We start from the raw sequence: 280801 nt of genomic DNA, 5'->3' as shown, positions 1-280801 counted from the left end.
ATTCATAATTAGATAAAATTCCATACATAAGTATTTTATAATAGTGTTGAATATTAACTATATAATAATAGAGTAACATTTTTTTCGTTATTTTTAATGTTGCATAATAAGTTATAAGAACTAACCATAAATTGAACTCATATTAAAATGTTTAAATTTCCTAATTTCTGCTAACTATTTGCTAATTTTTGGTATTGGTTTGGATCGTAACATATAAAGTGGATGGGTTAACTTCACGGACGTGAAAAACTTCATGTACATTATACACAGCCATCACCGGAAACAATATATTAGGAGCCATCTATTAATTTTTCAAACTTTTTTAACCAACAAATAAAATTGTATTGATATTTATAGAAAAAAAACCTAAAAAAATGGAAACTGAAAATGTCCGTAAACAGCTCAAGATAAGTCAAAATATTTGGAAAATGTTATGGTGTATAGAAAATGCTAATATAAACATTCAGTCAAAATTTCATGTACCTACGGACATTTGTTTTAGAGTTCCACCAAAAACCAAAATCGAATTTTTTCAAAAACAGATTTTGCGTAAAAATTTCCGTTTTTTTTTTGTTTTTTACGGCGCTTTTGAAAACTACCGAGAATTTTTACTTTTGACCTCCAAGTACCTCCAGTACTAACTAGATTCACTTTTCTATCAAAATAGATACTGTTGAAGAAAATGTAAGTATTTTTACTGTCCTAAAAGGCGATGACAAGGCACAAAAATAAAAAATAAAACACACATCATTGTAAAATCAATACATTTATCGCTCCACTCAGAATCTAAAATGTTGACTCAAAAATATACTTGTAATTGGTACTGTCCGGAATTTATCTTCTGTTTAAATACCTATTGCCTAATAAATATTCAATTTAATAAAAACTTGACAAGAATATAATGCTTATCAATACTGCGTATTCTAGTATGTTTAATACTGGGTAAAATAATCGTGAACTATGATGAAAAAATTATATAATGAGTATAATAGAGAAATAGAGAACACATTATTAACTGTCCATAATGTTCCTATTATTCCTACTAACATTATGAAAAAATGCTATTTTCAAACCTCACGAAAATAACTAGACGTAAATTATGTCTATATTATGTGACATTGTTCTTATCTATCCGTGTGATATGTGAGAACTAAGAAGCTGTAGATTAATGAAAATATGAAACATAGTAACAAACTGATTCACTTATAATTTAGATTACTTAAGAGTTTTTTCCATACCTTTTGTCAATATCAAACAAAATTAGAACAATTCAATCTTTTTTAGTTTTGTATTAACATTACCTATAGAATTATTATAATATTCGGCTAAAATACAAGAATGTAAAAAAGCATGGTTACTCATTATAATTGAGCTTGACTATACGATATTATTGTTTGCATATGATTTGAAGATATTATAATATTTTTGAACAATAAATGTCCTAATTGAATACATACTATGTATTGATAACTAAATTTATGTTTAAGCACATTCATGTTTACATTATTTTAGGTTGTTATATAAGAAACCAAAAACCAATTACAAATAACTTACTGAACATTTCATAGAATTTATTTAAATCTATTAAAAGAAAATAAATTGCATGGATAATACATTATTATATAAAACAGAATTTATAATATCGTATGATAGTACTTATGTGCTATAACACTAAGATATTATTAGTTCAAAATTCAATTTTTATATTATAAGTACTTTTTTCTGTTTAGAAAAGCTCATATCAGTTTTATTAATTCAACAATATTTCAAACGGAAGGTTAGTTTATACTGAACAAATAAAAAACCTTAGTAAAATAATTAGGATTAAAAATGCATGTTGTCATTAAAAAAGTTAAATGATTACGACGAAATAAATGGTAAAAAATATAGTTTTTTGACTTCAAATTATAAAAAAATATGTTTTCAAAAATATTAATCGTTTTTTAAAAAAAAAAAAAATAAATGGCTTATGATAACTAGGGTACCTAGTATAAACTGTTGTCAATTTAGTTATACTTTTGAAAATAGTTTGAATAATCAATAAATAATTGAATTGTACTAGGTACTTATCAATAATTAATATTGACTCAAAATAACTTACTAGATAACACGGTTGTTAGATTATATTTAAAATTATATATATATTATTTCCATGCTTTAATGATGAGAATTATAGTAAAAAAATTGAATTATCATTCCATAAGTCCAAATGAGAATTCTGATTAATTCACTCCCAGAATCGGTTGTACTGCAATCATATTTTAAATCGTCGGAAAACTGTTGTATAATTAAGTACCTACTCTAACAAACACCTAATTATGCATATTTTATAAATCACTACCAAATGATTGATTTAAAAAAAATGTGATTAATCTAAGCAGAAAACAAAACAACCAGTCAATCATATTAATTTAAATTTCTTTTTAGTTGTGAAATGTAAGTCCGCCAACATAACATCTTATTTTTACCACAGTAATAATTATTCCAATAATCAATCAGTCTTTCAGATTAATCAATCTTTCCCAGTCACTCGCCACAGTAACTCTAGAAAAAAAATAAAATATTTATGTATATCTAAGATTTAAAAATTTACTACTTGAAACTTTTAAAGCATTTTATTATATTGTATACACCCAATGACATTTTTAAATGTAATTTTTTTTGCTAAAATGAATTAAATTACTTTAATGATTAATCACAATAATATCATCAAATATATTTAGTAATATTATGACAGACCATTTTCGCTCCGAATCGTTTTTCGTATACAATGATTATTATATCATTAAATCAAATTTAACACATCCATTGACTATTACAGTGACTCTATTAAGTAGACACATAATGTACAGCAGTGCGTTAATGCGTTACCCACTTACCTGCTTATTTAATTATTGATGTATTTTTTATTCATTAAAAATACACAAAATATGTAGATTTTTCTAAGCAACCCATGATTGAACCATAATTTCCATCTTGATTGCGAAACTTCAGTTTTACTCAGGCTTTTAGGTTCCGTGGAAGCGTAAGTCTTTTCTTTTCTATTTAATTTAAATTGTTTTTTCAATACGTCTACCAGAGTTTTAGCAGCTTGTGGGGTTTCAGATGATTGATTTTCTTTACGTGAACGACTTGTCATCGTCTTGCCTTGTACAATATAGTCACTCAGTTTAGAAAAGGTTGTATGTATCTATAGGATAACAAAAAACAAAAAAAAAAAAAAACAGTGAATAGGTAATGGTGCAGTTGAAAAAAAAATCGGAGATCGTCCGATGGCGAAGAAAATAAAGGAGAGAGAGAGGGAGTCATCGAGTTATTTTCTTCATGAACGAAGCCACTATAGCGGGGATGAATGATTTAACCAATTTGTAGACGATGATTGCATTATACGTCGTCTTTACCCTCACTGCCCGTCGCCGACCTAAGCCTGTTCCACAGGGAACACTGAAAATTATAATAAATAATACGTGCAAATGTTTGCCTGTGTCCAACACATTATTATGCACATTTGAACCAACATGCATGCAGACTTGTAAAGTATTTAAGTAATACATTTTTCAAACAATTTTTAAGTAGGTGCTCAAATACGTATACATCAAATATTTTCGCAAAGTATATATACCTATTTCCCATTTTAAAATCAAATATACTAATTTTCAAATACTTTCCGTTTTATATTATATATTTTATATTTTCAATTCACCCCGTTGAATAAATGTGAGTTATTTATGGATACCTACGCCAAATGATACAATGTTAAACGATCTAAAAAATTAATGTAAAATACAAAAATGCTGAAAAAATTAGATTCAGTTGATTTTTATATATAATTATAAGTATACAATTTGAAAGTATCCATAAATACTTTTTTTAAATATCTGTATCAGAACTAGAATAAATTCTTTTCAAATATATCTTTTACAAAAACACATAATATGTATTGTATAAATTATATACTCAGGAGAAAATTCCTAGATGAAATAGGATGACGAGTGAGGCCTACCTAAATGTTATTATATAAACTGTCTGCATTCGTCATATTCAATCTTCTTCCGCATCCAAATTATATTTATCTATCGACTATCACCATGATATTATTATCAGGGGAACTAAACACAATATACAACGATAACCCAGTACATGTGTTGATTAAAAACTAATGTTGCGGTTTCTGACCTTCAAATGCTCCAAAATCGAGGTTTTAATAATATTATATGAATGGGTTTGATAAAAAAAGGCACAAGTCAGTTTTTTTAAATTTAATATTTTACTTATATATATAAATTATATACTGATTATGTTCTTACACGTAAACAATACATATGTACCTATTTGTGTATTTATTTACAGCCAAACGCAGTAAATAATTGCCACTATGTGATATTCATATAATATAAACTATGCATATGTTCTATTATATAGTTATACGGTATTATATTATAGTCGTGGTTCATTAGGTTAGGCTACCTATTACGCATGTATTCAATAAATTCTTATGTGCAGGTAGGAGAGATCGTAAATCTATATTTAACAGTCATCCGATCTCTAAAACTGTTATTAGTGACTAGTTGTGAGTAAAAAAATTTGAATATTTAATACAAGTCCCCCCATCGGGCTGTTCTTGTGAAAATTAAAAAATATCGAAAATAAGATCAACATTTTTTTATAAGTTTAAAGATCAAATTCAAAAAAATGTTAAAATCAGTAAAAGGTGGACGACAAGTGTATACGCTCTGCTGTACAACAGTTCTAATGAATGTATTATATTTGAATACAATGATAAACCATTGTATACGAAAAACGATTCTGAGCGCTTAGCGTAGTCCTTATAATATTATTATTTTTTATTATAAACAAAACGTTAGAAATAATCCCATTTTTTTAGTGGTTTTTCGTAATTTGTCGGTAGTTTTTCTCGACGCTTTCTAAAATTACTTGGAATTTTCAATTTTGACCTCCCAAAAGTACCAACTATGTTTACTTTTCTATCAGAAAAGATGTTGATCTCAAAAATCTAAGCATGCTTACTATCCAAAATGTTGCTGACAGACAGAAAAAAACACACATCATTGTAAAACCAATACATTCTTTCGCTCCGCTCAGAATCTAATATGTTCAGGTTATTTTGTAAATTATTATAAATTTATAAATTTGATATTTTAATATATAAAGCTTGAAAATTGAATGTTAGATTTCTCATAAATTATTCTAACATTAATCTAAAAATATTAAAAAACACATTTACACAATTTTCTTTTACAGATATTTGAAATCTAAATTTAAACAAAATTGAATATTCAAACCAAGAATAATGTTTTTTTATTATTATTTTGTTGAAATTTAAAAATATAAAAAATGTTAAATATTTAACTCGGTAATAACTAATAATATAACTTTAAATTCTAAAACAATATGCATATAATTTAAAATAATAATAAACAAAGATATAAACACAAATTTGAAATACTTACCTTAACTTTGTTTCAGTAAATAAAATAATACTATAAGAATATGACATTATCAACAACGGGTAAAATACCAATAAGAATAGTCTAACAGTACATAGCTTAAATGTTTTATTAGAAAGGAATAATATGTATAATTCATCATGATGTCCGATAGCAAAATATTTCCAAATGCATATAAATATAGTTTTTGATACAATTATATTGTATCATTGGATGCCCCGTTACATTATAAAACGTTTTCATCCTAAATCATATTTACTATTTTTAGATAGAACCTTTTTTTCTGAATTGGGTATTTAGCTTGAAAAAGTTCTAACTAACACTAGATTCCTAAATAATGATTTTCGATGATATGTTACCTTTTCATTTCCTCATTTCTTTATTAATGTACCCACAAAACAAATGTTTAGCTTAAAATGTGCACTTTGAAAATCCTAATATTTTATTTTAATACATTCAGTATTAAAAATTAAATTTCGTAAAAAAATAAATTTAGAACCCTTTTATTCTAAGTCAACGCCCGCCATGTATATTTTAACTGAGGATTTAACCTTAATAATAATTACTATTAACCAAAATAAATAATGACAATGAAATGGTTATGATTATATAATATTGATATTACCTGTCTACTTGATATTATTATGACCCGCACAATATTATGGTAGGCTACTTCAGATATATTAACTTAATTTCACTGGGAATTTGTTTTTTCTTATTGGAACTTGTGAATACATAAATGGTTGAAATTGCTACTTCACTACGTTGTTTGTACCATCTATATAATATTAGGTAGGTACCATAAAATATAAATAAGTTTAATATCATATAATACTAGGCATGATAAATTAAAGATAAACTGGCTAACCAACTGTATCTGCAATAAAGGAATTAAAAATACGTTTTATCCACTTATCAGCGTAATTATGGTATATTGTACATATAATATTATATAGACTAACAATATATATAGCTTAACAAAACACTGCAAGAACGTAAAATGTAATACATTAGTAAGAACGTATTGTTAATAGTTATTTTTCCTTATCTCCAATAGTATATCTCCATCTCACGGCATTGCTAACGTTGCCTATCTTAATCGTATTTTCCGCGGCCTTTGACCAAATTTCTTACAATAATTTAATATGCTTATATCAATTATGTGCAACAGACATAGGTAGGTACTTTTAACAACGGCGGAAGTCTATAAATCTATGTAAAACACGATAATAGGCAATGAAATGTATTTGTATAGAAAAATACTTTGGTTTTCAACACTATCAGCTGTCATTTTTTCCCGATAGTAGTTTATTATGTTCGCTGCGATAATATGATAATCGTGTAAACATGTATAAAAACGCAGGTACCATAATTTATTTTTATTATAATATTTAGTTTACTAACAGGTCAGCTACTATATGTTTCGACGCATAATTAACAATAGTTACATGGTTTTATAATTATAAAACCGTACGTTTTCGAGTCTTGCACTAATAAATTATGTCAAACAACGAGGAGAAAATTAGTATTATTAATAAATACGATCCGGATATATCGAACTATGGCAGTTGGTCAACAGGTAGTAGTTGTAGTTTAAAATATTTCATAAGAATATTGAATTTTAGATTCTGAGTGAAGCGATGAATGTATTGATTTTACAGTGATGTTTTTTTTTTGTATTTGTATATGTTACTGTGAATGTCCGCAATTGGTGAATGCTGACAGTCACCTGGTGAATGTCAACATACACCTAATGAATTGGTGAATGTTGAAAAACTAAAATAATACAGACATTTACTAGTGGATGTTGACATTTACGTTAGGATTTTGGACAATGTTGACATACACAACAAGATTTTGGTTAATGTTGACATAGATACGTATTCACACATATATTATTATTAAAGTACTATACATATAGTTAATAGTTGAATGTATTTTATGTTATAAAGTAGAAACAACATAATATCTTTAATTAAATCAAAAAAAATATTATTATTACTATTATTATTAAACAATATTATACAATATTATATTTGTATAATTATTAGGTATTTAAATTATGATTATCTTATAATATTACTTATTACAGCATGACAAACAATATTATACTATATTATATTTGTATAATTATTAGGTATTTAAATTATGATTATTTTATAATATTACTTATTACAGCATGATAAACTGTCATGACATTGTGTACTACATAAAATGCCAACATTTCTACATTTACACTTTTTTGTAGTACACTTTGTTTTACAGTTACATCTTGTATATCCTTGCCCACCAATCAATGAATTTGATGTAGAAGCTTCCCTTAAAGAAATTTGTACATCAGTGATTGATATTAAATTTTCTTTACACACTGAAAACTGGTTTCTGGTGTATAATTGATTTATAACACCGTTTTTGGTAGCTAATTTATAAAAATCATCATCTACTATATCTAATACTACAGCTAAAATATTTTGGGGATCCATTTTACTACGATCAACATCTGGAACTCGAATACGGACAGTTTCTCCAACATTAGCCGGCTGAAACTTTTGTTTTGAAGTTCACAACAATTTTACAGCTTGCACTTGAAGATTGGTGATTGCTACTTCTCTATTCAAAATTATTTTTTAGCATGAAGGTTATCTAGATATAATAAAAATAGTTGGGTAAGGCAATAAAACACTTTATCGAAATTATCAACTTGTACAATACTTTATGCTGCATAGGTACTACCAACATTACCAACTTACCAACATTCACCAATATCGTTGTATAAAAGCCGACATTCACTAGTGTATGTTTACTAAGGTCACAAATTTAATAAATAAGTCGACATTCACCAATGAATTTAGTGTATGTTGGCATTAACCGGTGACTGTCAGCATTCACCAATTTCGGTCTTTCACAGTAACATATATACACGATAGATAGTCGAAATAATGCTTCAATTTTCAAGTTCAGAATCATTTTCGATAGAAAAGTTGGTAGTCGATCTAGTTGGTAGGGGAGGTAAAAATTTAAAATTCCCATAGTTTTCAAAAGCACCAGGAAAAATGTCAATCAAATTTTATTCGTTGGATTAAATAACTTGACAATTTAATACAAGGATCCTATAATATATTATTATAATTACAGTTAGTTGAAAATATTAAGAATACAGTCACAATTATTTTTTATTAGCATTTAAACTTCAAATGTTGACAAAATATGTAAAAATCACGAAAACGTACAAATTTTTTGAGTTAGAAATTCATAAAAAAATTTATTTTATTTTTATTTTTTATAATATGAATCAAAAATTGTATGCTTAATAAAAATACTTTCATGTAAATCTTCAAATTATTCAAAAGGTCTTATTATATTTTCATCATAAACATTTAAAAATATTTAAGTTTTTTTTATAAATTAATAATTTTTTATGATTTTTATTTTTTATGTGTTTTTATTTATAAGCTTAAAATATGAATTAAATAAATATAAAACCATTGTGATAATTAAATATAGTGAAATATTTTTTATAATAATAACTATAATAACATTATTCATTAATATCTTCAAATTAGAATATAATAATATACAAATTTGAAATTATTTAATTTATTAAATGTATATTATTTATGCCAAGCATGTTATATAAATGTATATTATACTTTTATAAAAATATAAATCAAATTATTTGTTTCATAATTTTATACATAAGATATAAATAGATAAAAATTAATTAATACAAATCAAATAGTTTATGTCAAAATATCATACTTTCTCTAAAATGAAATGTTTACTGTATTGGTATCAATAATTATATATTCTTATTAGTAAACCAAAATAAAATTACAAACAAATTAATGCACAATTCATACATTGTATGACATATTATGTAGGTACAAATACGTGGGTATAACACAAATATCTGACTTGTGAAATAACTTTTGTTCTATTCAATATCTTAAGTATTATGTTCAAGATATTTTTATTTAAAATAACTATTCAAACGATTTTTTGAATGTTAGATTTTTAGAAATGGTGGTTTAAACTTATTAATATGAATGAACGCATACCCATTTGTGCGCATCTTATTAATTTATTAAGTTTGATCAATGTTTCGAGATTATCGACTGTTAGTGCCATACTTAATAATACATCACACAACAGTTGAGGCAGTCGGTGTCAGCTAAAGCGTAGGCTATAGATATTAAACACAGGCAAAATATCAGATATTATGTTATTAGTATAATATTATACTATGTTAGATTTAATTTGATATTTGGAGGAAAATAGACGTGTTGATTCTAGTAATCTAGTCCAATGAAATTTATGGAGGAAATCGTACATATAAGTACTTACTTCCTTTTTTTCTTTTAGAAAAATGCGATACTCACTTTTGAAGAAAAATGGTACTGCCTATAATATTAACTATGTATTTGCACTTACACTAATATCTTGCGAGTACTTACTACTATACGATATTCAAATATTTAAAACTGATCAATAACGATACTATTATATTGGTATATACTATACACACTATAATAAGTATAATATCCAGTATCATCGTTTATAATATTTCACTTTTAATCGAGCACATGCATTACAAAATACAATTATTCGCAAGTTCGTATCTTTTGTCGATCAATGAGTTTAAACTGTAAGCTTTAAAATCGTTTAAGATATTTTTCAATTTCACGTATAATTTAACATGATATTCTCGTATTTATAATAATATTATATATTTTGCACGCTACGGTTTTGCTAAGGTTTGATTCGTTATGCAATAATCCGAATGACATAAAATTTTAAACTATACATATTGTACATGCATCACTCAACAGTATTGATATAATATATTATGTAGTATTGTATTTAAGTAAAGGTTACTAAGTGGTTCTTTTTTTTATGATCATTCATATATTATATTGATGTTAGTGAAATATAATTTCCAAAATTCCCATTATTTTTAATAAGATAATATAATGTTATTATTATTTATTACTAGTTTTTATTGTTATAACAATAAAGTGGCACTCTTGAGAGCGTGGCATTCCGGCATTCGGCACGTGTTAACCACACCCATATGGCCGCCACCGAGCAGAAGCCACCTAAGGTTACTCTTATTTGAGACAGAGTATAATTAATTGATTATCTACACTAACTTCGTTTCGTTTCAAATAATATCATAACTCGTTGTAATTGAATTTTGATTTTGATTTTCAAGTATTTCAAATATGTATAATTTATTGATATAACATCAAGTGTTTGGAAACTGTATCCATATAGTGACTGTCGATTTTAAAAGTTTTAACTATTCTATGCTTGCTTTGTATATCACCTATTTGTCATACACGTATAGTCACAACTATTTAAATTTTCAAGTATTCCTATGTACAAAGGCTTAGTATGTGACAACACGATTCAGAGTTCAACCAAGTGGTTGATTTTTTTGTTGGCATATGGCTTAGAATAAATTCAGTTACGCGTGTAAATACGCAACTTTATTTGGTTTCACAGAATTTAAAAAAATTATACATTTTCTGTTCAGAACAGTACTACTCTATTTGACATTTCTGTTTTACTATAAAAATAGCTCCTCCAATTAAAACGTGACATGGGATTTTGATTTCATACTGAAAAAATAGTAACATTTTGACTGATCTTTGATCGACCGATTGGCTGATTACGTAAAATCATAGTTATTCTAGCTCAAAAAAACAATGTTGTTTTAATCATTATTATATTCCATACTCCAATAATAACTGATATAAAAAAAATATAAGTAACTTAGTAATAAAAACCATTAGAGTGTTATTAAAATAATCGTAAAAGGACGTTACAGTAAAAAATAAATTTTTAATCGTATACAATGCTTAAGTAGGTTTCCATATTATTATTGTGCGTCGTATATATATTCGTATCCTTAAGGCTATATCGGCGCCACGCCTGTTCATTACCACGACCACTGCCTTCGCGATCGAATGACGTGTTTAAGTATATATTATTATGTTTATAAACATTTTTATGATCAAGGGAGAGATGGCATTGTTTTATTATTTCGCAGACAGCACTGTCGAAGATTTGGCGCCAATGATTTTGATTGTCTCAATTATAATATTATTGTTATTAATTCTTATATCACTCGAACGCTCGCACGCCCACAAACTATAATATTACTAGTTGAAGTTACTGTTTGCCTATAAATAATAATAAATATGTGTATGGTGTACCAGTTAGGTACATGGATAATAGAAACCAATTCAAAACATTGCAGCATAGCTTGATTTATATTAATCACGTTTTTACTTTTTAAGATAAGATAGTAGATAAATATAAAATAGTAAATATTATATATTTCAATCGAATAATTAATATTTATTGCTACATGTTACTTTTTAGTTATGAAAATGTATTTGGCAACCAAAATGCTTTTAAATTTATGATACGACGAACAAACGACTTATATTAGTAAATAATATTATATAATCCTATATTTTAATAAGATTTGTGTAAAAAAAATTAAAAATTAACAGGGAGAGAGTAGATAACCGCTCGCTGTTGACTAGGACTTGGTGTTCTGATCATTGAAAAGTAATACGGTAAATGTATATTGTATTAAATTTAAATTCAATGATAAATCATTGTATACGACAAGCGAATCTAAAAAGACTGTTTAGCCTATGTTATTGACGAATTTTATAAAGAATTACACAACAAATGTTTATGAAAAAATAGTGTTTATGTATCTTTAATATTTTAAATAAGTATAGTAAAACCTTATGAGGAACCTTGTTTTAAATTGTCAAGCTTTTTGATCCATCGAATATTTTTTTCGACATTAGGTAATAAAAAAAAAAACTATGTTATTTCCGTTTATTTTGAAAAATACTAGGAATTTTTTGCTTTTTACACCTAAAGTACTAATTTCTAACTAGTTAAAATTTTTCACCGGAAACCTCTCTCATTTTTACTACCCCAAAAAGTGATGATACACGTCATTTTAAACTCTATATACATTCATCGCTCCACTCGTCAGAATCTAAAATGGTGTCAGCTAACTGAATTCGGTTGTTTTTACAGTCGATAGTAATATTTTCAATATGGGATAAAAAATAAAAATCTCATATACATTAATATAAATTAATTAGTTAGATATTAATTTAACTCTTAAAATGTATGAAACTAAACAAGTGAGATTTAAAAAAATTGAACTCAAATATTAACTGATAAACATAAAATCAAATAATTCAAAATCATTCCCGGTATTTTAGTATTCTGCAATGGGTAATTTAACTGTAGCGTTTTTAACGGGATGAATATACTTCATTAACTTACTTAATAAAATATTAAAATGTGAAGCAATATTTTATTCCTTTAAAACCGACAGTTTAACACACATAAATCAACAAATCACCCACGCTATTAGACATTTTTACAAAAATTCATAGCTACTGGGAAACAAAAACTTAGATACGAAGTGAATGCACGCATTTTTGTTAAAATTTCGCTAGCATTTTAACCCAGAGCGCAAATAGTGCGATTGCCAAGTTTGGTTGAATACGATCCTGCAGGCGTTCCAGAATAGTTATGCTCTCTATTGCTGAAACATACAAACATTCATACACACTTCCGTTTGTAACCTATTCCATCACTAACTTACTGTAGTACCCGCCCGTGTAAAAAATAACAGAAAAATGTAAACATCACAAACTTGTGTACTACTGTCGAGTGGCGTGTGCAGGGTTCATAGAAAAAACTGAGATAAGTATAAGGCCCGTTTCACATGGACGCGTTCCATACGAGACGTATCGTACGCGCGCGTTTTTAGTTAACATTGAAAGTTCATAAGCGCAGTGTTGAGTTTATCTAGATAAATAGAAATTATTAATTTACACAGTTATCCAAGATAAAAATCACCGTTATCTAGATGAATTTATCCAGATAATTTAATTTATTAAACGGCTTTTATTTATTATAATTTATAGGTAGACAATTAAGTAATTTATTAAGTAGGTAGTATTTACTAATAACTATCGATATTTTCGATAACATACTATTAAGTATTAAGTTATTCTATATTCCTACGAGTTTACGGAGTGCCTATGACCAATATAAAAAAAATTATCCGATAAAAAAATTGTTTTTCATCTTTATCTTTATCTTGATAACATTATTATAATTTATCTTTATCTTTATCTAGATAACATTATTATAATTTATCTTTATTTTATCTAGATAAAATTATATTTATCACGGTTCAACACTACATACGCGCCATACTGGCGAAGGAAACGCGCCATCGTCGGAGTAGCTGCAAAAACTGACAGACGACGTTATGGGTGCATTATTATAATATTTTCATCACTTAATTTGCCGAGTACAGAAGTTGGATCAGTCGTTTATAATAACACTTAAAGACCGCGGATTTTCGCGTGCAGTTACAACTTTGTTTTGGGTGTTACAAAATCTATGGAAACAAGTGTTCCGAATCAAGTGAATCAAGCAAAAGCGAATTATAAAGTTAAAGTTAGGATACATAACGATGAGTTACTTTTTTTTTTTAAAGTAACTTCGAACTTAAACAGTTAAAACTGCTGTTCCGTGATTTGCAATTACTAATCAGTTAATCGATTTCATAGTCATACCAAGTTATTTTCTTTTCCTAATATTAATCTCATAAAATGTCATCATTGTTTAATAAAAATAAATAAATAATAATCGTAAATATAGTTTATCAATTATAATGTTAAATAAATAATATACTAATATGTATAATATTGTAAATACTCTATTTTAGACTGTCCCCGATGGTGTTTAATATACAACTTTTGATTTCAATCGGGATCCAAGTATAACGTACGTCTATTTTAAAAAGCTTAACAAATATATATCCACAGAAATTGGCAATCTCATCCAAACACATAATTAAGCTAAACATACACTTTTAAATAATATGTAATATGCATATTTCGTTCACTCGACATGACGAGCGAAAAAAAAATTGTGAACTTGTTCAGCCTTGATGGTTGTTTTATTATTACAGAGTCGCGATACTCACGCGTCGTACCTATGTCGTAATATTTGTTTGTTGGCACTTGCCACATTCAATCTCTCGACCCGCGCACCCACCACGTGTTTGGTATCATCGCGTTAAATAATCTTTTCGCTGTTGTCTTAAATCGTTTCGTTTTCCCGTTCTTTCCGCTGTCGTGTGACTGTGTGAGGGGGTGTGACAAATAATAATAATATTATTCCTCGTCATATTTCGTAAACGTCGCCAGCTCTTCATATACGCGTACTGACGTCTGCCGGCTGGACGCGCTCTTGCGAGTAACGAAAATATTATTATGAGCTCATAATATTATTGTTGTGGCACGTCCTTTTTAAGTTTTTATATTTCTTTCGAAGTACAACAAACGACATAATAACATCGTCTTGACTGTAATAATAATAACATACCGTTATCATAAAATTACTTCAAATAATATTTTGAGGACGCCACACCCGCATGTGTTGTCTCCGTTAAGAAACGTACAACATCGCAAATTACAATCATCCATTTTACTTCTCTGGTGTATTTAAAAAAAATTAAATTACGGCGATGACATATTGTAAAATTTAAAGGTAAGAACATTATCCGGGGCGCTTATTGATATTTTAATTACGAAACAAGTTTTGAGAATTTTAAAACTGTTAATTGTTTTTAAATTTTAAATACAATAATCTTACCTTTACATTTTATAATAAATAATCAATTGTCTCTAATTTTTAAAAAAGTAAAAGGAGCAAAATTAATTATTTTGAACTAAAAATTTGTCAGTACGCTTTTGTAAGACGAAGACAACACGAGATGCGGGTGTGGCGTTCTGTTAACACATATTATATAGTCGATTCTCGATAACTCGAATCTCAAGGAGAACAAGAATAAATACAACTTATATATTGTCGAGTACATACCTCAAACACAACTTAAAAACACTTCAAGGGGGAAAAATAATTCAAGCTATCGAGGTTTTGAGTTATCGAGATTCGAATTATCCGTGAGACTCGACTGTATTATATATTTTTTCTCATCCACCGCAGAAGAACAGCGATCACAAGAAATGGCAGACGAAAACAACGGCTCCGGTACGGTGGCACAAGCGCAATTTCAGCTGCAGCCACGGAAACAGCACAACGTGCGCATCGTCGACCACAGTGACCGGCCTTCGAGGTGGTCGTCGCTGTTGTCCTGGTCCGATAATCGGTGGCCGGCAACTTCGGCGGACGCTATCGCCGTCGTATTGTCCGTGGCCGTGGCCTGGTGTCTGCTTCACGTGAACGTGGCGCCAGCTCTGATGGCCGTTCCCGGCGGCAGCGTGGCGTCCATATTCATGCTGTACGTGGCCGGGCTGGCCACCGGCTGTGCCGTAGACGTGGTGGGTGGCCTCCCGCCGCTGCTGGGCATGATGGTGGCCGGCATTGCTCTCCAAAACTTTGGCCTGTACACCGTCACCGCCAACTGGTGCGTCAACCTGGTGGCAATTATGCGGTAAGGACGATAGTGTTCGGTTTTTATTTTGTTTAAATATACATTTCGCGCACGCGAGTTAAGCAGCCAATAATATTAAAGCACAATATCGTCGGCCTAATTCGCGATAAAATTGTCATAACTCTAAGCACTTGATTTTGAGGTTCTTACAAGTGAATAATTTAATGTAAGCTAATATGTCTATATTTTATATATTATAATAATCAAGTTTTTATATTATGTTATTCATATAATTATAATCATATACATACTGTATACACTTGTTTTTTTTCAACTTATTTCAACTTTCTAACATTTTTTTAACCATTTAATATACAACATGATAAACATAGATATTTTAATTAATCAACCTTTTAAATTTAAAAAAAAAAATTAATTATAAAAACCTTGTACATTTAATATTAAAATTACTAATAAAACTATTGAATATCGGTTCATTATAACCACTTATAACCACTTCCCTAAACGCTTATGTTATGTTATGTTTTTTGCTATCGTGTATTATTTTTCGTTTAAAAACTAGTCTTACATTATTTGTTATTTTAAGAAAAACATAACGTAGATTATAATTTAACACTAGGTTGGATATTTATTCACCCATCGGCTGTTAAAATTCTACTTGTACTGGTTGATATCTTTGACAGTGAACACTAATCAACTTAAATTATAGTATATCAACTTTTCGAAAATATCGTTTACATCACTCGAAGTCATTAAAACAATATTTCTTAATTTTTTTAAATTTTTACAGTTTTAGGAACTGTGAAATGTGCACGTAAAAGGCACGCCACTCGATATTTTTCACTTCGAAGAAATTATGACACATAAATATGTATGTTAGTAAGTAACCATTAATTGTATATTCATCTAGTGGAAATTAAGTAAATATTACATTTTATTCGTTTTTCTGGTGATAAACCAAGAGTTACGCAAAATCGGTTAGAAAATACAGTTATCTGTACCCAGCCCAAAAACATAATATATTGTTATTGGAAAATACAATAATATAATATGTTATATTAGAACAGTCACAGTCAGCGATTAGCTTAGCATAACAACTGTTTTATATTTTAATAAACTACATGTGTATTACGAACAGTGGTGGTGAAACAGGGTAGGGAGCGAGAGTATATAATAGACCCCATGACCTTTTTTTCAATATTTCTTATGATATAAACATCATAAACTACAAATTATATTTTTATAATGAAATAGACTATTTAATAGAGTATTTTGAAAAATCAACCACATCCCCCCTTTTTAAAATTATTTGATCGTCATAGGTAGATCTCCTCAGATCGTCATAGGTCTTACAAGGTAACTTTTATTGAGTCATTACCTAACTAACCTTTCTAACTTGGAAAATGAACGTTAGGATAAATTCAGTAATCCATATTTCCCAACCTCATGATCATTATAAAAATACAATCAATTTGTTTACGAATGGGCAAGGAAAGGGGCTAGTAAGAGTGGAAAAGTTTTACACGTGAACCTTTCAAAATAAATTATACTTCTCAACAACAGCTCTTTACTCGATTCAGAACCAATAATTATAATAGTACTATTTTGAGTTACAGGCATATTCACATTTTAAATATACCTTTAATGTCTATGGAGAGTAGAGACTTGACACGATTTGACACTTGCTGAACTTTTGGATCTGTACACCCCACCACGCCGTCGCCAATATAGACACTCCATCGCAGGAGTGGCAAACTTACACAAGACACGTAGCTGGTTACATATTTTGAACGGGACAAGAATATTTTAATTTTAAATGAATTTCAAAAAAGGACCTAAACATATTTTGATAGTGGTTTCTGAATGAATTAATATCTAAAAATTGAACGTGTCTAGTAGAATAAACAGTGTAGGCAGTGTAAACAGTGTTTAACAGAGTACCTATGCGTTATGCAAAATTAATTTTACTGGACCGTTTTCAAAAGTCTAAATCTTATTGTGATAAATGTTAACGTGGTCTTTCAATTATTAGCAAACCAAAGTACATTTTTATGTATAGCAAATGGAAGTGGCTATAAAGTCCTGAATCCAAAACGAAACTTGTCTTAAACATATTAATCTAAAACTCGTGATTTTTTTAACGCAACAATTGGTATTAAAAAAAAAACATTGTTTCCTGTATAATCTATGTTGTCACCCGTCTATAATATATCATATAAATAATCCAAAGACATCATAAGACATAATAATTATAATAATATTGTTTTAACGTATTCGATTGACCGTCACATTGTTGTTGTTCACAGAGAAGCTGCGCTGTCAGTGATCTTGATCAAAGGCGGCTTGGAAATGAACGCAGCCCAGTTGCGTCGGCTCAGCGGTGCCGTGACCAGACTGGCGCTGTTGCCGTGTGTGGCCGAGGCAGCGGCCGCGGCCGTGGCTGCGCATTACATTTTGCCCAATTTCTCTTGGGAATGGGGTCTGATGCTGGGGTGAGTAAGTAATAGTAATAATTATTCGGTTTATGTTTTTGGAGAAAAACAGTAATTCGACATTTCATTTAAACTTTTTCTCATTTTGTAATAATCATAGGTATATACGGTATGAGGACTTTGTTTATACAGTGCGTTCCACAAAGAATCAGAATATTTATATTGGTAAATGGTAGTAGGTATCTGGTATATGATATAAAATCGAATACAGCGCAATATGTTACATGCTACTCGAACAAATGTTATATTTCCTCTCCCCCCCACCTGTAGGTTGAGATATAATTTGATTTTAAGGTGCGCTAAAATCTTCCTACGCGAAAATATGATCTAATTAATAACATAAAAAAGTTATTAATGTTTTAATCTAGGGGATATTCAAATAACTGTTGGGGTACAAGCCCCCGCCCAATATCTGCCTATGCTTCCACCACTACACGAACGATATCGGGACGGTATTCGAATTCCAGTCATATTCTCTCTACCATATTTGGTGTCACAGTGGCAACTGCGGATTTTCGTCAATTTATCGTAAATAATTCACCGCACGACAATCAATCACAATAATTTAACTAAACGACAATTTATCGTAAATCATAGATCATATTATCTTATCTGAGTTAGTCACTAGCTTTCATTGTTCGTGTATATTAATAACTAACCATAATTTATTAATAGTATAAAATACAAAACCTATAGATATTTGTAATGTGAATACATTAGGTACTGACTACTAAGTAGGTACTAATTATAATAATAATACAAATTAGGAGATATTATCCTTGGCACTTCCAACAGTTTTCAATATTTCAAGCTGAAGTTTTAAGCTTAAAATATGGATATGTATTAAAATATAGTAAGTTGGTAGGCTTATTTTTGTATTATTATTGTGAATTTTTTAATGTTTTCATGCTTAATTTGTAATTCATTTTTTACCTAAAATAGCTACTATACAGCTTTAAATATTGTGATGCATATTGTTTTGATCAATTGCCATCGCAGCGATCAACTTGTAATAATAATAATAATAATAATAATAATAATAATTAGTGATAAATTGTCATGTGATAAATTATTTACGATGAAATTATGGGACACCAACTATAGTATCAAGGTACTAATGTTGTGGAGTCCCTATATGGTAGAACGAAGTTATAACTGATAAAGTCGACTTGAACTTATCAGTCACTTCTAGAACAGCTATCTGTTGGCATTTGCATGAGTGTCCGAGACAAGAATAACATCAGGAAAAATGCCTGCGATTTGGAACGCTCTGTATTATAGATAATATTAATATTATCCTATTAATATTGATATTATATAAAGTAGATACTGAAAATCTTGATTCTTGAATGCATAGCAGTTTCAGTATGAATGTTTAATATTCATAAATAATAATACTGCCATATCTATACGGATAGTTGATAACTAGTGACCCACTGATATAGACATAACTTACAATCATATTATATTATTCACTGTTTGAAGTATTTTTCTAAAGCTGATTAATCAAGTTGACCGTACACGCATAAAATGTACCTAAACTAAATTGAAGTGTATGTACATTATGACATGTATAGTATTTAAGTACAGCACTGCGTTTTATTATTATGATCTGTTTGACATCTGGTTGCATAGATTAAAACAATATTTCAGTTATTTTACCAACGAGTCATACGATTAACTGGATCGTGTTTTAATTACATTGTATGGCAGTTGCACTAATTTAAATAGTCGTTATAATTTTACTATTTTAGTATAGCTAAATACATTGGAAATTAAACTTGTATCAAAATACTAAATTAATTGAATAAGCCACAAACTATAGTACATATTATACGATTTTAAATTAATTGTAACATATGCTATTTATCAATGTAAATTGGTTATAAATCATCAATATCATTCAATTTAATTTTGTGGGCAAATAATTTCTAACGTTTGATAATATTGTCATTTAAAATTATAAGTACCTTTTAATTATATTATTTATTATTATGTTCTATAAATCCTATTGGATCAATAGCCATTAACAACCCATTTTAGGCATAATAAAATATTGCACGCGCAATATTCACCGGTGAGACTTATAATATATAACATCTGTACCTATTTAGATTTTAGGAGTCAATATTTTAAGATATTAACTAATTATTACTAATTGTTAGTAACATTCTACTTACTGAATGGCAAATATTAATCTAAAAACACATTATTGTGTACAAATATCGTAAAGTTAATGATATCATATTATTATTTTTTTATAACCGTAATAAATACCTATGCAAACATGCCAGCTACTATAGCGTTCCATATATTCTGTCCTTATAGTTAGGAATTGTATAAAAAACATATTTTTGTTTGATTTGTATAAGGTTCATCTTATCGGCCGTGAGTCCAGCTGTTTTAGTGCCGAATCTGTTACGATTGAAACATATGGGATACGGTGAAAAAAACGGCGTCAACACGCTGGTGATAGCTGCGTCGAGTTTAGATGACATTGTGTCAATCAGCGCTTTTGGTGTCTTGTTGGGCATCGTTTTTTCAACGGGTACGTCAAAGTTGTATTAAAATATAAAATGTCGTAATATTTCCTGCCTTACACTGAACGGTGTAATGACTTATATACTCCCGCGCATTGACTTGGACAACACGCAGTATGCATTTTGTAGAACATTTTCGGAATACTGTTAACTATGTGAGGTTTAAAACAATGCATTTTACGACCATTTTATAGCATATCTTTCTTATACATCCCCACCACAGTTGAAAATTCCTGGGTGGGGTGTAGAGGGATGGTCCTGTGACAATTGTACATCGGTATACCAATGCAATTTCAGTTGTCATCGTGTAATGAGCGTTCCTAGAAGTATTTTTACCACATTCTGACTTTATCCCATTTTTAAAACACTACCAATCTAACCTATGGTCTTCCCATTGGCATAACTTACCTGTTGAGTTCGCTTCGAGATACAGACATACAACGCCTAATATCAAAAAAAAAACCTGGTTTAATAACTTAAATTTACAAAGGTCTCATATAGTCCATTATAATCGTTTACGGATAGGACATTCATTATTACCTAGTCACTCATTTAAACTTGGACTAAACGACTCGCCACTTTGTACACTTTGCTCACTTCATCCTAATGAGTATATATGTGACCTTCCTCATATTTTATTTAACTGCCCTGCTCTCTGACTTAAAAAACTAATTCTTTTCAACACTCATATGTCTCTTAATATTCCCATCAATCTTTTTTCCATCTTAAACTCTAATTCTGAAACAGCTATCAAAACAATGATTGCCTTTATACAGGAGGCTGGCTTTATTATATAGTATATATAAGTACTTAATTTTTTGTTAATCTCAATTTTATATTGTTTTATTCTTACTATGTAATTGTTAAGCTATCATAGTTTAAACTAGCGGCTTTTAAATTAAAAAAAAAAGAAGTATTTTTTTTTAAAACCGTGGTAATTAGTAAATGTGAGTAGGTATGTGACATACCACGTGAGATTACCACACGAGTGTTCCAAAACCTTAGGTAATGCCTTACCAAGTGTATCCGTGGAGATGGCCACCATATAGATAGTACATACATAAACCACATTCGTTACAGAATATTGTAAATACGATAGCAAATTATTTCGATCAATTTTTTATTTTTTAAATCCAACGTTTTTCACATCGTTTCGTGTACAATTGTATAATATATTATTTGTGCGCCACTATTATAGGGCTCTGGTAATTTTTGATATTTGTAAACAGGCAACTTGACCAGTAAGATCGTTCAAGGACCCGAAGACGTTTGCATTGGGACTGCGTTGGGACTTGTGTGGGGATTCCTCTTGATATTTGTGCCACCCCCATCGTGGGCAAATGTGTCGTACACCACCCGAAAAGGCAAACTCGATGACGAAGACGGGGGAAATGATGAAAAACAAGTAGGTTGATAAAACGACGACGATGTGAGGTTGATAAGGTGCAACAAATGTCTAATGTTTTCCACGTGTCACGAAAAGACGGAGCGGTCGGTGACAGCCATGAGAGCGTTTCTGTTGGGCGCCGGTGGGATTCTGGCCGTGACCGGCAGTCAGTGGTACGGGTATCCTGGGGCTGGTCCTTTGGCTTGTATCATATCTTCGTTTGTGGCGGGCACTGGTTGGAAGTGGAGGGAAGAAAAACAAAACTGTGACAGTCCGATCACGGCTTCGACACACGACGAAGCAAGCCCGGTTGAAGCGGTATTCGAGTGCATTTGGTTTGGGCTCCAACCGATTCTGTTTGCGTCCATCGGCACTGAAGTCAAATTTGAACTCCTCAGGGGTGATGACATAATCGTCGCGGGACTATTGGTACTCTTTGCCGGATTGATAGTAAGTTGTGGTAAACTATTTTAAGCTCATCACTAGTCAGTATATTTAAGAATATCGATATGTGATTTATGATATTGCATCATACCTAAGTGGGTTGTATTTAAAGATAGACATTAATATTTTAATAAAATCGGTTTTTCCTTCCATTCGGATATTGAATATATTGTCATTTTAGTGTAATAACTAATAATATAATGTACCTACATAAAGATTAAGTTTTTATAAAAAATATTATTATTTTAATTTAATATTATGAATAAAACAAATATCTATTCAAAGCTAGACAATTAAATGATTTTATTCAACTCAGTTATAACTTTAAAGTTAAGTTGAAAGTTAACTTTTTTTTATTATGTTAGTTAAGTTAAAAGATAATAAACAATTTTTTGTTAAACTTTATTAAGTTAAAAAGTTTAATTTTTTTATTACAACTGTAGCCTTCTTATTTTTTTACTAACTTAAAACTGTATAATTACAGTAGGTATTCGAATAAAGTACTATATTGAAAATTTTCCAAATAAAAAAAACGATTGCTCCAAACATTACCCAAAATATTATACATTACCTATACTTTCTGATGTGTGTGTTTTTTATTTTTTTTTTACTTTTTGGGGCAGTGAAAATGCTTTGATTTTCTATTTCAGCATTTTTCCTTGTAGTAAATTAAATCTAGTTGGCACTTTGGGTGGTCAAAAGTAAAAATTTCTTAATAGTTTTCACAAGTATTTCATATTGTATCCAACAAATTTAAAGAATATAATATAATTTATTTTAGAGATATTTTGAGTTCAATTTTGATCGAAGAATAACTGAATAGTTACAAAGAATAATTGGTTATTTTGTTGTAATTTAAAAATATTATTCGTGGATACATAAAAATAATTAAATTTTTTATTATTTATTATATTGTATACACTTAATGACATATTCCAATGCAATTTATCCGAAAAAATTACTTATATCTAATAACAATAATTGTAAAATCAACAACTTTAATAGCAATAATATCATAAAATATGCTTAATGAATAGGTATATAGGCTGACAGACCGTCTTCGATCAGAATTGTTTTTCGCCCATCTAGACACCTAACACCTAGACAGTAACTGTACTGCGGTACCCACTACCCCAACTTTTTTTTTGACATCAAAATCAAATTTAAATGTAATAAAATAAAATAAAATCGAAAACGAAATAAATTATTTAGGCTTCTAAAAATAATAATTTAATTCAGTAATTTCACGTTAATTAAAAAAAAAAACAATTAAGTTAGGTTAATAGTTATATTAACTGAAACCCAAAAGTAACTATTTAAGTTAAAAAATGTAAACGAAATAAAATTAACTTTTTAACTTGTTAATGTCCAGCCTTGTATCTAATATTACAAAATAAGCTGTATACATATTATGTTAAAGGTGCGTTTAATTGTAACGTCGTGTGCAGTTTGGGGAGCAGGATTCAACATTAAGGAAGTGATATTTATTAATATCGCGTGGCTTCCCAAAGCAACTGTCCAGGTGAGTAACGTATTTATGGCGCATTTTACATCAAAAAATATGATGTAATCCTTTATAATCATTTTCCGATTAAGATCTTCCATACGATTACCACACGATTTGTATATAAGTTTATATTAATTATGTTTCCTATAATATATTTTTTATGCAGGCCGCGCTTGCTCCGGTAGCGTTGGACATGGCGAGAATGATGGGAACAGAAGAGGACAAGGAAAGTGCTAGTCGATTGTTAACCATCGCCGTAATCTCCATACTAGTTACAGCCCCTATAGGGGCATTCGGCATTCAGTGGTTCGGCCCCAGGTTGTTGTCCAACGCCGGTCGATAACTATAAACTGTTCTCGTCTTGGAATGTGTTAAATATTAATTGAAAACGCTCACTTGTGTGTTTATTGTTTAAAAGTATTTCTAGCAAAAAGTTTATTACTTGTAAATTATAATCACATACAAAGCCCGTTTGGATAAAATCACTAAATTTAACTGTATCCGAATATCCGATAAAATCGCGAAATCATCGAATTATGTAATGATACAACAATATATTTTAATAACGATGAGCGTCTAGACAAAAAAAAAAACAGTTTTCGTGAGCTTGGATCTATAATTGTTTCACTTCCTTCCGACTATATTTTTTAATAATATAGATTTTGTATTGGTTATCACTTATCTGTCAATCATAATCAAAAAGTAAACGTAATAAGCAATGGCGGGTATATAATTTTGTTTTGTTTTGTTTTTTTTTTATTTGGGGTGGGAGCCATAAGTTTTTAAATCAATATTTAAGTACACATTTATAAAAATCATATTAATGATTAGTATAGGTGTAAAAGAATTGTATATTATTAACGATGTCATATCACATCGGTCTAATTGGCTATAGTTAAGATGTTACACGCTTTCGATTGGCTTATAAATACAAATGTACAAAATAGTTATTTATTACGAACCAAAAACCAAGGGGGCCTCTCTGCCAGTCTTCCCCCTCCCCGTAAATCCGCCCACTGGTTATAGATACATATTCAACGATTATTTATACAATCAATACATTTTCTTTTAAATAATGGAGGCATTACTGATTACTGTTATTACAAAAAGCCAGTGGCACTGAAGTGTTTAAAATATACTATGACATCGCACATAAAAATCTCTTCCAGCCCTCCCCCTTTTTTTAATTTAACAATCAGGTTCAATCAAAGCACCTACATAATACAATGTTTAATCATTTATTTTGACGTCTTCACGTAAATTCTGGATCAACAGCTCAACAGTAGGATCCCTGCAGTGCCCAACAGTGCCCCTCCCCCTCCCCCCAACTAAAGGTAATCGCGGCGACACCGCAAAAAGCTGGTCCAAAGAATCAATGCCTTACATGGTATATTATATATACGTAATTATGGTACTAAAATAAACAGTATTTATATTAAAAAATTAAAAATTAAAAAACAAACACAAGTCATAAAAGCATATAAAAAAAATATCAATTAATCAATACAAAATGTTACTATTGTGCACAGCATAAATATTACCATTGGTACATACATACATTTTTTTAAATTATTTTATTTGAAAAATATAAAAGTACAATGTATAGTACAGAGTGATACTAATATTATGATTTTATTATGTATACATATTTTAAAATGATTCGTGGAGGTGTGAATAATGAATAGACAGGATGTGCTTTTAGTACATATTTATATAAGAGGTGAACGATACTTTTTATTTTTTAACGTAAGATAATATTATAATTGTTATAAGTACAACGTACTAAAATAATGTGTATATTGTATTAAATCAATCATTTTGTATATATACACTTTTTAATGTTTTATATTAGTTTATGAAACTGCAGAGTAAAGATATTATAAACATTGAACATGTTGAACAACAAAAAAACAGAAGTATCAAGCTGTAACTTTTTATACATAATGGGCTGATATGTTGCCTATACAATACGCCGTGTAACATATTATGTTTTTAAAAAAGGTACAATAAATTAATATCGTGTTGGAAAATATTATTTTAGGATCTATTATGGTTATATTTAAAATTTAAAACAACGATAAATAAAATGATTTTGAAAACGAAACTTGGTTAACTTTGGAGTTTATTGATGTCTTTCAAACTTTATTTGGTTTCAATCTTGAAAACTTGTCCACGTCTATAATAATTATACTTCTATTATAATTATTATACTATGAAGTATGAATACTCTTGGTCTTAATAATTTGAAATAAAGGTATAGATGCGAATATCAAATATATTTATACATTTTAAATTGTAAAATATAACAATATTAATGATTACTGATTAGTCTGAAAATTTACACAATTTATGTATTACAAGACAATAGGACATTAATAAATATTTAATATCAGTAAAAAAAGGTTCACACCAATCACAAGTCTGCATCGTCATTAGACATGTGCATGTTAGTAAAATGTAATTATGATTATCATCATAAAAATATTGAATACGTAAATGATACTAATTCAGCGCGTGCAGAAATACAAATCAAACTATCAAATCTGTATTGAGAGAAACGGACGGGTGATAGTTTAAAGCTTTATATTGTTTATAGATTTGTGAGCAATACTCATTCGTTATAAAATTACATACTGATGTATTGCCTATCTTTATACCGCAGATACCAACGATATTAATCAGAGTAAAAATCACTGTATAAAAAATTATTGCGGTTGAAATCAATCTATATATTTTATATTAAATACAGCAGCAGATATCTGTCCCGACCGTATAATATCTGCAATTGTACATTTCTATATTTTTTTTTATATATTACATAACGTTTGCTCGGTTTTATTTTCCTTTGGTATGAGTACGTCTGAAATGCGTAGGTGTATGTAGTAGTACAGCGACGTCTTCCATGATATTTTTTTTTATTTTTATTCATTCACTTTGCTCGACGTCGTCGCCTCCGCGAGTTTTCGTATACGCGTGGTCGTCCCGAGAAGTGAAAAGGAGCAGAAAAGAAAAATTTCCCAATCGAAAAACAAAACAAAAAAAAAAAATGCGAGAAAATTTTTTTAAAAGCGTTGACGTCTCGCCGCACAATATTCCGTTTTGTTTTCATGGCGCGCGCAAAACGATAAAGGCGGCGGCCGAGACGTCGGTCGGTCACGGGTTTTTGGTTCCGCGGAATGCGATTTCATCAGCGAGAAAGCTATCCGCTCCGAGAGAAACGGCCTCCTATCCTGCTGCTGCAGTACCCGGACCACCGACCTTCCGCCACCTCGAGTACCACATCCGCATCCACCACCACCAGCGGTGAACACAAGTTTTTTTGTAATACGATTTTGCGTATTTCTATGTATATGTATCCTTTGTCAGCCCACCTCACTCCACAGGCGTAGTGCGCGCAAAACGACGCCACATACTACGCACTACACTGCGCGAAAAGGCGCGCAGACTGCTCCTCACCCTCCCCGCGAACGGACAAGGAGATCGCGCGGATGAACTTTCCACGAGAGGACCGCCGCCGCGTACCGTTGACGGATATAATATGCGTATAAAAGAAGAGACGGCGGCGCGGTGGCGTCTGCGAACAGAGATTTCTCCCTAAACGTTAAATTCCTACGATTCTCCCTGTGTGTGGGTGTGTGGGTGTGCGTAAGTAAGCACGATTAAAATCTGCGTGTTGAAGAACTATACTCGTCGCCGTCGTCACAATATCGCAAGTATAACACCACTACTATGTTGTTACAACATTACTGTACAACTGACGAGGACATTATTTTTAATCATTCCGTAGTAGGCATATATTATTTTATATTTGCGTCGATTCGATACTATATAAATTACTGACAACGGTGGGATACGAAAAATCTGTTGTTCGTTGGCTATGATATCGAACGATTGCAGAGAACGTTATATTTATCTTCTTGGCCGAACGATTGATAACACTTAATATTCACAAAGAACGCACCTAGCTCCGTCGTTTACCCTAAAACCTAATATGATTGAGAACGAATTTACGTAAATCATAGTTACCATATAATTTCATTGGCTATAGAATTACTGCACGTTGAATTTTTTTAACCGTACATTTAAGTGTAACGAAAAATAATGATACTAATAATAATTAATGTTTTCTATTTTGTATTGTTAAAATAAGTTATATTATGATAGAATATAAATGTTTATTATATTAATACCTATTTAATCACAAAATGTGTGATAAAAATGTCCAAAGTCATAAAATAATAAATATAATGATTAATTATAAGCTTATAAATAATTGGTTAATAAACACAATAAGTTACCTTATAATATTAATTCCCGTATAACGTTAGCCTACATATTATTATTCTACAATTTTAATAAATTAACTGCATTTTATAACACATATTATATTTATTTTTAATATTTACTATTTTTAATTTTATATTTTTTCGGTCATTTTTTTCCCGTGTTTTACCGCTGCTCATTAACAAAAAATTAATCTACGATTTCTTCATGACATAAATATTGTAGACAAAAAACGACTTAAGCCACTTTCCTAGTTGGCTTGGTCATCCTACTTTTTTATGCGTTTCGAAGTTGTTTTTCGATATTATTTATCTGGGCCAGTATAATAAATTTCGTGCTCAATCGTTTGATGGAAAATATTATGATTACGTTAGAAAAAAATAATATAAATTATTGGGCGTTCACAATCATATTACTAAAATCTCAGTTCTCGATCGTATTACCGATTATTAATTATTATGCTATATATTTTTGTACCTACCTACTTAGTTTTACTCAACACCGTTTTAATTTCACTATTTCACAAAGAGATAGACCACAAAAATTGCATTTATGTGTGGTATGTCTTTGTAGGTAAAAAAGGAATCATTTTTCCGAATGGAATGATATGTTTGGCAACTGCGTTTCCGAAATTCTAAATATATTGTTTTAGTCTCTTTTTCGATTTCTTTTGGGATGTTCTTTAGATAACCACTGCAAATAATTCCTTTCTTCACTTATGAACACATATCGGAGTTGAGTATAAAATATCTCAGGGACTGTAGTAAACAAAACAAACATGTTTTTTAGTTAGGAATTACATGCCAATAAAAATGATATTATCTACAATAATAAAATAATATTAATTAATACTCACGCTTTTTACTTCAAAATTATATTTTACACTACACACACGTAAATCTTGTAATAAATACACGCAATTACTACAACACAACAGTGTTTAACGAACTGTAGATTACTGTATTACGAGTATAACTCAATATCGTGAACCATAGAATAATACAAATCAGAAATAATCAATAAAAGTAGTTTAGATATTTTAATTCAAATATTAGAAATTTCACGTCAATAACACTTTGTATTTGTGGAGGAAAACTAAAAACATTTTAATTTTAGATATTGGCTATTACATATATTTTTATTATTTATTTTTTAAAACATCTAAAAATGTTTACTGTAAATCATAGTCTATAATAGGTACTTAATACCTATGTAGGTGGCATATTGAACCTAAAACGTTAACATTTCGTCGTGGTTCTCTATCCCTTACATCCCCGAATTTTTCCTTATTATTTTTCCGGCTCGCTTCAGAGTACCAAGCAAACGGTTATGTTGCGGTACGAGATGGTATTTTGCGCCAATTATAGTACTTAATACTTTTAATTTGCACAAACAATTATGTAGGTACATTTAAATGCGTATGTAACACAACATGTAATTTACACCACATCTAAATATTAGTTTTAGTAATCTGTACAACGACAGAAAACTAAATGACATAATAAGCAATCTGCGCCATCTATTCCAAAATTGTACATATTATATTATTATTAACTTAAATATTACTCATCTATACACAAAGTAACGTATACCTAAAATAACAATTACTTAGCATTTTTTATTTTACTGTATGTACATTTAAATATTTTTGTTGAATGAACTTAATTGGTGAATAAAATACAATATAATAATACTTAAATACATTAAAAAAAAAAATTATTATTAATTTATTTTAAAGTGGCGCAAATTACAATTTTTGTAGGTACAAGATTATTCAGATAATGCCCTTTTATCTAATTTCATGAGATACAAATTACTAAAATTAATTTTTAGATATGGGGCAAATAACATTTTTTTTTGTTTTTGTTTTTGGTCAAAATTAAATACGCCCATTGCGGTCGGCGCCTTTATGACAGAAGCCATTCTCGGTTAATTTATTTAAAACTACTTGAGAATAAAATTTTAGATGCCATCGAATCATTGGAATCGCATATATAGATTATACATATTGCATATATTATTACATATATATTATTTAGATTCAATATAATGTTATCATGTCGTAGAAAATAATTGTTATACATAAAAAACATGATATAATTTATTCAATGATATATTGTTATGTAATACACATTTGTAATATTTATATTAAATGTTTTGAAGTTAAATAAATAATAAAAAAGTAGGTTTATAGGACTGACATTATTATACGTCTTTAAGTTTATTGCGGTTCGCTATCCACGAGGGTTGTCTCCCGCAGAGATTGGCGTGTTGCCGCCCGCAGGGAAGGTGACCGTTTTATATTATTATTGTTTTTATTATTATCATCATCATCATCCACACCGTTGCTGTATTGTATGCCATAGATCGACCCTCGTGTAACGTAAACGCAGCTACAGTCCTTTTACAGTATTAGTATGGCCATCGAAGAAAATGTGTAAACGTCACTATAGCTATAATAGATAGGTCTCTAAAATCGAAAGAAAAAACGCTTATTTCCTCCGGAGACATACACACGAAATCTAATATACCGATTTATTCGATGTATTTATAGGTACACTGTTTTTATTATTGTACGTTGACGTGCACTAAAGTCCACTCGCAAAATAATTCGAGATTGGTCGTCATCGACCACGCGATTCTCTCACGACGTATAAATATCGACACCAAAAGTCAAACTCTTGACGAAAGTCATAAGATTCAACAAAATATTCCGGAGAACGTTATTTCGATGAAGGCTTTTCGGTATCATCGTCTGGGTCGCGATACATCGATCGCGTTAGCCACTGAAATCGGACTCGCGAATTCCGAAATGTCTGCGCGGCGGATCGATTTTTTGCGATGAAAGCGTTTCCGTGTTACGTGACGCGTGAATAGCAGAGTGCAGACAGAACCGATGATGACGACGATGATAATAATAATATAAACCTCGCACAAGTCTCTGGCCCGGTCGTCGTAACATAATATAATATAATAGTGCGACTGTAAAATATAATTTATAGTAAAGACGCGCAGTCGTGCGATCGTTCTCTGTTTTGCCAAACAGTATCATCGCGAAATATACGCGTGTGAATCCTTTCGTGTGCCCCCCGACACTGGCAGCTTTATACGACAACCACACACATGCATTGTACGTCATGACAAGATCGTACTCGGGCATTGTGTGCCTGTGTAGGTACATCAGGTTGTTCGGCGAAAATTATATTGATGACTATTATAACACCATTCGAGAGTCCGCACCAACAGCGTTACGACCCTACGCCAGGATAGACGAGAACACACTTAATTCTGACGGGTATAATCCTGACGAATCGCCGTGTGTATACCTATATTATCGCGGATGAAAAATCACCAGTACATTAAATTAATCGATTTATACCTATAATTCTTTCTTAATATAATAATTAATAATTTCAATAATAAAATACAATGTATATTACAATTTACAATAATTAGGGCTAGGATTTCAATGTGCATTATTTTTTGTGTACCCTTGAACATTATACATTCCAAGTAGGAGGAACCTATATAATATAATTCGTTTTAAGTAACAGATACTTCATACTTCAAAGGTGAAACTTTTATTTTGCACTATTTAGCATTTCTGATCATTTTATTTATGTTTAGTGAATTTGTTCATACACTGTACGAGCTTTTAGTACGTCATATAAATTAGGAAATTAAAAATATTATGTCAAGAAATATTATTTTTATACCTAGGTTTTTCTTAAACAATTTTTAGGATAATTTTAATCCGTACCATATGTCAATCGTTCTATTTATAATTATTGTGATAAATGACAACGTCTTTATCTATCTATATTCTACAAACCTATTCCGATTATCGTATGTGGTGCGTCTTACCAAATCTTACTTAAAAAACAAACAATTGGTGAATTGGTCAATAGGAGTTACATCACAATCTTGTTTATTTCGAGTATATTGTTTATTTATTGTGCGTGCCTAAGTTCGTTATTTCGTTTTTTTTAACTATGTTAGTTTAGTTAAGATACAAAGAAGTGTTCAAATTCCGAAAGTTAAACCATCGTTTTCCTTCCACTTAAGTTCTTATCGATCATATTTGGGTAATTTTGTAAGGGCATTATTGAGTTAAAAGGGCATTTTATATTTGTATATGACATTTCTGGTTATTTTTTCATTCTTAGTTTTAAGGGCATTTAAATTTGGGCTCTAATAATAAGTACCTATACCAGACGATGCTATATATTACTATGTACTTACCTATATATTACAAGTACTTATTAGAAGTGTTTTTTCCTATGTAGGCACTAAATACACGTTTTGAGGTAATAAACATGCTCCGATCTTGTGCAATCGTAATTTATTGCAATAAAGCTTTAAAATGGTAGCACCACGCCATCACTACACGTCAGATGGTCTGGCACACTAGCCACCCGAAGATTATTGAGTTCAAAGGTGTGTAATATCACTTTATGCACCCCACCGCTCCTAAAGTACTTGGCCGCGTGACGATTGGCAACATTATAAAAAGTGTCTATTATTATTGTATGCTGTTTTCCTCTTTTCTATTTGCATAAGTATTATGTGGTTGGATTTTATTATAAATACGCTGATACCTGCTACTTGCTAATTGTTACCTATTACATTAATTTAACCTTATAATAAATTATAATTTTAGATTACACTTGAATTATTACAATAATAGTTTAATTCCATTCTCGTTTTAATCATTTCTTTATTGTTGACATATTGTGTTCATTTAATGTTTCTTTACATTATTATTTTGTCGAGTACTTAATGTATACAATTTGCACGGTCATTAAACTTAAATATCATTTACGGTGATATAAGTGCACCTATATAATACACCAGGACATTTAATAACTACTTAGTCACTTAAATTTACAAATAAAACGTTTAAAAATGCTCTTCTGATACTATTTCAAAAATATTTATTGCAGGAATTCTCATTTTTACTTTAAATGGAATTCAATTATATAAACATCAAATTAATAGATAATCTTTAATTGATTTGTGCATATTAAAGTACCTAGCCTAAAATAGTTATAAAATTAATATTGTATTCTAAATTCTAATATTATGATTTCCAAATAAATTCACATGTATACAGTTTGTTACATTGCGTGTTTTCGATACAATCCCAATCCGAAGCAAGATCTATAAAGAATCTTTATAAAACCTGGATCTGATGTTCCCACTCTACACGATTACTTTCTTTATTCATTTTTATCATTGTTAACATTATATTGTATAACAATCCAAATGGTCGATATATTTTGTAAATAATATTTCTTTGTTTGATTGAAACTCTATTTATATAGTAGATATTTCATTGTAGATTTTAATACTACTTATTATTTATTTATGTTATACTAACTGAACCTTTTAAAATATTATTTTATTACTTTTGTTTCATTTTTGATCTTTATATATATTAGATAACTTATTTTATAACTCAAGCTTTGCTTTTGGAAACAAAACTATTATTTAATTTAAAAACTTTGTATGATATTTAGTGAAATAATAAATTATTATTACTATTTCTATTATATAACAGACCAAATACTTTATATCGATAAATCTACGCAGTAAGTATGTAATATTTTGAGTTTTTTTTTATCAACGTCCCTTGTTTAACTATCACTTTTCTGTAGTGTTTTTTTTACGTATTTTCTTCGATTTGGTGTCACAGGATTTCCAAGTAGGTAGTCCTATATACTATGATTATGCGTATTATAACATGTTACACTGAGGCCTGGATTTAAATGCCCTAAAAACTGTCAAAAAATATCTGAAAATAAAATACTAAAAAATGTCTTTTCAACGCAATAATGTAAAATACAAAACAAAAGACAAAATGTATAATAATTAATAGGCATACATAAATAAACACTATACTGGAAATAAATACGATCACGGTGTATCTCCCAATCGACCGAATACTTGTTATTTATTTGAGCCCCAGTAATATACCACATCTGTGTTAATCACTGAAGATAAATAAAGACGTTATCGCAATCATATTTAGACAGATTTACATTATAGGTATGGATGAAAAATTCAAAAATGTCTGAAACAAATATAATGAAAACAAAATTTCATGATATAATAATATTTTGAATTTCCTAATTATTCACATTAAGAGATCAAACAATAGCTCAGCAATAAAAATTAATAAAATTACCTGAAAATGCTAAAAAATTCTAAATAAAAGTTTCACCTTTGAAGTATCTGTTACGTGATACGAATTAGGTATTTGGAATGCATATATTAATGTCCTACATCATCCTCTAAAATATAATGCACTTTGCATTGAAATCTGGACCCTAATTTTATTATAATAATAAACCGGATGGGTTTTAAATTCTCTTTCCTAAGTAATACTAACCACGTTTTTTTTTTTTGCTCATAAAACATCTTTACCTAGGTATTTTATTTTATTTACCTAGGATATTATTTTAAGCGATGGTTTAGTTTTATTATAATGTATTATTGTCTCGAATGGTCGAATTGTTCGTCGGGTGACTCGATTTTACACTTTTGTCGGCGAAAAGTTGTATACGCGCGAAATGGGTATAAGAAGAAAAGAAAATGAACGAATCGCGTCGGTACGACAACGCAGACATCGGACGGAAAATGTGGAAATAAATGTATAAGACACACGCGTTTATATTATACGGAGCGCGTACATCGCCGCAGGATCTGCGGCGGCGGCGGCAGCGGGAGGGCTCGGGATTTAACATGGTTGAGATTTATCGGCCGTCGGACAACCGTGCGAGCGGTCACCGGTGTAGGAAAACGCCCTTAAGTCGTACCGCGAATATATATATAGGTCCATAAATGTATTAATTTCAATTTAACGAAAATTCGTCGACGTTTCGCACGTTTTCGTGGAGCTCATTTTTCACGCGGGATATACCTGCTGCAGTGTTTGCACGCGGTCGAGAGAGAAAGAGGCGAGCGGACTAAAATAATAATTCTCGACCCGCTTGTCCGTCCGGCCGATGTATTACCACGCGGCTACCAAGTCGGACGACGGGTATAACAGTATAATAACAATAATTGGGATTAAGACACACACGGCTCGCACGCACACGTATACGCGTTATTCCAACTTCCAACTTCGCACCGAAGCGACTCGGCGGTGGTGGCGTGCAAATATACGACCCCCCCTCCTCCTGGCCACGTGTCTGTTTTACTTGGCGATTAAATTAACGACGCGAAAGTTGGTGCGTGTGAGGTAGAGATAAAAAGAGAGAGAGAGAGAGAGAGAGAGAGAGAGAGAGAGCGCGTTTGTGTTCTCGACGTGTACTTTGATGAAAAAAACACGAGAGGCCGTGCAGCAGTCGACAGTATAGTACCTATAACAACCACCTATACGACATTATACACAATAATATGCCGACAGGATTTATTACATTAAATGAGCTTATCAAAAGTTTGACGAATAATTTGGGCGACGGAAGCGAATTATAAAATTGATAACTTCGGCGCATGCATTATTTATCGCGCAGTGTTTAAAACTCGGCCGCGTGTACACATTGTGCGAATTATACACATAATAATATACCTATATAATACAGGTTTATATATATATATATATACGCGTATCGCAGGCGCCTTTTGAATAAGTAATGTGCAGCCCCCGCCTTTAGATGTTATTGTGACACACACTCGCGTGCGCACACCGCACCCGCTTATACTGTTGTATTATGGGTAGGTGTAAAAGTGTCTCCGATTCCTCACCACCGAATTCGAACGCGTCACACCTCGAAGACGTCTTCGTCCGCCGACACGGGTCACTGAAAATGCACAATCGCGAACAGTGTTTCCTCTCACACGCCGTCACCCACACGCCAGCCGTGTAGGTACAATAATAATTTATAACAATAATAATATTATGTTTGAGGTATTTTCACTCGTCATGTCACCGCATTACCGTAATAAGAATAATATTATTACAATGACGCTGTTATTAATGCGATGTACCTACGCTCACACGCGTGTATAGTATCGACCTTTAGACAACATAGAATTATATTATTACCTACCTACGTATATTATACGTCATATAAAAAAAGTTCTGACTGACCGTGAAAAGATAGATATGATATCTATTTCATATTTAATAGCTATTAGTTATATACTTAAGATTTTTACGGTACATTTGTACCAGCTGCGTAGGCGCCAGTGGCACAAATCATTTTTTTACGGGGGGCAAACCCAGAAATTTTCCAGTCGGCACCCATGCCCACCGAAATTGATCATTATTAGTTTTATGAGTTAATCATACAATATTACATATTTTAGAGTATAATTATATAAGAAAGAAGTATAATATGTAACCTTTACTTGCAGTTACTAACATACACCATATTATACGCACATATATTATATCTACCGGCTACCGCCAAATTATACTCCTGAAGATTTGCGCCACTAAAATTAAATTCACTAAAAAAAGGATTTTCTAAAATTCGTATTTCAAAGAGGAACTCACAAAAAACGAATATTTTTTCGTTTATATATTGGGATGCCATTGGTTCAAAAAATAAAACAAGTGTAAAACTTGGTCAAAACCACCCAAATTACTTTGTTCAAAATCGGTGCCAACGACCATTTTTTAATTTGTAACGAGTAATATTGTACAAGATCAATCTTGTATAGAATAATCGGAAAGTCGTGGTAAAAAAAATTTATAAATGAAATTCCGTTTAGTATATTTTTTGCTCTAGTACCTATACCTACCTATTTTACAATTTCAACATTAATTTACCATCTACTATAGAGTCTTTCTAATGCGATATCGTATATAGGTATAGTATAATAAATATATCCCATTAAAAGAATATAAACAAAATTGTATGTTAATTATCGTAATATTATATGGATATCAAATTTTCAGAATTAAAAATGAAAAGCTGTACAGTGTACCTATATATATAGATGTCAAGTAAATATACAATTAATGAAATAAACGTGATAATTAAATTTTTAAGAAAGTCTCTTTGGAAATTTTTCTTGAATTGATATTGATATAGTTTTTTGTACGGTGTGCAACCCTATACACGAATAAACAAATATGTTATCAGAAGTTGAAGCTGAAAAAATCCTATTAACAGTTGGTATATTATTTTATACACGATATTTTTACGTGAACATTTTTGAAATCTTTCCATAATATATTAATTAGATGTTTTATGAACGTATATATAATATATGCCTATATTATATTATATGTATTTATGTTAAGTTAAAAAAAACTCAGATTCGCTTGCAATTAATGGCTGAAAATATATCATTAGTGAAAATAATTATTTTCAGGAATTTGTTTCTTCTTTTACTATACAATATACAGCATCATCAACGTGCGTAATATATTTTTTCTTCAGTAGTCGGTAGGTACCTACGTTCCTTTAAATATATAAATTCAAGTTAAAAATGGATAAAATATTATTAGCTGCAAAGCGTATACACGCTATAAGTGAAAGAAACCGCCTGGTTTTACAGCAATTCAATATCGTAGGTACCTACTCGAACAATAATTTTAGTACGGTTGTACAAAAAAACAAGGCGCTCTAAAATGTTTAAATAATATATTTTTTCATTTAATTAAAAATTATTTAGAGAGTTAAAGAAAATTACTTTGAGAGTTTGGACTTCAAGAGTATGGCCTTAGGTGATGAAGTCTAGAGTTAACACTTATACGCTTGAGTTGTACGGGTGGGCTCCAGGTTAGTCGTTTATCTTGATATGTTATGTGTCCAGTTGTAACGTAGACCGTAGACTTGTAGGTTCCACTGGTATTAATAATTCCAACTTATCTAATTCATTTTAATCTGTAAAAACATTAAAAAAATAATAATTATCATTATGATTCTTGTATACGATATTATACTATACTACGTATACTGTATTATTATACCATATATTAGTACATTCCTAATGTCACACAATCCTATAATATTTGAATATTGTTAAAATGTTCCATTTTATAATAATTAAATACCAAGGCCGTATCTGGGGGGGGGGTTTTGGGGGTTCAAACCCCCCCCGAAATTGTTCGCGTTATTTTATGTCGTAATAAAATAACTATTTCAGTCTAGAATAATCGATAAACATTGATACGTGCATATACGAATGACAGCTATGGTCTACGTTATAAACTTAAAAATAACAATTTGTACCAGATAAATTCACTTCGGGTATATCAGCCGGATTTCTTGATAATATTATAGGTACATACTGCATAGGTATATATATGTATAATACATTACCACCAGAATGTGTAATCGACAAAGAACTATTTCTTAGTATTTTAGTAATCTTATCTTAATAGTCTTTGATGATAGTTAAAACTTTTTCACGGGCAATATTCATTTCCAATATTTAGTTGACATTTGGTTTACGTTCTGTCGTTTTATTGTGCTACGATTTACGAAGTGTTTAATTTATTTATTTGAAATGGCAAAAAGACAAAACACTATGATGAATAATTTTTTTATAAAAAAGCCTAAATTAAATTTATTGGAAAATGAAGTCGAAGACACACCACATACATCAAGTTTATGTCCAGAGTTGAACAATGAAACATCTACCTCAAACGTTAATATTTATGATATTGGGAAATATTTGAATCAAACTGTAAGTAACGAATTGAAGTATAAATTATTAGTAAATAAATGGACCCGATGAAACTTATAAATTTCCCATAGTTGGAAAAAGAAATTTAAAATTCCAGTTTAATTGGTTTAAACGATTTTCTTGGCTTGCTTACACAACAATAGGCGAACAAGGAGCAATGTGCACGTTTTGTGTTTTATTTGCCAGGGATTTCGGAGGAAAGGGAAATCATCAACAATTAGGAATCTTAGTTAATAAGCCATTTAATAATTGGAAAAAAGCTATTGAAACTTTATCCCATCATAGCACAACACAGTTTCATAAAAATAGTGTAATATTTGGTGAAAATTTTATTAACACGTATACCAAACTTCAACCAGATATTCGACAACAACTCGATTCCGCAAGAGCTCTACAAATTTCTGAAAATAGAAAAAAACTCGTTCCAATTATAAAAACAATTATTTTATGTGGCCGACAAGAGTTAGCACTTCGAGGGCGAAATGATTCGGGTCCTCTTGATTTAAATGAACCTGATCATAATGATGGTAATTTTAGAGCACTGTTGCGTATGCGAATTTCATGCGGAGACAAACAATTAATTAATCATATTGAAAATCAGTCTTTAAACGCTATGTACATAAGTCCTAGTATACAAAATAATTTTATTAAGATTTGTGGGAAAATAATTCAAGATAATTTAGTTTGTAAAATTAATGCAGCGAAGTCGTTTTCGGTTCTCGTTGACGAAACTACCGACATATCACGCATAGAACAATTGACTCTTTGTATTAGATATATAGATTCAGTAGAGACAACTGATACTATTAATTATGTTTTACGTGAAGACTTTTTACAATTTGTACCGGTTCACAGCACTACTGGTCAAAACCTAGCCTCTGTAATAATAAATTCATTACAAGCACTTGGAATTAACGATAAATATATGGTCGGTCAGGGTTATGATGGCGCTGCGTCCATGAGTGGAAATCTTAAAGGCGTCCAAACTATTATAAGGGAAAGTCATCCAGCAGCACTTTACGTGCATTGTAGTGCGCACTCTTTAAATTTAGCGCTAGCTCATTCGTGCAATGTTCAATACGTCAGAAATTGTATTGGTACAATAAAATCTATTGGAAATTTCATTAAAAGTTCGGCTATGCGGACAAATATATTAAAAACTAAAATAAAAAACATTTTACCTAATACCAAGTGGACTAAACTGACATCAATGTGTGACACTCGTTGGGTTGAAAACCACAACGGAATTCAAAGATTTGTTGAAATTTTTCAACCCATTGTTGAAACTTTGGAAGAATTACAATTAGTTCAAGACATCAATACGTCATCAAAATCAATTCAATTTTATCGAGCAATAGTTACTAGTGAATTTATATTAAGTATGGTTACATCAAATACTCTGTTTTCAATGACACTTCCACTGTGTAAAAGTTTACAATCAGTTAGTTGTGACTTAGTAGAAGCTGTACAACATATCGAGACAATACTAAACGAATTAACTCATTTACGTGAAAATATTGATCATACGTTTAATGACATTTTTGAACAATCTGAACTTCTTTTAAAATCTATTGACGGAGAAGAAAATATTAGAATTCCCAGAATAGTAGCTCGTCAACAAAATCGTGTGAATATTGTTACTAATTGTCCGAAAACATATTTTCGTATAGCTATTGCAATACCATTTTTTGATGATTTTATAAGACAATTAAAAGAACGCTTCACTAACCATAAAAAAATAATATCTTCGCTGTGCTTTTTACTTCCCAATAAATGTACTAATTCCGAATTAGAAGCAAGTGATTTCGAATTATACTCAGAGTTTTTAGATTTGGATGCACTTTCGAACGAGTTAAGACTTTGGAAAAGAAAATGGTGTGATAAACCAATATTAGAACGATCTCCTGAAATACTTGAAGCATATTCAAATTGTAACAAAAATTTTTTCCCAAATATTTCATTTTTATTAAAAGTTTTGGCAACTTTACCAGTAACTACGGCGACACCGGAAAGAACTTTTTCGACGCTGAAAAGAATAAAAAATTACCTAAGGAATGCAACTGGAGAAGACCGATTGACTGGCCTAGCATTACTCAGTGTACATAGGAATATCGTTGTAGATCCAGAAGAAGTAATCAATCGTTTTTCAAATGAAAAACAAAGAAATATAGAGTTTGTCATATAAAATATAAACCATTTTTCAAACTAAATGTATAGAATTAAGTTAAATAATCTAATTAATATTAAGTCTAAAAATGTTTTAATGTGAATTTCATTAATAAATACTATTTATAATTCTACAATATTATGAATTTTTAACCATATTTAATTACCTACACAATATTATAATACAATTAGAACACACATTTTTGGATTAAAACCCCCCCCGAAATTAATTTCCAGTTACGGCCTTGTTAAATACCTTATTGTTATGTACACATATGTAATATGTATAACTGTATAATCATTGAACGTTTCAGTTTTCAAATCTCAAATAGTTATAGCATTAGCGCAACTAGGGACATGCTGAGGGGACCCCCCAGTTTAAAATGTGCACCCCCAAAAAATAATAGATATTTTCCATTATATTTTGAAGTAAAAGTTATCAATAAACACAAACATTTTGTTCTTTACCTAGGTATATATTGTGTATTGTGGAATACAAAATGTATATAATAGGTACTTCGCTATACTATGTTCCCAGCTATAACATAATATTATGAAATAATCTTTAGCTTATTTAATGTGTTGTACAGAACAGGTCATAGATACGTAGTTATTACTTATTTGTGTAACAATAGTCATAATATTATTATCGGTAGACGAAATAACTTTGAACACAGGATAACGACATTTTATCTTTATCTTTGGCGGGATGAAAGCCTATAAATGTGAGCGCGTTGACATTGTCTCCTTATTTATAATTTGTTATTGAAGTGTATTGGTTATTAAATATACTATTATAACACAAATCATTTATAACAAAATATTGTTTTTTAAATTTTTACGTACCTACGAGTCTTACAAACGCCGCACTGATCTTTAGAAAAAAATAATTTTTTTTATGTGATTTTGTCATGAAGGGAAGCGTCTAAATACTTCTCCAACCCCTGAGATTTCGTAAATTTTCACTTAATCCACTTGTGATCTGTATAGCTCCAAAAATATATTTCTTTAATCTCTACCACGGTCTTATGTTATACAATATCATATTTTTTATCTTATTAGTATTTGTGTTATCTATATTACTTCAATGTACTCGATGTACCCATAGGCTGACTGCAGCGTCTCATAAGTTTCCACACCACCTATGCTTGTTAAACGACATTATATTATATCATCCATGTTGTTTAAAAGCATGAGGTAATAAACGTGGGGCGTTTTTTTTTTATTGTGTTGTCCCCTGTAGCCCTAATCCACATCGCAAGCGAGAACACACGAACACCGGTCGACTACAATAATATTGTAATTTACATAAATCGGTACAACGAAAACCGCACTACTCTTGAATAAAATTGTTCGTTATTTATACACATATTTTAATATAAATAAACAAATATCAAATTTAACGTTAAATAGGTTTTGATTTCAAATTTTTAATTTTGTCGCAACACGGCATTCACACATTTTTTGCTTACTATAGCGTTGAATTTTAGTATGTTTCAGCCTCTGGAAAGGCGAGCTAGGCTGCTGGTGCCGAGGGGTTTATATTAGTCACATATCATTATAATAAGTCCAAGAGGAGTAAAAATACAGTAGTTTTAAATTATTAGGATGATATCCCCCTGATCTTTATTTAAAAATTCAACACTGTCCTAATATCATAACTATATTATTATTACTATTATTATTACATATCATAAATATGGATAAGCAAATCGTTTTCAAAAACAAGAAAATCAAAAAAAAAATTAAGATCTTAAAACAAAAAAAATCACCTCTCATAGAATAACAATATACCGTATACCGTATACCTATGTCACACCACAATAGCATAATATACAAACCTTGGTTGTGGTCAGGTGCTATAGACGATTTGTTAAAGGGCCATCTATTCACGGCGAGTGTGAAGAAAAATGATGAGAGATAAGACGATTTTCGCGCGTTCGGTTCAGTTGTTTTCCGACAAACGTATCAGCCGGAAACGATGGCGACGGACCGACGCGACATGTCTATTATTATTACTATTATCATCATTATTTATATTATGTAACCGTTATTGTTATTATTATTATTATTATTATTATTATTATTATTATTATTATTATTATTATTATACTATTATTACAAAGCTATAATAACAGCTTTGTGTATTGTGTCGCGTATTTGGTTTCCCGGCTTATCTTGTGTGATTTTTCACACATTTTCGGCAAGTCAACTTGCTATAAATTATAATACTTTTCTCTCTTTTTCTTATTTTTGTAAGATATTATTATAGAAACACACTTTTACCGTAATATATAGTAAACAAATATAATAAGCGTAATGCGTTATTATTAGTAGACAAAATTTAGTTGAATTAGTAATACCTACAATATTATTATTTTATATCGATCAGGTTTTGCGCTACAAACGCGTTACGCGTCTATATTATACGCCGATGTTCAAATTATCATAATAAATTATAAAATATTTATATCGACACGTGAAACGTCAAACGTGTATGGACGCCAAACAAAATAAGCCATTAAAATATAACGTGTCAGTAGTTTAAAACGCTTCTCCGAGTTCAGCGAGTTACGCATTTAATAAAACTATTCGATCCGAATTCCAATTGTCTAAACGGAAAATGGAAAATAAACAAATACCTCGAACATTTCAGTATTACACAAGTTGTAAATTGTAGTTTGACATTTTCGGCGTTTTTAGTGGTTTTTTTTTTCTTTTTATTGTTTGTTTACAATAAAGCTTAAGAAAATTCGCAATTTTAAAATACTCGAAATACCACGAAAACTAGCAGAAGTCGTATCTTTTTGTATATATTATACGAATGGATTAAAGCAAAACAGAGAAAATGTTGCCAAAAAAAGTGTTTATAAATATTGCGTGTCTAATATATAAATAACACCTATGAAATTGTTATATTATTACAAAACACATACAAAAACTCGTCTTACGTTCAATTGTGTTTTTCTAAAATATAATAAGAAAAGTGTTAAAAATATCATTCTTCATATTTTAAAAACTGCAGTGATTAAGTGGTTTGATGTTATGAACTTTTTCGTATCTAAATAAAATATATTATAAAATAAATGTATAAAAATACCTACGTCTTAATACCATCTTCATTAGCTGATATAAAATATGATTGCTTGATCAGCAAAATATTCGCGACAAACACCCTCGAAACTCGTGGTTATATAAACCGAATTATTGTAAGCAACCCATATACGGCCACATACAAACACAGATAATGTACTAGGTTTAATTTTTAGGTTAATTCACTCTAATTTTTAAACAAACGAAGCTAGACGTGACCTGCTGAGCCCTGGGAGTAAAATGACTTAATGTTCTATGTTAGATACACATTTGATAGACGGAGACAACAAATAATGCGTGTATAGTATCCTCTCAACAACGTGTATTTTTTTTTTTTAAGATTTCTCATAAATAATAATATACTTATAAGTTATAGGTAATATTATATTTGTACACAGTAAAATAATGAAATGTGACAATCTTAAATCGTACACCGTTCACGTTATATTATTACGTATATTCTGCGACGCATTTCAACACAATGAGTGTGTGCTGCAGAATGCTCCATTCGGCGTAGAACTTGTAATATTCTTGCGTGAATAATTTGTTGCGCTCCAAATAGCCCTAAATCGAGTAATAATTAGTTTGAAATTATAACCATTCGAGTAATAATAATTAAATCCGTGCAAACGTACAGCATTATAGAGTTGCAGAGCTGCAGTATATCAAGGTAAATTATTATTTATCTGTATCTCATCCAGATAAAAAAAAAAATAATACCTAGACATCCAATTTTCGTCAAGAATTAATCGTATACCAGATGAATAAAATATGAATTATTAGTATAAAAAGGTGCGGTTCTAAATTCTAGGACTACATTTTTGTACGGTAAACGGTACAATAAATGTTATTATTAGGTCTTAACTGCGAATAAAATTCCCCCTCCCTCCATATTGTCTTGGTAAAATATTTCGGCATAGTCGAAAAATTGCACTATATTTATGTTATTGCCTCCGCATATTAGCCGTAGGTACATTACTTAATTTTTCAATAGATGGCACCAGAAATGTTAGTACGTGAAACAGCTGCCCACCCTACTCTAGAATCGCCACTGTAAATATTATTTTTTACGTTATTCTCTAGCTGCCATCACGGCATTTATTGTGTGCCATCGCGTAGTGGAACAATATTAAACTATTATGGAATTCTGAATTACGCGTTTTACTGAGAATATTTCGATGTGATTGAACGTATAATATTTGGGCAATATTCATATTATGACAATATGACATGTACATTTGGACTGTATGAACTGTGAATGTCGGTGAGTATATTATATCCCAACAAAAACACTCCGTCAACTCCGTGTAAAAAACGCTAAGTAAAAAAAAAAAAAAATATAAATGCCATAAAATGTGTGATATAAGGTAGAAATCTAAGTAAATGGTCTAATGTGTAAAATGTATTTATTAGTAATTATTTCAAATTTAATAAAATTGGTTATTTATATTAATTTATAATATGAACTATTTTAACTAAAATTTATCCAAATTTAGTTTACTTGGTCGGAAACAAATTTTTATTTATCTTAATGGGGTCTGCATTATTTATTACATAAACTTAGTACTTGACTATACATTTTTAGGCTGAATGTTCCGGCCAAGTAAACTAAATTTGGATAAATTTTAGTTAAAATAATTCATATTATAAATTAATATAAATAACCAATTTTATTAAATTTGAATTAATTACTAATAAATACATTTTACACATTAGACCATTTACTTAGATTTCTACCTTATATCACACATTTTATGGCATTTATATTTTTTTTTTTTTTTACTTAGCGTTTTTTACACGGAGTTGACGGAGTGTTTTTGTTGGGATATCATTAGTTTTTATTAGGGTCAATATATTTTTTATTTTTTTTCCATTATTATGATGTAAACATCTTTTGCACCACGAGGCCACCGTTCAAACTGTACAGATGTATCGTTACATCTTACCCATTTATTCTGATGTTTTATTATTGCTGTATAATGGGCTTCAGTCATAGATTGACCATGATGGCAAATGACCGAGTTTAAAGTGTAACATTTACTATCCACTGTAAGTGTTGTGGTTGGTAATGAATTTATTTGCAAGTTTGTAATTTTTGTGTTCACATTACTCCAAAGTTGAATTTGAAAGAACAAATATTCATGAGTATTGAGTATGTTTGTAGTCTGTGTATGGTTTGAAGTAGTATTACAAGCACTACAAATTATATTTTCTATTGTAACTTCTTTAGACATGTCATTCAACATAGAATGCATTGTGACAGTTTTTGTATCATTTGGTACATTAAGTTGAATTATATAATTATTTGAAATATGTACTCTACTCTTTTTACACCTAGAGCATTTTAATATCGTCTGAAGTTGATGAAGCAAAGAATTGTGTAAGGGTTCATATAAAGATATGAGTGCACTAATAAATTCAGCAGCATCTTGCTGTTCTATGTTAACGTAAGGATGACCAATCTGATTTCTTATACTAAATGCACTTAGTTGACATACTTGTGATGTGTATGAGTATGCAAGTTTTTTTAGTACAGTGTCTTCTAAAGAATTAATTAAGATATTTAGTATGCGAGTACAATTGAAAATTACTTGCAAAGATGCATTTGCATAACAAGAAACCGCATATATATATATATATATATATATATATATATACTAATACAATATATTATATACAAATTTAATGGACAATGATTGAATGACGGACAATCGATACGGTTAGGTTAGGTGATACCACGTGGATTGAATAAGAAACAATAACGCAGACAACAAGCTCGTACACAGGACGCGAGACGAAAGAACGAAATTACGAAAACAGAATGCACCGATACCGATAAGCGATAGTGAACTATGTCCGTGTGTTGTATGTGTCTAGCGGTGGTGGGAAGCAATAGTAGTGGGAGACACACGCCGCCGTCGCAAGAATCCCCTCACCCGTCTCCGTCCACATGACGCGTTTAATACGGCAGCCGGCGGCGAAAGTAATATAAAATGATCACTTAAATATCCACAGTTTTTTGATCATAACTAAAATATTATTCAACCGATTCTATTGAAATTATAAAAGCACGTAGCCTATGATTTTCTCGATCGATTGATACCTCATTCTAACTATTTGGTCCATTTATTAATAAATGATTAAATAATAAAGAACACCAAAATATTAACACGTATTAAATGGGAATGTTTAGGTTTCTGTATATATACACGGTCGAGTGCTTCGCCTTCCTTTTTTTTTACTTAGCTCGCGACACTACCGTGTCGCTGGATATTATAGTAATATAGTATGAAGTATGAACATTAGTGCGTATATCCGTTATCGCTTTTAACTCACACACACGCACATACGTCATGTCAATATACGTCGGGGAAAATGAAATATACAAGTTTTTAGGAAAGCTCACTTTGCGACCGCGCTAAATTCCCAGTTTCTAAACGCATTTTAATACAACGCAATAATAAATTATAATTCCATTTTATATACAATTTAAAAATAATTATTTGGTAACCTTTATATAATTTGGTAGGTAATTATTTTTAAAATAGGCTACTATGAAATATGAATCTATATTAAGAGGAAGTCAGCGCAATATTTGTTTTCTTTCTCAGGACCCACACGTAACATGAATAAATCGCTTTCATCAAAAAACGTTTTTTTATTATTTTTGAGTAATCTTAGAATAAAATATTCACCAATTACAAAAATTATAGAGGATAATATCTTTGAAAGTATGGCTATAGGTTTTATATTTTATTATTATTTCACTTTGTATTCGACTTTCAAAATAAAAAAAAAATTGTTGTATATTGTTAAATATGATGTTTAAAATTTAAATTGTTTTGAAACCATATTTAGACAAACCGATATGTCATACGCCCTTAAAAATATTATTCTTTGACGTTTCTGTAATAGGTGATTTTACTCTAAGGTTACTTAAAAACATAAAAAAAATGATTCTGCAGCGTAAATGCATTTTGTCTATGTTGCGCGTGGAACAGAGTGAGAAAACAAACAGTGCACTTCTATTAAATATTCATATTTTGATATTATTTGATACTGCTGGCTAGTATGAATTTACTTCGAATAGAACATTATAAAATTGTAATATACAAACAATCAATTTCCTAAGCAGGGCCGATTTTTAGGCCTTATAGGAGTTCCCATGTGTCACGTACCAGGCGCGGCATGGCGCTTAGAGGGCCCCGGTAGACATCATAAACTATTGAGGTATACCTATAAATAATTATTTATTTCAGAAATCTGTATGGAACTATTGGACCAAAAGGATATCCCCCCCCCCTAGAAGACAAATCAAGTTTTTAACATTTTTTAAAAAGTTAAAAGTTGACCGAAGTCATCCATAAACAAGGTGACTTCGGAATTCGGGCACGCACTAATAACGGTTTAAAAACGATAATTCAAATAAGTCTTTGGTGACTCCGGACAACATTAAACTTTAAGAATAAAAACATAATTTCACGTTTTGAAACAAATAAAATTAAATAAAAAATACAGTTTCACCATTTGAAACAAATAAAATTAAAAAAATATATATTTTATCCTTTTTAATAGTAATATTATGATAATCCAAATTTTTAAAAGAAATTAAATAATGTTATCTATTCTACATATGTTACATTCAAATCAAAATTATATCTTAGGCACGTCCACCTATTTATTTTTTATATTTTGGCACTGCCCAATGTCAGGCCAGTTTTTATCTTTTTACACTTAAAAGTCGAAATAAAATACAAAAAGCCTATAAAAAAATTGGAAATATAATAGTTCAATACTCAATATCCTGTTTTATAACAAACAATTAATAAAAAATAATAATTCGAGGTTATATTCTGAGCCTGTAAAGTAGTAACGTAGGTACACATTGTAGTATATATAATTTTACATCGTTACCTGATGATTGTTATCAAGATAATAGGTAGGTACAATATAATATTAAGATAGGTATCTATTAATCCGTTATATAGATCATCACCACCGCGTAGGTATCTAACAAAACATTTGTATCGACCGACGTTTTTTTTTATTTTCGTCAATAAAACGTATAGATGCAGTAAGCATTTTGCTCTTGATTATTGTTTAGGTACTTAAGTTACGTTTTAGATCATACAATTGATATATTATATATATATCATCCGATGTTCGACAAACCACGAGCGTGGATAGTGGATCGTAAGTTATCTCATCGATAGGATAACCATAAAAGCGTGGCGTTCTATTAAAATAATTTATTTCGAAAAGAGTGTTTCGGTTTAGGTATTAGCATTGATTTTGAATAATATACTATATTAATATATGTAGATTGCTCATTGCGGTACAAAATACGCTACGATAAATTTACTAGCGATCCTAGTGACCAGCTGGTGTTATTATCCAGAACTGACTGCTCGGCGTATATTACAACGTCAGTTCTGGATAATAACACCAGGTTCGCTAGTAAATTTAGCATAGCGTATTTTGTAGGTACCGCAGTGAGCAATATTATACCATAATATTCATAATATTATATAATTCATAACCAATAGTATTACCCACACACATGTTCTATATTGTTCAATTTCATACGTGCTGACGTGCCGTTCATATTATTAAGTATGAAGTATGAACTCAAACAATATTGTACCATGTACCCATCTAAACTAAACGCAGGCCCGTACGTATGATTCGCGTACGAAGTAACTGATGTGAAATGGGCCTAAATTAATGTGCTAAAAGTAGTTGAACTAACTCTTATAACTCTAAGTATTCACGTAAGCGTATAATGTCATATACGGGTTGGCCAGGTAGGTGCCTACTACCTACGCTAAAATATCTATTAATATGTAAATAAAGAAAAAGCAAAGGGAATTAAGAAAAATAAGATAAACGATAAAAAAAAAAGCATACGAAATTGCAAGAATAACCGAATAGTTGTACAGTTTGTATATTTTATTTTTTCAAAAAAGATAATAATGTAATAAAATAACCGCACAGAATATTGTTAATAAATAATAATATCACAGAATAAAATAATATAATAATATGTTTTCAACGATTATGATAATACAATGATCAATAAGGTAATTATTACTTTCCGTTATGATTTGTTTTTTGAATTTAATAATTATAATAAAGTTCAGTCGAGTAGCGGCTAAAGTTGACGGATCAGATTAAAATGAATTCTGTTACGTGCAAATAATATTACTATTATTCGGGAATTAGTTCTCGGCCGACTTGTCAGTGGCTCTGTCTGGAGGACGGACGGTGTGCACTCGGCCGTCTCCGTCAAAATATCTATCGGCCCGCCGGCTACGCTTACCGCGGCAGTACTGTGTACGGCCGACAGAGCGCGCCAAACGCGCGACTTCCTTCGATCGGACCACCGGCGTCCCGAAATCCGGTGGACGGACGCCGGTGTCCAGTTTTCATCGTTGACTGTATCGAAGGGTGGCCACGCGGAGGTCGAGGGTGACGCCGTCGATGGCTCGGACGACGTCTGGACGGTGGACGATTCCGCCAACGCGGACGTCGCCCGACGGGCGTCTGCACGTCAGCCAAGGCCTCGGAACAGCATAAGAAGGCCCCGAAACGTCGTAATCATCAGCTTTGCGCAGTGGCGATATCGTAACCAATGAGGTCCATCCGAGGTGCGATTATTGCTAGTTGAAAACTTTAACCAATACCCCGCCATGTGGACATGAAACACTGTCCGCGTAGGCAATTTTTGTAGGCCCTAACGGGCTCATATCACTTGAATCAAATTTTAACATTTATAACAACGCGCGTCGGCCGCGACTATGTCTCGCCCGCGCACGTGGTAAGAGGCAAATGCATACTCACCGTTTTCGGGAGGGCGGGTGCAATTATGCAATTACGTATACTTGCCCGCGAATCTTCTGCCTTTGTCGATAGATATTATTATTATCACTTATCATTATTACGCGTTTTCATATAACTAGTGATTCTTATTATATCGGACAACGTATTAATTAATTAAAATCATTTATAGGCAATATTAACGTTTGTCATTTATGATAGGTCTGACGGATCTACTTTTTTCGGTAACTTGTGGTTATTTCTCAAATACCGTATACTACAGTCGTAGCCAGATAAATTGAGGCGGCGGCGCTTTTCAGTAAGTGTAGCTCAAACTAGTCGCTGGCAGTGTGGTGCAAAGGTCACACAGTTGCCTACGACGCGCTGCAACATTTTTCTTTGACGCGTCACACACACACACCCCGACCGATCGTCTTGAGGACGCACGCACGCACCACGCCGAATGACGATTAGTGTAAGTGTGGTTGTAATTGTATAAGGGTCGGGGGCTATTATATAAATTTTTTTATATGTCCATGGTACGGGGCTATCCACGCAGGTGCTGCATGCGCGCACATGTCAACGGCGCCGCTGCACAAATATTAAAATCGTAATTTTTTTTGCTAAAAACACGCTTTACAGTAAACAATTTTACGTGTGATCTGATTTCGTAATTTTTATTTTGTTAAAAAGAAGATGATTTTCCACAAGGCTCATTGGACTTTGATTCTTGATTTCGTTGCTTAAACAAAAAATAACTAAAATAATAAAATTTAAAATAAAAGCTTGTCAACATTAATCATATTCAAAATCGTATTATATGGTTTAGAAATATAAATTTGAAATTCAAATTTCAATGTGTCCTTTAAGAAGTGTTTCTCTCTCCAAAAACAAAAAATGATCCAACTCGGATTTCTATGACTTATTACGAGGCGTGACAGTTTTTATATTCTTATTGGCGAGTTATTGGCATAGTAGTGCACATTATTGTGCATGCTTATACGAGGGTGACATTCATCATACCACCCATATTGATATCAATAAATAAATAATAATTATCTTAATATATACGACTAACGCGTAGATCCAAGGCGATGACGACGACATTAGAAATTGCTTATTGTTGCCCCTTAATATATAACCACTTCCTTCCGATCCAATATAATTGTAATACAATATAATGAACAATTTATTTAAAAAAATGCTTTATTCTGATTTTTTTCAATGGAAAGATTATAAGGCACAACAAAAACTATTAAAATCTACCAATAGAGTTTTGTTTAGAGACATTGTATCAATAAATGCTGAACGTGGAAAATATGTGTTATTTACTAAAGATCAGTTTAATAACGAAACATACACAACATTGGATTTTCATCAAAAAAAAGTAAATTAATAAAAAAGGAATGACACCGCCATCTTGGCATACAAAAAATGTATGGAATACCAGTATACCGCAAGAAAAAAACGTGACGATATATACTTTCTAATTTGAATCAAATTCTGCCAAACAACAGAAAACAATTTTGAGAAAATATAACGATATGTAATTAATAATTAATTAAATTTGAATTATTATTATATAGACTTTGATAACTTTGATTTTAAAATAAAGAAATTCTAAACATAGTAATAATTTTCTAATTGTGTTATTAATTACGAATGTATAATTAACAATTAATAATATTGATAATATAGGTACGTGATAATAAAGTGTGTGCGGTATAGTTTAAAAATTGCCCACAAAGTTCTACAGAAGTTATAGATACAAAGTAAATAAAATAATTTCAATATTCCATCAAATTATCGAAATTTACCTATAATTATTTTATTTACAATACTCGTAAATAGAAACACATTATATGTATATACATGTATTTGATATTTGTACTGCATAAAAATACTTAAGTCGGACTAACGAGAAAGCTTGTGAGTTTTGACAACGCATCTGCACCTGTTCTGGAGGTGTATAATATATATATAGGTACCTACAAGTGGTTGTAGGCGGGTGTTGTCGATTTACCTTAATTAATATTGTCATCGAGATAAATTATAACAACAATAAATTATCATTAAAGTCGCATAAGAAACGAGTTATTTTATAATATCCAACTTTTTGAAAAATGAGAGTCGTTTCGCTAACCTTGGCTGAAATTTTTTTTCTAATTTTTTATTTTTGCGATGATAGGAAACTATAATATGATATATATATAGTTAATTATTTTAATCCCGGTATTCGCATTACAATAATAACAGATTCGTTGATATTAATTAACATTTGTGTTAATGTTTTCGTTCAATAACACCATTTCGTAAGTATAAAGGTTCCAAATTAAAATCTACACTTTAGTATTAAATTTTAATATAAATGCATTACATCCTTTGTAGAATTGCAACACTAACCAAGTATTTCAACAATCTTACACTGAAATAATAGTAATAATACAACGTATAGTCATCGCTTAAACACTATACACTTTTTTGTTGATACGTATTGTCGTATTGATTATGTTTTAATACAATTTTTAAAAAACTCAGTATTTAAATGTAACAATAAATTACAATATTCGTTACATTCTAGAATCTAGCATAATAGAATTATTCGTACGATTTTTTCAATATATAGTTTTATGGCAAAAAGAAACAAATTCATTCCATATAAATACGAAGGATGGTTTAATTTTAATTAGTTTGAGATTTTAAGGATTATTAAATATTAAATTCATTACACAAACTAGGTACTATTTGTTTTGTTTTCATTCTGTTCTACCTTATTGAACCTCTAGTTTGAATAAACGGTGAGTCGGTGACCCATTTATATTACTATTATTATTATTATTACTACCTATTACCTATGGATTTATCGTTTTTAAATAAAGCAAAATTCAAAATTTTTTCTTCCATTATAACGTGTTCATTGAATCGCGTATTATTATTCAACTTTAGTTTAGACTGCAGACAGGTAAAGGACGTATGGTATACGCAAGAGGTGAAAATCATATTAATATATTTCCATGCACTTTCCGGTACTTTTCTATACATGACTCGAAACCTCTCACTGTTTCCGAACCTTTCCGCACAACTGCAACATACTATAATGTATATATTAATATTATAACTGTTTTATGGTTTATAATGAAATATTATTGTGCATGTTTGACAGGTTGGTCAGATGAGGTTGTGGTTCAATTAATAAGATACGGTTAGAATATTTTTGTAAAACTTTTAGAAACATTTATGAATAATAATCAAGTCGATATAATTATATTTTATTTTAACATTAAACTCTTTACCGCTTTAATAACAAATTAATGAAGTTTTAAAAAGCCATTTCAAAACGTTAAAATGTTCAAAAAGTGAATCAAACGCCGTTTGAACAGACGCAGATTTTATAAATATTAAATGATATAGGTACATAGATCGTTTATAAATTATCCTGGTCACTAATTTAACCATTAGATATTTTTTTAAATGATAACGAAGCGATAAAGTCACAGAATATTAATTATAGCTGATTAGCAATTACCTATGCACATAATATATTATATGATATTATCATGTGTAGTTTATATTACTTATTCCTTACTTAATATTCCATCAAATGCACGTTATTGTATTTAATACAATTATTATTATACCTATTTCATCAATGATAAAAACGAGCTAAAATGAGCAGGTGGGACATTAATTTCATTAAAAGAACAAATATTCATTACCTACTTCATTAAAAAACGGTAAAAAACGTATTGACATCTCCATGTATAGTTAACTTATTATATTAACTTTATTAAAAAAAAAAAAAATTGCTATTCAGTTAGTTGTACAATAAATCACAATGCATTTCGTATGCTTTTTTATTGTGAACTATGAACACCATTTGATATGGTTGCTGTCAAGTAAGGACAAAATGTACACGCATTGTTATTTTTTAGTAGTATGTAATAGTTATTTCAAATAGCGTGGCTTTTAAAATTATTTAATAATATTGTGTCGTCATATTATCATCTTATATAAATTTAAATTAAATTATTTAATATTGTGTTATCATATCGTGTTAGAGGAAAACTTACTTTAAACTTTTAAACGCACCTCAAGTAGGTCGAAAGGTGAAAACAAATGCATTTTTGGTGCACCTTGAAACCGGGCCAGGTCACTTGCTCGGTACGCTCGTTCAGACTGTTTGGAATAAAAACTTTCCTTGATTTATTATGCTTTTTTTTACTCAAAAACATACATTTTACTAACATAAATAAAATAAACACTAACAAATTCAACAATTTCAAATATCACTTGTTAGCACAAAAAAACATAAACTATTTTTAAAATATATCATCATATCTAGAATTTTTAATTTGAATAATTAGTGAAAATGTCAATACAGAAAGTTATTGATTTAAACATTTTTTTGCGGAAAATTTCCTATGTTGCTCTGATTTTTTATTTACTTTTTTGTCTTTGTTTATTTTAATAAGACGTACTGATCCGATTTGTTACCAGAAACCAAAATCAAAGTTGAAGATGTTTAGATAGGTGTATTACTTTTACAAACGGTGATGACTGATGAGATAACCATAAAAATATTGTACAATTTGCATCAGAATAATACAAATCGTGGACATAATGACATAAACTCTAACTGACCATTTTCATCAGAATAATAGGTACAAATCACGGACATTATACTGACTAAAACTCTATTTGAATTTTGCAAAAAAAACATGCTTTTGCATACAAATCCTAGCCCCTTCTGATGGCAGGCACAAAAATTACAAATCCAATTTAAAAACACATATTAATATATCATATAGTAAAATTAATACATTCATCGCTCCACTCAGAATCTAAGATAACAATAAATAAACATTTTTATGAATCGTTCTACCTACTAGATGAGCTGCAAAGAAAAAAAATTGCTAATTCGTAATTTACTTTTAATTGCTTTTTTCCTACCCTCTGCGTTTAATCTAGTCTTACTCTATCTTAATTATTACATAAAACGCATTTTCTTCCAACGACGTCAAGTAATTGTATATTGTTAGAATATAATTACATTTTATCCAGCGGTGAAAAAAAGACATTTCGCTGACTTAGATTGCCAGTCGAGGGCTTCTACAACAATAAGCATGATCCGAATAGATCCATAATTATTATACCAGCCATTAAAGTTATGAATACCAATGTATCAAAAATCAAAATCGGCAATCTCCTCAAATCCCTCACTAACTACAGGTAGTTTTAAATTCAAACGATGTCCAGGCAAAAATGTAGTATATTGTATTTACGCACAGAGGCTAAATATTGTTTACCTCATGGTTGTATATTGATTTTTAGTCTTACTTTTTTACATAAGATACTATTAGTATAAGATCATAACTTGAAAAAGTGACTATTTTAGGTAGCTACAATATTGGTACTTTGTACGTAACAATACTTACTAAGTAATTTGTTTAGTTTTTAAGCTTAAAAAAAAAATTAAAATATGGTAATTCATTATAAGAAATATGAATAATATATTGGTCCAACGCAACTTCCATATTATATTCATTTCTAGGCCACCCATGATAAAAATCATTGATTCTATGCGTTCACTGCAAAAAAAAAATTGTTATAAACTATCAAAAATTTGTCTAAAAATCAATAAAAAATAAAAACGATATGGTTAAATTGTAGTGTCATTTATTCACGTAAAAAATATAAGTTATACAGCTTATTGGAACACAAATTTAATCCAGGACTGTGAATTTTATGATTTTGCATATCGATAAATTCCATTTTAAATTCAATATAAGCAAAATACAAATTTTATTCAAACCATTACAATAATATTATAAATAAATACTTTTACTTTTAATATTTTAGTCATAAGTGTAAAAAGTAAAATGTTTGTAACAGTTTCTATGCATTTATACCATATTTAGGTACATTTTATATCGATTCACAATTCAATATGTATAAAAACTTTGTTTTCTATACGTTTTTCCAAAAAATATTTGTTTTTGTAAAGTGTATATCTTTATTATATTTGTTCATAGTATCCATCTGTTGGTACAATTTTAATGTATACACTATATAATATTTAACGGTTTCTTTTTCAAGTCTTAAACATACTAGTACAAACTGATTTTCGCCAAGTACCATATTGACGTCCATCCCAAAATCGAGAAATTTTAAATGTTCATGCTCAGTCGTAGTATCTTCAATGTTTTCGTCAACGTCAAGTCGTCAAGTATTCTACCTGTTATAAAAAAATAACAACAACCAATATATAGCGAGAAAAACCCGACTTACATGTGACAAAGACTCCTATTACGGCAGTTGAGTGATAGTTGAATAACAACTACTGAGTGGTAAATATTCAAGTTTAATATAAGTATACCTACATTTTCATAATTTACTTCGATAAAAACTTTTGATGATAAATAGATAGGTAAGTATTATTTGTTTATCTATATATTATTATGAAACAAATCAATTAATATTTTAAACAATAGGTCTACTATCTCGATAGTTATACAAGTAGATAATGTTACAATAGATTATAATTATATTCTCAATACAAATCTATAATCAAAACAATTTTTCAGTAGTATAATATTTTACAAATTCACTGTCTAGGACCTCTGCAACCTGTACCTATGTAATCGAGTTTGATAAAGTCACCCATTATTCGCAGAGAACAAAATAATGTCCGTATAAGGATTTTAAAACTACACAGGCATATTCTTTTAGCAGTAAAAATAATTATTGCGAAAAGTACTAATGGTTTTGGTAATATTTTATTTTCAAATAATTGAAAACCATTACTAAAGTACAAACATATATTTTTCAATAATAATATTTTTCCTTTTTTTATTGTTATTGTTTATAAGTTTATAGACTTTTTAAACAAAAAAATGCATTTTAATATTTTGAAGCAAAATGTTTTTATGAACATTTTGTTATATAAAAAACTTTGACTCAAACAAGTAATTAAATAGTTGTGTGTGGGTATTTATAGTTCACTAGTTCAGATGAGCAAAATTGCTGTGGCCAATCATTTTCTCTGTTTACTCAGTTCATATATTATCAAAAACATTAATTATTTTCGGGATGGTGAATGTTTATTGCTAAAAAGAATCACTTAAGTATTATAGGCCCTGTTATGCCATAGACCGAAATTTACCTCTAGACACATTATTACGCGTATTATAGCAAAATGCCAGTGTATAGCAGTGTATAGCCTATACACTGGAGTCTGAAATACAGGTAAAAAGTTGCTCGACACTTTTTTAATTCAGCGGTTAATTCAACAATTCCTAGATGCTCATCTTCCGGCCCGATAGTTGTGTCACCTGCAGAAGTGTGTAAGTTTTCAGTTAGTTTATACTTTATATTGTGTGTATCTATGTTCTCCTAGTAATACGCTGGGAACGACTGTTCAACAGTTTTTACTGCGTTCCAATGTGATAAATCACCAATAAATGTAATCATAATGTCAGCTAATATATTATCGAGTAATTTCAATTTCATTAGAATGATAATATAAAAAGTGTAGGCTGATTAGACTCAAATTGTTTATCAATACCACACCGTTATAAATGAAATTTCTAATCAATGGTGGTTTATAAACATCGTACATCTCTTTATATATTCAGTTTAAATTTTGAGGTACCTAATTATTATCATGAATATCGTAAAATAAATTACACAATAACTGTAGAAAAATAAATTATTGCTGTGTTTTAATAAAATAAAAAATAATATAGTCAAACATTTTTTTATTGGTATAGAAATTATAGTTCTGGTTATTGGCTTTTAATAATGATTTTATTTTAATGTAGTTTTCAAAGTATTGTAGGTTATAATATTAAAACCGGACAAGACACATTGCGTGGACATAGATTTAAACATTACAAACTGTTGACTTTTTTATTTTTTATTCACTATTTCTGTAAAAGAAAATCTCAAAATTTTGGCGGGCTATAACATGTTCACATCGACACACACAATACGCCCAATATACTTATAGTTTATCCCCCCCCCCCCCAGAAGTATTGGCAACGGATATCCAACGCTTTTAGAAACGTTTTTCTTTTTTCACTCTATATAGTTTTTGTAGATCTACTCTTTTGCTTGTGTTCACACACACTCACACACACACCTCTTTAACACACTCGCGAACTTCACTCGCTATTATATGTATACACCGCGGACCAATTGGCTCGTGTGTCCGGCGCAAGGGAGGATGAGGTTACGGGATACAGACACGTTTTTGGCGACCGGCGACGATCCGTGCCCAAGTACACGTGACTTACGCCGCCGCACGCCGACTGTTTTCACTTCCGGCGCGTGCACATATAGTACGCGGAAATAAGATTACATCCGGTCGCGCGCATTCCGTGAACACATCCACGTATATGTATATAAAATATATATTATATTATTGTACGACATGTATATAATACGGTAGGTACACGTAGTAGGTAGGTAGCTCAAAAGTAGCTACATTACAGTGGGCGGAATACGTGCGAAGTTGGACGGATTCCAAAAAATACGTTCAACTGTTTTTGGTAAAGGTCTGGCCATGAACAACACACACACACACACACACACACACACACACACATATATATATATATAAGAGACAAAGGTTGTGAGCAGGTTATTCCTATATCCTGTGATATTTCACGAAGAGTTTCTATATTACCTACGTGTAAGTATATTCCGAGGACTGAAAGAATAACGGGAAATATAGGTATTACGGAACGATTAAACGAGATTGTGGTTAATTAATATTTTTGGATATATATGTAAAATAATTTAATATATTATGACACAGCCGCGGTATTACGTGCCATTATTTGGTGAAATAATGATGAGATGATTAAAATAGAGGTTTAAAAATTGATGACAATTTGAATACTATTGTATTTTAATTTGAAGTAATAATTTGTTAAAAATTATTATTATAAAAATATACTTATAAATTACTTATTACCATTTTTCATAATTTTAGTTTGTTATATTCTAAGCTGAACAAAGAAACTAGTGGTTTTAAAATTATGTTTATTTTTTTTTTATCCTGTAAACAAAATTTCTACCGGAAAGAGTATTTTGATTTCAACATATAATATTGTATCTTATCATTTAGAAAATTGGATCTAGATGGTACTTCAAAAAGTTCATTTTTCGATTTTCTCAATAGATTTTTAACTTCACGGAAAAAACCATCAAAATGTTTTTTTCTAATTTATTTGTTTTCTAACACTTTAAAACATAAAAACGAATAAAATTTAAAAATTACCTAATTTACACTAGGTATATTATATACAATTAATGGTTACTTATAAATACATATTTATGATTCATACATTTTCTTTAGTCCGCTCAGAATCGTTGTTAATCAAATGCAATCATTGTATTCAAATCGAATACGTTAATAATACATTAATACACTATCCTGTCCGAGGACTGAAGGAACGATGGACAAAATTCCACCACCGCTAACCTACTCCACCCCGCTGTTTTTAAATTTGATGTTTATAGATTTCCAAATAGGTTTTTATACTATAATTATACCCACATAATATCTCATGACTCATTGTTTGAATAAAATGCTACAACCAATATTTTTAAAACCTATTTGTAATAACAAAGTTATTATAACACGGCGCTTTAGGTAGGCAAAACGGGTACACTACAACTGTTAGTGGTCTGTTATGATACTGTAAAATTGACAATTTATTATTGTGATAAATTTTTAAATATATTCAAATAATTATAATAATCTAGTTCTAGTATCCACTTATCAACTTGCACATAATTTTCATTCCATTCCTTTAAACATATTACATGATACACAAAATATATTAATTTATTACTTGGTGTGACTCCACAAACATTTAGTTTCAGTCCTAAATTTCCAACAAGTAACAATCCCACACTCGTCCGTCGTCTTATTCAATTTAAATTAGTTTAATTCGACAAACTATTTAAATTATTTGTGTTCCGAATTATGTGATAGTAGTGTAAGAAATCATTAACTTTATCCAAACTAGTACAGTAATAATAATCAACACAGGAGATCGCCATTGACATTTGCTTATAAATACTACTATAGACAATTTGTTGCAATAAAAAATACGCTGCGTGAAAAACTATTTCCGATAGAAGGCGGTAAGGAATTTTGTTAGTAATATAATTAAATAAATATTATTTCTAATCGCCACCTACTGCTGTCGACGTCCTAAGCATAGCCCCGCCACCCTAAGTCCCATAACCGAGGACTGCGGATAACATTAAATAACGTTTTATATTGTACAATACAAAATTAAACGTTTTCCATGCTGTTATATAATTGAAAAATAATCTCGCTGACGTTGTTGAATACGTATAATTTAGTGTTTTCCGTGTTGTTTTTAAATAAATAATAATAATAATAATTAGTGTTAGTCGAGTACTTGACTTTGGAAAAATTTACAAGTCGAGACAAATTTTTTTTTTATACTTGTAATTTCGAGTACTTGCTTTAAATCGAGTACTCGATTAATTATTGAAAAATAAATGCTAAAACTATAAATAACTGAAAGAACACAAATATTTTATTTATAATGTAGGGTTTTTACGATAGTTCAATTGTTTAGTAAATTATGCGTATGTATAATATAGTGTAAATTAAAAATGCTCATAACTCACTTAAAAACTGAACTATCGTAAAAAACTCACATGTTCTTACTATTAAGTTTCATACCTAACAGGTCAATACACTCTAATTTTAAACTGAGCTAAACGTGATCTGCAGAGCGTAAATATGCCATGTTATGCGCTTGTAAGTTGTCAGAGACAACAAATATCTGTGAAGCGTCCTCTTAATTAGTTCATAACTCATTAGTTATTAGGTACTTCTTATTTTTTAATATTAATAATTTCGAATTATACATTATAGTTTTATTACAAAAATACATACCTCCCTAATACTGGTGTATATAAAATAAAATGTTTAGGTATTATACATTTATACCATTATTTATACAGTTTATGCTGTTATTAAAATGTAATAGATAGTTAGAATTACCTAGTTGTAAATTACAAAATATTATACATAATATATATTTATATAATATTCACCATTTATAAGTAGAAATATAGTCGTTTTTTTATAAGTTTTAAATGTTTGAGTAATTTATTTTTTAAGTTATAAAATGTGTTAAACAATAAAGTAAACACTAAATACTTTTACGCACAATATTTATTTTTATATGAACCCTGCAGCGTGAAATATGAATAGAATTCAAAAATTAATAGTTGTACCCTATAGGTTTTAAATTATACATATATAATATTAATATATATATCCATAGGTTCAATAGGTTGATACTTACAACTTTGATAGGTATAATACTAAACAAGTGATTATAACTTATTTTAATACCTTTTTTTTAAAAATTAAATCATTTTGTCTTATTAATTGAAGTTAACTTAATTTATGTACTTAAAATGTCTATTAACTTAACTTTTAATTTAATTGAAAAAAAATACTTGACTGGGTTAAAAAATATCATTAATTTGCCTAGCCTTGATATTAATTATGTTTCTACACTAAAAAATAAACCACAATATAATAGTTAATATTATGGATTATAATTTAAAGACTAAATAGTGTAATATATTGAGGACCGTTATTTAGTTTAATACTAAGTTAGGTACGCATCAAAAACTATACTCTAAAACCCTAACTCAGGGCTGCAACTCAAAAAATGAAATTAAAAAATGAGAAAAGTAACCAATTGTTACTTTTAGGCGAATAAAAGTGATTATTTAAATTAGCACAAGCAATGCAAAAAACCTGTGAATGCTTTTGCCCCCATGTTGAAATGTTATTATTACAAGAATCCGTATTTAAGAGCCAAGCATCTTCAACTGTATATTGTCCCATTATCGGATAAAAATATGATATAATTTGATGCACACCAATAACAAGACATTCATCGCTCTGCTTAGAATCTAAAAAAATAACACTAATTTACTTGACAAATTGGAAATTTCAACAGTGTAAAAACTTAAATAATAAAATTGAAAATATAAAGATTTCTATTCAATAAATTAGAGAAGACTACAATTTGTCATGTTAATAATATAATATTATATTATATTGGTTATAATGGCACCCAACAGTGTTAAATTTAATCATCCATAGGTCACTGGTCATACAATATTACCAGCTAACTTTTTTTTGAGTCTCTACAACAATCACAGAATAGGTGAAATCAGAAAAGACACTTTCTAAACCTATTCTGTGGTAAAATCACACTCAGATATAGTTAGTATATTCTATATGTTAGTCTGTAGGTAAAATTAAATGAACACAATTTAAAAAATGTATGATTTATTTTGGTTACTGCCCCGAAACATTATAATAAACGGCTATAAGTGAGAAAAGTGAGTTTTCAAAATATAGTGACAAAAAGCTACCAAACCTAAAAAAAGTGACAGAGTTGGAACTCTGTAATAACTTTGTTCTGAACTCTGTACAAAATTATAATCTTATAATTATAAGATACTTTTGTTTTTGCTTCTGAGGAGTATACCCAATATGTTCATTCCTAGCGTTCAAATTTGACGCATAGTACTCATTATCAAGCATGTCTGGGACATTAATAACTAGGTATGTACAATTTTAAATTCCATTTAAAATAGGCTGTTGCCAAACCATTATAATATTTGACTGGCCATTCAGTATATTATAATTATCATCAACAAGAATCAATGTATTTGCTTTGTTGGAATTTGTGTGTGTATAATTTTGTCTAAATATACAGCTTCAAAAAAGTACAATTTTGGGGGTATAAAAATTGTTGTCAGACAATAATGACTTCCATGTTCAAATATAAGTAGCAATTTATGTGACATGAAATTACACTGCCCAACAGTAGCGTTCCCAATACATGCTTGGTATTTTCTTTGTACAATTAAAATAATTATAGAAAAATTATTAAGTTATTAAGGTTTGTTGTTATATTTCTTCAGACATTCATATTATTTCAGGGTTACCAACCTTTTCCCAGAAGTGAGCCACATTAAAAGTTTTAAGTAGGTATCAGGTGATCAATCACTATTTGTTTTGAATGTTTATATATATTATTACATGCTACATAATAATACATTGTATGATGATATTTTTCTTTCATTATTAATTCTCCATCAGAAAATTGTATATTTTGCTTCGCTAATAAATACTTAATGTAACATAAATTGGTATACTTAATAATCTATTAATAAGACCAATATTTCTCTTAAGACCAACCAGTTGATTGCAACTGGTTTACAAGAACGATGATGTATTATTATTTATTATAATTTATAATATAAGAACTAAAATAACAACACAGTAAAATAAACAAGTTCTAATAAAAATACATAACATTGAATGAGTTATAAATAGCAGTAGGGAATATGTATAATTAATTTATGAAAATGGTTAAATTATTAAAATAGCGAAAATATGGATTAGAGAACTATGTTGAAAATTACTCATAAAATTATTTTGGGTAAAAACAAATTTCATAAATCCTATGAATTACAGATTTAAAGAACTAAGATAATTATTAAACATTCTCTGTAACCTATTTAATTTATAATTTATTGTTGTTTTTTTTTTACATTTACCTGTTTCTTTCATTATAAATTATAATTAAGTATAAGTTTGGACTTAAAATTACTGAGTATATTATTAAATCATTGCTATTTTTATTATTAATCGTTCCTATTAACCATTTTGAAACAATTTTTAACAATACAGAAATTATCATACAAACATCTGAAGAAATTAATTATAACCTTTTAAAAATTGTACTTTTATAGCTTACATGTAAATAATTAACTTTCTATATTTTAATTGCAGGGAGTAAATACCACATGTAAATTGTAACCTACATTTAAACACGAAAGAAATTGTACGTCAACAATTTTAAGACCACTAAATTTTTTCCTTTTAAATATTTCATTCACAAAAAAATCAATTTTTTCTATTTATTTAACACTTCAAACAACATTTCTACCCATTATAGATTAATTAATTTGATTATTAGAAAACACTGCGACTCAAGTTATAACAAGGCTACACCAACATCCAAAGAAATGAATGAATCGATACATAGTTATAGAGTTATAGTGTTTTTCTTATGTCATAGGAATAAAAGACACGAAAGAAAAAGAATCCACAACAGTAAAACTTAATTAAAAATAATTTTAAAAAATAAATTAAATTGACGGCATGATGTAATTTTTAACTTTTATTAGACATGATATTAGTTGTCGTACCATTCAAATCATATATTATATAAAAAAAAACACATCACTCGCTAGCAATGCTAACTTCAGCAATAACACCGGGTTCGAGGTTGACACTAGTGATTTGTTTGACTTTATCGCTTGGGCATTTTAAATCGATCACCCTCTTATGAATTCTCATTTGGAATCTGTCCCATGTCTTTGAACCTTCACCACAAGGTGTTTTCCTAGTTGTGATACGCAAGAATTTGGTTGGCATACGTACTGGTCCTTTAACTGGCAGTTTCCTCTTTTTGATATCAGCAATCATCTCAGAGCACACTATAAATTATTATTTCAATGAACAAGGTAACATACTAATAAGGAAAAAATAATAATGAAAATATATTTTACCACTTTCTAAACTTTTGATGTTCTTAGAAGTCAATGTGATACGGATTTTGTGCCTCTTTTGATCAGTAGGAGTATTTTCCACATCTTTAAATTCCAAATCCTAAAACAAAAAGGTACAATATTATCTATGTATTGCCTTGCCGACATTTTAGCAAGAAAACAATAGGTAGATAGATAAATAATAATATAGGTACCTAGGTATTACCTATTATTTGTTCAATAATGATTCTTTAATAACTATTAAGTGTCTATTGAGATATACTATAGACTACTCTGTATAATATATATGATTCAAGTAAACGTTTTAAGTTAAATTATTGGTTAGGTACATCTTATATAAAACTAATTCTATTAATGAGCATATTTGTTATAAATCTAATAAAAATAATTTAGTATTAAAATTAGGTGTATCGTAAATGTATCAAAATGATTTTATACAAAAAAAAATCATTATTTTAAATTAAAGTAAGCACAACATACTTATATTAAATTATTGAACTCATGACTATACATTTGAATAAATAAAAAGCATTTAATATAATATGTAGTTAATGATAAGTAAATACCAAGTAATGAGAACATTTGTTATACACATCATACTAAATCATTAGATAAATACACAAAATAAAACAAAATAAGAAATACAAAACGTTCAATTGAACAAAAAATGTTCAGAAGTTGTTTAGGTACCTAAAATATAAATAAAAACTACAATATCTAGGTAGGTAGGTACTAATGAAATAGAAGCAAAATACTTTTAAGAGTTATTGCATCAAATGAGATATAAGAGATAAGTATCAATTAACATCAAAATATGAGTACCTAGGTAAATATATTATAATTGTACGAATGTACATATTATATGAAAACAAAAAAAAGATAGTTTAAAGGATTAATGAAAAATAATAATGATTGAAATTTGTTGGTACCTACAATAAAGAGATTTTGCAACTAATATGTTTGTAGTAACCTAAATATTTGAATATACATTATTATAAAATATAACCAATACACATGTTAAGTGCATAGAAAAATCAGAAAAAGTGACAAATACACACAGATGTGTGCCTTAGGAGTAGTGAAGTGACTCGGTAACTAATATACAAAAGACCTAATTTGTACAAGAACAATTTAAATGCTAGAATCAACCGAAATCAAACACATCGTTCAATTAGCATTTTTAACATTGACCAAAAATTAAACTTTCAGACAAGCACACTGGGGAGGGTTGAGGATGTCACTATCAGTAGGTTAGGTAGGTTGTATAATCTATGATTGGCGTTACGATACCATTACGGTCGGATGAAAGCTGGAGCCGTATGCAATGGGATGACAACCGCAATCGAAAACGTCCTTAGAGACTAGCACACTTCAAAAATACTACTCATATGGCGTCCACCGCCGGAAAAGACGAGTCTTTTACTGCATTTGAAAGAAGCGGAAAGAGTAGGAGACGCGTTCCGTTTTAGCTACTTCGGAAAGCGTCGAAAGTTCGAACCAAAATCGGTCGTCAAATGATGACCGGTCTTTCTGTACTTACCATGGTTGAATGGCGACGATACAGCAAGCTGACGGCGAAAATGAACAGAAATTGTCCGAATCACGAACGACTGAAATCACCAAACGTGGAAAAGAATCGCGAAGGAGAGAATATGTCCAGCGAAATTGTGAGGTTATGTTATCGTGAATTCAATAGCTGCTGCTGTGGTAGGCGGACCGCTTTTCCGGTAGCATCCCGATCAGAAATCAGGTAACCCCGGTACGCGCGGTATTCCTGTGCCCAGTGCTGACAACGTGGCTGTTCTATCATGGTGTCACGGTGATTATTCTGTGGTGGTACCGCCGGGGAGTTGGGCAGTAAAGTTGTCAGAAAATTGATAAGAGATTTTTTCTGATTCAGTTTGAAGTATTGCCAACGTTTGATAACAAAATGTTTGTACCACAGATATTTGTACAGACATTATCATTATCAAAAAATAAAATGTTTCATGAATATATTTATGTATTGTAATTATTCATCTTTTGGTACGTCGATTTTCATTTGAAACAACTGTTAAACTGTTCCTCAATTAGTTTATTTATTTTACTCTACTTTAATTAAATTAATTACACAATGGAGAATTTGATTGATCATAATTACTATATCTTACCAAGTAAGAATTTATAAATTATTATTATTTAAGAAATAACATTGTTCTCTCTTTATGATTTCATTTTTTTAATGAAAATTCATTTATTTTTTTAGTTCAAGATGTAGCTGAAGCAGCTAATGTTGTTGCTGACGGTATGCATTGTACATTGATCTATTTATTAGAATACATACCTTCAAACAAATCATATTAATAGTTTATTTCTTGGGAAATATATAATAATATAAATAATATTTAAAATAAGCTAATAAAATAACAAATATACAATACAAAACATTAGCTACTTTAAATAAAAAATATTTTAAATATTTTATCATTAACTAGTTGTGAATTAATTGAAATAAGAATGTTATGCTTAATTTTCTAAGATTACCATTTAAGTCATTATTCTCTTATAGACAATATTATTCAGTTTTGGCCAATTGGAAATCGACCAAAAGCGTACAAGTTAATTTCAGGTGTACATCGAAATGAATAGGTTATCGAGGATAATTTAGGGTTTCTTTACTTTAGAAGTAAATTGACAGAAAAAAAGTGTAAGTTATTTCTGTTTTGTTCTTTAATTATATTATTATTTTGTGCATACAAAATGAGCAAAAGCCCATAAATAAGAAACAACACAATTTGTAAAACATAATAGTGCATTATATAATAAAAATAGTGAGTATAATATGATAGATATTGTGTTCATATAAGTTATTGTAAGTGCAATTTGATAATTATTATTCTACTAATATTTGTCTAATTTTATTATTTTTTCTTGATATATAATTTAATTACTTTATATATTAGATATTTAAAATGTAAAGAAACTTCAACTAATGGATGCCCAGCTACCGCTTTTATTTCTTTGATTATTAAGGACAATGGGTTTTCACTCAAAAGATTGCATAATCATCGAGTTCGAACATCAGACATCATAGTGAGAGAACTTAGAAATGTATTTGGTGACAAATGTGTACAACACTGCCCGCTCATATTCAGCTCGCACTTTATATGTTGAAAGTATGAAATAAGAAATAAATCTTACTACCCTGATTTTATATTTTATTATTGTATTAGTCACCCAGAAGATGCTACTAATTATACTTTTCTACAAGCTGCTGAGAGGATGAGAAAAATTCGGTAATCTGTTTTTCTACCTACACATAAAAACTTAAACCACTTGAATGTGTTACTATTAGAAAACAATAAGACATTTTACCATGACATTTCAAACACCAGAAACTGGAAAGTTTGTATGTTTTTTAGTTATCATGCACATTATTTTTATCTGATTTTTATATAATTAATTTAATAATCTTTTTTTTAGATTCTATCAAGGACCGCTGACGGTTGATGGCACAACAGTCGGTGCATTGTTTTGTAATATTAAATATATTGAAAACATAAAAAATGAATTAAATGTAAGTTGATACTTTGAGAATGGTTTTAATGTATTTATATGACGTATTCAGTGTAATTAACTTTCTTGTTTGTTTTTTTTTTGTAGGTAAGAATAGCCGGCTATGATGGTACTTTCCAAAAACTATCGATGGGGATTGTTATCAAATTTTTACCTTTCATATAATACATAAAAAATATTGTAGGTACTAACTAGTAATATCACCATTAAAACTCCCTGTATACTATAAATGGTTTATTTAGTTGACTAATTTAATATTTTCTGATTGTTGACAGAGTTTCCCATGGTATACGCTTTACTAACTGGTAAAACAGAAATTATTCACAAGGAGCTGTTTCATTGTTTCAATATGTTTGTCATGTGTTACCCCTGCAATATGATAAATTGACAATAATTACTGATTATGAGATTAGCCAGATAAATAGTATTGCATTAGTATTTCCGGAAAGTACCTATCAAGGTTGCTATTTTCATTATTGCTAGGTAAATGTATTCTTACACCAACTGAATATGATGAAATATTGAAACAGTAAATAATAAATATATATAACAATTGAAATATAGGTAAATCATAATTTATGAAAAATATAAATATAGGTACATACTAGGATCAAATTAAAACATATTATCTTCATGTTGGTTGACAGTACATTGATTGTTCATTGATTTTAGATTAAAAAACTGATTAAATACCATCAAATTGAAAAACTGGATCATTAACAATACTTATCTATATAAATGTATTGTCCTCTTTTATCCTCCAGTATTTAAATTAATATTGTTATTACTATGCAGTTGACTGATAACAAAAGTCAATAATGGTGTCGTGTATAGAGTTACCCGTTTCCGCCAAAAGTATACCTTTCCCTTTTCGCCTAATTCACTTTTCCGCCGTATGAAAAAAGTTGTAAGTACGAAATTCGTCAAATGTAAATGTAATAATAAATATAAAATTAAAGTTCGAGACAAACTAAATCGAAATGAACAATTTATAACTGAGTATACAAATGGAGATCTAGACAGGTAGTGTGACATAATTTACAAAATAATTTCAAATAAAAATATGATTTTAATTTGATTTATAAATAGTCAGTATAACAATTTTTGATAGTGCCTACTGCCTAGTGGTAAGAAATACTATTATTATGAATCATGTATTTAATTTACAAAATAATTTAAATTTTATATGTAAATTGTGATATGACTGACACGCATATAAAATATTTAAAGATTATTCAAATACTAGATAAATTTTGGTGGAAAAGTGAACTGGCAGAAAAGGGAAAGGTACACTTTTGGCAGAAACTGGCCATGCCCATGGTGTAATATGTAATCTATGTAACTTACCTAGTTACCTATAAACTATAACTACTTGGTAAACTTTTTTTTATGTATAGAATATTTAGATTTTATATTCTACACCATGATAAAAGTGCGTTGCAAGACTTTTTTCTGGTAATTTTTCATCGAAAGTCTTTCCCTGCCATTGTTCAAACTACAAAATCAATAATTTCATGAGAAACCGTATTTAAAAAAAAAACATAAAAATAATGAAATATAAATTAATGAATACTTGCACAGGAAAAAAAATGGCATCATACCTATCTTAACCTTCTATCTAAAAAAAATATAATTACTAATTACCCATTAGCTTCAAAAAATATAAGACTATATTGGAACTTTATTGTAAATAAATTATTTATTACTTAGCTTGATACAATTATTGTAGTTTTTTGATTTACGTTTAGTCTAAATACATAAAGAGAAGAATAGAATAAATATGTATTGCAGTGTTCACATTATAGCACAGTGCAATCATTGTTGATTTTATTATTTTGTATGTATTACCTATCTTAAAATGAAAATTTAACGTCTTATTGTCTATTGGAATTTATTTATTGAATGTGATGTTTGTGACCTATTGAGTACTGCCGCCTGCCGGTACTGGGTTATTGTTTTATTTTTCTTCTCATTCTTTATAGGTATTCCAATTTCCAACATTGAACATAGCATACAATATGAATATATTAAAATTCAGTCAAATACCGCAACCACTAACCAAATCTCAATATTGTTCAATTTCTTCTTCAATTCTTATCGCCATCCAAACTATGACAAATAAAATTGACATATTTTATAAAATAAAATAATGCCAAATACTGAAATACCACTATTAAGTTATACGTTAATAACAATCAATTTCGATAATCGGTATAGGTACATTAGGTATCATTGTAATTTGTAATACAATAAGACCTATATAATACATATAGGCATATAAAATATTAGATAGGTATGTACAAGAAAAATTAATCAGGTAAATTATAAATATGAACTATCTATATTTTTAATAATTATAAATATTAACAATTTACATAATAATTAATATTATATTATTTTGTAGGTATAACTTTCGTGTTATAACATGTGTTATAATGTAATCAATGAGTAGACACAGAATAAACATTCATTACAAAATTCGTTTTTAATTTAGCACAATAATAATAATTGTTATTATTTTATTATAAATTATAATTTATAATCAACATACTTATTATTTATCTCCTAATAATTGTTCATTATAGGCACAACTAAATATAATTTATTTCAAAGCAGTACATTACAACGCTGTACAATATTATTTTAACATATTATTATTTTGACAAGTTTTAAAGTACAATATAGTATTGTATAAATAATTATATTTTTATAATAATGTTGCACAATATTTCTGAATGGACAACTACGATTCAAATGCATTAAAAATAATGAAATTCAATGACATAAAATTTAAAAGATCTTACCTATGAGTGTCAATATACGATTCATATTTTGGGCCACTAATAGATTTTTTCAATTTATTATAACTTAATTGATACATTTAATATAGTTTAATAGTCTATAACTCATATAGGTATGGCAATAGGGTAAAAGAATAATGATATCATACTAACAATTACCTATATGTAACGCTGTTATTATTCGACGTTGGCCTGCGTGTAAATAATGACAATCAGCAAACGAAATTGACATAATAATAATAATATATTAGCGTAGGTATTACTATGATAATTATTTAGGTAGGTAGGTAGTTATATAAAATCGATATAATGGTAAATATTAATAATAATAATAACAATAAGAAGGTATAAAACAAATTGATTACATTAATAAAACTATATTTAGTATAATTATACACGTATTAGCTATTACAGACTTGTGCAGTAGGTATTTCATTATTCTAACTGACGAAGGTAAAATTAACTAATATCGCGTAATAGGTAATCAAATAATCGTCTAAAATCTATTCATCAGTCATATCGTTTATAACATATTAATAATATATTATACCTATATGTCACAATAATATATTTGTTTCGTGAAACAGCCGCTCAACTGCTCAAGTAAATATTAATAACAATGTCAATAATACTATATTATTGCAAGCCTAATCGTAATTTTGAAAATTGTTAATGTTTAACAATATTTTTTATATTTTAATCTATGGTAGGTAAGAATAACGATTAACCGTTGGATAGACGAAAAATTTTGAATATAAATTATAAATATTTGTGAGGCCGAGTAACAATAGATTGCCAAGTGGTCCGGGTATATAGGTACTTATTAACACGGAAAACTTGAAATTCTTTAAACACCCCCTCAAATTCCGTTCTAATAAGGACATCTCCAATACCATACTGAGGGGTCCTTTAGACTCGTCAAAGCAAACCCTTGAGTACAGCTTCAGAACGGATAAATAGACATAGCTAAAATAAAATGCAATTTACATTATCATAGAAATTAAATTTAAACAACTTTTAGTCACTTTCGCTGCGCGAGATAACTGCTGAAGTGAATGCATGGTAATTTGTTGTACGATAAATAATAAAGTTCCTACTTAATGCGAATAGATAATATTTATGATACGAATATTATTTAAGGTACCTTGATACACTGATACATCACAAATTGATAAATTAACAACTCCAATCGTGAAAAAGAAAAATTCGTCGTGACAGTTTATCAAAATCTGTCTACAACATATGTGCATTGGAGCGTTGATTTGAACACGTGACAATCGTTGCTATGCATATGACAATAAATTCAGAACATGGTTGTTGACAAATGTATGGGAATGTAACGATATTGTTTTAAAAATAGTTTCTACATTATTTTTTATAGAAGAATGCAAGAGGTTACTTGAACACACGAGGAATCTATGTCACGTCCAGACGTCCTGCAGTCGATGGATGTAACTAAGCTAGCTGCCATAGTTCATGGCATCATTGAAGTACAATGTAATATTGGAATGTATAATATCTGGGACGTTTGGTACGAATAATAATATTATTTACATTTAATAGGGTTTTATAATAATGAACTTATATTACATTATATTTAAATCGTACCTAATCATCGTACATAAAACAATACTGAATATCCCCGATTCTTTTTTTTTCAGTCGTTTCATTAGTGCGTAATTTTTATTAATCTTAACTTAAATCATAAAGAAAATACAAATATATTATAATAAAATTATGTAATATTTAATTATACTATATTTATTAACATATATCATCATTACGATTTGAGTATTGAGGAATGCGGTGGTATAAAACTGATCGAAACCCGCGGTCAACAAAACTATTGTGGAAGATCTGCAATGCCCGTTTAAATTTAATGTGATCATAATGACGCATTAAGTATTTTACTGAAGTAAACATTGAACAATTATTAAAATTTTTAATTCAGGGTTAACATCCTATACAGTGTCTACTTAACCATCATCGTTTGTGGTGTAAGGTTGATACGGGTGATACGTACACATTGACGAAAATCGTAGGGTGCTTATGGGGGACCTAGTCTCCCTAAAAACAAAATAATAATAGTGTAATATTATCTAATAAGAATATTGTCCAAAATGTGCATTGAAAAGTACTATGTGGGGCATATAATATTTTCTTAGTAATGGTGGTAAAAATGTTGACTGAAAAAAAAGTTTGTTATTTTTCATTAAGTTATTGCGCTAATGGTAACCAAAGTTATTATTTTTTAAATAAATTATAAAAACTGAAGAGTTTGATTCTGCTGCATATCGATAATTTAGTCAGTATTTGTATATTGAATACATTGAGCATTCAGTGCGCTGAGCAAAGGAGTCGGTGAATTTGAACTTAAAATGCTTATTAAATAATTTTTCAATCCCCATTTTTAAATGATGAATATGAACATACAGTGTAACACATTTTCAAACCTTAGCTATTTAAATTTAAAATGTTATGGGGTTAAACAATTTTTGAATTTTCGAGATTTTTCGCTATACCTATTAAACAAAATAAAATAATGTTGTATCATTTATAATGACATTTTTATACAGGTAGTTCGAGAGTAATGAAAACAATTTCTTTCTTGCATTTTACGTTGTTAATCCCTACCCCCTTACCCCCCCCCCCCCCCAAAAAAAAAAAAAAAACAAAAAATAGTAGCCGATTTCCGCTTATGTATACGTACCTACTTAGCGACTATTTAAAAACAGAACAATAAAAAAATAGAACGCTACGAATAGTATAATAGTATATACTATAGTGTATAAAACACCATACGTAATCAACGGCACACATTCAAAATCGGATTAAAATAATATTTCACCTACTTAACAATATAAATATTAGTTCAACAAGACGTGCGTCACACTTAATACTTATTGTAACTCATCGTATATAATAATAAATTATGTACAACGGAATGAATGCTATAACACGTACTAACACGTTAAAACTTTGAAAAAAAATTTTAAATAGAAAAATAAAATTACAGTGTTGATGTGCTTATGCACACGAAAGACAACACTGTGTTTGGTATTGACGCAAGTGACACATGTTCATTTGTTTTACGTTCTTGCAGTTGTGTTTGCTGTGATCTTTGCATTCGTCTTCTGTAACAAAAATCGTGTGCAAAATTAGATAATTTTCTAAAAGTAAACTATAACTATATTGACGGGTCGTAAACTCGTAGCACGCTTTAATACTAATCTACAACGAGTTGCGAGGCGTTACGCTATATTGTGGGTGAGTATACAAGAGTTGAAAATGACGGACGATTTGGCCACTACCTATATCCGAAAATATGGAAAATGCTGAAAATCCGGAGAATTCTGGACTGTTTGTGCAGGTTTAACCGATCAGTTATCTAAATTGTTCCGTGTAATAAGGGATTTTCATTGGTTTTTGGAACACGCATATGATTCCGGATGTGATTGTGCATTTTCTCCGTACACCTCGCAAATATGGTTAATTATTACCATGGTTTAAATATACAAGGTTATTGCACATAGCCCATATTGTTATCAAACAAAAATAAAATGGCAGCGTAAGGGTACTGTCCATATCATATAGCATATACTAATATAATATATAATATCATAGTATATAGCCAGTATACGTCGTCCCCTTACGCTGCTATCTGCCCATCCGTCGCCCACCCTACGTAATGAGGCCGCTACCCTTGTCGAAAGTGCTCGTACAGTTATGCGTGTTTTTACTTGTTGCGCACTGCGGTCCGGTGCAAGTCTTCATTACCGGCGGCCTGGGCTGGTCGCGGCAGGCGGTCCCGGCGGGCTTGTTGGTGCCGTACCAGACGCACTGCAATATTCGGTACCTCAGCCCGTCCTTTTCGCATGACGCCGTACACTGAAATCAAACCGAAAATGCCAACATCGTAGTATAAAATATTATTGTGTCTATACAATAGATGAGAGATGAGAGCCTATAATAACGGTGGCGAACATCGCGCGTTTGCACATAGTGCATCGTAATTATATTATAAGCTGCAGGAGTGAAGTAGGTAGCAAGAATGATAATCATGCTACATTATAATATAATGTGCAGCTCGGTCTCTACTGCAGTTGTATTATTTGAATTGTATTAATATAATATCTCTAATATATCGACACATTGTTCTTACGGTATGAAATATTATGTATGTATTTGAGATCATAGGCGTAATTTTGCAACTGCCCCCTAAGATATTTTTTACTGAGTGGGCAATAGTATCGTTTTACCTTACAGATTTTTAGTATTACCACAGTTTGACCCCCCCCCCCCAGAATTTATCCCAGATTACGTCTATGTATGAGATGATTCCGGCACGCGTATTATTGGTTTTCTTAATTATTGCGTTGAGGCGTTTTAACAAGTAGTGATAGGCGTGTATACGTAAGTACACCACGCTCCAACTCTTTTCCTCTGCACTTTTGTTTTCGCCTATTATGCGTTTATATTGTAGATATTAATGATATTATTCTATGTAAAGTTGTAAACCGTCATAGAGTATACTACTTGAAATAAAATTAATCATCCAAAGTAGGTTTATATTTTTTATAATTAAATTATTGTATTATATAATCAATGGTTATATCCATAATGTTTGAACAAATATCTACCTAATTCCTTATTATTTTATATCATGACATTTTTTTTGGTTCTCATAACTATTCCTATATAAAAATAATACAATTTACGATAAGAACAATGTTATATTATGTCAGTTAAAATCACCTTGGTTAAATAACCCTACTTATCATTGTTATATTGTAAATGGTGCTGTAGGACTTAAATATCATAATAATAATGGGCCTAAATAAGTCAATAAATTATTTGAAATTTAAGTCAATCTGTGATTATAAATATTTGTAAGTATAATAATATTATGTATTATGATTCTTTTTCAATAATGTATTAACTGCGTGTAGGTAGGTTTACATTTAATATCTGACATTTATATTCCGTGAAATGTATAGTTAAATTATAACGTAACCGTATCGCCGTAACTATTTTTTCTATTCAATTTATATATTTACTTATCTACGAATTGTCTTTGTAATTAGTTTAATATCAGCATGACCTGTAAATAAACATATACGGGGTTAAAAACATGATTTTTAACGACAAAATTTATGACAAAATAACATGTCCGCCATAATTGGGACAATGATACATTAAGTATAGAGTACCTATATGAAAATAGGTGTTGTTTACTAAGTAGTTTATATTTTCCACCTACCTACATATATAGCTATAATATGTCCTACTTTTTAAATTAATTTAAACAGATAAAAGTATAAAACCACAACAAACACCATGGCATACTAATTTTAAGTATGATACATAATACCCAAATTTGGGTAAAATTTTTAAACAAAAAATATTCATGAATCGTCAACTAAATTTTAAATTAAGTTTTAGAATTTAATTTTTGTATTGTATGATTAGTTATGTTACAGTACTACATAAACGTTTAGAAACATAAACCATCTATTTGCAAAAATATTTTTAATAAAAATCAAATATTTATACACTTAATTAGGTAACTTGGGTATCACAGAGCACTATATAATTTCAAACGAAACAGAAAATTCAGGCGGGAAATTTGAATTGTTAATGATAAATTAAAAACTTTTGAAACGCTTGAGTATAATTATATAATAATAACTGCCTGCCAAACTTTATCATTTTAACTTAAATTATTTATATTATATTGTAGATCATTGTGCAATATCTTTTAGAGAAAAAATATTTGACGTTCAACATTTTCGTTCTGAAATTAATGCAGCATTTGATATATTATTCAAAATAAAATATTGTGGACAGAAAAAATAATAACACGTCACATTAATTGTACAAAATTAATATATATACGTCGCATATCTATGCGTGTCGTATCCTTTAAACGTAAATCGCGTTTATGTAGATATAATTTACTGATTTCACACGACACAGAAATCGAATCAATGTGTCGTAGAACAGAAATAAACAAAAATTATGTTTAAAACCACCTCGGTGTATACCAATACAATATTATAATACTACTGCAGGGGAAATATTATAATGATAGGTAATACATTTAATATAGACGAAGATTGACGTTACTCGTGCGAGTGTTTTCTACGCACGTCAAAAGTTGATTTCCTACCTTATTTGTATGCGAGTCGAAATTTCACACACTTATGCAGTGTTTGTGACGTGCGCGCAAATTATGTGTGTGTGCGTGCACTCACGCGTGAGAGAGAGAGAGAGAATGAAAGAGTGAGAGGAAGAGGGAGCGAGATTGAGAGAGAGGCAATGTGAGCATGTTATTATAACAAATTACGTTTTATATATTATTATTATTTTTTGTTTTGAAAACGAAAAATTAGAGTGTAATCAGATTGCCGGACCGTTCTAGTTGAATAATTGATGCGGATAAAAATAAAATAAAGTCGTTGTTCGTGGAATTTTAGGAAACCGAAGGTATATGTTCTGCAGGACTGCAGCTGCAGTATAGGTTAATATCATAGTGATTTGTGGGTAAAAAACGAGTGAACACGCAAACGCACGCACACTCTACACAGCTTCAAAAGTGGTCCAGCGCGTTTATCGACCATCGCGCGACAGTTTCATCTAGACGCGTCGCAAATTGAGATAACGCACGCACCCCCGCTCGGCGGTGTATGTACGGTCGCAAATAACTACTTATAATTGACAGTGACGACGACGCGAATCGAAAAACTCGATTTTTATCCCTTATTCTTTCTTCTTGCTATTTTATTTTTTCTTCCTTTTTCACTTTTTTTCTCGGTTGCATTATTTATCGACGTCACCCGTACACACGCAGCACCTATACGCGCGCGCGCCACACACTCACTGCAGACACTTACCTCGGACCACTCGCCCACTTTCCAAGTGCCTTTGCACTGATCGTTGTAGCATTCCTTCCGGTTCACCGGCTTTTCGATCCCGTGGCACGCCTCGTCCGATATAGTGGCTCCATCCGAATTCTGACAGTACACGTTTCGCCTCTGCATCGCTGCGCAAAGTGGAAAAAAGGGGTTGACGTGTTTAAAAATTTAAATAACGTTAAATATTAACGGGCAGATCTATAGGTCGACGAAAACAACTAGGAGGCTATAATACGTATATATATTATTATGTAACCGACAAAGCCCAATAAATCTGGGTAAAGCTATGGGTTTTTCTAGGGTTTTCTACCATTTACTAACCATTCTCGGTAAAAGCTGAAATTCATTAATTTTATTCGGCCGTTTATAAAAAAAAAAAACGTTTTGTACAAATTATGATAGTAAAATCTGATTGATCCATAACCAATATAATTGTATTTTTCTAATACGTATTTAAAAATTCAAAACTTAGCTATATTAACCTATGTTAAATTAAACTAAACTTTTGTTTATACTTTAATAACATACATTGATTTTGTTTGAAAATTTCAATTATACATTATTTGCACATCGTGTAACTTTTGTGGCATCTTCTACTACCTTCATAGTATTATTATATTTGATTGACGTGTGATGACACATTTTTCGTTGTACATTTTTTCTGGCAATTGTATCTCAAAAGTACCTTCCCCGTGACAATGAAAGTTGAACAACAGATTGGCTTATGGTTGTTTTAGTAATTTCATTTGGAACACACGATATGTAAATATATTTGTTAGTAGAATTATAGGTAGCACAATAGTTCAGGTTATGCAAATAAACAATAGTTCATTTTCTTAAATTATTATTTTTTTTATGTATAAACAATCTAAATAATTATCAGTATTTTTTTTTAATAATGTATACTTAATTATAATTTTTAACAAAATAAATCATGTCAATAAACAAATTAATGCGTAATTAAGTATATTTAATATAATTCATTTTTTAATTATTAAAGTAAAAAATAATGTTGTAGTTTCGGTTATGGATCAATCAGAATTTAGTTTATACTGTCATGATTTTCTTCCTATGTTGTATAAATTATAGTAATTACTAGAATAAAATTATGCTTTTCAGCTTTTAGTGAGTACGATCAATAAATGCATTAACTAGTAAAACCATGCTTTACCTAGTAATCGTGGATTGTCGGTAACATACAATACTTAAATGTAATATCAAATATGTTTATGTATATTTAATCTATTATATATTTATATATGATCAATATGTTACCGTCGACGATGAAAATCAGTCATTGACTACATAATATCTTGGATGATATTAAAATGCCAAATTTCTTCAGAAAATTAGATAGTTGACATAGTAATTATTAATAATACTTGACCAAATATCGTATATACGAGCAAATCAGTATTGTAAATTTTAGATAATATTATAATTTATAACCTTAGACTTCTTAAATCCTTCAAGTTCCAAATTGTATTCCTATTAAGTCAAGATTTTATTGTAATTTCGTTCTTATTTTTTTACGATTGATTTTTTCTTCATAAGTGTTTCACTCATTTTTCGACATCTATTCTGTTATTATTAATTATGTTATCATATTTATTACGACAACGTAATCGTCACAATACTACTGAACTGAGTTTAACTTGTTTAGTTTTACTAGTATTACTGTAAGTTTGTAACGTTAACATTGCCTAAATACCTAGTTATGGCCAATCTTAATACAATTTAATTGTCTACTTCAATACTTGTTAATGTTAAATAATTATCAAATTTCCAACTTGGTTTGCCTATGGCATTATTTTTTATTAATACGCCCATTAAGTGCCTTTATGCGTATTTTAATAACAATAACGGATAAACTGTTTCTCCCTCTCCCTCCCACAAAACAGACAAAAATGTTTTTATTATCTGAAGAAATAGCAAGTTTAAAATAATTAATCTCTATAGTAATACACAAATGTGGTTGGAGAGGGGGGGGGATAAATGTAAGATCATTTTGCATTTTTACCAAATACCGCTTGTGTAATATATAGGTACTATGATATATTATAAGTTTATTTTCGCACCAGTATTCCAGGTGAAACACTTGGACTCCTCACACGGTTTCCATTCGGTCACCGACCACTGCGGACAATCATCTGTCTCGCACTTTTGTATGGTAACGGGGGTCGGCAGCCGGGCGTCCTCGCACAAGTTGTTGTCCACGCTTTGTGTCATATTATTTAGTTTGACCATGCAGTGGGCTGCTCTCATCTGCGAGAAGACAAATGTTTATGTGACAACAGGAACAATGTATTTTTTAAATATATGTTGCCGAGTGGCATAGTTCACCGCCAACGATATAAATAATAAATACCTACGCCATTGTAGCAAAAGAAGACAAAACCGTACCTGAAAACCGTTTCCTCCGCAAGGCGGGGAGCAGTCCGACCATTCCGTGATGACCCATTCGAATTTTACGCTCTTCCGGTCACCTACAGCGGGAAACATTAGTTTGTGTTTAATTATTCTTTTAATTAGTTACAATATTACTATCACAAAACTACAATACTATTATTAGTGTTAAAATATTAATAAACATCCCTCTGCGTATTATAGTCAATGATAGGTACCTTTGCCGAGCAAAACGGGTTTGCCAAACATGTCCTCGGTGCTGGTTTCGATTTCTGGAGCTGGGTTCGCCGGTTCTTCCATAAACATTCTATTCACTCGTGCGTTGCTCACACCCTGAAACGGCCACAGAGCCTACTCATTTTATTAGTATGAATGATTGTCAAGATGTTTTGCCGATGGAAAATGAAACAAAACTTTCCCCAGGCTCATAAATTTACGTGTAACGGCACAACTCAAACAAAATAACGTGATGTTTAGGGAAATAGATGGTGCGTTAATATTAGGTATGAAGTACAGGATTCAAATAAACAAAACCAAATGCGTACTTATATTATATACATGCAAGGGTTTAATTGTGAGATAATAATAATAGGCAAAAAGTGGTGATGGTATTGTATAGGGTTGGCTAAACTATATAATATTATATCATTATAATATTCGAGTAATATAATAATGTGTGTGTGTGTGTGTGTTTAGGTGTGTGAATGTGTGATTAATAATAATTAAAATAAAACACTATTATGTATTAAAGTCAACGGAATGTGCAACAAAGTGTAATAATAATATATACATTATATTAATAGATGTAAGGGAGCTAATCATCTACGGTGATAACCCAGGAAATTCAGTTTTATTTTCCTTTATCTCACCTTGAGGTTAAAAAGAAGACTGTGAAGGTGAGGCAAGTTTCGTGAACTTCCGGAAGTGGTGGGTTTTGGGGAGACGTCTATAGCATTTTTCTCTGTTTCCTGTTCACAGACACAAAGAAACGTTGTAATGTACCAACTATACTATATAGTCATACACAATATCTATATAAGAATCGGGTATAGTATAATACTCGTGTGTATATGCGCCAACGACGTTGTTCTTAAACGGTATAATCAATTTCGGGGGAAAACAGGTCAGGTTAGATCAGATAGTAATATAATATTAAAAATCGATAGTAAAAAAAAAAGTTAAATGGAAAAAAAAAGTCAAAATCAAGAAGATACTTGCCACTACGTGTTTTTCGGAGGACGCCGTACTCGTTACGGTAGACTGAATCGTGGTAGCTTTCTGTCGTGACTGTTTGTGCTTCTGTTCGCGATTGTGCTCGCCTTTGATGCGTTCGTGGCTGATGTCAAATGATGGTTCTATCCCTTGTGGATTCGCGTACGAAGGGTTCATGCCTTTAGACGAATATAAAGTCATGACGTATAAATAAATTGTTACAACAATAATAAATTAACATCATATATTATACAAAACAACAGTGGTGTGACTATACACGAATAAAAATGTGTTTTGACACAAAAATGTTGCTGAAGATGGGGAGGAATGGGAGAATTAAATAGTATTATAAACCTTAGTAACCTTATATCTAATACGACAATGTTAAAACAGTCGTATAATGATTCTGAATAGCTCTGTGTGATACTGTGATATAATTTATTGTTAGGTACTTAGGTATCTACATCGATTATTTAAAGTATATATAATTATATAATTTAAAGTAAACAGTTTTAATTTTTTAGCTGCTTTTAATTATTAAATCCGCGTGTTGCTCTAAAACAAGTATTAGCACGTATTGGTCTAAAATTTAAAAAATAACCTCTTTAAACTGCAATTTATACTCTATATTAAATTTGAAATATAAAACTATCTATGCTATATAAACTAAACGAGCTTCGCTGTCTGAAAAACCCACACAATACTTGTCAAAACCAATAGTTACCTAAATACTTATGTATCCCTGTTCCCTGTAACTATATTTAGGTACAATAACACATTATAATATTATAATATCTACAATTATGTTTAAAAAATAATAAATTTAGTTTTCAGTCGAACGGTAGGGAGTAAAAACAACTGGCAGTGATAGTACGTAAATCGTACCTGGGTCTTGTTGGTTCAAAGGCTTGTCGATTTCTTCGGAACTAGGAAACTCTCCTGGCTGGGGTTTGATGTTGATGTTCATTGTAGCTTGGGCGTTACCAGCTATACAAAAAAATAAAAGGTTGTTTATATATTAGGTACCTACATGACTATACAGACTATAGAGTGATTTGTCTATCGCGAACCGGGTATAATATTTTAGAAATGTTTAGTAGATTTTGTTTACATACGTTTAAGTATTACAACTTATTACTTTACATTTATATACCAATCAATACTTGGCCTTACCATTAAAACAATAATAGTAGAATTCTTTCTACTTTTTAAGACGTAGTCTGGTGCCTTGGTTTACGATAAAGGATCACCCTACTTTGTTCGATACAATATGAATATAGCATAATATATACCTATGAAATAACTAATAACAGAATATTTTACTGTTGAATTTCTATGTAACATACCAATACACGTGTATGTCCCTCGGTCTGAGTACGTGGTGGCCCGGATCTTGAGTATGCCCTTTTTCGATATCCGAACTTTCTTGCCATTTTGCAACGCCTGACCGTCTTTTGACCACTGTATTTTCCCCCTGTAACCCATTAATATTGGTCACGATATATATTATATGCAAATTATAATAATATTATTGTTCAATAAACACGATATATAAATCGGGTCGATGTTCGAATTGAAATGATCACTTTTATCATCAAAAATGCCTAAAACCATCAAAATTATGTTATTCGTATTAAAAAAGAGTTTATTAATTTCAATAAAAAATCTGTAAAATATAAAAATCAATTATATTATATAGGATGCATTGATGCAAATTCATTCCCTTACATCCCGACAATGACACACCTGCCAGCACCATAGTATAATATATAAAAAAAAAATTCTTCGTATACTCGCTGGCATCTAAATTACATTAAGCGTATTAAGTTAAACATTTTAACTTATCTAGTATACAGGTTGGGTATACGTGGATCAAGACATTAAATGAATTCACAAAAAATGTCTTTACGTCATCGACAAACGAAATAAACTCGCGTTGACCCGACGACCCACGTCCCCGGCGGTCACGTTTCGTTTTATGCACTGCGTTCATAATAACAATGGTCGAAAACAATAAGATGCGATAGATTTAGATTATATCCTTTATATTATAACACGAAACTCTAGAGGGCTGCACCGAGTGCACTTCAGACCAAAAACGCCGTGTAGTTTACACCCGCTACATATCTGCAGACTGATTGGCTGATATATTATAGTGTGACGTCATTGATCATTATTATTAGATAATACTCGTTGGTACGTAATAATAATATGTGCGTATAGTAATACCATTGATTAATTAATATTATACATTATTGTATTTTTATCAATGGTGATACTGTTATATTATAGATAATCGTGCGCAGGGGGGCATCTGCCTTCCATGCGAGATCTCCCAACAAAGTAGGTATCTATTTACTATTTTATAAAAATATTTTCAATATTCAATAAAAAGATTAATCGTATTAATATTTATTTTGTACATTATACATTCATAAGACAGCTTTAGCAGTGGTCAGTGGAAAGTGGCGTACCCAGAATTTTCCGTTGGGGGGGGGGGAACCTCGCTGGGCATGCCACTGACAGTGGTTACTGTTTTTTTCTGTGACAATACCGACTGCGTATACCCACAGACTCTTAAATATATTTATTGAACAAGATCAAGATCTGATTTTGAAGAATCTATAGACGTTTTTAAAACATGAAATAAATTATTTTGGAAATAATTATTTAGTATTCTTAGAGGCATTAATTGGTTGTTATCACATAAGTTGAAATATTAAAATTATATTTTTATACTATATTGTTATTTAATGACATTATTATTAAGAATATATATATTAGTATGTTATAATATATCTTGCACGTCTATAATTTTATGTTAGGATAAATTTCAAATATCAAAGGCTGAAAATCTATAATTGGGGAGAGGGTTGTTTGAACTTCTGGTTCGATTAGGTCTTTTGGGGTGTTGCCTCCTTTGAGGAGTACCTGCGCACACTTATGATATTATAGATACCTCTTGTTGACGGGACACCGCATCTTCATTTCCACCCCTCTGTACACCGTCGCCTCACCGCCAACTTTAAGCATGACGTCCTCCTCGGTGGTAGCCTGTTCGTATTTCTGGGCCACGTCTGACACCATGACCGCTTCCTGCGAACTGCAAGCGTTCGGATTGCACAGTCTGCTGTTGAGTGGCTTGTCGGTGCCGCAATCCGTGTCCGGCCGGTTTATGATGTGCCCGTGGGCAATTCTCTGCACGCACTCTACCACTCTGGTTTTGACGCCACCGTTACACTTTTTACTACACTATAAAAAATAAAGAACGAATACGTCAAGATTATTCATTGAATGATATACATAGAGTTAGTTGATCCGAAAATTATAGCAATACCATACACATTTGTAAGAAATTGGTACGTTAACAATAACATAACGATTCATTAACTTAAACTATAAGTGAAATAATATTAACTCAGAAAATATGGAACAAAATAACTTAAGAAAAATACTTTACTATTCAGGCCTAATTGTAAAATAAATCTGAGTGTAGCCTAGTCGGTCTCAGTAGTGTAAAAAAATAAGTTTTTCAAAATAATATACGAAATTCTTTAAAGTTCCAGTATTTCAAGAAACTTATCAATTTACCAAAATTACAAAGTTTTATATTTCAGCTGCTAAGCAAACATATCATATATAAAATCAATTGTGTTACGTATCATATGTTCATGTCACCATGATAGACTTAAAAATAATGGACATAATAGACTCTTATAAGCTTAACTATACATAAAATACAAAAGACGTGATAGGACAACGAATTAAGTGTAAAATACGGTGCTTAAGTGTTTAAAATAATATGCAAAATATATATAGTTATTATTTGAAATACGAAAATATAAAATACTTTCAACAGCCAATTTTAAACACGCGGAGGTATATTTCAAAATACCTGCCCTTAATTTGAAATGTAAGACCGCCGTCACAGCGGTTATGGGCACGTACCTTCGACCATTCGGAAGTCCGCCATTCCGTGGGACAGTCTATCATGTTGCATTGCTTCCGGTCTGTGGGTGGGGGTTGTGGACACATGTTGTTCGGCACGATAGCTGTGTTCCCTTCGGTCACCTCGTGTATGCAGTTGACCTCGCGCATCTGAAGTCCGATGCCGCAGCTCTGCGAACACGGCTGGAAATCGCTAACGTTCCACCGGGGTGGGCAGGGTTGGTCGTTGCACGTCTGCGTCAGTACTTCAGGTTGATCGTTTCGGGAACACAAGTACGGGGAGACGATTTTCTTGTCCTCTTCGCGTACGCACAGCACCAACGATTCTTGTACGCCTATAATACACCAAAACAAAAATAACAATAATCGTTTATCAAAAGTTTCAACATGATGATTGGTAATAATATTATCGTCGTCTATATTACTATTGTCATTGTCTAAGAAAAATACTCCTTACGTAAAACTGTACACAACTCGAAGCCTCAAGTTTTCACTACTATAAAACACATAATACGATTTACAATACATTTTTGACCGAAATCAATAGCGGTCACTATAATATTAGAATATAGTTTAAACTAATTCAAATTTTATAATGAAATCGCGTTTTACGCAGACGTATATTGTAGCTGAAGCACAGCGTTTTACTAGGAATACTCAAACATAATGTTATTTATAACTCGATAACGCTAACATAATAAATAGACGTACATTAATTATTGAAATAATACAACAAATATTGTAGTATTGAAAACATCGAAATATTATTATTGTAATAATTGATGTTTTATTTCACTATATCGAAACCAGTAATGAATCGCTTATCGTAACCTTAAATGGTCCAGGCAATACAAATCTAACCTCCAAGACAAGAAGCACTGCAATGCGTAAAGCCTTCTCTTTTCCAAGAGTATGTTTTACCAAACGAACCGGGGGCGACTTTCGGTGGGTTGAAATCATCGGAGCTGGCGTCCGCGTATCCGTCCCTGATGGACCTCTCATTTTGATCAAATCTGAAATACAATATTATTGATCACGACGAGACATTATAGTTATAACATTATAATAAACTCGTATAGTTTAAAAAAAAAAACATAAATCGGCGACAAGGTTTACATTTTGTTCAACGAGCAGGGCACCGAGAAGCATTTTTCCACCTCCGGTGGCTTGGGACCGACGCACGCGTCGTCTGTTAACTTGGTCATGATCTGAGTGTAATCTAAATGAGCTTTGCAGTACACCTTTCTCGTCCTGATACCATCGCCGCACGTGACGCTGCATGGGCTCCAATTGTCGGAGACGAACCTAAACATATCATTATCAGTTAAATAAATCGTCGTGCGTGCAAATGTGGGCGTTAAAAGTTTACAGTGTGTGCGGGGAAGTTTTTTGTTGGCCGATCAATCGCTGAGCGAGGGCTTGTGAAAAACTCGATTTCGACGACACTTGGAAATCCGAGTCTGCGTCGAAATTTTCGTCTGCAACATCACGTGTGGCAAAAACAAACACGGCATTAAGTAACAATATAGCAAGTAAAATAAACAATCGAAAACACGATACGTTGATTTATTATGTTGGTCAAACGAAGAGTATTATATTCTTTTTTTGACGATTATTTTTGGAAATAATATAAAGTTTTATAGTACAATTTTAAGCATTTTACCGACCAACATTTTACTGTTCCATTGTTTCGTTGAATTTCATCAGCAAATACCAGTATTCGTTTATTGAGAAAACGATACAATTATATTATAGTATACGAATATTATATTATCGTATCTATCAAATTTTACAACTTTTGTTATTTTTCATGTACAATAATAATATAGGTAAACATTATGAGAATTTTAAAACGTAAACGAATTTAAACTCACCATAACGGACATTGTTCAAAATATTTTAAAGCAACTGTTAAGATTTAAGGTAACATTTTGAGCGAATGTCCAATTATAAAACGTAAAAATACTTATTTTTGTAGACTTAGGTGCTATTCTTAAAATGTGAAGCATTTATTCCAAAAATTTAACCATTTGAAACAGATGATGAACAGATGAAATTAGTTAAAAGTGTTACAACCTTCGCTCACAATAATACTACAGTTTAAACTTTTGATTAATCAATATAATTATTACTAGGGAGTAGGGATATTACATATTGTATAAATTTTAAACAACGCATAAACATAGTGAAGATTTTTGTGATAGAAGATTATCTACGAAGCTTTCGGTGCATCAATAAAATAAATGATTGATAAATAGGGATTTATTCACTAAAAGTGTTCGAAAAATGCATGCAAATATGCAATTAAAATTACCGAAAAATTCTCTACATTTGAAAAAAAACAGGGAAACGTTATAATATTATGTGTATAATATGAAAAATATAAAGTATCTATGTTAATAGTAATTGTTAAAAATGCTTACACTTTTCGAATATAATAATTTTTTTTAATTTAAGTCATACAATGCAACAATATAAAAAGTGAAACTTTCTATATAACTTTACAAAACTATTAATGTATTATCATCTTAAATATTCTACAATCTACACAAAAAAAAATGTGTATGCAAGAAGTTCTGAACCCTATTGATAAAATATGTGATATTATTTACGGCACTTAACTATAAAATGTATTTCTGTAAAAGTATAAACAAACTATTACTGTAAAACAACCAAATTGATGTATTATATGTGTTTACTGAATATGATTAAACTACTTGTTATTTAGTTCTAATCTAGAAAAAAAATTTAAATTTACAAGACATATTTGCAGTATTGATCAATTGGGATGACGACGTGACGTATACGTAACCTAATAGTTTATTACGTTACCTAACCCTTCGAGCGATATATTATAATATATTATATTATACGCTAATCTAAATAATAAGTTCTCGGCCCTGTCATATACTCGACCCACTCACGTCTTCTGCGGAAGGGTGACGATACGCCTATAATATAATATAATATTATATATTATTATATTATTTTATACATATACAAAGTATGATATGAGTGTTGGTATAAAATATATATAGCTTTGATGGAGTATTTCGACGAAAAGAAAAACAAATTACGGGATTCGGGATTGTTTGGCCAGAGTGAAGATTGAACGCGTAAAAGTGTTATTTTTACTACAAATGAATGGAACGGCCCAATAAAAACGATATGGGGAATGATTCGATTAGCCTTCGAGCAAATTTCACAACGGTTATGACCGGCCAGTCTAAACTTGCACAGTTCCACGGGCGTTATAATACTTATATTTTTTTTAAGGTCTGAGTGCGAAGGCGAAAAGGGTTTATGCGCGTCGAGCCGAGCGGGTTTATATCGTTATCGACCGCTTTACAGCTATAGCAGTATGAAAAAATGTAATTTAAAATCGCCGTTTTACTACCACCGTCGTGGTTTTGTAATCGAAAATAAAACGGACTTTAACCGATCTCCGTGTTTTATGATTATATTTATTCACGTCGAAGGTCTCTCCGGGCTGGGCCGTATACATAATAATATTATATACATCATCACACATTGTGTGTGCGGCATGGGCGATGATGCTGTTCCACCCGTTCAATAATAAATTCGTTTGGGTATCTCGACGAGATTTTTCCCACGACAAATTGAGGCCGACCACAACGACGGTAACACATTGAGTTTTCCATTTTTTGACATGCAACCCCGCTGCTAGTCCAGCTGTCAGCATACATGTCGCGAGACTTTCAAAATGAAAAGTATCGTTCCCGTGGGGCGAATTCCCCTCAAAACAAATACAGATCACGCACACGCGCATGCGCGCACCACCATCCGTGTACTTATATATAGTTCGAACAACGAGCGAATTTATCTTCGGACCATTATTATTCGACCGCTTGTCACAAATTCCCCGCGCCGTCCGTGGTAGGAAAATAATACCTCCTCACATGTATACACAGAAACGAACGTGTAATATTATGTTCTCGTACTTATATTGTGACATTATAGTAAAATATTTGGTGTTTATAGTTATTACTCATTAGTTATATAGCGTACACGAAAGTATATCGAGCAGTTAGATCGCAAGGTCTGACGTCGATATATTATAATGGACACAGGGTGCTTCACAATGCAGGATTTCAATCACGTGGTTACCCAACATATGGTTACAGACTTCTAGTGACCAGAATTTACAAGATATTGACACGGTGGTCACCACATAATATGGTTCCAACAGAATGGTGGTACACTGTTGGAATTCGAGGGCCGACTTCTTTCGCACGAATCGGAGACCAGAGCTGGTCTTAACAGGTTTTTTTTATTATTGGCCGTACCTAAGCTCATGTCTATGAAAACCGACGACGAAGCATATTAAAGCACTTAAAGAAGAAATTCGTCCAAGTTATTGGTAAAATTGAACCTGCAGAGATGTTTCGACGAGTGATTGTAAATGTTGTGTCCAGAATTGAAGCTTGCAGCTGTCGTAACCGAGGTGGACATGTCCGATGTTATTTCCCATACATCAATGGGTGGGTAAGTATATATTCTACGTGTTCATACAATTTGTTTTGCTTAATTCGAGTTTCCGCGTTAAAGTTACAACAAAATTAAATCCGGCGTTCTTAATAAAACACACTGGGTAGTGGGTATAGGTAATAAGTAATAACTAATAACTAATGACATAAATATAATAAAATATGATGTAATATATTTTTTATTTTACTGAACTTACGGTAGCATGGCAATTTTGCAGAACAAGTCTTGGTCCGCCTGGGCTCGGTCATCGGGTCGCAAGTCAGGTACTTTTGTTTCGATTTGCAAGTGATGTTTCTGATTTGCATTCCGTCGCCACAAGTCGCCGAACACTGCAATATTAATTGAACGGTACGTGAACACGGCAATTGCCCACAAACGAATGTAATATTAAATATTATTTAATTTAAATTTAATAATATTAGAGACAACTTCCTCTAGGCTGTATTATATTTTTCGTGGGCATAATAATAATATTATGTTTGTATTAAAATGTATATAAGACGGCGCGGATAAACCGATATAATCCGGAATATAATAATAGTCTCTCAACGGACACACTCGAATTGTCTTTAGATATACACATCAGAAAATATGAATAGATTTTTCAAAACTCTAAATGTACTTATACCAGTCAATAATACTCAAAAGAATATATTAATAAATCTATATCGTATATATTATTTTACCTGTTCTATTCTAGTTTTTCACGGTCGTTTTATCATCGTACCTATGTTACGAAAATCGGACAATACAATTTATAATATGAGTATGATATGGGATGCGATTCGAGTGTATCCATAATAATGTACAGGACACTCGAATTGCCTTCGAAAATTACCAGATGCATTATTTGAAAAAAGCCATACCTATATAATATTTACATATTTGTAAGGCGATTCGTGTGCACCACTCAACAGCGATAAGTTGCTTAATAGTTAATAATATTTTAATATCACTCTGTACTCACTTTGGACCATTCACCTGTTGACCAGTCGGAATAACACGGTTGGATGTTGCACTGTTCCTGAATTTTAGGTTTGTGCCCGTGACACATGTGATGCCATACCTGTAACACACAATAGAACGACGTCTGGTCATAAAATGTTATAAAGATAAATAATATTACAACTGAATTACTGAACTGAATCAAATAGGTAATAGTATTTGGTGCAGCGACGCATTTTGAATTAGTAATATTACGATATGTATACCATAAATAAGTAAATATAATGTATTATAATATTATATCAGCTACAGCTGTCGGACCAAACGAAAATTACAAATCGCAAAAGTTTATAAATAAATTGTTAATAATGGTGGTATAAGTAATTTAGTCATCCAAATTTGACGTCCTGTGAAAATTTTCATTTCAGACCCCCCCTCCCTCCCACCTAAATATGACCCTGACCACAAGTCAGCTCTGCCAATTAGGGACGTTTTTTTTTTACAGGATACTGTGTGGTTAGTGTATACTATAAGTGTTCAAACAATAAAAAACGAATTTAACAATATTATTGAATAGTGTTACCCTGCACTATAATAATAATATAATGTATTATCGCATGTACAGGTTAAGTGAAATAAAATACTGTAATATTCATGAGTAATATAACAATTATTAATAGTGATTTTTTTTCATTTTTATTTCTATTACTATTATTACTGTTTAAAACAAGTGCAGTGCTAATTAATAATGTGTTACGACTGCAGCCAGATCGAACAACCGACACCGCCGCGCCTTACTGAAATATTCTATTTCGAGTGAACTATATAATGATAAAAAAAATAAATATAAAAAGTAAGGAAAAACCGACAAAAATAAATTACAGTAAAAATTCTCGTTAGAGAATTTCATATGAAAAATATCTTCAAGTCTGTATTTTTCGAACACAACCAAAATTTATTTTGCTCGTATATTTCATTTTACAGCGTGTTATATGTTAATGTGTCAACCTCAATAACAAATCGTCTACAATAACAAGTTTCCGTTGACAAATTTCCATTCCGAGACGAACTCCACAATAATATAGGTAGGTACTTGACTAGACCGCCTCCAACGCTGCTACCGACCAAATCGCAAACGTTCACAAAACGAAATAAACAAACCGTATAATTTTAGTTCGAAATATTATCATTAAATGGTTGATTCACCAAGCAGGATACACACCTTCTTTTTCTTCTTCAATAATGCAGTTATTCAAAATCTGATTTTTGGAATTTTTGAATATACTTAACGACTATATTTTCAAATTTTTAAGATTTGTTATGCTACTTAAGGATGTTTAAGCTATCCATATTCATAATTTATAAAAATGGTCCAAATACCTATAGTGAATAGTATACATATATTTATATTTTTATAAAGCCATTTTTATGGAATTTTATCCTTAATATAAATATTTAATTAACTATTGAAAAACTATTCGTTCGGAGTACATAAATATTTTTAAAAAAAATATCTACTAAATTATTGACCATAAAAATGAGGCTTCATATTTAAAAAAAAAACAAAAGTTATAACACCAACAGAGTTCTTCACGTAATTTATAACATCGGGGAACGTATCGAAAATGTATTTATATGTTTATAGTTTTCAAATAAAGTAAAAAGGTGTTTTCAGCTATTTATGCAGTAGTTGATCACTAATATTATCACTAATATTAAATGTACATAATTTAAAGCTTATACAATACTACTACAATCCATAATCCATATTAATACTATGACGCATAAATTGTTATGTTGCTGCGCCACAGGTACATGGAAATACACTTTTAATTACGTCTACTCCAGTTTTGAACTGTCACAGTTCAATACTTTCCCAAATAATTATAATTATAATTATAATAATTGTTTTCATTGCCTGGACGAATCGGAAACACTCGTGGATAACAACGAAAATGGGAATTTTAAAACGTGCACTTGATTGTAAGCAATTATGTAATATGCGTGTTTCCAGTGGGGTTTTCGAAATTAGAATGAGATTGACGTGTGAAGCTTAATTCGGAAAAGCGTACGGAAACTTATCATACACATATATATATTATAATAGAAATACAGCTAATATAATAAATATAACCAAACGCTCATCGTCAACATTAATTATAAGTATTTAAAATTTAACTATTCATTTTGTAATTTAATATTTAAAAATGCGAAATACTATAAAAAAAAACCTAGTGTATTATATTACATTTTTATACAACAAATATTAATATATTATAGACATTTGTTTGTGAACTTTTTCTCCATTAAATTTAAAATAAATAATATATTATAATATACAATAATATTTGGACATAATATACCAGGTACCTATACTTTGAAAATTCCCGTTCTAAACAAGTAAAAACTCAGTTGTACCGTCTACGGTTACACTTCGATTACGCTTAATCAGCTGATAACAGAGTTTATAAGTTTATAACAGGGCAAATTCGGCCAATTAAACTTCGGTTAACTTTAATCAGAGATGGTACAACTGGTAGCCCTTTAGACTAGTAAGTATTTAAGAGCATTTTGTTTATGTATTTTTGTTTGTATATATTTTCATTAGGTTTTTAAAATACCTTTAGTTTGATATTTATAGTTGTTTATATCGTGTGCGTAAAATGTTTATTATTTCACAACCATTAACATTATGATAATATAATAACAACTAACAAGTCACAAAAAATAATGCTTATAACTTATAAATATTATTCGTAAATGTATTGTTGTATTGGAATAAGTTACAATATTATTTTAATTTTCAATAAAATAACTATATAATATATAGGGCAATAACTGCGTTGAGCTCCTCTCAAGACCAACAGTCATGCATTGGGGATTTTGTGTCAATTATTATCGTCAAACAAGGACGTGCCTACTGCTAATACAATTGGCTCCACTCGTATTATATTATAGAATTATGAATATTATATTGTTAAATGAAAACTTTTATCACTAATTGTATTATGTACGCAATATTTCGAGTTTTAAGTGTAGAGTTATTGAGTTATTGAGTTTTATAATACACTGCAAATGCCACTGTGGCCTGTATAATTTTCAATTTTATCAAAATAAATGTTTTTCGTTAATTTTCTGTCGGGTGCAGTAAATTGGTCGCAGTAAAATTGGTCATATGAAATCGGTCATTTGGTAAATTTGATGTCAAATAAATTGGTCGCCCGCATTGGTCATCAAATAAAATAAAAATAAATAAATAAAAAAATTGACCTACATATTTGTAACGACTATTTAAAATTAGCAGCAATTAAACCATAGCAATTATAATATTATATCATGGTGTAATTTATATTTTTAAATGTGTTAAAATAAATTAATTTATCATGACAATTACCTATAATGATACCAACGTACAATTAATTTTTTAAAATTATTATAAATTATGAAAAAATAATAATATCGTTGGTAAATTTGTCGTATTTTTTACAAATTATATTATACATTATGAGCTATCCCTGAAAAATATTCATCGAAATAATATCATGTTACCAATTTAAATATAATAATTTTTACTGTAAACACTGTTCCCGCAGTTATCGCGACGAAAAGGTAAATGACTTTTGGACCTATATGGAGCAGACAAATTTGTACCATGACCAATAATTAAAGAACACGACCAACACGTAAACTCGTAAATTTCAATGATATTCGATAATAGGGACGCGATATTATCACGTTGTAATAAAGTCCAAACAAAATATGTAGCTGGGTATTTAAAAATAGCTGAAGTGACAATACAATGTTAAAGATTCGTCAATACAGAGTGATTATTATTTTATTGCAAAACATGTGATATTGTGAAGGAAATACAAGGAATATTTAAATTATATTTTATTTAATGTTGTTCAATAAAGACTAATGCACTGTTTTAAATTTTTCTGTAACTATCAGAATTCGTCAATCAAAATTTTAAAAATTTCTAGTACACTTTCTAATGTATTTCCAGCAAGTTCGCGACTTTTTTTATTTTGAACCAGGCGGTATGGTATAGGGATATTTAAATAGTGTTTTTTTTTATTAATGTCTTATAGAAAACCAGTATGGTATTTTAAATTGTTCCATGATTATCAGTATTTGTTGCTGGAATTTCAAAATGTCTGTAACATTTTCCCATGTACATTTGCCTGCAGGTTCGCGATAAAAGAATCACCCTGTATTATGGTGTGGTAATAAAATATAATATACTTACGAACCCACGTGACTTTTCGCGAGTTCAGTTCAAACACTAGAGGCGGCCAAATGTGCTAATTGTAAATCCGCGCGGCGTACGATACTATAAGTCCCCCATAATAGCGTCATTGAGTCAGTGTTAAATAGATCTCGAGGTACTTGCCCGAATCCAAAACGCGGCAAAAAGCAGGCGTATAAAATTTAAATGTAAAATGTATATAAATATAATATAATAATAGCGAACTTGACCGCATACGTCGTTGTATAAATTATATTATACATTCCAACTATAAAATAAAGCAGTAGATGAGGGAACGATATTTTAGGCATATAAATGGTAAAATATATTATTCTACAGCACGACGCAGGGGTTCAGTAGGCATAGGTACATATTCAACTTCCTATAATATGCTTACTATTCGCTCGAAAGTTTAGAGAAAAATATTGAATATTAAAAGAACAATATTCAATAATTAAATAATATGATTTTAATACATTTTAACTAAAATACAGTAGACGGGAAAATTTAAATTATAAATTATTTTTAAGAAATCGTAAAATATAATAATATGCTGATTGCTGGGTGCAATGGTATATACAGCTTGATATATGTATACTTATTATTCAATCGAAATCGGAGAGAATAATAATGAATGTAAATAGATCAAAATCGACAAAACCCAATATCAGTTAAATAATCGAACGTGTGTGGCTATTGGCTTGAAACCAACGGTTAATATCGCACGATCTTGAGTTAATCGAATTTTTTTTTTATAATATGAATAGGTATAATGCTCATTAGGAATGATTGTAGTAAAAATAAGTTATTTTAATAATTTGACAACTCTATAAATAATGGCAACACGTACATTTAAGAATTTATTTTTTTAATTTTAATTTCCTATTAGATCCTATTAGATTATATAATGTGCCTACCATCAAAAATCGTTTTATTACATTTATTATTAATTATTAATTAATGATTTATAAATAAACGTAACTCGAATTTGATTGAAAGCTACTCGTTGTTTATTAAGTTAATATTAATAAAAATCAATGAAGTTCAAAGTTAAGTCAATAAAAATGAAATCCCAAAATGTTAAGATTAAAGTTTCAAATTAGCTTAACTTTTTAACTAGTTTATGCTTGGAATTAAATTTATTATTGGGCGTGTAATTTAGTTATTATACCTATAGCTGTATAGGTATTATAAATTCAAAATGTCACATGACTCCCGGTTGTATATTTAAAAGAGAAAAAAGTTCCGAAGTATGCTTGTTATAAACTTTTACAGCACTACTTTTCGGTAATAATCAATTTTAACACCCATACTGCAGGAACCCCGTCGAGATTGATGCTTTAAAATGAAGACGGTGACGATGCGACAACCGGATATAAATAATAGACCCTAATAATAATACATTTTTCGTAAACGATAAAATTTCCAGCTAATCGAATAGGAAAAAAAATTGCTTCCTTCGGGCCGGATTTGAACCAGCGACCTATGGATATCTATGATCAAATTAAACACTACAGTCCACCGCTCTACCAACTGAGCTACCGAAGGATGGAGAGCGAGTGGCTCGTTAATGCACTTAAACAATTTGTTCGTACTTTCACCGGTTCGCACGATGTACCTTCGTATAATAATATGTATTTTAAATAATAATATTTTTGAAAGCAAAAATCATTTTAATAATACCCGAGCGTGCATCTATCGCTAAGTAAAACATAATATGTCGCATCCGCGATTAAAATATGGCGCTTAACATAGTAATTAGATTTCTGCTCTTATAGTGCATAATTTTAAAGCTGATAAAGTGATAATTATTTGAAATCATCAAAAAGAATTAATCGCGTGGTGGATTTTAAACGGAAAAAACATAATTCATTAATAGGTACAGTAGGTATAGTTGATCATATATTTTTTATGTATTTTAATAACAGTATAACGGTAAGGTAACTCCAAATGTTTTGCGTTAGTTTTTGTTAGTAAAATGTTTGGTAGTGTATGCGCCTTTAATATTTTTAGTTAAAAATTAATATTATACAAAGCTGTTAATATAGGTATAACTATTTTTTTTTTGGGAGAAGTTACAACAATTAATACAAGTACGTAAATAATAAATAAATTGTGTACCTATACCTAGTTATAACCAGGCTTTCCGTTTCTAATTTGTTTCTAATTTGGTTTAAAAACACTTTAAGATATTGATTATTAAGTACCTATATTGTGTAATACTTAAAACTGACACCGCATTACCTAAGTGAGATAAATGCCCGTATGCACAGTCAATTTATGTTGCTTAAAAGACACGTTAAACTTTGTGTGATGTGAGTATGTGACAGCGTGACACATAAATATAAACTGTCTATGCATACGGACAACAAACGAATTGGTACATAAAATGATCAACAGTGGTTTTTATTTCTATTACTAAATAGTATAAATTGTAGGTATTTCCGGTAACATTATTTATAAATGAACATTTAAAGTATTACTTTTATACGCATAGCCGCTTAGGCATAGAGTTGTCAGGGCAGTAATATAGCCTATAGATTCCTAATATATTGCACAATACACTAAGAAGTCATTCAAATGTCACCGCGGTGACTCGGTTTGAATAAGCGGATTTGATAAACTGCAGTTATCCGTCGTGTATGTACTGATATGAACATAATATGATTATATAAGAAGGTGAATGGATTTAGACGTAGGCAAGAATACAGGATGTATAGATTATAAGTGCATAAGTAGGTACTGCAGCATCACTGCATCAGCAATAATTGATGCTGGCTAATCATAATAATATCATAGCCTCGTGACCTCATTCCTCAGATATTTAAAGCCCTGGGAGTATGATTTTCCTAGATTGATAGTAGGAACCCCCGGAAAAAAAATTCTTAGGATAAAAATATCACCCAAAACGATAATATACCGGGGGTATAAACATTCTAGAAAATAATACCTATCATTGGTAGTTCAGTAGTTGGTGGCACAAATATTATAAGGATTGACACAATCATAAGAATAGTTATAAATCTAGATTTATTCTCTTGATATTATGTTCATTACTATAGCCGGTGTATAATAACATGATGCACCTCCCCCAATCCACATCCCAATGAGTAAGCGCGTGGGTATGTTATCATACGATAATATTATATAACATGTATTATAGTCAAAGTATTGTCCATAGTATCGGTTTTTGAGTTTTGATCGAAACGTATATCAAATAGCGTTTTGTTCGACAACAATAAATTCAATGTACGCGAGTATTCCAAATATCAAAAATACTTTTCGTATAGTTTGCCGCTAAATTCGACGTATAAATAATGGCCAATCGGCAATAAATAATAAAAAGTTTAGTGATTTTTTTTTGCCGTATCAAAATTCGTAACGTGATTCGCGAATACAATGTTTACCATGACGTTATCGTCGAGATTAAAAAACAAAGTGGTATTTTTATAAAGTTATTACTTATTAGGTATAAATAAAACCATTGGCGTAGCCAGGCGGGTTTTGGGAGTTGACCCCCTCCCCCAATTTCATAATCCTGGCTACGCCATGCCACTAAAAAAAACGTTTTATTTTTATAATTATCAACATTTTATGCAACGATTATAATAAAATTATTGTAATGTATGTGCGCAATAAACAGTTCCATACAATAATAATTATGTACCTATTTTAAGAATAGTTTCAGCGATGGTGCCGATTTATTATACAACTCATATAATCATATTATTATTATATTATGAACGCGGTATTAACTTAACTTTTATAGTAATCTATTTTGTCATGAGTACAACTATATAAAACTCAATAAAAGTACTAATTATTGCTATAATACTACAATATTATTGTCTCTCTGTTTCTCTTATATCGAAGAATCATTTATTTTTTTTTTGATTTCGGGATAGTCGATAGTCATTATCAAAGAATATAATTATTTGCTTCATATCATAATATATGATTTGAAAATCAGTTGATGAGGTCAATGCTGAAATGTGTTGTTAATATAATAATACGATTTATAAAATTAATTCATTCTTTAAAAACAAATTATAATGAACGAATTCCATTAATTTTTTTAATGAATAAAAACGACGACGAATTCTTCTTTTTTTGGAATAAGAACAAAATATTGCAGGTTATTTATTTTTATTATTAATCTGAAGTTTTATAATTTATTAAACACATTGGGAAAAAATATTCGTTACACAATTTATTATTCCTTATTTTTCGGATTATATTATTAATTAATTTATTCGTTTTTACTCAATAGAATTGCAATTCACAACTATGTATTTTATAGAGTATAGTATTGACATATAGTTTGTATAAAAAAAAAAACCGTATGCTATCAATACGATGTTTACATTTAACGGAAAAAAAGTCAATAATGGACAATGGTAAACAATATATAACAATAAAGTTCAGTCAACTTCACCCGTGTGTTTGGAATTTGGAATTTGGGAGAAGATGTTTATTTTATAATTATTGTTGTGTATATGTAATATGTATATTGTATAATAATTAATAATATATGTAATATATGTAATATATTACATGGAAGTATGTTTGTGGTTTTTAGGCACTTTTTTTGGAGGGGATGTACAGTGGTGACTAAGCAAGGAAGACATATTTTATATTTTATAGAGACAGAAAATATAAAATTCCTCATTATATTAAAAGAATGAGTAACAGATTTCTATTTAAAAGGGACCGGGACGTATAATTATATCAGTATCTGGCTTGGTGTGGCGTGGTGGTTGTCCTTGGTTACGAAACGTGTTTTGAGGTCAAGCATCGGCCGGTGTCCCTAGTTCCCGGATGAGTAACCTAACCTAACCACCCGGATTTTAGTGACAAATCCTCGCCACATATACAGTATACACGTTTCCCGAACCAACCGTACCCCCCCCCCCCCCCCCCTACAGATAACCTAACCCTACAGATAATGACCATTTAGTTTATGCCTTAAACAGTTAAGCCTAAAAAAAAGGCCGAAGTGGTCTTTCCTAAATCTTTTAAATTATTTAAACATTTTAAACCCGAAGTAGAAAATTGATAAATCTAAAACCAAACCGAATTATTATTATTTATTATCATGACTTTTATCATTTCATGTTTTAATATTATTATATTTATTATATACCATATTGTATATTATTATGTACACAATACATCATTATATAGAATTTGTAAATTTGTTATAATATTATAAAAAAAAACCTCCTTATTTGTTAACCGGTATTGTATTTGCTACTTCAAATATTACAATACAAGATGAACATTGAACAACAGGATTATAATATAATATAATTATTACTATTATTTATTATGTGTAATGTATACTATATACATATAATAGTATATTACCTATATATTATAGGAATATAGTTATAGTATGCTGATTATTTGTACACCTGACTTGTGACATCGTACCTATGCGTATTAAAATATACTGTTCTATAAACCGTATAGTAATTAAATCCGTAAAAAAATAATTTTTATAGGTAGTATATTAATATAATATGCATCATGCACATAGATAGTTAGATAATATGTATTTTAATCAATTATAAATATTTAGTAATATGTCCTTTGATTGATACAAGTATCAATGCCACGGCTTTTAAAGGTGATTGAATTTATAATATTATATAATTAATATAAATTATTAAGATTATATTATAATACCTACTCGTGTGAAAAATTGTAAACACGTAAATAGAAAATAATATCGTTGAAAATTAATTTATATTATTATTTAAAATGTGATGTCATGAAAAAGTATAAAAAATGTTTACCATTGGCTTACTGCTTTGGAATTTTTTTTAAAAATAATAAAAACGATCTTATTTTAATCACTATTCATTAATATAAATTTAATACTATTATAGTACACTATACAATTTATTCCAAATAATTAAATCTATAAAGTAGTAACAACCGCTGTATTGCTGTAAGAATATTATTTTGGATTTTTTTTTAGATATATAATCAAAAACTTGATTTTTGTGATTTGAACAGAACTTATGATGTATTCGTAATAAAATAAAGTAACAATTTTTTAATATAGAATTAAGAAAATTGACAAAAAATTTATTCCTTCGGGCCGGATTTGAACCAGCGACCTATGGATATCTATGATTTTGTACACTACAGTCCACCGCTCTACCAACTGAGCTACCGAAGGATGCAGAACGTGGGTCGATTTTACACATTATAACCATAAGTATAAAATAAGTATGTAATAAGATTATAGTATTTACATTCCTAAATACTTATAATTATTATGATTATTACTTATGATTATTACTTATGATTATTCTAATGAGCAATGACTAATAAATAAGAATTAAATCACCTTAACTGATGTACAACATAGTCTTAAATACTATTTATTACAATATTATGGGTACTTGGATAAACAGACAGTAGTAGGTACCTAACTAGGTAACTAAGAATATTAAGTACCTAAATGACTAAATTATAAGTTGATGACCACTTATATTTTATACAAACTGACTAGGTACCTACAATACAACTAGATATTTATTACTATAACATACTTATATACTATATGGTATATATTTATAAAAGTAAGTAGTAATTTACTTAATAGGTACTACTTATTTAGTAGGTACCTAAGTGTTAATTTTGGAAGTGGGTTGTGGCTTATGCTTAGGTGCATTTTTTTATTTTTAATTACACTTTTTATGCGTGTAATCATATTATTATATATTATATAGTGTGACGTGTGGTGACTTCCGTTTATTTAAGCTGTTAAGGACATAGGACCTACCTACCATATAGATATAGTCCATGATAAATAATAATAGTAAGTACCTCGGTATACCGTATCCGTATCGTGGCAGTAATTTCTTCTACTACACACAAAACCTACTATAAGAATAACAATAATACAAATAATAATAATTTAAAAACAATTACCTACCTATGTAGTATGTGTAAGTACTAGGTAGGTACTAGGGATGGGCATGAAATCCGAATATCTGAATTATCCGAATATCCGGATATCCAAATCCGGATTTGAATCAAATTCTTATCCGGATTTCCCGAATTATCCGGATTATCCGGATTTATGGATTTGCTTTTTTATGTGACTTCAGACTTACAAATATTTTTAATGTATGGTAAAATAAATTATTTTATTATAATGAAACTAAGGTTAAAATTCTAGGGGGGGGGGGGGCTAACTAAACTATTTATTTAAAATTTCATAGGGGTTTTTATGTATAAATCAATAAGGGTTGCGCCAATGGGTAGGTACTGAAATGTGTCTAAATCTCACCGTGCTTGTCCCAGTCGATAATTGATATGGGTACCTATATAATATTTTATTAATTTATTTTTGAAAGTTATGGTAACTATTAAAGCCATATTTATTATAATTTATAATTTATAGTATTTTTTGGTTTGTTTTAAGTAATTAAGCACCTACCTATTAAAAGATAAACTAAAGATAAAAAACTAAAATGTTCGTTACGTGTTAATTTGGTAAGTATTAGGTACTTACAGCACAAATTAATGATATGATGGCTGTAGTTTATGCAAATATTTTAAAAGTTGAATTATTAATCCCCATAAAGTATTCAAATAGTTATAAGGAACAAATTTTAAAGTATAATTATTAGGAGGTCGAAGTTGGTGGTATACCAATACAATTTTAAAAGAGACTGGTTGGTATACGCCACTATATTATGGACGTACAATATATATAATATAAACACTGTGGTGAGGAACACTGTAAAATAAATAGTTACATGCGGAACTATTGAATGCTATAATAAGAGGGAGGGTGGATGCTACCCCAAGTTGTTCGTTCCTAAGTCCTCGGTTTCATATAATTGTTTTGAACATTTTTCGAATAACGTGGCTCTCCCCGGCCTTGTGATTTGTAGTAGTGTTTTATAAATACTTTTACAACAACTAAAATTTCGTCTCTATATAGTTCAACTTATTTACGTCTATGGATATAATATTATTATACTGTCGAATTTCAAGAACAAATTTTTTTTTCTTCGTAGTGTTTTTAGTATACAACTTGATAAATACAGAAGTCGAGTTTATTTTAATCACCATTGAGATTTGAGTTATCTAGATTCTACTGTACCTATGTATGAATATTGTGATGGATATCCGATATTATGTGTGACTTAATGGTGAGCTTAAATAAGTCGGTTTTCGGACAAATTTACATCTAATTTTACGTTAGGTCATTATAAACATTTTTTCTTTATGATTTGTTAGCCGTGGGATCATATGCTGGCTAAATAATATATTACCATGTTAAATATACATGATATTATTACCTATGTCTGTTGGATCAAATGTTTGTATAAATACCTAATATTAAAACATTTTATGTTCAAACAATATCATAACATTGCCACATTAGTCATGGACATTCAATATTATTATTTAAGCAACGAACAAGCGCATACGAAAATAATTGCAAACGAACGGAATATTATCTTAATAATAGTATGTGTCTATAGCACGGACTAAGCACTAAGATGTAGTATATAGTACCTTAGTCCGTGGTCTATATAGTATAGACTATGTGACGTTATGACTCACGATGACTATACTTTTAATAGTCTAAAGTCGAAAGGTATTAGGTACCGTATACTTTATATATTATATAGAGTCATTGGTATTCCTTGCAGCGACTTTATTATATGGGTAGGTCATAGCTGGTATTTGTCGTACCTATACGATAACATAATATATAATATTATACTCTAATAAATTAAAGTCATACGATTTATCGGAGTTAGTGTAGTTTTTCTATTACATTTATATTATTATTCGCTTACTTATTATTAATATATTCTACCTCGTATAGTATATAGTGTATACACACCCTACACGGCATCATCTACCCATAATATATATATAATATATATATATATATATATATATATATATATTTGTAATTGTATCATACTATCATTGATATAATAAATATAGTTACGAGAGAAAACTTTTGCACTATACCTACAACTATATGTACAGTGCACACACAAAACGAATAACTGGATGTTAGGTTATGTTAAGTTGCAATATTTCGATAATTACGCATACAGAGTTCAAAATCATACTGACTCGGATCATACGATAAATATTAATACGTTTGATCGTGGTTGTGTGTATAATATTATAATATACCTATTAAAATATTATGCATTGAATAATATTATTATCTTAAGAATTGGGGTACGGATGCTCTCAATGAAAAAACCCTCATTGCAGTATGTGTCTCATGGCTGCCCCAGCCTTTACAACGACTGAGCCCACTTGTTATAATTGCAGTGGTGTACGCAGGGGCAGGGTTCTAGGGTTCTGAACCCCCTGAAATTTCTTTTGTCTACAAAAAAAATCTTTTTTACCTCCATTTTGATACACGCAGATCAATAAATTGTTGGTCATTTTTAATAGATATAAAATAAATTGTTGAATATGACAAAGACGTCGACAATCATGGTTTCAGTTTTTTTTTTGGCTAATTTAGAACATTGCTGAACATCTGCCATAATCGATGGTGTATCATCGTCTATCGATTATTACCACGTTTATTACGGCCCGAGGAGGCTCTATAGATGACCAGGTCAAACACTGTAAATGTAGACTAAATTATAACTATAATTTGTTATATAAAATCATTAAAATCTGTTTAGAAAAAAATAATGTTTATTATTTACTCAGGTGAAACCCTAACTGGACTAAAATCCTGCGTACGCTTCTGGATAATTGTATGTATGATTTATTTATAGGTAGTTAGTAAATTATAACTATAGTCACCTGTAGTGTTGTTAACATTTAATAGGAATCTGTTCCGTTTCTCTATATATTTTAATATAAAAAAAGAGTTCGTTCCAAAATCTAATTCAAATTTTTAAAAAAGAATTCGTTCCTACCCTTTTATAATATATTATAAAAAAGGGTACAGTGTTCAAAATATTTAGTGTATTATTATAGCTACATTCAGGCTTCTATCATTGAGATACACACGAATGACGTAGGTAGTAGTGTAGTACGATGATTAAATAATTAATAACTATGAAATTAAAAATATAAAGGTATACGCTCCACTTGTTAGTTGTTTCCGAATTTCAAACACGAGTGGAATCCAAAATAAATATTGTTGGACGTACTAAAGTTACAGAGTTTCGTTGCCCAAATTACCTAATCGAGTCCGAAAAATTATATTGCGGACTGTCGAGTTCCCCAGTTCAATACTAATTGAGTAAACATGTATTTCTGGTAAATAAATACTTTGAGTAGTTGGCACTCGTCGCTTCCCTCCTCGGCGCCACCAATATGCTGCGAGAAACTCCGCCGATAATGGGGAAAACAAAAATGCGATTCACGATGGCACTTGGATAGTTGGATAATGTAAATAAATGTATATTATATATTTCTGTAGTAAACGTTAAGTAGGTACGTTTTACGCCGTTCACCACCACAGTTGCCAAATCGTATCAGATAGGTAAGGAAAATACTATATAACAATTGGAAGAAAACGGTTCGTACTCGATAATTATTAGTCGTATTATTTCAAACTCAATTCGGTCGTAACAATATTATTATGTACAATCGTTTCCTATACTATGCGGGCACGACATCCTCTTAAAAATCGTGACAACCACTGAACCACATAATACATACGACTGTTTACCAACATTAAGTACCAATACTTATCATTATTTTTATCCATTCAAATGTAAACACACGCATTGTGCCTATATTTTAATACAATACCCCGGTACGTGGTGGTTTTTTTACATCGACGGCTCTATCAATCTATTGCAAGTCGAATTTATAAATTTATATACTTGTATATTATTTAGAATGAAAAATATGAACGTCTAAAAATCATAAATAAATTCGAATAAAAACCCAATTTCGAAAAATAAAATACTAAAACAATACTATTCTTTTCTATTACTTTAAAAAATAACGAAATCCGTTTACTACCAATCAAAAATTTAATCAATTCCAGAAACCGTTGCTGCACAAGTCTGTACCTACCTACTTATTAATATTATCACAATATAATATTTTCTCATTTTTTGTTTTTAGTACCTAATGTGTATAATAAATAATAATATAATAACTAATAAGTATAATAAATAACTAACAACTATAATAATACCTACACATATTATTATTTAAACATTTACGTTATTGTTGCGCACTCGGACTGTCTTACATAATAATACTATATTGGATCACGATTTCGAATTATTTGGGCAATAACACTTATACTGAAATTATTCTATAAAAAAAATATACGATTTATAATTAAAATAACGAAATAAATAAATAAGTGGAAACTTTTAATTGATTATTTAATTGTACGCCAGAAGTCACAACCAGATAAATACCTGGGCCACACATAATATATTAATGGAAATGCTGATATGCTGTGTTAACTTTACTATTATTATTTTATACTGCTGCAAAATAAATACTTTTGACATGGTTATCATTCCACGCATTATCTTGCAGGCACAACAATTTTTAAATGTAATAATCAAAATATATTTTGTAATAATGTTTTTTTTCGGTTTTTCGGTGAGCGTCTGGAAATCTGTGTTAGATCTGCATTACATTTTAATAAAACATTGAAACTTTATTTCAGTGCCAGAGTAAGTGCCCGGCCACTTACCAGCCGTTAGATGTGTACCTATACTATTAGTCATTACCTATGTTTATTATGTTATTTTAACGTTGATTTTATTAATATACGTTTATCAATTAATTAATTTTACTAATTAACATAACGAATGCAAATATGCGGTGTTGACATTGCTGACGGTCCAACAGCTGTATATAACACAAGTACAAAAAAAATAGAGCAGAACAATTAAAATGAAATATTCTGGAAATGAAACCATACTTAACCTTCTTTTTTTTAATTACAAATAAACAATTTTTTCCATCGTATTAAAATACATTTATGAATTATGTGTGTGTAAAAAAAAAATTAAAAGTTACACAGAGTGCAATTATTCATATAATAGTACAATATTATTCAAAGTATAATAATAATAATAATAATAATATTATGATGTCAACATATTATTATGTTTTATATTCTTATCTAGTTATCTTCACGTGTTGTTATATTAACTTCATTATGATACGAATGTTAAGATAAGAACTACTGTCATATTATAAATTAATGATAGTAAAAACTGCATCGTGTGAGTGCTCGAAATAATACTCGTACAAGACAATTTATTATAAATGCAATAAAATCGATTAGATCGATACGTGAACAATCAATAAATCGACAAAAAATTCGTTCCTTCGGGCCGGATTTGAACCAGCGACCTATGGATATCTGTGAATCGGGTTGCCACTACAGTCCACCGCTCTACCAACTGAGCTACCGAAGGTGGATGATTATCGGTCGAAAATCAGCATATCTAAATCGGCCGCAACTTTCACACGTTACCGCCGTCGCCAGCTGTTATCAGCTTGCGGTTTCGCTGTGTTTAGTGTATTTTATCTAGCCGCTGCTGTCCATTATGATTTATTTAACTACCTTTTATATAGTTTATGCAATATTATGCGTTGATACAATGGGAAGGGGTGGGTATGACCTTTAAATGAGACTACCTGTTCCAAAGATTTTCGTTCTCATTTATTAATATTATTATATACGTAGGTAGTTTATTTACAAAAAAAAATGTACGCATACTTTATATCCTCCGACAGCTGTTCATTCAATGGTACCTACATAATATTATTATGCTTGTGGCTTATAACCAGGGTTGGGATTTTATAACATTGGCATATTTCTTATGAGATGCTTAAAAAATAGCAGAGCTCTAGTAAGCTAAAAATGTGTTTCATGATACAAAGAACTCGAAATAAAAATTTGATTTTGATTTTTTTTTTGACTTTTTCAGACTTTATTGCATTTTTACCTGTTTTTGAATCAAAATCGGTCATATTTTAGACAATTATTTTTAGTAAAAGTGTTTTTAGATTTTTGTCAATTCGAACTATTACGATAATTTCGTGTTTAGGTATTTGGTTTAATTTTTGTTATCTGCGGATTTTTTCGATTTTTACTACGATTATTAATCGCCGATTATCAACGAACGAGCGTTGAATACGTTGTATAGTCAATTCATTTGGATTCTGATCAGAGTGACTAAATTATTTCTAATCTTAAGTAACTACCTATAGGCTATAATAATTTGTAAGTGATAAAAAAATTATTAATTAATGAATTTCTGTTTTTTTTTGCATATTTTGTTGTTTTTTTTTGCTTATTTTTAGCGCATATTTAGCGATCTTTAAGGTAATATTATAGCGCATATTTATGCAATTTTAAGTGCTATAAAATCCCAACCCTGCTTATAACTTTTAAGAGCTACATAATATAGTCATATGGATATGGGTTTTTGATATAATATAGGTACAATGGTACATACAATATTTATATGATCTGAATATAGTGCCATTTCTTATTCTTGTATCTTTATAAGTCCATCCCTTTTTTCATTCCTGGATTCGGAGTTCGGACCTGACAGTCGACAGGACCTGTGGTGTATATCTTCGTATATTATGCATGTTACCAAGTGATCGTTAGAGGGTAGTAGGGTAGGTACCGGGAACTACCGAAGGTGTTTGGATATCTGACAAATTTACGAAATTTAGTTTATCTAAATCGGATGCAACTTGCACACGTCATTGCTTTTGTCAGCTGTATTAGCTTGCGGTTTCGCTTGTGTGTTTTATTTAGCCTCAGGCGCCTGTTATGATTTATTTACCTACCTTCTATATATAGTATTTGCGCACATAAATTTATAGTAGGTATTTCATTCCCTTACAAAATGATTTTTTTAAATACCTTATTATGAAATCAATAACATACATTATACTTTATGTGTAACAATTGTGTATACATATAATTGTATAATCATGCTCATCAGTGCCTACTAATAATTAGTTTAATACCTATAGGTACTACAGCTAAAATTGTACTTATGATAATACTATAATAGGACTATACCTACTATTAATACTTGATTTAATTTTTTTAATATACTTTGATAAAAGTAATGTAAATGTGCAAACAATTATTATTCAAAGTTTAATTTTTTTATGTTTGAATATTATTTAGAATTTATATACATATATTTATGTATATTATCCAAACTCAAAATAAATAATTATTAATTATTATTCTAAGTTGCTTTGCCGCCTTAATCGATTGCGTATTGGTATCGTGAATTAGTACTCGCTGTTTGTCTTATTGTGTTATAAATTATAATGGTACCTATCATAATATATCTCAAATTTCATTCTGTGCTAATATAATTATACAATATTGATTAAGGATATAAAACTTTTATTATTCATGATATTATATTTAATTACAATCAACTAAAATTAAAATACACTTTAACATTTTTAAAATTATGTTATTGAATTTAGTTCTATGTTATTAATGCACATCATTTTAGGCCCTGCTGCTTGACAGCTATATAGACATATAGTGTTTGCATTTAGTATATTTTACTATCATTCTCGATGAAAAAATGCCTTGTATAGTATTGTGCATGCTAGTATTCTGCAACATAGTACGACTAACAGTGTAAGTATAGTAATATTGACAATTGTGTGAGAAAAAGTGATCGAATAGGTTATAAAAAAAAAGTGCAGTAAATGAATATAGTCAGTGACGGTTTAAGTATAGGTGCACTGCAGAACCGCATATAATATGTAATGACGTCGAAAATATTCGAAACATTGTGAATTCCTGTCATGTCAAAAGCGCGAAAGGGGTAAGTCAAATTATATTTTGCTGCACGCGGTGATCAAAAATTTATGAAATGCGAATGTTAATAGAAAAAATAAATATAATCTCTCTGCAATGTATCAGTGTATTATTGTGTATTTGTGTCAGTTCACTTTCATTATATTTTATATAGTATTGTAGCTAGGTATCAATTTGACAGTGGGTGGATCATAATAATCCAAAGGTCCAATATGCGACCCACACAACATTTATAGTTACTTAGAAGTCCGATAAAAACTTATGTTATTAGCTTCTGCAGCTCATCCATTAATTCCATATAGGTATTTACGCTATACACCATAATAAGACGAACACCGTCATAGCCAGTAAAACACTATAGCTGTATTTAACCGTCTACGTATAATATAGTGATGGGGATTTTACGTAAATGTTTCATGTAAATTAATAATCTAATATAATAGGTAGGTAATTTGTGTATAGGTTGTTTCTATGACCCTCCTCTCCAAGCAACACAACCGATTAAAAAAAAATATTAATGAATTAGGACGCTGTGAAATACGGTGTGATTCACCAAGCATGTTCACCCCCGTTTTTTTTTCATTTAATAATATATATATCCAAATTCTGATTTCTTAATTTTTTTAAAATAACCATAAGACCATAATATTTTTAAATTCTTGAGATTTTATTGTACTTCTAAAGGAAGTGCCCTGTGGTGATACTTCAAACTTCTGGTTTCAAATACGGAATCCTATTTTATACAGTTAATTGTTTGTTGAAATTTTTTTTTGAAAATTGTGATGACGTGTTTAAATCAAAATTCAAACGAATAGCTTTTCAAGTTATTAAAATGATTGCATTAAGGATAATAATAACGGTGTTGTATAAATAATATATATTAAAACCTATGAATATCCAATGTAAATAGAGGTAAATACCTAAGTATGACTATATTATATTGTTGTTATGCGAGGTTTAACTATATGCACAATCCGCAGATACGTACTATTACGATGTTTATATAAACGAGCGAGGATGAGAATTAACTCATGCACGACCTACATAATATGTTATATAATATATACATGAGTATAATACACTTGCATTATGGCTATATTATAAAAATTAAAACAAACTATCAGTGGCATCTGTGGTTATTGGACGTAACGGTCCATTTTATAAATATTCAGGCATTACATAATACTAAAACTGATAATACAAATAATACAATTTTTAGAAATAACAAATAAGAAAAAAAAAAGTAAAAAAAGAATGAAATGAAGCATTAAGTATAGTATACTATTTACAATTTATCTATAAGGTGAGTTTCTGATAGGAACTGTACTGATCTTAAATACGTTGTTGTGTTCGGGGCTCATTAAAATGTTGATGTTATTTTTAATGTATGTAAATATTAATATATTATTATTATATAGATATAGACGATATTATAGTCTATAATACCATGGATCGATTGACTGCATTGTCGTGACAATAATAATATTATTACTATACTTGGAAAGATCAGTTTAAACTTTATTCGTTCGTAGACATTATCGTAACTAGTAAAAAGTGAGGAATGTCGTTAAAAAAAAGTGACAAAAATAAAAAAATTAACTGTACAATAGTTTATTTTTAAAAACGATCGCTCGAGCGTTTCCCGTTGAATAAATCAATTTGTAATTTGTGTACTACAGTGTATTTAGTGATATGTAAGTGTTAGACTTTTTAGACCCCCACCGGCACATCATGCAAGAAAATATTATAGTAATATATCGTCGGTGAACTTCACACATGCTAGTGTGAAATCCTCGTGATAATGACAATATACCTTATACCTAATATAATTTATAGTACCTCGAACCATAAACCGCCTATAGCATACCTATTTGGACCACCGAAAAGTGCCAAGCGCCTATACCTTTGGACAGAGTCCAGAATATGGGAAAATTATTATCCTACATCAGCATACAGTGTGATGGAGGTATAATATGTATAAGTGCAAAGTACATAACCATAACATTCTCTGCGACGACGATATTTTATTATTGTTATTATTATTATTATTATTATTATTATTTATAGCGCCTGCTGCAGTTGTTCACACGTGGACTATTATAATACTACATAATGCGCGTTGATAGGTGTATCCAGTGATGTATTGCTAAAATACTTCGTGGGTATACGCCATTTTCACGTATAGGTGACAACAGTAAAAACCTTATAATAAAGGTTAAACAAAATTTTTCTTGCTTCGTTCGAAATCGGTAATAATTACTCTAAGCCCTTATTGTGCAAACTAGGTACTAGTAGTAGTTTATACTTTAAGCATATATCATCTATTCTGAGATTTTTGCATGTCCTTATTAGTTATTACTATACTCTTGTAGTATTTTTCAAAAAAAAAAAAATCATGAAAATTATACGTGGCATTTGAGTTTTTAAAGACAACTTTGAACAATCTAAATTATAAATTCTCTCGTGTCCCTTATTGTCTCTACTCTCTACGTGGGACCCGAGGAGTCGGCCCCTCACAATTTTTTTCTAACAATACCAAAAGCGGAACGGGAAGTGATTCGATCCAATGATTCCAGGAATGATGTGTCATGTGTACATCGACTGTGGTAATAACTAATAAGTAATAATTATACACTATTCTAACGCGTATTAAAAATCTATACGCATGTATTTATTTTTTATAGTTTTCTAAGCGTTCCATTTCAATATGAATATATATTGAATACTAAAGCTATTTAGTCATACATTTTAAGCTTAATTATTCTACAGACCAGTACCTATCTACCTACCTAATTATTTGGTAGTTAATCGTTACAGAACTTAATTATAATTAGAAGGTTATTTAACTTAAAATATTTATTAAAAAAACGAAAATGATGTTGCCCTACTCCTGAGAAACTATTTTATTGAACCCTCTATAATGTTTGTTGACTGGAAATTTACCTTAAATCCGCCACTGATATATGGTTATAACGTACACCATCTATTTGCTGCATATACATAGGCCAGTTGTATTACAACTGTGACCGAATAATAATAAATGAATACACACCTGCAAAAGTGCGCCGCAGTAGTACGTCCGAAATGAATATAATATATTGCGCTGTGGACGAAATGGCTGTGTAGCTTTTTTTCTTTCGATAAATTAACTGGACCCGGTCAGTTTGTGGTTTTCTGGGTTTGACAGTACAACGTATGCACCTACCCAACCCGTCACATCGAGCGGTATCAACCGCCTGGTGCGTATATTAAAGTATTATTATTATTTTAAACCGCAAAATGTCACGGCAAATAATATAGTAATATAGGTAGGTCGTAGCTACTAGTTGCTAAATGCTAATGTACTATAATAATATGTAAAAGACGCGATTTCCGACTCTGGTCGAGAATATATAATATCCAAATGGATCGAACACTCAAACGGATCGTAAACGGAAAGTTTACCGTGCAATATTATGCAAAGAAAAATTGTCGTTTAAATAATAATAATTTACTAGCGACGATAAAACACAACAAATTCGCTGTAAAATTTATTCACCACAATAACCTAAAATGTGAATTTTGCTACATATCTGCGCTATGTGTATGCTAATCGTAGTTATAATATCTGTCCGATTATGAATTCGATAAAATGTTACTTCGACATTTAATATTAAAATCGATGCGTTGTAAAATATATTTATATGCACCGACCGTACATAATATAAAATATACATTTTACAACGCATTGGTTTTAAATTTTAATAATATTAAATGTCGAAGTAAAATTTTTAAAAATATATCTTTGGAGAACAAAAATATGTATTAAAATAACGCTATTGAATAGCATGAAAATTAAGTAGGTAATTTAATTAATTTATCCGGATTATACCTATAATAATAATAAACAGAAAAAAATACCAGAGATGTATAAATTATAGGTACCTACCTTAAATCTTAATAGTATTAAGCATGTACCGTATAGTTAAATACCTACAATTCATTAGAACTTATGTAACAAATATTAAGCGAACCATGTGTGAACGTTTTAGTTGTTTAAGATAAGATTTTATAATATATTATATTGTAGTGTACTATAAAACTGAAGGATACAAAGTACGAAAAACAGTTTAAACAATAAAATCGTACTTGGTACAACTCTAAAGGACCCTAAAGGATTTTTTTTTACATTTATGTACTATACACGTGAGTGCGTTTGTTAATGTACTAACTTACGGAAAATAAAATTCTGTGAACACATTATTATTATTATACACAGCTGCGCACAATACACCATCATGCGCATCGCGGTGCTATGACATTATGTCAAAAAGATTAATAAAAATTACGAAAATCACTGCATTATTAAAAAAAATATTATAGAATATGTTTTGTAATTATTTCCATAACGCCTCATTGCCACGGCGAGGGGAGGCGTTGCATAAACTATTAAACAAATACTGTAGAAATCGCTTGATAGTGTTATTCACAACTCGACTTGACCATTATATTGTTGTAGGTACATTATAAACGTTGCGTGTGTAAGTGAAATACATAATATTATGCGCCGAAATGAGATAAAAAAATCATATCGTACAAGAGCGCCAGAATCCCAGATAGTTCCAGTGTGCTTCATTCCAGATATTAAATTTAAAACGATGTAACCCCAAACGTATCAAAAACGCCAAACGCATATAATCTTAATCAACAAATGCGTATTATCTGATTACGATATTGGGTCAGAGGGACACATCCAGTTTTGGTCAAAAGTAGCCAAAAGTACCTTTTATTTTTTCGCTAAAACCATATACGACTCACTTTTCCATAACAAAGTGACCATGTATTTTTAATATTATGTTGAAAATATTATGAGGAAGCTTGTATTCAATTTTTAATCTTTTTACTTATGTGAACAAAAATTGTATCTATAACATTAAATAAATCGAAAAAAAAAATGGTCCATTTTATTTTATATATTTATTTGTCTAATTAATAATTTCTTTCCCCCTCTAAAAGCTTCGATCATTCAATAATGTTCGAATGCTTTCGTATAAGTTTTTGCGTATACGGAAGAATAGGGAAATGTATGGTTTTGATGAAAAAGGGAATCCACCAATTTATGATTTGGTAGAAAAGCAAATCGGCGAAAAGGGGAAAGTTATAATTTTGGCGAAAACGGGTAACTTCCCGTCATAGTTTTCGTGTTATAACATTATATTGTTGATAGGTTAGGATGTACAACCTCGTAAACTATATCGCAATGACGGTTAATATTATTAAAAAAAAAATTGTATGCGATCTGTTGAACAAACAAAAATATATATTTTTACAATTTTTACAATATTTATTTTTCTATTTTGACGCCATGTGGCATTTTACGAGATGCACAATTTATAATAGTAATAATTAGTGAAACAGTGTAGACGATGGGGTGACTTATTGTTTACAATCACAAACACATGAAATGGAATACATTAAATAATATTAAAATAAGGTAACAGAAAAACTAAAATAATTTATTACACAGGCGCTAATCGTTCTGAGTATGATGTGATTGGTACTGTACGAGATGGGATGAGTGAATCGTAGACAAGTGAGTAGTTCCTTGTTGGATATTATGCTGAAACACGGATTGAGATCAGTGGTGTATCTAGGGGGTGGGCCTAGTGGGCTGCAGCCCCCCCCCCCCCCCAATTACAGTCTTTTTAAATAGAACAACAATATATTTTATTTGGTACTATTATAAGTTATAATATTTCATAGCCTGATGAAAAATAATTTCTTTATAGAAACTGTTAAATATATAGTAGACAGTAGCCTCTAAGTAATAGATCACTAGCTAGTTTCTATCTACTATAGCCCACGCCAAAAATTATTTCTATATACACCACTGAGTGAGATTGATGCGAGTAATAATATTATATATTATAATTTATAATAGATTAGGTATTGACAATTTTTAAAATAATAATATAATTTGGTATTACTTATTTTACCCTTTAAGCTCACCGAAATAAGAATGCGTCGCATCGTCGTTATTAAAAAAATTTATATTCCTAGAAATCGCTTGACCGTGTTATTTGCAACTCTTCTCGACCATACAATGAGTTGGAGTTGGTAGATAAACGGCACGTGTGCAGTATACGTGTGAATAACAACAGTATAAAACCCACACTCTGCAATATTCCGAAGCTATAATATAGATAGTATAACTATATATCTAGGTATATTGCAGGGCACCTACATAAATATATTAATGGGCGCACTTAACACGACGCACTAACGCGCGTGGACGACATCGATCTGTTGGTATTTCACTCGAAAATATTACGCGTATATTATGTTGCCGAAAAAGGGTTATAGCCCAAAATGTAGACAAGTCCTTCGAAACGCATACCGATGTATAGTATATAGGTATGGAGTACCATTATCAAGTACACGGGACAAGTCATCGCGTGCTCTCTGTCTCACTCTAACAGCCTCTCCACATACATACGTATATATGTATATGTATATTATATATTATAAGTTATAACGTGTCGTTTTAATGGTACTCCAAGCCGCCCGCAAAATTGTCCAGCGTAATTAAACAGCAGCGTGTGTTTATGTATTTATGCGTAATATTATGGTTTGGGTAGGTAGGTAGCTGGTACTCTGAAGGCATTCACCGTGGGTTAAAATCTGCAATTCGAACCTCACAGGATTTCGTGATTCCGAGTAGAGCGTAATATAATATAGGTAATAATTATTATATGCACACACCGCATTGTCCGATATTGCGTTACTCTAATATACAAATCTTGCGTCTAATACCCTATAATGACGTGCTGGGTTCGTTTCAAAATTGTACGTTGCGTAACCTGCACTAAATTTTGTGACGTACATTTTGGCATAGGGACATCTATTGGCCCTGGGAGGCTATTAAATTCACTGAAAATAAAATTAACTAATGTCAATATTATGGTTAAAGAAGTCAAAACAAAATTTAGGGGGGGGGGGGGGGAGACCCACCCAATTCTGCCTTTACATTTTGGACTTGACGGTTTATTAAAACCAGTGTTCGTATACCTACACATGGATTTGTGCGATATTGATATCCGTTATTTGTTCCCGACCATTTGTCCCGTCTAGTCTTGTGTTCTGATATGCGTAGTAATATAATAATTATACAAATCGACATATAGGTAGGCGAAACAGTTTAGACATTTTTGTGGAGACTAATACTTAGAATAGCAAAGCTTCGCCAACCCCCTCTTATATTTTTATATCAATACTGTTTCGTTATTCTATTGCTAATTACTTAACTGTTCATACTCTAAAGACTCTATGACTCTAAATTACTCTAAAAACTATAAATTAATAGCCTAATGGAATCATCAATATGTACTCGTATATGATCATATTTTATGGTTTACAAATACATATAGATAATGATACACCAAATACTATTCTAAAAATGATCTTATATAAATAATGTTCACAACATATTCAATTACAATTATTCACAACGTAACACCTGTGCACAAAAATTTATAGCCACTTGTATAGTTGTATTAATAAAATTTGTATAAATTAGGATTGACGGTTTTTGAAATGATGAATTTCATGTTTTCTTTTTTTGTAATTTCAGTTTAGCCATTAGTATTTCAATACTTGTAAATATTTCTTTGTGACAGTCACTTACAAAACTAATAACGATAATTTAAAATATGAAGGGATTAAGTCCCGCTCAAAACCCCCACCCCCATTTCTGCCTATATAAAAACCAAGAAAATAAAACACATTAATAACCGGTGTGCACTAAATATTATTAAACATTAAACATCAAGTACTTAAATCATGGACGCAATATAATAATGTTTTTTTTTGCGCGCAAATATAACGGAGTAAGCAAAATGTATAAGACAAAAATCGACAAAAATTAATGTCTCCTTCGGGCCGGATTTGAACCAGCGACCTATGGATAACCATGGATATTTACACTACAGTCCACCGCTCTACCAACTGAGCTACCGAAGGACGGAGAGTATGGTGCTCATTATAGCATTTAGTTGGGTGTTGTTCACACTTTCACCCGCGGTTCGCACAGCTGATCACCAAAACATTTTGTGAAAGTATAATGATTTTAATTTGTAAGACGTAGCACGATAGATACATCACCGCGACCATGACGGCAACACCACCACCTTCATGTGGCATAATATTGCACAGAATTGTTGAGCTCCGAGACTGTGAGGTGGTGCATTGGGTTGCCAGCTGTAAATATGCGTTAGGCGTGCGATGTATTTAAGGTTGCATTTTACGGTTAGTAGTAGTTATTAGTAGTTTTAAGGTCTTAAAATGATTATAAATACAATTTTTAATTTAACAACGTTACAAGTCACAAATTAAACTATTATTTTTCTGGATTTCTTGGCTGAAAATATGTTTATTACATTTTAATAGTTGTTGATTGTTTTGTGATATTAATTTTTCTTTAGGTATAATATACCTGCACTGACAACCCAAAAAGCATTTTCTGACTAATTCTGTTGCGAAAATAATAAAATTGTTATCATCTTTAGCTTAGAAAAGTTTCTTTTTTTTCTCATGCGAGCTATGTTAAATATTACTTCTATACCAATATCTTCAGAAATTAATAAAATAATAAAATAAAATAAACAGACCGAAAACGATAAATATTAAAAACCAATAAAGTTATTATGATTAATATAGGTACAGAGAATAATAATGATAATAAAAAGCCGTGTTAATACAGAAAACGGATTGCCCAACTTGTTGTATCGTTATCCCATGAGATGGATGCAGTGAACCAATATTATAATTTGCCTCTCTGGTCGAGATTTGAGTGTACCAAGTTTGTTTGATTGTTAGATACATGAATTCAATTTGGATAGTTTCTAAGGGTTTTCAGAAGTTAATTTAAACTATACATATCTTTTTTACATGTTGCAGTGGGCGGAAGAAGACCTCCAGATTCATTCATTGGATACGACCTTCATCTAAAGATTTCAAGATGTTCTTATGAAATTATAGCTTGCAAAAATTAGTATCTAGTTTGCACAAAGTTTTGGGTACCTAGTTAAATAAATTGACTTAATATTCAAAAATTAAGTTAAATAAGGTCAAATTTATTCGAAAATGTATAGATATTTGAATATTAGAATGTATAGATATATGTTGAAGTTATTAGTTATAATGACACTTTATAACTACCTTTTATCATAAATATCCGCAACTCGAGTGTAATCGATTTTGACATGGTAATGGGTTTTGGCGTTTATCCAATATCGATGAATTATTAATTGCGAATTGTTGCTATAAAATTAGTTAATGCTGCCCAGTGCCTTATATATAACTTGACAATAACAGCTATAGTTGTCTACTAATCTAATAATGCACCGCAAGTTCGTTATTGTAAATGGATACGGGAAATTGAGTAATCATTATAATCTCGGGAGTCGGAAAGGTAATAATACCAACTAACATTGCATATATTATTATTGTATAATTATTTAATGCTCTGTGTGTCTCTTGTATAGGTATTATATCGTAATACGTCACGATACACGATTATGGAATATGCGTACCTACATCTAAGCAGATATGTATAATGGATGTTCTGTAAGTGATGATTTTGTTTATGGGTATGAATGTATAATAATATATACAATATTCGTAGTTTGTACATCATAAATTCTAACAATATTTGTAATTACTTATGACAACCATTAATCACGTCGGAAAATATCGTATTTAAAAAGTTTTGTATGGTGCGCCTGCTATATAACGATGGAAAGTATGATAATATGAAAATCAAATATGTAATAATGTAATATATTATAGATACCTAGCATCATTGTAATAAAACCGAAATATATAGGTTAACGATCAATATAGGTTATTTTATCAAAGCTTTTGTTTCATTAATAGAATAATATAGGTAATGATATGAAAGACAATATTTTTTTGTACCTAACCATAATATCTTTTTCTTTTTTTTTTTGGAAGGGGAGGAAGGTCTCGCGAGGAAATGGATTTTGTTACCGAGTAATTTATATTATAATATTATGAACACATTGTAATTGTATTGTATATACATTATACGAGAATATAATTTTCAAGTTGGGTACCTATATGTATAGACTATAATATAGACCATTGTTTATGAAAGGTCACTTGGGCTAGCACGTAAGAGGATTATTATCGAATTCCAAATATGTATAATATTTATTTTTGAGCGGTTTTACCTTTTTTTTTTTTATTTTTTTTTTTTACCTTTTTTCAGAGAGGGATTTCAAAAATGTAGTATAATATAAAAGCTAATTTAGGTTTGCTATACCTAATTTATTTTCCCCGTTTAAAATTGCAAAATAAAAACTAAACATTACTAGATTATTGAAGTAATTTAATAATATTTGTCCTTATTTTGCATAGCTGTGAAGTTAATATATGGTTTTATGATGTTTTTATAAGGTACACGAAATCTAGAATGTTGTTTATGAAGAACGACACTATAGTTTATCAATAAAGAAAAAAATACAGCGACAAAATATAAAGTATAATATTTTATATTTTGTACAACATTTTTTTTTTTTATAGCCAACGAAATAAAATCTGACCCTAGATACGCATTTATATTATTGAAGACATTTTACGATGTATGTATAGTATACTTGAACGATGTGAATAAATATAAAGCAAACGCGGTGTAGGTACTTTCCGGAGAATTTGTTATATTGAATACGCAGCCTTTAATAATAAAAAAAATTCTTGCTGCACAGTTTTTCTGTATGATAGTCGAGCTGGTGGGTGTGCAGTGTGTGGAGGGGTAAAGTTATAAACTATTATAACTTAAATTATATTACTAAGAATGCATTTTTTAAGCTACACATTTTTTAAAATCTGTTTTACACATTTGCATTTTCGTTCTGCACAGTAAAATAGGCTGATTACCTACATGGTACAGGTAAATATAAAAGAATAAGCACTGTTCAGGAGCTGTATCTATCGAAAATACAGCCAAGGGTGAGGTTACCTTATCCATTGTGGTTACTGGTTTATACGTACCCTCTGGCGAGTGGTATATCTAAGTATTGCGTCCCTGGGTCGCGGATAGAGCAGGATCTGTCTGTAACCATTTGCGGAGTCCATGGAAGAGTTTAACGGTACGGGAATAACGGCCATTCAGGTATGGCTGTGGTTCCCAAACTTTTTTTCCATCAAGTACATTATTATTAGTTATTGTAAGTGACAGTATATTTTGGAATATTGTTTATTTGCAGATATCACTTAAAACGTCAAGCCAAACTATAGTAGAAACACTAGCTTATGGTATGATTTATGTATCACTATGTTACAATGTCCGTCCCTCGTTGGCTGAGGGAAGAGTTCTTAGGCCTTGGGTCGTAGAAACTTCGTCCAAATTAGGAACTACTATTCAGGAGCTGAGTGGTAGACAAATTAGTATACACCCGAGTGTATTCGGTACGCTGGGCAGTGTGCCCACGAGGAAATTACGATAATTATTATAATACTAGTCCGGCGCACGTTTGACCGGTTCCGCTAAAGGGGATTTCTGCGGTGAAAGCGAACCCGTTGGTTTAAATGCGCTAAAATGATCTACATTTATCAACCTTCGGTAGCTCAGTTGGTAGAGCGGTGGACTGTAGTGGTGTAAACGTCATAGATATCCATAGGTCGCTGGTTCAAATCCGGCCCGAAGGAAATATTTTTATTAATTTTTTTTAAATCATAGAGTGATAACGTGTTAATTACAAAAAAAAAATGTGCGTGTTGAGATACGCGTGGACGTAGTTTCACTTCAGTATATTATATTGTCGCGTCGCATACTGTATTTGTCTATTAATTATTATTATTATTTATACTTAATTTTCCCGAAACGAATAGTCGTAATGTGGAAATCCGATTTTGACATGCTTGCGAATGCTGCGCGAGTTAAACGATCAAAAAAGTTTATTATTGTTTAAGTTTCACCGAAATAAATAGGGGACGTAAACATTTCCGAATTTAGAGTAAAAGCTGTTATGAATTACATTATCTAAGTTTCTACAAAGTATTACACTGATATTATTATAATGTATTTCGCTACATAGCAAATTTGTTTAACAGTATTATACATAAATGACGGTTTACCCACGTCGCCGTAAATTCCGGAGCTGTCCGTGTATTTCCTAAAACAGTCTCGGAGGGGTCTATATGCGGTGAATATTCAAAGTTAGTTTTTATTTAAATTTGATTTTATCATTGGCTTATGATCTTAAAAATAAATGCACGAACACGGAGATTTCACAATAATAATTATTATGGAAATACCTACCGTAGTTATTATAATATAGTTAATTTTTTTTTACGGTCAAACGTTCTCAATTCATTTTACGACGACGACGTTTTACTCGTACCCGAGGAACAGAGTACGAAAAAAAAAATTAAACATTTAAATGAAAAAAAAAAATAACACCACTATACCTACTTAATTCCACCACTAATCCTTATTCGATTATTTTTTATAGGCTCGCACAACTCGATGCGCATTCGTGACTGTTATTATGAACACTATATTATATTATTGCCGAGCTCTTTAATTCAGTCAATTAAATTGTACTAGTCGGTCGTAGGTATGCGCAGTATAGTGTTGGGGGGTTCATAAAGTGTACCGTAAATCGAAACGTCTGACAAAAAAAAACTTGTATTTCATACCCTTAAACAATCGTGCAAATGTTTATATGCAATACAATTTGTAGGTATCGAAAAAAACTCAATAATTTGCACGTCAATTGAAATTTAAATGTGAGCGTAATATCCCCTGGTTTAATGCACTATAAACGATCTAATAAAAAAAAAAGGAAATGTAAAGTTTTTATGGTTTGTGCGTGTTATGCGAGTGATTTTCCATTGATTGTACGTCAAAACGTATTACAATAATAATAATCGTAACACTTTGAAACACGATCGATGTGTATGTATGATTTACCCGTCATATATATTTAGGTAGGTACAAGGTTATTCTTTTAAAAGTAAACGCTATTTTTTTCGAAAAGTGGAAATATTTTTTTTATTATTACTATTTGATGTCTTTACACTTTTACTATTTTTTATCATTCTAATTTTTTTCCTTTTTACTTTTTTGACAGTTAATTATAGTTAAATGTATTTAAAGTTTAAATGAGCGTAATAGCGAATTAATATTTTTCTCCACTCTGCTCGTCTATGTTTTAAATACCTATTCATAAGCTCTGACTAAAACATTTTTTTTAACAAATTTTTTACAATAAACGAAAGTGATGTGTATTAAATAGGTAGTTGTTTAGACTTGCACAAAGAATAGGTACATCCTTCATGATAACTTATAAGTAGTATTGTAGTAATATATAATTATAATTCGATGTTTGAGTATTTGAATTAGAATGTGACATTACAAATGTGCAAAGTCGTACAAATATTTAAAAACTTAAAAAAATAATAACAATAAAATCATTAAAATATATTTACTTAGGTACCTACTTAAACTTACCTTTAAGGGGATTCGATACCGTGATTTTCTGTTTTTGTCTAACACACGCGCGACATAGTATTTTAGACGTGTTTTTTGCCAAACATTCCAATTGATCTATTGAAGCGATAAGAATTCTGAAAACAGATTTCAATTCGTCGTCAAGTCTACATGAAATCGACTTTCCCAAATTTTTGATATTATCCCCCAAATTCCAGAAAACGTCATGTTAAAAAAGAGTATTTAAACATTTTAGTATTTAAATTTTTGGAGAAGCTAAAATCAAAATTGTGGGAAAGTCGATTTTAAGTAGACTTGATAACGAATTCAAATCTGTTTTTAGAATTCCCATCACTTCATTAGATCAATTGATATGTTTGGCAAAGAATCCGTCAAAAATCCTATGTCGCGCGTGTGTTAGACAAAAACAGAAAATCACGATATGGAATCCCCTTAATACTTCAATTCAGTAATCGTCTTGCCAAATATTGTTTAAACGTTATTTCATTTACTTACTCAAGTGAGCTTCGAATCAAGAACGTGCATTATAATCCCTTGTATACCCACTCTTGTACCTATTATACCCACCCGCACGCGAGTAAAATTGAAACAATTTCCATTAAAGTAACTATACAGTATACATATTAATAATATATTATTATACACATAAACCAAAAATCGAGTTCAGAGTATGTAATTTCGTAATGTTCATCGAACACCAGCCGTGGCGACCCGGTTGAGTATCTGCGCGTACAACAGCAAAATATGTGCGGTGTTTTTTTTTTCCGTTATTGTGCATAAATTATTATATACCGACGGGTAAAATACAATTATACGATTCCCCGAGACTCTAATTTATACCGAGATTTATTTTTATATCAACAGCTATTTGTATTTACATTGATTTTACGAACCACAATAAAACCTCGGATTTTGATTTTTATGGCTTATTCTGTTTTCTTTCTTCGGCTTTCGAATAAACCTTACGTGACACAGTATCGTTACGAGATACGCGCGCTCATTGTTGCACCCCCCCCCCCCCCCCCCCCAACCACCGTATACCACGTGCAGGATTGATTTATATTTAATGTCGTGTTTTTCGTTAATTTATTTTCGGAGAAGTCTCAACGCGCAATACGTTGGACTTCTCTCGACTCCACGGCAGCGAGTGTTTATCGAAAGCTTGCATTGTGTGCTGCTGCTGTTGGGTTTAAAAATACGCGTCGGAAGAAAATCGAACACGAAACGAAATGAACAAAAGAACTTTACGATGCCCTTTTGGGAATTTTAATGCAGTGGTGAGTATAGGGAGACAGCGCAGTAATGTCGAACAACGCAAATAATAGAAACTCGTCGTGCGAACAACGCTGTTTATTGTTCATTCGAATAATATTAACATAATGTATAAATATTCCATCTTGTTAAACTTAATTAAATATACATATTATTGGATTTATTTACACCGTATGTACCCCACACGTGTATTGCTGATAAGCTCACAGATGACACTAAATTATATAAACATAATATGACGTGCTGTATGTACGCGTTTACAGTCGACGAAACTATTACCACTCCTTGGCTCCCATCTATTTACTATTACTTTGATATCCCTTCATAGTAGTTCATACTACCAAGTACCAAATATAATATTAATCAGTAAATAGGTGTCCTCTTTAGCTCTATCTACGATTTTAAACTCCCACACACGCTGACTTGCTATACTCGTATATACAGTATTATATCCAACCATTTAAAATAAAGTATATTTGAAAATATTGATAGTATAAAAATATAAAATACAGCAAAACTTTCGGTCACTTCTATGTAACGGTAATTTTTTTTGGTCCCATCAAGTGTTACGGGAGAAAATACATTAATACCACTATATAATAAGCACTCCAAATAATGGTCAAAGTATGAATATATTTCACCATTTTTTTTCCAACTATTCAGATTTACAGAATAATTATACGCCGAAGTAACTAAAATAGAAAATTGTTTTATAGTTTTCTTATTGACCTTTAATATCATCAGTGTTCAATGTCAATTGAGTGCATTATGAAGTGCAAAGTTTCAAATAATAAAATTAAAATAAAACAAACGAATATTACCCAATTTTAGATTCTGAGTGGAACGATAAATGTATTGTTTTTACAATGTGTTTTTTTTAAATTTATTTTTTAGATTTTAAGCGGAGCGATGAATGTATTTTTTTCATGTCTGTTTGGGGTTTCTTTAACCTACTGTACAGCAGAGCGACATCCACTTACCCACCTTTTTAATTTTTAAATTTATTTTAGTGTCTGTCATCACGGTTTGAGACAGTATAACTGGTTTGATTTTCTTCAACAGTATTTTGTTTGATGGGAAAGTGAATCTAGTTGGTATATTTGGCAGTTCAAATTTTAAAATTCCCAATTGTTTTCAAAAGCGCCGGGAAAAACAACATAAAAATTAAGGAGGAATGGGAATTTTTACGCAAAATCGGTTTTCCACAAAATCGATTTTGACTTTTGGTGTAACTCTAAAACAAATGAACAAACAAATACATGAAATTTTCACTCGTCGTTTATATTTGCATTTTATATACATGATAAAATTTTCAAAATATTTTCATTTGTCTTGAACTGTTTAGGAACATTTTCTGTTTCCAATTTTATTATTCTTTTTTTCTATGAATGTCAATAAAACTTTATTTGTTGGGTAAAAAAGCTTGGACATTTAATACAAGGCTCCTACTTATATTGTTATAGTGAAATTTGAAAAATATTAAAAATCCTTAGTCACGGTTTTTATTTATAAGCATTTAAAGTTCAAATCTCGACAAAATACGGAAAAATCACGAAAATTAGCAAATTATTTTGAGTTGAGAATTCATAACATTTTTTCTTTTTAAATCTAAGATTTGAAAATGTAATACAAGATTCCTCATCAACTTGTCTACCTTTATCAAAAAAAAAAAATGTCTATAACCAAATCAAATTTAATTTTTATGAGCGTTTGAAATTCATATTTTTACAATATTGGATATTCACTCGATTTCTCACGTAGCGGTTTTGTTATTTTATTGTTATTCAAAAACGAATAACTATAGATACATGAAAAATTTACTGAGTGTTTATATTTTTTCATTTTCTATACACGATAAAATTTTGAAAATAATTTGACTTTTTTTGAGCTGTTTACGGACATTGTCAGTTCTCAATTATTTTAGTTTTGTTTTCTATAAATATCAATATAAATTTTATTTGTTGGGAAAAAAGCGTGAAAGTTTAAAGCAAGGCTCCTGATATATTGTTACAATAGCAGTTGAAAAATATTAAAAATACTTAGGCACAGTTTTTTTTATAAGTATTTAAAGTTCAAATTTTGACAAAATTTATCAAATTTAAAATTTAATAGTTATTTTGTCGATAAACATTTATAAAATGTTCAACTTTTATAGCTAAGGATTGAACATTTAAAACAAGGTTCCACGTAAATAGGTAAATATATAAATTACTATATTCACAATAATATCATCAAATATACTTAATAATAACATTGGTTGACTGACCGTTTTCGCTCAGAATCGTTTATCTTATACAATGCTTTACCTATATCATTGAATTCAAATTTAACACCATTCCTTACAGTGACCCACTTGTAACCTACTGTACAGCAGAGCGACATCCACTTACCCACTGTTTTATTTTAATATATTTTATAATAATATGTAGCGCACATTTTAAAAAATTTTAATATGCAACAAATTTCAAAATATTTAATATTGTATGCACATATACTATATAGATAACTTGTCAGTGTTGCACATCTCATAAATATAGATTTCAGTACATATGTATTTGGTATATTATTTTAATTTGCATGCACTCTATACAGCGATCACCTTTATGTAACGGTCACCTCTAAATAATAGTAATTATATCTGGTTTCGTCGATTACCATTTAATATATAGGTTATATTGTATACAAAAGTATGCGAAATACCCTTGGAAAGACCAAAACTGAGTTGGGAAGATACAGTCAAGAGGGATGTCAAACGATTAAGAAGTGGGTCAAACTGGAAGTATTTGGCAATGGATAGAGATGGCTGGATAATTTGTTGCGAGACGGGATGGGCCTAGTGACTGGATTAACCCCCCCCCCCCCCCCCCCCCAATTATTAAAATCAACGGAAATAAGAATAGTCAATGGTAAAATATTATTAATTTAAATTTGCTACTTTATAATATATACAGTTCGATTAAATTAAAATAAGGAAAATTAATGAAACCTATTATATTCACCGGCGCCCGACGGTACAACATAAACATCAGTTCAGGCCCAAGAATAGAACTCTTATACCCTTCACCAACAAGAAACGCCATTGGTAGTAATTATTGCGAAGTACAGTGGTACACCGCATTGTTATTATTATTGTATAATACAACGTGAAAATAACCGTAAACGCACGTTTCTTCCGAACGAATCGTATCATTATTAATATTGTTTATTAACAATAATCGATTATAATATAGTCGTTCACTGTTGAGATCGGTTATGTTGCGGGTTAGATGCTGGTGGAGTTGTTCAGAGGGGCTAAAAAGCGAGCGATGAGACTCGAAGTGAATATAATACGGAATAATTGAATTCTCCGGGAAATGAGTAGGTACTCGACAACAATATATGGACTACATTATTTGTGTATGGCGTGCGTCTAGTGTCTACCGACTGGTAGCGAACGGGTTAATATTTAATATACACTGTAGTTATATAATATTAAATATTGTAGTGTGCAAGGTACCTATATATATCTAGTTTTCGAATCACTCGTAGAGATTGTAAACATAAATTATATAAATAATTGACATCGAACCGGTAGGATATTTATGGAATGGGGGAGAATTTTAATCTTCGTGATATTCAAGTTCAGATTAAAGGACCCCGTGGATCCTAGGCCTAATATACTGCAATCAGTGTAAAATTATATCAACTAGTCGTTCATAGACCATAGTATTGAAGTATGAAATTATTCTTAATGATTGTTACAATATTATTATTATTAATTACTATAAAAATTATATAAAAACCTATATTTACTGAAACCTAAATATAAATTAAAGCATTTCTCTATTATAGATATATTGTTATTTTCAGTTTATTATCAAATTAAATATATTTTATATTTACGCTTATAATATTAGGTTTAATATTATAACCATACAAATATTTATTAGTTTTAAAATTGTTTATAAATCAAATTACATATTTAAATATTTAATAATTCTTGAACAATATTATTGTGTGAAACATTTTACGATAAATTCAATACCGGGGGACGGAGTGGCCGAGCTGACTATGGCATCGGTTCCGACGCGTACTGTCGCCGGTTCGAATCTCGACCACGGGCGGCTCCTCTCTCTGAACAGGAAACTGTCCCCCGACCGGGCATGACAGAAACTAACGGGTGCCCAATTTCAAATTCTGCCAAAACCCAACACATGTATTTATCAAAAACCTACAGTACCCTCCCCACAGTTGAAATAACCACCCAATGGCTTAAGTGTACCGTTACAACCACAACCCCCACAATAGCTAATGGTCATAGTTGCCGGGCGCTAGACCAATAAAAAAAAAAAATTCAATACCTATCTTATATGTTGTTATTTTTATTATTATACTATTATTATTTATTGTAGAATTTGCAACCAAGTATATACCACTGGGCCACTAAACGTCTTAATTCTGGTTAGATGATTAACCTTTGAAATTCGAACCGTGCTAATATAATATACAATATTAATATATTATACTTAATGACAATATCCGAAAGACCGAAACTACACGTGGCAGTGGTACAACTAAAAATGTTTGTATTTATTTACTATTGAATTAAACCCTATGTATTATGTAGGTACTCGCTATTGGATCGAACAAATCTAACTATACTCAGACTATAATATTAATATAATGTTGTCGTATGTAGCTGAATGACGTAGGTTTTGTCGAATATAAAATATATTATTACACGGTGTGTCACATCTACGCGTGTCTGAAACGGTCGCCTGTGGCTTTCACTTATTGCAATCGCTGTTGTTAATATTGTCGAATCAAAGTTATTCGACCCAACAAACAAACCAAATCGTTTAATATAAGGTCGACTCAAAAACGACCATATTACCAAACTAATAACGTGGATATTGGACGTATTTATTGGTTTCATATAAAATGTATGTTCATCGTGCGGGTTGGTAAAATGGTTAAATTATTAATTGAGGTTGCATTGCTACACGTATTTTAATGGCCGTAATGCGTTTGTTCTAATTGCTATTTTTAACCACATACGAATTTCAAATGACGTGTTTTGGTGAGTTGTAAAAAATGTATTTTGGACGAGTATAATACGACTACAATGAGCTCAACAATTAACAATCTGAGTTCTGTCTATGGGGATTTTAACGATTCCACCTGACGTTAATTATTATTATGTTGATTCCACCGATTGTTAATAAAATAATAATCGATATACAGCATAATAATATAATACGTTTAATTCATATTGTTTTTTTTTTCAATTGACTGTGTATAGTTGAATCTAGTTTACACTAGATAAATTTATCTTTTATTATTTTATTTAAATGATCTTCAAATATTTTACTTATTTAAACCTACTTAAAAAATAATATTTACCTATATAAAAAGCTAAAAAAAATATTGAATAATAAATACAATCTAAAATATCTAGTTATGGAATATAATTTTACAGGAACATACTAGAAAATCGAAATATTTATTTAGTTTTAATAACCATTGTAAACATTATTTCCTGCATATTTTTTACGGGGTGCAATCAGGATATGAAATATGAAACCGTCGCAATAGGTTTCACCCATTGACATACAGGGTGATTCATAAAGCGTAAAACACTCATTATCTCAAAAAGTATTAATGTTTTTGAAAATATTTTTCTACATAGTTTCAAGTTGTTAAAAAAACTGTTTTTATTAAAAAATATCTGTATAATTTTTTAAGTTTTTTACTTTTTTGAATGACAGCATAGAGTTTTAAATTCATATTCCAAAGCAGAATATTTTTCTAAGTATTTTGATTCATAAAAATCTAATTTAGGGCGAGTAGTCTATGATGTATAAGCATTTAAAGTTTAGATGGGCGGAGTGGAGTGATAGGGGTTACCCCGCAAATGTGTGTCCACTACTCCGCTTGTCAAAACCTTAAATACTTATAACTCATAAACTACTCGTCCTAAATTCGATATTTATGTATTAAAATACTTAGAAAATATTCTGCTTTGGAAAATGAAATTAAAACACTATGATGTCATTCAAAAAAGTAAAAACTTAAAAAATTATAAGGATAAAAAATATTTAAAAATATAATTTTTAATAAAAATGTTGTTTTTTTAACAAATTGAAACTATATAAAAAAATATTTTCGAAAACATTAATACTTTTTGAGATAATGAGTGTTTTACGCTTAATAAATCACCCTGTATACGTATGTGCAGTTTATTACGTCATAATGAAAAGTATTGAAGAAATTATGACAATAGAATCTTATTGAATCAATTTTTTAGAAAAATATAATAACCAATAAATCTGCTGAAATTCAATATATTAAATACAATTCAATTTATTATTATTTTTAATTCGTTAAGTGTTATTATTGATGAATATTATAATTTATATTTATACTATTTTTATAATACGAGCAAGTCGAACATATTATTCAATCATACCTATGGTATTCACAATCGGTTTCAGTTCTATTAAAAAGAGAGAGAAACATGAAATTTTCTTAAACACAATATACAATATTTAAAATGTTCACCCAAACACAGTAGGTATACCTATTTGCCCAAACACATTACAAATTACATAACTCGTTTGAACGTAAACAGCTCGTTTTGATTTTTACAGTTGTGTGTGATGTTATGTTATAAATGTAATAGACGAAATATTATCATAAAAGATTTCTAATTTATTTTACTTTTCATACATAGTAGATACCTATAATAATATAATATGATTTGTTACCGGCAAGACTTATAATATTTTCGTACTAAAAAATAAATCATTGTTGCTAAAAACGATTATGAAATCTGGATAGATGTAATTTTATTATACAATCATAACAAGAAATCATTTTAAATTTATTTCCTTAACTTAATTTTGCTTCTAATGGTCACATAATTTAAGCCATTATAGAATTAATATTACTTAAGCTATCAACAGCAGCTATCAACCAAAATATGAGAACACAGATTCATAATGCAAGCTGATTTTATTAAATTGGACCTGAAAAAAACAACTTTATACTGACTCAAGGCTAACCATAGTAATGTAATATTTATGTATATTATTTCAATATCTCAATATTTTGATTTGTATGATTTTACAATTGAAAATGTTTTACATTCGAAGAATATTGATATTTTAGGAAAATGTTTATTTAAAAAAAAAAAAACAAAAAGTATTAAATTGTGTTGTTTTTTATATCATGTAAACATAATATATCTATAAGTCGATAGCTTTAACAAAATGTCCACCTTAGGTTTTCTATCAAGTTTTCTTTCTTTCTGGTCAAAATTTGACCAAATTTATAAGCATAACATTAGACACTCCAGCCTACAATAAAACGCCGGGGATAATATACGATAAAATAGGTATATATCATATACAGAATGATTCTCACAACCTTTTCTTCAATATTTAGATTTTTTGAATATACCTACTAGCTTAAAGACATAATATAATTATTTTCAAAATCTAAAAAATACGTAGTGTTAAAATCAAAATTTAAAATAGAAGTTTTTGAGTTATTTAAATTTGTGTACTAATAGGAATATAGATCCATGATAATGGGTTCGGAAGATAAAGGGGTAAACCTATGGATATGAACATTTTAGTAAATATTATTAATCTATCAACATTTATAAATTGTAAAAGTTATCAAAGTAAAATAAATTCTTGACCCAATATCACATATTATTATTCTATTAAATATTTTTTATAAATTCATTTTTTAAGACTATTAGCTCTTATCCTTGGTATAAACATTTTAATAACTGAGAACTTGTTTGAATTTTGAATTAGGTACATCAAAAATTTTCAAAAACATAATCCACTAAATAATAATTATTTCCAGCAAAAAAGGCGAGTTTTCATTAGAAAATCAGATGTCTTTATATCCACTTGAGATATATAAAAATCACAAGAATTTTAAAATTTGGTCTTTATGATTAAAAATTCCAACAATCAGAATTTGAATAAATGAATTATTAAAGAAAAAATGTGTGTGATCAGGCTTAGTGAATCACCCAGTGGATAATATATATAGTTATTATTTGTGCCTATAAATTACAACAATATATATATTATATAAGTATGTAACTGCAAACACACACACACACACACACACACACACACACATGATAAGTGTATACGGACGGACGCGCTTACTTAGCACCACTACGCCATGCGGGGAGAGTTCGTTAACGACCGCCGTGGGAACGTAACTTTTTGGCCTCCGTCTCGAATTTTTGGAACGCTTTCGCCGCCATACGCGGCTCTCCACCCTCTCCTCACCACACCCAACGACTCTTCTACGAGCCCTTCCACCTATACGATATTGTTGTTATATGTAGTTGCAGGCGTTACAGAATAATATACTCATTTGGTCCTTATAATATTATCGTAGGTATTATATGTGTTCTTAACACACGCTTGAGCGCATTATTCCATGATATAATTGTATTTAATATTGCTATTGTACCGAAGGCTATTTCACTAGATTAACCACACGGATATACGTCTATTTTTTGGGGGCTTTTAAAAAAAGAGAAATATACAAATTTATTATATTATGACTTTTGCAAATCATGCTCGTGCACAGCAGCTGTTACGTGCAACTTACAGGTTTACAAAAAAAAAAAATGTATATACCTAAGTACTAATTTTCACGTTTGTTTGTCGTGAGTAGTATTTTCTACTTTTCATGTTTGTTCAAAATTCTTTCAAATAGGTAGTTTTTCTAATATAAAGACCTTAGACGTTAACCACTAATATTTGTGATTGTGTTCTATGTGTAACTTTCAAAATCTTCATGTATAGATATTGAACATTAATATTGAACAAATAATATATGTAAAAATCATTAGGTAAAATCGAAATTTTTTGTTTTGTTACAATATTTATTTATACAATATGTAAATGTGTTTTTTACAATAAGTATAAGCGCTGTGAGAGTTGATGGGTTGGAGGTTTGAAGGAAGAAGTGATCCAGTGATGGAACTTCTTGACAGATTTAAATATCGAAATTAACTTACAAAATGAAACTGATGATGAAGTGGTGAGTGGTGAACCAAAAATTTCTAGCCATCTTCTCAATGCCTTTATACATATCATGTCATAAAATAAAAAAAGTGATTGGCGAAGTAGGTGTTGCGACGGTATTATATCGGGTGGTATTCACTGTTCAGAGATCAGCCTGTCAAACTGTAAATCTTTTTCGGGAAGATAGGTTATAATAATGTGACCACGAGCACAATGAGTGCCAAAACAAAATCCCACAGCTAAAAGAGATAGTACGTATCAGCTTTTATATTTGAGTGGTATTATAGCAGAGATTGACTATCAAATTCAGTGCAATTTTAAGTAAATTAAAACTGCGTGGTATAACTTAAAAAACTATTGATTTTGACTAAATTTTTGGTGTTACATAAAATATAGCTTTCAGCCCTTATTCCTTGTAGATATATAATATTACTATAGTGATATTATGCTATATGCTAATTTATAATAGTTATACATGTATCGTATTTTGATCAATACTTGGATTTAAAAAAAAAAAAATAATTTATTCTATTTTAATGTTACTAAGAATTAAAACGTCTCATACTTTCACGTTTAATGTTATTTAGAATATTTAAACGTTATTTAAATTTTATGTTTAAACTGTTTAAAGTTTTCGAGATCTTTTAAAGTTACTTTGCTTTTGCGTTTAATGTTTAATGTTATGATTATATTAACTTATATTGTTACGTTTTTTTTATAAGTACCGTTTCATTTAACCTATCCATCAATTTTAATTACTAACAAGTCACAGCCCTTCTTTGATTTTACTTTAAACACACATTCATAAAAGTTTCTCGCTAAATTAATAATCGTCATTTGTATTGGTCGCAGCATTTTTTCCAATGAAGAATTTCCAAATAATATAATTTAAAAATAAACAGGAATTATACTTAGCATTATTTTTCACCATCTTTAACTGAATATAAAATTATGTATACAAATACAAAATTACGATAAACATATATATATATATATATATATATTGTTTTAGTTATAGTAATGCGTTTTTAAACAGATTTTAATTATATTGTAATTTTTCGAACAATCATATTTTTATTTCACGTTTAACGTTATGTTTTGATAGTCCATATTGTTTTGTTTTCATTATCCGTTTTAATTACGTTTACGTTCTATAACTTATTTTTTTCAGAGTAAAACGTTTTCAATAGTTGATTTTGATGTAATTTGACGTACCACACGTCCAAACCAACAAAACGACTATGCTTCAGTGATATTCGCCTGTAGAGTAACCTGTCCAAAAGGCTGTGTAATAATTTCATTATTAGTAAGCGTAATGCGTAAAAAAAAAAACCAATAAACAAAGAATACACTGAAACACACTGACATGAGACCTACGGAAAATTAATTCTAGGCAGTGGTGTACCTATTTTGCCTATCTAAAACGCCGGGTTACTTTAATCATATTTTAACTAATCGTCATTCGTCACAGATGCACTAGGTATTACGCGTAGAAACAAATTTGATTCGATAATTCTCATTGTCGCCGACACTGTTGGTTGTCGTACTATGGTTCGTAATCATAACGTAATTCGGTGGGTTTCGTCTGATTTTCGGTTTTCGGTTTATAGATCCAAAAAGCGTATGTAATGCATTACAATGGTTGGTTAATGTATATAGTGTTTCCGTTTGTCACGAAGAAACGTGACATCTTTTTGCTTACATTATAGTCGATATTCGACCAGCTTTCAACCGTCGGGTATACATTTTTAGATAATAATTTAAATACAACGTTCGTAAATAGGAATACACTCGCTCCTGCGAAAGTCATTGTCGACGAAATTCGAACGCTCAGCTCGATTTGCTCGGAATTCGAAATATTTCACATCAGACATTAGTGACGTCAATCGTCGCGCACACGAACATTATAAATAATATTAAAATGTATAACATTCCTAACGATCACGATTACAATAATAGACAACGACAGTTTACTTTTTCAATAACTATTTATTATTACAGCTGCTCTATGCTACACAATAGCAATATTATAATATTGTTGGCGTTTCATCAAACATGCTCAGCTAATTTTTTTTTTACCAATGAGTTTATTGGTTTTTTAAGTATATGTCTTAAGGAACATAAGTTTAAGTATTACAGTATTACGACATTGTAATAACCGTATAAATTAATGTCAGGGGAAGTTTATAATATTATGATCGGATGACACTACACACTTCAATAGCTTATTTTGAAATTAGCACAGCGCAGAAAATCTGTTAAATTATTATTACTACGATGACTGTTTTTCCTCCATACAACTGCAATGGTGGGAAATGTATGTTAAGTTCGTGTAGGTATAATACGAATTAAGTTATTTAATTTTTATTAATTTTTATGAACAGGTTTGGTTAGGCTTTTATGAACAGTAATTCAACATAATATAATTATATTATTATGACATATTATTAGTGTAAAGTGCTACCTATTCATAATAATATTGTTATTACATTCAACCCACACGTCTGGTTTGACGACGAATTATTATTTTTTATTACTTATTATTTGAATTATTTACCTATTGATGTACAACAGTCAATAACACAATATAATATTAAATCATATTTTTATTATTACGAATATTTATGAAACTTTATTGGTTTCGAATGTATACATAATAATATATATATTACGCAGGTCATAGCTATTGTTGTAAATGACAGTGAAATTATTTATACGGATTGTTGATAAAATCTGCAATATAATATATTCAGCGTAAATAATCCGTGACTTAATAATATCGTCGAGATATCCCCGCGATGAGTGTAACACAATGATAGAATATTAACAATAGTAAATTATTACAAACGCGTTATTATTGTTTCATCGATATCACGATATCCGATATTCTGATGTAATATTTATCCTAGTACTTTCCTAGGAATACCTATATACTATAATATAATATTATACAGTTAAATATATACATGGACAATTTTTGCAATTTTCGCAATTATAAATGTTTAATAAATTAATAATATAAATTAGAAATCACGGGAGTTATCAATATTTACTTCTAGACCTAATTAAGGAAACTAATCCTTGGTACTTAAAGTTTGTTAACTCAGAAACAACTAAGTAAGTATATAAATATTTTCAAAAAAATCATCTCCTTAACAAATTATTTAAAATAAAAAATAAGGTGGATCATATTTGATATAACTGTCACTATACCGCCGTTATATATTTACAAATATTAACTAACCTAATTCAGAGGCGTCATTTAAGTTTTTCTTAGGGTGGGGCTACATTTTCATCGGCCCAATGTTAATGTAATGAAACCAAACTTAAGAAAAGTGTTAAAAAGTAATAATGTGTCTGTTGTGTAAGATTTAAAGTAAAACTCGATCGAGATGAATAAATAATATGAATAATAATAGTTATATATAATATTATAATTTTATAGAACTTAATAATAATAATATTAAAATCATATGATATGAATATTTTCCTTATTAATTTATTTATTTTTATATCGTCCTATTCAAATGTAATTTGAGGTGCTTAATGTATATTCAGAACACCTTTCAAATTTACTATTGTTATTTTTGTCAAGATTTGTTTTAAATGTATATACTCTTATTAAACATCTGTTGTTATTGATATTAGTATTGTATTTAAATCTAATTTTTATAGACCACTTTAGTTCACAGAGCTCAGCCCGTAAATAAAACTCAATAGGTAGTAAATATAATTAAATATATAAAACAGCAAAACATAAACAATAAGTATTTATATTAAGCAATTGTCTTCGTAACTCGTGATATCAATTGGCTGTTAAACTGTCGCTTTTACAGTATTTTTTACTACGGTATGAATAATGCCTGTCCCTTTTGATGCACATAGGTCAATGTTTTTTTAAATATTATCAGATGTCAATATTTTTAGTCAGAAAAAATCTACGCTGTGATAAATAAAGTTTTCTAGAAAAAGTAAAACTGCGTATATTATATAACCAATCGGTCAATTCAAAACTACAATATGAATATACGCGTATGGGTATGATGTGAGTACAATGTACATAATACGTCATGCCTGTTCAGCAACCACGGAAAACGTTTAATTACCGACGAGATTTTCGCGGCCAGCTTTAGCTTTCGAGGCGGAATTAAAATAAAAAAAAAACCACTGCATTGAAACCATTCGTAATTATATTACCAGTTTAATTTGATTTTTAATTCAATTCTCATTACCTTTGTTCTAGTGCCATTTGTTTCTTCCACACAATAAACGTGTCGTACCCTTATTCCGCCTCCACATGTTTTGCTACAGGGACTCCAGTTGTCATCAGCCACCCACCTAAACAAAAAAAAAAAATAATAATAATAAATATTTAAAAAAAATACAAGTATCATAATACAATATGCAGAGGGTTAGCGTTGCGCGCGAGTTAAATTAACGAAAAAATAAAAATATTTTAATACACATGAAACTTTAATGACTATACGTGCATGTATTTATGTAGTTAATATTATGTATATGTACGTATCATCTGTTAAAGGTTCGCATAACAAGTAGGCATTAAATAATTACAAGCGTAATTCAAAATATATTCAAATGCTCGTCTCAAACAATAATTTATATTATAATCTTTCTAAATAAATACATTTTTAATATTGTTCAAATTGATATTGTAAATGATTATAATAATATTATGATGTTAAGTTGGACATATATAATTATTAAAACTGCGGTAAATGAAATATACATAATATAACATAATTTTATCATAATAATATTATTATTAAGTTGAAAATGTTTTTATTCTTTGTTTTTTAAACAAAAAATTATATGTTAACAATCTGTATTTACATGTTATACAATAAGTAAATTTGATGAGATTTGATTGACGGGAGGGGGAAGTCACCTAGTGGCGGCACCCCGTAAGTCAAAAATATTAAGTCTAAAATGATTATAGTTTGAAAACTTATACATTGATGTGTTATCGGACGGTGAACGACTATTTTTTTCCGCAATCATTAAAAACAAAATGGAAAAATTATTTATTCCTATCAAGCATTAATCTTGAAATGTCGAAAATATTTTATGGGTTGAACAAAACCATTATTTACTCTGTTCAACTAATATTATGGATAACAAGCGCTATTCGTTGTTTGTTCGGCCTTAACTTTTATTTACTTTAGAAACAAATCGGAAAACAATTTCACTTTTGATAAACAGTTACAAATACAAACCAAAAAGTTTGATGTGTAAAAATCGTTTCACACGCCTCTGCAAAAATGATATTATGGTATAAACATTGGAATAAAAAAAATGTATATAGTCGAATACGTTCGGTTTTTAGATTCTGAGCGGAGAGAGGAAGCTAGTGGTTTTACAATGGTGTTTATTATTTATTTTTTTTTTATATCCTGTATACAAAATATCTACCAGAAGGAGTGCTTCGAATTCAACATACAGTACCTTATCTTTTAGCAAATTGGATCAAAATGGTACCTTTAGACAGGCCATTTTTTCGATATTCTCAATAGTTATTCAATGCCATAGGAAAAACTACCGAAAAATTACGAAAAACCGCTAAAAATGGGATTTTAATTTCTCACGCTTTATTTATCCACATAGAAACGAATAAAAACTAATAATAATACTTATTATAATATAAATTCAACTTACAGGCTATCTGGCTATAAATATTAATAATTAATAATAACAATATAAAAAATCCAGACAGACAAACTGTTCCCGCTCAGAATCGTTTTTCTTATACAATGATTTTATATCATTGAATTCAAGTTTAATACAATCCATTATACATTGACCCACTTGTAAACTACTGTACAGCAGAGTGGCGTCCACTTACCTGCTTTTTGTTTTTGAAAATACTCTGTGTTAACTGCTATCTCCTGGTAAAAACAACGCGAAAAGTGTTTGCCAGACTTGTTCGTTATTTCGATACGATAAAATATCTCATTAAAAGTTATGACAAATCTTAATATAGGAAAACAATATCTGCACACGACGTTCAAATTTGCAGTAAAACTTTGTCAATTAAAAGAAGCATTTTTCTTTGAGCTGTTGATAAACAGGAAAGTATCGATTAGTGCATTTGCATTCATATATTTTAATTTACATGCATAAAATACTCTGTACTAGTTTTCAAAAATCGAATGGTTCATCGAGTAAAAAAAACGATACGTAGCATTTTCTCGGTTCATTGTAGTACCCATCCAAGTGAATAGGTAATACTGTTTTCTGCTTTATGGAAAATAACACTTCTCAAATAAACAAAAAAAAAAAAAAATTAAACTGGTTACTGTATTTTATATTCTAATAATTGAATTTCAGTAGATTTATTTTTCTTAATTTTTTAGATTTTGAGCGGAGTGAAAAATGTGCTGATTTTACAATAAAATTTTTTTTTTTTTTGGGGGGGGGGTCAACCCATATTTTGTATATAAAAGTAATTTTCAACTTTTCAATTTATTCTGGAAGGAAAGTGAATTTTATTGTTACTTTGGAGAAGCAAAAGTAAAAAATTCCCAATACTCTTAATAATAAATTCAGAAACAAAAAAAAATTAGGGAAGAAAGCACATTTTTACACTGTTAAATCAGTGTCGGCATGGTCAAAACTGTTAGGTATAATCGCTGCCCTGGTCTCTATTCTTTTTTTTTTACCACAAAATATATTATTATGTCTTGATAAATAATTTTACAATTTAAAATATTATGAGCATAAAAATACAAATGTGTTAATATAGCTAAATTATTATAAGTAACTGACTGGCGGCAGACCAACAAAGAATGTACTGATGTATTTTTCCAATCATATTAATATATTATGTTGTTGAAAGACGATCTATTTATTACTAAAATTACGTGGCATTTTCAATAACTTTTGTACAGTAATCTAAATTTGCTAGTTTATTTAAGCATATTGTATGAAGAAACATAAAAGTCTTTACCATGGCATTGAAAGACGTGAAAAGTCTAAAACTCATGAAAATGCTGCTTTAGCCACATTATTACGTGTAATTTCTAATAATTATGTTGGTACTCTTATAAATCGCAATGCTATGTCTCAACAAATCAAAGAAGTTGAAACTCACAACGACATTCTAAAACGATTGATTAATTTAATCATATTTATTGGTACCCACAAGGTATTTCTTACAGAAGAAAAGAAGAAGGTGCGTATTCGTTATTGAATCAAACTCAAAATCATGGACATTTAATAGAGCTTATTTTACTTTTTGCTGATTGTCAATATAGCGAGATCATCAAGATAAATGTCAAGACTTTTAATTTAATATTTGCTAAGATAATTTTGGTATGTATATTGTATATATATTTATTTTAAAGATAATGATTAAGGAGTCAGATGTTTACAATTTTAAATTAAATAAAGATTTAAATTAACTTTAAATGAATTAAGTATACAATTATGTTGTTATTTTATAAAGTTAGATAGTCAATAAATATAATAATATAAAAGTTAAATTATAATTTGAAATCGTACGCATATGATTTTATAACGACTTATGTGCCCTAAACACAAATCCTGCCTGTACACCTTTAGTGGCCAGACTGGCCCGTTATCGTTAATAATACGTACTATGTAACAATGTAACGTGACTTTATATAAATAACAATTTACGATGATTACGATCGCGAACGACGAAATCGATCTATGGTGGGTATACGGTGTATACACTATATTATTATTATAATACTGCTCAGACTTGAAAAGGACCGTTTCGACGATGTAATACCATCGAGTAACGGGCAATATAATATTCCAGTGTAGTATTGCACCGACACCGAGATATGATCTCGGCGAGAAAAACGTCTACAGTTCTTAAGCACATTTTCTAGACGAAATCTGCAAATAACAATATTAACTCGTGTGATATACGATGGCTGTGTCCGACTGGACGTGCACATCGCGTCGATTTTGTCTTTCGATTAACGAGAAAACGCGTTTTAGCGGAAATCGTCTGCGTCTGCGGTGTTAGACCAGAAACTTTAATGTCCCATTATCGCAGGACGGAAAACCAGACAAGACCATCGCCAATTGTTGTAATGACATATAATATTATGTGTTACGGTAAAAGTACGAGTGCCGGGAAAACATGGGTTAAACGACCGACAAAATTGGAGTTTTGAGCTTATGCCGATTGATCTCGGTAAATGCAGAGATTGGTATAAAATTTAGTTCGGTCGAACCGCGTGAATGATTATAATAGTGATTATGGATTTTTCAAACGATAAATGGTAAATCTTAGAATAAATAATCTAGGTACCTGATATGATTAAAGTCCGAAATAAAGATATAAAAAAAAATGTTAAAAAACAAGTCTAAATCATATGCGTTTTAGTGAAATTAGTATTTGAATATTGTTTCTAACTTGATAGTTTATTTATAAATATAATTGATTTAAGAAAATAAACTATATTATTATTTAAATAAATACTAATGGCGATTTACTGATATAGAACCATTATAAATTTACTTAAATTTCCTACATTTTTTTCCACTTAATTGGCTATAATATACGAACCATGTTAACAATATAAGTATATATTAATATTTGATATTTATTACCACTACAATGAACAAAAATAATAAAAAATATATAATATTTTCATGGTAAGCTTTGATGTGAGAGCAGACATCCATTTACGACACGGTTGATTTTTTTTTACTGCTAGTGAATCTAGTAAGTTTAGTTTAAAAATATGATTTTTGTAATCTCATTTTTTAATTTTTAGTTACATATCATTTAAATAATTATAAAACTAATTATTGGTATGATGCGAGACGTATTAAGATTCACCCGCAGGTGGTTACATTTTGAACCAAGTTGGATCTACGCTGGCCGCTGGAATCCAGACGACGACCCGGCATCGATTGCATATCGCAGGTGGCTTTGTTTATCCCGTTTTAAAATATTTATAATTACCTATTTATTTGCCCCCAAAACGTGTGTGTGTGTGATATTTTATATTACTCGGTTAGGTTAGGTAAGGTTAGAACTTCAGTTGTAATTGTGACTCATCACTCATGTGCAGCAAGTATTAAGATACTAATTTTACCGTCTAGAAGTTGTTAATCGTGGCCGTACATAAAATAGATGATGTGCGAGTTGCGAGAATACGTAAGAATTAATAAATTATTATTTTTGAACGAGATATTTACAAAATAATGTTTTTTTTAGTTAAGTCTTCGACAATTTAGTTCCTTAGCCTGAAAGCTATTTTTAGTCGGTTTTTATTGTGGAGGAGGCCGGGAGGGTAAGGTTTGAAACACGTGTATATGTGGCGAGGATTTGTCACTAAAAACCCGGGTGGTAACCCATCCGGTAACTAGCGAGACCAGCTGATGCTTGGCCTCAGAACATGTTAGTGGCTGAGGCCACCTACCGTGCCAAGCCAGCAGGCCATACAAAAAAAATAATGTTATATTTACTAGATTTAAAAAAATATATTAATTCCTAGAGGGTTCATTATTCCCGAGTAGTCGTACGCGAATCATAGACTAAAATTATTTAATTATTATAATGGTTATTAATACGCAAGCAAATAATATATTTTATTATTTGCCTTATAACTCTTATGCACAATTTTCAGAATTAATACTACCCACCTATAAAATATCATGAATAATAATTGTTAATTTGGCTGATTGATAGTGTTTTTTTTTGCTAAACACCGTTTCCTTTAAATGTGTTTCAAAGATAAAGATGTTTTAAAAACAAATATTAAATAAATGTGAAAATGTTTTGAAGGTTAGTCTTAAAAAAAACAATTTCGTAATAAGGCCCTAGGAATAAAACACAGAAGGTACAAGAAAAAAAATATTATCGTTTATAAGCTATTCATAATAGTTCATTTTTGCAGTAGGCACTATAGTATTGATTACCCAAACCTTCTTTTCTTTTTAAATATACAATTCTTACTTATTTTTCATAACTATAGGTATAATTATCTATACATTTTTTAAATGTGTTTATAATTTAAACAAGTTTAATTACCCCCTAATTTAATAATGTTTTTTTTAAATATACATCAATTTCATAATATGTATGTTAGGGTAGTCCTTATTTTATGGGAATGAAAAAAAAAATATTATTTGAATCAAACATCTTCCCGCATTGCGTCTAATATCATGAAAAAGTTATTTTGGTTGTTGAAAGATTACCAAACAGTTCGTTAGTTTTGTTTTTTCGAATTAAATTAAAAACCATAGATTTTAAATAAAAATGTATATGGCTTTAAGTTGCTTTAACTGTAAAACATAATACATATTATAGTATATAAAAAACTAATAATACACTTAAATATAGGTATTCATTTATATATATGGGTATACTATTGAGTATACAGGGTGATTTCCCAAGCACGCTCACTCCTATATTTTTCTTTAAGAATGAATTTATTTAATTTTTATTTTTGAAATCTTTTAGAATAATTAAAGACCATATTATATTAAAATATTCAAGTATACAATATAATTTAATAAGGGAATCAATTAATACAGCAGTATAATTCTTGGAGAACATGTTAATCTTATCTGAACCTAATCTAGAAACTGTTGATAAAAAATAAATCAACGAAAATAAATCCATTTAAGTTATTCTTGCTCTCCGACCGGGTAAATGTTCCAAAATTATACTTGATAAATATTTGATAAATATTCGATTACAAAACGAAACTATACATCTTGGAAAAACACTGGACCTTTGAACAAATAGAAAAATAGCTAACTTCAGACTGCATATAATTCTTCCAGTTCTAAATCATAGATTAAATCTCAAACCCAAACTACACCAGCAGTACAAAGCTGTGATCCGACCAGTTTGGTCATATGGTATAAAAATGTTGGCCCGTCCATCTAACATCCGTCCACCCTTAGCATTCCAAAATATATCGTCCTATATCATTAATGGTGCCATATGGTGTTTAACTAACAACATTAAACAACGGTCTAAATGATATGACCTTGTCAAACTTTATTACAAATGTTTTCATTCCAAATTAATCTACTATAGTTAATTAAACACTAACCTATTTATAAAAAGTATGGCCTGCCTTTAAATACATTAAATACTAATTTATAATGATAATTAATTTTCTTGATAACCCTCCTCGCTGTCTAGTATGTAACTGGAATCGCGATTTGTTTAACTAATAAATATATAATATTAAATTATGTGTTAGAAATGGTAACGTTCTCATTACACCTTCTTATCATTCGACCTTCTTACAATATTATATATCAACATAATTGATTAAATATTGTACAGATCGTTATTTTTATGTTTGAATAAAAGCAAATTAAAATAGATCGACCCATTATTATAAAACTTAAGAAGAACACAAAAATCTCATAAAATTAAAAAGAGAACAACAGTGATTAAATAAACAAAAATAAGACTTTAAAGTTACCCTGGACGTTTAATTTGGTGTAACTCATAGTGCTGCGCCTTACATATTTTAATTTTTAAATGATATAGTTATAAAAACTGGATTCTATAGAGTACAAGAATATGTGATGATTTAATATAAATATGAAAGTGAATTGATTGAAACCTTAATGGTGTCACTTACGGTGTAATGATTTGGATATAGTTAAAATGCAAGATTATAAAATATAATATCGTTACTAAAAGTTTTTAATAACAAGACAGAATGAGCATCAAGTTCATGGCTGAATTTAATACAAAAAAGGTGGGTAAGTGGATGTCGCTCTGCTGTACAGTAGGTTATAAATGGGTCACTGTAATGGATGGTGGTAAATTTGAATTCAATGATATAATATCACCGTATAAGAAAAACGATTCTGAGCGAAAACGGTCCGTCAGCCTATGATAATACCAAGTATATTTGATGATATTATTGTGAATAAAATAATTTATATATAATAACCTATTTACGTGGAACCTTGTTTTTAATTGTTGATCCTTAGCTACAAAAGTTTAACATTTTTTACATTTTTAACTACAAAATAATTATTACATTTTAAATTTGATAAATTTTGTCAAAATTCGAACTTTAAATGCTTATAAAAAAAATTGTGCCTATGTATTTTTTATATTTTTCAACTGCTATTGTAACATTATATCAGGAGCCTTGCATTACATTTTCATGCTTTTTTACCCTACAAATAAAATTTTATTGATATTTATAGGAAAAAAAACTAAAAAAATTTAAAACTGACAATGTCCGTAAAAAGCTCAAAAAGAGTCATTTTTAAAAATTTATCATCTATAGAAAATACTAATATAAACATTCTGTGAAATTTTCAAGTATCTACAGTCATACGTTTTTTAATTACAATAAAATAAGAAAATCGTTACATGAGAAATCAAATAAATATCAAATGTTATAAAAATATTAATTTCAAACTCTCATAAAAATTAAATTTGATTTGCTTGTAGATATTTTTTTTGATAAAGGTAGACAAACTTATAAAGGAACCTTGTACTACATTTTCAAATCTTAGATTTAAAAAGAAAATTTTTATGAATTTCTAGCTCAAAATAATTTGCAAATTTTCGTCATTTTTATGTATTTTGTTAATATTTGAACTTTGGATGCTTACAAAAAAAAATTGTGACTATGGATTTTTATTTTTTTCATCTACCTTCTTTTAAATTCAAGCTTTTTTAACCAACAAAAAAAATTTTATTGATATTTATAGAAAAAAAAATTTAAAAAAAAATTGAAACGGAAAATGTCCGTAAAAAGCTCAAAATAAGTCAAAATATTTGGAAAATTTTATGGTGTATAGATAATGCTAATATAAACATTCAGTCAAAATATCATGTAAGTACATTTGGTAAGTAGGTAAGTAGGTCATTTGTTCTAGAGTTACACCAAAAACCAAAAACGATTTTCTCAAAAACAGATTTTGCGTAAAAATTCCCGTTTTTCCTTAATTTTTCTTTTGTTTTTCACGTCGCTTTTTAAAACTACTGGGAAATATTTATTTTTGACCCCCAAAGTACCAACTAGATTCACTTTCCTATCAGAAAAGTTACTGTTGAAGAAAATCCAAGCATTTTTACTGTCCTAAAAGGTAATGACAGGCACAAAAAAAAATAAATAAAAATAAACACACATCAATGTAAAATCAATACGTTCATTGCTTCACTAAGAATCTAAAATTAAAGAATAAAGATGAAAAATATTATTTGTACCTGTAGTTGTACCTGTGTCCTGTATACATAAATTATTTTCTAAAATTGTTTTCCCAAATGCAGTTTTATAATTTTCTTCAGAGTGTTCAAAGTTGTCGCCAATTATAATGAAGAAGTAATAAGGAAAATATTTTAATAATTATGTAGGTAGTTATAAATAGTATACCTATGATTTTATGATGTACCTAATAATAAATGAATAACACGTTTTTATCTTAATTTATAACAGATAACCGATATAAACAGGTGTTATAAAAAAAAAAAAAAAAATTTATTTTGAATTTTTTTCAAAAATTGCATATTATAATTATTAAGTTACATAAAAATAATATTTGTTTTTTGCGTATATAAGTTCATTTTATAGGTTTATTACACACCGTATAAACAAAATGTGTGTATAACAAAGATTTGTTTAAAATTAAAAATATCATTGTACACTGTTCAGTATACTAATAATTTGTCTAATGTCTATAGATTATTTGTTATAGATGTATTGAAAGGCTATTGTGCTCTAAAAATATTATGATTAATTTTTATTATTAAAACAAATTAAACAAACTTTAATAACCTCATGTTAATTTGATGTGCTAGAATTGATATTCAAAAATAAGTGTTGGTAGAAACGAGTTCCAAACAGATTTATTTGTATGATTTGAGGTAACATATTCTAGTCCTAATACTACTCTATTTTTTGTTTCTTTTACTGTTCTGATGTCCTATTTTTTATCTGTGTACTGCTTTTAATTATACATAATATTGTGTATTATATACGTTTTTTTAATAATAACTAACCAATAATACTACTTATATATCCTCAATGATAACTAAACTACATTTTTTTTAATATAAAAAGAGGTATTATGATTTGAATAGAACAAGAATATAAGTATAAGTTTAACATATATATATATATATATATTATAAGGAAAAAAATTGCTTTCATATCATTAAGTGTATAATACTACAAATTACTATTCCTGCAGAAACTTTTTACAACTTTAGTAAGAATATTATGTATGCTTAAAAATGACTTTAAAGAATATTATTACTTGCATTTTCTGATTTTAAATAATGATTTCCAGTTACATTAGCAAAACAATTTTCCTATCTACACTATACCATAATTGTATACATATTACATAGTAAAAAGCACACAATAGGAGATTTGCTTTCATATGCTTCTATTTTCTATTGTTTTATATTACCTGCAACGTACTACTACGTACTTTTCAATTAAAATTGTATTAATTGTCACTGCAATTTAGTAATGAAAATTTAGTACATTGAATCAATCCTTATCATCAATCGTATGTAACTGAACACTTGCGTCATAATAATAATATACACTTTAAATATATTAAACTAAAAATATCATATTGCACTATAATTTAATATGAATACCCATACCTCTCAAGTACATAATATTATATCTATATTTATTCATATATATAATTATGTATATGCTAAGTTTATGACAGTTGCAAATGTAAAAATATGAATTTGTTTTTTTTTTGCTTTCGTCAAATCAATTGATTTTGTTGTTTCGATCGTGAATAACTGACGTATATTTTAATAAATACAATAGTAAAATAAGTTTCTGTTAAATTTGTAAAGAAAAACTTTTTAATTGTTTATTTTGAGATGTAAGAAGTTTATTTTCAAACCAATAATAATTATAATCTAAAATCTTTCGACAAGCACCATCCAGATATACATAATATTATAATTAACATTTTTAATTAGTTGGTATTTCTTTTTTTCGTTGACCTAAAGGGATTGAAATATTCAATTTTTTCCATTTTATTATACTTTTAATGTCTATATATTTATAACTAGCTGATCCCAGACACTTCGTTATCCGTTAAATTCTAACTATTTGATTTAAAATTTCTGATAAATTCGTTATTTAATACCCGGCGTAGTGATGTTCAAAATTTGCCGTGACAAATTCCCGTGGATTTAGATAAAAGATTTTTAACATAGTCATAAAAGTGGTTATTGGTTAGTAGTCACACTCTTTTTTATGATTTTGACCAAGTATAAAATACAGGTCTAAAATTATATTCAATCATAATAACTATTTTATTTTTTGTAACCAATAGGCAATAGCAACCCTATAATAAACAAAAATATAGGTATTATTATTTATTATATTTATTTCTATTGTTTCTATAATAAATTCTCAAATTTGCAATAAATAAATTAAGGGCAACTTATCGAGATAAAAATAATATAGTCTATACATTTTTGGGACAGTGTAGCTTTATAATGGAAACATTATTTTTTTAATACGGTTGAGTAGAGACCAATTGCCCCCCAACAAACAAACAATTTTTTTTTTATATATATTCGTATGGATAACATAATAACATAATAAGTATACAGTACTTCTATAACGCCGTATTGAGTCATTATTAAAGTATGAAATGTAATTATGAATTTATAAAAGAATAAATTGTGAAATGATTTCACAGTGTTTGATATTGTCGTATTTTTTAACTAACAAATTTTCGAAAATTATTATGCATCTGGTTATTAGATAAAACTATGGAATTAAATTGTACTTAGCAAATCCATTCACAGTTGTGATATTATTATTATATTTTTAGGTACCTAGGTCTGTTATCTCAATAAAAATTTAGTAAAATGTCGAAAACTGTTTATTTTACATGAAGTACCTAAGCTACATTCTATAAGTAATATAATATTCATATTAACTAGACCGTTAATATTTTTATTGGGCATTTCAAATTTTGAATTATCAAATCCATCGTTTTTTACCCGGGCAACATAGATATATGATTAACGAAACAGCCGTATATATTCGTTTAAAAACCATTTATATTTCATCGAATAATAATGGTACCTACTATACGTATACTACTTAAATCGTCTTCTAAAAGGAAGCTTATAAAACGTCTAATGGTTATGTTGAGATACGTATATAAGAGTAATAATTTATCGATGTCGTAACGACCATAATGAAGTATGTAACGTTTACGACGGAAGATACGGCTGAATATGATACAAGAAATGGAATATATGAAAGTCGGCAAAAAAGTTTTTGTCGAATGAAAAAGTATAAATTCTTATACACAAAAAAATAATAATATTGTAAAAATATATATTTTATTTTCAATCTTTCGATTGTTGAAGTAGGTACCTACCCCCATAGTTATTTAAATTGTTGACTCGTCTTTTAAACCTAATACACAATATATTATAATTATAGTTAAAGTTTGAAAAAAATCATATTTTTTCATCCTCTTACACTAAAAATATCGTTTCTATATGTTATTGTCTTTTTGAAAAATATTATGTACAAAATAATTGTTTAACGATTAAAAACAAAAACAACTGAAGGTTTGTTAAATATGAGTATAATAATATGACAAATAAAATAGTTCATATATTGAAATTGAATTGGTTGTAGATAAGCGTCGTTAAAATCGGTTGAATATAATAATATTAAACCCTCATTTTACAAGAACTTTTGTGTAGACGACATTACCGTGTCGCATTTATCACCATAAATGTTAACAAGTATAACAGCACAATTTAACTATAATGAATAGCAATGGTATAATATATAGTATAATGCTCAAATAAATTGAACGAGGATTGGTTGGATTCTTGACTAAGAACATAATAAACAGTACACATTTTGGATTATTCTGAATCGTCTAAAAAGTGCAAAAATGTTTAATAATATGTAATAACTAATAAATAATAATGTATATTTGTGTACCTAGTGGTTTTGTTTTTTATCATATCAACACTGTTAATTCTATATATTATTCGAGCACTAAAATTTTGCGTGTGGTTATAAAATATAATCATTTTATATGTGGTTTAACAATTTAAATATTTTAATCGCATCATTACAAATACAAAACTAGGCATTAAAACATGTATCAATATAAATCTATTATCAGGTAGGTATTTAATCAAATTATAACAAAACAATATTATGATAGTACAAAGTTGAGTTGTACAATAATTACTATACTTTTGTACTTCACGTGCCAATAATTATTATAGTTAATATAATATTATTATAGATATTTGTAGGCAAACAAAAAATATTCAAGAGATTTTGAGTGTTTTATTTTGACTAAAAATGTAAATTTCAAAAGTTTGCACTAAACGCAGATTTTATGGTTTACGTTATATCGCTTGATGTTAACAGGTTAAGAACATAATATATTATACCTCTGTATGTGGGATACCAGTAAACCACTGTGGTTGCTTGGTATTAATTATACGATATAGAATTAAATTAATATTTAAATGATAGTTTAAAATACGCACTTTTAAACAATAATATAGTAAGGTTAGTTATAAGAAATATTAAAATTGAAACTTGTTAATTTAGTATATCTAATGTTGTAACTATATTTCTTTTAAAATTGTATGTATACAATGCGGTTAAATAATTAACTATGTAAATAATCATCTGTTTCAACAATGTTACTTAAATATTATGTAAACATATATGCCAATTAAAGTAGAATATTAAGTAAATACTATTTTTATTTTGATGAAAATTAATAATAATAATACAGCCTATTCATTATTCAAAATAAAATATAATTCAAGTTGGCCTTGAGGTTTTTTTTTATAAATTTAACAAGTCTAGAGGGTGAAAGATAAGAACATTTTTACTATGATTTGAATTTTTTACTAACTATTTACCACTTACACTATTTACTATTAAATATTAATTACCTAAGTATAATATTATTACGATGATAGATAATAATTATATTTTTATATTATATTAAGTTTTACATTTTAAACTACTCAACCCAGTTGCACCGAAAAAACCAAAAAAACGTGTTACACTGACACGACATTTAATAATTAAAACTCACCTATGAAATATTTAATTGTAACTATAATATTATTAATTGTGTTGAATTTTAATGAACTCCGAATTTCTAATCTAACATACGCAGTATATAGAATAAGTACACCTACCCACATATCCCTTAAAAAAATACGTGGCCGCAGTACTCGTACTCGTAGGTGACTGGGGGCATTTGATTTTTTTAATCAATTTACATAATATTTTATCCCTACTATAGATTTGCTAATTTTCGTTTCGACTATTTTCGATAATTTTCAGGTTAGTTTTAATATTTAATTAAAATTAAATTAAACGTTTCTTCATTCAAATATTGAAATATTATCTTGTAAATAATTAGTAATTATAAATAATGACGTAATAAAGTGGTTACATGAAATATTTAAGAGTCGACTGTGCTAATGATTATATTTATGACATCCTATATTGTTTTAAAATTCCAATTATATGAACTCGAATTCATATCTATGTTTAATATGATATAAAATATAATATTTTTTTATGTGTATTATTTATAATTTCTGAGAAATGTCTAATATATTTTACAATAATGTGTGTGTGTGTGTGTGTGATGTGAGTTTCTTTTTTTTATGTAAATTATGATATTTAATCAAAAAATAGTATTTGTACAATTTTTTTTGTATTTATACTATATAAAATATTAATTATAATCAATGAATTAATTCTGTTTAATATTCAATCGACGGTGTTTAGGTGGTAGGTACTATTGATGATATGAATATTCTTATTGTCTATTACTGCAGTCGAAAATCTATTAGACTAAACTAGGAAATTGATGTAAGTAATACTAAAATGTAGTTATCTATTATAATATTATTGCTTTTGAAATATTTCGATTAAATGTAAACCAAGTATAAAGGGAATTGGTTAGGAAATTACATTTACTTAAAATTACTGAGATTCAATTTACCGTGATCCAACAATACTCTATATTATAGCTTTCATAGTGATTATTAAAATGAGGACAATTATAAATTATAATGCTGCTAGACTCTCATGTCATAAAAGCTGTGAACGACGAAAAATCGTTATTTTGTGAACGGACTCAAAGTAACGAAAAGAGATTAAAATTGTTTTCTACAAATATTTCGTATATGTACAAACGATTTATTGGTTCAGTTCATGTTGAAAATTTCGAAAATTACTTCGAAAAAATTCAAATATTTTTATTTATTAATTTTGAAGTCCTAAATAACTCAGAATCAATTGATTTATTATACGTTGATACTAAATCCATAGTAAAGCTACCATAAATTGTAACTTTTATCAAGATTTAAACTTTATTTTTTAATAGACTGTCATAATACGATTATAATTATATTATAATATAATAAGTGAAATATATTATATTAATATATCTAGTATTTTATTATTAAATTAATATTATTATATTAATTTTTTTGTAGCTATTAGTAAGACCTCGTGTCATGTGATTTGTTCGTAAACAGAGTTGACGTAGATTATATTTGACTTTGAATAAATGGTAATACGCACCAATCGTACATTATATGCTAATATAATTATATTGTTATATTATGACTTGTATGCTTGTTACGATATATATAATAATTTGTAAATAGAAATTCTTTAATTTTTATTCAAAAACTTTAAAAAATGTATTTTGAATAAAAAAATTCAACGCAAAAGCGTATGAATAATACTTCATGTCACACAAGTGAATGTATAAACTGTTTGTTCAGCACTGCCGCACTGGTGGTGATACCGTTGTTATTTTATTTAATATTTGTTTTTGTGTTGGAGATACGAATTTATATTCTACACATTTGTTTTATTAAATAATATATATTTTTAAGATTTGAACACCAGTAGTTGCTCAGTGTAAATAGATTATAGGTATAAAATAACATATAAATAAAAATTCGTGTGTGTCAGTACGCACGTCAGAAGTGAATACTTAAAGGAAATTCTATAGCGGTAAACGTTGGTAACGTTTGATAACAGAGAAATTCGGACTGTTTGTTACACAATGAAGTAAAATTTGCAAATGCTATGATCCAGCGTTTTGATACTGTTCAGTTCCAATAGCCGTGGACCGTGGTTGAGTTTGTTTATACTTTTACGCTTTTTAACGCGAGTCTCACGGGCAATCTAGTTATTTATTAGAATCAATACTTAACTTTACTTACTTTTCTATGATTTTGACTTAAGTTTATCACTCAAAAGTACCTATATTGATTTTACTTAATCTTATGGTATGTCTTAAAATATAATATACCACGGTTAATTAACATACCGCACCACGCGTTTACGAATTACAACCTTTTCAACGTTTCAAACGTTGGCGTTCGTAATACAAAACGTTTTCCGCTATAGAATTTCCTCTTAATTTTAGTCGGAAATGTTACGGGCGGAAATAGGCTAATCGATAGATAAAATACAAAATACCTACCTTGGTTTATACTTTTTCTGCTTTCCGCTTTTTAACTAGATTTTCACGGGAACTCCAGTTATTTATTTTAATCAATACTTACCTATTACCAAAACTTATAACTTAACTTTTTTCTATGATTTTAACTTCAATTTATTAATCTAAAGTAGGTGAATATATTGATTTATTTAAATTTAAAACTGTTACCTATAATATTATGTCTCGAAATATATACCACGGTTAATTTACATATACCACACCAAGCGCTGAAAAAAAAGTGATTCTTATTTTAAAAAGTAGTTTATATCGACACAAGAAACACTTTAAATGGTATAAAAATCTAAGTTTTTTAAATGACAGACTTTGTGTATAATTTTAAAAATTCGTATGATCAGATAAATTTATTATTAAAGCAAAAAATGAAGGTAAGCTTTACGAATGACCTATTAGGTTTATATTAAGTCGAATTAAAAATAATCTGAGGTCATTAATCATATACATTTGTAACCCGTTCAGCGATACTGTATAGGTACTTGGATTTTTTTTTAAAAGTATCGCAATTCATTTAATTTATTCGGCTATATGATAAAGAAAGTTAGTCATTCGGACAAATAGTAATAGAACACAATATAATACATATTGTTCATCAAATCACAAATCACAAGTATCTACTATGTCAAGTTTATTCGGTTGGCATCAAACCTAGAAGATTTTTTAAAATTGAAAACATATCTAAACATGTGCACCGTTGTTAAAACTAAACCGTCACACCACAAACTTTCCCGCAATGCACCAAAGCCTTTAAAACTTACAGTCAAACATAATCATAAATATATGAATATATGGGGTGGTTACTCATAACTTTATTATATGGGTCCACGGCCTATTATATTACGATGCGCAAAACGTGTCGAGTAACCTAACTAACCTAACCTAAACTAACCTAACCTAACCGGTATCAAACCAGACAGCGATTCCACATTCCTCTTCCCCTACAACCACATTTCATAGATAAACAAATGATTTGTAGGTATAGATTTTCATAAGCTATCTCATATTTAAAGGTTATTAACGTTAGATAATCATTACTATTAGGTATGTTTGAATTTTTAGTCATTAGTCACTCTTTGACGCCTCTTACCTCTGTTCCAAACGAAATGATACGTTGAACACTATCACCACACATTCGTCACCGGTATATTGCCAATTTGTCTTAGTTTACTATTTATACACCTTTTAAAATCTATAACTACTATAATATTCTTTATCTAGCCTGGATTAGTCAAAAATTGTTGTATAATAGTCGAAACATAAAAAGAAAACTAATAATCATAGTTGGAAAATCCAATAAGTATCACTCATTATTTATTTTTTAAAATTATTTTATTTATATTTAAATAAAAACCCGCCACTAAATACATTGTAAAGAATATTATACGGAAATGTTCAAAATATCTACATGTAACAAATTCTTTAATTTATGGTTGTTATTGAAAAAAAGTTCAAAATCGGATAAATGTTTCGGATAAATTGAAACCAAAAATTCTATTAATTATCATTGTTGATTTTTTTTTAAATTTTTGCTATTGATAATTTACAACCTTGGCAGCTGAGGTCCTAACTTACATTATATTTTCAATTTATTTTAATAAAGATAGGTCAATTAAAGTAAACAATACTACAAACAAGAGACCATGGGAAATTAACACTCAAATTAAAAATGTTGTTATATTAATTAATTGATATAAAAAATGTGATAATTAAATTGTTTTGTTCGGAATTTGGTCCACAATATGATGTTTTGTTTTATACAACGACTAAAACATATTATTTAAACTAAAATATGTTTTAAAATTTTGCTGTGATTTAAAGATAATTACAAATCATAATATACAGAGTGTGGAAGAGCCAACTAACGAGTTTTGAAGGGCTGTAAATAACGATCAGTATAACTTAAAGAAAAACAGTTCGTTGTATTAAATTAATAGGAAATCTCGTTTTTAAAATGATCTCTTCAAGATGGCGGCCGTCAGCATCAATACATTGTTGTAGACAATCTCACAGGTGCGATTTCAGGGTGTGGCAGAGGCGCCGCAGAGCCAACTTACGAATTTAATGGGGTCATTAGTCCGAGATAAGATGAGGCCGTTGTTCGTGGCCTATTTTGAATCACATAATTATGCCATTTTTAGTCGTAATTTTGGTCTGGACAGGTGTACATAGAGGTTTCGTCATGCTCGAGTATAACAGCCCTTCAAAGCTCACCAGTTGGCTCTGCCGCACCCTGTATTTTATTTGACTTTTTATGTATATTATAAATTATTCCATTACGTTAATTTAAAAATATTATTTATATCATTGGAAATCTAAATATATTATTCCAATCGAGACGAGAAAACACGTAAATAATTGAGTGCCTATACATTCGTTATAACTTTAAATAATTCCTTAAAAAAACCTGCTCAATCTTGAAAGGTAAATGGTATTTTTATTTTCCGTCATAATACTGTTTCAAGTTTCATCCGTTGAGTTACTTTTTTTTCTGACTTTGATGATTTCTTTAGAACTTTTTCTACTGATTTACAATTCACGTTTTAAATAAATAATAAAAAACGGAACGGACAACCGCACTTACTATATTATGTTTAATGTCTATTATTTTAAATAAGACTAAATATTGTCATCTTTATTCAATATACAACAATACTTGACCATTGAATTTAACAATAGTACAATGTGTGATATCGGTAATTAAATTTAATATATTTGCTGCGTCTTCGTACAAGTTACTATAGAAAAGGAACTGTAAGGCGTTGACTTATATATGGAAACTTATTTATAATATATAGGTACCTACTTATTTTTTGTAGGTATAATAATAGACTTCATAAGTAAACATCGTATGAATAGTAATTTTTAATGCAGAACTCACTCAAAAAACAAAATGTTTTAATAAAAAAGTGAAAGCCAGACGATAAAAAAAATGTAACGTGAAAAAAGTTGAAAGTAAATAATTGTTTTATTTACAAATACGTAATATCAATAATAATAATATTATGGTTTTGAATATTTAACAATGAACAATATTATTATACTTTCGCTGTGAATATTCTGATGAATTTTGTATCTACCTTTTTTTCGATCAATGTCTCGTTATAATAATAGTGGTTATAACTTATATGAAACTTGAACTTACGTGGTTCAAAATAATATTGTAAGATATATCGCGTCTACAAATTATATATTGCGGTCCGAAGAAAACACGAATTAAACTAATTATTATCAATTGGTTTTCGTACGATTTGTCGATTGTTCTTATTCCAGTCACTCTCAGTCACATTCCCCCTTCAAACGCCTTTTGTCGTCGGGTCCCACACACTGACGAACTGCAGTAGGTACCTACTACTTTCGTGGCATACGCGAATACGTTAAAACTGAACGACAAAAATGTGTCATACACACGTTGTTGATTCTGTGCAGATGACATGTACAAGGGGATTGGCAAAGCTTAAGTCGTGCCATGACGGCTGTCGGTAAAAAAGAGAAAATAAATAAAAAAAATCCCACACGGATCCCATATGGCGTGGTTATTATGCTCAGCTTAGCGATAAAGCATTTTTGCGACACTACACGCCGTTTAATCTTTCAACGTGTTCTAAGCTCGTGACTCGGGCCTCTCCCTCCTACCGTCATTCGTCCCTCCCCGCCCACGAACCCCCGACCTCGTCGGACCCGACCCGAGAAAATCGCGACGAAAATCCACACGCCGAGCAACACAGCTTTTCCGGAGGCTGCATATTTAATGCACGAAACGTGTCGGCGGCGGCGGCGTCTGAATAAAACAGTGGCACCTCACCATCATCCTGCACGCATCTATGTTCATACATATACACATAATGTTATGCGTGTGTATAATATACTTACATAATTTATGATATATATTAATCGTACGTGTTCTATGAACAGTTTTATTATTATATTTATATACTATACATAGTGTACAATGTGCAGATGTGTGTAAAATAATAGTATCTATACATAATGTATATTAAATATGTTCCAAGCCGAATATATATATATATATGCATGTGCTTATACTGGCGTTCACTTACTTGGGAGGGCACGGTTGGCTGTTACACTCCACGGATAAATCGCTGCCGGTTGGCCTCTCGCCCGGGCATAGATCAGCATCCACTTCAACGCTCGTGTCCCGGTTTTGACAGATTATTCTAGACATTTCGTACCCTGGACGAAACAGACACGAATGGATTATAACAATAACAATATATATGCACAGTGTAAATATTATAATATTTCGAGTTGTATCGAGATTGTATTATTGTAAGGTAATATTATCATAATGTCGTGTGAGATACTTAGTGCTTCGTACTGGCATAGTGCTGTACCCACAACCGTGCACGCGGGGGTATGAGTATGAGTATGAGCTTGCACATCCTGTTGGAAGACGCATTTTTAGGTGCTATATGACCAAAGTCCCGAAATAAAACACTTTTTAGAAGAATAAAAAACAATAAATATGAAACTGCGATTGGTATTTACGGCTTAAATATGTAAAAAAAATCATAAAATTATATAATTTTCAATAACACGTATTATTTATAAAAATATGTTTTAATTTTTCAACATGAAAAAATGTTGAGATATCCACCTAAAAAGAATAAAAAGAAGCATAATAATAATAATAATATTAATAATGGTAATCGTAAATTTTTTCAAGGCAATCGTATGAGCATTTATTTAAGGGAATTTATATTTTTGGGTAGCACATTTTATTAGTTTTGATCATTTATGGACTTGTACCGTGCCGTATTTTGTACGATATGCGAAATGCATTTACTTATAATGTACCTAGTAAAAATAGAAAAAATAACATATTTGAATCGTATATGATTATTTTATGAAATTCTATTGTACTCCTGTCCCGAAGAATTTACCTCGGTTTATTCAGTTATTTTACTGCTCGAAAATTACCCGTTTTGAGGAATTTGTCGGAGAAGTTTGTAAGATCGATTGTGACTAGAATTTCAGTTCTCTGCTTTCGTCTACTGATTCCGCTTGTCTGCTGAGTAACAGAGTACGTAACTATTTTCTGCCTCAAGAACTATCACATCGTCTGCGTATATAATACCTTATAACCTAACCTATATTTGCAATGACTTGACGCTTTATCATATAACATACTGTGTCTAGTTATCTTCTATATATTTTCGACATTTTATCGATGGTAATGTTCTACAGATCCAAGTTGGGATCAGCTTATCATGAGAGTGCACTTTGCAAAAGATTTTCGTATATTATTACTTCACGTCCTCATCTACATTTTAAGACAATCGTACTTCTCAAATGATGGTCATTTTAATTTTTAAACAGATTGTATAATTAAGTACCTAATAATAATGTAGATTAAGATTTATTGTTATTAAAAATCAAAACTAAATGCTATTCAATCCGAAAAACAATAAGTACCTAACTAGTTAATTTTGAAAAAATATGAAACTAATCCAAACGTAGAATACATGTTGAAATATATAAGATACGTCTGAATATTAACATTAACACATATAGTATCCTATAATGGCGCCATAATTAAATAAAAAGTACATATTCCTACATGTATCTAGATGTCCGATGAGTCTGTCAAACTAAGTCAATCATACACATACCTACTTACATAGTCAATTGTTTATTTATTACGTAATAATTTTCGGGGATCAAATTTTAAATTAACAATCAACTGTAATAGTAAAATATAGGTATTGGGTATACTAATATAATGAGAGCTCTTCACTAAAAACATGGCGATTGAAAATGTTTGTTTGTTAATTATTCATTTGTTCCGAAATAATATTGCATTTAAACGGGCATTTGACAGCTGCAACTTTTAAGTGTAATGGATACTAACGACCCTTTTCAGCGTTTTATCAAAAAGTTAATTTTTTAACTACATAAATAAAATACACTGCACTACGCTGTATGCTTTAATTAACCCTTAGTAAAAAACATAAGAGCCATGTGAGTATGTGACCAAAACTTTTGTTTTTCGTTTGGTTTAAAAACAAAATACGATAGGTTAACATTAGCTAACCTCCCTATGTATACCGTATACGAACAATTTTAATTCCATTCTATTTTTCGCTCAGCCGTTTTTATATTTTATTTTTATATAATACTTCACAAATATTACCATTTACCGAGTTTTATCAAATCTAAATAATTAATGTTAATTGTGTAATATTTTTTTTTGGTTTACGTGTATACCAACAACAATGATATAATAATAATAATAATAATAATAATAATAATAAGAGTTTATCACGACGTATCGTTGCATATTGGTAAGTTGTATCTGTGAAATTTGAGAGAAATACATACGATATATTACAGTACAGAATTATCTTGGTTCAAGGATCAGGTTGTTATTGATGGCGAACAGCATAAAACCTTCCAACGATACTATCCTACACTTGTTTTACGTACACACGAAGCATATAAATCGAGTCCAATATGTCTGTTGACCCTTAGTTATTTTATTAGTCAACGATAATGGGCTATATATATATATATACATGCGTGTGTGTATCCGAAACAGACAATTATATTTCGAACGTCCACGGTTTGATTTAGAAGAAAAATGTTACAATGTATGTGGTAAAAATAAAAAATAAAATGTGTAAGTATAGAGAAAACAAGGCCAATGTCGACGGGGCATGATAGGGCATAATGTTATTATCCGTTGATCAATATACACATATATATAAGTTATACTTACACGAACTTAAAATATCATATCTTCCCCTCCCACCCCATCCCAGGAAAATCCCCAACCCGATTCGTCTGCGAGCGTTGGATGCGTGTTTATTTACTCGACGGTCGTGACAAATTCGTCGCTTTATTCGGGGTCGAATTTGCAAGTAATATACGGAACGTCTCCCGTACACAATTATTCGGAGTGGATATTTCATTTTTTAATATCGGAGACCAAAAGTCGTAAATCAGTGTATAAACAATTTTTTTTTTGGTATCATTTTTTAAATGTAAAAAAGTAATAAATCGCTTTCGAATTTTACGAGTAAAATTAAATTAAAATACACAAAATATAAATAGGTGAATTATACTAAGTCAAAAATAAATAATACCTAACAGAAACACTTGGATTTTTTTCAATTTTAGCTATGGATCATAATTGTATGTACGTACTGTAATAATAGTAAGTATTATTATACAATTCATTCAGATGTATGTATAATAAGTATATGTGATAATAGAAGTGAAAAAACACGGAGGTTAAACAAATATAAGAACCACCCCATTAGGAACAATTAGCTTGGGATTTAAAGGTTGAAGAGAATTAAATCGAAAAATCTGACACGGTTTTCTTACGAGTCTGCGACGAAGATTTCCAGAGAGTGACAGTTGTTTTTAATATTCTAGAAATAAAAAATTAGTAATGCAATTGTTTTTTTAATCAAATAATGAATATTTTGAATAATTCATTTAGTTAAAATAAGAATTCTACTAATATTTTCTACAGTTTTCAAAAGTTTCCATCAAAGAAAACCATTATACAATATTTGGAAATATTACATTTTAGCTCTTTCAACTGCAAGGGCCAGAGAAAAATTTCAAATAGAACTATATAGATTTCGGATAAATCCGATGTTAGCAGAATAAATAATAATAATATGACGTATAATCTAATTTAATGACTGATGACGGTCAAATATGCTCATGTGGCCATCTAACCCATAATTTGTTGAGCCGAGATAAATATAAAGATAACTAAATTATTTATTTATCTAGATAAAGAAGAAAAACATTTTTTTTTTATCTAGATAAATTTCTGGATAATTTTTTTTATATTGGTTTATGGCACTCTCCGTAAGCTCGTAGCAATATAGAATAACTAAATAGTATGTTATCAAAAATGTCGATAGTTATTAGTAAATACTACTTACTTAATAAATTACTGTTTTAATTTGTTATCGAATTCAAATACAGAGGTTCTTCTATGTTTGTCACTTATATAATATTATGATGTTGATTATTTCAAACCACCCAACGTGCGTGCAACAATAATGGTTATTATTTTTATTGAACTGTCGACAAGAATTAAAAAGGTCGCTGTTGTGGTTATCATACATTCATACTCCTCTCTCTCGTGACCTATCGAATTTTTCAGCCAGCCCTACGTATTATATTATTTCAATTATTTATTGAAACTAATTAATAATGGTGGCTTAACTTAATAACCGTATGAATTTCAACTTGTTTTACCTATTTCAATATATATAGGTAGATGTACCTATATTCCAATGTTATAAAGTGGAAGTTAATGTAATATTAGCAAAATGTAAATATTTAATAGCATTATATAACCATTAAAACGAGACCTACAAAATAATCCACGTGGGAAAGAAAAGTCGTTTTCATGTGATGTTTGTGTAAAATAATTGTAAATAAATAATAATTTATTAACGTGCAAGTGCACACAAACAAAAAATATGTGTTTCGCACAAAAACCAACTAAAGTAAATGTATCATTTTAATTTATATAAAACAGATAATATACGCTATGAGATTATATTCAATGTACTTAAAAAGCTCTAACCTTTGAAATAGTATTGAAATCCAAAGATTAAGTGGATTGATACGTGCAATGTTTTGATTAAAAATTACCCTGGGTTCTTTAAATCCTGAATTTTTTATTCTCTTAAACTGTTTTTCCAAATTGTCTATTAAACTTTACTTTAAAGTGATTAAAATGTAAGAATGAAAACTTGTGGTGCAAGTTTCAAACCACGAAAGGTACCTAATTTATTTCAATTATATTCATTAATAGTTAGTTATTTCTAAATTACCCACCAAACAATTTAAAAATGAAAAGTAATGCAATTATTGTAAAAATTGTCGTCTAAAAATGTTATAAATTTTCATTTGATTTTTAAAATCTGAATAAGAAACTCAAAGTGTATATTTTCTATCTCTACTATCTACAAACAATCGACTGACTACAACGGTTCAATGATTATAGTTTAAGTACAGAGGAAATCAAAAATTATAAATATTACAAAATACTAATATGTTAATGCTAGTTTAATATACCTACTGTAATACCATTATAAATGTTTGACAGTTCACATCAGTTATTCACTCATCATAATAATATTATACAGATATTATATTATAAACATTTTTAAATTATTTCTATTAAAAATAAATTGTAAGTACAAAATATTGGATGTTATTTATAACGATTCGTTTTATTTTGTATTGTACTATTGTGCGCCGCATATAAATATATCCCAGCATACAAACGTCGTTGTATCATGCAATAAATATATATAAGTGTGTGTGTGTGTGTGTGTGTGTGTGTATATGCACTCCTAAAATATGTGGATTAGTTTCCATCGTAAAAATGACGATAATAATTTATTATTTGACATCGGATGTGTATTACTGGCAAGAATAATGTACAATAAATCGTATAAGGTAAAATTCAATTGAAAAATTCTAGATGTATAATACAGTATTACTACCTACATCCATTTGTGCGAGTGCGGTATAATATATTATAAATGATGTTCTTAATGTACGAGAAATCATGTGACGGGCAAAGTATACGCGCGAGCTGATCAATAACTCAAATGACAACCACAGAAAATTGTCTACGATCAAACTCACAAGAAAATCCATATTGGTATCTACCAGTTCGCAGAACTTGTAGTGATATACAGGTACATTCGTAGGGGTATTGAATGGGCGATGTCGATAAATGTTGTATACATCGTGCCATAATGGGTTATAAGTACTTAAACCGTAGGTATATAATACAAATATTTAATTTATACTTATGCCCTGCAGGGATAAGCTTTAAAAAATGTGCGATTTAATATTATTATTGCGGCCTTAAATAGCCAATTATAAGTGTTGTAAAATATGGTTTAAAAATCGTTAAAAAACGATTGACTGACGATTGTTAACTGAAGCGTCAACTAAAAAAACTTAAAATAGATTATATTTCGGGAATAGAAAATATACCTAAAACAGAATATTTTATGATTATAGTGTCAACAAAAAACATATCGACAAAATTAATACAGATAAGAAGTCGACTGGAAAACATGATAAGCGGTTTGGTATTAAAAACATATCGAAAAAACTACGTAAATTACTCGAGCAGTGAAAATTGATAAACATGAAAAATCAAATTTTATTTACAGTTTTTCACATAATATTATCTAACAGAAAAATTACATAAAAAAATGGTAAATTCATAAAATATATGGCAAACATATAAATTCAAAAGTTAAAAACAATTTAGAGACATGTCAAGCAATATAAAATTGGAAACTTAAGTCAAGAACAGACGTGTAAATACTTACAATATAATAAGAATAAAGAAAATGTATAATTTAGCTTTGTTGTTATTTCGTAAGACAAACCTTTACCCTACTCTACTACATTGCTTGGAATTGTTTGAAAAAATATGTAAATGCTAAACCCAGTATAGTAGTATTGTAGTATTAGTAGTAAAGTGTAGAAAGTACTCTACTAAGTAACATATCCGTACAAAATCATTATAAAGTTGCCAAAAGCAGGCGAACGATTCGAAGACGTATACATATAATATAATCGGTCTGTTGATTTAATAAATTGTATAATATATACATTTTGGATTTCAATAGTTGTAGATACAATATTTTTTGTATGATGTTACAAATGTGAATTTAGATAAAATTGAAGTGACTGCTATTTATACCTAGTTAATAATATTATATAATGTCTGAGGACATAGGTACAATGCGAAATTCAATGACATTGAGAATAAATAATAGAATATAATATATACAATAAAATCTAGTACTCTATTTGTACAGCAAAAATATGAATATATATATAGTTAATTATTAATGAACAATTAAAATGGAATTGAGTGCAGTCGTTGAAGAACTCTGTGCCAAGTTATCCATGTCAAAAAAATATATTCAATTAAATGCAAGTATATACAATAGTACAATAATATAATATTATGAATAACGATGATAATAATATCACATACTGGGGGGACGGAGTGGGCGAGCGGGCTAAGGCGTCGGCTGCGACGCAGCCGACGCTGATTCGATACCTCGGCCGCGGGTGGCATTTTTCTTTGGCCAAGTCACGGTGTCCGGAGAACAAGTGCCGCCATCCCCCACCCGGGACATGGCAGAAACCTACGGGTGCCCCATTAGAAATTCTGCCAAACACAACACACACGTTTAAAAACCCTACCGTTACAAACCCTCACAATAAGCTAATGGCCATAGTCGCTGTGCTTAAAGATCAATTAAAAAAAAAAATAAAAAGGTGGGTAAGTGGATGTCGCTCTGCTGTACAGTATGTTACAAGTGGGTCACTGTAATGGATGGTGTTAATTAATTTGAATTCAATGATATAATATCATTGTATAAGAAAAACGATTCTGACCGAAAACGGTCCGTCAGCCTATGATATTACCAAGTATATTTGATGATATTATTGTGAATAAAGTAATTTATATAATATAATAACCTATTTACGTGGAACCTTGTTTTTAATTGTTGATCCTTAGCTACAAAAGTTTAACATTTTATACATTTTTAACTACAAAATAATTATTACATTTTAAATTTGATAAATTTTGTCAAAATTTGAACTTTAAATGCTTATAAAAAAAAATTGTGCCTATATATTTTCAATATTTTTCAACTGCTATTGTAATAATATATCAGGAGCCTTGCGTTAAATTTTCACGCTTTTATACCCTACAAATAAAATTTTAATGATATTTATAGAAAAAAAAAATAAAAAAATTTAAAACAGACAATGTCCGTAAACAGCTCAAAAAGTGTCAAATTATTTTCAAAATTTTATCGTGTATAGAAAATGCTAATATAAACATTCAGTGAAATTTTAAAGTATCTACAGTCATACGTTTTTTAATTACAACAAAATAAGAAAATTGTTACACGAGAAATCGAGTGAATATCAAATGTTGTAAAAATATGAATTTTAAACGCTCATAAAAATTAAATTTTTTTGATAAAGGTAGACATACTTATGGATAATCTTTTATTACATTTTCAAATCTTAGATTTAAAAAGAAAAATTTTTATGAATTCTCAACTCAAAATAATTTGCTAATTTTCGTGATTTTTCCGTATTTTGTCAATATTTGAACTTAAAATGCTTATAAATAAAAACTGTGACTAAGGATTTTTAATTTTTTTCATCTGTCTTTGAAACAGTTATTGTTAGGAGCCTTCTATTAAATTTTCAATCTTTTTTACAACAGATAAAATTTTATTGATATTTATAGAAAAAAAAACTAAAAAAAATGGAAATTGACAATGTCCGTAAACAGCTCAAAATATGTCAGAATATTTGGAAAATATTATGGTGTATAGGAAATGCAATTATAAACATTCAGTCAAAATTTCATGTATCTACGGTCATTTGTTTTAGAGTTACACCAAAAACCAAAATCGATTTTCTCGAAAACAGATTTTGCGTAAAAATTCCCGTTTTTCCTTAATTTTTCTTTTGTTTTTCACGTCGCTTTTAAAAACTACTGGAAAAATTTGTACCTTTGACCCCCCAAAGTACCAACTAGATTCACTTTCTTATCAAAAAAGTTACTGTTGAAGAAAATCCAAGCACTTTTACTGTCCTAAAAGGTGATAACAGACACAAAAAAAAAAAAAAAAACACACATCATTGTAAAATCAATACATCCATCGTTCCACTATGAATCTAAAAAATATCACATAATGTGATAATATAATATAAATGTATTATTATTATAACAAGTAACAACCATATTATGAACTATTCATATTATCTAAAGTGTGCCATATTTGAAGAACGGTCATGTAATAATAATGTACCTGTATTATCGTTGTACACTTGTACACGTAGATATTGTAACCTCCATGATATGTATACCTTTATATTACTATGTATATATTATTATAATATACATATTATTCGAGAACCGTCGGAATACAAATGCGTTTAATTCTAATCTACAATATGTCTTATTACAATAATAGAACACAGACACGAAGAGCACGCGGTTAAGGAGCTTTGCGGCGACTTTGGCACGGATTATATTCGGCTGGGCGTTGTGCTTGGATTGGTGCGTATAATAATATTATATAAACACGACGACGGGCGTGAGGGATCGGTGGTGGGTGGTCGGTGCGGTGGGGTGAGTCGTAGGCACTGCGAAAATAATAGAAGAAAATAAGAAGAAAGTCATACGGCGTACTATATATCCGTAAAGAACTTCGCGCGGGGGTATTCGAAGCCATTAATCACATTACGGGCAGGAGCGATAAGAGGCGACCGAAAAACAGACTGCGCGCGCGGTACTAGAATTGATTAAAACGTTTTATCATTGTCAGTATTTTTCACGTGGCGGCCAAAAGCCGCCTAGACACGGCCGACCGTTATTACAGGTTCCAGAGTATTATTAGGATTATTGTTCATAATTCGGCCTTTTAGACATAATGAAATCCAACTGTCCGCCGCGCCACCTCTACTGTGTAGTTTGTATATTATTGTATTACGGGTAGGTGTACGACGATATACGCCACCGATGGTTTTCACCGCCCAGGCGGCGTCGTTACTCTTTTCCTGTGCAAGTTCGTATAATATACAGGGTAATTCATCCCCCAACCATGCTCACCCCTTTCTTCAATAATACAGTTAGGTATTCAAAGTCTGATTTTCCAAATTTTTAAATATACTCAAGAACCATATTTTCAAATTTTTGGGAATTTTCGTTCCACTCAATGAACGTCCCGTGGAGTTACAATCTTCTGTTTTTCAAAAAAGATCCCCTCTTCTTATATTAATTATTTATTTGTTTTTCTGTAAATGTTGACATATAAAAATTAAAATTCTATATAATTAATATTGAGTTATTTAACATTGTGTACTAAGGATAATAGATCCTTGGAAGATATGGGGGCTATGATGATTTGAACATTCTAGTAATTAATATATTATGGATTAATATACACTAGAATTAGTATGCATCTATTCAATATTTTTGTAAAACAATTTTTTTTAAAATTGTATTATCCTTTGTATAAGCGTTTTAATAATTGAAATACAATCGTTCGAATTTTGAATTAGGTAACTTCAAAATGAACAAAAAAATTATCCCCAAAATAAGACTTATATTAAAAAGTGGGAGTTCTCATTTGTAAAATCGAAGTTTGTATCGCCACAGAGCACTCCTTAGGTATTATACAAAACATCTCAAGAATTTGAATATAAACGTACTTCTAGTATATTTATAACAATTCTAAAAAAATTATATTGAGCATAGCTGGTGAATCACTCTGTATATACCGACCAGCGCGTGCGATAATAATATTATTACGACCTCGACCCTGACCTGTGAGTACCTGTGCTCGTGCGCGCACTTGATCATCATAATATGACATAAACCGACGGCCGACAAATCGGCACCACGGGAAAAGTGTCATGTCACCGTGGTTCGAGGAAAACACCTACGCATGCGCAACTTGTCCCATAAAATCGTTGCGATTATTGTATAGGAATAAATCGGAATAATACAATATTCCGACATCTTGTCTGCAAAAACAGAGGAAAATTATTTTTTGTTTTCTTAAGACGAAAAAAAAAGATTTTGAATTATGAATTTTTTGTGGTAATAATGTGGTTCTAACGAATGTATCGCACTTATCCTGTATCCACAGTGGTAAATTTAGCAGGAGGGGTTTGAGTTCAGTATTTTTTTTCTAGCGGTGTACATCGAATTTCATCGAAAAGTTGGCGAACGGTGTTTAATGTTTAGATAATATTATCATCGGTAAGATGGTAAACTGCAGTATTCATTGCATACAAATTAAAAGTATACCTTCATGATAATATTCAAGTAAAATAAGTTTTTAAACTGTTGCAAGATAATTGTTTCAACAACTTTAAATCGTACCTACTGATTTTCATTAATTTCTGAAATTTTTTCGAATGGTAATTTTTAATGTTCCCTATTTGCACCTATGTTCTCACGACTTAAGTTATACTATCATCCCCCGATTGGTATCTTTTTGAACGGTTTCAATTGTTATCACGTAGGTCCAGTTAGTTTCCCCTGCTGTCACAATTCATTATTAATCGAGATAAGTACGAACTGTTGTAAGTTGCAACTTGTAATTATATTGCAATGAAAAGACGTGCACGTCTAGTTTATTATCATATTCAATGGGCTGATCATATTTTCCGTTCAAAACGCAATTGTATCTTTTTCGAAAAGGGTATCGTTATTATAAAAATTAAATTACCAAAATAAATTTTAGACCTGATGGTCAAACCTCATATTACTGTTTTATACTTTTATATGGTCACACCGGTGAACATATTGGAGCGCAATAGTCGTTTGAGATGCCCTCCGTATTAACCAAGCACGAAGTTTAGTATAACGATTTCAAAACACTTTTTATAACGTCGCTTCGAGAAATAAAAATCATTTAGTGAACACGTACGTCACCAGCCGCACACACGCATTATAATATAAAATTAATTAATTATTTTTGGATACGACTCGTTTTAAATTTTTTCGGCCGTCAGCCGCACTCACCTCCGCCGCAAGACACCGAACAGCCAGTGCCCATTTTGCCCCAGTGGTGTAGGTCCTTCGAACACGACGTACCATCTCCGCCACAGACTCCACATTCGTCCACGCTGGCCTTTGATCCGATTTCTAAATTGCAGCCGACCCTCTGCGGACAATAATATAACGTACACGATGCGTTAACATAGGTTTCGTGGTAAGTAAACTAATTATTATTGTCGTAAACATGTTAAAATTATATGTTACAGCGAGCAACTGCTTTAGGGCTTTTGAACATAAAAGTCGTATAACATCATATACAATTACACGATGTACCTAATAATAAATAAAAAAAAAACTAGTCGTTAAATATAAAATACTAATGTAATCTACTAATTTAATTTTAAGCTATTCACTGTAGTTTTTTTTCTGTTTTCTCTGATGGCCGTTGTTACCTTGAATGTACTTTTAACAAAAAAAACAGAGCGCGATCCACACTTTTTTATCGTGAAGTGAGGTTTAAACGTGGTTTATTCGTATTATTATATTATTTGTAGGTTAGGTTAATAGTTGAGTTTAAAATATTATAATTTATAATCCCATCATCCTCGTCATTGCTATTGTTTCTTAATGTTTCGACTCTAACGACAATCACGAATAACGAAACATGGAGCTTTCACAATATTAAATCGAGACAAGCTTACTACGGTTTTGTCAATCACGAAATTACAATGTAATTCAATCGATCGTATTGTGTTTACGATGAATTATTTTTTCTATCATTGTGCTCCAGTGTTGAGAGGAAAATTCAAACTTGATCGCAAGCGGATGCGGATCGACGAAACTTTAGTGTGATACTATGGTTATAGTCTTAGAACTAAAGTCAACAAAATATGTTGTGCAATTATTGATGGACATAGCAGACATACATATGATTATAATAAAAAATTTGTGGAATTTCTAAGAAGTGCTAATTTTGAACTCGAATAAATAATAAATTGCGCACAGATTTATAGAGAACTACTTTACCTATTATTCAGGTTTTATTAAATAATCTGCAGTTGACATCCTGCACGTATCAAGTCAGGTGCATTAAGTAGAGTGAGTGATTGAACAAAAAAGTTAGTATTTTATTATTTAAACGATTTTAAAATCTCCTTTTACTATCCGTCCGTCATCACTCGGTTAGTAATTAAAAAAACAATAAACTCATTTTTCTTTGACTATGATAAGTTAATAATTTTAGCATACCTATACTTGATATTTGAACACAATATTGCATATTTGGTAACCATTATTGACTTTTTGATCTCCACGTTAACTTAACTATAAACTGATCCAAGTGATTTTCCTTTCATCGACTTGTCTGGCACCTTTTGTGGTCTGAAAATCACAATTATGGGAGCGCGCATTTTTTATACCAACGGTTCACAAACTGTGGTACGCGTAGTAGTATGTAAAAGACTAAATGGTAGTACGTGGAATACTGGAATGCCATGAGCTGGTAGTATGTTAACCTAACCTTATGTTTGTAACGGATCCAATATTATTTTTGGTCTTTTGGGTACTAAATATAGGTACTGTTAAATGTACATGGATTATTATTTTTATACATTATTATTGTTAAAAATGTATTCCAATTTCGAATAGTTATATTATAGTCATTAGTGGTACATGTGACTGGTCCATAATGTACATGAGTAATAAAAAAAAATTGAGAATTCCCCCGCTTTATATTATAATTTATAAAAATATAATATATATCAACTGCATGTACGCCATTTCCGGATCTCACCTGGCAAACGCCGTCGATGCACATGTCCAACGAGCCCAGCCTGCACCTTGTGCCGTCTCGCACCCTCGGGGCCATTTCTTCCACTCGGCCTTTGGAGTCGACGCACATTAGCGTGCAAGGGCTCTCCTCGTCGTAGTAAGGGTGCCATTCCACGGTCTCGCCGTCGTACGGCTGGTCGTTGTAGGCCGAACACTGCACCGCTCGGAAATCCAATCCGTCGGGGCACGGCTGTGGTGGAAACAATAATTAATTAATAACGAAATGTACAATACATAGAAAATAACCTTTAGCAAGAAAAAAAACCAAAATGGTATCGACGAAATATTATTGTAAAATTACTGTTATTATTTTAGGGTTAGGGTATTTATGATTTATTTTTAGGTTGTCCTATTGCACATATTATTCTCAGATAGAAATTTGTTCTACGATGGCTATATTGAAATATAAAAATGTTATTTTGCTTATAAGTATTTTCATATTTTCCGAAATTCAGTATGCAGGTTATATTAGTAGGTATAATAGTGTATATTTTTGCTTTTTTATGGTTTAAACCACTTATTATATTATGGTTTTTGATATATAAAAAAAAAAACTAAGGTAACTAAAATTTAATCAAAGTATGCATAATATCTGTATTTTATATAGATTTTATGAAAATTATCGATAGTTTATTGTCATAGAATGTTCGATAGAGCTCGTCGATTGTAACGATTTGTATACTAAATTGATATTACTATTATTATACCTATACACGATATTAACAAATTTATTATATTATACCAAGTACCTATATTTGTACTCGTAATAATTATTATAGAAATGGAATTTATTTCCGTACAAATAAACAAATAAACAAATAAAAACGGTTTTAAATTGCAATTATTGTTGGCGCGCGCGCGCGAGAGAGAGAGAGTGAGAGAGATGGTTTTGACGTGTGGCGATAGGTTAAAAACACCCGGGAAAGTCACGCGGGCTTTGCGGAACGAGTCCACTTTAAAATCGCATTCGATCATTGTTGTCGTCGTCGTCGTCGTTGCGCGTGTTTCAAGACTGTCCCCACCGGTGCTACGGAATTTACGACTACCCGTAATGTTGTTCGAAACTTAAGTATATATAATATATATGTATGTATAATATACAATATTTCTTTTGCGCACGTTAATCGATATTTAAAAAACAATTCGTATACGTACAAAGGAAAAACATTCGGAACAATGGAATATGTATTAAAATGGAGTAAACGTAGAAGTACCTATAGGTTAACTATACATTATAATATATATATAAAGGTACGTACTCGCCATACTATACCATAGTAGTATAGTGAGTTGTTTCAATCTCAGAACGAATATAAGTTCTCGCGCGTATAAATCACGACGTTAAAAACAAAGCTGAAAAAGTCGGTTCATTTACGCGTTTTCGCTATAGCGTGCGTACAGTGAAATTAGTTTATACAAGTCAATATATACGTGTCGACGACGACGGCCTTACCGAAAATAGGTTGCTTTTCACTTTTTTCGTAGACATACCTAATATATTTTTGAACAAAAATTCAAGTCAATAGTTATATATTATGTCGTAGTACAAAATACAATTATAACCTGCAGCATAATTATACCTATAAATACTGTATTATTTTCATCAGCCGTTATAATAATTGACCGTTATTACGCATAGGTTGTGAGGTGCTATCGTCAAATAAAAACCGACGAGTCGAAATATTATATTATCAAGTATGATATAGCAGAGATAAATGTTAATACAATAATGTCTGATATAATATAATGTATATATGTGTATATATTTATGTGAAAATATTCACGATTAGATATTATATACTAAGGTATAATTCTATGATTAGAAATAACTGAGAACTTGAAAGACGTTAAGTTGAAAGTTGAAAATGTTTTTCTTTAGTCTTTAGGTACTTACATGCTATGATTAACATAGGGTTAATATATATGGTACACATTAAAACAAACCCAATAAACTCTACATGACTGTGTTCCGATGAATTATTTGTGCATACGAACTCAAGATGATGACAACTTAAGCCGTAGGTACTTTAAATTCGAATTTTTATCAATAATTCATCAAAATGCATGAGCGAAACAACAACAAAATCTTTATTTTACCCTATTTCACACCATTAAAATAAAACGTTGTATTATAAACCAGACAAGTTTCTTATTAATGCTAGTTTTTTCTTTTTTACGTCGTAAAACCAACTGAAATAATGTGCATAATAATATTTGTACACTTTATACTCAATTTGTAAAAACACGCGCTATGGGTCTACAAAATGACGATGGCTATTCAAATACAAAATAAACATAAACAATTTCGAAAGATTACGACAAGAACAAAAAAAAAAAACATCTATCTAAAGTGATGTTTTATGTGAAGAATGTATGACTACTGTCTACTGCGTTCAATATTGTAAATCGAGACAATTTTTATAAGTAACGAAAAGAAATAAAAGCCGATTTATTACACGATCATTGTCATTAAAAATGAATAAATTCGGTATATTGAAGTGTATCAAGCTCTATAAAGTCTAGACATGCATTATCAATAATTCAGCCATAATTCGTCTGTCAAATAGTAGACAATAATAATAATTCCACATATGATTGTAGTAGGTCTTGTCCGTACGACAATCGTAATAATAATGTCTTCAGTATTTAAATTGTATTTACAATTAAGTATTATTGACACCTGCAGAAGTCCAGAATAAAGTGAGTATTCTTCAATTACCCATACTTTTTTAAGACCAGGTAAAGCCAACGGCCAAATGTCGTCAATAATAATATTATTAATTTTCAGGTCAGATCCCAAATCATATTTTATTAGGTATAATTATTAATTTATCCGACCAAATGTTAATTCTATGGAATATACACCATGTGGAATTATAATTGATAAAACGTTTCGTACAGAAAAAACGAGTTTATATCAGCTTACAAACGCATAACATATTAGCAAATCGTTCGTTATGAATTATGAATAATCCACTTCACTCTGTTATGTTTAATAGTGAATTGACATATTATCAAATTTAAAAGTAAGAATAATGAATCTCTAAAGTTTTTTTTCGTATTTTAATTTTAAATTGCGTTATGCTTATGATCATTTTAAAACTGTAATTTGTCTATAAATAATTATAATACGCTCTTAATTTGTTTTAAAATTAAAATATTGGTAAATAACCTATGATAATCACTAGATAATATACCTATAATTACTTTTAAATTTTATAATGGACAAATTCACTTTTTTTATCTCACGATATTATTGATTCCTTTAACGTTATTCGTTAACCATAACGTTCTAAATGGAGACTCAACACGGAAAATGTGTTCGGAGAACATTGATTTTTCTAATATTATATAGTAGTAAAACTAAAAACAGAAGTCAAAGTATCAAGTCAGTATCCCCATAATGGCGGAATCATATCAGCTAAACGGTCTATGTTCGTACCGACAAGTATAATTTACTACTGTAGATAAGTCACAGTTTAATTCCACAATACTTGGGGCCTGGGGATTAAAACAAAATATGATTTGGTTACAATAACCACGAATGATCCACTTGCTCTTGGAGATTATACCTTTTGAAATTAATATCGTACATTACACACGCAGAGGGTTTCGCAGTATAAGAAATAGACGTACAAAACATATTTGTGCACACTGCCGGGGAAACGGATGCCAAAATTACAACGAGCCAAACTCGTAATGAACAACGACGTCCCGGAAAACCCACACTTGGAATTAAATCATTTAGACGAAGATTGCGTGGCATTAGAATGCGGTCGAGGGCATTGTTGAAAATGAATACAATATTTTTTTACATCAGCAGTTACAAAGTTATTGCTGTATTATTCACGTCTCATTCCCATGATGTTCGCATACCGCTATTATCTAGATAAACACAAGAACCCTGCATGGTAGTAAAGTTTTTCGAGTCTGTACCTATTTGATTCGTTGATAAGAAACTATTATATTATGTAGGTATACGCCGAACTGCTTGAATTGGAGGAAAGCGGAGTACCTCTTATTTAAAAAAAAAATGTTAGCGAACCTCTTTTAATTATATCCTAAACCCTAATCAATAAAAAATTTAAATCTTCTGGTATGCAATTTTTTTTTATTTTATCCATTCCACTTCTATTTTTTTTAATTCCAAGCACCATGTCTACGCAATTACAATAAATGAAAAATTACATTATAGTAATTCAATTCATATATTATCATGTGTCAATCATTGCTTACTGATTGCACTTAATCATTTTATCATAATAATATTTAGTAACGTTTACCGTGTTCATTGTGAATTGCACGAAGAAAATTAAAATTACTTTGCTATTATTCTATAATTGGTAAAATACTACGCGTGTTTTTTTTCGTTTATCATTATCGTTGAGTGAAAATGAAGTACCTATATGGCTATATATTATATAGGTAGTGATAGTGCAATGAGAAAATCTCGAGTCTTTAAGTTCTAACAAATTTGAATTATTTTGTAATACACAGAGGAAAAAGACCTATTATCATAGTACTTTTAATAAATTACTTGTTCACAAACATTTTTTAGAAAACTAAAAATTCATGTTTTTTTCACAATAATTATCAAATAAAGACTGGTTTGTTATTATTTCAATTTAGTATTTTTACGAAAACCTAATAAGAAAAATACTAAAGTGCATTAGTACAACCGTTATCGAATTACCTCCATGTTGCAGATTTTGTATCTGACGTGGTGACCTTTACAGCCGACCACTGCATTGCACCTTCGTAGTTGATAAGTGGCTCCACCATCGCACGTTCTCGAACACGACGACCAATCGGACCAGGGTGACCACGAGTTTTCATACTAACAAAGTAACAAAACAAAAAAACGCATTTATTCCTCATTCAGTACAAATCGACTGATTTATATGTATATATCTTAATACCATTATAAGTGAAGAGCATGGATTTATAAATGCACCAAAAGCAAGCCAAATATGCACCAATAATACTTTGTACTTATATATTATAGGTAAACACTAAAAAATAAAAATATTATAAACCTATTCGAATAAATTTTATCAAAAAAACACCATTTAATTCTTCATAAATCATACCTTATAAAAAACTATAAAACTTTAATAAATATTAAATAGATAATACCAAACATGGTTCGAACTCCAAGATCTGAATAAATATATTTTTATTTTAGTAAATAGTTACCGACATCAAAACACCATTAAAGATAAGTTATAAAGATTAGTTCTTTATAATCGAATAGATGCGTATCGTAACTGTTGGATATATCTGGGTAATCCCTAACAATAGGTGTCTATATGGCCATATTAATTTATTTCAATATTAATCGAAAATATAAGACCTAAATTTGAATAATAATTATTTTTTAAGTTCTACAAACATTTCTAGAAACATCTAAATGTTCATTAAAAGATAAAGTAGTTAATATCGTCTAATAAGTCCTTCAAACATTACAAGGTCGAAATATGCACTAAAAGTTTTTCATTTTTTCATTCTTTATGCCATAAACCAAATAATGTGCTTATATAGTATACGATTAATCAGAATAATAAATTATGAAATTACATATTATACAATTCCTCACTCTAATTACAAAGTATCATACCAGTGGTGACGTGATGGTTTTTTTTTTTTTTTTGGGGGGGGGCTACCCAGCCAGTGACTTATAATATATCTATATAGGTACTGCGTGTTTGTATAACATTATAATCATAACACCTTAAATACACAAACATCGTAAACATTTATTTCTTCCTGAAATTTTGGTGAATGGAGTTGCAGCCCCTTTCGCCCCTGGATACGCGCTGCTGTACTGTACAATATGTTTTGTTATTATTATAATATTGTAGTTTAGTATGCAGTGATGAAATATATTTATAGCCTTGGTCGTTGTATATGGCTATAATATAATAACACGCCAGAGGGTAATTCACCGACCATGTTCACCCCTATTATTTCCTTCATTATACATTTGTTTAAACCCTGACTTTTGGTATTTTTGTATACGTTTAAAAATGTGGTATTTAAGAATACCTACTTAAAAATTCTAAAAATCAGAATTTCAATAAATGCGTTTTTAAAGGAACATTAAGAATTTGATCATGCTAATGATGTGTCATACCTCATAATGTATAATAACGTACGTCACATAATGATTATCATAATATTATTATCCCGTGTATAATAATAATTATAATAATGATATTATTGATAAAATTTCATAATAATACGTCTCCGTTTGTAATAATAATAATAATATGTTTCGAGCTGTTTATATACTATATAATATATATATTATTTGGAATTAAAATCGTTACGTATAACGCTAACGTAACGCTTTAGATATACCAAATCTACCAAACCTATACACTCGAGAGACGCGACATAAATTAAATATTGCAGAAATACGCCCGAGAGAATCGATTAGTGCCCCATTTATAATTCAGTCATCCGAACAGTCCAAACTTCAAATGTGACGTGTTGTCGTATATGTGCACTTTATATAGGTACCCGCTGTCAACTGCTGCCACTGTATAATATGTACCTACGGTTGTATATATATATATATATATATATTACACACACAGTCGCATCACCGTGACTCTGAAATTTATCCCAAAATGCGCTTCAGGTGTATAATAATATTATTATTACTATACGCGTATAATACACTCGCGCGTAGGTTGCGAAATGAAATATGCACGTAAAAATGGGAGCTTACGGTGACGATAATAATATAATAATATTTAATGCGGGGAAATGGGGAAAAAATCTCGTTAATGAATCCGATGTGTCTGTAGGTATATTATTATAATTTAGCGTATACCTAACCTACGAATATATTATATTCGGTGCGCGCTCGGGCGAGAGAAAAATATAAATACCGTAAATATTAATACGCGTACATATATATATATTACGACCTCCTAGTACCTGCGTTATAAAAGTCGTTGTAAAAAAAAAATAACTGACTGCGGAGGTACATTTATATAATATTAAATTTAATAACATGCTATAATGGATATTAAAACCTTAACACGGCTCAACTGCGTACGAACTACGAACGCCGCGCATGTAGCAGTATTATTCATATACATATAATATGGATTAGAAATAAATTACTTACGTCGTCCATGTAAGACGTGTTCGAGCTTGTTGCAGAGTTCCAAGCTCTGACCGTTGATAGTATTAACTGAAAAATAAAACGGAAAACGTATCATAATAACACAATAAATAAATAAATATAATAATAATAATAATAATAATAAGCAGCAGCACAGTGTGCCGAAAAAGTTAAAAAATTTCTTTTCTCTCCGTATATTATATAATATATATAAAGACAGAAATCGCATCGATAAATAATTTTTTGCCGGTGGAGCTTTCGTATAAGAGCAAAGTTTTCGGTTGTACGGGGTGTACCGCGGCTCCCACTGCACGGTACACGCAAAAGTATGCCGAGGAACAATAAAGAAGGGGAAAACAACTTTTTCTCTCTGTTTTTTTGTTTTTTTCACTCGCGTATCGGAAACATATATAGCATGAAGACAAAAAAATATATTTTATGATCGATGTACAATACACGTGTAGTGCGTGTGGCGGTGGTAGAAATTGTATTTCATTCGCCATCCGATTTGATATTCCAGACGGAAGTAATATTTATTGCTGCTCGCGCCTCGATCTCCCGAAAATCCCGAAACCGCTTCGCTGCGAAAACGCCACAGCGTAATACACCGTTTCACCGACCATATTAAATGTGCCTACGCTGTATACAAATATTATACTACAGTATCAGTCACTTAAATTAGGTACTGCACGTGATATTAATCCTTCCCTCGCACGCTCCGTTCCCGAATCCAAAACATCATCCTCCCCGATGTATTCAAAATATTCTTGTATGAGTATAATATAATATTTTATAGCCGGGGATTGAAATCGAAATGATGAATTTATTTCCCTTATCGATATGTTTTGTATTTTTCTGATTTAAATTTAAAATAATATATTATGTAGATTTGAAAATTTGTATGATTTAATTATATTGTTCCGCAATACTGATTGAATTATTTAATGATTTTTAAATTTTTTGTTTTTAGATTATATTATTTTTTGGCTATTATTGAAGTTTAAATTTTAATTAATTTTTTCCGTGACCAACAGTTCAAAATCATTGTACAACAGAATGAATGCTAAAAACAAAGTAATACTTAAAAAGAAACTGATTTATGTATATATTAGGACAATATAATATAATTTAGGACTACCATTGTAAAATGAAAATATATACAAAATTTAAATTGAAAAATAGTAATCATAGTTATTAACTTTTAAGTTAATGCAAAAAAGATAAAATAATAAAAAAATTAAATTGTAATTTGAGTTTGTTGTTTTATAATATTATTGTAATAATATAGTGTGATTTAACGACTTTTATATACAAATAATAAAACATTTAAGCAATTTTACATTTTTTTTTCGTGCTTTCATTTTATCGGTTTTAACAATTATTTTTGAAATACTGTAGGTAGCTGTGTAATTTATTGCTGAAAAGAAAAAAAAATTAACGCAATTACACAATAACCGGACTACTGTTTTTGAAACGAAGTTTTTTATGGTACGATGTGGGCTGGCCGGGAAAAAAACGTTACTGATGAAATACTATAATTTATAATATATTCAGCAGTTATATAAGCCAAAACATCCAATTTTTATTCCATCATACTGATCGACCTAGTAATGCGATAATACTTTTAAAAACTCATTTGAATTCGTTATTATGTCTACTTGAGATTGATCGGTCTACTTTTCCCAATTTCAACCCCCAAACATTTATAAATTTACCTTGAATATTTTGAAATTTCGGAATTTTCAAACGTTGATTATTTGGGATTTATTTGCTATATAAATCAGAAATCTTAAAATGTGGACTGACCGATCTCAAATAGACATTCTTACGAATTCAGATCAGTTTTCTGAAATATTATCGCATTATTAGATCGATCGGTAGGATGCAACAAAAAAAAAAAGCGGGAGCGGTAAGTTGGAGTGACGGTCCACGATAGATTATAAATATCTTGCGTACATTGATAATATATCACTACACTATTGTATATTATGCATTTATAATTATTATAATTAATAAAATATATAAGTAATAAGTATATATATATATATAAGTTTATGTAAAGTGGAAATCCCTAAAAGTGTCGGGCGTTAAAGTAGAAATCCCCAAAAGTGCTGAGTGCGCATATCATGCGTATTCCCTGCACAACCAGACACTGAAATCTATACCACGCACAACATAAACTTTTGGTTAGATTACATACATATAGCTATTAGTTATTACCTCCTTGCATCACGTGTAAACATTTTTATTTCATGAATTTGTTTTCGTAGAATAATCTGATTGTTGCATATATCCCTGCATACATTTGCCGAATTACATTTTTTTGTGCGTCACGTTTGTTATAGACTACTACAGGTAATAGAAAACGGTATAATGTGAGGATTTGAAACAGCGTAATTAAGTCTGCATATTATGCATTCATAATTATTATAATTTATAAATAATAACAATTTGGTGACTTTAACATACATTTTAATGATAAGATAATCGGAGACATTTAAAACTTTCCTTTTGGACACATTCAATACATTTACATAATATGATAAACAATCCAGCAGAATCTACAACGAGAGATGACACCACTATACATCACGAACACATGTATCATATTTCAGTTATCACAGGCCTGTAATTTCGATTATCGAATATGATTAAGGGGATTGGAAGCGGCGATTTTCTGTCTTTGTCTAACACACGTGGAACATAGGAAAAATAGCTATACGCCCGACAAAATTAAGGTACTTCTAGTTGTTCGATTTAAAAAATGTAAAGATGTTTGAATTTGTATACAAGTTTTCTTTGCACAAGTCGAAGCACTTTTTCAATTGTAGCAATATTTTAATGAGAATACATTTTTTACATTTTATAAATTTGTCAATTTTTAATATTAAAAAATATGCTTTGACCGATGCAAAGGAAACTTATTATAATACCAATTCAAACATCTTTAAATTTTTTTAAATCGAACAACTAGAAATACCTTAATTTTTGTTGGGCGTACAGCTATTTTTCCTATGTTCCACGTATGTTAGACACAGACCGAAAATCACCGCTTCCAATCCCCTTAATATAGTTATTAAATAGTAATAAAAATAATTTTCATTTTCATTCATTCATCCAATAAGTCGGTAGAGGTACCTACCACTCTTGGCACATTAAAAAGAATAAGAACTGTTTTGTGCTAACTAACTCCTTTCAATTTAATACGTTGAATTCATATTTATATTAATCTGTTCAATGTAGCGTTTTTGTTGTTTGGATATTTAACACAACTCGAGTATTTATTTTCATTCGATTAAGCGAGAACTTTAAAAGGCAGCATATATTTGCAAATAAATGATAAATTTTGTACTATAGAAAAAATAAAAGCAACCACAAAGTTAGAGTTCTATAACGTTTATTGTAAAAAAAAACCACGGAAATTGTGAGGACAAGTAGTGATACAGAGATTCCAACACGCATTGGATGTTTATACTTTAAAATACACCATTATAAGTTATGATATACGAAATTTCATTTTTTTCCTTCGAATTTTGTGTGTACAATTTAATAATGCCGAAATCCATTACTGCACAGAACAGCAGCATTTTTAATTACAATAATAATGTAATGATGTATCGTTTTTTTTTATATTAATCGAACTGCATAATATTATGACAAAAAACAACGCACTATAAATTATGTATTTATTTTGTCATTCATCAAAATTGTCATTATTATACACAACATCACGCACGAATGTCTTGTGCATAATAATATTTTCGTTTGATATTGTTTATTATTTAATATGTATGTAAGTCTGTCGTGTATAGATTACATAGGCACACTACTCGCCTTTTGGGTCGGGCTACGATAAATGTTTATTGGTGATATAATAATATTACGCTGTGTTTGCGGCGTTTAATTCCGAACGAGAGATGAGCGCCAACTGCACTGTTGTACATATTATATTATATCAAAATATAGTAATATTATAATGTGGACAGAGAGAGAAACGCTCAAACGTATACAATAATATATACATTATATAGAACACACAAGCACACCGGAAGGGGTTGAGTATACGACCGGTGTAAGTTAGCGCTGCACTAATCTTATTTATTAGCATCATCCCATTTCTCTCTCCCTTCGGTCCTCGAATAATAATCGTAGTAATAGTACTCTCGTCTATTTGGATTTAATTGTGTAATACACCGCCACCGCCACCGCAATCGCCACTGCCACCACAGCTGACGTGTCATATACGTACCCCAGTGACGTGTTCGGTAGGAGATTTGGGGGGGGGGGATGTTGGATTTTTGGATATGATATTTCGTATTTTAAAAACACTGTAATATATTTAGGTATAATACATTATAATATTACCTATGGATAATAGGTATATATAGAAGTTAATCAGAGTCATGATGTAATTAATTCAAGGTTGGTATTTGGTAAACTAATTTTTTTAACTCGTCAAATTAAGTTAATATAGACATAATATTTGAGTTAAGGTTTATGTTGGAAGTTACTTTTATTTTTTTTAACATATAGAAAGTGCAAGTTAAATAGAAAAATATCTTAATTAAATTAAAACCAAGCACTTACTTATTAATAACTGAATATTTACAATCTAGTATGCTAAAGCACAATAAGCAGGTTAGATAAAATAGGTAGGTAATTGATGCACACAAAAATAAAAATATAAAGTATAAATAAAACATATACCTAAGAGTAATATTCTAATAACTGATATACTCTTTTTAAGTGCAGAAGAGACCAGAATGACAATAATAAGCATACAACTGATAGTATTGCTAAAGATTAAATCATAACAAAATCAATAATAAAAAAAAAAAAAAATTTGGCTTAAACATTTCACATGATTAAAATGTCCATCTAATATAATATATTGTTCGAAATAAAATATACTGATTTCATTTTGCAAAATATACGGATAGGGTGTGTTAAAGCATATAAAAATAAATATCACTTCCTAAATCATGGTCGCTGTAAATATCACATCGTTATAAATAATTATAAACATGCCACCGACACACTCCATTTGATGAACCACCCTTAGATTCGGAGCAATGCATTTTTTTTTTTTATCAATATATGGGTAAATATGTAAATATATATATATATATATATAATATATATATAGGGGGGACGAGGTGGCCGAGCGGTCTAACGCGTCGACTGCGGCGCTGGCAGTCGCGGGTTCGACTCCCGGCCACTGGGCGGCATTTTTCTTCGGGCAAGTCACGGTGTCCGGAGAACAAGTGCCGCCATCCCCCCACCCCGGGGCACGGCAGAAACCTACGGGTGCCCCATTAGAAATTCTGCCAAACACAACACACACGTGTACCAACCTACCCAATATAAAACCTACCAAACCTACCCAATATAAAAACCTACAGTACCCTCCCCACACCCAATGGCCTATGTTGCCGCGGGTTACTCAATAAAAAAAAAAAAAAAAAAAAAAAAAAAAAAAAAAAAAAAAAAAATATATATATATATATCAATATATGGGCTTCCGTGAAACATTAAATATATACAGAGTGATTCACCGAGTATTCACATTAAATGTTTAACTATGTATAGATATTTGAGTATTTCATTCAAATTGTTATTTTTGACATTTTGAAAACGTACCTATACATTATAAAGACCATATTTTAAATTCTTAGATTTTAACTTAGATGTACGGACATCAATATCTTTTTTATTATAAATTGTGAAACAGGCGGTTTTTTAACTTTGAAGACGTACGTATTATATACATTGAAACTCAAATAAGTAATTTCTGAGTTATTAAACTTTATGTAGGTGCTAAGGATAATACTCCATTATAATAATATAGATCTAAAAGATATAAGGACTATGATGGTTTTTAAATTATAGTAGTTAGGAAATATATTTATTAACATTTTATAATTTGTAAAAAAAAAAGGTCGTAAGTACTGTAGTAAATATTACATCTATTTTATGTTTCGTGTAAAACCATTATTTTAGGGACTTTTAGTCCTTAGTATATAAAATAACTATAAAGTTTAAAAACATAGAATCTACTTGCTCAAATTTCGATTAAGATACAAGAAATTTTTCAAAAAAAAAAATCGAGTAGGTACCTACTCAACAACCTCAAATAAAAAAGAGCCAATGCCCAATCTGTTTCGAAACAAGACACTATCCTTAAATGTTATAAACATCTAAGTATTTGAATATTCGGGCCTCGTGATAATTAAATTCATATTATTTTATAAATTCCTAAAACCATAGTCTGAATTAATTCATTACTAATTATTTTAAAAGATAGCGGAGAATTGGCATGCTTGGTAAACCACCTTGTGCATTACAGTAGATACTAGATACACAATTTTAGTCAACGTGTATGTGCTAATAAAAAACAAAAAAAAAAAAAACTCCAATGTTAAACCAGCTGAAGAATGGATAAGGTCGCTCTAGTAAGTAGTAGTAATATAATACATCGATATACGGATAATATATTATTGGAATGGTCCGTGTTTGTACATGCACAACACGCGGATAATGCGAAACACGTGTACAATGGACGGACGAGAAGAGATAAAAAGTACGATGTAAAAAACGATGTATTAAAATATTGTATACGTTATATTATCAGCAGCAGCAGCACAAAAAAAAAAAAACGTTTTCCATTATTCGGATTTAACGTGTGTGCAGCGTGCAGTGTTAATCGAACACACAATCCCGGGCCGAAAGATCCCGCGCTGGGAGGGGCACGACGTGAACCCTCGTAATTGACCGACAAAACGGAATAAAATAAGCGAACAAACACGGGAAAACCGAAAGTATATAATAATACTCGTTTATAAAAGTGAGTACACCTGTTTAAATATTATTATGTATATACAAACTGGCGTTTCGCGTGTTCCCGAAAGAGTTGTCTTACTTATATATGTATATATACACGAGTCACGAGGTCGAGCGGGAGGGTCGAAAACGGTACCTATATAATAATATGTAATAATAATAATAATAATAATAATAATTAAACGTAGCTATATAGCTGGGTTTTCGCCGACCTGTTGACGCGCGTTCGTAGTTTTGGAAATTGAATTGTCGTCGTACAATATAACACGACGGCGGTTTAATCACGCTGTCTGTTTTTTTCGTTAATGCGTCCGTCCCCGAACAATATGCGTTGTGCTGAGCCGTTCCTGTCGTATATGTATAATGCGTGGGTACACTATACAGGGTGTTTCACCAAAATGCTCACCCCCTTTTCCCCCCTCCATTAATTCAATTTTTCAAAATCTGAGTTTTGAAATTTTTAAATATACATAGAAACTATATTTTTTTAGACTTTTGAGAATTTTTCAACTTTTAAAGGAGTACCCTGTGGAGGTACAAACTTCTGTTTTTTTAAATGAAAACCCCTTTTTTCCTCTACTTACATTATTTAATAGATTATTTTTTTTTTTGAAAATATTCACATGTCAAATTCAAAATTTAAACTACTAGATCTTGAGTTATTTAATTTTTTATATAAAGAATAAAAGGTCCATTATAATATGTTTGAAAGATATGAGCTATGGTGATTTTAGTGATCAATATTAATCTATCTACATAAAGAATACGTCGAAATAGTCCAAGTAGGTAGGTATAGGTAATAAAGATTAAAGCCAATGTTACATCTACATTTTAATAACTACTATTCGTTTGAATTTTGAATTAGAAACCTAAATCAAAATATTCAAAAAAATTATCTACTGAATAAATAAAAATTCCAAATACCAAAATTTGAATAATTTCATAATTTAAGGAAAAAATGTGGGGTGAGCATGGTCGGCGAATCACCCGGTATACAATATTATAAATACCCAGGTCGAAATATTAATATTTAATTATTGTTATCGCGGTCGCAGCGGTCGTGTTTATTATTATAATTAGTAGTATTGTGTTAGTAGTAGTAATAGTGGCAGTAGTGGCTGAGTAGTTTAGTGGTAGTGTATTATATAGGTAGTAGCAGTTCACGGTGAAAAGACGAACCTGCAGTACTATCTTTTAATAAGATCTCCTTTATAATGAAGAACCCTGCGCATAAAAGCCTTTGAAATCCTACTCCGCCGCTGCAGCCGTGGCTTGCGAGTTTGGTCTAATGAGGTCTCCCTTTATTATTATTACTATTATTATTATTATAATTCGACCGCGAAAACCGAACGAAAAGTCATGTTCTAAAATCGCAGTGTACAATATTATACCTATGTGTACACACCCTAAACCCTGTTAATAGCTATCGTTGAGGATTGCGATATTCCTGCAGCCGTAGGCGCATCCGAATCGCGTACGGCAGATAAAGATTAATAATCGTAACAACCGAATTGCATGCGAGATTTATTTTCGGCGCGACCGAGTTGCGTGCGGAATAACTATAAACATAATATAATATTATTATCATAGGTTTTTACTTTATCGTATGTTATCTTGATGAAATTGTACAGTACGAAAATACGAACACATTGTCATATATAAATAAATATATTATGTAAAAAAGAAATAATCGACTAGAAGCAATAAACATGGAAAATATTATAGAAGACCATATTATAATGGATAAATATGAAAATAGTCAAACAACACGGCTTGAAGACGTTGACATTGTTATTATTATTCAAATTTTTACACAGAATTTAATTTAGAAGAATTAGCTTTTAAAAATAGACAGTACCACTACCCACCGACTGACAGTCCTGGGTCTGAACAAGTGGTGAAATTGTTGCACCCAATAAAAAAACTAGCAATACGCAAATTTTATTCGAATTTGAGTTTTTGCATTCGACTCTTTGTTATGTGTGGTATCGTACTATATACAGAATAATTCACCAAGCATGCTCCCAATTTTTTCTTCAATAATTCAGTTATTCAAAATCTGATTTTTGGAATTTTCATATATCCTTTAAGGCCATATTTTCATATTCTTGAGATTTTTGTTCTTTTTAAGGAGTGTCCTGTGGAGATACAAATAGGGGTGAGCATGATTGGGAATCACCCTGCATAATTCCATTCAAATGATATGTAATGTACGATTTGAACCGTATGTACCAAGCTACGATATTACACTTTATTGCGGGCGCATTCGCATAAATGACGACACCGCCAGCGGGTCAGAACAACCTATGTGACGTGTATGTTGTCAACGAGAATTTTAATTAAGTAGAGCTTGTAACTACCTATTGAAATACAATTATTACTCGAGTACTTACGAGATTGGTACCTGTGGTTTTTTATACGCTTTATTATAGCGGAACAACATAATATTATTATTATGTTTTAATTTGAACGCCAACCGTTTAATATAATCAAAATTATTATTAATTCGTAGTGTTCGCTCTGGTAGAGTTATTAGACGCGCATTATCATAAGCTGTAGCCTGTAACAGACACGAGACTCACCGACATAGTAAATTGTGGCGTATATAATAGCACATTGTTAATATTGTTGATGTTAAAATCGAATTCCATCAACATTGAATTATCATATGCAATATACATTGGTAGTCTACCTAAGTATATTGTATATTAAAATAATATAAAATTAGAAACGTATGTTACTGATAAACTGATAAATTCTTGCGTTTAAAATGCTAACAGCTAATTTACAGCCGATATCGTATAACATAATGTCGGTGGACTGTTATGAAACGTCATTATAAGTAATACTTACACAAGTATGAACTTGAGTGATACGTCCTATAGGTATATCTAAAGACAAAACAAACTTTTAAATATGATAAAACACTATGATGATAAACAGCGCTACAGGTAGGTTTTTATTGGCAGGGGTCAAGTAGGTAAGTTTAATTCAGTCCAGTCAAAATATAATGTTTTAATAATCAGTTCCGTAGTTATAGTTATCAAAAATAATTGAACCAGGTCTTCAATTCATAAATATGTCATATAATGTCTATTAATGTGACTAAATCATAGCTATATATTATTTTATTTTAAATTGGGGAACTTGGCATTTCTCCACCCTGTGCATACCTTGCATGTAGCACTGATGGATCTATTATCACTTTTAAATAATATATACAACTGTAATTTTATGTAATTATACATAGTATAATATAAATATATAATACCGAAGTGTTCATTATTATTGATTTTATTTTATTGAAGTATAAAGTAACTATAACGTTGTATTAAATACAATAAATATTATTTGTACGTATTTTTTTTAATTCAAATGACCAACGGCTATTGTTTAGCGCAATCGGTCGATCAACATCGAAAATGACCGAGCGCAATATTATTGTTATATTATGAATAGGTAATTTTAAGCAATCCGTGTTCGATTTGTGTCCGCTAAAAAATAAAACGTGTTTTTACAAACTTTTTGCCATGCGTATTATAATGATAATAATAATGATAACAACAATCGCGCCCGTTTGCTCTGCCGGGTTTCATGCCAAACAGTTTTTAAGCCGCTTCGGCTCGCGAGTGATGCGCATTTCGTGTTTTCGTTACGCCGCCGCTGCTACGAGTCTCGCGGGAACGACTAAAAAAATTATATTATGCGTTCGGCGAAAACGTTATTATAACGAACGCGCGTATGATATCGCGAGTTAATTCAATTTTCGATGTAATCACAATACGCATGCACAGTAAAATATTATCACAGCTCTCGACCATGTTAGACGTCCTCTATACACCAAACCGATTTTGCGACTAGTGTCCGATATATAATGTATCTGCAGATGGGACGCGGGGAATGGTATGGGTGTATATACTCTATTTTTTTCTGTGTTTTGTTGGCCATCATATTTACAAACACTCCGTCAGCCAATGCATAAAAGTCCAAATAGGTTAGATTAGGAAAACTATAATGCGTATAATATAATATATGTACGGACCATGGATTCAATGTATATTATGACAAAAGTTATTTCAAACTTCCTACTTTTTTTAAAATAATTAAATCATTAAATATATAACACTTCAACGGTTTAAAACCATACATTATCTATTACATACCTAGGTTGGTACATCAAATAATATTAACTAATACTATGATAAAGAAAAAGTGGTCTGACGATGAAAATAAATGGGCCTGTTTAAATTAAGGAACCAATAGAAAAAACACGAAAGGCGCCGATGTGGCACGGAACCATTTAAATCTTTTACGGATTAAAAAAAACTGTTCTCACTACTGCACAGTAATTGTACAATAAGTATATCATAATATTAATATAACTCACTTAGAACGCCTTATCTAATTCGGAATCAATAATGAAATACTAATGGAGCCCTTAGCTGCAAAAAACAGCAACCTTATTTCCAAATCTAATAAAGGAGATAAACTATTTATGTGGACTCCGGGACATTGCAACATAAAAAGATACGACTGTATGAGGAGCCAGATATGGAAGCCAGAAACGCAATAATAGCAACGTCAACAGCGAAAAACTTTTCTTTTCATCACTTGTTGACGTACACAGAAATATAAATAAATAATGCATAGATAAATGGATAAGTAGAATCGAAAAAAAGAGTTAGTTTTCAACCGACTAAGAATTGACCATACTAAATTCCACAGACATTGGACGTATTATGTGAAAGACTGATCCTCCTTTATCCCTATTAAATTGTCTAACATACAATAAAAACAATACTCCACTAAGAACATCGCCGTCGATACTCGATAATGCCCCAATTTCGCTAAATCCAACAATTAATTCAACATCTCGGTCAATCAATACGAAGCAATTGGTCCTAGCTTATTATATAACACCATAACAATAATTTCCTATCTTAAATAAATCAATATATAGGTAATGTTAACACAATGTAAATATTGATGTTATAGCTAATAACCATATCATAGTTGAGATCATACGAACAATACTGATAATATTATAAAATAAATTAATATACTGCACCGTATGCGTATGGTTGGATTTCGTTTAAATAAAATTCTCCCAAAGGTCAAAATGAATACAGCGCAGAGCGATCCGGATAAAACAACGCTTTTTTGCAGTACGCACACCGTTATAATATGTTGTTGTTTTTATGATTATTATTATACACTTACCGAGGCAGGTGTTAATTTATTTGGAGCGATTTCCACCGGCTTACACCCGCTGATCACGCTCGTTATACAACTACAGTCTACGTTCAACGAAATTAACAAAAATGTAACATTTGTAACCAGGGGGGGGGGGAGGGGGCGGTGGTAGTTTTATGGTAAATGCGAAACGCTATCTTAAATCCTGTGCGGTATGATTAAACATTTTAATTACTGAAGTTTACGCGCATGTGGTTGAAAAGGTCAACAAATACGAATGAGTATTCCACACTGCAAACACGTTTTGTATTAGGTTAGAATGTTAGATTATTATGCACACATAGGTACGTGCACATCGTCACTGCGCTTGCTGTTGATATAATCCAAATATTGATATTAAACTTACTCGAGAGTCAAGAGTTATGATAACTTATGTCCGAGGGCTGAGAGTTAGTCAAATTTTAGGATGCTAATGTTTGTTTGTTTTTTTTTTTTTTTTTTAATAAAATTTAAATATATTAAACAGGGTAATTATATTATTTTTCTACCAAATAAGAACTTGGCATGGCAAAATTAAAAAAATCATTTTTTAATGGAGAATAATAGAAAGTCCTCAATAAACTTAGTACAAACTGCCCAGCTTGAAGTTCCAAGTATGCTCCCTTGAGAAAGTATTAAGGATCGTGGGATAACATATCTACAGAGTCATCCGAAGTAATCATATGGATATTAAATCATTTGACTTAGATCTTTAATATCTAAACACTAAGAACGACACTGTTATGAAATCATATTATTATTATTCAAAAGTGTCATCAGTGGGTGGCTTCTTCAATCAAAATTTCAATTTTTCCTGTCAATTAGCTCATACTCTTATTGTGCCACTGTTTACAGATTGTGTATATTATTAATAAAGTAAAAAATATATATATATTATTATTAGCTATGTACTTACAATATTTATGTGTATATTATTATGTTTTTGACAAATGTACGTAATTTGATAAACATTTTACAATATACATTATATTACTGTAACGTTCTTCATTATTATTTATTGCCTATATAGGCAATATCACATATTATACAAACTCAGTAATACATTTCTTTTGTTTTTAGAATTACTTTCAAAACGATAAATTAATATAAATAAAACTAATTGATGAAATCATTAATTGTCTGCTTATGCATGTACGAGACAAAAAAAAGATTTTTGCCTTTTAAATTATTTTTGTCCACATTTCATCCTGCATCCAGGTACGATTAATATATATTATTCTTAATACAATTAATGTAAGATAAAACCTTTTGAAACATGAAAAATGATAAGACTCGAATTCGCAATTAACAAACTTTAATCCATCTAACAGAAATATAGTCATAAATTAATAATTAATTTGGTTTGTACAGTTTGTTTGCCGTAAGCTATTATGTAAAATATTATTTAAAATAAATCACAAACATAATGATTCGGTATCGAATTATTGAACGATTTGCTTGGCTCGTTAACTTTTAAACTTTAATTACAGAAAAAGTATTTTTGTTCGTATATATTGTTACGTCGTAATTAATAATTAAATTAATACGATTTTACAGTTTGTTCCGTCGACCGGCGTTTTATTTTCACTTTTTTTTCCGAATACATGTTATATACTTTTATACAAACGTATTTTTCTCGATTTTCATTGAGAATATAATATACTACATAATAATAATATATATTATATAATAAAGAGGAACAAAAACATGACATTTTGAAATTCGTTTCAGAACAGTGTTCACTTCGTCATAGCTGGTAACGTTCTTATTCGGTTTGCGAATGACACGGCGGCATTACTATACATTTCGCGGTTGGTATTATAATATTATATTTTGCACTCCCGTTGGCTCGGCGGCGCTTGTTACTAAATACACCTTTGTGTGCGTAACCCCCCCTAGAAACACGCGTGTCCTGCAAATGTCACAAGCACAGAATTCTCGGACGGTTAAACTTAATAATGCAGATAACGAAGCCACTATATAGTATAGACACACACAATAGACCGAGGATTTTTCTACCCGAGGCCCACCACCGCCGCGCCTGTTTGTAGGACGTTGCGGAAAACCGTTTGCACATGCAGCACAGGATCGGCTGACCCGGGGGGCTGTTTGCGGGACAAACGCTATGAAATGATTACAGAAAGCAGGAGGACCGCATGATTGGAGATCAAAGGTCCGCGCGGGCTCCGGAGATTATGACGGCCGTCTGGTAACGAGTGGCGTGGAAAGTGCGCCGCAAAATTACCTTCCTTTTGTGCGGCGGCGGAATCGCGTGGGCGCGTCGTCGACATGTATTATATAGGAGAACGTATTTTTCCATTTTCGCGTTTTGTCCACTATAAACGTATTACGCGTATACACACCGAATAATCATACTACCGACTAGACAAAGGAATCCGCTCGTTAACCATCACAAAGATATCGTGGAGCCAGCGACAATTGCACGAACCGCCCCAATTATGATTGCCCGCGACTACTTGCAGGCTAATGTTTAATTCAATTTACAAGTAGGTGTATATATCTATGCATAAACAATTGTTATTAGAACTTAAAACCAGGGCTTGAAATCGAATAACAAAACATTTTCGATATCAATTTAAATTTCGCTTATTGCTGCCACATAAGTTTTTTCTGATTTAAATTTAAAAATTATATATTAGGTTGTTAAAATGTTGTGATTTTTATATTTTTTCAAAACATTGATTTGATTGTGTTCCGATCTTTCATTTCTTATGATTATATATTTTTATCTTTAATCGTTATAATAATATATTGTGTTATTTATATTTTTACAACTCATTACCTTTAAATAGTTTTTTACCTAGTGACTAAGACCTAACTGAATATCTATATAAAATATTATAAACCTGTTAGAAGTTGGCTATTGTTGAATTTTAACTTTTGACTATATTTTGTATTTTTATTTAAAATCGATTTGTATACAAAAGTTATAAGACGATTATCATTTTAATATAAATAATCGAATCTTTTCAATTACAATAAGAATTTATTTCAAACAAACATTTTCGATTTTGATACTAGTTATGATTTTTAAAGATTTTTATCGATACTTAAAATCGATTTCAAGCCCTGCTTAAAACCAAACGAATTAATGTCATATATATTTTATATGGAATACATAATAAACGATATTTTACACTGCGTTTGTTTATAGGTATACACTCAATTATATACTTATATATAATATTATTGGGTTCAAACTGTATTACAGTAGGTAACTTTTGAAAAAATAAAAAATACCGATAAAAATTTAGATGTAGACGGTCGGAGAATTCAAAGAGAATTTTTTTTTTCAACATATTTGATTAGTATTCAGTGATTTAATGAAATAAATTATTTAAAGCAAAGTCTATTCTTTGAAAAATTTAACCTATACTAGCATCGATAATACATCAGAAAATAATGTATGGAATTTATTTATTTTATTGATCAATACGCATCAACAAAAATGTTTAGGTATTAGTTTCAGGTATATTATGACAAATTTACATATTATTAAAAAAAATTTTGGTGTTTTTATAATTAGTATTTCTTAGTTTCTAAATAAGTTTTTACAAATCTGTTTGTTTTAAAAACTGTATTATTTTGTTTGCCACATGAATTTGTGGGCCCAAAAATGCGCTCAGTTAATCGGGTATATATTGTCATTGTTTCTTTAGGTATACCTAATAAATACATATAATATGTCACATAATTTCGTAACATGTGGACTAATTTAATTTCAAAATTTAAAAATGTGTATTAGTATAGGTTAACTATATTATTGACTGACTCGTGTACGATGAAATATAAAATATTGTCTTTTGTGTATAAATAATAAAACATTTCTAGTTCGATATTATCACTACACAAATAATATGAACGGTAAAAAAAATACTATTTAACGGTTTATTTAATCAATAATAGTAATATTATTACCTAATCAAAATGTCTTCCGTCTGGAGATAAAATATTTGTTGTCATAGATGTACGCAGTAGAATTGTGCGTATCAATAATAAACTTAATAAACTACCTACACTTCAAACTCACTTATATGTATCGAAGACAATAATAATATGATATTTTTTAATTGCACCCCTTTACGTTTTTCTAAAATAAAATATGCTTAAATTGTTTAACGCGTTCGAAATAATTGATAATTAAAGATGTTTATCGGTCTCATTAGTTTAGACGATGAAATCACATCCGACGTTACTATCATTATAACGATCCAGACGTCAGGAACACTTCCATCTGAAATGCGTTCAACAGTTTTGTTAGAATTTCCATATTATTTAACATTTGAATAAAAACAAATGTGACATTGTCGTAGTAGTTCACGCGCACTTGCAATCTTGAATCTCTTCTTTTCATTTTAAACAATATTCAAACTAAACTCTTACAGGTCAATTAACATATTAATTTGTATGCAGATCGTTGTTCCAAAAACATATATTTTAACTCGTTAGTGTGTTTCCAACACTTCGAATATGTAACTGGTGTTATTTTTATCAAGAAATCAAAACAATATGCATGAAACTTGAGGGATTTAAGAAAATTGATTTTTCCGTTGTATTTATACCTTCAAGAGTTATTACTTATAACTTATAAGTTATAAAAGTGTTTCATTAAATTACATAAAACTCGAGTATTCAATTTAACCTCAATTACGGCCTTTAAAAAAAAAAAATCGCTAACGTTTACAATATTATTTTTGCAACAATATAGGTCAAGTCGTTAAACATTTAACGAGTTCTAGATAAACTTCATATTCATTTCTCGTTGACGCATGTTAATTCAGATTTTTGTGACAAGATAAATACTGTTTTTATAATTAAAACCACTTCTTTTTGTAAGCTTAAGTATCACATATAGTTATGTAATATGTACAATAATAATGATTTTTCAATAAAAAAAGAAAAATATCGATCGTAAAAAAAATATTAAAATATTGATTATAATATATTATAGCGTTGTCAATAATTCAAAGTGCATCTAAAATCAATTTAAAGGATGTCAATTTGAGTCAAGTATGCTTAGTTGAGCGTGTTACCGTTAAACATAAAAAAAAAATAAAAAAAATATTAAAATAATATAATAAACGCGTTTATATAGTCAACAGGAAAATTCACGTTCAAAATATTAGGTTAAGTATAGGTAAAATAATATTATACGACGTAAAATCAATAATTATGTTAGTTCGGATTTCCATTACTGTAACAATTTCGATCAGTGTTCACAATGATTATATTATACTTACCAACATGGTTAGTGATCTGGTTAAATATACGTAATATTAAAACGTCGATTGATATTGATAATTGTATAAACACAAATACTAAAAACAAATACACACAGTTAATATAGTTCTGGGCAGGTAGGTACTTCACGTATATTTTTGTCTGTACTTACATGTATTTTCGTTCCTACGCCAATAAAAATATTTAGTATTTAAAATCATATGCATAATTTTGTAAAATTATAATAACATTATACTGAATTAACATTTAAAAATATCTTCAATTTTAAATTTCCATGGTTTTTGATGGTTAAATTTTGTTTTTAATAAAGCAAAATACATAATATTATTATTAAAAAAATCTGTAATAAGAATATAATTTGAAATTTAAATGTGCATCACTATACGCGAAACGAAGCATTATTAGTTTTTTTTTATTATTATTGTTTTTTTCAGAAGAAATATAATGAAAATATTTATTCAAGCAGTCATGTTTAATCATTATGTTCATTGCTCAAAACACACTTTATTTTGCCATTAGTTTTGCACTTGAATAAATTACCAACAACATGTACACTTCTTGTTGTCAAAAAATAAATTAACCAATTACTCAAAAACAATTATACGGCGAGTTACTTATTTTTTATGGTAGACAATTTTATTATTTCCTTAGATTGTGTGTAGTGTAAATAGTTATTATAATTAGTTATTTAAACAATTTCCTCAAATAATACACGTTATAGATTAAAAATTAGATATCTTTAAATAATTTCTTGGACCTTAAAAATAACTACAGGTAGGTATGTGTGGTATGTAATGGTATGGTAGGTATGTAGGTATGTAATGTGTTTAATTTATTGTATAAAAGTATTTTATTCCATAAAACCAAATATAAAACAATACATGTATCAAGACATTTCGTTGAATGTAAATTATTATATGTACCCATTATTTGCCCAAATGTAGGGCAAGTCATTTTAGGCGGCCACGTGGTGTAATAATCATATATTATTACACAGTACATACCTATTAAATTTGTTTAAACTTCTAATATTTTATTGTTTATTTATAATAATTATGTTTGGTTTATAATCTTTTAATGTTATCAGCATTAAATAATATTTTATATGCCAAAACCATCGTCGTTTTAAACGCAAATAACGCACTTTCAAACTGCAGCGGTTAAGCACCATGTTAACCTGACCTAACTATGATTTTAAGTGCCCCACAGCCGCACAATATATGAGTAGATTTTTTTTTTATTGCCTTGAAAGTCTACACTCGACCTTTACCACAAACACATGGAATATTTAGACGTTGTTTTCCTCGAATAAAATACATGCTCCATCAATGTTCAGTAAAATATGTTATTTTACTATTATTATAGTTGTGTACCTATTACCTAATAAATTAATTGATTTCTGAAAATACAGGCAAAACAAAAAAACAATTAAATTATATTTCAATTAATTCGAGTATTCAAGTATTCATCTACAATTTTTATCTAAAAGTAAGTATTTGTTTTACTTTTAAATTAATTTGTTGATGACAGAAAGAATTTTAGCTGCCGGCTACTTATGAATCTTTAATAAAGTATATAATATGCATTCGTTCGTGCTAATAACCATTAAACTACTTCGTTTTTATTTTATTTGTATTGTAAATTTATAAAATAATAAAATGTTTATCACTTATTAACATTTTTATTGATAATTTATTTATGTCTATCAATGACATGACCTAACTTAACCGGAATAAGAATTTTGAATTCGGTACGACAATTCAGTTAATTTTTAACGTTCTCCTTTAAATTATGGAGATTAAAGACTTGAGTTTTAATGATATACAGATCAACTTGAAAAAAGGTAGCCGAGATGCTATCTTATCTTTGTAGATAATTTACTGGGCTTTTAAGGGTTTTTACTTACTATACTGTGGTATATTTATGAAAACCAAGTCAATTTTTTTTGGAGGTTAAAAAATTAACGTTAATGATTTATACTGTAGTAAAACTTTTTTTTAAATCCAAGAAGAAATATAAAAGTTACTAGCCGGGGTGAAAAATGCAAAGAGTTTTTGAGCACTTTGTGCGGTAAATTGGGGTTTTAGTGATAGAACAATGAAATGCAATATTAAGGTCGAGTCCTGTGGTCTCTTTTCACAAGTGGTTTTTTAGGACGGTGAAAAATATAAAGAGCCTTTGAAAAGATTTTTTTTCTTTTCTTTCTTTTACGTTTTCCTCTTTCCTTCTTGTCGCCATAAAAGTTTAAATAGTTACCATCTACTTTTTTATCACCTATACTACAAGCATTAAGTCAGTTCACTACGCTTCGTTTTATTATTGCTAGACATTTTTTTTAAAGTAAAAATAGCTTTATATTATTTTTTATAACAATTAATAATAATCACTATCAATTTCAGCAAAGTAACTTTTGAATTTATGTATAGTTAAGATTATTAGGAAAATATTGTTTTTTATATACTTATAAATTATAGTTTTGTGATTTATATTTTTAAAATTTCATTAAATAAAAAAGTAAAAACCTCAAGACATCATAACATTTGTTCTGTTAAGGGTGTTGGTTTGACTAAACTTTTTCTGACTTATTCTATCAATATATTATTGTTTTAATAAAATTAACACGGAACGTCATGTCATTTATTTTATTTTACACGGCAAATGTTAATTATTGTACAACCAAATTGTGATCAACGCCATTATTATAGTTATGTGCCGAAATTAATACAAACAAGAACTCTTGGTAGGAGGTGCCTATTTTAAATTGACAAAAACATCATCAAGACATTGGTGAAATTGCAAAAGTCGTAAAATTATAGTCGTTAGTCGTTACGTAGAATACATTATTTTCTAGTAGCATTAAATAATATTTGTGCTGTCATAATATTGATAGGCAGTACCTATAACTATTGTAAGGTACAGAATAAAGAAAAGGTATCAACGAAATAATATTATTGTTCGTTATACCTAAAATGTCTAAATTAATATATTAAATGTTAATTATTTCCCTTTACTATTATTGTGTGTCATTTGTGCTTGATGCATTTGGTTGATTAAAATTCAAAATTCTACCAATGATCGTGACCTATATTCCATGTAGATTCATACATATTATATGTTTGCTAATACTGATCCCCAAAAACGATTGCACACAAATTAAATGGATTCATTTTATTTTGTATTCACTTTAAAAAGTAAAGTCTTACATTATATTCAATCATTTTAAGGTAAATTATTTATATAATATATGGTTTATTTAATGGGTATAGAGACATTTTTTAACTATATAAATAAATGAATAGATACATATAAAATAGATTTCGTTTGACAAATTATATACATTATAAGTTATATCTATATATAGTATTCGGACTCAATTAATCAATAAAGATGATGGTTATTAATCGTCTTTACGAAGAAATTAAAATTTACCACAGTGACATTTTTTTTAGAAACTTAATCAAACATTAAAAAACCATATAAACGTTTTTGGGGAAATTTACCATTGGTTTTTACGTGTAGGTAACTTGGGCGGAAGTTATAATTTTAAATTTTATAACTATAATATATATGTATTATAGTGGCATGACATTAAAAAAGCAATTCTAAGTAAATCTTACAAACTTATGTAATTTGGCATAAAAAAATAACAGCTTAATAAAAATAGTTTAGTAATATTTTTTTATTTTTTGGATAATTGGAATATAAATTGAAAATAATCTCTGGCAAAAGTTCATACCAAAAAAGATAAATTTAAAAAAAAAAAAATCATACCTATTTATATTATATGAAATATTTCCATTGCGACTTATTTTTTTTTATATGAGCTTTGAGATTTCGACAAACGAATTACATGTAAGTGTTTATAGTATTTTTCCAATTAACTTCGAATGACAACATGGAAAATAAGTGGATAAGCTTTATCACCCTAAAAAAATATTCTCAGAAAAATAAATATCGTTGTAGAACTATAAAACTATGTGCCACTATAGCATTTTGATCATCTTAGAGTTTAAAAATATCTAATGACAAAATATGTTTTATTCGTGTCTGTGTGTATACGAGATGTTAAGATCCTACGTAAGGATTCAATTGATAAATCCGATTATTCTGGTTGATAAAATATTAATGTAAAAACTGTAGTTTACCAATAACATAACCTGAAGAATTTGACATTACAACATTACAATTGTTTACGGGCAAATCGGTTTATGTGTTTTTCGCGAACCAATAAATTGTGTGTGGATTTTCCTCGTAAAATAAAGAGCGTTTTTAAGGGGGCAGTGACGGAGAGGAAGGAGGTCGGTTGATATAAAAATTTGTCATTTCCGTTTATCCCGGTGGTTTTATGTTTCTGTTTATCAAATTTTATAGTGGTTTTTTTGGCATCGACCAATCAATAATTCATTATTTCTGTACACACACGGACGCATAAATCTATCGGATCTGAGGTGTTGCAGGACCCAGAAAAATGGCAACGACATTTTTACGTCCATAAAAATAAAATATAAATACGCATTTTCTCGGGCCCGATATACTTACATACTTCGGTGGTTATCATATTCGACCCCCGTGTACTGCAGACTTTAAAACGCAAAAAAGGGCCGTCGCACAGGTGCGAATATTTGAATGGCCAAGTCCTTAAGGTACTTGGGTATTGTCCTGTGGGGCGAGTGCGCACGGGATTATCGACGACGGTGTCCAGGTGTTGTTAAAAGTTCCGAGATTTCTTTCTTTAGCCCGGGGAGAGGTCCAAAGTTTTCTTGGGTCGTAAAAATAATAGCCACCGAGTGTAGGTTTCTTTTTTACATCGGTTTTGACGTTTTTATATTATTATTTTTTTTTCTTCGCCCGTTTTATGTACACGAAAGGAAAAAAAAAACAACAAACAATCGTAAACAAATCCTGCTGGCTGTAATATTCCGAAAAACTTTAAGTTACTATTGTGCGGAACACGGTAGCAGAAAATGTTTGACTCGCACAATGCCACACACACACATACACACGCGGGCGCGTCTATATAATATATCTGTGCGATTTTAATTCGTGCAACGCGACCGATATTTTTATAACGCCGTTATAATATTATTAGTGGTCTTTACAGTACATTATGACGTATTGTGTAGTATGTTATTCGTATTATTTTGGTTGTTAATGTCTCTCAATTGTAATATCTAAATGGTGTGTACAATGATACTATTATATGCATGTGTTTAATTAATGTTTCCTTGAACAATTTTCTTCGGAAAAAAAGTATTTTTTTCTCTAGCAGCGTTTTTATGTATTTTGAGACTTTCAAACAAACTTTTATTGTGTATGTGTGTGTGTGTGTGTGTGTGTGTGTGCAAGGTGTACTACGCGGTGTGTTGCAACAAATAATAAAATGAGATTAAACTTGTCAGACCCTTGTTTATTATCTCATAAATAGAAGACTTTTTCTTCATATTCGCCTACAGCGTATATAACTTCAAAGACCACAATAGACCAGACAGGTATAAATGTATAATAGGTCACGAAAGACTTACCACTCGCTTCTCTCCACTCTCAATCCAAAAAAATATTACAATCAAAACATTGTAATGATAATATTAGGTTACTCGACCTTAATCTAAACTATATCACAAATTGAGTATAATATAAGTTTTGTTTTTTTTTTACAAAACAAATAACAGCGTTTACTAAATTAGTGTATTATCCGGAATAGCTCTTATACGTAAATCATAAATTGTATTTTTTTATCAGACTTGGTTAGGTTAGATCAGGCGCGTAGCCAGTGGCACAACTTGTCCAGTTCTGAGCCCAACAGCCCCCCCCCCCCCCCCCTCCTGCTAGTCACGTTTATGAGCGTAGTCAAAGTTTTTTTAGATGGGAGTTTTACTTGTATATTTAAATTTAACTTGTAGGGGTTATAATTCTTATAATATTATAGTCATCAATCTTTATATTAATATAATATCAAATATGAAATAGAACCATATAACAACATATTTTGTGGAATCATGAAGCATAATTTAGCAATTTTATTTTTTATCTAAATACAATTGAATGGAGTCGTTTCAAGTTTTTAACACCCAAAACACCCCACTGGCTGCGTCAATGTGTTAGGAAACACCAAAAAATATATTTTATTCCTATCTAAATATTTTGTGAAACATTCGATTCGGGCAATCATGACGGGCCTATATAAAAAAAAAGTAAAATATCAGCAATTATTTTCATAATATTGTAATAGTTTGACAGTTGATAAACGCTTAGATGAATGTGGTGATAATGAAAGGATGTCGTTGACTGCGTCCACAGTGCATGGCATCAGCTGTATATAAGTCAGTTTCAAGGTGGACCAATACCAAAGTTGTCTGTATTGAATGGTGAGCTCAATTATTTTTTGATCCTAACAATGAAAGTAGGATTCTTTGAAGAAAACCGAAGAATATAGAAACGGAGGAAAAAACGCGTCGGACTTAAGTGGCGAGCGTGCAGGAAGATAGTGGACTACGCCAGTACCTATATATAAGTTTGTAAGTGTTAAACGAAAATACAATGTCCAAAATCGATAAGTGCGTGTTGCTCCAAACCACGTATTTTAAACGTTTTTTTTCCCAAAAACATTTCGCACTCGTACAGTCACTTTGCCGCACAACGTTTTCTTTAGATCTACTAGAAATGGGCTAGTAAATACCGGACCGCGGTCGGTAATAGGACCAAATCGAATTTGCGTCTCCAATACCGCACAAAAACGCGGATAGACTTAAATGGATTCTAGGCACTATTTTCTTACGGCCACGTTACATTTTTATTTATCGCTTTTATTTTTCCCGCTACCGCGCCCTCCCGCCCAAACATATTATTTTCATCCCGCCCACGAAAATTCGCGAAGACGAAATCCATTAAAACCCCCGACGACCTTTTCCTCGAGTTATGTATTACGCACACACACACAACACGAAAACATAATAATTCAACACTACGCGATTATTTGTATCGGAGAACCTATATAAGAGCTATTGTTGTAGTAATAAAGGGTTATTATTAAAACAAATATACTTGGTTATACCCGCGTGGTACCGAAATCTATGGGTGCCTAAAGTAAGACTGATTTTACTGACGACAATGAGTTGGATGATTCGTTTTTTTTTTACAATAATGTAAACTATTGCAATTATACGCCATACTCAAAACGTTTTCCGAATTATGAAATATCCGTATGAGTTAGGCTAATGCTCAATGAATAACTAGGTAAACAACGGTTATATTATTCATTAATTTATTAAAAAGTATTTATTTTTTTTAATTGATGATTAATAATGACGATTTAAAATTCATGTTATTATTAATTACAAATTGTACATTTAGCTACTTTACTATACTTGAGTTCCGTGTATATTTTTAGTTTAATTAATTCAAGCCTTTTCATATTTTATCACTCATAGTCATACATATGCTCAATTTAAAACCAATATAATGTTCATATTTTATTTTGGTATCACTTATATTTGTACTAAATATAATTAAAACTATTTCATATATTACATCATAAAAATGTGTAACTATGAAAAGTTTAATTATTCTAATTTATTATATGAATCATTTTTTTTTTACTTAACATAATATCATAATATCAAAGGAATATTTTGTGTAAGCTATGGTATTACTAATTATATTTTATCATGTTTATTTATGCATCATTATTTTACATTTTTTCAAAAAACTAACAAATATATTATTTTATTCGTACAAATTTCTTTCAAAAATTCTAATGTATTTAGATACCAACAATAAAATGTAAATATTATATTAGGTAACAATATTTTAGAAAAAAAAAATATAATTAAATTAAGTCACATTAGTATTTTTGGATTAAATAGAAACAATACATTATACATTTGAGAAGTAACAATATTACAGAATTTAATTACTTATGTATATAAGTTATAAAATCTCTAATTAATATTTTTTTTCCCGGTAATATAAAACCCTGTGAAAAATGTTCTCCAATTAATATCAAAAGATTATGAATATTAGAAATACTTAAAATACGCAATTCATAACAATGAATTTACAGAAAAGATTGAAGTGGGGAAAAAAAAATTATTCCAACTCACGGTCGAAATTTTCAAAAGTTAAACTATATTATTATGATTATTATATTATTTAAAGTTGTACCGACTCGTACAACAATTGTAACAGAAACGAATATTTATGCATATATTATAATGTACAAAATAATAATATACCTATGTAAAATCTATATCAGTACCTATAATATAAAGGCTATACCCTATATGTCTCAACAAAGAGAGTTTCGTTTAAAAAATGATTGTCCCTAGCTTTAATGCCAATGATAATAGAAAATTGTTTTTATTAGAATTTGCATATTATTTTATAAGAAAGACAAGACTTATCACATGTTTTTAAAATGCATGTTCCTTTAATTCCAAATAACAGAAAATCGTTTTTGTTGTACTTTGCATATTCTATAGAAGCACAAAACTTATCACACGTTTTTACATAAGACCGTCTACAGATGACATGATATATTAAACCGAGAAAACGATTTTACTGTTATCCTATTTTAATATTTTATGACTTATGAGATATCTGATGACTTTTATGGTATCTACGATGATAAAATTAAAGTGAAATATATTGCATTGATTCATCTATAAATGGGTATCATGCAAGAATCGACCATATTATCCAATAATAGTCTGATTAAAGGAATAAGACTATACATACCTAACCTAAAACTTCTGGGACCTAACATATGGGTACACACAAGGGTTTTTAAAACACCATTGATAGTCGCTTCTCCATACCTACAGGTAATTGATCTCCTGATTTGTTATATCTTCATATTCTTCTTCGTTGTTAATTTTGAGTCCATAGATTTTTCTTAATATCTTCCATTCAAAAGTCGCTAATTGAGTTCAATCGATTTTTTTGTAGCTTACGCACCTCAGGCATATTGTTCATAGACATAAGGGCTATTGGTCTCACTAGATCTTTGTAAAGTGTTATTATTGACTTCTGCGATAGAAGCTTTGATTTAAATAATAAAGGTGATTATCAAAAATAGCATTTTTATGTACATAGTTCAAACGTTTAATGAATATAGTTTCTCAGTTATTGAAATATTTATGATAAGGATAATAGTCCTTACAAAAGATTTGAACAAAATATAAAATATTTTAATATACCTATTACCTATATTATTATATCTATTATTCATTATATTTTCTACATTTTTAAAAATTGTAAAATATATTCATGGATTAATATTAGTTACTACATTTTCACAAAATCAGCATAGCTACTATATCTTACGAATCTATACAGTACCTTACAGTACCGAGACTTATTATGCTTAGTAGGATAAAGTATAAAGTTAAATAACTCAAAAACGACTCGTTCGAATTTTGATTTTGATACGTCATATAGTTATTAGAAAAAATATTTACTAAATAATTAACAGTAAAAAGGGGGATTCTAATTTGGAAAAAATAAGATACCACTATATCCACTGAACACTTATTAAAGAGTATAAAAAATCTCAAGAATTTAAAAAATATAGTCTTTACGTAGGTATATAATATATTATATATACATTAAATATACATTCAATATTAAAGAAAAAATGGAGGCGAGCAATGACCATGCTTGGTAGATCACCCTGTATAATCATTGTTGAAATATTCAGGTAATTTCACATAGGCTCGGAGTTTATCATCAGATTGCGTTATTGAAGAAAAAGGGGTGAGCATTATTGGCGAATCACTCTGTGTGTGATGCACATTGCGCGTTATTGGTAATGTGATTGATAGCTGTACAGTGCTTACCTGTAGGGTGTTATTCCCGTACAAATGCGTACGTCATTAAATTAATTACTTATGATATTCACATTATGATTAGAGTATGAATAAGTAAATAAGTTTTTGAACTTTAAAAAAGAATGTATAATAAATATTTATTACCATTGGTGTTCACCATCATGTTATAATAATAATAATAATTGTAACTACTGACGATGATAAAATATTACACAAATGAATCAAAGAATGTTTAATTTATACAGTTGAGTATATTTTGTGTTGCATTAAAAACGAAATAATAAATTTAAAACTTTAGTTTTACTAGGTAACACTTTTCAAAGAGTATCTGTATCGAGTTTATTTTATCGAGTACCGAGGGGGATACTTATTTCAATATCCATTAACGCTAATTATTCTTTTTTACACTGCAGTTATGATAAAATATTCGATTATTATTGAAATTGAAATAAAACGTTTAATTTAATACAATGTTATTGAATTTGATTAACATTTAACGCATACACACAATATTCCAAGTATCTACGTACATCATAATCGTAATTGTATAATTTGTATTACTTTACTTTAAAGAACACTATTGATATAATATTATGTTTATATATTGTATGTATAAAGGTTTCTAATAAGGTTAGGATATTGGCGTTTTGTATTTATTATTATTAAATTTTTATAAAGCATTAAAAAATTATAATGTTAAATTCCTGTAATATGATCGAAATATAATATTTATCTAAAGAAAAATATGTATAATATTGTCTACGGAGTGGCCAAATAATAATATTATTGTATTGAGTAACGAGTGTGAAATAAGTAATATAACAATATTAACAATAATAATTTTGGATTTGGGATGTAAACGATTGGAAAGCGAAAAACAAGGTTTTTGAAATTATTTAGCTGAGTCTTATAAATAAATTTCCTTCTACGTAATTATTCCAAAGATCTTACGACTTACACCAAAACTTTAATCAACCGTGAAGGAACTTCAAATATATTTCACCTAATGTACCTGTATAATGTATTCCATATAGTACATTCCTTAATAATATTCCAACTTGAAACATTGATTCTCCATCAGTGTAATTACAAAAGATTTTAAGGTTAGCATTAGTTATTTCTGGTACTTAGATTATTAGCTTCTAATTTTTATTCATCCAATACCCAATAGAAAAATGCACGCGTCTTTGCTAATGTTGTCTATGATACAAATTATATTTTATTTTACTGATTATACCTAATATAATATATCCTTGTGTTTTTGATACTTACAATTAACCTAATTTTTTGAGCCTATAAATTTATTTTTTTAATGTTGCCTTGATAACTTAAATCTGTTACTATGTTGAAGGTTGGTCATAAATTTCAATTAAGAATTTCAGTTGACAACTACTATAAAATGCAAATGCTGATATTGTTGACGGTCAATAAATTTTAATTATTCGTTAATTTTTTTGACTAAAAATTATGTTTTATTAATTTTTTAATAAAGTTTTATTGAATCCAACAAGAACAAATAGTTATAAAATAATATAAAATAATTCTAGTTCGAAACTTTTGAAAATGTATAGTAAATATAGTAAATGCCAGACCATGGGTTTCACGAGAAAAGTACATCTACAGAGACGATGACTTAGCACTCTGGTAATTGAATTTCTATAAATAAATATAATGACTAAATAACGCTAGGTTTTCCGATTTAGTCTGGATCCTTAATATTAAATTCAAATCATATAACCGGATAATAATTTAAGTAGTAATCATTAAAAACATGTACCGATAACGATTAACCATAGAGTTGTTGTTAGTTTTTAGTTACATAACTTTTAGAACGTATAAAACAATTTAATTTATTTACGTTACAGCATTATTAAACTTAGTTAAATTGGATTTTGATATAGTTTAATGTTGAAATATGATTTCAAATGTTGTAAAAATAAAAATAAATAAATAGAGTTGAAATTGTTTGGCTATAATTTATATAAAAAAATATGTCCCAGAAATCGATCCAAAACATTCAGCACCAGACATACTCTTGTAAAATAGTTGTGTTCATTTATTTTTCACTGTGTACGTCGAAAGCCGTTATTATTGTCGCTGTGAAATAAAATTACTTAACGGTTTACTAAACTTGGATAAAAAAAATTTTAACAAATCTTTAAGATGCTCATAACTCGTGAGTGGCAAAACTAAAACTAAATGTCATATTTTTGATTGGTTAATTGTTATAATATAATATTGTGTACAAAAACACGTACTTATAGAATAATAAGTTACACGTACTTACGAATAACTTATTATTCTATTTTCTGAAATCCGTTTCAATGAAATTTTTCGTCACAACTCACGAAAACATATAACTATATAAGGTGATTAAAAAAATAATATATAATATAGTTTATATTCGTTGGTTGTAATGATAATATTAATATACCTACATTGTGCACTTACACATTTGAATAAATAGAATGTATGTTCATAAGACTGGCGCGACATTGATAATCATTTTAAATAGATTTTGTATATTGTATATGCTTTCGTATATGTTATACTAAGCACATACTAAAAATGTTTAGCAATAATTTCTATCATCATTATCAAAGTTATATTTTATAACTGTGTCGAAAAAATGATGATATTATGTACAATTAAAATGTGTAAAAATTAAAAATAAGTTGCCTTTATTATTAATTTACTTGAATAATTTAATTATATTAATCACCAATTAGTGAAATTCTGTATAGCTTTTCTTTTAAATCGTAACGTCCTGACAGCTTTAAAATTCTAGCATTTATAATAATAATAATCATTTTAAGTTATGCATATTATAATACACTGCTGGTGTTAATATTATGTTAATTTACCGTGCGCCAGTCATTATTCCAATTTCCAATTATTTATACTCTATTTAATTAAACTTATAAATTATAATACACTTGTATCATAATCAATTATACTATATGTCTATATTACATAAGTTCTCATTGTGTAATAATTATTTAAATACCGTTTCAAAAATATTCAACTTGAAAAGTAAATTTTTATTATGGATTTCATTGTTTTACAAACTATTTATTATGTATACGTTTTTTCGAAACGAAAAAGCCACAAGGAGAGCTCATTAGCAGCATATGATATACATTATAAATTGTAATTTATCGATTGTCTACAAAATATGTGCAGTGTAGGATTAATATTATGTTAAGTTAGGTGGTACTGCGTACACAAAAATCTTCAATTATAAATTTAAAAAAACGGAACAAAGTACATATTTTGTTAAAAAAAACTCGAACGACGCAATGTAATTTAAATGTATTATAATGCTATTAATGTATTATTAATGTAGTAATCACATCTTCTACAATCAGCTGCATACGTTCTCATCTCCTAACTAACAAATAATATTCCTTGGACGGCAAGTGATGGGATTCGTGGAGGCACTATCCACAAATCTACTGGTTAAGAACAGTTAAGTAATTTATTAATCCTTGGTTAGGTCATACTTATATTGTGGTACAGATATAATGACAACCTGTTACTGGCGTGCAGTGTGGTATAATATAATATCCCTGCAGATACAGTTACACTCAATGAGGCTATCATAGATAACGCATTGAATAATGAATTGATTCATCCCAAAATCAATTCTCTTGTTATTTTAGAAAACGTTATTTATATTTTTAATTTTATACCCCTTGACTCCGGAGTTCTATAGGTACGCAATAATGTTCTACAATCGTTTAAAGCGTCGGCTGCACAACACGTGCTTTAAATCGTAGTTGCACATTACATTAGGTAATATGTATATACATAGGTATATATATTATACTTATTTATACATATACCTGCATAAACCAGTGAACAGATTAATATCATTTTTAATGCGTCTTTTGACTCGCCGGAGAGTTGAAATAATATATTGTCGTTATTATTATTATTATAATATTATTACATACGATCGCGAGACGTTTTCTTACGCGTCATAAAATATGCTAATCGTGCACAACGCGCCTGTGTAAATCAAACAGTGTGAAAACTTTTCCGAGTGTGACGATATAGAAATTATTCACGTGAGGGATCCACGGGTGGCCACGGTAGTATTTGTTTTGATTATTGTCTGAAATAAATCTGTGTAAAATGATGGTTAGGTGTGATAAGGTTGTCGCTAGCGGGTTTTGTATTAGGATGAAAAAAACGTATAAAATGGGGTTAAAAAAAAACGTTGTGGGGTGCTTATATAACTCCACGGGGTTGCGTAACACTTCACAACACGTACCGAGCACACCTTTTTTCTTAAATAAATGTAGTACCTATGGCGAACCGACAAAAACCACACACGAAAAAAAAAACAAATTTAACTTTCCCCTTTTTACATAATATATTATTATTATAAATGTCCACGAGATATGAGCGCTGTTCTCGAACAATGAGACTCCCGGCCCATTCTAGAGAGAAATAAAGAAAAACTATTTTTTTTCTTTTAAAATACAACCGTATCAAATATTATTTTAAGTGAAATCAATAAGCTCAAGTCCCCGCCGTCGCTGCATACAAACTATCGGTATTATGTTATTCTTCTTATTATATTATACATACAGGGTGATTCACCAAAAATGCTCACAGCCTTTTTTTTCAATAATTCTGCTAGTTGGTATACTTGATTTGTATACTAAGGATATTAGCTCCATGATAATGAGTTTGGAAAATATGGGGCTATGGTGATTTGAAAGTTTTGGCGATTTCTATTGATCGCTATCATCATAAATGATTTATAAAAATGGTTCAAGTATAATAAATATACTAAATTCAATATTACAGCTACTTTATATTTTTGTAAAACTATTTTTAAAAATAGTTTATCCACTAAATAATTTAAAGTCTAACAGAGGAGTTCTCATTTTAAAAACATAAGTGTGTATGACTACGAAACACTTTTCATGTAAAAGAAAAAAATCTCAATAATATTAAAATAATATTATGATCTTTTAGTATATTTATAAATTCTAAAAATCAGTTTTTCAATAACTGCATTATAGAAAAACAAATGGGATGATCATGATTTATTGATTTGTGAATCACCCTGTATATATATCGTAAAGTAGTATCGTACGAATATGTATTGAGATGAAAAAAAAAATAGTTGAAATTGCCTACCACAATAATATAATATTATAATATTATACAATGTGCACACACGCCAAACACGATATCACCGACATTATTACTTCTACCAGTCACTATATGTAATATCATACAGCTGCTGCTGTGTGGATGAATATTATAATAATAATAATACCAACAAATAGCAATAAAATAGTATATTATTGTGTGTACTTACTACGAGAGTTGCGATTAATGCGTTGAAATCTCGCGTGCCGCACACCATGTCGTCGTCGTTGTCGTCGCACCGTTCTTCGAGAGGACACTGTGCGATCGAGTGGTCGTTTATTTCGTTGGATTTATTGTAAGACAAGCGACGGTTCGATCATCCGGGATTTTCCAACGCACTCCTGAAATCGGTAACATTTTCGGATTAATAATATAAGAGCGAATAAGTCTTCTTGCTGTAATCATATATATAGACAATAATAAAACAATGGATGTAGGGTCGTATCATGGTCGTATGCTTACAACTAAACGCAAGTGAGGCTCTTCGGTGGGTTTAGCGGAAAACTGAATATTATTATAAATTCAAAATACATTCGTCCACATTTTAAAATTTAATCACAAACAAATGCTGTTGATGTCCTATCCTATACCCAACCTATAGGTATGTACTTTGTAGTTTGTACATCGTGTGTGATGTTTATAACGCGAATATTATTTAACAATATTCGATCGTTAAGTAGGTTACGTTTTAATTTTAATTAAGTAATTAATGAGCTTAAGCTGAGTTTAATTTACTAACACCCTTTTTTAATATGGTAAGTAATTATTTCAAGTACTGTACCTGCATTTCAAAAAGGTATTTCAAGTACCTACAACTTATGAGTGTAAATAATTTTAAACGTCATACTATAGTATACCTACCTTCCTTCATTTTGAGGTTTTTATAGTTTAAAAAGTAAATTCAATAATAACTTATCTCATTTTAATAACATTCATTATTAATGCATTGTCTACGAATTACAATAGTGAATAGGGGGGACGAGGTGGCCGAGTGGTCTAACGCGACGGATTCGGCACAGCCGGTCCGAGTACGATCCTCGACCACTGGGCGGCATTTTTCTCCGTGCAAGTCACGGTGTCCGGAGAACAAGTGCCGCCATCCCCCCACTCCGGGGCACGGCAGAAACCTACGGGTGCCCCATTAGAAATTCTGCCAAACACAACACACACGTGTACCAACCTACCCAATATAAAACCTACCAAACCTACCCAATATAAAACCTACAGTGCCCTCCCCACACCCAATGGCCTATGTTGCCGCGGGTTACCCAATAAAAAAAAAAAAATAAAAAAAAAAAAAAAAATAGTGAATAGATACTTACTACCTACCTTAAATACAAACGGAAATCATTGTATAGTTAATGCTTTGAAATTTTCTATTATTCGTGTTTAAGTATGAATACTATTGTTTCTAATTGTTTCATTTGAACAATAATTTTTAAAAAGGTATTTGGTTGTACATATCTGTATTATATTTGAAAAATGCAGTAAAATATTATGACATAAAAAATGACAGACTATAATAGTTTTAAAGTGTAAGTGACAAATTATTTAATAATAATTAATAAATACATGGACAATAAAATAATATAGTTAATTATATAATGTGTCTAGAAAATTATTAATAACAATATTCAGTTATTGTATCAACGACTTATGCTGTAAACTATTAAAACTCTAATTTTCTGAACATGATGTATTCAATAATTGTATTATACAATATTCTTGTTTCAATTTAATTTCAATTTTCAAAATTCGGAAACAGTGAAGTGTTGTTGACATTGAATTCGTACTATGTATTAATAAATGCTCGTTGTTATTAAAATACACTATATTTTGACACTGAAACGTTATCATTTATCACAAATTTAATGAAACTTATATAATGTTACGTCTCGCACGTTTCGCATCAATATGATGAACACAATGATATCATAGGTAGGTGATATCAGGTAGATACTAAACCTACCTACCAAGGTATATATATATATATTATAATAATATTAACAATATAGGTATATAAAATTGTATTTAATAGACCGATATTAACTCATAATGGCAGTCCACCAATAATGGTTCACTTATAGGACTGTCGATTTCAATAGTGATAATAATTGTTCGATTATCGTTTTTTAGTTTAATGCCAAAACGGCCAAAATATGATATTATGAACTTTTTTCGTTGCATTTCGTTATTTTAAATTCGTTATTTTATTTTATAAAACATATAATCTATAAATACATTTTACAATAAGCATGTATGGTACAAATTGGCATGGTTGACATGATTTAGTAATCACCCAGCGGTAACACTTACTGGCTAGAATTAGAGTTATATAAGGTCACGGTATTACAATGTAAATATGTAATTAAATACATTAAAATGCATTACATTTTTGATGCCTTAAATCTGGTACAAACTTTTGAAATTATTCATAAATATAGGGACGAGAACATAATTATTTCAGTTTATATAACATTATATTATACATATTAAATAAATATAAACTACCATAGGTACAGTATATGATAGTATTTACTATTTTAATATATTATAATAAATAATTCATTGCAATCATTTTAGATTCTGCTATCGTCCATGTGCTCAGACACATCTAGAATTGTTATATCTATTTTAATTTCCAGTGTAGGTACATTAGACGTTATACGATCATCTAATTTGGGGAAATTTAATTAAAATAATTTAGTTTAAATCACCATATCACTGTTTTAGTTGACAGTTATCAACGCATACACTGCATAATATACATAAATACATAATGTACGTCTTAAGTGTGGCGAGCACTTTCATTTCGATCATTTTCTCGGAACCTACATGCATGATATAAAATGGTAATTATTACTAACATCGGTATTTTTTTTAAATTATTTTTTTTTTACTTCGAGAAATCTCCCAACCATTTGTTATTAATAATAAACCTTCAAATAATTATATATTAGTACACCGACATGACGTAAACTATGAATATTACTCCCCGCGTATTTGTGTTAATAACGTTTCTATAATATTACCTTAATTTGATGTACTTACACCTCTAAGTTATTACTTTTCTACATTATTTTTAGGGTACCTGCCTATATAATAGTGACTAAGGTGTTCTGGTAAAATTTAACAACCTTAGTGTATTAGACAGGTGTAGCACAGTCGGGGAGGACTAATAATTAACGATTTAGTTTATCCGGTGAAGGTTTTCTATTCCTTATTGATATACCTATATCAATCCGCAGCTGGTGGTCGAACATTGTGATAATTGGTTTTATCAATAATAACAAGCGCATACTCGGTTCATGTGACTATTAATTATGCATAATATTATAATAAGTTACATAGTATATTTCCACATTACGGTTTAAAAGATGAATATTAATAACTCAAGCCAACTCGCGTTGATGTGTAAATATTGCGATATGTTTTAATGATTTATCGAAACATAATATCACATGGTTTTTCTTCTGATGTCTGCATGGAATGAGGTGCCAAAAAGTGTCAAGCGCGTATATAACAGTAGTTTATCGGTCATTTTAATAATAATATTATGTGACGTGTAATCCGCATGTAATAATAATAATTGTCGTAACTTACAAAATGCAATGAATGTTGTACAGTTTGCGTGGTAATAAGTAAGTACCTACGTCTGCTTGCGTATTATGTATTCACCGTTTCCCGTGTAATACGATAAATATTTTTATATTTTTTTTTATTTTAATGCCCTTTTAATAATTTATAACGTCATGTATATCATGATTTTTTTTTTATGAATACGAGATGATATGACAATATTACATTAATGAATCATAGATTTTTATATCAACTGACTTTATTGCTAATTGTATGCCGACTTATTATCCATTACGGTATAGCCGATTTGAGTTGAGGGTATCGTATATTTTATTAATTGCGTTTATGACACTACGTGTTTCAATTTAATTTAAATGTTTTCGTTTGAAAAGTACATTTAAAAATAAATGAAGTTTTCTGACAAATATGTACAGTGTTCCGAATAAATTATACAGTGTTCAAGATTCTCTGTATAGCAATCTGCAGTTTTAAATTATTATTTTTTTTTTCAGTTTTTTATAATAATTACGTGAATAAACAAAAGAGAATAAAAGATGGCTACAAAATTAAAACAATACGTCCATTATTCTCTGTATGTTGACCAATATTCATGTTGAAAATGTTATACATTATTGTGGTGATAAGATGGGGAGTTTTTAGACGAGACGTAAATACAAATTCAAAGGAAGAGGAGAATACGGAGAACGGAATCGAGAAGACGGCGAAGAAGAGAGCTAATAATAATTCTGTCCGGCCACAGTCATCGGTTCATTCTGATCACGTCCACTTGTTTGCGTAGTGAGCTATGACTTAAGTATACGAGAAGAAAAAAACCCTTGCGGAGGATGCAAATTTATTTAAATTGAACGACAGACCCGAACGGGTCAGGGATTATGCGGTTCAAGACCAGCCAGGAGAGTCCGAAAATTGGTATGGTAAAGAACTTTTGCAATGTTGACGTTTGACAATTTTAAATAAAGGACAATTTCTTATATTTGTTTGGTCAAAATAAGAACGCGTGTTCGAAAAAAAAAATCCAATAGTCTTTGTTAACACGAATATAAAATTTATATTATTATTATTTATGAATAACGTTCAGTATTCTAGTAGGCATTTAAGACAACTATAATAAATGTCGAATAAACTATATATGTTATTTAGACAATACTACATTAAATATAATTAACTATGAACTCTAAAACGAATAGTATAAAATCATTTCTTCTTTCTGTATGGATACTTACAATAATTACAAAATGTTTTATTCAAATCATAATTAAAGATTTTACTAGGCATGTACAATTTTTATATTAATACCCATAAACTAAATAAATATGTAATATTATGTACGAGGCTTAAATATTTTAAAATCGATTAAAAAATCACCAATTAGGAACTCTTGGAAGTATTTTAAGCCGTGTTTACGTGATGCAACTTACAATATTTGAATAAATACGTATATAACAAGAACCCCTACTGTGGTTGTAATATTATAAAAAATCACTTTTTGTATAATAGTTTACTGTAATAGTCGGTATTACTTTTTAATGAACATGTTTTATAAGAGCTATTTTTTTAAGTTTATAACAAATGGTCAGATAACTTGAGTTTTTTTTTTATGAAAGAGTTGAAAAATAAATCTTTTTGAATGATTTCAAAAATTCTTTGGAGTAAAAATTATTAAGCAGAGATGAATAATTTCGTATTATGTAACACTACATGCAGCATAAATAATATAATAAGTAATAACAGACTAATATAATGATCATAGGTCTTACTCTATATATTGCCATTTAAAACTTATTAGTATTGATTTATAGGTTAGGTTAAAATAGTACTGGTACAGCCGTACTGGCAACTCGGCTATATATCTACCTACTCAGCGTACTCAGAAACTGCGTTATATAAAAGGTCAATACAGTTATTATTTAAGTTACATGATATTGCCATTAAAGAACAGTATTTTAATTATTTGTTTCATAAATACCAAGCCTAAAGTTCGATTCGCAAAGATTCGATATAAGTTCCCGAGTCATCAGCCACGTCTACGATTAATAAAAAACACTTATACCCTCATGTCTACGACACGTAAATTTAGACTTTAAAAAAAAAAAAATGTTTCTGAAGGTATATATGTTTTCGGACGGCGTACATTATCTAGGGCGTGTAGGGACGCGAATTGCATACGTATTTTTCACTTCTGAGATTTCACCGTGTATATATAGTTTATTCAGTAAAATAATACGCCCTAACAATGGCCGTTTTATTCTCGTCCTGCAGCAGCAGCAGGATGTCCCAATCAATTTCTTTTTGCCTCACTCGACCAACCCTTGAACACACTCGCACGCACCCGGGTCACACACACATTCGCACTCACATATTATACATTTATGCATTCGTACGAGATAGGTCCGGTGATCTCGATTGCCTCCACCACCCTTATACAACATATATATGTAGCCGACCGACCGCTACGGACGACCGACAACGTGCGCTGTCGACGACCCTGCTGTCCCCACGTCGAGTATTATAGAAAACTTGGCCGGAGAAGTGCCTTCGGGATGGGTATATGATTGTATATGAATAGAGGCTAAAATAAACGCGTGTATTGTGTCTATAGTTTCGCATTGTTTTCTAGTGATTCTGCAGTTTGGAACTGCTGGCCCGGACGATTTTCCATTAAAAATAGTTTTGCAGGACGACAGCATAATATATATAACAAAATAATATTATATCTGACAACTGCGTGGCGCTCACAAAACCCCGAAACTACTACTACTATTACTACTACTACTTCTACTACTACTACTACTATACTACTACTATTACTACTACTTTCAGTTTCTACCACTTTTTTTTTATCTTTAAATCGCTGGACCTGAACTTTTACTACTACTATACTAATATTACTACAACTATTACTATGACTATACTATAATACACCTACAACATAACTACAAGTTAGACCTCGGAAAAATCATTTAAAATATTATGAAGTACCTAAAAATTAACTTTTAGTTCATTATCTAAATGGTGGTTTCTTAATTGTTATTTTTTTGCACCCCAAATAGTGAGCAACAATAACGGTTTATACAACAAAATAAAGACCAGTGTACAAAGTATGAACAAAATTCAAGTTTAGAATTATTACTTATTAAATTAATGAAATAAGTTCTTATGAACTCGTTCATTCCGCGTTCTACTACTGCAACAACTATGCTTATTACAACAACAACTACTACAGCCAACGCTGCAGCCACTTTACCCATAGTCATTGGTGGAGACCACTATAGCTGTCACACATTTGTTATTGTTGCCGAGGAATTAACGGACTCACGGTGCATAGCTATATAGTGCCATGGACATCCGTCTTCGAGTTTTGCCGAAAACCGTTAATTATTTATCTTGGCCAGCGTTGGCGCTTAACGTATCGATCCGGTTTCTCGACCCTGTCCAACCAACACAAAAGTTACTCTTTCGACGACTCGACCCGGGTCAAATACAAATCACCGTTAATTAATTTCTCCTTTCAGGTGTACTCTAACCTAACCTACCCACACACCCACCCGCCGATATTATGTCACAGTGATCAAACGGTAAACGCATATTATATAATTCACTTGCTTGGATTTTTAAAACTTTTTTTAACACTGTACGCGTACAGTGTTCGTAAAACTATTACACATTGACGCGCATTGCAAACTAAAATTATTATAAAACTCTTTCTAAAATTTGGTTTTAGCCCGTTTAACATTAACTATTTAACTAATTAATTTAATGCTCAATGTTTTCCAAGATTCTTGTTACAGCAGTTTAGTATTATTTTATATACAGAATTTTTTTTATTTTATTATTTGCGCAACTTTTATCCTACGTAAACGTTTCTGAAACAAACAATATAGACGATTTGTCTATTTGTATAATATCGTATTATTTATGTGTAAAGAGTTTAGCTTCAGAGAATAAATTCGTGACGAGATAATTATATAATTGGTGTGCTGTTAAAGGATTTTATTAGCAATTATATAGCATGATGTCCTTTTTAGGTGATTGCGGAAAGTTTATCACTCGAGAAGATGCTGACGAAAATGTCAATGTAGGTACCTACGGTAAGAATCAGCCGGAGCACGGACTACATATCATTGTGTATGACTTCCTTCGTAGTAAACCCTAAAAACACAATGATTGAAATGTATTCAGCACATACAAATCAATTCCCCCAAAAATAAACTGTATACGTCGAATTTACGAGATCAATAAAAATATAATATGTTTCAAGTTATTGCCAATTTCTAGAAATTTTAATGTAACGATATTACTATGTAAATTGAGTACGAGCGAACCACGAGTATTTTTTGAGTGTTTGTAATATTATTAATAATTATTACATTAAACTATACATGCATTTCATTCCACGGCTGTCTAACCAAAGTACTCGAGGCGATCAATTAAATCGTATAGGTAGGTATTTTATTAATGCATATTATAGGAACTTTCGTCTACTTCAAACCAAAAAAAAAAGACAGCTTTTTTTCCCTGTATGTTTGAATTTGTAATTTGTAATTTGTTAAAAACATTGCATAAAATACCGACGTCCGTAAATTGATTAATTAGTTAATGAATGATGTAGTTCAAATTTTGTTTTTAAATAGACCTATAGTAATAATAACTAATAAATAAAAGTATAGCATCTAATAATTATTATTGTTTAGGATTTAAATTTCTCCTTAGAATTAGTTTAATTTCAACTTTATACTTAATTATAACAAATTAAAACCGATTGTTAAACTTGAAAATATTCATTTTTTGCGTTCGTTTTGCAAAGTAATGACATTGTTTTAATAAATATTTGAGACGATGCGTTGTTAAGTGGCATAATGATACAATTGTAAATTACATAATTTCAAGCAAATAAGGTCAACAGAATTTAAAATATAATAATATTATCAATTATCTAATTAAAAAAAACCTGTTTTTTTTTATATAATATCATTTTTATTTTAACAATTCTATATTTACGGTAATTTGCGTTAATTTTACAGTTTCTCGTGCAATTCTGTGATTTTATTTTTTAGAGTATCGACAATATTGCAATCGCCCAATATTTACCGGTAAACATAATTATTACTTCTCTATATGCCTCCGCTACTTTATCGATATTTTCAAAAATATATGTGACTCTTAGTAATGTGGTTAACATATTATGATTATTTCCACAAGATTGACGCGTGCTGTTCAGTTTTAACGAGTTATATGCCTACAACAAACGGCGCGAACGCGTGTGCAACAAGCGTATAATATGATTATGCTATAGAGGCCTAGATCTCGCGACATCTCCGCGATCTCGTATTATTATAATAAACGAGATTCTTATATAGTATATATAGCTGATGATATATATATCTAAGAGACCGATTTCGTCCGACGACTTCGAACGAAGCGGTAGATTTATATACACATAATATACGCATAATAATAATAATAATAATAATATAATATGGTTGAAAAGGCTTCTTCTGAATAATATCGGGTTTGGCAGTCGAACCGTGTAATTTGTTAGCCACTACGCTCCCGGCCGCGCCACTGCAGCCTACGGCGATGTTGCTGAATTTCCGATATTACGCCGTTTGGCACCGTAATACAGTCTCAGACGACCGCGGTGCGACATTACATGAATAGCATATTAGATTCTCGATAAGCTCCGCGGGGGTGTGCATGTGTGTGGGTTGGTGAGGGTGGGTGACTCGGTGGATGTACCGTCGTCGTCGCATAGTTGTATCTGAGTATCGGGTGAAAAACACCTCTTTGCGTATAATATAGGTATATACTCCAAGCGAATAAGGTACCCGTAAACGTATATAATATATTATGTATAATAATATGTGCGAGCTTACACTATTTACCTCCGTGTACGCGCGAGTGTGTGTGCGGGCGGCAACACATATCATTCGGAATTTGGCCGTGGTCCAAGTAGACCGAATTCGGGTCGACGACATACGCGTAGGTACTATACATTATTATATATAGGTGTTGGGGGGGGGGGGGGGCACAGGGACGGCCAACCCTTTCACGGCTGCGGAGTCGAGAGCGGTCGAGAAGAAGAAGAAGAAAAGCAAAAACCACCCGAACAGCAGCAGCAGCAATCTTACTAATGCAAAGCCATCCCCCGCCCCTACTCGCGACTACAGCATCATCCCTCCGACGCCCGGGGATGGTCTTGGAAACGCCTGTTCATATATGTTTGTTTATATATATATATATATACAGCCTGGTTGATAAACTTTTCATTATTTGCGTTATGCGGTTTGTTTTCGGTTTTATAGTGTGTCGTTTTCGCGGCCAAAACGTTCTATGAAACTATTGCCATTTCATCTCGTCTGGACGCCGACCGTCGTTCTCGCAGACAATCCAGTTAACGCGTTGATTCTCCGAAAGTTACGCATTTATACGCTACCACTATTATATACACTATATACCGCCACTATTACCACTGCTTACCACTACTACCACTGCTTCTATTGTACTGATATACTTAATATATATACTTATATTACTACTTCTATACTGATTCGGCTATAACACTGACCGAGCTATATTATGAGAAACACGACGCGCTACAGCAATTATTAACGATTCGGGATTCAGTTTTACTGGCGCTAAACTTTTTGAGACATTCTAACGTTGGCCGAAATTAACTGAAAACTTATTTAATGCCACTTCGGCGTCAACTTTTAAATTTCAACCATAGTATATATAAGTACATTAAAAACATTAAAAGTATTTTTTTTTTTTTTTAGTTAAGCTATACGATTATCGCGCGTCTGGTTCCAAACGTATGAACTTGCGGGAAACATTTCATAATGATCAGTAATCAAACGAAATGCTTTATTACAATTTTACAAACCGTGTTCAATGTTCATTCAAGAGGCAAACAGTTTCTCCAAGCTTATAAGATTTTTCAAGCTAGTTTATATCTTCAAGTACATTAAATGGGGGTGATTATGAGTAGTGGTTATTAATCGCACCCACTGCAGACATCGGTTCAATTTTCTCATCAGTACGATAGCGTGATATCAAATATATATACACGGTCGTGGTACCAAATAAAATTATAGTCACACAAAAACATAATACTGTTGTTTATTATAGTACTAAGATTATCCTGCTATAGTAGGATTCAATACTTATGTTTACCTATGTATAAAAGTTATTTTTTAATGATTGGTATCAATAAAAAAATTGCACTGTATATTATAATAGTCATTAATACATTATAAAATTAGGTAGGTATTGATTAAAAAAATTTATAATAATATATATTTAATCAATGGTACTAGGCATAGTATTTATTCGGTCAAACGATAAAAATCGGTCTATGACCTGCTCCAGATGATCAAAACAAAAAAAAATAAGCTTCCGGATTAGTTATTCACCGATTTGATTTAATTTTACAAATACCCATAATATAAACGATATATTATTATTATACCCGCATGAAAATGTCCAGCCGACCGCATACCAAGAGCATACGATGCGTTTGATGTGTCTATTGTCTTTTATATTATCATATAACGTCGTCCTCCAAAGTACTTGTGTCGCATAATAATAACCATGATTCGTATACGAATGTTTACTTGGGGACAATAGATTCCTAGCCGATGCACACAATCCTTACTTGTTCATATTATAGTGCACCCGCACACGAGATTCGTTGTAAATAATAAGAATAATATTATATTCCCATACTCAACTCTTTTTGATTAACTGCCGTGTGATTTATCGACAATAACGATATATAGGGGTGAGTTCCGATGTATTTTTGATGGATGGCTAATGTTTAATAATATCATGGCTAATTAGTTGCCCTGTAAAATATGTCAATCTCGGCGACTGCCACAAAGTCGCGGTAATATGCGAATAATCCATCACGACCCAATGCATAATATTATACCTAGGTACTCTAGGAGTATGATGGAAATATTATAAAGTAATTAAGTCATTGTATTCAAACAAATTAAAAAGCTATACTATATATTATCAAAGTTTAAATTAAATCATTAACGTTGACATTTTTGTTCATAAAATGTGTATCGAAATCCGCAAGACTGTTGCAGTGTTGCAAATAAAATTAAGTTATTAATTGTGAATAAAATAAATAATAATATTATGATAAGCTACTGAGCTTTTAATTATTAGGTATTTATCATTTAAATATTACTGTAGTAAGTAATAGGCTAAATCCAATACCTATATGGATTTATATTATATTTTCTAATAAACTCAGTTCAGTCAGTGGCAATCATTTTCGGTTTTGACATAATCAACGAGACTAGCATAATATTATGCTATAAACAAGGGATAACTTCAATTTTTGAATTGTTTATCGCCATCATTATTATTATTATTATTACTATAAATAATTGATAGACATGAACGTGATGTTGTGTCTTCGTTTTTAATTGTAATGTGGATGTTTATGTACAAACAAATTATATTGATTAAATACAAGGCGTGTACACAAACAAAAATATAAACATAACAACCACAGAGTAACACAATTATTATTGAGTTTGATGGTTTTCACTCTTCTGTATTACTGTATATGAGTAATACTGTACTTAAGTTATTACAATCTTCTGTTCTAAAAGTGAATACAGAATAAATAATGAAAGTCCATTAATTGTCATGAGAAAATTACACAAATGTTACCAATAAGATTTCCAATAAAATCATCTTAACGATATTCTCGACACCAGTAGAAATGAAATGACAACAGTATTGCATTATTATGCGTTTCTCCAAATCCACAACCCCTCCACAAATACGTGCCCGGAGTGTAGTTCGAAACTTGGAGAAATGTAATACCATCAAGATGAATTTTTTACGAGTTCTGTAGATATTTCATACGAAAAAAAAATGTTGGCAAACCGATAATTTTAAACCCGTTATAATTTTAATTGAATATTCGATGTTTAATTTATGGTTTTACTACATGTCCTAGGGGAACTGTCGTTGAATACAGAATAGCCTGAGTTATAAAATATTCATAATAAATTACAGCCTAAGAAATACAATAATTCTTAAACGGTTGTGTTTAAGAAAAAAATGATTTCATCCTTTAGATGACTAGGTTTTAGTGAACTATAAATAAAAAAAAACTATAAAAATATGATATGCATACCTAACAGAATAAACATTTTAAGTACATTCAAATATATTTAGCTAACATCATAAAAAAGTATAGTCTCGACCAACGAGAAAAATATTCAGAGTATTATTAATAATCGTTGTGAATTAAAATATTTATATTTTTTATATGATTAAAATTACTTACTATTTTGAATTTGTGTTATGTGTATAAAACTATATGCTCATCAAGTCTACATAATTATGAAATATTTTAATATAATATCTATTTTATTTCTATGCTTACAGGTGATTAAATATATAATATAATATTATGTAGGTAACTTTAAAATATATTTTCATATTGGTATTGATTTCATATTCGTTTATTACTCATCAGAATATCATATAATAATATATTGTATACTATATAATATAATATGATTTTGTTTTTAAATTTTTATGATATATATTATAAAAAGTGAATACCTATACCAACAATTTATGTAATCTTTACAAATATTTTTAAGTGCCTAGTTTGTCAATCTTTTATTCAATATATTTTATGTTTAAAATATTAGTGCAAATCAATGTTCATTATAAATAACTAATAACAAATTTAATTGCATTAAAAATCCATACTGCAGTTCATCACCAAGGGCGCCCAAAGGAGGGAGGAAGGGGCCATCGCCCCCTGAGAATTTTTAACTGCATGCACCACTTGCGTCTATAAATATCACTTTAACTAATATTAGATTATAATTTATGTAATTTTCATCTTGCCCTGGGTGATGAGTTTTATCCTGCAGACACGCTTGTCAATCACTACTTTTCAGATTTAAGTACTTTCTGTTATGTTTAAAACTGTGAAGTTTTGTGCTTTATATTCTAGATAATTTGGTATGATCTTAAAAGTTTCTGCAGAATGATGTAAAGTTGAGTCTAAAATATAAGTATACTAAATTACATAAACTGTTCTAAATTACTTATATTTTTAGCTCTTCTAATATATTTCAGCACCTATAGTGTAGATAAATTTGTACTTTCTAGGCGTCGTATCATGCACTGTCTACTGTCTAGTGTCTGGTAATCTAGTTGTAAACGATTTATTCAAACATTTAAATTTACTAAATTATACACGTGCAGTATAGGGCCGTAGATTAGATCACAGGTAAATCACAGAATCATTACCTATGTGATAACATAATAATACGATATTTGTATTGTTATTGATTTAAGTGAAGAAAGTAATGTATAATTAATATAACGCTTGATTTGGCAATATGAATTTCCAATAATAAAATTAAGTAAAGAGTCATTTGGTAATAAAATAAATTAATAATTCTATATTTTGAAATAGGAAAATTATTCTTATAGAAATAATGATAGAAATTATAGAAATTCTTGTAGAGTAAATATCTAAAATTTTGGTTTTCTTAGCTTTTTTCAGGTAAAATAAGCTCGCCATTTCTTCTTTAATGCATTAATTTCAAAGTCCCTTCTTTTTCTTTATGTAGGTACGTAATATCTGTAATTGAATATCTTTTTTTCTTTACGTTTCATGTTCAAATATGTACCACAAACTATGCTGCTAATGAGCTCTTTCGAGGACAATGCGGATTGCCAATATAGAAAGATCTTTCTGTTTTTCGTTACATTTCTGTCTTGTAAAATGTCCATTATTTGTGAATATTTAAAAATGATGTTTATTTTTAAATGTTATTATAATTGTAATTTAACCATCGGGCTACCAGCCCACACTTTTAATAAATATTTAATCAATATTTTTCCGCTATAGAGTCACTTTATATAGTTGCTACCTCTACTGGTCATTATTTTAAAAGAAGAAAAGCTATTTGGAAGTATTACAATTTGCTCGGAGTGTTTTAATCAAACATTTTTAAAATCTTATATTTATAACTGTTATAATTATTCAAAGTCTATAAAATATAAGTTTATGTACGTTGTTTTAAAAAAAAAAATTAATTATCGCCCCATAAAGAATATTATAATATTTAAAGCTTATATTTCTTCATAATAAATTAAATAAAAAAATAAATAAGAATTGAATACAATGCTGATTCAATGTCAGCTAATAACTTTATAATTAGATGCTTTTTAAGATAAAAAGAATAAAAAAATTAAGAAATAGTGTAGGTACGTTTCATTAAATTTTAGTACAATAGTCTTAGATAAAACGGCTTAATAGTTTTTTTTTCAAACGCCTTTTTTTTGGACTCGTTTTTTATTAGGTACGCTGCACATATATATATTGTAAACGTTGACTACACATCGCTTTAAATAATCGCAATCAGTTAATTGTTTTATTTGTTACCATTTTATTAATATATATATATATATATATATATATAAATTTGTTCAACTTATCGCTCTTTCTACAACGGTCAACGTGTCTATACATAAGGTATTTATAGGTAATACCTTATGGGAAGATAATGAATATAAATGTTACAAGAACATATAAAGGATATGATAATATAGTGAATAGTTTACTTTAGACATTAATATTTCATTGAAACATGTTTATAACCATCAGATTCGTGAATACTTTGAGGAAACGTTAGGAAATGAAGTCTGAAAACAATGCTTTGATGAAACGTAACTCATACAAAGGCTATTATGTCCTTGAATAAGTATACCGTTTACATTAATTATTATAATTGCAATGGATAATCAGACAATCATATATATTTTCTGTATGCTATACGCTGCACAAAAATATAGGTATGCTTTTCGATTTACACATATTCAGCCATAATTTATTGTGCTCAATACTTAGTAATCTTAAAATATAAATGTATTGGTTTATTAAGTAGGTAACCTTGATAATTACTATAAAAACTTATAATATTATTCCAATAAATAAAAATAAATAATGTAATATTTTAGTATATTTTCCATATGCTACCCACGTGGATTTTATATTTTTATATTTTATTCCACTTTATTTTACTTTATGATGGTTCATTTCAATATACATATACATATTACAATATATTATATTAAATAGTAATTACTATATAGATAATGTATAAGTATATTGTTATGGTTGGTAGCGGACCGTCAATAATTAAGTCAAATCGGGTTCAAATAATGACTAATCAGCCATTTGTTATACTTTATGTATCCGGATGGTATATAATATGGAAAACATTAAGATTAAAACTGTTACAAAAAATGTGTGGGGCTTCTGATGGCCTGTGAATGCTATATTTTACCGAAGTGATGGTAATTAATATTAATATAAGTGCTTATGTTTAAATTTATCCACAATATTCAAATAAATAAAAAGTGAGAAAAAAGTAATTTGCATATTATTTATAATATTTACACTCGTGGAAAGTCTTATGAGTTATGAACAACAACTATCTTATGATATTGTATGCTTCATTTGTCAGTGAGCATAGATTGCGTGGAAATTGACATAATAATATTATATTCTCGTGCATTACGAATGTCTATACTAGTTCCGAATATTATTATGAACATTAAATTTTTTTAAAGAGAAAAATTAAACAATTTCAAAACCGTTTTGATTTTGAAATACCTCGGTATGTAACCATACAAAACTTTGGAAAATACTAAAATAAGCAAAGAATGAAAAACAGTTGAACGAAAATCTAATTGAAATATTATACAATCGTACGCTAAGTATATTTAACTATATTTTAAATGTATAAAATATCGAACTATTCGAATATGGGTCAAATGTCAAATAAAAAATATCATCACTTATTGTTAGTACTTGATGGCGCACACCCGGTGTAATAGTATAGGTGGTTTTTATGTACGAGATGTGTCTCGTACGTTGATATTATTTTCTATTGGTCGACTTTGCGGTATATACTTATTAAATGTGTCGCTTTCGAGACGATATCAAATAAGAAATTTACTTCAATGCAATGACGAAGGCAGTTGTAGTACCTGTAAGCAGTAAACGCAGAGCAGAAGAGAAATAGTTCTAAGGGAATAAAATAAAACGATTATGGTGTATAGAGAAGTGTAAACGGGGTGCAAGAGTGAGTGGTGCTTGGCGTGTTCACAGAGTATTAACTTAGTACCTGGCACATCTCTTCCATTATCGGGTAGTTTCTCCCGGTGGCAGCTCTAGGGCTGAAAAAATATTTCTCTTTCCACTTTATTACGACATCAGTCACCTTATTGAGTCGCGGTATATAGAGGAGGCGGGTCTCTCGCACACACACACACAAACACACGCAGCCGAATAACACACATTATTTATTAAAAACACGTGGCCTGCACGCTCGAGAGTAGTGAAAATCTGCGAGAAGTAAAGTTTCTAAAGTGGAAAAAAAAATGGCAGAGAGAATTATATAGAGAAAAATGTATAAAGGCCCCGCACACGACATACGATTTAGATCCATCGTCGATCCATCAGGCCAGCCAGCGCGTTATACTTTTGAATACAATCGTTCTCTTTCTCTTATATATACTCCCTATTCAAGTAGACATGCAATAGCTGTCGATCGAAAATTTTCGATTTGAGAATAAATCTGTTATCCCTAGGGGGGCTACTGAGAGCGTATACATATAGAGCGTTCGATGGAAAAAAGCGCAATTTTCTATTTACCAGAAATCGGATTTTTTTTTTATCTTACACGTCGTCGTGAAAAAAGGACGCGTAGATTTGCTTTAAAATAATAAAATTACACTAGTACAAAATAAACGTGTTGTATAAGCGATTTAAAGTTATAACTATTTTACTACGCCAATTGAATTATGTTATCTTGTCAATACTATTACAGTTGTGATTAAAAGATGTAAATTTCAAAATAAAACTTCGTATCTTCCTAGATAGTTACATTTACGTATATATAGTATCAATAAAAATAATATAAAATGTATACATAGAGGATAAAAATATAAAATAAGCTCAAAAAAATAACATAACAAAATGGACGTACTCGTAATTATAGCATATTTTTATAAGTTAATAGGTGTGAAGTATAGCATAGATAGGTTAATTATTAATTTATTAACTATTTTCATTGTTCACAAACCTGTAAAGATTAAAATGTTGTTTTAAATACAATTGACTGAAAAAAAATTAACGGTGTATTACATTTTATTTTTAAGCAAGCGTAAATATTTTTTTAAATATTCTCAGTTATTTTCATAATTTAAAAACGTCAATAAATAAATCTAATGTACTTATGGCTTTAAATGACTATTGTTGTAAATACGAGTGTTTGAATACTATTTGTCCAGTATCAATGTTTATAATAAATAAATGTGTTTCAGTACGTTCATTACGTATTATAATAGTATGTTCTTTAAATCTCCATAAATAAAAGAATAATAAAAATAATAACGATTGAACAAAAATTACACATAAATCAGCATATAATATTATAGTTTATGCGATTTTGTAATTTTTACTCGTAGGTATAATATACTTCTGTTCACAATCCTGCTTATAATCTACATCTGTTAAACATATACCTACAGAGATTTGAGTTATTGGTATCATAAATCAATTGTAACCAATTAAGTATTAATGAGATCAGACCGCTGAATGGGATATTGTTTGAAGCCAGTGTCGATATATACAATTTAAATAATTTCAATCAATACATTTCGTGCCTCCGATTTAAGTTATAGCTATGTTATATTAAAAAAAAAAAACAGAATGCTAGATGTAAGCTGAGGTGAAATAACACCTAGAAAATGCAAAAAATAATCAACATTGGTTCAATATAGTTTTTGTCGACTACGTGTTGCCGTGTTGGTAACCTTATGACGTGTTGTAAAATATAATAACACAGTGACTAAAAGTATAAAATAACAAATAAAAGAAGACATTACAAGAATAATAATTTGGCACAGTAAACTGGAAAAAGAGATTTTAATTTTTTTATACCTAATACGTAATTGGAACATAATATTAATTAATAATTTGGACATTAAAAACTAATTGTCAAGAATTTTAGTTTTAAAAACTAGCCTACCGGCTACCCGTTAATGCAAGTTATAAACTTATAAATATACTTACTTCATATTTGTAATAAATATATTAATAGCTAGGTATGTAGTATGTACACATAAATATAATATTATATAATTAGAACATTTTAACTGTTAGTCATAAAAGTATACTAATTGATAAATACTTTTTATAAAGCTTCATTTTTCAAAGATTTATAAACAAAAAACTAAAAAAAAATTAATATTTTATCAATGGTACCCTATTTTACTGTGTAAACAGGTTGGTGGTTGAAATAATAATATTAATATGTATCTTTTACTGTCTGATAGCTGATGCATGTACGAGTAGGGTTTCATTGGTTAAATTCAAAGTTTCATTGGGAAAAATACGTTTATAAATTATTATTAGAATATCTCAATGTTGATTAAATGATAATATTTTTAAATGTTGAAGTATCTGAAGAGAGACTCTAATTATTATGGTTGTCTATTGGTAAATCATTTCACATTCCACGTAGGTATATTTCTAAAATGACGTCGCTGTAGTATACCTACTTGATAGATATGACAGTATTTGGACAATGATTGTTTTGTGTTTTGATAATAATGGTTCGTTCATCATTTACATTTACCTATATACAGAAGCAATCTGATTCCGAATTAAACAGGACGACGCGAGAATTGTCGGTAAGAATTTCAAACTCAGTCAGGTTTGCGGTATTTTCGTATTTTGGTATTCCGAAAACAAAATACCATGTCCACACGCGAGCAAACAGCTAAAAAATATCGTAAGAACTGAAATGATTACGTGATCGTCAGGCCGTCAAAATCGTTCATTATATTATAATCGGTGTATAAGCACACATTAATGTAACTACATATTGAGAACCGGTAACTGGTATGCTGGAGCACGTGAACATACCATATACCGCGTGCCGCACTAATAATAGTAATAATAATAATATCAGTTCGTGGGGTCGCATCGTCGATACCGTCGCGTCGGCGAGAAACTAATGTAATAATAAAAATAATATTATTACTGTGCGCCGTCCGGCCGCTGCACCAGTGTAGGTGCGTCCGTTGAGAAATTTATTGAGACGTCTTTCATCCGAATCACCCTACACGAAACAAGCGGGAAATGACATCAGATCGGTCCGTCGATAATAATATTATTATATAATTTAACGCGAGACGAACATTATTGTGACCGAGTGTCTCGTATATGGTGGTCGATCGTCCGACACTTAAGTGTGTGCGTATTATATTGTTATAATAATATTATATTATATATTATGATAACATATTATTATCATACGAATAGATAACGATATTAATATCATTATTATAACGATATATTATTACAATATGACGTAGCTATAGGTACCTCTAAACGTACGCGTACACTGCAAGCGTACATATAATAAATTTTATTCCGTTCATTTTTGTTCGACGGTTAACAGTAACTATATATTATGTATAATATATGTTATATATATATATATAATATATTATGTTATGTATTACATATTATGTACAACAACGGTATATTATTCTAAACCTACGTCAGACCCGCAACGGAATACAGATGAGTTTTTCCTCCACAGCAGGAATGTTCGACAGACGACAACTATTTCGTGGTCGAAACTATATTACACGCGGCATATAGAGAAGGCGTATTGTATATAGGCAGTGTTTTTCGGACCTCAACCAGATCGTATTTGCATCGATTTTTATTTTATTATGGACGAACCATCCCTCGGACGAGTTTGAATCATAATATAATATTGATGGGTCCGTAAAATATTGAATTGTTTTTATTATTATTATTATTATTATTATTATGATGACGTACTAACTACTACCAGATATAACATCATGATTTGAATAAATAAAACAGTAGGTAGTGCAGCCGGAACGGCCGCTTTTATTTCATAAATAGTTCCTTATTTACTAAACAGTGCGATTCATTCAAGCACGCTCACCCCAATTGTTTCTTTTAATAATGAATTTACTCATATTATCACCGATTCTTGGAATTTCAAAGCATACTCGAGCACCGTGTTTTTTCAATTATTTAGATTTTTAATACCATTTAATAAGTGCCGGTGGCGATACAAACTAATCTTTTTCTCAAATAAGAAACATCTTTTTTACTTTATAATGTCAAGAATTAAATATTTTTTTTAAATTAATTTTATAATGATTTTTTTGAAAAATTGTATGTATGTAAAAATTTAGTTTCTGAGTTATTGAAATGTTTAGGTATACTAAGGAGCCATAAAAACGGGCTTACCAAAAATCGAATAGATGTAATATTGGATCTAGTAATAATTAAACTAAATATTAAATGCTATTTACTAACATATTATAAGACATCGATAAATTAATATTAATTACTAAAATTCTCAAATTATCATAGCTCCCATATCCTCTAGACCCATTATCATGGGACCTATAATAGATCTTAGAACACAAAATCAAAAAACTAAAAACTACTTTTTTGAATTTCGATGTATATACATCAACATTTTCGTCTGGTTACCAATATAGATGCAAAACTATGTTCTCATTTGGAAAAACATTGGTGAGTCGTCACAGAACACTCCTTCTTATAGTAAAAAAATCTAACTAATCGATAGTAATATGATCTTTAAGTATACTTAAAAGTTCCACAAATCAGTATTTGAATAAATTCACTATTAAAGAGAAAAATTGGGAGATAATTATTGGTAATCACCTTGTATAGGCGACGTAATTTGCGCGTAAAAATGTATACAAAACAATTATTTCAAAGTAATAATACAATACAGAAATCTTGTTATAAAAATGAAAAAATTAATAAGTAATACAAAAAGTTTCTTTTCATACAATATATAAATATTTTGACGACCGACAGACGAGTGTAACGCCTGTGGTCGTAATAACAGTGCCTATCGTCGTTCTAATAGTTACTATATTATTATAGATTATAGGTAGTATAATATATATTGTACCTATATAATAATAATATATTAGCTATACAATGTGAGGTACCCACTAGTAACCACTATGACCACCGGCGACCGCGAACCAAAGTCGTATTCGACGGATACCGCGCGCGTAGTCGGTAGGTATATGATGTAGGTAGATGGGTAGGTATATAGGTGTGCGCGTGTGTGTCATGTGATTATCGACGTAATGTTTACGAAAAATGACCGTTTAACGTATGCTATAGGTCTTTAATCAAATTGGACTAAACGCCGCCGAGGAATTCCGTGTTGTAATGTACCGGCCGTCGGCTATGATTTCATTATTATTTTCTACAGTAAAATCATGTGTTTTCAATGCTCTGCTGCTGCCGACTCCCACTCGCGAGCTCGTTTATTATAATATAATATACCTACTTAATAACGTTGTATTATTATTATTATTATTATTATTATTATTATTAGTAGTAGTAGTAGTAGTAGTAGTAGTAGTACTATTATCGTAATATATTAGGTATATCATGTATATTATCTACGCGCTCACAGTATTATTATTAAAACGTAATTTATTCAATTATTATAATATTATATGGCTACTCAGGTAGCACCGTCAATATTATACGACGAAGACTACGACGATAATACGGTCTCTGGTCTGCATATATTATTATAATAATGGTAGATACTATAATATCGCAGTATACCATATTATTATTAGGCGCCGTTCGTTTTTCAATAATGTAATATAATATTATTGTGCACTGCGATTACCCACCCACCACCATCTGGGTGCGTCACAGTTTTTCGCCAAAATAGACCTTTCCATTCACCTGAACCATTCGGGATGATATTGTACAATATAATATATTATTATATATTCCATTTTCCACCAACGGAAAAATTTAAATTTTTAAATGTTGTCTACCCATACCCGCCTATAATAGCTGATTGCAAGAAGAACTAAAATGTTACATTATTTTTTCTCGTCGTGCGTATTATCGTTCATTTATCGGACACAATATATAAATATTATAATTTAATGATATTACACTTTTATACGTCTCGACAAATATGAAATTATTCGGGAATATAATATTTTGTTTATATTATGATGCTCCGTTATTTTTGTGATTTAATTTGCGTTTGTTATTATTTTATTAGAAATCATAACAATTTTGATAGGAAACATAACTCACGTATAGGATATACCGCAACTGTAATATGGTTGCATGTATATATATTATATATATATATTCAGAAACAATGATAAATTGACACTTTATTTTTATTCAATGACTTAAAGTTAATAATATATTTAGAGACTTATCATTATTATAATATTACATTTGTTATATATGCAGTACTAAAAATCCATAGTAACAATCTTCAATTAGATTGTGAAATTCAATATCAAATATCGTTTTTAATTTAAAAATTTTAAACGTATGTTAAAAGATTATAAAAATCTTTATTTCGTCGTCGGTAAACGCGATATTGTTTAAACTTGCCACGTGTGACCGCTCGAAGATAAACGAATAAGTCGATTTTGATGAAAAAGTGAAACACCTCCAACCTGGAGCAGCAATTACCCGTTTCTGTCAAAATTTGAAATGCTCCTGGTGCACGCCAATACGAAACCAATATCCTGCGGTATAACCGTAATTCGCGGATCTCTCAATACACTATAATATTATAAATAAATAAAATATAATAGATGGTAGTTGTGAAAAAGGGTAAAAGTCGATTTTTAGAAATAATATTTATTTTTGTAGGTAATTTTATGCCGGATAGACTGGTGGCAATGAAATTTGGCTATCACATTCATCGATCCGGCTAAAAATTGCCTACAAAATTAATGTATAATATTATAAACATCACTAAAAAATGTCTTATACACTTTTTCACAAACAACGTCCGATTATATATTTTGTACTTACGGTATTACACGCATAACGAAAATAATAATTATAATATCATTCTTGTCATGTTTATTGATGATCATAGTTCTTATGTGACCTCACGTTATGGCTACATCCGTTCTTACTTTGGCTAATGCATTTAAGAATTTATGACTGACGATAATAATGGCTACAATCATGTGTATTACAGGGCACGTGTCCCTCCACCCAAAATCTTTTCTTGTTTTTTGTATGCCATACGGTCGTAGTGTAGTTTAGTCTACAGCAATTCCTTACAAGTTATATAATTAATAAGACTAATTTGCTTCATTATATTAATCTCCTCTGTTTTAGCTAGGTATCCCATTTGTGTAAAGTCGCAGGCTTGTTTTATATTATATTGTGACGTGTTTGATAAAAGTTATAATTTATGGGCTTTTCAGTAATACACTATTTGAATAAAAAAATGATGTTTTGTTTACAGCACATATTAATATATTTAATTAGTTAATACAAAATATAATGTCACGTTAAATGTATACCATAATTTATTGTATATACAGTCATAAGAAAAAAGTACGAGTGTAGTAGGTAAACACTTTATAAACATATGGATCATAAAGTAATAGGAGATAAGTAAACATTCTAACATTACGAAAACTAGAGAAAATATATAAATATTTTTGGCTACATGTTATTAAGTGTCTATAATGCAATTATTTTAATAATGCGGCACTTGTAAAAAATTAACGAGTTTTCTAAAAATGCAAAATTCAATACTCGTCTGCACAGACACACTGACGCCATTTATGACGATTGGATGCAGCCGCGGTCGAACGTGCTTGTCGATGCTCCGGAATCTATTTTATCATCATTGTTTTTCGTATTCTTAACACCCATCCCACCTCAATGAGTATAAATAATAATAACAATAAATGTCTTGAACACGTCCTCCACTCGGTCGTATTATCAAATCCGTGTGCGGCCTGTTCCTTCACCGCCGCCGCGACCGGTTGCGCCTACGCTCGACTTACGATATTATACGATAATAATATCACTAGACACGCATATTATTATATACGTATTATAATATACTCGTGTCCATATTAATGTTATAATAATATAATATATTATTGTACGGAAAAGGCCACCGACACCCCCAACGGCATTCTTCCGTCGAAGAAATAATATACCTTCAGCGGCGTCGTGCGGCATAAGCACAACAACAACAACAATGTATAGCATAATAATATTATAATAATTTTATTACGCCCCGTGAACAATAATTCCTTAAATGGCCGAAATAGTGTACAGGGTGATTAACAATCGTGCTCACCCCCATTTTTTCATTTAATAATTAATGCAGTTCTTCAAATTCTGATTTCAGAAATTTTAAAATATTCATACTACGTTTTCATAATCTTGAGGTATTTTGTAGGTACTATTTATAAGTTATAAAGAGTATCCAGTGGCGATACAAACTTCCGCTTTTCAAATGAGTACCCTAATTTTTTACTGTAAATTAAATATTCTGTGATTTTTTTTAAATTGTTATGTACCTGTTCAACCTACTTAATTATATCTTTAAAAATTCAAACAAGTAGTTTCTCGCTGTTATTAAATTTTTTTTCCTAAATACAATGGTCCTTAAAATAGTTTTACAAAATGTATATTATATTAAATTAGATCTATTATTTATTATACTTGGACCATTTTTACAAATAAAACTGAGAATGTTGATAGTTCTTTCAAAACCATTACGATGGACCTATTGTCTTTATAGTACACAAAGATAAAAAAAACTCAGACTATAGTCATATAATACACTCGTCTCTCGTTCGAATTTCGATTTTGATACGTCATCGTTTTCAGAAAAATTATCCACTAAATAATTTACAGTATAAAACAGGGTTTCTCGTTTGAAAAACAGAAGTTCGTATCTTCACAGGACACTCCTTAATAGTGGTACAAAAAGCTCATGATTTAAAAAATATGTATGACCAATTTAAGTTTGATATTTAAAAATTCCAAAAATCAGATTTTGAATAACTCTGGATTATTGAATGGGGAATGATGGGATGAGTATGCTCGGTGAATCACCCTGTATACAGGTGTTGGTACTAACGTAAGTAGGTGTGTAGGTACGTCCCATGAGACACGGACCATAATACGCGAACGAATCGATCATAATCGACTTTGACCGAAGACGTTGTCCAGGGTCGCCGATTTTCCGGTGCCGTATGCGTGGGATCAAATAAAATTAAAAAATACACGGCCCGTAAAAAAATTACTGTTGTCTAATAATGATATTATATTCATCGTTTATCGGCGACAGTGTAACAAATTTATTACGTGCGGCGAAAAGAATGTTTTTATAGATCGTTTCGTATTTTCCGCGGCGGTGGCGTGTGATAATCGTAATATTATTATATATTAGTCACGTCATTACGGAGTTACAATTATTATTTTTATAATTATTATTACCGGTTATAATATTATGATGTTAATAACGCACACGTGCCGCACGCGCGCTGTTCGTATTATAATAATTATGTGATAGTACAATAATAATAATAATAATAATTAATGACACCATATCATAATATTTTTATCTGCAGACGTAAATCATGACTGTATATCGTTTTGGGCGCAAAACCGTATGGTGTACGCATAACAGTTATTCTTTTGAACGCCTTCCGATGCAATTCGACTAATAACGACAGGTATATAATATATTATATTGGGGGACGAGGTGGCCGAGCGGTCTAACGCGACGGATTCGGCACAGCCGGTCCGAGTTCGATCCTCGACCACCGGGCGGCATTTTTCTCCGTGCAAGTCACGGTGTCCGGAGAAGAAGTGCCGCCATCCCCCACCCGGGCATGGCAGATACCTACGGGTGCCCAATCAAAAATTCTGCCAAACCAAACACATACGTGTTCCTCCCCCTACCGACTTAATAACCTACAGTAAAAAAAAAAAACTAAAAATAGCTAATGGCCTCAGCTGCCGGGCTCAAGATCAATAAAAAAAAAAGGTGGATAAGTGGATGTCGCTCTGCTGTACAGTAGGTTACAAGTGGGTCACTGTAATGGATGGTGTTAAATTTGAATTCAATGATATAATATCATTGTATAAGAAAAACGATTCTGAGCGAAAACGGTCAGTCAGCCTATGATATTACCAAGTATATTTGATGATATTATTGTGAATAAAGTAATTTATAAATAACCTATTTACGTGGAGCCTTGTTTTCAATTTTCAATCCTTAGCTATAAAAGTTGAACATTTTATAAATTTTTAACTACAAAATAATTATTAAATTATAAATTTGATAAATTCTGTCCAAATTTGATCTTTAAATGCTTATAAAAAAAAACTGTGCCTATGTATTTTCAATATTTTTCAACTGCTATTGTAAAAATATATCAGGAGTCTTGTATTAAATTTTTACACTTTTTGGCCCAACAGATAAAACTTTATTGATATTTATAGAAAAAAAAACTAAAAAAATTGAAAACTGAAAATGCCCGTAAACAGCTCAAAAAGTGTCAAAATATTTTCAAAATTGTATGGTGTATAGGAAATGCTAATATAAACATTCAGTGAAATTTTCATGTATCTACAGTTATTCGTTTTTGAATTACAAGAAAATAAGGAAATCGGTACATGAGAAATCGAGAAAATATCTAATGTTGTAAAAATATGAATTTAAAACGCTCATAAAAATTTAATTTGACTTTCTTGTAGAAATTTTTTTTTTGATAAAGTTAGACAAACTTATGAGGAATCTTGTATTAGATTTTAAAATCTTAGATTTAAAAAGAAAATTTTTTATGAATTTCTAACTCAAAATAATTTGCAAATTTTCGTGATTTTTCCGTATTTTTTCAAGATTTGAACTTTAAACGTGTATAAAAAAAAACTGTGACTAAGGATTTTTAATTTTTTTCATCTGCCTTTGAAACAATAACCTAGGAGCCTTCTATTAAATTTTCAAGCTTTTTTACCCAACAAATAAAATTTTATTGATATTTATAGAAAAAAAATTTAAAAAAACTGAAAACTGACAATGTCCGTAAACAGTTCAAAAAAAGTCAAATTATTTTCAAAATTGTATTGTGTATAGAAAATGCAAATATAAACAACCAGTGAAAATTTCATGCATCTACGGTCATTTGTTTTAGAGTTACACCAATAACCAAAATCGATTTTGTTAAAAATCGATTTTGCGTAAAAATTCCCGTTTTTCCTTAATTTTTCTTTTGTTTTTCACATCGCTTTTGAAAACTACTGGGAAATTAAAATTTTGACCTCCCCAATGCACCAACGATATTCACTTTCCCATCGAACAAGATACTGAAGTCGAAAATCGAAGCATTATTTCGACTACTTATCGTGTACACAGACACAAAAATAAAAAAATAAAAAAAAAAAAAAATAAAAAAAAAAACACACATCATTGTAAAATCAATACATTCATCGTTTCACTCAGAATCTAAAAAAAATAATATATTAATATGGTAGTCAAATAGTCGGAAAAAACCCGAAAAATTAAACACACCCCAAAATATTAAAAAATCTTGATTTCTTATGCAATCTGTGAAATTTAGTTAAAATAATCTTATTATTATGTTATAATTTGTGAATTTTTTTTAATTGGTATTTTTCCTGGATTCTGTGTAGGTACCTAAAAACAATAAACTACCCCCCCAGTCACACATGTACTTATAGCTCATACATGACCTAGGTATGAGGGTGCAATTAAGACGATTAAAAATATGTTTGTTATATTTTATAGGTAACAAGGTGCTGTGTATTTTGTTATTATACTTAACTGCTAATTGCCCATTGCTGTCGTGACTAGGGGCGGCGCTCGAAAATTGCCACCTTTCCGGTCGGACCAAAGTGTATGGGTATACTGTTTAAATATGCTAATTTTTAAATACAAGCGTCACATCACAAATTAATAATTTCGTTCGTTAATAATTTTTAATATTATATCGATGATAATAATATATTATAGTAGAAAAACAACCCAAAGTGGCGTGAATTTAGAACTTTTTCATGTGGGAGACGTTAGACGACTTTAATTTAAATTTATTTAAAAACATTAAAAATTCACTCCAAATTGGAATTATTTTTAATAATTAAAACTATTAAAACTATTTAAAACTACAATTATAAAACTCGAGAAAATGTAATATAACTATATAAGGCTATGAAATATACAGTTATTATTCTCATAAAGTGTTCGTTTCATTTTAAATAAACAATATGGGTACCTAATGTTTATAATACAACTGTTGTGCTGGAACCATACAGGTAGCTATAATTTTATAAGTATCTAAATCAGTGGTTTTCAACCGGCATGCCGCGTTAAATCTACTAATAGTGTAAAGATTAAGTCTAATAATATTATGTTTACTCATGTCGTAGTACCTCCGCTGGGAGGCCTCTACATACGGGATAATCTGTCATTTATTTTTATTTTATTTTATTTTATTTATTTTCATCAATTGTTCTTATTGTTCATGTATTGAAACAGATTGAATAAAAATACTTTAATAACAAAAAAAAAAAAAATAATAATATTATGTAAATTTTTCATATACATGGAAAGGTATGCCCAGTGCCGCATTATTAAAAGGTTGAAAACCACTGGTCTAAGCATAATATAGAGTTCGGGAAGTATATAGCATGGGCGGCAAGAACTTTGAAACCAAAAAGAAAACATGAAGAGTCCTTACAGAGGGGAAACAATACCTCATTACCACGGTAAATACGGCACAGATGGGCATTGCCGATGACACGAAAATTGCAGTACGTGTTTTGAAGAAATCGCAACGCGAACGTATTATGTTTCAATTATCAAACATTATTAATTAAAGATTTTATTTTTTTCCCTTCGAAATAACCGCATTAAATAGTTTTTAATTGCTTTCGGTCGGTAGGTAACCGAAAAATAATTGCTCTCGTACAAACTTTCCGTCCGAGTGTCAGAGATTTTATGGGTCTCGGTATTTTAACCCTTCTATATTTAGCCCCTAAAGGTTAAAACGCCGCCGCCGAGGTGTAATATATGAAAATACAGCTGCACGTTGCAGAGCAACTTGTTGCCCGAGAATTTTACTGGCCACTCTTCGGCGCAGTCGTATAATATAATATGTGTATATATAATAATAAAGTGTAATAAAAACTACTTGACGCGTTCCCGAAATACCCGAAATGAAACATCCATTATTTTGTTCCGCAACAAGTTTATCAACATTAAACATAATTACCGACCGATCTGGCATGTGAGTAAAATGTTTACTCCCCTTTTTTCGGACTGGACATGAACGTTATTAGTTATTATACTGATGGATAACCGATGTTTAAGCCGGTTTGAACAGGAAAATAAAACTCCTAAAAGGTGTTGCAATGATATTACCTGGTTTGTGGTTTGACAGGCCGGAGTAATTACAACATCGATATATCATTATCAATAAGTGGGCTGAGTCGTAATAATTTAGTACAATATTTAACACTTCAATAATATAATATATAATTATTATTACAAATCAACTATATTATACAGACGTCTTAATCGAATGTTTTTAATTGCTTGTATAGGGTGTAAATAACACAATAAAAAATAGATTCGTTTTTTTGGGGGTGAAGTATTTTGATAGGAATTTTTTTAATTAACATTTATATGGGATTGTTGTTAATGATTTGTACCTATATATTGATCCCTTGGATAGTTTGGTGTTGAATACTCATTTGTTTTAAACCAGTTATACATTATTAAATTGGTACAAAAAAAACGTGCTTATTCAAATACATAATACATAATGATAATTTATTTATAGTTTTTTAAAATGTTTTCGACAGGTACGTGTCTAAGGTAGGTACCTAAATTAAATTTGGTTTCACTTAAACGAGTGACAAGTTACAGATAAAACCCAAGTATTCCTGCACGATTAGACTGCTATATTTAACGTCTAAATAATACCATGTATAATCGATGGTTTGATCACTCACATTTGAAACTTACAATGAACTTAAAAAGCTTTTTAGCGGTGCTTACTTATCAGTGATGAAATTATAATGTTGCAGATTATATTTTCTAATTAAGTATAAGTAAGCTTAAAACTACAATTTCAGAGGATTTTAAAGTAAAATATGACATATAATCAGAATAAAATGTGGTGAAAATCTTCGGTGGAAGACTTAAGCGTGAAAACGAGATAATAAAAAAATTAATTCGTACCTACAAAAGCTCCAAAATCCCAGATACCTGTATGTTTCATTTCAGATATTAAATTTAGAACAACATAGTTAAAAAACGCCAGTTATATGTATAATATTAATCAACAAATGTATTGTTTGAACAATGAACCTACTTACGTAGTATAAGAATTCGTGTAATCTACCTATACCCTAGTGATGATTAATTTTACAAAAAACAATTACAAATAAAGGTGTTTTCTGCATTTTATTTAGAGAACAAAAATATAGATTTATATGATTTTATATTATGGATTATTATGAAAGTGTCATCACTGGGTCACTTCTTTTCTCAAATTATTTAAATCCTGTTCTATTGTTTTTCTTAAGGGTCTCGGTGCCAGTTTTTTAAATTTTCCACAATTCTATAAAACTTGAAAATTAAATTTTATATTTTAGTTGCCACCTAATTTATAAGACTTTTCTTCTGATCTACTACCCGATACCTATTTAGGGGGTTGATAGGGTGTATTATATCGAAACAAATTACTTTACCGGAATAACTCTCAAGCTTTGTAGAGTTGTCGGATTTTTGTGACAATTTTTTTATCTGAAAGGTGAAGACTTCCTACAGCTCACATCAATCTCTGATTTTGTATTTTATTTCAAATAATTGTGTTAAAAAAATTGTAAAAAAATGCTTTTTATCTTGTACTTTTTTAGACATATTTTAAAGTTTGAGAATAAAATATTGAAAAATAGAGATCGATGTGGTAGAATATTTTCCTCTAGCAATTAAAAAAAAAAATTATGAAATTTGGTTGATTTTACAAGGCGGTATCGTTATTCCCGCAAAGTGTATTTTTGAGGACAAAATGGCATCGGCACCGGGCGCCTTAACCCACATATACTTATTATGTCTACGTTATAGATTGTATATGTTCTCCAAAAAATATAAATATTATGAATTATGAACGACTTTTGAAATTTATAAAAATATAATAATATTGATTTGTATCAATATTTCACAAATCATTTGAGAGCATAATGGTGATAGACATATTATAATAATAACACTGCTCAATACAACTATCTTAATACATCTTATAAAATGTCTGTATAATCAATTTGAATTTTCCATTCAACGAAGATAACTTACTGTTATCAAGAAAATAGATTTGCAAGTCGACGAACATGAATAGCAGCCACGAACAGATTTCCAAACAATTTTTTGTTTACGACATTCGGTTAAAATATGATTATTCTAATATTGCGTACATTTTCGTCTACGAGCTGAAAACGCCGACGGGCACTCGGAGTGCTTATGTATTATACAGATAGCGCATGAAGTGTTTTCGGATGAGTAACGATGAGTTTTCGGAAGCATGACGTTATCGTGTCTCCTTTTGGTCTTTTTACGGATAGAAAAAGGTAAGTATTTCAGGTGCTTGGTAAAAATGAAAATAATATTTTTTTCGTCCACCGATCGGAAACCTGCAACGGCAAGTGTACGATAACGGTGTTTGACTGAAGTGAATATAATAATGTTATGTACATTGTACACACAGTTTTGTTTTCTTTTAACATAATTTACATAATTATGGTTAATCTGACAGATTGAACGGACCGGATTATTATGTTATAATGTTATACGCCGGTTATTGTCGAAACGGCAGCGCATATTTTTAGGTACATATACATATTATTATATATTATAATGTATTGCAGGGGTGACCAAACTTTCTTGATTGAGTTATACCGACAGTATAAAATTTTTCTTTTGAAAATTGATTCATGTAAAAAAAATTATTTTTTTTAGTTTCAAGTTTTTATAACTAATATCAGTAATAAACTTTCTTTTGTAAGTATAATAACATTAAAATGTAGAGATATATACAAATTAGTGTTTCACATTGAATTTCTAAATAATTCCAAAATAATTTAACATTTTACTGTTGGCGCAAGAAGCTCGTCATTGTATATCGTTGGCCAGTAGATTATAATCCGGAGAATTGTCACTGACTATACTAAACGAAAACGCTGCTCTAAATGATCACCGGAAGTGTAGCTCGGTATTCAGCTTTTATAACTTTAATGTAAGAAAATTCCATTGCACATAAACAGGTCAATCCGAAATATGTATTTAAAACTATATTTACTAATAATAAACAGTACTAACAGAGGGGAGACCGACTTTGAAATCGTCCAAGATCGACCGTTTGGCCTCACCTGCAGGTATATTGCATACGACGGAATTAATAAATGACCGAAGGACAGCAAAATGTATACTCGGATAGTTGTACGGACAACGGCGTCGCAAAGGTGTTTGTGTAATATAATAATGATCACAATAATGATGATAATAATAATAATAATAATAATAGTAATAACAGTATTAACGTTTCATAAAATCATAAAACAATGTTTCAAATAATAATAATAATAAAAGCCCTGTAAATGTAATGCGTGGCACTATAAAGAGAAGCTGAGATTTACAACGGGATAGACCAGACATTTATTGGCCCTAAAACTTGAGTTATTCCGTGTGGAATGCCCGAACGTTACACGCTGGTATATCGCGTGTTTCTGATAACAGCGTTAGCTATAAGGATGTAAATCTAATCCAATGGGATTTTTTTCAGAAATCATAATATACAGGACACGTATATCTCGACAATTTTAAATATTCAAATGAAGTTTCAATCTAAAATCGTCAAATCTTTAGCGTATTTGCATTACATCGAACATTATGTACCTACATTCGCACACATATTTTAGCCTGCCCATGTGCCTATACCAAACGACACGGTATAATGTTTATGGTAATATGGTATAATTATTATCCAAGCCTTCGTTTGGCAGTCGTACAATGAAAATTATAAAATAGTTATGTACAATGTAACCATAATTTGATAATTTATAAATTATAAAAATATTATAAATACCATTATATTATTGTTTGGCTGTGGCGAATAATACCGATTGATGTGATCAATTTTTCATTTCCCCAAGTATCCGTTAGATATCTATTAAAACAATTATTTAGTTATTACTCATAAGCACTTGTACAAATATGTCTTATTAATTAAGGAAAATGACCATCTGTCAACATAATGTACCTACAGTGTACAATGTACATAGTATAAAATATACAAATAATATGGGTTTATAAAGTTGTAAGGAAAAAATAATGGTACTATCATGGGTGCATAATACTATACTATTAATTTGTGTCATTACTTTTCTAACTATTTCACTGACGAACCTATTGTTTGTAAAGTGTTTAATATAACTATAATACCACTCGTAAGTCATATTATAAGTAAAGTAAAAACTACAGCCCTAACAGATACCTCCAAATAAAAGACTTTTTTGGGGGGCATTATAACTACACATTTTCTACAAACTGAACCCTCTGAATAGCGGGGATACAATTTCAGCCAACGAGAGTATCCGGTATTTAGAGGTTTTTATGTAATAACATTATATTATTACAATAATAATAATAATTATTACGATTTACATATTATAAATAATATACATAAATATATATTTACTCATACTATAAAATGATAAAACAATAATAATTGGGTAGGTACTTACGGATTTTGTGGTTCCTATTCGATATATAAACCTAATTAATAATTTTTATTTCAAGTAGGTACTTACGTTTAATGAACGGTATAATATATTTACGGTACTATAATTTTTTAAATATTGGAGACTACTGGAAATTCAATACACCCCCGACGTTAAAAATTTAAAATCCCCATTCGACATGACTAGGGTTTGGGACTTAATACTCGTACGTTAAAAATGTTCAAAGTATATACATTTCGATACGCATACGGATACGAAATTAAAATTACCATAAATGCTCTAAAATATGCAGCTAAAATCATAATGGAAACAATATGCATATAATATATATGTATGAAAATATGCACTTATACAATATCAACGATTGTTAAAAATGCTGAAATTTTGTGAATATTCCTTTCAGGTAAAATTGAACAGAGTAATATGCACAATTATGCATTCAAACTTTGTATATTTTCATTTAACCATTTCACAAAACAAGCGTACGTACCTACATGTTTCATATAATATTCTACCATCACCATATGAAAAACATGCAAATGCAAGAAGTCCTCAACCTGAACCATCACATTCAACAAAGGTAAATAATATAATACATGTAGTGACTATTAATTCGATTAAAACACATTATACATGTACCTACCGCGAATAAAATCGTAAATGTAATAAATTGATTATTATTATCAATAATATTATATTGTAATTTAATTAAACAATATTTATTGTTTCGTATGACAGTAATAACCAATCGGTATAACAGTGATGTAGAGCCTTTATTTACACTAATAATAATATTTATATTAATATACAATAAAGGGTTATAAGTTTAACTGTACTATTTACCATATCGGATTTGAGAGTAGATACTATTTAATTATAATTATTTTCGTACTAAAATTTGGTATTCGTATATATTTAAATTGTCTTTTTAACATTATTACACTAAAAATTCAACAATAGGTACCTAAGGACATAATAAATATGAACACACATCATGATACAGTACAATTACTTGATTAGGGACTAAAACAGTTACCTAACTCCTGTTAACAAAAACGTCTTATGGACTATATAATATTATATACAATAAACCTATTCGCCCGTGATAAATTATAAATAATATTTTACCTCCATATCTACCTTTATTATAATTATCGATTACATATTCATATAAAAAATAATATAAATATAGGTTAGGTATAAGATATTGATTATGGATTATTGTAAAATGTATACATTTGAATTTTTAATTTCTATAACTTCAACGTAAAAATATATGGATTTAATTGTACTATGCATTATTTTCACCAGCATTATTATAATTAATAGTTTAAACGGAAATATTATTTATTAAATATTTTCTTAAACGCATGATTTTAATTTTTAATCTTCTCAAACTAATTAGAATCGAAATCGAACGATAAAATCCTTGAACGTATAAATTATCTAAATTAAAGCACTTTTATGACTATCACATCTAGATCTATTTTCATATGGTTTCAAGTACTTCAAATATAGAATTTCAAAGAAACTCATACATCAGAGAATAAACAGTTATTTTGAACTTATCGATTTATCATTAAATATTTATTTATTTCATATTATTTAACTAATCTCATTGAATTGAAATCTAAAAGTTTTAGCAGAAAACAATAATTATTTATTTTTACAATTTTAAAAGTATAAATATTTGAAATATTTCTAATATATTAATACATTATTTATTTTTTAAACTTATTTGTATTTTATTATACGTGCTATAATGGTATATTATTATAATTGGTGAAACTTAATTTCATATTAGAAATAAAAAAATGAAAAACAGTACAAAATAAACTGCCTAGGCGTATTCCATTTTCCATCATACCATATTATATAGTATAGTTTATACACTATAGAGTTGTTAATGAAATTGTTACACTATTTGTAACAAAAAATAAATTTATTCTTATCGTTAAAAGTTAAATGGACTGAAACTTTTTAAATTTATTCCCATGTAATAAAAATGTACAACATTATTTTAGTAATGTATTAATTTATATTAATCAAGTTTACAAGTCGTGGCCATGTAGCATAAACAATATATTATTATAATTTAACCGCAGATTGACTATTTTTTAAACATTTACCTTATTTTGTTAGTCATAATTATAATATAATATTTATATATTAACCAAAAGTATTTAATTGTTTTTCGGTACGAATGGTTTTTATTTTTTAATTATATTTGGTGAATAGTAAGTACGTTATTAATTTATTATACTTAATTTTTATTTCGTAGGTACACTCTGCAGCATAATTTTTATTATAAATCATCCGAAGTAACTTTCATATTAAAATTGTTTCTATATTTAGTGAAATATCCAATTTATTTTTACTCGTTAGTCTTACTTATTACTCTATTATAGGACTCAAATTACAATGCATTTGCAAAATTGTTTTGATTTCCTTACACGATGTTACAATTCATATATTTCAAGTGCTAATAATTTAAGAAAACGGATTTTATCTTAAGTCATTTTTTACCTGTATTAGGAATATCCATACAAAAAAATGTACAATAATATTTTACCTATAGGTAATTGGATTATACTAAATATTATAATAGTATATACAATTTGAATTGAAGAAAATTCAATGTGTAATATCATCATATAGAAAATATTTGAAGTCGGATAAAGATACAAATCTCGTTGTAACAATTGTTAAGACATAAGAATATAAGATATTATATTATACAATTTTAAATTTATGAAGGTATTCAGTATAGCATTTCCATTTTATTTAAGTCCTTTTTCAAATATTTACACATTATGCATAGATTATTGTTCACGGTTTACGTATTATAATATATTATGACAATGTGTATCAATATTTCATTGATTACAATCGTACAAACCTGCGTGCGTATATAAACATTCCGACTGTAAATCATATTATATTTATATTATAATATAAGATGTCGTCAAATAAGACAATCATAAATCATTAACACACTTAGGTTTATCCGTTTACGAACGGATTTTTGAAAAATGGGACAGTGAGTATAAGTGTTGGTATAAGTACAAGACGCGTAACTTCAACACCGCGTTGTTGGGCTCTAATGCAATATATTATAATATTATTTAGACAACGTCACCTCACGCACATCGTATATTTTATATGAAAAGCCAAAAACCTATCACATTATATTTTATATGTTTGTAATATGATTAGTGTAATGTCGTTTGCATTTGTCTTCAGATTATCGAAATGTGTTTGGTGCAGTACCTATAATACAACTTCAGTACAATTTGTACAGATAAAATACGTGATATCATGTACGACTGCTGTGATTCACCTTGACCAGGATCCGTCGCGATTACATTTTTTTTTCGACGAAGGGTGCCTACGACATGTTATTCAGAAACCATAACTGATATCTGTGTGAGGCACGTGCGCGTAGTTTGCAGGTGCAATTCACGATACATTATCGGACACGTCTTATAATATGGGAGGTTTTTTTTTGAGAAAAATAACGAATTTTCTACGAACCTCCGAGTAGCGGACGAAATTTCAGATTGACCGAGAATGTCCGGTGTTAAGAGGTTTCACTGTACCTATATTAGCAGTAGGTACTGCGGGTCGTTTATACGTGGTGATAGCGTGTTACCCACCATATTTTCGTTTAATAACGAATTTATTCAAATTTCTATTTTCAGAATTCCTTAAGTACACTACGCCTAAGCAAGACATTTTCTAAAACTTAGATTTTTCATACCATTTATAATATGGAGCTGATATCAAATTATCAACTTCTTTTTTTTTCAAATGATAATCACATTCTTCCTGTAAATTATTAACCAGATGTTCAAATGACGTTTTTAAACATGCTGATTAAGTATAGGTACTTGCTATAGCCTGTCCAAATCAAAATTTGAACTGAGTTATTAAATTTATACGCTGATAGATAGTCCTTAAAAATGGTTTTACAAAAATATAAAACAGATATATAACATTGCAGTATCTAGTATTAATTATTATTTAACTACCAATATAATAAACTTGGACAATTTTGCTCCAAGTTTATGATATAAGTACCGTCTACTTATAGTCTATAATAGTTAAAAAATATTACGAAATTCAGAATTTGAAGAGCGTTCGGTGAGTCACCCGGTGGCCGGTATAATATTATGTAACACACTATACGTTGGAATTTCAGTATAAATATTATTATTTTTATCGTAATTACGGCGTCCATTATCCATTTAACCCTATGCTGCTGTACAGAGAATCACGTCGGCCATGTGTTACCGCAAAACGAGATGTTATATAATTTTATGGAGTTTACAGTTTTTCCGTTAAACAGCGATTCGTTAAAAAACATAAAATATTATTATGTCACACGCGTGCCTGACACAGACGACTTTGTATACGGATGACTGAATATTACGGTGTGTAATAATAATTAATCTTTAGGCCGTTTTTCGGAACCATCGACCATCATCGTCGTCGTTGCAGCACGCGTTAGTTATAATTCCGTCGTAAATCATATTTTACGAGTGATAATACGCGTGTTAATAGTATTATTACAGTCGCGCGCAGTTCAGTCGACGGTGTTGATCTATGTCTGTTATTATTTGTATATAATAAATTTTTTTTTGAATCGGAATCGTAAAACACAAAACTTATCATAGTCTATTGTAGTTAACACGTTTTTTTCGTCCGACTGCAGACAATCATAATAATATAGCATAGTACATTAGTATCTACATTCTACATATATATTTTATATACTATTATATTATATATTAGTTTTTTTTTTTTTCATTAATTAACCCGCGGCAACTTTGGCCATTGGGTGGATATATTAATATATATAAATATTATTATAACGGTCGTCGGTCGTGCCGCGATACGATATTATAATATAATAGAGCCATCGTCTGGGTGAATTGACCACAACCACATATTAAAGTGACAAATCCAAATCGCACTAATGAAACCCTTATTGTTATTATAATGGTAAACATAAAAATTACACCCGTGGTCAACAGAAAAAGGTCATTATTGTAACCGCAGTTTTCAGTTAAACGAACCACGAAGATTTGTCATCGTTATAGTTTATATTATATCATTTAAAAATAATACATTTGTCATAATAGAGTACCTACCTACCTATACTATACACTCGCACTGCTAGCAGCACAGTGTACAGACTATAAACCATATATTTTATGAAAGTACTTATTAAGTCATTTTTTTGTCTGTGTACCTACGTAATAGGTACATAATGGTATGAAAAAAATAGACTCGTGCGCTACTTGTAGAATAAATATTGTACCGTACAAAAAGTATTATTTTTTATTTTAGCAAAATTACACATATTATGCATTGTTTTTTCCATTTTATTGAAAACGTTATCGTTTTTTATTACGAACGTACATACTATAATAATATGGTATAAACGAACATTTCTTAATACGTACCCATACTATATTATAGTAATTACTAATTTTTATCACATGTGACAGATTTAATTAAATATTTTAAAAATATGGTTAGGTATATTATGTATACCTTTAAATTTCCGATTGTAAAAATATTATTAAAGAGCTAAGGAAAATTAAACTCAAAATTACAACTATAAAACTACATTTTAATTCAATAATAACATGTTTATGATTTAAATTTAATTTCTGCACCCCTTATATTTTCACCCAATACCTTGGGCAGCAACGGAAAACTTTCTCATTAATATTATTACTTAAACTGTAAGTGACGGCCCTGTAGATAATATTATAATTTATTATTGCTGTTACATAAACAAATGTTTACGTAAACGTTTCAAACGAAAAATTACTCTTTAGTATTGTTTCGAGAATTCACATATGTCTGATAACCGCGGTGTTTAAGTCTTTTCTAGGAAATCAAACGTTTAATATAATATAATATTATTATTATACTACCTAGTAAAACGAATATTATTTTTAATAATTTACCGACAACGTAATTTATGTTCGTCCAAAATGCGTACAGTCTTGAACTACATTTTCATACATTTATAATAATATGTGTTCACGAAATTGAAAATGTTGAAATAAATAAATTACTCTTAAAATATTATATATATATATATATATCATTTCATATTTGGAAATTTGTCAATGTTTTCATTTCTGACGAGGTTCCTAACATTATACATACGATTACCGGGTAATTTGTGCGTGTTTTTTTTCGTATATTTATTATATTTATATAACGTCATATATCTATATCCTTAGCTTTTTTCCATTTGATTGATTATCACATTTGTCATTCCTCTTCAATCTTGACTACCCATCTCTCGTCGGAAAAGCAATGGGGAAAATAACGTTTACGAGTGTTTGAATTTACACATCCATTATACAATACGAATATAATATAATAGTATTCCGATATGCATCTCTTCGTTTTAAAACCACAATAGCATCAAATCATAAAAACAATACAGATACGTGTTTTATACCTTGAGGGGATGTAAGCAGTAAGCATAATAATAATATAACGACTTCCAATAAGTCTGCGAGTGAATGAGTTATTTTCATATACAATATAATATTATATAGTTATGGTTATTATTTATTACTATAAAATATGTATTATATTAAAAGCGAATCATGAATAATTACGCTACAAAATAATAATTTTATATTTGAACACTGAGCACTGGTGTATGGGGAAATAACGTATTTCATATTTGTTATGTATCAGATTTAAAATACGTCCTGATATGATTAAAGTAAAAGTATATAATTTATCGACATTTATTAGTATTTGTAAATACCTAATTAGTAGTCATAAGTTAATTAGAAACGTAATATTAATATTTTACGATTGGTAATTAAAAAATATAAAGTACCAATTTTCTAAGTACATCTTATATCATAAAAAACACATCGAACTAAAGATTACTAAGCTATTGATCTCATAATTATTAATAATCACTTCTTAATCGGAGATAGTAATTAAACAAAATACTGCTTTCATTATAAAGTATAAACTATGTGTTTTACATATAATATTTTTTTTTTCGTTTTACTTTTAGATAACTTTTAAAATGTTTCTACAAAAAGATTGAATGCTTAGCATAGACGTAATTTATATTAATCAGTCTGTATTTTCAATAAAATAATGAAAACATAAAATTAAAAGAGATGAAATTTAACTTGCAGTATTGTTTTTCAAATGTAATGTAATTAGGAATTTAGGCAATAAAAAAACTTAAGTAGTACCTAACTACCCTATGCATCAGATGTTTTTTCTTCCAAGCAAAGTTTTCATAACAAGTCGGTTAATAAAAGATTATACACAGTTTTTATATAATATTACATATAGGTATAGCATGCTTTATTATACTGTATAATATGTGTAAATTGTTTTACGTAATTTTCATTCTTTATAATGATATATGATTATACTTTGTTGAAATTTCTTTTTTCATATCAAACACTCGACCAATTCATATGGTAATTGATGTGAATCGTAAACAAATATAGGCACACAGAGTGAATACTGTTCGATGTAACATTTGTGAGATGGCTGACAAGAACACACCACTAAATCATAATAAATAATAATAACATCGTCGGACTGACTTCATACATATTTTATAAAAAGAAATAAAAAGGAATATATAGTATATAGAAGAAAGAAAAACGCTATTTAAAATGTTTCAATTTCCAATTCTCCGACATCTCTATGGGCTGCATTGTGTGGTACATCTCCGGCGTACACGGCCCATAATAATATAACGAGTGGCGCGAACCCGGTTGAAAAAAAAAATAATAGTAATAATAATAAATAGTCCCAGGTAGGTGCCTATAATATTGCCACGGATGGAATATCAACATCAATATAATATAATGCCTACGCATGTGCGCACCGATATACGAGTGGTCGTGACACGGTGTACACCCTAACGTTTCGGTGAGTGGGGGGATTAAATATTATTATTATTATCGTTGTTGTGTATATATCATAATATAAAAATATAATATAGTGTACATTGTATAGACGGCGGACGGATTCCGAATAGCCGTCAAAACAATCTAAATGAGTGTATACGAAAGGAAAAAAATATTGTGGATGTGCACCCGACATCACCGATTGAAAAACTAGTCATATTATTATTATTAATCGACACGTCTTCGACAAAGGTATATACCGCTCGGGTATTTCGTACCACCTACCTACCTACTACACCTATATCTAAAACATTAACACATCACGTCTTATACAGACCGGTGACTTCAAGATATTATTATATTCTCGAATTACACAACAACTTCGAAACCTAAGACTAAAAACACATGTCATGGGGTTGTATAATATAAATAAATGTACAGTATATAATAATATACACCTGTTCGACGGCGGTTCACGTCTATTATAGGTGGTCTAGCCCATAACGATAAGAATAATATTCGTGTATAATAATATATTACATTGCTGCACCACATCCGATATTGGTTTTTTAAAATAATGTTTACAGAGCATAATATTGTATTACTGGTGATGCGCGTTACTCCGTTAACATTTGTATTTAAACATCTCGTAATAATTAATCATCATCCGTAGTGATGGAAAAATATATTTTTACAAAATATACTTATACACTAATATAATTGAAGATACTTGAGACTTTTGTTCAACATACAAAGTGTCCTGTGGATCTAACTTCTGTTTTTTTTTTTTTGAATCGACGCTTCTTACGCCCATTTAAAAAAAAAAACGTGGCGAGAGTGGCATTTGCATGAAACTGTCGGCGCCGATGCAGTCTCTTTCATCCCTCTACACCGCGCGCGTACATGCAGCTGCTTGGCGTAGAGGAGAGGCTCAGTGACTCTGTCGACCGCGACTCGGCAACGATGGAATTACTGCATATTATGCGTTTATATATTACGTTTTCTTACGTAAATACAAATTTCACGTGGAAATGAAATTATAACGATCCAAAAATGTCTACAACACGACTAGGGTTTATACTATAGATGCAATTCGTAAGATGCATTGAAGGCATTCAATCTATAATATATGTTTCTTATTTCAGGTACCACAAACCGATTATTTTACTTGTAGAATATCCAAACCAAAATGTGCATGATAAAAATAATAACGAATGTAGCCGAAGAGCTTTAACAATAAGTGATTTACCATATACACAAGATGAATGTTTTCAATATTGCAATGAAGAATTCTTACTTTATAACCATTTATTAAATATTTGAAAAATGTAATACTAAATAGCAATGAAAAAATGACCTATATGTAATTGTAATTTTTGTATATATTGTTAACAAATTAAATTGTATATTACTTGATTGATAAAATGTTCTGTTTATTAATTTTTATTAAAATAGAAGAATAACAATAACTGAGATAAAAAATTATAAAAAATAGATTTTCATGTAGTGCCTAATTAATTTTTATATCTTCTACATAAAATAATGTATACTTTAACTGTAAAATTATTCAGCAGATAATTTTTCTGAAGATATGTACGTATCCAGTACCTATCTGCTATCATAATTCGAACGAGTAGTTTTTCAATTATTTAACTTTGTGTACTAAAGATAATAACTCCGTAATATTGTAATTGGAGGATTTGGGGGCTATGGTGGTTTGAAAACCTTCGTAATTCAAATTAATTCAACAAAATGTATAACTTGTTAGAATGGAATAATAAATTCTAGATCCAATATTGAATCTATTTTATAGTTTAATACTCTTGTAAAACAATTTTTAAAGACTATTATACCTAGCTTAAACAGTTTGATAACTAAAAAACTATTCATTCGAATTTTGAATATTTGTACTCAAGAATGTTCTAAAAAATAATTCACTAAATAATTAATAGTTTAAAAAGCAAGTTTTAATTTAAAATAAAGAAGTTCGTATCGTTACGGGTCAGTCCTTAGTCCTTATGTAGTACAATAAGTCTCGAGAATTTGAAAATAATCATTATCAAATTTTAAAATGGGGTGAGCATGCTTGGTGAATCACCCTTACATATTTATCGTTACGTAATACATTATGATATTCTTACATAATATTACAGCCAGCAACTTTTCTACCGATATTATGACGAAATACAATCTATTAATATTATAATATACACATTAATCTACCTCAGTTTACAGTTCGTTATTACAGTTTATAAGCCATTGTGTGCATTATACTGTACTATAATAGCTGGTGTTCGATGAGACAAAACGGTCAAATTTTTAATGTGATATACACACGTGAAAAGTTGCTGTTAAGTTTTCTGTTACTGCATGGCCTAAGACTATTAAAAATATATAATGAACCGAGATAATGGAAAATCCAGTACCAAGATAATGTGATGGTTATAGCTATAATATCATAATGCGTACTCGCACTCACACACACACACATATTATATTTCATTATAATAATAATATATTAGTTCGTTAATAGTTTTTGAGCCAACACTTCCATAGTGGTTAATCAAATTAAGATTTTAGTCGGTTCATAATAAATTAGAAACTTAAAGCAATACAAAGCACGCGCACGTAACTTATATATACTTACTTAATAAATAAATTGAATAAGGAAAAACTAATTATTTTTTTATTTGTTTCGTTGTACAATATAAACGACGAATATATAATTGTACGTTAATCAAAGATTATTAAGTTTTGGGGTTTATTTTTCTTTGAACTCGCGAAAATAAAATAAAGTGCTGTTATATTATACTGCTGCACTGGTGGATTGTATAGTTGAGTGTGCGGCCGCGGGAGCGAGTGCTTTATGTTATTAAAACAATTATGAGTTAAACTCAATTTGCACAAAAATGGTCTAATTTAGTCAAAACATAATAACTCCTTGTACACTGTGCTGTTGTTTATTTTTCTTAATAACATAAGAAAATTCGATAAATTTCATTTTTTTATGTTAAACTAATATAAATTTACTGTGTATTGAAAAATCTGTTAACAAAAAAATAATAAAGCAAAATTTCCATAGTAAAATCAATACATTCTTTAAGTTTAAAACTAAATTAAATTAGTATAATAGATTTCAGTTTTAAAAAATGTGTTGCTCAGTGTTTTTAGATATTTATTTATCTGGAATCTTTGACCAAATTATACAAAGCTAATTTTTGTACACATCGTGTTATTTAATCATAGGCCTATATAATATCTTTTAACAATTATTTTATAGTATAAAATTAGATGTGTTGAATTTTATTTTTGAAATAAAGCACTTCATATGATAACATATAATAGTAGGCAGATACAACTAGTACAAATTAGGGAATTTTAATATATTGCTTTGAATAATAATTTATGGAAAAAAACGAACTTTTACTCAAATTTTAAATACACAAATACCTAGAATTAGTTATATATTTATATTTTAAATACATATTTTGTATTTGATGTGTTGAACACTGTTCGCGTTCATTTTATTTTTTTTATTTGTGTGGAAAAGTTTGCGTATATCGTATATGTGGGTCACCGTACAAGCATGCAACCACAAGTACCGAGATGTTTTGTTCTTTTTCTTGAAAATCTATTATTATTGCGACCTAACTTGGTGCATTGGAGTCAATGAATGTTTAGTCCGATTCCTGAATTTATATGTTTAAGAATCCGAATCACCATAGTTTATATAGCATCGGGAATGGTCTATAATAGACTAAAGTTGTTAAAAACTTTTCCTCTTTTATTACGGTACTGGTACGGTCAACTATGTTTGTCATTTGTTATAGGTCGTTTTACTGTTATAATCCGTTTAGGATATTTTTGGGACCAAAAGTGACTTTGAATGTCTTCCGGCCAATAGATTTTAAACGGAATGTCGAGTTGTTTTCAAGACGTTCGGATATACGAAAATAAAAATGTAAGGTAATAAGTATGGACATCGGTGGTCATGATAAAAATATCAAATAAATTTGAAAATTATATAAAAAATAAACCCATTTCTTATCGAACAATATTGTAGATAAGCTAGGTATATTCGTTTTGACTACAATGTGATCCGAATAATATGTTTATTATGTTATCAGTTAAAAAGGTATGTAGTACGCTAAAGATTACAAGAAACATGATTTCATATTAGAATGAATAATCATATAAAAAAATCGAAATCGAAAAAAAATCCTTTTCTCTATCATAATTCATAAGTTTTGTATTTTGTTTGCTTGGTGGTGGTTATATTATTTTAAGGCACGATTCTAAGCAGATGATTTTTATATACGTTTCCATGTGACATTTTCACATTTTCGGTTATTTATTTTAGAAATAATAATAATACGGTAGAATGATGTAAAATACAAACACTTATGAAATAAAGTGTAAATATGTATAAGATATATTTAAAATTACTGTGAAAACAATTTATGAGAACGTTGTATTAAATTTGTATGCTTTTTACTTACAAACAAAAGTATTCACGAGGTAAATTTAACAAAAAATCGAAAATATAAAATATCTATAATTAGCATAAAAAGAGACAAAATTTTCTAAAACAATATCAAGTGTAGAAAAATTATTTTGTAAACATGTAGAGTTTCTAGAGTAATTATAATTACAATAAAAATACAAAATCAATTTTGTAGCAATCTGTTATATAAAAATGTCTGTTTTTACTTTTTTTTTTTAGGTTTTCACGATTATTTTGAAATTTGTTTACTTTGTGCCCATATTAGGCAACATTGGTCAATGTAATATTAGAAACTACCTTCAAAGTGGAAAATTGAAGCATTTTTACTACTTAAGAATGTGATGACAGACACGAAAAAAATATATAAAAAGACATCATCGTAAAACCAATACATTGAACGCTTTGTTTGAATCTAAACTAAAAGAAATCCTCGTAATTGCACGATATTATAAAGAATGGTCTTTATAATTATGGATGTACATATATTCTAAATAAAACTTTGGTTGTACTAAAACCTTGTTATTTTTAACTCTTGAAGTGTTTTTCTAGAAAAAAATAAGCATAAAGCTTAACCACTCTGTTTTGTAAAGTTATAACAAGTACAATATTGTATTATGGAGGTACTATAGAACATTTAGATTTCATTAAATAGATACACGTTTCAATTCACGAAATAACATCCACTGCAACGATGTCTTAAAATACTCCTCGATAATGACTATATAAAGACTATAAAATTATAATATTAAAGTCATACAATTTGTTATAATATACTGACAATAATATTATAATTTAAAATTATAATAACTGAACTAAAAATAAAAATTATCTTTCGATAATATATTTTAATATTATTATCACATTAAAACGACTGTATATACATATATTATATCGTATAATCGTACAACAGTGTTATTTCTGTGTGATGTCGTTTTTGTTATCACGGGATTAGAGTTGACAGCAAATCAATTACTCAGACACGTCTCTCTACGGCACTGTTGTACCATAATATCATTTACCCAGTGTGATGCAAATGATACATCTAATGCACGTTAACGTGGTCACTGGTCACTGGTCACACGGCTATTATATTGTTGGTTCGTTACGTTATAGCCACTGCAGCAGTAATATGTTCATTTCACACTAAATAATAATAATATACACATAATATTATATTATGTACCCCTACACGGAACTCGGCACTAAAAACGATACGGAATCGCTGTAATCCATCGTAGATAATAATACGTACACACTACGCACGTACATAGCCGATATAGGTTCCAAGCACACAACAAGTCAAAGTTTTCAGTTCAAACGTTATAACGAAATTAGCGAAATGACAACATACATATAAGTAGGTAAATGGATATAATATTAATATAGTAGAGAATTATATACTTAGGACATATTTTCATTCGTGGATTTACATAATATATGGTCATTAGGTACACATGGCATAGGTAGTAATATACAAACCTATTTTATAAAATACTTACACCGAATAAATAATTCGATTTCTTAGTTAACTCTTTATAATTTATAAGTAGTACAAATGTACAATAATTCCAAGCACACAACAAGTCAAAGTTTTCAGTTGAAACATTACGACGGAATTAGCGAAATAACAACATAAATATAGTATAACATGAAGATTGGCATACATATAGTATAACATTATACTTATAATTGTACTTCCAATATTTCATTCGCGGATTTACATATGGTGATAGTTAGACACACACACACACACACACCATAAAATACATTATAAAATAGCATAGAATAAATAATTTGATTTTCCAGGTATCTATTTTATGTAATATAAATCAAGTACTAAAGTTTTCTATTGAGGTTATAACTTATAAAAACAACTCTAAATTACTTAAAAACTATCAACATTTTTCTAAACGTATTAAATATGAACGAACTTGAAACAAAAAAAGACCATTACGTGCCTATCTATTATATCCACCGAGCTAAAACAACATTTCACATGATTTACTTTGTTGACTTTGAATTTCTTCGTATGCAATATTGAGATTTATTTTACATTAATAAAATTTAATTATAAATTATCTACGTAACATGTCCGCTTTTATTCTTTGAGAACAATAATAAATTGAAGAATGCGTATCGACAAGTTTTGACTTGTAAATATTATAATAACTGATTCCAATCAAAAAGTTTCCTCATTTGCTTAGTTTTAATGACAGCATATTTTATATATACTTTCCGTAAAATAGCCAGTTGCTCAAACATAAATATTTATATTACCTTTAAGAATAGTATTACATTTTCATCAAGTCGATTTACTAAAAATCATTATTATTATTTAAGTAAAATACCATTTACCTTTTAGGAAAATATTTATTTTTTTCATGGCGTATGATCAAACAATTGTAATATGGTACTAACCTACATATATTCATTTTGAACTATGGAAATATTGTTTATACAACTATTGCATAGGTAATAACTAATAACTAGTTTATAATATTATTCTGTAAAATTGAGAATTTAGAGCGAACGAAATAAAATGTATTAATATAAAACGCATTCAAATTCAAGATACATTCTAGAAAATAATTATATGTAAAATATTATGTCTCAAACTTAGTTTTAACATATCGATTCAACATGAGTCTTGCAGATACCTATAAATATCATATTTGATATACCATAATATTATAATTATGTTTGATCTTTTATTAAAATGTCAAGTTTCAGAAAAGAAAAATTGGAAAAAAACTACAAGTCTACAAAAATCTATTTTATAATGTTGTTGAAAAATTATACAATGTTGGTTTTATTCTTAAATAAACTATCCGTGACTTTTATTTCAAGTCTACATTATTATTTTTAAATTATTAAAATCCAACTATCACTAAACACAGAAACACATTTATCATTTTTTTTTATCTAAATTTTTCGGTACTTTTACTTATTATTTTCAGGGAAACTACTTTGAAAATCAAAAAACGTTCAAAGTACCAGCGATAAATGAAATTTTCAATTTAAAAAGTTGTTACCTATGTAAAACTTTCAGAGCACTCCGTCTAACAAAAAATTGGTCACATACATAACTTACTAAAAAAAATCCATATCGTTGTAAACCCAATATTTTATTATAATCTAAAAATATTAAGCGAAGTATCCTTCATAAGCATAGTAATTTTTCAACTGAAAGGTAATTTTAAAATATTTGAAATATTTGTATTGTTATTATTAAAGTTTACCATCGACTAAATAAAAAGTTCATAAAAAACATAAAATATAATGTTTACACAAACCAGAATCGCCAGTTCGATGAAATTATATATAATTTATATGCTAAAACATTTAACTGTTTTGTTATAAATTGCATTATTCGAGACAGTGCAGGCTGCCTACAGAGTACTGCAAACAGAAGTATCTAATCGAAATCGAATTTTATTTTTTATTTTATTTATTTGAATGGATGACATAAGACAGAAAACAATACACTTTAGTCCGTGAGAAATGAATATTTGCATATGAAATGTATAAACCGAAAACAATGTTACACGATTAGTTGATTACTTAATGATAATAAAATATTTTAGATTTGCGATAAAATAACATAAAACCTACAAATCATTGAATTGTATTTCTAAAAAATGAGCACGTTTAATATTGAAACTATTATTATTGAAAATTGTCAATTAATAAAAATGTATAATTTGTCCTATAGCGATAGCATCGTTGTCATCATAAATTTCAAAATATTAATATATGTATAAGTTATAACCATTGACATATTATTGTCTTTTAATATTAAACAGTTAAAAATAATACGTCATCTGAGATACGAAGACAAAACGCAAGACCGAAAATTTCTACTTTACGTGACTTATAGCAATTATTTTTCTTACGTTGAATATTGGTTATTTTATATTTTTATAGATTACATTTCGGTAAAAAACACACGTCTATACGGGGACTTGTCATATTTCCTTCTTGATGTAATACTCATATCTGAATGAGCGAACTTCGGAGAAAATTATTGCACGCAGGTGCCCACACGCCCAACGTACCTGCTATATGATAAATGTGTTGTGTCTGCAGTCTGTCAATCGTTTCATGCACGTACATATCGGACCGGACTCTTGTTAAAATATTTTGTCCGCCTAATTCGTTCGTTCGTTTAAAAAAAAAAAATTAATATTTTTACGCTCCAGTTTTTGATCACTGTTGTCGATCACGGCGATTATGCCGTCGACAAATATGTGCCGTTTTAACTTTTTATTTGTACTATGCATTTTAATTTTAACCGTGTTGACTTTAAGTTTTGCAAATCCAGTAAAAGGTAAGTAGTCCACATACAGTATAATAATATAATAACTAACCATATTACATCAACTAGTATACGATATAAAAAAGTTCATTGAAATTGTTTCCACCGTTAATTTAAAGTTTAAAGATTATACTATTAAACAGTAGTTCACGAACGTCAAATTAAATTAAATCTAATATCACAAAACTATGTGCCTTTTTCTCATTTGGGGCGTAAAATACCTATCCATCTATCTATCTGCCCATCTATGATGTGTAATGTGTACCTAAAATATATATTTAAGTACTTAAATATACCTACCTACTAATTTAAAAAATGTAATTAATGCTTTGAAAGAGAAGAAATATTGTTCTAAATATCTTGTGTAACATAACTATATAGTTAAAAAAAAAATAAAAGAATTAATATTATTGAATTGAAGATCATCACTTCTTGATATGGTTTATTTAGAAATATTTAATTTATATAATAATTATTGTATACAATTGTAATGAGTTAAATATAAAATTAAATAAAAATTAATAATTAATTTAAATTAATAAAATATATACTCATTCATATAGGTACGTACCTAAGTGAATTGAAAATTTATTTTAATAAGTCATGATTCATAAAATGTATGTTTATACAAATAATATAATACTCAGTCAAATAGAAATTATTTTCTCAAATTTGTATGTTTAAGTGTTTGACAGTAATATTATGATGTACCTACCGTTAAAGAACTTACTAAACAATGAACAAAATGATTTTTTTCCATCATGACATTTTTAATTTATTGAATAAAATGAAAACTTCATTCATCGCAAAATTCAACGTTTTAAAATTAAGTTTTGATTCAAGTAAATTGTCAAATAACAAAAATACGACTTATTTCTTTAATGAGTATTTTTTATACAATATTACCTATGTTTTATAATTTTATATTCGTTTTAGAAAATGTATTGGTCGAGAAAATAATTCAGTTATTTAGGCATCATTTTGATATTAGTATTATTTAGAAACCATAAACATAGATGTTGCTAAAAATATTTCCAAGAGTTCAGTATTTAATATAAAAAGAGTATCAATTATATATAGGCACAATTGATGATACAGTGACTTTAGAAAATATGTAATGCCATCAGACTGTCTATGTACATGACTGATTATAGCTACTTATTTTATGTCCAGAATATATTGTAAAGTTGTTGTAGATTAAACGCTCAAAAATGAAGCTATTAATCATAAAAAAAATCAAAGTTTTTTTAACACAACTAAGTGTCAACATAGATGACAAAAGTTCAGTCATTTAGAGAATTTAATCGAAAAAAAAATGTTTCTAATACATTACGATAAAATGATCACGAACACTCAATGTTGGGCAAGTTAATGTTTTTTTCTTAACTCGGTTAGGTTAATTGGTGTTAATTAATTATGAGCGTTGATAAGAAAAAGTTAAAAGTTAATTTAATTGTTGATATACTTATAGTTAAGTTACAAGTTAATAGTTTAACAAACATTTTTTTAATCTTTTTATTGAGTTATTTTTTTTTGTCCAAAACGACACTATCCTACTTTATTTTTACCAATATCAAACTATAGATATATGTAGGGTTAGTACCTACGGTATTTCTTTTTAATATTTCGTTGATTTTTTCATCACAAAAAAAAATAACAATATTGTTTGTATCTAATAGCTAATAACTAGGTAATAAGTAATAATACATTAATACCTAAAAATATTTTTGTTTGTAATATGACTATTATGATATTTTCTAACATCCAATTGCGAAATATTAAACATAATATTATTGAATACAAGGTATTAAAGACATTAAATTAAATAGGTACTATAATATTAATTTTAAATACTAGTATAGTATTATACAATAAAATGTTAATCATAATATTATTATGTGTCTTATACAATTTTGACCATCTATAAACTTCAATAGGTCATTTTAAACATTTTGATTTCCTGAAAATGAACATATTCAAACGCATGAATTCAGTAGGTACAAATATAATTTCACCATTGGCAATCAGTAAGTATAGTAATTTAATATTTATAAATTGTTATTATATTATTATATAAATTTTGATTTCTAATAAAGTATACATTATCAAAATCGACTAGTATTGGACATTAGGTATACTACTCTTAGATACAGTTGTATGTATACAATTTTCGACTTATATCACTCTTCAAGAATAATAACTCTAGTCCATTTTTAACACCGATTGTTAATATTTATTAATTATATTTTCGATAAGTTAATTTTATCTAAACAATTTACACCAAACATTCGATTGAAATGTAACAAATTAATATAAAATTGAAAACAAAATAATTTACCTTAATTTCTTAAAATGAAAATGAAATTCATTGATCTTATATTCAATAAAAAAACAATTAGGTAAGTTAAGTTAGTAATTAAATTAGCGGAGACCCAGACGTAACTAGTTAAGGTAAAGAGTTAAATTTAAATTATATTTTTTTATAACACATTTTGTGAACTGCAGACATTTAATATTGTTAACTTCTAGAATTATTTAAATTGTTATATACTTTCCACTTATCAATAACTTTTTGACTTTGGTGATTTCATTTTCTCACTCATATTTTACAACGCTATTGTGTTCATAGTTTCATACGTGTTATTTTATTTAAAATTATACATTTAAAATTAAAATATAACTTATAATATATACTTACTTAATATTAGACTTTAGAATTATTATTAGTACTTACATAATTACATTTATTGCATACGTTTAATAGATGAACTATCGTTAAGCTTTGAACTAAAATCGTTTTCTAAAAACTAGTCATCTGATTTTTGAATAAATATTTAAAAAAAGATTTAACCCTACCTACTTCACTCGAAACACAATTTTCCCAATATTATTCCTGACTGAGGTATTTACCGAAGTGAAATTAACTGTGATACAAAAGATCAACACAAAATCTCCTGAATTTTAACACATCAACTAATAATTGTCAACGCTGTGAAAGTTAATAATATTTCTTAACCCGATTAAGTTAAGTATACTACAGTTTTTAAACTAAATTTAAAATAAATTAAATATGTATGGAAAAAATTTAAATTTACATAAGAAATACCATTAACTTCAATCAATAAATTAAGTTAATGTAAAAAAAAATAATGTTCATTCATAAAAATATTAAAATAACTAGGTAATAAATAATAACTACTTGGATAATAGTTTAATATAATGAATGGGGATGGGATATTCAAAGACAGTCTGGTACTATTTATTATATTATGTTCCGTTATGGAAAATTAGTTGATTTAAATATAATGTCGTTTATAGGTACCTACTAACAATTAAATACTGCTGTAGTCCAATGAGTGGGGAATGAAAAAATAAATGCATAATTCACATAAATAGGTATAGGTAGGAACCTTAAAAATAAATATAAATTGAAACGGGCACAACCCTTGATAATCGTGTTAATAAGTAACAAATATTTGTATTTATTATGAACATAATTTGTGTGCTCTATAAATACTTTCAGATCTAACACAAATGATTATCTTATATTATTAGTTTTTTTACCATGGTAAATTCACAAAAACTATTCATATTTATACATATTATGATAAATTTATTTATTTTTAATTTATCAATTATCTACTATTAAGTTTAATATAGATCTATCAAATTCAATCTAGGAACATGTTGAATAAACCAAAATCTCCTCAAAATATGTTTTGATAATTTTTTAATTATTTACAATAGAATTTGACAATATGAACAAGTATTAAAACAACTCAAATTTTTTATTAAATGCATTATTGAATAACTTTAAATCCTATAAAATAAATAATAATCCTATCAGTCAAAATTATGGAAACTTTACACTTTAAATTAGAGTTTAGAGCCTAAATAAAATCGGTTCCGGTTTCGATGACGAATCTTAAGATATAACACGCCAATTGTCCAAAAAATTGATTTTGTTTTAAACCTTTACCTAAAAGTAACAGTCACAGACCCCAGTGAAGTTCCGGTTTTAAAATAAATATAAACAAAGAATTCAGTAAGGTTCCAGTTTCCATTATTCAAAGGGTTCCCAGAAGTTCATTTCGAGACGGTCCCTGGTATAAATAAGTTTTATTAATAATTAGTTTAAAATTCAAATACTTTAATAAAAAATAAAAATAAAACTATGATTAACACTATTAGGTATAGAACGAAACATTAATATTGTTTTAATACATTTATATCATGTTTCAAAATGTAGACGAAAATTACAATGTGTCGACAACTATGGAAGCTTCAACAATAGAAAATAATATGACCACTATAGAGACCACTATACTGTTGCCATCCACTGAAATTACTACAATCACAATGTCGACTGTGTCATCACCTGATATTACAATGCCACCAAACACATCTTGGCCAGAAACTACACAAGCTCCAAGCACATATCCACCTTCGTCACCTGATACTACAATTGTTCCAAGTACATCTCTGCCAGAAATTACGGAAGCTCCGAGCACACAACCACCTTCGCCACCTGATACTACAATACCTCCAAGTACATCTCTGCCAGAAATTACGGAAGCTCCGAGCACACAACCACCTTCACCACCTGATACTACAATACCTCCAAGTACATCTGTGACAGAAACTACTGAAGCTCCAAGCACACATCCACCTTTGCCACCTGATACTACAATACCTCCAAGTACATCTCTGCCAGAAATTACGGAAGCTCCGAGCACACAACCACCTTCGCCACCTGATACTACAATACCTCCAAGTACATCTGTGACAGAAACTACTGAAGCTCCAAGCACACATCCACCTTCGCCACCTGATACTACAATACCTCCAAGTACATCTCTGCCAGAAATTACGGAAGCTCCGAGCACAATTTCACCTTCACCACCTAATACTACAATACCTCCAAGTACATCGGTGACAGAAACTACTGAAGCTTCGATCACACGTTCACCTTCACCACCTAATACTACAATACCTCCAAGTACATCTGTGACAGAAACTACTGAAGCTTCGATCACACGTTCACCTTCACCACCTGATACTACAATACCTCCAAGTACATCTGTGACAAAAACTACTGAAGCTTCGAGCACACATCCACCTTCACCACCTGATACTACAATACCACCAAGTACATCGGTGACAGAAACTACTGAAGCTTCTATCACACATTCACCTTCGTCACCTGATACTACAATATCTCCAAGTACATCTGTGACAGAAACTACTGAAGCTTCGATCACACGTTCACCTTCACCACCTAATACTACAATACCTCCAAGTACATCTGTGACAGAAACTACTGAAGCTTCAATCACACGTTCACCTTTACCACCTAATACTACAATACCTCCAAGTACATCTGTGACAGAAACTACTGAAGCTTCGAGCACACATCCACCTTCACCACCTGATACTACAATACCTCCAAGTACATCTGTGACAAAAACTACTGAAGCTTCGATCACACTTTCACCTTCACGACCTGATACTACAATACCTCCAAGTACATCTTTGCCAGAAATTACGGAAGCTCCGAGCACAATTTCACCTTCACCACCTAATACTACAATACCTCCAAGTACATCGGTGACAGAAACTACTGAAGCTTCGATCACACGTTCACCTTTACCACCTAATACTACAATACCTCCAAGTACATCTGTGACAGAAACTACTGAAGCTTCGAGCACACATCCACCTTCACCACCTGATACTACAATACCTCCAAGTACATCTGTGACAGAAACTACAACAATAATTCCAAGTTCACCGTTATTTTCCATTCCAAGTTCACCTACGAAAAAACCAGAAATAATATTATGCCATGAATTTTTACATAATCATTACCACTGTGAAACTTCATATGCTATATATATAGTAAAATCAATTAAAAACTATCTACTAGGTCTATAATTAGTTAGAAATAAGAATGTAGTGAATAGTGATGTATCTACTATAATAAAACCATTTTAAATTAAACAAATAATATATAATATTTTTTTATGTATATTTTATTGAGCTACCTATTTAATAATGCATGCAATTAATTTTTTTTTAAACAATGAATAATATATAATTATATTACAATATTACATAATATTATATTTCAGTATTTATGGCTTTTAATTAAAGGTCATAGGTGGTCTGTATATCATGATTTCATACTCAGTGACTGATACTGTCTTCTTCTCCGTTATATTTGTCTGGAATACAACTAAATGATACAATCTTAAAAATATTATTGTCATCCAATTATGATTAAAATTATATTTAATAACTATAATAAATACATATTTTATACTATTATTAGAATTGTCTTTGAACAATTTTTTTTCATATTTATTTAAGCTTGTGTAATTTACTAGTATATTATATTGTAAGTTTATACAGTATTATACACCCTTAACTATTATAAATATCAATGTTAAATCTGTCATTGCTATTAGTTCTGGAGGCTTGTTGATTTATATACATTTTCCGCTCTTAAACATTGAGACGGTTTAATGGCGATAAACAATATAATAAAAACGTCTTCTTCGAACTTTTTCTCATATATTATAATAATGCAAAATACGCATAATGAACGGGTCATATTTCCTGTCTGGAGTAGTCTAGTAGTTTGTGTGGAAGCGTAAATATAAACTATCTTGCAATTTTTGGCATACAACTCCAACTGGATAAACACAATAGATGTGTTATTTTAAATAATATAATTAATTTAAAGAATTAAAAAAAATAATGGTATTTTAATAAATGTATTTGCAAATTACAACGTACCCGTTATAACAGATTAATGTCGAATTAATAATCATTAGGGTAGTACCTAACATACCTTAAATTTGTTTTAATAACATATATCAGTAATTTCTTCATTATAAATTTAAAACAATGTTTATTTAATGCTCAAAATTATTTAACATTTTAATATTAATTAAAACAAAAAATATTATAAATAGTAGTGGGTAGGTGTATTAATAATAATTAACAATATTTCAATAATTAAATCATCAATATTTAAGACTTAAGTATAATAATTTTATGTTAATTGAGTCTCAATTAACATGCATACTGTTAAATGGATATAATGCATAATGCACTTCTTATTCAATCTCTAGGTCACTAGAGCAGTATATGGTAAAGTAATATTAATAAAATAGTATGCTAATACATTTATGAAGTTACAGATTATAAAAATAAAGACGTACGTCCAAAATATTGTCCAGTTAGAACCATTATTTATTATAATTATAATTTCAGCAAAATTAAATTGAGTTAAATTTGTATTATTTAATTTAGTCTTAAGATGTTTTTAATTTAATAATTCGTTTATTTTAGATTCTGAGCAGAGCAATGAATATATATTGAATTCACAATGATGTGTGCTTTTTTTTAATTTTTTGTATCTGAAGAAATTTTTATTAATAATTAAGTAATCTAGTAGTAAAAATGCTCAGATTGTTAACTTTGAGATATATTTCTAGTAGTAAATTGGATCTAGTTATACTTCAGTGGATAAAAATTTTAAATTACTTAGTACTTTTTTAAATAATTGGGGAAAAAAAATTAGAACATTAATTGTTAAAATATTAATATTATTACTAAAATAATTTGTTGGCATGTGACCTTGGTTACCTATCAAAAAGTTAGACCGTCTTCACTCAGAATCTTTTTTAATCAAATTCAATGATTTATCATTGAATTCAAATTTAATACATCCATTACAGTGAACTAGTCAATGACGAGGTACATTCAACATCTGCTGTACAGCCGAAAGGCTACCTACTTGACATATTTTTGTTTTTTATTTCTAAAGTATAATAATGCAACCTATTATAATAATAATAATAATAATAATAATAACAATTTAAAAATATAAAAAGCGGGTAAGTGGATGTCGCTATGTTGTACAGTAGGTTACAAGTGAGTCAATGTATAATGGATTGTATTAAACTTGAATTCAATGATATAATATAATTGTATAAAAAAAAACGATTCTAAGCGGAGACGGTTTATCAGTATAGATTTTTTAAATTTGTATTATTTATTATAGCCTGTAAGTTGAATTAATATTGAAATATTTTTTTATTATTATTTGTTTCTATGGTGATAAACAAAGCGTTAGAAATTAAAATCCTATTTTTAGCGGTTTTTCGTAATTTGTCAGTAGTGTTTCCCGTGGCATTAAATAACTATTGAGAAAATCGAAAAATGACCTCGCTAAAGTACCATCTTGATCCAATTTTCTAAAAGATAAGGTACTTTATGTTGAAATCGAAGCACTCCTTCTGGTAGAAATTTTGTCTACAGGATATATAACAAAAAAAATAAACACCATTGTAAAACCACTAGCTTCCTTAGAAGCTCCGCTCAGAATCTAAAATATAATACTTCATTTTTATATTAATAGTTAAGATTATCATTTAAATTTCACAACTAACAAAAGTGTTGCTATCAATTATTTCAAAACATTATTTTAAACGTTGATAATGCTAAGTTGTACAGTATGCCAATCATTCCTTAATAAACTATTCATAATATTATTACAAATTGAAACAGATATATCATAAATTACAAAATTCTAATAAATGAATAATGTACCTATATGCTGCATAAAATGATGGATACTATTCGTTTTGCAATCACTTTTCCAACTTCCGCACAAACGTCCAGCAAGTACGTATTAATATTAAATATTGTAAGCAAGTACCAAGTAAGTATGTATTATTATTATTATTATTATATATTTTAAACTTTGAAGCAAAGGTACCTTTATCTGTGCAGACAATTTTGAATGAAGTTTCCTCAACTTTCAAGTGCTTATAAACATTTATTCATACAATATTTAATACATTTCTTATATAAGTGAGTTATGGAAAATTAAATAGGGTTTAACTAACGTTTTATTTAAATACCAAATTATAAAATTCATAATTAGATATTTTATCAAAATTAATACAGGTTGGTAGTTAGGTACAACATAATATGTATTATGAATACGTCGTCATAATTTGTTAATTTAATATATTAACCAAATTTTATTTAAAACGTTTATACAAATATTTAAACAACAATTTTGAAGTTTCTTTGTTATATCAAACTACATTAACATATAATATCACCCGCCGCAGTGAGAAAGGTCGCATCTCTATTTTGACAAAACTTGAAAAAAAAAATTTATATGATATGAGATAATCCTAGAATTAACTTATCAATTGTCAAGTCATCAAGATTAAACTGCAAATGTGATGTATAAAAAAACTTTTCAGAAAATAATACAAAATATTTTTATATTATATACATATATTATCTTTAGTTATAAACTACGTTTTACTCGTGACACAGAAATGCAATAAATTTTTAAAGAAACATATTTTTACCCGTTTTTACCTGTATAGTTTGATTTATTTATGGATATTTTTATTATTTTTAATTATGTTTAGAATCTATAAATAGATAGATCTTGTGTGTATTCTATATTATTTTATAATAACTAATAACACGATATTTAAACCCAGACTTTTATTAAAAATTTACCAATACTGATTTAGTGATATCAGACATTATTAAATAATGCTAAAACTAGCCAATAAACATTTATACGTCCACAAATAACACTCTTGGTCATTGTTTATTTCCGGTCGGAAATATAAACCAATAGTTTAGTTCATAAATCATTTTCCAACTGGCAAAACTTTTATGTGATAAATGGTTTCTCCAATCTACCACTTATTAGTTATTATACTTATATTATTGTGTGTTAAAGCAAAAATTCGGATCATGATTTGATGATAACCATTTACCCGACTAAAAAACCATGTAGGTATTCGATTTTTTTCATCGATCAATTAATTAAATGTACGTACTTCATATACTTTAACTTTATTCAAAGCAATAATTAAGCTTTGCTTAGTGGGTAGGTATATTGATGAGTGATGACTTTTTTGCGTATTAAAATATAACCAGTGTTTCTATTTTTCCTTTTCGATATCATAATATTAACATAATATTATAGGCTACTGCGATTAAAATATTTTGGTTCAGCACACTAGGTACAGATACGCTGCATATTTAAAAACCATGTACTACGGTCAAGACATAGGGTAAATCCAGATTTTTGTATCTCGCTGCACTGCAGGTGACTAACCTATAACTCCAAACTAGGATTAATTTGAATCCATTGGGTCCCGAAACACCTGACACATAGCCACGAATTGGCCATTCAAGACTTAAACATGTATATATACATTATTTTTTTTTTATTTTGTAAGTACCATTCACAATAATAATAATAAAAAAGTAAAAACTAATATGACTATCAAAATGATTGTTGTAATAGATATTAATTATTATGCACGAGTTATACACAATTATAAATTATTCGAAAAAAGATACTGTAGTCAACACAACCACTGCAGTAACTAATTATACCGAATAAGTTAATAAGGTTACTCACTTACATATAATATTGTTACCTCACGTGAATATACCTAAAAAACTTAATATCAATTTATAATTTAATATGTGAATGTTATATTTAAATAATTACATGATAATACCACGAACTACTACTTTGAACTAAATCGTGCACAACCCCCATTTTCACTAATTTACAAACTTTATCATATTGTTATCAAATATGAGTTTATATGAATTTATCATAACATAATTTTATGAACCTTTTTTAATTTTGGAATGTGTGCATCAAAAAGAAAAGTATTTTGTTGAAAAATATGGGCCCCGGGTTTGTACCCCTCTGCTACCCCTTAATCCCGGGATTGTCTGCCTCGACGTTACTTATTTCCTAGGACCGCCCACGTAATTATACAGCAATAAATTATACTCAGGCCACGGCGAGAAGACAATATATATACCTAACCATGTATGTAATCATCTCTAAACATCGATGAGAGCTCACTGAAATCCGCCACTAGTCCAATCAGTAACGACTCCACCCTAACTTATTTTTGCACTCGACGCAGGTGCTTTTCCCGGAAATAAAACCATTGCAGCCCTTCTTCGTGTACATTACTGCGTTGTGCTGCAGGTCATCAGTCGATAGTTCCGAAACTAGATCTGCCTTACATTATTGTTAGTGTAAGACCTGCAGCTGTGTTCAACGATTTTCTACCACGAGACAAGTGGCAACATACAGTTTTATACAGTTATGAAGTATTCATCGCAATGATTTATATTCCATACAGTCGTCCGACTAACAAATGCTAATAATCCAAACGGGTCCTGGAGGCACTGGCCGACGAATGAAAACATTATCGGAGAGTCTCCCAGAATATGATTTCGCTGGGATATTCTTTATGACGAAAAAGCGTTTTTCAACTATTTATTAGGTAACTATTTAATAAATACAAATTAATGGTCTCGAATATGTTTTTCATTAATAGAGCATAGTTTTGATAGGCTCAAATCATATTTTAGGTGTGTTTATGTGTGTTTTATTCACATTTTGAACTTCAATGTTCGAGTATTTTAAATAATAATTTACATTCCTTTAAAATAATTAAAATACATAAATTAAAAAAACATAACGTTTAAATTATTTAATAATTATTCGTTATGTAATCATTAAAGGGTATGCCTAAAAAATACTAAATTTATATAAAAAAAATAATATTATAATATATATATATATACCAATATTAATGTCCTAATTTAATTAATAAGATACCCAACTCTCTTGGTAGAATCATTAAAGTTAAAAAAAGCCACGGGCATTTAAAGTTTTCATAAATCTCTATACAACGATGGCGAATCGTACATTAAAATATTTAAACTATAATAAGAATAAATATTCATGAAGCTTGTATGGTTGTATTAAAAAAAAGTAAGTACATAAGGAAAAATGAAAAAATGTGACAAAGAATGCTTCGTGACGATGACAATAATATAACTATATTAAAATGTTCCACCATCTGTATAACTGCAGAGGTAGTATAATAATTAGTAACAATTTACTTAATTATCTTCGTATTACCATAGCTTCGAAGAGGTTGAAAATAAAACGCACAATATTTCCAACCACATAAAATTAGGTGTCTACCATCTATGCTGGGTTCACGTGGGCTCCCGTTTCGATTACAGTAGCGTTAAGAAATTAAAACAATGCATACAGTAATTATTAGAGGTTATCGTGTTTTCTTGATATCGCCGTTAAAATATATCTGTACTGCAGTGTACGTAATACAAATATAGATAAAATTAAATACCACAGTGCTATTCGAATCGTTTTTTTTTTTTTTATTCCTACGCATTTTTGTAGTATTATATTATTGTTAAATTAAATGAAAACACAACAAAATAATAATACAATAAATGAGGAGTTTGTGAAAAAATATTTTATTTAAGGACGTGACTTTATCTTCTTTTATAAGGTCTATAGTTATTTGAATGTATTATGTAGGAAATCTCGAGTATCACTTTAGCTAATTCACTTTATTATTGTAGGTAGATATTGAGCATTTTCATAAATTCAAAAACTTTTCAAAGGAACACGAATTTCTGCTGTTATAATATTTGTGAAAAAGTTTACGTAACGTATCGTCTAAAAAAAGGTTTAACGGATAAAATAATGATAATAATAAATAAATAAATTATAAAATATTATTATTATCTATTAATTATTTTTGTTTATATAATAACATTTTTTAATTAATAAATTGAAAATAACCAACTTTAGTTCATTGTTTAACGGTTTTTTTCTGTACCAATCCTTATATTCAAAATATACACTATGTCTGAGCATCGCAGTTCATTTTTGGTTTTTAATTGTTGGAAAAGTTAAACACCTAGTTATAAACTATCAATATTTAAATTAGCCAATGTCTAAATGTTTACAACTGGTACCACTGTAATTTAATATCTTTTTTTGTGTTTTTTAAATGAAATATCTAGTCATTTGTTACTGCAATCATATAGGTAGGTAATACCTACTAGGTATATAATATAGTTTTATTTTAAAAATTCGTGGGTGTATTTCAGTCCGACGATTTGATCTCGGACGTAGTACAAATGTACAACATATACAACAGTACAAGTATTTTGAGGTATTATAGACAAACTGGAAAACATTTTTCACGTCGAAAGGGAAAAAAAGTTTTTGAGATAAAAATATATATTAGTGTTTTAGAATAGAAAAACCATCAATTGAAACAGCTAGAAAGTTTATGGGCTAACTTGAATCGTCTTAAACAACAAATCCGATTTGAATGAATTCGATATTAAATTTATCGGTTTTGTTTACGCCGGTGTGTACAAAATGTATATAATAATAGGACTCCGTTACGTCGTTGTCCGGAAAAAAGTCAACAAATAATCGCGGTCGCGTAGGTAACTTTTGATTATAGGTAATACGGTCGGAACGACCAGGATGGCATTGTTTCTCGATAATAGGCTATCTGCACGGAAACAAAACAGCAGACCGAAACGTATACCTACGCGTTTTGTAGATTTTAATATAACAACGATATATTATTATGTGTGCATGATCTCCGTGTAAAAGGGTTATATGGTAGTTGTGAATCGTACGCGTGAACGATTGTTACGACGACGTGTGCTGATTGTTTTACCAGACATACTCGTAAATAATCATGTCAAACCTTCCGATTTTCCGATCGGGATCACATAGGTACCTATGGTAATATAGTATACCTACGTATTATGTTATTCTTGAAACTATGTCGCACGTGGTACCCATATACGGTGGTACTAGTCGGCCATAAAAGCTTTGACTAAAAATTGTTGATATTTTACTCCCTAGACGATGATGAAAAAGACTGTCATAAATTATAATATTATTTATGTATTATTAAAACTTTAAAAGCTGCAGATGGTTTCTCGAACGTTTGCGTCTCGAAGAAGATTTATATCTGTCCACCTTATAAAAAATGTATACTGTGATAATGAAGCTGAGGACATTATAATTATGTATCGTTATAAATAGCTTGTACCTATATGTACATATAATATAGTAATACTTACATGTCAGAGAAAAAGTTTAGACGTAACGATGACTCGGCGGAGGGGTTTCGATGATTTGGCGGGCCCGTCGCGGCGTCCACGTGGTGGGCGCTCAAACTTCTCCCGGTGGCGGACGGTCCGGGGGAGGGTGGAAAGGTGGTGTACACCCGAATAAACGAGTACGGAAAACCGCGAATAGACGATGACGATTGCGATGGCGGCAAAAAAACAGTGTAGCGAGCGGTGTGTAATCTGCAGTATCGTAGTGCAATTAATATTGTAATAATATTATCGTTTATCGCATTGTCGCATTATTATTATAATTATAAATATATAATATAATATTATTATAAAACAATAATAATTATTGTTATCGCGTACGTGCACGCCGGGAAAACGCGCGGTACTGCGCGCGGTGTGCGTCGTCGGTGGCGCCGGTGTCGGATATGTGTGTCGCTCTGACGGCCGGCCGGTCGGTCGAGTCCGCTCTCCGTCGCGGGGGGCGCAGTGTGTCGTGGTAGTGTAACGGGTGACGGCGGTGGAGGTGCGCGCGCGCCCGCCCGCACGAAGGGGAAACTCGCACGCGCTCCGAGCCGACGGGGGTGTGCACCCCCAACCGTGATCGTCGGCGGGTCGCGGTGACTGCGGTGCGGCGGGGTAGATGTCGTACACCACACGTCGACGACGTCTCTCGGCCGTCCGCGGAGAGTTTGAAAAACGCACCCTCCCGACGACCCACTCCCGCCCACCCCACCACCGCTGGCTTGCCCGCGGGCAGTGTGGTTTTCCCGGAACATATATACACCCCTCTCGATCCTCCACCCCCGCGACACCGGTTTTCGCAACCGATCCACCGCCGGCTTTCCCGGAAAGTAGACAGCGACGGCGGCGGCGGCCCCCACGACGGATTACCCTTTTCCCGCGACAATAACAATATATTATCATCGTTGTTGTATGAATATTATGATGTCCGCGCACGCCGTATATTATTATTACATTGTACGATATTAATAAATAAATATATATTAACATTGTGTATTCGGCCGGAATTATGTATAATAGATAGGTTACTTTCAACCCGAAGTTACATAATAGACACGTCCTTCAAGTCTTAGGCGATAATTTAAGTTTTTCACCGACTGCAACGATAAGTATCTCCTTATTTCCCGTGCGCAATGAGCAACCTTTTCATGAAGCATCATCGTTGTCTTCCAATTGAAATATTATTTTAGATAATTACAAACACATTTCACTCGCGATATTTCATTGGTTAAATTATGAATACTAATAAAAATAATAACAGTACATAATTCAGTAGAATAATTTGGCACATCGATAATAAATATACAAGGCAACATTCATATTATTTGAATGCCTATTGAAATTATCAAGTATGTTAATAGAGTTTTAGAAAACAGATTAACTTAAATTGTTAGATAGGAATTATATTGGCATATTATATTATAATGTTAAATTATTATTAATTTATAAATTATATAATATTACACTTGAAGAAGTACCAAATGTTAAATGGACACCCCCTTTCCCTTAAGCTGACCATTTCTTGTGTCCTATTTTATTTAGATAAGTGTTACATATTATTATATTAGTTGCATACAGATTATAAATATTTGATTTTTTGATAAATAAAAAATGTACATACATATTATTTGTAAACTACAAAACAATTATGTACATTATAATATGATATTATGCTATGGTTCTCACCGGTAATTATTGATGTAGATAATTCCCAGCAGGGGACGTATTTGGGATTTAGGCAACCTGGTCCTATAATACCCCCCCCCCCGCCTCACCTACATAACGTTGTTAAATGTTGGCAACAAATAATGTTTTTCTCATTTTACACGTCATTACTATATAATGATAAGACTATAATAATACTATAATAATCTAATAAAGCGGAGGCGGATTTAAGTTAGAAAATTAAACACATGTAATACTGTACATAATGAATAATGATCATTGTGTTTTTTTTTTTTACTTTTCACTATATTTTACATTTACTCATTTTACAAATTATATGGTAATCATAGTAATACTAAAATTATTTAACTAGTTATATTATATTTTTATACGATCATTTAAGTGACTAAACTGTTTAATAATATCATATTCCAATGAATTTCTAGGTGATTAAAGTGTGATTATATTATTGGCATGCTAATAGCAACTGAAACTTTTTTTCGGAAAACTTTAATGAATGACACGTTTTGTATACATACAAACGTATAAATTAAAATTTATTCTAAAACTTTTAAGTCTTATTTAAAACGGTTGACTCACCACTTTCAAGGATTTTTGCAATAATTAATAATCTAATTATTAGAAGTACCATCCTGCAACTTGGACAAATAACTATGGTTAACATTTTTCTCTTCAGTTTAATTTAAAATGATCCAAATATTTAAAAACTACATTAGATCACATTAAGTGATACAAACAATTACATAACAATAATTTGATATGCTCTTATTTTATCAAAGGAGATTCAAATACTTAATTATTTTCACACAAAACACATTATAAAATAAAATTATTTAATTTAAATAGTTACGGTATGGATCTTAGCCCTAAAGTATGCGGAGGCGGTAAGGGTTTGATATGAACGATTATATTGATGCTAAGTTTGTTTTACAAATTCTTACAATTTCTAACATTTTATTCCATTTCTGAAAACAAAAGAGTGTTTTTATAAAAAAAAAAAACTTAAAAAATATTCATATTTCACTTAAAACACAGACAGACATTTTTGAATATAACCAAGGAATCAATTTTGATTTTTAAATTATATTAATTCTTGCATTAATACAAAGAACGAAAAAATTTTAATTTAAAATATGGCTTCTACAAACATGCTGCCTATATTATATTATAAATTATAATGAGTTTAAAAATATTGCAATATCAATTTGCTGTGCCCAAATAATTATTTAAATATTTCTTTAAGTTAGACCATAATCATTATTTATTTTATTTAGGTATATTATTTACAAAATAATTAATTTATGGCATTCCATTGTAAATTCGGTTACATGTTTTCTTCCAGTAATTTAATGTGTAATTCAATTATTATGATTCAAGTGATCGTTAATTTAACACAAGATTTTCGTTAAAATATTTAGCT

At 29.6% G+C, this 280801-nt stretch overlaps 5 protein-coding genes, 1 long non-coding RNA gene, 6 other non-coding genes and 1 pseudogene across 25 annotated transcripts; 7 read left to right on the top strand and 6 right to left on the bottom strand.

Moving 5' to 3' along the window:
• Positions 1-6859: 6859 nt before the first annotated feature.
• LOC132938458 (sodium/hydrogen exchanger 9B2-like) lies at positions 6860-26147 on the top strand. 6 transcript variants are annotated; one of them, XM_061005303.1, is made up of 9 exons: positions 6924-7047; positions 13692-13795; positions 15540-15987; positions 18255-18440; positions 20813-20988; positions 22210-22385; positions 22464-22817; positions 24232-24333; positions 24485-26147. In XM_061005303.1, the coding sequence occupies exons 2-9, from the start codon at positions 13792-13794 to the stop codon at positions 24659-24661; spliced, it is 1623 nt and encodes a 540-aa protein (XP_060861286.1). In that variant the 5' UTR covers positions 6924-7047; positions 13692-13791; the 3' UTR covers positions 24662-26147. The 6 variants fall into 6 exon arrangements, with proteins under 6 accessions (XP_060861285.1, XP_060861284.1, XP_060861286.1 ...); XM_061005302.1 differs by lacking the exon at positions 13692-13795 and having other exon boundaries at positions 6860-7047; XM_061005301.1 differs by lacking the exon at positions 13692-13795 and having other exon boundaries at positions 6860-7050.
• A 12922-nt stretch (positions 26148-39069) lies between these two features.
• LOC132938165 (52 kDa repressor of the inhibitor of the protein kinase-like) lies at positions 39070-41747 on the top strand. Its single transcript, XM_061004851.1, has 4 exons — positions 39070-39249; positions 39347-39569; positions 39711-41380; positions 41730-41747. The coding sequence occupies exons 1-4, from the start codon at positions 39070-39072 to the stop codon at positions 41745-41747; spliced, it is 2091 nt and encodes a 696-aa protein (XP_060860834.1).
• A 9363-nt stretch (positions 41748-51110) lies between these two features.
• Positions 51111-51250, top strand: LOC132939991 (U4 spliceosomal RNA). Its single transcript, XR_009664044.1, has one exon. It is a non-coding gene; the product is annotated as a U4 spliceosomal RNA (small nuclear RNA).
• Positions 51251-65576: 14326 nt separating this feature from the next.
• LOC132939582 (small ribosomal subunit protein uS10) lies at positions 65577-67683 on the bottom strand. 2 transcript variants are annotated; one of them, XM_061006834.1, is made up of 3 exons: positions 67526-67683; positions 65986-66085; positions 65577-65913 (listed from the first exon to the last, which is right to left on the bottom strand). In XM_061006834.1, exons 1-3 carry the CDS (start codon positions 67526-67528, stop codon positions 65657-65659), a joined length of 360 nt encoding a protein of 119 aa, XP_060862817.1. In that variant the 5' UTR covers positions 67529-67683; the 3' UTR covers positions 65577-65656. The 2 variants fall into 2 exon arrangements, with proteins under 2 accessions (XP_060862817.1, XP_060862818.1); XM_061006835.1 differs by lacking the exon at positions 67526-67683 and adding an exon at positions 67276-67498.
• A 1548-nt stretch (positions 67684-69231) lies between these two features.
• LOC132939583 (uncharacterized) lies at positions 69232-71260 on the top strand (annotated as a pseudogene).
• Positions 71261-72780: 1520 nt separating this feature from the next.
• LOC132939584 (uncharacterized) lies at positions 72781-74086 on the top strand. Of its 2 annotated transcripts, none has more exons than XR_009663991.1 (2): positions 72781-73654; positions 73723-74086. It is a non-coding gene; the product is annotated as an uncharacterized LOC132939584 (long non-coding RNA). The 2 variants fall into 2 exon arrangements; XR_009663992.1 differs by having other exon boundaries at positions 73702-74086.
• On the bottom strand, positions 74072-278085 carry LOC132939579 (ADAMTS-like protein 1). Of its 6 annotated transcripts, none has more exons than XM_061006828.1 (25): positions 277675-278085; positions 212739-212910; positions 180246-180311; positions 177801-177944; positions 173070-173297; positions 171302-171443; positions 159762-159894; positions 139404-139509; positions 92298-92396; positions 91527-91659; positions 88191-88299; positions 87938-88126; positions 87683-87834; positions 86822-87156; positions 85833-86125; positions 84220-84347; positions 83759-83860; positions 82880-83052; positions 82531-82629; positions 81880-82012; positions 81659-81741; positions 81334-81520; positions 79235-79383; positions 76082-76229; positions 74072-75475 (listed from the first exon to the last, which is right to left on the bottom strand). In XM_061006828.1, exons 2-25 carry the CDS (start codon positions 212784-212786, stop codon positions 75369-75371), a joined length of 3486 nt encoding a protein of 1161 aa, XP_060862811.1. In that variant the 5' UTR covers positions 212787-212910; positions 277675-278085; the 3' UTR covers positions 74072-75368. The 6 variants fall into 6 exon arrangements, with proteins under 6 accessions (XP_060862811.1, XP_060862813.1, XP_060862812.1 ...); XM_061006830.1 differs by having other exon boundaries at positions 81880-81994; XM_061006829.1 differs by lacking the exon at positions 277675-278085 and adding an exon at positions 246263-246335.
• Trnay-gua (transfer RNA tyrosine (anticodon GUA)) lies at positions 97980-98072 on the bottom strand. Its single transcript has 2 exons — positions 98036-98072; positions 97980-98015 (listed from the first exon to the last, which is right to left on the bottom strand). It is a non-coding gene; the product is annotated as a tRNA-Tyr (tRNA).
• Trnay-gua (transfer RNA tyrosine (anticodon GUA)) lies at positions 102622-102711 on the bottom strand. Its single transcript is given in 2 exon segments — positions 102622-102657; positions 102675-102711. It is a non-coding gene; the product is annotated as a tRNA-Tyr (tRNA).
• On the bottom strand, positions 108854-108946 carry Trnay-gua (transfer RNA tyrosine (anticodon GUA)). Its single transcript has 2 exons — positions 108910-108946; positions 108854-108889 (listed from the first exon to the last, which is right to left on the bottom strand). It is a non-coding gene; the product is annotated as a tRNA-Tyr (tRNA).
• Positions 119251-119340, bottom strand: Trnay-gua (transfer RNA tyrosine (anticodon GUA)). The gene is given in 2 exon segments: positions 119251-119286; positions 119304-119340. It is a non-coding gene; the product is annotated as a tRNA-Tyr (tRNA).
• Trnay-gua (transfer RNA tyrosine (anticodon GUA)) lies at positions 122957-123048 on the top strand. The gene is given in 2 exon segments: positions 122957-122993; positions 123013-123048. It is a non-coding gene; the product is annotated as a tRNA-Tyr (tRNA).
• LOC132938500 (mucin-2-like) lies at positions 263357-270431 on the top strand. Of its 2 annotated transcripts, XM_061005368.1 has the most exons (3): positions 263357-263673; positions 265599-265688; positions 267911-270431. In XM_061005368.1, the coding sequence occupies exons 1-3, from the start codon at positions 263577-263579 to the stop codon at positions 269593-269595; spliced, it is 1872 nt and encodes a 623-aa protein (XP_060861351.1). In that variant the 5' UTR covers positions 263357-263576; the 3' UTR covers positions 269596-270431. The 2 variants fall into 2 exon arrangements, with proteins under 2 accessions (XP_060861351.1, XP_060861352.1); XM_061005369.1 differs by lacking the exon at positions 265599-265688 and having other exon boundaries at positions 267911-270427.
• Positions 278086-280801: the final 2716 nt, after the last annotated feature.

Source organism: Metopolophium dirhodum, chromosome 2, assembly GCF_019925205.1.
Source record: "Metopolophium dirhodum isolate CAU chromosome 2, ASM1992520v1, whole genome shotgun sequence".
In the NCBI taxonomy this organism is placed as follows: Eukaryota; Metazoa; Arthropoda; class Insecta; order Hemiptera; family Aphididae; genus Metopolophium; species Metopolophium dirhodum.
Note: the sequence above shows the minus strand (reverse complement) of the source record. Positions and strands in the feature narration are given on the sequence as shown.

Excerpts from the sequence above, each read along its gene's own strand:
- LOC132938500 (XM_061005368.1), top strand. The coding sequence starts at position 263,577 with ATGCCGTCGACAAATATGTGCCGTTTTAACTTTTTATTTGTACTATGC. Across the intron at positions 263,674-265,598 it reads TTTTGCAAATCCAGTAAAAG|GTCATTTTAAACATTTTGAT; the intron begins GTAAGTAGTCCA and ends AAACTTCAATAG. Across the intron at positions 265,689-267,910 it reads AATTTCACCATTGGCAATCA|ACGAAAATTACAATGTGTCG; the intron begins GTAAGTATAGTA and ends TTCAAAATGTAG.
- LOC132938458 (XM_061005301.1), top strand. The coding sequence starts at position 6,969 with ATGTCAAACAACGAGGAGAAAATTAGTATTATTAATAAATACGATCCG. Across the intron at positions 15,988-18,254 it reads AACCTGGTGGCAATTATGCG|AGAAGCTGCGCTGTCAGTGA; the intron begins GTAAGGACGATA and ends TGTTGTTCACAG. Across the intron at positions 22,818-24,231 it reads TACTCTTTGCCGGATTGATA|GTGCGTTTAATTGTAACGTC; the intron begins GTAAGTTGTGGT and ends ATTATGTTAAAG.
- LOC132939582 (XM_061006834.1), bottom strand. Across the intron at positions 65,914-65,985 it reads CATCAAAAGTTTAGAAAGTG|TGTGCTCTGAGATGATTGCT; the intron begins GTAAAATATATT and ends AATAATTTATAG.
- LOC132938165 (XM_061004851.1), top strand. The coding sequence starts at position 39,070 with ATGGCAAAAAGACAAAACACTATGATGAATAATTTTTTTATAAAAAAG. Across the intron at positions 39,250-39,346 it reads GGAAATATTTGAATCAAACT|TTTAATTGGTTTAAACGATT; the intron begins GTAAGTAACGAA and ends TTAAAATTCCAG. Across the intron at positions 39,570-39,710 it reads TAAAAATAGTGTAATATTTG|AGTTAGCACTTCGAGGGCGA; the intron begins GTGAAAATTTTA and ends GTGGCCGACAAG.
- LOC132939579 (XM_061006828.1), bottom strand. The coding sequence starts at position 212,786 with ATGGTGTGCGGCACGCGAGATTTCAACGCATTAATCGCAACTCTCGTA. Across the intron at positions 88,127-88,190 it reads AAAACTTCCCCGCACACACT|GTTCGTCTCCGACAATTGGA; the intron begins GTAAACTTTTAA and ends TGATATGTTTAG. Across the intron at positions 84,348-85,832 it reads CGGTGTCCCGTCAACAAGAG|GGGGAAAATACAGTGGTCAA; the intron begins GTATCTATAATA and ends AATGGGTTACAG.